The 218646-nt window shown below is 34.6% G+C and overlaps 4 protein-coding genes across 5 annotated transcripts; 2 read left to right on the plus strand and 2 right to left on the minus strand.

Moving 5' to 3' along the window:
• Nucleotides 1–2461: 2461 nt before the first annotated feature.
• LOC129751278 (dynein axonemal intermediate chain 4) lies at nt 2462–9072 on the minus strand. 2 transcript variants are annotated; one of them, XM_055746678.1, is made up of 3 exons: nt 8916–9072; nt 8226–8522; nt 2462–4556 (listed from the first exon to the last, which is right to left on the minus strand). In XM_055746678.1, the coding sequence occupies exons 1-3, from the start codon at nt 9009–9011 to the stop codon at nt 2769–2771; spliced, it is 2181 nt and encodes a 726-aa protein (XP_055602653.1). In that variant the 5' UTR covers nt 9012–9072; the 3' UTR covers nt 2462–2768. The 2 variants fall into 2 exon arrangements, with proteins under 2 accessions (XP_055602653.1, XP_055602654.1); XM_055746679.1 differs by lacking the exon at nt 8916–9072 and adding an exon at nt 8588–8662.
• A 39-nt stretch (nt 9073–9111) lies between these two features.
• On the minus strand, nt 9112–12794 carry LOC129751280 (ras-related protein Rab-36). The gene is made up of 3 exons (XM_055746680.1): nt 12241–12794; nt 9272–9678; nt 9112–9203 (listed from the first exon to the last, which is right to left on the minus strand). The coding sequence occupies exons 1-3, from the start codon at nt 12594–12596 to the stop codon at nt 9133–9135; spliced, it is 834 nt and encodes a 277-aa protein (XP_055602655.1). The 5' UTR covers nt 12597–12794; the 3' UTR covers nt 9112–9132.
• A 4475-nt stretch (nt 12795–17269) lies between these two features.
• Nucleotides 17270–22540, plus strand: LOC129752035 (uncharacterized). The gene has a single exon (XM_055747825.1). It carries the CDS (start codon nt 17270–17272, stop codon nt 22538–22540), a length of 5271 nt encoding a protein of 1756 aa, XP_055603800.1.
• Nucleotides 22541–55271: 32731 nt separating this feature from the next.
• Nucleotides 55272–218284, plus strand: LOC129751277 (uncharacterized). Its single transcript, XM_055746677.1, has 4 exons — nt 55272–56143; nt 200132–200632; nt 209659–211018; nt 217220–218284. The coding sequence occupies exons 1-4, from the start codon at nt 56044–56046 to the stop codon at nt 218046–218048; spliced, it is 2790 nt and encodes a 929-aa protein (XP_055602652.1). The 5' UTR covers nt 55272–56043; the 3' UTR covers nt 218049–218284.
• The last annotated feature ends 362 nt before the right edge of the window (nt 218285–218646 follow it).

The raw sequence follows: 218646 nt of genomic DNA on the forward strand, positions 1-218646 counted from the left end.
CAAAATTGACAAAATTGACAAAATTGACAAAATTGACAAAATTGACAAAATTGACAAAATTGACAAAATTGACAAAATTGTCAAAATTGTTAAAATTTTCAAAATTTTCAAAATTGTCAAAATTGTCAAAATTGTCAAAATTGTCAAAATTGTCAAAATTGTCAAAATTGTCAAAATTGTCAAAATTGTCAAAATTGTCAAAATTGTCAAAATTGTCAAAATTGTCAAAATTGTCAAAATTGTCAAAATTGTCAAAATTGTCAAAATTGTCAAAATTGTCAAAATTGTCAAAATTGTCAAAATTGTCAAAATTGTCAAAATTGTCAAAATTGTCAAAATTGTCAAAATTGTCAAAATTGTCAAAATTGTCAAAATTGTCAAAATTGTCAAAATTGTCAAAATTGTCAAAATTGTCAAAATTGTCAAAATTGTCAAAATTGTCAAAATTGTCAAAATTGTCAAAATTGTCAAAATTGTCAAAATTGTCAAAATTGTCAAAATTGTCAAAATTGTCAAAATTGTCAAAATTGTCAAAATAATGAAAATTGTCAAAATTGTCAAAGTTGTCAAAATTGTCAAAATTGTCAAAATTGTCAAAATTGTCAAAATTGTAAAATTGTCAAAATTGTCAAAATTGTCAAAATTGTCAAAATTGTCAAAATTGTCAAAATTGTCAAAATTGTCAAAATTGTCAAAATTGTCAAAATTGTCAAAATTGTCAAAATTGTCCAAATTGTCAAAATTGTCCAAATTGTCAAAATTGTCAAAATTGTCAAAATTGTCAAAATTGTCAAAATTGTCAAAATTGTCAAAATTGTCAAAATTGTCAAAATTGTCAAAATTGTCAAAATTGTCAAAATTGTCAAAATTGTCAAAATTGTCAAAATTGTCAAAATTGTCAAAATTGTCAAAATTGTCAAAATTGTCAAAATTGTCAAAATTGTCAAAATTGTCAAAATTGTCAAAATTGTCAAAATTGTCAAAATTGTCAAAATTGTCAAAATTGTCAAAATTGTCAAAATTGTCAAAATTGTCAAAATTGTCAAAATTGTCAAAATTGTCAAAATTATCAAAATTGTCAAAATTGTCAAAATTGTCAAAATTGTCAAAATTGTCAAAATTGTCAAAATTGTCAAAATTGTCAAAATTGTCAAAATTGTCAAAATTGTCAAAATTGTCAAAATGGTCAAAATTTATTGTCAAAATTGTCAAAAATGTCAAAATTGTCAAAATTGTCAGAATTGTCAAAATTATAAAAATTGTCAAAATTGACAAAATTGACGAAATTGACAAAATTGTCAAAATTGTCAAAATTGTCGAAATTGTCAAAATTGTCAAAATTGTCAAAATTGTCAAAATTGTCAAAATTGTCAAAATTGTCAAAATTGTCAAAATTGTCAAAATTGACAAAATTGTCAAAATTGACAAAATTGACAAAACTGAGAAAATTGTCAAGATTGTCAAGATTGTCAAAATTGTGAAAATTGTCGAAATTGTGAAAATTGTTAAATTTGTCAAAATTGTCAAAATTGTCAAAATTGTCAAAATTGTCAAAATTGTCAAAATTGTCAAAATTGTCAAAATTGTCAAAATTGTCAAAATTGTCAAAATTGTCAAAATTGTCAAAATTGTCAAAGTTTTCAAAATTGTTTAAATTGTCAAATTTGTCAAAATTGTGAAAATTGACAAAATTGACAAAATTTACAACTTTTGAAAACAAATTGCGAAGAACAATGATAATTTAGCAAAAGAGCATTTAGTTTTTAATTTTCGATCGTTAAATGGTTTTTGGCCCATTGTCTATTTAAATCCAAAATAATGGCGTTGCATAAACGAAGGCGCTTATTTTTTTTGCACCTTCTTAAAGAATAGGCTTTTGGTAACTATAATAGTATAAATATTAATTGTGAAAAGACATTTGTTACTTCGAGGATCAAGCTTCCCGAATCAAAACTTTTTAAAATTGGAGGGAAAAAGCTCAATAAAATATTTTTTTCTCATTCCGCCTTCGCGCAACCACTTGAAAGTTGATAATTTGAAAACCATTAAAAAGTCATAAAAGTCACTCTCTTCCTCGTGTGGTCTGTCTGGCGGAATGAAAACAAAAAAAAAATGTCACTCCAGACACTTTAGCTTCGGACTGCCCCGATCGTTTGCACAAAAAATCTTGGACTTGATCATTTATTAATTTATTCATAAATAATATTCTGCTTGTCTTCTTTTTTCGCGTTCATCCGTGGTCAACTTGAGCTGTGCCGCAGTTCGTATTTTGGGGTAGATTTTTAATAAATCGATTATTTTCGGCCAAAAAGAAACGCATTTCAAAGGTATTTAAATTATCCCACCAAGATTTTATGGTTCTGTTCTGTTCGGATCGAGCCCACCGCCCTGCTCGGGTTGTAAAATCGAGAATATCACTTTTCAAGAAAAGTAAATCGGATCAGAAAGCGGTAGCAGCCGTCTTGTGTTGTGCGATGATCGCAGAAGGCAATAAAAACACAATCTAAACACGATCAAACGATGAGCATTAGAGGATTTGTTGTGACTTTTTTACGACCCATTTGAAAGTCGTCATTGATTGAGAGAGAGAGAGAGCCAGCAATATCGACGATCGCAGGCCGTAAAATGGAATAGATGTTCGTAGCGAGTTTTTAGCGAGGACCACACCGAACTTGCACTCCACAGGAAGCTTTTAAGTACCAGTTTAAGATTTGATAAGCAGAAAATATTTTATTCACAACATTCATACAGTTTGAAAGAGGGGAGTTTTAGTAACCCAGATAGCCAAACCGTTTAACTTGTTTCAGCAGTTCTGGATTGCAGATCAAACTTCTGTAGAGCGCTGCTTGGAGATCATCGTATTGGAAATGTGGAGGAAATGGCATGTCTTCTAGAGCGCATACATAACTGCGACCCTCAGTATCTCCCACTATCAAACTTCGTCCACAGTTGGCAAACTTGACGATTGTCAATTGAGTGGTGGAATCACCGAAGGTTGTACATGAAGCTGGTTTCAGCAGACGCCTCTTCAAATCCCACAGCTGAACGGAGCTTCTGGTCACACTCACGATAATTGTTGAGCTCACCGGAGACCAATAGGCTGCATGAATGGGTCCAAATCCAGTCGTCAGGGTGATAATAGGTTCCATGATATCTTCAATCCATATACGAATACTCCAATCTCCGCCGCAAGTCAAAAACACTTTCGGACTCCAAGGCGAATATTCGATACAGAAAATACCTCCACTATGCATCTGCACTACTCCAATGTGTTGGTAGGGATAGTTAATCGAACACCGATGCACGCAACCTTCATCCGTTCCGACATAATAAATATCCTTTTTGACAGGATGAATCTTCAAGCACAAAGCCTGCGGATGGCGATCCGCTTCGAGGAAATCCTTCTTCTTAATAACCTTGATTCCTTCAGTTTCACCTTCGACGCGATCCAACTTCAGCTGCCGATATCCCAGCAAAAACTGTCCAATATTCAACGTGTACTTCATAATTGTTCCATCCTGTCCAGCAGTCAAAATCTCGTCTTTGTCCAGATCCGATTCAATCCACTCGATGTCCCAAATGGGTTCAAAACCAGGGGAAGTTCTACGCTCCGAAACACCCACCGGAATCTGCGAGTTGTCTGTAATGTCCAAGACCTGCACCGAACCATCATACAATCCGATAGCCAATAGCTGAGGAGTTCGCTTCGAAAATTCCACTGCCGTCACCGGAACCGGAAACTTGTACCTCCGTTCCGGATTTACCGGATTCTTAATACTCCACACGCAAACATATCCGGTGCTGCGATCGTCGAAGCAGGTGAATCCATAAATCCCATACGCAATTGCAACGATATCTCCATTCGTCGTACACCAACTCGCACTGGCCACTGCCTTACCTGTAGTCTCGATAGTCTTATACGTCCACAGCGTATCCAGCCGGTACAAATACTTGGCTTCGGTATTCAGGGGATCCGGCAAATACATGTTCCTAAACCGTTTCTGTTTCTCTCTGAACACATTTCCTGCTAATAACCTCTGCAATATCATCGACGATAAATGGAAGTTCTCGCTCTTGTTCAACAACTCATCGATATCTTCCATTCCCTCGCGCCAGAACGTCGTTATCTCAATCTTCGACGAAGCTTCTCCCAGCTCAATCTCTTTAACGTTCCTCTCCAAATCGTTGTACGTATCGTACATATCGTAGTTCGACACAAACGATGCCACCTCCTGCCGCTCAATACGTTTCGTGTTCACGCCTCGCGACTTCAACAAAACTTCCGGCGTTTGTGCTTCAGCTTCGGCCACCGCAGTCCTTCGAGATTTCTTCGATTCGTATTCATGATTCTGTGCCTCCACCTCCACAGCCTCTTCCGAATCTAGGAACACGGTGTGGCTCGAGTTTTCGAACAGTATCATATCGTCGGTTTCGGTGAGCAGTATCTTCACGTGGTACTTTTTGGCTTTGGCTTCCAGCGATGGACTGCGGCGTTCGTTCAAGCCACTCAAATCGGGCTCTTGATCGGCATCGAACATCTCCGGCTTCTCGGGAGCCTGCCATATGAAAAAGAATGCGAGTATTTGAGATTTAAATTATCAAAACGAAATTCAAGAACAAAACACCAACGAAAATAGTGGAAAGAAAAAAAATCGTACTTTTAATGCCAAATTTTTCAATATTAAAAATTGTCATTTCAGTCTACAGTTCTGAGAGTAAAAATTGTGATAAATAAAGTATTTTCTAAATTTTTTTTACTAACACTCCACAAGAAATGTCAAAAATCTTGAAAACTTCTAAAATGACAACAATGACAAAAATGAAAAATAGACAAAATAAACCAAAATTGACAAAATTGACAAAAATAACAATTTGAGAATTTTGACAATTTTGACAAAATGGACAATTTTGACAATTTTGACAATTCAGACAATTTAGACAATTAAGACAATTTAGACCATTTAGACAATTTAGACCATTTCGACAATTTTGACAATTTTGACAATTTAGACAATTTAGACAATTTTGACAATTTTGACAATTTTGACAATTTTGACAATTTTGACAATTTTGACAATTTTGACAATTTTGACAAGTTTGACAATTTTGACAATTTTGACAATTTTGACAATTTTGACAATTTTGACAATTTTGACAATTTTGACAATTTTGACAATTTTGACAATTTTGACAATTTTGACAATTTTGACAATTTTGACAATTTTGACAATTTTGACAGTTTTCACAATTTTGACAATTTTGACAATTTTGACAATTTTGACAATTTTGACAATTTTGACAATTTTGACAATTTTGACAATTTTGACAATTTTGACAATTTTGACAATTTTGACAATTTTGACAATTTTGACAATTTTGACAATTTTGACAATTTTGACAATTTTGACAATTTTGACAATTTTGACAATTTTGACAATTTTGACAATTTTGACAATTTTGACAATTTTGACAATTTTGACAATTTTGACAATTTTGACAATTTTGACAATTTTGACAATTTTGACAATTTTGACAATTTTGACAGTTTTCACAATTTTGACAATTTTGACAATTTTGACAATTTTGACAATTTTGACAATTTTGACAATTTTGACAATTTTGACAATTTTGACAATTTTGACAATTTTGACAATTTTGACAATTTTGACAATTTTGACAATTTTGACAATTTTGACAATTTTGACAATTTTGACAATTTTGACAATTTTGACAATTTTGACAATTTTGACAATTTTGACAATTTTGACAATTTTGACAATTTTGACAATTTTGACAATTTTGACAATTTTGACAATTTTGACAATTTTGACAATTTTGACAATTTTAACAATTTTGACAAATTTGACAAATTTGACAAATTTGACAAATTGGACAATTTAGACAATTTAGACAATTTTGACAATTTTGACAATTAAGACAATTAAGACAAAAATGACAAAAATGACAAAAATGACAAAAATGACAAAAATGACAAAATTGACAAAAATGACAAAAATGACAAAAATGACAAAAATGACAAAAATGACAAAAATGACAAAAATGACAAAAATTACAAAAATGACAAAAATGACAAAAATGACAAAAATGACAAAAATGACAAAAATGACAAAAATGACAAAAATGACAAAAATGACAAAAATGACAAAAATGACAAAAATGACAAAAATGACAAAAATGACAAAAATGACAAAAATGACAAAAATGACAAAAATGACAAAAATGACAAAAATGACAAAAATGACAAAAATGACAAAAATGACAAAAATGACAAAAATGACAAAAATGACAAAAATGACAAAAATGACAAAAATGACAAAAATGACAAAAATGACAAAAATGACAAAAATGACAAAAATGACAAAAATGACAAAAATGACAAAAATGACAAAAATGACAAAATTGACAAAAAATGAAAAAAAATTAAAAAAATGACAAAAATGACAAAAATGACAAAAATGACAAAAAGAACAAAAATGACAAAAATGACAAAAATGACAAAAATGACAAAAATGACAAAAATGACAAAAATGACAAAAATGACAAAAATGACAAAAATGACAAAAATGACAAAAATGACAAAAATGACAAAAATGACAAAAATGACAAAAATGACAAAAATGACAAAAATGACAAAAATGACAAAAATGACAAAAATGACAAAAATGACAAAAATGACAAAAATGACAAAAATGACAAAAATGACAAAAATGACAAAAATGACAAAAATGACAAAAATGACAAAAATGACAAAAATGACAAAAATGACAAAAATGACAAAAATGACAAAAATGACAAAAATGACAAAAATGACAAAAATGACAAAAATGACAAAAATGACAAAAATGACAAAAATGACAAAAATGACAAAAATGACAAAAATGACAAAAATGACAAAAATGACAAAAATGACAAAAAATGACAAAAATGACAAAAATGACAAAAATGACAAAAATGACAAAAATGACAAAAATGACAAAAATGACAAAAATGACAAAAATGACAAAAATGACAAAAATGACAAAAATGACAAAACTGACAAAAATGTCAAAATTCTCCAAATTGTTAAAATTTTCATAATTGTCAAAATTGTCAAAAATGACAAAAATGTCAAAAATGTCAAAAATGTCAAAAATGTCAAAAAATGTCAAAAAATGTCAAAAATGTCAAAAATGTCAAAAATGTCAAATATGGCAAAAATGACAAAAATCCTAAATGATCCTTAATTTTAATATATTGTTTTAAAGATTATTTTTAAAAAAGATTTTAAAATTTTCTCTTTTTTGAAATTTTTTTCTTCAATATGCCTAAATCTGCTTCCAAAATATCTCAAAGTTATTTCTCTACTTCCGCAAATTTTTTTTTCAAATTGTTTTAAAATTATTTCAAATTATTTCTAAGAAATCTTAGAATTATCAACAAATATTAAATGTCATAAATGCCAGAAATCAAAAAAAAAACAAATTAATTTTAATACTGTCCAAAGTAAGGTTGTCAGAATTTTTTCAGTAAGCTGGACAGATCCGAGCAATTTTATATAAAAACATGGCAAAATCCGGGCATTTGATTTCAAAATGGACAACCAAAAATCAAGGCAATATCCGGGCAAATTTTGTCAAACCCAGAAATTACTCAACAAAATCAAGAAAAAAAAATTGAACAAATTTTTTTTTCATCAAAACTCATCGAAAAATTAAAAATGGTATTTAAAACCAACAAAAAAAACCTTTCAAAATTATTTTTATCAAACTTCCTTAAAAAAAATTTGTTGGGAGGCAGTTAAAAAAAAATAAACAACACAATTCGTTTTTTTTCGTTTGATTTGCCAAATAAAGTTAATAAATCCGGGTTAAGTCCGGGCATTTTCGAATGAAATCCGGGCAACCGGGCCGGGCCAGACTGCTCTCAAATTTTGTATTAAATATCCAGTCAAACCCGGATAAAACCGGGTAATCTGGCAACCTTATTCAAAAGGTTATATAAAATGGTTTCAAAATTGTCTCAAAACTGTTTAAAAATTATCTAAATGGTGTCCGAAAATATTCTTAAAAAATTTAAAACAAGTGTCAATATGCTTGTTTTTTTTTCAAAATTGTCAAATTTTTCTCAGAACTGTGTCAAAAATGTTTTCTAATTCTTCACAAACATTGAACTTAAATCGCTAAAATTTTCATTGGCAGAAACTCAAATGTAACTTTTTCAATTACCTGTGCTGTTTCCTCCATTTTGGAGCTTCTTTCCACCGACTTCTGGCTTGTCCTAGAATCCTTTCTTTTGTCCTCAACGCTGCTACCGACCGATTCGTCCAACTGGAAGCTCACCACGGTTGTGTCCGACTGTCGTTCACGTTTGTGCCGAGGCGCAACGACTAACTCGCCGGGATCACCACCAACTCCTGCCGGAAGCGTTTGCTGGAACTTGTTCCAAGCGAGAGCTTCCTGCTGCCCATACTTCGGCACCTGTATCAGACGCTCGGGAGTGTAGTCGTTGTCTTCGAGCACAACCTGAAAGGAAGGAGGGCTTGTTTATCGTCAACACAAACCGTTTCCTGGTTTCCAGCCTAACAAACCAGGTTAAAGTTTGGGGAATCGTTAAAATTATGTCCTAGGAATCGATAAATGTTTTGCGATTCCCACGGAGTCCAGGAATATACAAAACAATTAGGGTAACCATCATATTGAGTTTTAGGACTTAATTTATAGTTTATGACGGCTAATTTCCGTTAAAAAACTCCCATTTTCCTCTTTCAAACCTTCAAATCAATCAAAATCTAAATGATAATTTTACCCTGTGGTAACCCTATTATCTAAACTAACGGAAGTCAACCAAGCTCGGTCAAGTGTAACGAAATAACGACACCTGCAAAGGGCGATGGTAAACAGACGACGGTGCCTTACTTCCTGTTCCTCACGGATGGCAAGCAGCTCAGCCAACTCAACCGCGAAGGGGGAAATTTCTTCCGAGTTCTTCAGTATTCCCTTTTCGATTTCCATTCTCACGTTTTTTGTTTCTTCCTTTAAACCAAAACAAACCAAAGAGTTCGGACTTCTCGGACTTCTCAACTTTGAAAACAAAAAAAAAAGTCAATGGTTTCTTAGGTTTAGAATAAATATTTTAATTTATTTTACAAAAGGAACAATTTCTAAGCCTCCTTTTCTTTTCGTCCTTTTTTAAGAAGTAAAGATCTGAAAGTAGAAAGTTGAACAAAATTGTTAAACCGATCGTTATGATTTGAAGAATCCACGTGACTTACTCAACAGACTATTCCCGCTCGGATGAATAACCGGATTATTCGGTTCCATGAGCCTCGTAACGGCCGTATCGAATGCCAAGGCTGTTATTCTTCGGAAAAATGGTGTCACCTGTGCTCCAGTATGAGCCGATACCGTCCATAGTTCGGCCTTCAAATCATTGGTCATTTTGATAGCTTCCGATTCACACTCCTCCAACGAGGATTCGTCCAGCAAATCCTTCTTGGTGCCAACCAGGAAAGCCAACGTTCCCGGTTGATTGACCCGCAGCACATCGGCCATCCAGCGGCGAGTATTCATCAACGATTCCATCCGGGTCATGTCAAAAACAACCACCACCACGTTCGAGTTTCGGTAGTAATTCTGGCTGCCGATGCAGGAAAACTTCTCATGACCTGCCGTGTCCCAACTGCAAAAAAATCGAGAAAAAAATGTGTTAAAGATGTAGAAATTGACAAAATTTTCAAAATTTCCAAAACTTTCAAAATTTTCAAAATTTTTAAAATTTGTAAAAATTTTAACATTTTCCAAATTTTAAATATTTTTAAAGTTTTTAAAATTTTTTTTTTTATTTTATAATTTTCAAAATAATCGAAGAGTCATTATTATCAAAATTATCAAAAAAAATTGTTAAAATAGTCAAATTTTTTTGAATGTCAAAATAGTCAATATTGTCAAAATTGTCAAAATTGTCAAAATTGTCAAAATTGTCAAAATTGTCAAAATTGTCAAAATTGTCAAAATTGTCAAAATTGTCAAAATTGTCAAAATTGTCAAAATTGTCAAAATTGTCAAAATTGTCAAAATTGTCAAAATTGTCAAAATTGTCAAAATTGTCAAAATTGTCAAAATTGTCAAAATTGTCAAAATTGTCAAAATTGTCAAAATTGTCAAAATTGTCAAAATTGTCAAAATTGTCAAAATTGTCAAAATTGTCAAAATTGTCAAAATTGTCAAAATTGTCAAAATTGTCAAAATTGTCAAAATTGTCAAAATTGTCAAAATTGTCAAAATTGTCAAAATTGTCAAAATTGTCAAAATATTAAAAATTGTCAAAATTGTCAAAATTGTCAAAATTGTCGGCATTGTCAAAATTGTCAAAATTGTCAAAATTGTCAAAATTGTCAAAATTGTCAAAATTGTCAAAAATGACAAAATTGACATAATTTTCAAAATTGTCAAAAATTGACAAAATTGTCAAAATTGTCCAAATTGTCAAAATTGTCAAAATTGTCAAAATTGTCAAAATTGTCAAAATTGTCAAAATTGTCAAAATTGTCAAAATTGTCAAAATTGTCAAAATTGTCAAAATTGTCAAAATTGTCAAAATTGTCAAAATTGTCAAAATTGTCAAAATTGTCAAAATTGTCAAAATTGTCAAAATTGTCAAAATTGTCAAAATTGTCAAAATTGTCAAAATTGTCAAAATTGTCAAAATTGTCATAATTGTCAAAATTGTCAAAATTGTCAAAATTGTCAAAATTGTCAAAATTGTCAAAATTGTCAAAATTGTCAAAATTGTCAAAATTGTCAAAATTGTCAAAATTGTCAAAATTGTCAAAATTGTCAAAATTGTCAAAATTGTCAAAATTGTCAAAATTGTCAAAATTGTCAAAATTGTCAAAATTGTCAAAATTGTCAAAATTGTCAAAATTGTCAAAATTGTCAAAATTGTCAAAATTGTCAAAATTGTCAAAATTGTCAAAATTGTCAAAATTGTCAAAATTGTCAAAATTGTCAAAATTGTCAAAATTGTCAAAATTGTCAAAATTGTCAAAATTGTCAAAATTGTCAAAATTGTCAAAATTGCCAAAATTGTCAAAATTGTCAAAATTGTCAAAATTGTCAAAATTGTCAAAATTGTCAAAATTGTCAAAATTGTCAAAATTGTCAAAATTGTCAAAATTGTCAAAATTGTCAAAATTGTCAAAATTGTCAAAATTGTCAAAATTGTCAAAATTGTCAAAATTGTCAAAATTGTCAAAATTGTCAAAATTGTCAAAATTGTCAAAATTGTCAAAATTGTCAAAATTGTCAAAATTGTCAAAATTGTCAAAATTGTCAAAATTGTCAAAATTGTCAAAATTGTCAAAATTGTCAAAATTGTCAAAATTGTTAAAATTGTCAAAATTGTCAAAATTGTCAAAATTGTCAAAATTGTCAAAATTGTCAAAATTGTCAAAATTGTCAAAATTGTCAAAATTGTCAAAATTGTCAAAATTGTCAAAATTGTCAAAATTGTCAAAATTGTCAAAATTGTCAAAATTGTCAAAATTGTCAAAATTGTCAAAATTGTCAAAATTGTCAAAATTGTCAAAATTGTCAAAATTGTCAAAATTGTCAAAATTGTCAAAATTGTCAAAATTGTCAAAATTGTCAAAATTGTCAAAATTGTCAAAATTGTCAAAATTGTCAAAATTGTCAAAATTGTCAAAATTGTCAAAATATTAAAAATTGTCAAAATTGTCAAAATTGTCAAAATTGTCAAAATTGTCAAAACTGTCAAAATTGTCAAAATTGTCAAAATTGTCAAAATTGTCAAAATTGTCAAAATTGTCAAAATTGTCAAAAATGACAAAATTGACATAATTTTCAAAATTGTCAAAAATTGACAAAATTGTCAAAATTGTCCAAATTGTCAAAATTGTCAAACTTGTCAAAATTGTCAAAATTGTCAAAATTGTCAAAATTGTCAAAATTGTCAAAATTGTCAAAATTGTCAAAATTGTCAAAATTGTCAAAATTGTCAAAATTGTCAAAATTGTCAAAATTGTCAAAATTGTCAAAATTGTCAAAATTGTCAAAATTGTCAAAATTGTCAAAATTGTCAAAATTGTCAAAATTGTCAAAATTGTCAAAATTGTCAAAATTGTCAAAATTGTTAAAATTGTCAAATTTTCAAATTGAGATCAGATTTAAAATTCAGAATATTTTTTTTTAGCCTTATATTAAGGATTTAGGATCTACTTACATCTGCAAACTAAACGGATGATCCAACACCTGGAACTTCTCGACCTCAAAGTCCACCCCCACGGTTCCCCGGTAGCCCCTGTCAAAAATTTCGTGACAGAACCGATTGATTAGTGAACTTTTTCCTACCCCTACATCCCCCACGAAGATCGCTTTGCAGGCGCACAGATAAAATGACGTCACACTTTTGCACACACGTTTTGTCCGATCACTGAAATCGTTCCGATCTAGGTAGGGTGTGGCCTGGGGCTGGAAAGCCCCCGGTAGACTATCGATTTTCCTCGTCCCATAATCCACGTTGTTATTCAGTAGCTCATAGCTACTGGCCTTTTTGGAAGATTTTTTGTATATCGGCATGTCCGGAAAGGGAACTTTCTCACTAAATACACCTACGAATACGAGTTGCGCAAAACGGAGTTGTTGACAGCGTCGTGAGTCCTTGCCGACTGATGGTGCTGAGCTATTTTCTCGGTTTGGATTGCCGCCGCCGGGCAAAAGTAAAACCGAGGCGCCCTAAAGAAGGACCCTTAGCAACCACCACGCGAAACCAAGGCCGATCCAATTCGGTGAACCCGACAAAAGTAACATGCAGCTACAAAGATAGACATACGGGTGTGTGATGGGCTTTAGTTGAATGTTCTATGTTTTTGTTCCTTTTTCTTCTTCATCCCTCCTGCCATGTGTCTGCGTGTCGAGTATAGAAATGTGTACTTCCTGCCTCATCCTGGCTATCAAATGGTTCATTTCTTTTCCCATGCCATTTGCTGATTGTCGATCCTGCAGCTGCACAGCATAGATATTTATGTTGGGCTCAGCTGAAGTGCTTCGAAATGTATTTTATTTATTTCTATGTTGTAGGCTTTCGGGACTGCTGAATAGGGACCAAGTGTGGCGAAAACGGAAAAGCGGGAACAATCGCGCGTAGCACGCTTCTCTAACCGGCTGGCTGATAGAGTGGTTCTCATTTCAAATTTAATAAACAGATTCAGAATTGAAATTTTCAATTAAAAATTCGTCAATCAGAGAACAGAAAAAAACGTTTTTTGAATTCATGTTCCAGGGCTCGAAACTCTATGATTTTATATATCTATTAACGATTGACACATTTGGAAGTACGATATTTAAATTTTTTCCAAGTTTTGAATCAATTTAACCATTAAAACATCAGCAAATAAAATTTTCCCCGACGGAGTGAAAATAAAACGCGTCCGTTGCTAACGAATCATGGCCTCCTACGCAGAAAACTATTCTGAAATGAACGATATTTTAAAATTTATGCTTGAGAACTTCTGTATACAGCCAAACGATCGTGGCCGGAAATGTTCTTAAGCACAAATGTCCTTTGAACCAAGAGAGAAAAGTTGTGAAACGCACCCAGAGTGATCTTTTTTTTTTCATTTTATGTTTGCTTGCCTGCTTGCTGATTGGCTCGAGTAATCAAGCGCGTAACCGGTACCTCTACTGCCACTAATCGCAAGACTGTCCCATTAGACTGAGTCGATTTGGGGTCATCCCATACAGACATAAAAGTTAAAATTTACTCATGTAAACGTTACTTGAAAATTCTGAAAAATAAATCATGGATGAGGTTTGAACCAAAACGAAGCTTTTTAGACCCCAGGGTTTGAGAAATTCAAAAATGGCCTCAAATTCGCTGAGTCTACTGTCCCTTATCTAATTGGGACGAATTGAGAAAAAAATGTATTAAAGATTGATTGTGCGGACATCTGTCATATGGCAAACAAAAATCTTTCAATTTCGTCCTAGAAATATAAGTCTGAAACATTGTAGAAATTTTTCAAAAATTACCGTAAGTTACAAATGTAAATTTTTGTAAAAATATACATACTAGATAAGTTTGCCGATATATTTCGTATGGAACAAACAACTCAGTATTTTTCAATTATTTTGGTAGTCAATTCATGAATTTCTTTAGTCTATATCGTTTAAATAACGATTTAAGAACCATTTTCAAGATAATCTGAAAAATAATAAAAATGCATATGGGACAGTCATGAAAATATCGGCCGTATAGAATGGAAGTAAACTGGTGCTCAGAAGCAGGAAAAAACACCTTGTTCACCTTTTATTGGACTCTTTCTTGCTACTCTTGAGTTTTTTTTGTGTATCAGCAGAAAAGACGCATCATCTCACCAGGCGAGGCGGAGATAATTAAAAGGTGCAATAAGCGATAGAAGAAGGATGGAATCGGTGATGATGAAGTAAGAAAGATTTAACATGTGTTGCTCGGTTTCGATAGTTTGTCCCATTTGGATTAGCATCTGGAGTACTTAACACAGCAGATTACCTCTATATTACTCTTTATTGTTTAATAATTTAATAATATAGGTTTGAAAACTGTATACAAACAGGGTGGCACTAAAGTTAGTGTATTTTTTACAGCTAAACCATTCAAACACTGTGTCACACTACGTTTCCAATGATTTAGGTTTCAAAATTTTTACAGACAAATTATGTCCCTTAACTTCAACCAAGTTGAACGTAGGGGAGATAAGGGCATAATGGCCACCTTAAGGAAAACGCTTATTTAACCATAGAGAACAGCTATAATATGTGGATTACATCATTGTTTCGTGTTCAGACACTCAAATAGTCTATTGCCTAATTGGATGAAACTTGAAAAAGTAGATAAAAACGATTAAAAATGCATTTTAAAATTTTTTATCCGAAAGCTGAAAACCAGTCACAGTGGGGGCATAATGAGGGAGGACCCCCTGGAGCAGTATAAGCACCATTAATCGAGGCACGATGAGCGTTTTCTGCCGGGGAATCTAGCAGCGAATTCGACTCGATGAAGTCAACTGAATAATAGAGCTACAGCTTGACTTGTTTCATCTGAAGATTTGGCCTATTGGTAAGGTGTCGGAAAGGTAATCAGTAGACTCGAGTTCGATTCCTGGTCATGGGGATTTTTTTTTCATTCATCATTCATGAGATGCATTTTGCACTAAACGGTGAAGCGTAGATCCATCAAACAAAGCAATAACAAAAAAATCTTGGTCTGTTTGTAGAATTCAAAGAATTAACACATGCTTATACATTATGTTTCTGGTGTTTTGTTTGACGGATGATGCTACCACTGATAAGCTGATATAACTTCCCCTGCGAAGGAGAAATTTTTTCATCGCCCAGAGTTCCTGGCGCCAACTAGCTCATCATTCCCTAAGCTTCGTTTCCCGATCTAAAATGATACCAATAGCTAAATTTCGATTTTTTTGTAAATCCATCCATTTTCAATTGACAATTCGAAAATATTTTTCATGAAGAGTTATGTAACTCAACAAATTTTAGTTTCAAAGTATCGGATCAGTTCCATTCTTTTTGAAAAAGAGTGTATGATCATTTGAAAATTTTGATTAAAGGAGAAATTTAAAGAAATTTCAGATGATCTAAAATGTATATCCTCTTATAAAATGCCTACACTAAAACGTTCACCAGAAGATCCTTTTTTAAAGAATTGCGATTTTTCCCTCAATCAGATAAAGAACGTTTTGATTTGAAAGTATTTGAATCTATAACTTTTATTCGTTTGCTAAAATTAATTCTTAAAAACTGTTAAACTGTAATTTCAATTATATTATGAAATTATTTTTTAAACTTCACTATCCTATTAATTGGAATAGTTTTTTTTTAAATATGAAGAATTGATTTTCATATGTAGGCACGTTTCAAATTTTGTTCCTCAAATTTCAATTTCAGTGAATCTAGTACATTTTAACCATCGGGACATTTTTTCCATGAGGAAAACATAACACAAATTGAACACCATAGCAACTTATACTTTTGCACGCAGAAAAATGGAAGCAGGCTGAAAATGCTTGGTAGATAATGAAATTTCTATATATTTTTCTACGTGTCATTAGAACACATGGAGTAATTGTTCGATTCACAATCGGAAATGTTATTTGCATCGAAAAAGTTATTTGCAATTCGCATCGCAAATTCAACCATCTGCGATGAAACACCCTATCGAACCATCATCGACAATCATCAACTCGACCGAGTTTGCAGCGGAACAATAAACGCCGGCCGGCGTGCCGGTGAGATTTGTGGCTTCACACAATAGAGCCATCTAAATTATGATCGATTGTGTGCTGTTGGTTTCATCACACGCGCTGGGGGAAAACCTACCTACAGACAGTCTTCGTTCGTTCGCAGCCGTCGATACTCGCATCAGCACGCGGAGCAAGTTTTCCAATTCAACCTGGAACTTGCTATAATAACTTTGTAGATTAAGTGCTATTTTATAAGTTCTAAATTTAATTTAATAAGTCGAATAAAATTAAGTCAAAGTTGCATGGTTTCAATACAAACCTCCGTTTAAGTATAACTGGACTGTTTTTTATCGAAAAGGTGAAGAAAATTAAATCGTTTTTCTTGGGTGATATGCATGTGTGCCGGACCTCAACTGCATGCCAGAACTAAGTTCTTCGACTTACCGAATGTTCATCTGAGTGGTTCCGGATTTTGTCCACTGCCCTCCCGGGGCTTCGACATGGTCCTTCGAACCGGATAGACGTCGATAGGAATCCGTCTGACCGGAAAACACGTTTTGGATCCGGAATCTATCCGTAAAATGGCTGCTGCGCCATTTTGGAACCACGTTGCTGCTTGCTGATTTTAATATATCCAAGGCATATTTTATGCCTCACATAGGTGAGTGCGGTTCCAAATACTTACCGTTCCGTTATTTTTCTACCGGATCTAAATTTTTTGCATGAATCCTGGATTATACGTGACCTGCGAACGAACTATCATCGCCCGAGATCGAGCATCTCCCGGGTGACATTTGCGCGCCGAGGTGGAAGATCAATTCCTGTGAATTTCTCCAACCTGGCCTATCGAAAGCTTACCTAGTGCTACTACCACGTGGTCCAACCAATTGGAAGTTACAAAACGGACATTTTGAAGACGATTTGGTGCATTTTCGAGCTCATTATCCAGAGTCAACAATTCCTCCTGTATACTTACGGCCCTTTCTTGGTGCAGAGATCCACACCGTGAACGAGATGTCGGCCGCCGAAAGGAAATTGCGGGGTCTAAAAAACCGCAAACGCAGCATCACGACTTCCTTCGCTGGGATTGTTAACTTCGTCAACGAGTTTCAACAAGAACGCGATGCAGTCGAGGTTCCAGTCAGGCTGGAAAATCTTGTTGAACTTTGGAAGGAGTTCAATGCCGTTCAGCAGGAGCTCGAGATAATGGAGGATTCTGGAGACGACAAAACATTGCAGGAGTATCTCAAGGAGCGCACGGATTTTGAGAGGAACTACTACCGGATCAAAGGTACTCTGCTTTTGTATGCTAAGCCGTCCCCTGAATTACATGACACTACTCGTCGTTCTGCGGAACCCTCCCACCAAATGAACATTAAACTACCCGATGTGAAAATCCCAATTTTCAATGGCAATTTTGATAATTGGCTAAATTTTCACGATTTATTCGTTTCGCTCATTCATTCATCAACGAGCCTATCAACAATTCAAAAATTTTACTATTTGCGCTCTTCTTTAGCTGGCGAAGCGCTCAAAATTATACAAACTATCCCTATTAGCAATGATCAGTACCAAGTTGCATGGAAAATGTTAGTGGATCATTTTCAAAACCCCAGAAGGCTCAAACGCACTTATGTACAATCGCTATTTGAATTCCCTTGCCTGAAACGTGAGTCTCCAGCAGAATTACACACACTTATTGAGGGTTTCGAGGCAAATGTAAAAATATTGAAACAGTTGGGCGAGGCAACTGAACATTGGGATGCCTTACTTATCCATCTACTTAGCGTTCGGCTAGATCCGATTACTAGAAGGGATTGGGAAGAATATGCGGAAAATGAAAACATTGATCAATTCCCTAAGCTTGTCGAGTTTCTCCAACGTAGGGTAAACGTCCTGCAAACAGTTTCCACTAAGCCTTCTACGTCGCAACAACCTAGTTTCCCAGCCAAGAAGCCAGCTTTTCCACGAGTTAGCAATTATGGTAGTGTACAGAATAGTGGATTTCAACGCAATTGTTTCGTCTGCTCTGGTCAGCACAACATTTATCAATGTGCTTCATTCAACAATATGTCCGTCGATGAAAGGGAAAATGTTGTCCGCCGTAATCAATTATGTCGAAATTGTTTGCGCCGTGGGCACTTAGCCAAAACTTGTTCCTCTGAGTCTAGTTGTCGCAATTGTAATAGTCGTCACCATACCAAACTCTGTTCGCCTCAAAGGTTCGAAAATAAACCAGCTCAAAACATTAGATCAAACAAACCTAGTCCACCCATTCCGAAACCTGATAACCCAGCATCTGAAACTTCCGCTGCCCATTCTGGAGTCACTAGCTGCAGTTCACAAGGTTCAACCTCTCGTAAAGTCCTTCTTGCTACTGCGGTCATTTTAATGGTTGATGATACCGGAAACGAATACCCCGTCCGTGCATTATTGGATTCTGGAAGCGAGTGTTGCTTCATAGCCGAGCGTGTTAGTCAGCGTATGAAGGTGCAGCGGAATAGAGTGGATGTTCCTATTGCAGGCATAGGACAGTCGTCAACAAGTGTTCGTTCAAAACTCCGCTCGACGTTCAAGTCGCGGATTTCAAGCTTCAAGGCCACCGTTGATCTATTCGTTTTGCCAAAGGTTACCGTAGACTTGCCGACTATTTCCATAGACGCCTCCGCATGGGAAATACCTACAGGAATTCAACTAGCCGACCCTGCCTTTTACGAATCAGCTAAAATCGATGTGGTGCTTGGTGCAGATGTCTTCTTTGACCTCTTCAACGTTCCTGGACGAATTTCTATGGGTGATTCTATGCCGCATCTGGTGAATTCTGTGTTCGGTTGGATTATCTCGGGAAAAGTTCCTGAAAGGAAGGTTAACGCTCCTCTAATTTGCAATGTAGCAACTACAGCTGATTTACATCGAGATATGGAAAGATTTTGGCTCCTCGAAACTGATGATTCTCCTGCTTATTCGCCCGATGAAATGTTATGCGAAAAATTATTCGTCGAATCGGTTTCACGTTCACCCAGCGGTCGCTACATGGTTCGCTTACCTATGAAGCAAGACGTTTTGAAAAATTTATGCGATAATCGGAGAACTGCTTTGCATCGATTCCGTCTTCTAGAAGGTCGCCTCAAACGAAGTCCTCAACTAGCAATTCAGTATCGTGAATTCATGGACGATTATATCAACCTGGGGCACATGAAACAAATAGAAGATTCCTCAATCGATCACCAACCGTCTTTCTTTCTTCCTCACCACCCAGTGGTTCGAGAACAAAGTAGCACAACAAAACTAAGAGTCGTATTCGACGCCTCTTGTAAGAGCTCATCAGGTATTTCTTTGAACGATGCTATGCTGGTCGGTCCGACCATTCAGGATGACCTTAGGTCAATTATTTTGCGATCTCGAATTCATCCCATTTTGATTGTTGCCGATGTTGCCAAAATGTTCCGGCAAATTGAAATCCATCCAAACGACACACCTCTTCAGAGAATTTTCTGGCGGTCAGATCCCGAACAAGAAGTTCAAATCTTCGAATTAAAAACCGTAACATACGGTACTGCTGCAGCACCTTTTCTCGCTACTCGAGTTTTGCAGCAGATGGCTCACGACGAGAGTAAAAATTATCCAATCGCGTCCAAGGCGACTTGTCGAGACATTTATATGGACGATCTCATTTCTGGTACAAAAACAGTCAACGAAGCAATCGAGCTTATTACGCAGTTAGAAGGCATGTTTTCCTCAGCAGGCATGGAGCTACGCAAGTATGCAAGCAATTACCAGGAAGTCCTGGAACAGCTACCTGAATCAAAAAGAGCTCTCCAGTCGACAGTAGATTTTGATAAGGATCAAACAATAAAAACGTTAGGCCTGCACTGGGAAACCAACACCGACCGTTTAAAATATGTTATTCTTGATTCACAAACTGAAATCACCTCAACGATTACAAAAAGAACAACACTTTCTTGTATCGCGAAATTATTCGACCCTCTAGGGTTACTAGGGCCCGTTGTGGTAACGGCCAAGTTTTTTATGCAAGCTCTCTGGAGTTTGAAAGAAGACGACAAACTTTGGGACTGGGATCGTGAACTCCCAGAAGATATGCAGATTTACTGGAAATCATTTGTCGCTGAGCTTCCGCTTCTGAATCAGCTTAGAATCGATCGATTCGTTATGCTTCCGAACACTGTCGACTTCGAATTACACTTTTTCTCCGATGCGTCGGAAAATGGATACGGTTCCTGCGTTTACGTTCGGTCAACCAACTCAAAGGGCGAAATCAAAACAGCACTACTTACATCGTCTTCCAAGGTGGCACCTTTGAAGAAGCAGAGCATCGCACGTCTAGAGCTTTGTGGAGCACTCTCGTCGGCTAAGTTGTACAGCAAGGTTTCGAAGTCACTCAGGGTTCCAGCAAAGGCATTTTTCTGGGTGGACTCTACAACGGTTTTGAGCTGGTTGGCAGCAACACCTTCGTCATGGTCGACCTTTGTAGGGAACAGGGTTTCGAAAATACAAACAGCGACAGAGAAATGCGACTGGAACTTCATAGCTGGAGTTGAAAACCCGGCGGACATAATATCCAGAGGACTTCCCGCAAACAAACTACTCGACAGCAGACTATGGTGGGAGGGTCCGCATTGGCTCGCTCAGGAGAGGAGTTTCTGGCCAGTGAATGCTGCACAATTTGAGCTTACGGAAGAGGCTGCTCATGAGCGCAAAAGAAGCGCGTTAACGTCAGCTGCACTTGCACCTACATTTGTGGACACGTACATCGCCAATTTCTCCAACTATCAGCACATGTTGAGAATGACTGCTTATTGGAGGAGGTATTTCACCAATCGTCGTTTGCCGAAGTCTGAAAGGGTCGTATCTCAACCACTTACAACAGAAGAAATCCTTGGAGCTGAGAATGTTTTGATTCAGCTTGTTCAGCGAAATAGTTTTCCCGAAGAATGGAAGGATTTGGAAAATCAACGACCAGTTTCGAACAAATCTCAACTTCGTTGGTTCAACCCAATTATTGCCACAGATAAGGTTCTTCGAATTGGCGGTAGGTTGGGAAAGTCGGCTCAATCGTACGCATCGCAACACCAAATAATATTGCCAAAATCTCACGCTTTCGTCACACTTCTGGTACGATCTTATCATGAACGTTTATTGCACGCCGCAACCCAATTACTCACTAACACACTTCGTTTACGTTTCTGGATTCTCGGTGGTCGAACCACACCAAGGCTCATAGTTCACTCCTGCGTAGTTTGTTTTCGAGCCAAGCCGAAAGCCATACAGCAGCTTATGGCTGATTTGCCATCGCCACGCGTAAAACCATCAAGACCATTTTCTATCACCGGTGTAGATTTCTGGGGACCAATATACCTAAAACCTCGTCACCGTCGTGATGCACCTATTAAGGCTTATGTGTGCGTTTTTGTTTGCTTTAGCACTAAGGCCGTCCACCTCGAGATTGTAACGAACCTTAGCACAGCAAAATTTCTCCAAGCTCTCCGTCGATTTGTTGGACGTCGAGGCTTGTGTTCTGATATTTTCTCCGATAATGGGACGAATTTCACTGGAGCTAATAATGAAATTCGTCGCCTTCTAAAAACCAAAGATTTTCGACATTCTGTTGCTCGCGAATGCTCCGATAACGGAATTCGCTGGCATTTCAACCCACCCAGAGCTTCGCACTTCGGTGGACTTTGGGAGGCTGCCATCGCATCAGCCCAGAAACATTTTGTTCGAGTTGTGGGGGACCGAAAATTAGAATTTGACGACATGGAGACCCTGTTAGTTCAGATTGAGTGTTGCCTGAACTCGCGTCCGCTCACCGAACTCACAAACGATCCTACGGATTCACGGCCGTTAACGCCCGGCCATTTTTTGATCGGCGAGGAACTGAAATCTGTTCCCGACGAAAATTGCCTCAACATTCCATTCAACCGGCTTCCACAATGGCAGCAAATCCAGAAAATGCAGCAGGAGATATGGAATCGCTGGAATCTGGAGTATCTACACACGCTCCAATCTCGTACCAAATGGTTCAAACCTCCCGTGGAGCTGAAAAAGGACCAGCTCGTTGTCCTTATCGACGAGAATCAACCGCCAATGCGCTGGGCAATGGCACGAATCGTCGATTTACACCCTGGTTCCGATGGAGTAGTTCGAGTCGTATCACTACAGACACCCACCGGAAAAACAACCCGTTCAACATCGAAAATATGTGTTCTTCCTATTCCATCGCCGTCCGAAGAACAAAATTCATCAAAATTTTCCGAATCACAGTAAGGACTGTGACTTCAACGGTTTCCAACTAGGATCAACCACGTCAGCATCGGATTTCCGCATGGGCGGATCAATCAACGTAGCAGCTTATTTAAAATACAAGGCCCTCAAACTGTAGGGTCCAGGTGAGGACCTTTCCAATCAATTTACTCTTTTGAAACCCTCTACCGGGTCTTATATATTCTTTTCATATCGACGAAAAACCGCCGGAGATGACATCGAGACGACAACTGGGTTCAACGCTTCGCTGGTACCATCATCGTCAACGTGGTCAACTCTCCCGGGGACAGCATCATCCAACAACTACTTATGGTCAACGATTCAACGTTCCAGAAATAGTTATTTCTGCGAGGGGCAGGATGTTCGATTCACAATCGGAAATGTTATTTGCATCGAAAAAGTTATTTGCAATTCGCATCGCAAATTCAACCATCTGCGATGAAACACCCTATCGAACCATCATCGACAATCATCAACTCGACCGAGTTTGCAGCGGAACAATAAACGCCGGCCGGCGTGCCGGTGAGATTTGTGGCTTCACACAATAGAGCCATCTAAATTATGATCGATTGTGTGCTGTTGGTTTCATCACACGCGCTGGGGGAAAACCTACCTACAGACAGTCTTCGTTCGTTCGCAGCCGTCGATACTCGCATCAGCACGCGGAGCAAGTTTTCCAATTCAACCTGGAACTTGCTATAATAACTTTGTAGATTAAGTGCTATTTTATAAGTTCTAAATTTAATTTAATAAGTCGAATAAAATTAAGTCAAAGTTGCATGGTTTCAATACAAACCTCCGTTTAAGTATAACTGGACTGTTTTTTATCGAAAAGGTGAAGAAAATTAAATCGTTTTTCTTGGGTGATATGCATGTGTGCCGGACCTCAACTGCATGCCAGAACTAAGTTCTTCGACTTACCGAATGTTCATCTGAGTGGTTCCGGATTTTGTCCACTGCCCTCCCGGGGCTTCGACAGTAATTTTTGAATGCTAGCGCCATCACTTCCAGTGGATTAGTCACTTACTAAGCAGTTAAGACACGAACCTTTGGTTGATGGAAATGTGGTCCAGAGTTATATCAGTTTATCAGTGATGCTACTACCCGTATAATGTAACAATTAAAAAAATCAATCATGAATGGTATGTGAAAAAAATCCCCTCGAACAGGATTCGAACTCGAGTCTACTGATTACCTTACCGACATCTTACCAATAGGCCAAATCTTCAGATGAAACAAGTCAAGCTGTAGCTCTATTATTCAGTTAACTTCATCGAGTTGAATTTGCTGCTAGAATATACAGCAGAAAACGCTCATCTTGCCCTGATTAATAGTGCTCTGTTCGCCCCCGGTCAACAGATTTAAGTAAAAACGCGTTTTAAAATGGATTAAAGTTAAAAATCAAATATTTTATGATGGTGAAAATTGAGAAACAATGTGTAAATCATGTTGAAGTGCGTACATTTTAGATCAAGATGATTTAAAGGTCATGAAAGCTTACTTGGTGGTGCTCAAAAATTATAATATTTTCGTCACTTGAGAACGTAGCTGGTTATTATTTAATATTTTTGTAAAGATAAAAGGATATTTCTTTTTTGATTAAAAACTAATACTAAAGGTAGTACGAAACAAATCTTCGTGAAAATTTGTTTAAGAAAAAACGTACTTTTGTAGAAAAAAGGAATGCTTATTATGCCCTGGGTGCTCGTTATGCCCTTATCTCCCCTATATCTCTTATTCAATATTAAAAACAAATTTGGAAATTGTTACTGATAGAAAAGCAACGGATAGACTAGCCAAGTCAAGGTACTCTAAGAGTACGGAACCTCAGGACCGGCTGGCTACTGGGTAACCAAGAACTTCACGGAAAAATTACAAAGAACCTGAAATTTCATGTTTATTGTGGTTTAATTGATGTTTTTGTGTGGCGTGTTGTTTGTGTGTATAAAACAATGTTCTGTGTAATTTGTGGCGTGTATTTGGCTCACTAATCGTGATTTGCTGCTGCTGTTGCTGCGCGACGTCGCAGTTCCGGAAATCTAGTTCCGGAAGCAGGATGGCCGTTGATGTAGTGGCGCATCTTACGGGGTGCCGAAATCGTCGGCGCCAGCAGGCGTTGCTGGACTCGATCGTTGCAGGCGTCTTCCTTCTTTGGCTTTTAATCGGCCTGCCCACGAGAGTGGCCTGTATCCGGACAGGCCGAGAAGGAAAGTCCTCCTTGATAATTAGGGATCCGCAGAACCCGAGGACGAAGATAATGATCCTGTTACGGTTAGGCACGTTCTCGTCTGCGGGCCGAGTCGTGAGGAAGCCAACCGGCGTTTTCGAGCGAATTCCATAGAACTTCACGAACACTTATCGAAGACTAGACTTCACACACGGACGCCTGATATAGAAAAGCGCGAATTTTCCGGAAGCAAGCTTCCTTTTTGCCTTCCATTTTCTTTTTTTCTTTCCTCCTTATCCTCCTCTGTGAATTGACAGCAGCCGGCAGTAAAATGTAGCCTACTGTGGTGGTATCTTGATATGAGACTAGACAAGGAACATGAATTTCCTAGAGCTAAACATACAAAACTACAAATGAAAACAAACATCAAACGATTTGTAACCAGCCGATTACAAGATTAGTCCATCAGACTGAATCAAAGCAATCGAAAGATTTCTTTTTATTCAACCACAGTACCGTGGTTGAATTAAAAGGAATCTTTCGATTGCTTTGATTCAGTTGAATCATTCAACCAAGTAGGCTCACAGCACAACAGAGAGTCCATCAGAAAAGGTTACATCGACAGAACAGCTAAGAAAATGAAAAAACTTTTTATTTGGAAAATGTTGCAAAGATTATTGACTGTACCTTTTTTCGACATTTTCCAAATAAAAAGATTTTAATTTTCTTTCACTTTCCTGTCGATCTAACCATTCCTTTTGGACTCATTTCCATATTTCATATTAAACTAGCTGACCCGGTAAACTTCGTTTTACCTGTTACTTGATAAATCATTAGAAAATGTTCAATTCATCTACACATCTATAACTTCTTCGAGATCGTGAATCAGTTTTCATGAAAATCGTCTCCAAGTTGTTCGAGTTGTGTCCCATTTCTAGTTGATTTTGTATGGGAGACCCCTTCAAGGTTGCCGAAAAAAAATTCTGTGTTTTGACGAAAAAAAATTCTGACTTTCTGTGATTTTACCCAAAAATTTTGTGACGGTTTTCTGTGATTTTTTTCCCAGTTATTTCATTTAAAAGTCATGTCAAATTGCCTCTTTTTTACATGTTACTTAAGAAAAATCAATGGTGATGGTACACCAATTTCTTTTTTATCATATTTTTTCAAATTTAAAGATAATTAACCAAAATTGATATTGACATAAAAAACTAAATTTTGGAAAAACGTCCAGAACTTTAAAGTTCTGTGAAATCTGTGAATATATCCAAAATTCTGTGTTCTGTGACACATATTCTGTGATGAAAATTGGCTCAAAATTCTGTGAAATTATAGATTTTTCTGTGATTTCGGCAACCTTGGCCCCCTTTCCATGAAAATTAAGATTCTCGAAACTATTATACAAACCATCTCTGGCCCAAAAAACCCTCGGATACCAATTTTCATTTCATTTTGACCGTCCCTTTATACGTGATGGTGTTACAAAGAAAACGCTTCCATTTTTATATATAAGAAGAAGAACATAGCAGCAGAATGTGATTTTGTATGGGAGCCCTCCTTCCATGAAAAGTAAAATTCTCGAAACTATTATACAAACCATCTTTGTCCCGAAAAACCCTCGGATACCGTAATCAATATTAATTGATAACTTTTTTCAATATTTTTCGATTTTTTTTCTGTTAAGGGTGCTATGTATTGCATGTTCGACCTTCATGACTTACACCAAAAACGATGAGTCCGAACATTTAGGTATAATAATCACCGAAGTGAGATATTGGATCTTTATAAATAAGAATAAAATTACGAGCTGAGCTCAGTTACAGTTTATACTCTAAACTAACGACGTGTCTTTTATCCGTGAAAGAAAGAACATTTCAGTGGCGCACGAGGTAAAGTTATTACCAAAGAAAAGCTTAATTCTCCCAAGGAAAATCGGTCGTTTACGCATTACAAGTTTCCATTGGAGTGGCTCGGTTATAATCGGTCAGTAATTCGGAAAATTCGTTGGGATTTTATCCGGCGTGAAGTTCCGTGGTGGCGCGTATTACAAGTTTCAGTCGGCCATATTACAAAAGACTTTTGTTCAAGCCTCGATAATTATTATAATACCCCATTGTTCAGATACCTATTGAAAAAAAAAACGTGGTGGACAAAGCGAAATTATATAATTCCATCGTTTATTAGCCTGTGTAATTCGTCGCAAAATTATTAATTTGGAGAAAACGGCGTGAAATTCAAAAGAAATAGTAAGAGGCAAAATTCTAATTCTTAAAGAGTGTAATTAGGTAAAGCTACATGTGCTCATTGGTAAAGTGAAACCGAGAAAAAAAAAGCAAAGATAACGCTGGCAAAAAATTGGTGTTGAAAATTTAACAAATCATATTTATACTACAGTGAGTCGTAATATCCCTGAAGTGGTGGGCAGCGAGTAAAAAGAAAAAAATTATTACAGTGAAAATATCAGCCTTTAAAGTATACAATAATAAATTGCGTCGGCCATAATTACGCTTAAGTGGTGGTTACCTGGGTTAAAAGAAGCAAAGAATAAGTATTCCTGGAAAAATTATTTTGCTTGGTGTTAATTTTGGGTTTTTCCTTTTGCTTTTCTTGGGAGGGCAGTTCAACTTCTTGTGTGAGATATCAATAATCCAAGAGAATTATAAAAGAAAGCAAGAAGCAAGAAAGATAAAAGTGAGAAAGTGCTCAGCCTATTTGGAAAGTGAGATAAGATATATCTCATTGGTTCTCACTTCATCATCAGGGATTGTGGTCATCATCAGCAGCACGTGTGGTGAGATCTGTACCCGGTCCACGTGTAAGTCCGAAAAGGTCACGTAAGTCGTTCCAGAACTAATTTTTTTTCTCAATTCTTTTTATTTCAATTTCATTTAGATTTTTTATCAAATGTCGTTAATTGGGGCTGTAGATTATTATGTCCAAGGATCCAGTTTTGAAGATTACATGGAAAGAATGGGGTTTTTATACCAGCTAAACAATATTCAACCTGAAAATAAAAGAAGTCTTTTTATCACTTTAAGCGGCCCTGTGATTTTCAGGGAATTGAAGTTTATTTTTCCAGGTAGGGATTTAAGTACAATCGATTACGATGTTATGATCCAACATTTGAAAGAACGGTTAAACAAAAAAGATGATTTAATGCTTGTTCGGTGGAAGTTCGATCAACGCCGACAAGGACCTAATGAATCTGCCGAAAATTATATCTTGGCGGTAAAGTTGTTGGCAGAGGATTGTGATTTTGGTGACCGCAAAGATGGATTTATCATGAACAGAATTATTTTCGGATTACATGACAAAGAGTTGCAAAAACGATTGTTTAGGCAAGTCGGATTGACCTTGTCGAACGTTGAACAGATAGTTGTGAGGAGTGAGCTAGCTGAGCTTCGATCACAGGTTTTCGGGGAGGAATCTGGGAGAGTGCTATCGGTGAAGCACAGATTGGGTTCAAGAACAGGTGATAGTCATGGTGAGATTGAGGGCCGTAGCAGGAACCCAGTGAGGTTCAGGAATCAAAGTTATAGCAGTGATCGCAGTCGAAGCTTTAGTCGAGATAGAGCCCAGAGAAGATTCTCAGATAATAATTATCATCGTTATTCTCATTATAGAAATGAGCCAAACCGTTTTGCGAGAAGTAATAGATATTCTGACTCACGTACAAGAAACAATTTTCATTCCACTCCAAGATTTTCTGGACATGAAAATTTGATCTGCAATAGATGTGGTGAGAGGGGACACATCAAACGGAACTGTAATTCATTCAAACTTCAATCCGTAAATTTTGTTGAGCAGCGTGCTAAATCTCCAGATGAGTCTTATGACTTTAAAAGACTTAGATTGGATAATTCAGAAGATGATGACGACGATGACGTTTTTCCATGCATGATGATTTCATCTCGCGATAAAAATAGCAAACCTTGTTTAGTTGATGCCTTTGTTGAAGGGACGACAAAATTGAAAATGAAGATAGTCTGTGGAGCAGCAGTATCTGTTATTAGCCAAACTACTTACTATACTTACACTTTCGCCAAATTAAAACATACAAATGCAATAGTAAGCTCGTAGTTGTCAATGGAGAATCTTTGAATATTTTTGGAAAAATCTCAGTAAAAGTTGAAACAAATGGATGCTCAACAAAGGTTTGGTTAATTATTTTGAAAAGCAAACATGATTTTATGCCGTTATTTGGACGGAATTGGATAGACATTTTCTACCCCACATGGCGAAAAACGTTTTCGGTCCCAGCTTTGATCAACAATGTTGCAGTGGAGGAACTTGGGAGTTTTGAAACAAGTAATATTAAAAAGCAGTTTCTAAATGTATTTGAGAGAGATTTATCTAAACCCATTGTAGGATTTGGTGCTGTGTGGTGGCGGCTTATAGAATACTACCACTGGGATACTGGTCCACGTCGTAAAAGGCGACTTATCCAGTACTTCCCATATGCGTTAGTCATTCTCAAATGCGACTATCACATTGGGAGGGGGGAAAACTTGGCTTGGGATTTTGAAGTTCTAAGCCAAGTTTTCTTCAGGGAGGATTCACCAATTGTGCTTATTGCTATTAATGCGCATGCACGAGTTGAATTCTCCTAAATTTTGTAAACACCCGCTTCAGGGTGGTTCTGTGCCTGTGGGCCCCAAAGTGGGGGTAGGAGGGTGTATAATAATCCTACCTTAAGCAGAACGTTGTTAAGGTCTGCACTATAGCCAGGCACTGGTGCAAAGGGCCGTATTTTTCCTGGCAACTCGTGGGATTCAGATTATACACACGATTTTTAAATTTTCATCCTGTATGGGATACCCCGCTTCATGCGTCGATATGAAGGTGCAGAGGTTCTTGTGTGTGATGGAAATATGTGTGGAATTCTTTGATAGAAATGCTTTCTATTAAGGTTGCACAGATAAATCTGCAGCACAAAAGAACCGCTACACTTAACTTATGTCGTTTAATCCTTAATGGAACTGCATCAATCGCCTTGGTGCAAGAACCCTATTTCCGAAATGGAACTTTTTACTTAGGGAATTTGCTCAAACCAAACTTTACTGTGTTCAGTGTAATTGGAATGACTAATGCCCGAATAATGCCTCGTGCATGTATATTGATAAACAATTCTTTAAATGCAACACTTATACCCAATCTAACAACAAGAGATATTTGCGTCGTTCAGGTTTCGCTGCCTGATAGAAAATACGTCTACTGTTCAGCATACTTACCATATGAACAATCATCCCCTACGGATGATTTAAAAAATGTCATTTCATTCTGTGAATCACAAAATACACCTCTTGTAATAGGCTGTGATGCCAATGCTCATCATTTTGTATGGGGTAGCTCAGATATCAATCTGAGAGGCTCAAATTTAATGGAATATTTAAGCAGCACTGATTTAGAAATTCTAAATGTAGGAAATAAACCAACTTTTGTTAGGTGTGACAGAGAAGAGGTGATTGACATCACACTTTGTTCTAGAACAATTTCTCAGGAAATTTCAAATTGGCATGTGCCTAACGAAGAATCGATTTCTGACCACAGGTTTATCTATTTTGAACACTCAGGTGAGTTTTTAGAAACAATTACATTCAGAAATCCAAGAACAACTAATTGGGACCTTTATTTGGAGCATATTGCTATTAAATTTCATGGATATACACCTGAAATTACTACTCCTTCTGAGTTGGATGAAGTGGTTGCAAAAACCACCGAAATTATTTTAAATTCTTATGAAGAAGCGTGTCCCGTACGAACGTTGAAATTCAACAAAAACAGTACACCATGGTGGAACTCAAATCTCAGTAAATTACGAAAAAACTGCAGACGCTCTTGGAACCGAAGGCGCACGGAAGGTTTTGATGCCTTCAAGTTGGCTCGCAGAGCTTACCGGAAAGCAACAAGAGCTGCCGAACGCTCAAGTTGGCAGAGCTACTGCACAAACATTTCAAGCTTGCACGAAGCAAGTAGGTTAAATAAAGTCTTAGCCAAATCAAAAGATTATCAGGTTTCATACCTTAAAACCCCTAGTGGTGATTATACATCAAACGACGAAGATACATTAAGTTGTCTATTCAATACTCACTTTCCAGGATGTGTTGATCAAGATTCATCGATAGAGCCTGAGTTCTTTTCTGGCAGTCTAGATTCCTTGCATTTTGCTCGGAAAATAGTTACTACAGAATCGATCAAATGGGCAATCGATGGTTTTGCTCAATACAAATCTCCTGGAAGTGACGGTTTATTTCCAGTTTTGCTTCAAAAAGGTTTCGATCATTTCAAACACATATTAAGAAAAATAATGATAAGCAGTTTTGCTCATGGATATATTCCTAAACTTTGGCGGCAGATAGCCGTGAAATTCATCCCTAAAGGGGGACGATCATCATACGACGAAGCCAAAAGCTTTCGTCCTATTAGTCTAAGTTCATTTCTATTAAAAGCACTTGAACGTTTAATTGATCATCATATCAGGCAAGAATGCCTTGTCCAACATCCGCTTAATGCGACACAACATGCATACCAAACAGGAAAATCAACATTAACTCTTCTGCACAACGTAGTACATAATATTGAAAATAGTTTTTCACAGAAAGAATCATGTCTAGGAGCATTTCTAGACATAGAAGGAGCATTTGATAATGTCTCGTTTACATCAATAATGGATGCGGCACTACTTCATGGAGTGCCTAGTGTTATAACTAACTGGATTAGCGCAATGCTAAGTAACAGGAATCTTCATTCGTCTTTAAGACAGGCTTCAATAACAAAAGTTAGCACACGTGGTTGCCCACAGGGAGGTGTACTATCACCTCTTTTGTGGAACCTAGTTGCAGACGGTTTGTTGAGAAAACTCAATGACCGTGGAATACCAACCTATGGATTCGCAGATGATTATCTTCTGCTGGTAAGAGGTTTGTGCATAAGCACATTATTTGATATAATGCAACAAGCTCTGCGCTCTGTTGAACGATGGTGTTCTCATGTAGAACTTTCAGTTAATCCTCTAAAAACTAACATTGTTTTATTTACTAAAAAACGTATCACCCGCGGGGTGCGCCCTCTGCTGTTTTATGGTTCCGAAATCACCGTGTCTAATCAAGTTAAATATTTGGGTGTCATTCTTGACTCCAAATTAAACTGGTCTGATCACATCGAATTCAGAATCAAAAAAGCATGCATGGCCTTCGGACAATGCCGACGTGCAATCGGAAAAAACTGGGGACTCAAACCTAAACATATTCACTGGATTTATTCCACAATAGTAAGACCAATTCTGGCCTATGGGTGTCTAGTGTGGTGGCAGAAAGGAGAAGTTGCAACAGTTCGGACTAAACTAAATCACCTTCAAAGAATGTGTCTTTTGGGGATGTCCGGATCGTTCACTACAACTCCTACTGCAGCACTAGAGGCTCTGTTTTCTATCAAACCTCTACACTTGTTCCTAAAACAGGAAGCCTTCTCATGTGCTTTTCGTCTACAGGCAGTTGGTCTCTGGCTGTCAGGAAATATCGAAAGATCATCGAGTCATACAAATGTGTGGCCTGAATTAGTTAGATTAAACAAGTTTAATCTAGCGCCAAACGATTTAACACTCTCGAGTAGTTTTCCCTACATGGGGTTTAAAGTCAAATTTCCTTCTCCTCAAGAATGGTTATCAGGTTTCGTAGAGGACCAAATGTCCTCTCATATTGTATTCTATACTGACGGTTCATTATCAAACGGCCGTGCAGGTGCAGGAATTTACTGTCACGAGTTGAACATAGAATATGCTCAACCTCTAGGAAAATATTGTACAGTCTTTCAGGCTGAGCTATATGCTATTATGTATGGAGTGCAAATTGCACTTCAAAAGAAGATTATGTTCAGAACAATTTATTTCTGTTCAGATAGCCAAGCAGCTATCAAATCACTCAGTGCTTCCAGTTCTAGATCAAAACTGGTAATCGCATGCCGGAAAGCAATCGAAGAACTTGCTGAAGGCAATGGATTAAACCTTCTATGGGTACCCGGACATAAGGGAATTTTTGGAAACGAATGCGCCGACGAACTCGCTAGAGCTGGGTCGGAAAAGGAATTTTACGGACCAGAGCCGGCTGTACCAATATCACCATGTTGGTTCAGAAACCAAATTCAAACTTGGTCCTCTAACCAGCATGAACGATACTGGGAAGAGTTGGACACTTGTCGTCAAACTAAATTATTTTTAGAAAAACCATCTCCAATCATATCGAGTTACTTATTAACTTTAAATAAATTTCATTGCAGCATCTTGATCAGAGCACTCTCCGGTCATTGTAAACTCAACTATCACATGCACAACATTCAGCGTGCTGAATCTCCAGTATGTGGTAGTTATGAATCAAATGTGAAAGATCCCTTCCATCTTATATGTAACTGTCCCTCATTTGCCAGACTACGTTTTCGTACTCTGGGATCTTACGCTTTAAGCGAATCTGAGTTTAAGAAATTAAACTTAAAAAACATTCTATCATTCCTTACCGAATGTAGAAAAGAGCTTTAATGCTAATAATCCCTAGTGGAAAGGCTTTATGCCATCTTAAATAGATTGAATTTATTTCTTCCTTTTATAGGTTTTTCAGGTTTCTCAGGTAAATGATGAAATCTTGGATAAAAAAAGGCTAGGCACAATTTTCCCGTATGTTTGGATAACGTGCCGCTATTAAGCCTACCCCTATTCTGATACCTGATACCTGAGGATTTGAAGCGGATCTCATGGTCCGAGATGAGCGGCCAATATTCAGGAAAGCTTACGACGTACCATATAAGTTACGAGAGAAAGTGATTAAACATTTAAATGAGTTGGAGCAGCAAAATATCATTACATTTGAGTGCTAGTAAACTAGCGCTGTTTATTGCACAAAATGAGCTCTTTCTCTCTGACTGATCTGATCCCGTCTCGCCGCCCAGCCAGTAGGAGTTCATATTTTCGGCATATTAATGCTCCTATTTAACTACGAATGGGACTCATTATGCTTCGGGTCTAGGCAGAGGAAGCTGCTAACCCGGGCTGGCTGCCTTTCGAGTGCGATATGATGAACTATTAACGAAAATATTTCGGCGGTTTTTGGCCCCATCCAAGATGGGCTGCGGTTGTTAAACACTGATCTCCTAACTTACACTGTTCAGCAAAAACCGTCAAAAATGGTCAAAATTGTCAAAATTGTCAAAATTGTCAAAATTGACAAAATTGTCAAAATTGTCAAAATTGTCAAAATTGTCAAAATTGTCAAAATTGTCAAAATTGTCGAAATTGTCAAAATTGTCAAAATTGTAAAAATTGTCAAAATTGTCAAAATTGTCAAAATTGTCAAAATTGTACAAATTGTCAAAATTGTCAACATTGTCAAAATTGCCAAAATTGTCGAAGTTGTCAAAATTGTCAAAATTGTCAAAATTGTCAAAATTGTCAAAATTGTCAAAATTGTCAAAATTGTCAAAATTGTCAAAATTGTCAAAATTGTCAAAATTGTCAAAATTGTCAAAATTGTCAAAATTGTCAAAATTGTCAAAATTGTCAAAATTGTCAAAATTGTCAAAATTGTCAAAATTGTCAAAATTGTCAAAATTGTCAAAATTGTCAAAATTGTCAAAATTGTCAAAATTGTCAAAATTGTCAAAATTGTCAAAATTGTCAAAATTGTCAAAATTGTCAAAATTGTCAAAATTGTCAAAATTGTCAAAATTGTCAAAATTGTCAAAATTGTCAAAATTGTCAAAATTGTCAAAATTGTCAAAATTGTCAAAATTGTCAAAATTGTCAAAATTGTCAAAATTGTCAAAATTGTCAAAATTGTCAAAATTGTCAAAATTGTCAAAATTGTCAAAATTGTCAAAATTGTCAAAATTGTCAAAATTGTCAAAATTGTCAAAATTGTCAAAATTGTCAAAATTGTCAAAATTGTCAAAATTGTCAAAATTGTCAAAATTGTCAAAATTGTCAAAATTGTCAAAATTGTCAAAATTGTCAAAATTGTCAAAATTGTCAAAATTGTCAAAATTGTCAAAATTGTCAAAATTGTCAAAATTGTCAAAATTGTCAAAATTGTCAAAATTGTCAAAATTGTCAAAATTGTCAAAATTGTCAAAATTGTCAAAATTGTCAAAATTGTCAAAATTGTCAAAATTGTCAAAATTGTCGAAATTGTCAAAATTGTCAAAATTGTCAAAATTGTCAAAATTGTCAAAATTGTCAAAATTGTCAAAATTGTCAAAATTGTCAAAATTGTCAAAATTGTCAAAATTGTCAAAATTGTCAAAATTGTCAAAATTGTCAAAATTGTCAAAATTGTCAAAATTGTCAAAATTGTCAAAATTGTCAAAATTGTCAAAATTGTCAAAATTGTCAAAATTGTCAAAATTGTCAAAATTGTCAAAATTGTCAAAATTGTCAAAATTGTCAAAATTGTCAAAATTGTCAAAATTGTCAAAATTGTCAAAATTGTCAAAATTGTCAAAATTGTCAAAATTGTCAAAATTGTCAAAATTGTCAAAATTGTCAAAATTGTCAAATTGTCAAAATTGTCAAAATTGTCAAAATTGTCAAAATTGTCATAATTGTCAAAATTGTCAAAATTGTCAATATTGTCAAAATTGTCAAAATTGTCAAAATTGTCAAAATCGTCAAAATTGTCAAAATTGTCAAAATTGTCAAAATTGTCAAAATTTTCAAAATTGTCAAAATTGTCAGAATTGTGAATATTGTCAAAATTTTCAAAATTTTCAAAATTTTCAAAATTGTCAAAATTGTCAAAATTGTCAAAATTGTCAAAATTGTCAAAATTGTCAAAATTGTCATAATTGTCAAAATTGTCAAAATTTAAAAATTTAAAATTGTCAAAATTGTCAAAATTGTCAAAATTGTCAAAATTGTCAAAATTGTCAAAATTGTCAAAATTGTCAAAATTGTCAAAATTGTCAAAATTGTCAAAATTGTCAAAATTGTCAAAATTGTCAAAATTGTCAAAATTGTCAAAATTGTCAAAATTGTCAAAATTGTCAAAATTGTCAAAATTGTCAAAATTGTCAAAATTGTCAAAATTGTCAAAATTGTCAAAATTGTCAAAATTGTCAAAATTGTCAAAATTGTCAAAATTGTCAAAATTGTCAAAATTGTTAAAATTGTCGAAGTTGTCAAAATTGTCAAAATTGTCAAAATTGTCAAAATTGTCAAAATTGTCAAAATTGTCAAAATTGTCAAAATTGTCAAAATTGTCGGCATTGTCAAAATTGTCAAAATTGTCAAAATTGTCAAAATTGTCGAAATTGTCAAAATTGTCAAAATTGTCAAAATTGTCAAAATTGTCAAAATTGTCAAAATTGTCAAAATTGTCAAAATTGTCAAAATTGTCAAAATTGTCAAAATTGTCAAAATTGTCAAAATTGTCAAAATTGTCAAAATTGTCAAAATTGTCAAAATTGTCAAAATTGTCAAAATTGTCAAAATTGTCAAAATTGTCAAAATTGTCAAAATTGTCAAAATTGTCAAAATTGTCAAAATTGTCAAAATTGTCAAAATTGTCAAAATTGTCAAAATTGTCAAAATTGTCAAAATTGTCAAAATTGTCAAAATTGTCAAAATTGTCAAAATTGTCGAAATTGTCAAAATTGTCAAAATTGTCAAAATTGTCAAAATTGTCAAAATTGTCAAAATTGTCAAAATTGTCAAAATTGTCAAAATTGTCAAAATTGTCAAAATTGTCAAAACTGTCAAAATTGTCAAAATTGTCAAAATTGTCAAAATTGTCAAAATTGTCAAAATTGTCAAAATTGTCAAAATTGTCAAAATTGTCAAAATTGTCAAAATTGTCAAAATTGTCAAAATTGTCAAAATTGTCAAAATTGTCAAAATTGTCAAAATTGTCAAAATTGTCAAAATTGTCAAAATTGTCGAAATTGTCAAAATTGTCAAAATTGTCAAAATTGTCAAAATTGTCAAAATTGTCAAAATTGTCAAAATTGTCAAAATTGTCAAAATTGTCAAAATTGTCAAAATTGTCAAAATTGTCAAAATTGTCAAAATTGTCAAAATTGTCAAAATTGTCAAAATTGTCAAAATTGTCAAAATTGTCAAAATTGTCAAAATTGTCAAAATTGTCAAAATTGTCAAAATTGTCAAAATTGTCAAAATTGTCAAAATTGTCAAAATTGTCAAAATTGTCAAAATTGTCAAAATTGTCAAAATTGTCAAAATTGTCAAAATTGTCAAAATTGTCAAAATTGTCAAAATTGTCAAAATTGTCAAAATTGTCAAAATTGTCAAAATTGTCAAAATTGTCAAAATTGTCAAAATTGTCAAAATTGTCAAAATTGTCAAAATTGTCAAAATTGTTAAAATTGTCGAAGTTGTCAAAATTGTCAAAATTGTCAAAATTGTCAAAATTGTCAAAATTGTCAAAATTGTCAAAATTGTCAAAATTGTCGGCATTGTCAAAATTGTCAAAATTGTCAAAATTGTCAAAATTGTCGAAATTGTCAAAATTGTCAAAATTGTCAAAATTGTCAAAATTGTCAAAATTGTCAAAATTGTCAAAATTGTCAAAATTGTCAAAATTGTCAAAATTGTCAAAATTGTCAAAATTGTCAAAATTGTCAAAATTGTCAAAATTGTCAAAATTGTCAAAATTGTCAAAATTGTCAAAATTGTCAAAATTGTCAAAATTGTCAAAATTGTCAAAATTGTCAAAATTGTCAAAATTGTCAAAATTGTCAAAATTGTCAAAATTGTCAAAATTGTCAAAATTGTCAAAATTGTCAAAATTGTCAAAATTGTCAAAATTGTCAAAATTGTCAAAATTGTCAAAATTGTCAAAATTGTCAAAATTGTCAAAATTGTCAAAATTGTCAAAACTGTCAAAATTGTCAAAATTGTCAAAATTGTCAAAATTGTCAAAATTGTCAAAATTGTCAAAATTGTCAAAATTGTCAAAATTGTCAAAATTGTCAAAATTGTCAAAATTGTCAAAATTGTCAAAATTGTCAAAATTGTCAAAATTGTCAAAATTGTCAAAATTGTCAAAATTGTCAAAATTGTCAAAATTGTCAAAATTGTCAAAATTGTCAAAATTGTCAAAATTGTCATAATTGTCAAAATTGTCAAAATTGTCAATATTGTCAAAATTGTCAAAATAGTCAAAATTGTCAAAATCGTCAAAATTGTCAAAATTGTCAAAATTGTCAAAATTGTCAAAATTTTCAAAATTGTCAAAATTGTCAGAATTGTGAATATTGTCAAAATTTTCAAAATTTTCAAAATTTTCAAAATTGTCAAAATTGTCAAAATTGTCAAAATTGTGAAAATTGTCAAAATTGTCATAATTGTCAAAATTGTCAAAATTTAAAAATTTAAAATTGTCAAAATTGTCAAAATTGTCAAAATTGTCAAAATTGTCAAAATTGTCAAAATTGTCAAAATTGTCAAAATTGTCAAAATTGTCAAAATTGTCAAAATTGTCAAAATTGTCAAAATTGTCAAAATTGTCAAAATTGTCAAAATTGTCAAAATTGTCAAAATTGTCAAAATTGTCAAAATTGTCAAAATTGTCAAAATTGTCAAAATTGTCAAAATTGTCAAAATTGTCAAAATTGTCAAAATTGTCAAAATTGTCAAAATTGTCAAAATTGTCAAAATTGTCAAAATTGTCAAAATTGTCAAAATTGTCAAAATTGTCAAAATTGTCAAAATTGTCAAAATTGTCAAAATTGTCAATATTGTCAAAATTGTCAAAATTGTCAAAATTTTCAAAATTGTCGAAATTGTCAAAATTGTCAAAATTTTCAAAATTGTCGAAATTGTCAAAATTGACAAAATTGACAAAATTGTCAAAATTGTCAAAATTGTCAAAATTGTCAAAATTGTCAAAATTGTCAAAATTGTCAAAATTGTCAAAATTGTCAAAATTGTCAAAATTGTCAAAATTGTCAAAATTGTCAAAATTGTCAAAATTGTCAAAATTGTCAAAATTGTCAAAATTGTCAAAATTGTCAAAATTGTCAAAATTGTCAAAATTGTCAAAATTGTCAAAATTGTCAAAATTGTCAAAATTGTCAAAATTGTCAAAATTGTCAAAATAGTTAAAATTGTCATTTTTGTTATTTCTGTCATATTTGAGATGTTTTTTAAATTTTTGTATTTATTTCCCAGTGTCAAAAGTCGAGAGTCAAGAATCTAGAGTTAAGAGTCAAGAGTCAAGAGTCAAGAGTCAAGAGTCAAGAGTCTATAGTCTCTTTTCTAGTGTTGAGAAGTAAGAAAAAAAAGGGACAATGCGGATTTTTTGAAGTTGAATCAACTTTGTAGTTGAAGTATTGTTATAATTTATGTAATTTTGCTGACCAGTGTAATAATGTGCGATGGCATGCATGAGTTGACGCGCGCTTTTGAAGAGAAATAGTATCATCTCCATATTGGACAGAACTTTTTACGACTTTCTGATGGGGCTCCGTCAAAACGTAAGCGTATTGCTTTTTTTGGGGATGGGGGTTATTCCTTTCTCCGTCGTCTCTGTTTTTACAGGTTGGTGGCCGCCCAAAAAGTCAGAGACAGAGGTTAAAGAAAAAAAAAGAATCAGACGCCCGGTGGAGAAATTAATAATTTTATAGGATTTTTACTACTGGAGAAATTGAATAAAATTCCAATATTAAGAGTGACCCACGCTTTAGTAAGCATTTTTGGGAGTCCGTTTTCTTCTGAAAGCGCGTGCAGTTTTATGGAACAAATCGAATCTATCTTATCTATTGTCAAATGCCTTGAGTTGAGCATTTAGTCAATTCATTACGGATCGTTTAGAAATGGGAAAAAGTGATGCTGAGAAGACCACCGGAGAAGAGAGTTCATTAAATCTGTTTTGTTTGACATAGTTTATCAGAGCAACGGGTCAACTGGGTCGTTTGACGTTTTGATGATATGGTGAAGCAGAGCCAAAACATCGAAAGACATACATGCACAATACCAGAAAAAAGAAGAAGCAAAGCTATACTTAGTCCAATTCCGAAGTGACTTTTCTCCTACATGCGAGTTGTGTATGCGAGTACATACGAAATGATGATCTCAAAAATCACTGGAGCAGAACTATGGTGGTGATACGCAACTATGAGCACAGTATGGCACGGCACCACAACTTGTTTGAAAGAAAATCTGTCTATCTTCAAGACAGACAATGTGGGAAAGCATGTGATTGTGAAAAATTAATAATAAGTCTGTTCAATGCAGTCCGGTCGAAATAGGTAGAAATGATTTAACAGTTGATCACCTGTCTTTTTCCAATTGACTTCTATCGATTTCTACCAGTTCCAACTTGCTTCATTGAACAACGACTTGACTAGTTAGTTTCGACCAAAACATTGGTTCATTGAACAATTATTTACCAGGTGACAGAAACCAGTAGAAATCCATTTCTACCTACGATTTAACGAAGCTAATGGGGCTACACATTATAACATTTGTTTTAGTAAATTATTTTCGATTTCAATTTTCCTGTTTTAATTTTAATTTTCCTATATAAATTTTGATCTGAGCGCTGGATTTTCAAACTCGACTATGAATCTATTTCTGAAATCGAAAAAGGGAATCTGGAATCGAGATTCGATGATTTATTTTATCAACTAACAACTAGTTATTTACCGAAATCTTCGATGTGCTCGGTAAAATGTTTATCGGTAAAATGTTCATTGGTAAAAGAAAATTAGTTGTTCGGTAGAAAGTAATAAATGATAACCTTTCAAACAAATGTTCGGTGGAAAAAGATGAATCGAAATCGTTTTTACAGTTCTTTCGGTAAATTTTGCGTTATTTTGGTAAAAACGACTTCATACTTATCTGTCACTTTGAGAATCGCCACTCTGTCTAACTGCAGTAACTTGGTACAAAATTACCTGTTTTGGCGATTCCCGTTAATACTGTGTTTGTTGACCAATCTCTGCACTTTAAAAACTCTTTACATAAATGCTAAGTGAAAATGTATATAGATTTTTGGCATCATGAACGATAATGGCTTTCACGTAAGTGATTTTGTATTAGAGTCCAAGTGCTTCATGCTCGGAGAAAAAAGACTACAGTTGTTCTAATTATTTGAGCTGGTTATACCAATTATCAAAGTGTAGTTCATTTTTTCGCATCCAACTATGAATATAAAAGACTCAACTACAAACTGATGATTGGAATCAACTGTAATGGTATAATTGATTCACCTGTAAATATGATTGATTTAACTACAATTGTATAATTGATGTTACCCATTCAACTATAAATATATTCGATTTAACTAAAACAGCTGATTGACGTTACACAATTAACTATGAATATAATAGAATCAGCTGTAATGATATAATTGAATCAATTGTTATTATGAAAAATTTAACTACATTTGTATGATTGATTTTAGGCAATCAACCATAAATATAACAGATTCAACTATACATTTCTGTTTGACTTCTAACATTTAACTATAAATATGATAGATCCAACTGAAGTGGTATAATTGATTCAACTTTAAATGTGATAGATTCATCTACAAATATATGATTCATTCTATGTATTAAACTATAAATATAGTAAATCTATTATATAAAATTCTCTTGTAACGGTGTTTGTAGTACTACTCCTCCGAAATGACCCAAACGATTCGAATGAAATTATTTTTAGAATATTCTGTAGCCATGCGAATCGGTTTATATCGAATAAAAACAACACAAAGTCGCATCAATTGTCCGTAATTATTAAATTTGTAGTTTTTTGAATGAAATGAAAGTCATGGCTTCCATTTTTTCGAGATTTTTTTTCCTTTGAGCGGTTTGTTTTTCGTCTCCAAGGTCGAGGCGTCGCGACCTGACGTCGTTAGAAGATAGTAACCATGGCATAGCATACTGATCAGTGAGAATATTTTGGCGCGTATTTCTCAACCAAGCATATTTTCAATGCAAGTGGTGGCGATATGATGCCTTCATGTGATTTTTTTTGTTCTTGATTCCTAGCTCACATGGTTATGAATGACGCCTAGATGTGACTCAGGTTGACATTTTGCTGATCGAATAAATCATATACCAAGGTAATATTTGTTTTGCCATAATCTGAAATTGAAAAGTCAGACATCCATTTTTAGAGATTTTCTTTTACGAGGGGTTTGTTTTTCGTCTCCATGGGCGAGGCGTCGCTAGCAAACGTCGTTGCAAGATAATAGTAACCAAAGCATACTGTTCATTGATCGCTGGAAAATTTAAAAATTAGGCGCCTATTTCTCAACCAAGAACCTATAATTCTTATGCACGTTGGGGCGATATGCAACCTAGATGTGTTTTTTACTTACTTATTTGTACACAGCACATGGTAATAAATGACGCCTAGATGTAATATGGATTGATATTTTATCGATCGAATCAAAACCATATAAACGATTTCAAATATTAAAACAATTTTTAATTCGTGTTAATTTAAGTAGTAAATTGTTGTCCAAAAGATATGAATTTGGTAATGATAAATATAAAATAATGACACTTTTTGTACGTTTGAAAATAAGAAATTGATAAGCTTTACATTCAATTTCGTATAATCCAATACGCCTAGAACGCTGGACACATTCACTGAATGAGAGTCTGTTCTTTGAAATAGTTTAGATAGGATTGAAGTAAGTTGAAGTTATCAATAAAATAATCTACTTTTCTATAACAAAAAGTGAGGATATGAATTTTCCGGAAGAATTTTCAATTAAGAAAGTAAACTAGAGCAAGTGCAAACTTTCAACTTTTACGAAAAGTGTATACATTTATTCCTCATCTAAAAATTGTTGGGCCCAAAAAAAACTATCTGATTAAATAAACTCAACTCTTTTTTATTAAATCATTCATCAAAAAACTGTTTACACGTTTACAGTTTGTACACACACAATTCAAGTACGAACTTAACATGAAAAGTATGTTTTTGTTTAACATATTTTGGCTACATAGAAGAGACTTTTGATTCACTTTTTTGATGAAAAGTTTTTTTGTGATTGATATTCCAGGGGCAGCAGATTTTTATGATGAACTTTTAATATGACCTGAAAGTGTTAAAAGTAATATAAATTCATGTAATTTCTTTGGTGGAATAAGTGAAAACGCGCCATTTAGCAATGAAACATCTACAATTCAAGAATTTTATCACCAAAATGGCCAGAAAGGATATTCCGAGTGTTGAATCTGAAGCGGATATTCAAAATTATTATAAAGGTCTTTGTAAATCAAGGTCTTTTGGTTGAACAGCATTCAGTGAAATTGAAGTACCAAGCATTAGTTTATTCCGGAGAAAACTTAGTATATATCAATGAAAGTTGATAAAACAGACAAACAAGAACAAGTATTAAATTCATTTTAAAGTCTTTTCACTGACGCATCTGAAAAAGACCTATGTGTTATCACTTGCCCCAATGAATGGGACAAATGTATACTTCGATATTTCTTTTTGTCAACATAACTAATTTTTTTTTTGAAAATTTTATTTTTTTCAGAAAATATGAAAGTTGAACTGTGGTGATATTCGTTTGCATTTGCCCCGGTATTTCATTTTTGAAATGAGCTCACGAAACCATCAAAGCCTGAACAGATTATTTCATTTCGATCTATTAAATTTTAAAAAATCTTTTTTTCAATTAAATGTTATTAATCTTAAAAATATTACATAATCCTAAATGAAATCAAATAATCTAATTTGCATTTTTTGCATGAATAAAAAAAAGGAATTTGCAGTATACAAAATCGTCAGATTTAATGTCATGACAAATACTGTTTGGGAACATTTTAAGTTGAAATGTGTAGAGTCTATAACTTAAGTATCAGGCGAAACTTTTTGGAAATGATTTTGGTGACAATATGGATTTTAATTCAAACTGCTTTGAAGCATGAGGATGATGACTAAAAAGCTGTTTGAAAATGGTTAGTAAAAAATCTTTTCTTATGTGTTTCAATTATTCAGCTCTTTAAAATACACCATCCAAAGCTAATTGGGAGCTGAAAGCGCTGCGTTAGGCAAAATATTCGGAAACACTTCAAAAATTTTCCAAAGATTCATAAGCAATATATTCCAATAAATGAGATACTTTTTATTTCGGTTTAAACCTTATTGTGAACTCGAACAAATCGGAATAAATCACTAAATGGAATACAGCAAATGGAACATACATATTATCAACATACAGTTATTTATGGAACAAGTAACGAAAATTGGATTTTAAAAGACCCGTTGAGTTAAAATTCTATGGTTTAGTTTTGATAGAATTAAGCGGGACGATTCGAGTAAAGGGAAAGAAGGGAAATGTAAAAAAAAACTAGGAAAAATTGAAAATGGACGCCAAGTTTAACAAGGTAACACGAAGTTTACCGGGTCTGCTAGTTAAACTATATTTTTATAATTGATTGTGTGCTACTAGAACACTTAAGTCTTCATGCGTGTTCATCAGCAAAAATTAAAAAAAATCGTAAATGTGAAACCAGTTCGTGTTCCCTGCAGTGATCGTGGTGCTGTTTTAAGCTGTTCAGCCGACAGTTCTTGACATCGGTTGCAAACTGCATGTGCTACCCGGCGATGGGGAAACATTTTCCTCTACACGTTTCTGGCAGCGGTCGTGTAGTAGGCCGACAGTTCCTGGAATTTTCTTGATCCTAGCAAGATCCCACAGGAAACTAGCATTGGTAAGTCAGCGTATGATAGATTGATGTCATGATAATGAGTGAATTTTCCGCCCACTAGGTCAATCTTCGTTAGGTGCAGAAACACGAACTTCTAAAGACGTCTTCCGGGACCGATTAGTAAAGACGCACAATTTGCTGGGCAACCATGCATCAACATACAAAAAGAACAACAGCGGACCTCGATATCGGAATTTCCGGTCAGCTTTTCTAGCATCGTGGCGGTAAAACGAACTAGATGCAAAATGCTGAAATAATAAATTGAAGGAAAATAAAATGTGGCCATAAAATTATTCCGAAAAAACATAATAAGATATGATATCTTCCAATACAAACAGAATTACAATATTTATTGTTGACCACATTGAATCAATCATAGAAATAAAATTGAATCTATCATATTTATAATTATATCAATCATATTATTATAGTTGAATCTATCATGTTTATAATCAAATATTATAGTTGAATCTATTGTATTTATTGTTGAATGCACAAAATCAATCATACAACCATGGTTGAATGTATTATTTGTATATGTACGAAATCAATCAAATTGTATGTATTGTTGAAATTTTGATAATTATAGTTGGTAGAGAATCTATCAGATATATGATTGAATATAAGTGGATTATTGTTGGAAATACCATACTTTTTTCTCCGTGCGTAAACTAATAAAAAATTCACGCAGTGTGCGCCTATGTGGAATTCCAGGTGAATTTCACGTTTCCTTTTTATCCGAGTGTATATATTATCACATTTTTGAAAGAAATACCGCGAATTTCGGTAAACTTAACCAGTATTTCGGTATGATCCGGTGAAAATGGTCGAATGTTGGGTTGTATTATTTTAAAATTTTGTGGTGAGTATTATAAATTTAGAGATCTTATTTTAAAAAAACTATTTTATTATGGATCAAAGTGAGCGAGCCCATAACGGTGTCAAGTTGCCATCAGCGAAACTTATTCTTCTTTACGTTTCGCTCCCGGGGCTCATTCGCCAACAGAAGACTTCACGGACTTGATCCGTCATGCTTGGCTTCGGACATATACCTAACAATGAAATTATAAATAATTTAATGCTAAATCCAGATTTAATGATATTCGGCCGCCCTTTCTCTCCTATGTGTTGAAGTTGCTTCTCCTGTCTGGGTCCATTCAAAGAAGATTACGCGCCGCCGCCCCGTTCAATTGTTGAAATTTTGGCTAAATTTCAGTAAGGTTGAACTCAGTCTGCTGAGGGTGTTTTATGGGCGATGAATTTTCCGCCTTCTTTCGGGTCCCTTCGAAATTTCGCTCAATCACTGAAATTGCAAAAATAAATTTTAACAATCCTGCCTAACAGAAAAATTAAATTCTCTTGTAGCATTGTTACATAAATTTCGCTCTAAAAGCTAAGAAAAACAAAAATTTTCACTTGAATCGTTTCGAAAGAAAAACAACAAACCCGGGCAAAAAATTGCATTGGAAACCCCTCTAAGGTTGTTAATGATGCTGTTCAGTAATTAACATCCTCAACATTGTTTCTCGCTGTGTTCAGGAGATGCACTTTCTTCATCTGACTTATTCCGAATGCACAACATTCGACGTTTTTGTAATGGTTGCTTTTGTTTTCTTCGCCCTACCGACCACTTTTTATTCACCAACTGTTTTTCACTTTGATTGAATCATTCCTTTGGTTGTACTGACAACCGAACATTTTTAACCATTTTTTTGTTGTTTTCAAACTGTTGTTGTTATGAGTTGCACTCACATATCAACTTCGGAAAGTTAATGTATTTTTCTGATCCTCTATTTTGGTTCTTTTTTCTTCAATCCCTTCGCAATAATTTTTCCTTTCCATCTCACTCGCGTTGTTTTGGAATGTGTGTGCGATATCGTTTAGGTTTCTACTCAGCAAAGCCAAAGGCTGAAGAAGAGCACATTATGCGGATATGGTTGGGTGAACTAGCAAGCAGCAGCGGCTTCTCCTGCCAAATTGGGTTATTGTTTTCGGTTTTATTTGTGTTTAACACACATACAAACTCATCCAAATACTTAAATTGTAATTAACAGAGGCTAAATTTTTGGAACATTAAATGGTAAAATAACGTAAAAAATATTTGAAAAAATAAGAATTATAACAGATTCGAAAAAAATAGTCAAGAATTAAACAAAACAATAAAATATTTTCTATAACATTTGATACACCTTAGTTTGTGTTTCAACAAAACAAATGTTTTTAAAAACTTCACGATAAATGCCTACAAATTCACTCACTTTAAAGTCTCCATACAAAGTTCAAAGTATGTGCAATGGCAAAACAGCTTCATCTGGAGTAGAGCACACACATATTTTTCCTGTTCGCGGTCGGTAAAACATGACCAGAATCCATCATCATAACATCCACCCGCATACAGTTTCTAATTGTGGTTAGTAGGTATCCCGATCAGGAGGGAAAAACTAAATTATATCAAGATGAGATATTTTGATACTATTTTTTTCCTATCTAAATGAGTTATTCTTCAGTACTCGTAGGATGTTAAAATATCTCAAACTATATCAAAAAATCTATGCGATCATAGCTAAATTATATCAATTTTAGATAAGCTCCTTTCAAAATTATATCTCGTTCAGATAAGATAATTTGATATTGGCAGGACAAAACCTATCAAAATTATAACTTATCAAGATATGAGTGCTTCGAGAAAATTTTTCTAGTGGAATGTCAATAAACCACATTATTTGCTAAAACCATGCCCCATTTTTGGTTTCCCAAAAATTGGATCCAATTTTATGAATCTGTTGAGCGAAACTTATTAATGAACGGTTTGGGCCGTTGACTTCGATGTCCGTGTTTCATAAAAAGTTGTACGTATATCAAAATAAGATATAATCATTTTATTTTAGGACAATCCGAAAAAAAAACTTTATCATTGAAAATGAGCTCAACCCCATTCAAGTCTGTCAATCAGAATAAGATATAATTCAGATTGGAGAAACTAAAAATCGATAATTTGGAGTACTAAATTATAACTGAATCAGATGTAAATATCTTGATGAGATACGTTTGAGTTATTATTTTGATATGCTCTCCTGATCGGGATACCTACTAGGTATGTACTGTACCTCTACGATACGATACCTACAACCATCATCATCCCATGGTATGGTACGAAGATACTGGTAGATCACTGAAACGCGATTATGCTCAATGTGGTTTAGGGTGGTTCAGGGATGTAAACATTAAATAAAAACAAACAACTTATACTCAAATAACGTTTGAAAATACCGATTTACTTTTTAAGATATTTAAGATTTTAAGATATCTTATTGGTTTTCTTGGACTAGAGGGTTTGTGGCCTCAAAAACATGCAAAAAATATTGGCTGTCGGTTTCGGGTTATTTTTGACGATTTTTTATGACTTTTTTTGTGTGTGTATTAACTCTAACCTTCATCTGTCAATTGACGTAAACAAACCAGTAGTACAGAGGCTACACAGTAAACAAAAATTACCGAACTCGGTAATTTTTTTACCGGAATCCCAACATGTGCAACTCGGTAATCCTTTCGGTATTTTTTTTTCATGACAGAGAAGTGATAGCTGTCAAATATAGCGGACCTTTTTCGGTAAAACAATTACCAAAACTCGGCTGCAATCATCTGTTAAGATATTGATAGTTGTCAATATGACAGCTCGTGATAATACCGAACAATCCGGTAGTGTTTACTGAAAAACCTTTTATAATTACCGAATTATTTGTTATTATTACCGAAACACCTCTAATTATTACCGAGATATCTGCAACTTTTACCGGAAACAAATTAACCGTAAAGCTGCAAAAGTTCGGTAATATTTACCGAACAACCAGTAGATTTTACCGAAGTTTCTGTTATAATTACCGAAATACCGGTAAATAGAATCGAAATTCCGGAAATTTCTACCGAAAAACTGTAAAAGTTTCGGTAATTTAACCGAACTACATTAATTGTTGTTAGCAGCCTTTGATTTTGATCGAAATAGTTGTTTTTTTTTTAAAGATTTGTTTCTCAGAGAAATTTAGAAGATTTTCTCACCATTCAAAAAACTAAAAAATAAAACGAAAATTTTAAAGCTCTTGGCCTTTTTTAATTTGATTTTATTTACCTTGATCTTCATGAATTTTGACCAAAGTCTGCCTGGAACCGCCAGTTTCCGACACACTGCTGTCGATTTTGAATAACGAACCACTTATCATGTTCAATGTAATATACTACGTTCATTACTACGCCGACAATCGCAAGTAATTTAGAATTGACGCCAACCGAAATGGTGCTTTGAAGACTCGGTCAGTTACGAAAAACAAGAAAGTTAAAATTATCAACTGGTTCCAGCCACTTTAAATTACAGCTTTCCATCGCGTGAAGAAGAAAAATAGATTGCACCAGTGAGTAGGACACTTTTGTTTATGTTGTCAGCAAACATTTACATGTTTGCGGTGGTTTTAACCCAATGACAGTATGGAGTTTTTTGACAAACAAATGAACGATCACCGGTAACTCAAAAATCATTCAAAGGAGTTCGGTAGAAAAAAAAAAACGTCGTATTAAAAAATCACCGGAATTTTTCTAATTACAGAACTAGTTCGGTAAAATAAATTAACGAACTCGGCGATTTCAGTTTACTGTGTATATCGGCAAGATGAACACAGAGGAGATATTGACCAGTGCGGTCATCTACATCCAACAAAATGAAGCTCATGCGATGCCATATCTCGAAACGGACCCAAACCTGGTTGGAGGAGAATATGAAGTTATGGTTGAAGGATCTTTGGCCTCCGAGAGGTCCGGATATGAGCCCCCTCGAATATTTTATATGGGTGTATGTATGTTCAAGCAAAGGCCGTGGATCCTCTCACTCAATTTTCGATTCTATGAAGGCTTCCATCTCTGAAGTGTGGAATTCAATATCAGAGGCTTATATCGCGAAAGGTATGCTCCCGATTCAGATCTCACCTGGAGAGAGAAGTTGAGAACGAATGTAGACACATCGAGTGATTGTTTATTAATATTTTTATCTGCAATCTGCAAACTACATGCCGGAATGAATCAAAAGGTTTTTATATCATGATAACATCAGGAAAAGTGATTTTGAACCTTGATGGTAGATTTTCTCATTTTCTATTGGTCATAGTAAAGATCGGTTTTGTTGGTGCTAATTTGTAAAGCTGCTGGTTTGGGAACCATGCTGGCCATGATCCTTTCATTAGACAGTGTCTTCCTTGATGACAGTGTTGCAGTATTTAAGTTTGCTGTTGCGATAGTTCTTTAGCTGCCAATCAGGAAGTATTCAGACAAATTATGTTTTCAACGGGGTTTTGCACTTTTTCGTCTCTGATAACTTAAAAGTTCATGATTTAAAATCTGTATGATAACAGTCAATGAACTCAAATTCGGAAAACAGAGACCTAATCTTATACTATGATTTGTTTTAATAAACTTCTGAAAAAGGTAAAAAATGTATTCACTCGAAACGGAATTTTACCTATATTTAGCTATACGTAGGGTATTCAAAAAGTTTGAATACAAATTAAAATCTCGATTATTCACAATCAACAGAATAAAAAAAACGAATCGAAATGCAATCTAACCAATTGATTTTTAGAAATTTTGTCTTAAACCATTATAAAGAGCTTCAGAGGATTTTCAAGTTCATCGTACGCGGCACGCTCCTCTTTTATGGCAATTTCGTTTCACACAGGAATAGTAAAGATTTTAAATGGAGTTAGAATAGGTTTACTGTATTTATTTATTATTTTTAAACTGTGACCCAGAGATGGGTCTTGACTCAAACATTCAGTCAGGGACTAGACAAGATGAAAATTAATGTTGAAAAACGTGCGAAAAAAATTTGCCTTGTCTCCCGGTAGGATTTGAACCCACATCTTGGGGCCCATGTAACTACAGGAGACAACCTGGCCTATGAAAGTTATACTGGTTGAGTGTCGATGTCTATCGGAATGAAGGGAATTATTTTCCCATGTGATCATCATCATTTTCGTAGTCTATTTCTATTCCCATTAAAAATAGAAAAAAAAAAAACACCGAATTTGGTTGGATATCCAAATACGGAAAACGCATCATTTCTCACCATAACTGACAACCCGTGCAGTATATGAGAAGGCAATGCAAATCTTGCCGTGCTTAAAATGTAATGTCCAAATTTGAGTCCAACTACCGTAAGTTGAAATGATGGGAATAGAAATAGACTACGAAAATGATGATGATCACATGGGAAAATAATTCCCTTCATTCCGATAAACATCGACACTCGACCAGTATAACTTTCATACGCCAGGTTGTCTCCTGTAGTAGAATGTTAATACATGGGCCCCGGAGAGGCGCAAGGTGTGGGTTCAATTCCTACCGGGAGACAAGGCAAATTTTGTTCGCATGTTTTTCAACAAGTTCAACAAGTTGAAATTTCAGGGACTAGACAAGATGAAAATTGTCTAGTCCCTGAAATTTCAACTTACAGTTGGATTCATTTCTCTACAAAAAAGTATTTATTTATATTCGACAATGTGTATGACATAACGAATTAATCCAAGCAAGTGAGATTAAGAAGGCCGGAGACTTTTATTTCAAATTTTAAAAGCTGTTCGCAAAATATTTTTTCGAGAAAATTTTCTTTATTCCGTGTAACCGATTTTTATGCTATTAGTTTTATTGTATAGCTTAGTTTTTCAATATTTTCAAAAAAAGTCGATGTGTTAGAACAGGTTATCTTTAGTTGAATCCGTATAAAAAAGTCCTTAAAAACTTTTTTATGATTAGATTTTGTTGATACTTACGGTTTCGGCAGGGGAAATCTGCCGCTCCGTCGGCGAAACCAAAACAGTATGTTTGGTTCCGCATGCTTTGAGTCAATTCGCAATTGAAACAATAGCGTTGATGATTGATGATGACAGCTGATAATGGTAAACACGGTACAAATGTTTACATCATCACACTGTGAAGCCAAACAACTCAACATAGGTTTGTGGTAACACAACAGTGTTGCCAGATATTCTGGGTAGGAATACCAAAGTACTCATTGAGAAATGAGTACTTTCCCGGTTAGGGATTATAAGAAGTGGAAAGTGACAATTAGCTATCGCTAATTAATATAGTTGTATTCTAATGACCTAACAGACGAAACATGAATAAAGATAACTCTATTCCACCACTGAAACCTGCGTTTTTCAACAGATTTATTATAAAGTCTAATAGCTTTGCTGCATTTAAGTTAAAGTTGTCGATTTTTTTCAGCTGGTATCCGGACCAGAACAATCCGGGATATTTTATGTAAAAACCTGGTAAAAAAGCCGGGCAATATCCTCGCAAGTTTGGTCAAAATCTACGTATAACTCACAAAAATCAAGAAGTAAAACACATCAAAACATTTTTTTTTCATCGAGCAGATCAGCAGATTTTAGGCTTCCAAAAAACCTTTCATGATTATTTTTAATAAACTTGCTCCAAAAATTTCGTTTTCGACGCATAAATAAAAGTTTTTAAATATTTTTTATAAATTTTCTTCACAAGAAGAGCGAGGGGCCCTCCCAAAATATTAGACAAATGCTTGCTGAACTTGAGAATGAATCAAGCAAATGGTATCGAATTTCGCATGGAAGGGTGTTTGGATGCAAAACATATTTCTATGATTATTTGAGACCCCTTCCTCTTTTCAGTAAAGAAATAGGTACGGGGGAGGTATGTTTTCTATATATTTTTTTTTTAAACTGTAAAGCTAATCAAGCAAATGGAACCAAATCTGGCACGGGATGGTATTAGGGTAGGCTTGCCAGATACTTTCAGAAAAAAAGCGGGACATTTTCCGAAAAAAGCGGGACACAGCCGAAAAAAGCGGGACATTCAAAAAATTCCTAAAAAATAAGCTTAATTGAATAGCCAAACTTATACTTTCACCATCAGTCAAAGCTATTCCAAGAAAGTACACTAAGGTTTTTTACGCGCATTTATTTAGCTGTGTTTCTCTAACACGGCTTCTATTTACACGGTTTTTTTTGCAAGGCACGCGAATTACTACGTTATTAGAGAGAGAAAATTTCAAGTCCTATATGTGAAGGGCGAATTTAATACCACGTAAAAATATTTGAACAAATCATTTCAAACTTGTTTTAAAAATTCGAAAACTCGAGCCATTGTATATTTCGGACCATTAGGTCGAAAAAAGTTGTTTAGTTGATAAAAGGCGAATTTAACTAAGATATGCAATTAGTTTTTTTTAACAGCTCTTGTTTTCGAGATAACTTTGAAAATAGCTAAAAACTCATTTAATCAATTTGTGCACTTTTTTGGCAAAACTGTAGAACATTATAAAGGTTTGGAAATTGAAATTTCAAATCAATGATCAGCTTTCTCAAAGACGGCGAGTAATTTTTACTTCACAGAAAAAAGTTATATAAGTTTTCTTATTGTTTATTTCTCCCAATTCTATAATATTTACCCAAATTAAATCTTAGATATTTCTTAAACAATAAGTCCAATCATTTTGCAGTCTTCAACAAAATTCTCAAATAAGTTAAAATCTATATTATCAAATATTCACTTTTTTCAGCAGTGTCAGAAATGTTATCGTTTTAAAATTTCGAAAAAATGTAGAATTTAATCTTTTTAAAGCGATGTATGTTTGAAAATAGAATATCTAAACAAAATCCAAATCCTTGATAAGATGGAGGATATTCAAAGGATTGTCGCCATGTAACTAAAACAAAAGCTTATAGACAAAATCGGACAAATGATTCGATTTCAGGACGCCAAAATCATCCTAAGACAATAATTAAAACATTAGCACCAAAAAATGCTGATACCTACTGTAATCATTTGGAAGCAAGTAATTAAGTTAAAATTTACATTACATTGGTTGAACGTGGTCCAAGAACACTTAACTGAATCATAATCTTACTGTAATTTTAGAGTTATTCAGTATTGTCTTATATAAACTGTAAAAATTCTGCTTATTTAGAGAAAAAAGACGTATTTTACAAATTTTCCTTGTTGTACCAATGAATTGAAATTGATACTAAAGTTTGATTTTTTGCTGCGGAAGTCAGTGAACTTTTTAAAAGTTTTTTAAGAAAACTACGTACAGCGGGACGGCGGGACATTCAACAAAAAAGCGGGACATGTCCCGCTTTTGTGGGACGGATAGCAACCCTATATTAGGGTACGAGAAATGTTTCAATGAATATTTGACACCCCTTCCTCCTTCTGGCGGAGAGATATAAAGAAGGGAGGTGAGTTTCCTTACAATTAATTGCATAACTTATCGAACAAATGCAACCAAATTTGTCATGAGAGTTTATTTGGGTAGAAGAATGTTTTATGATTATTTGAGACCCCCCTGTCCTTCCAATGAAGAAATAGGAAAGGGAGAGGGAGGCTTCAATATAAATTTGTTTATACCTTAGAGTGACCCAAATTACCCGACATTTTTGTTTTGTTTCGATTATAGTCCTTTACCTTAACGGCATTCGCGACTTTATCAACGTTGCAGTTGGCGAATCGTTATTGAAAAACTTATCCGGTACAACTGTCTTCGATGTTCACTCTTGGGCTGGAACTCGCGAACATCGGCTCAGGAGACAACAGACTTGCCAACTAAGCTATATCACAAGCCCGGAACCCGACATTTTTATTCAGGTATACGTATACTAGACTGCCCCACATAAGTATGGGAAATTTCAAGCTTATGAAATGTTATGCGCTGCAGGCTTAAATTGATCCTAAGCCTAGGGCAAGGTCTCATGCCAAATTTGGACCAGATTGGATCACGAGAGGGGTCGCTCAACGAGATACTGCTCCGAGCATTTTGACGCAGCATTAACAGTGATGAATATCACCCTGAAAAAAGTTACCCCATTTTGGAAGCCTAATAACTTTTTCATTATAAGTCGAATTGAAATGCAGTTTTGGGATGAAATATTTACCATAGTTTAGGCTTAAAGAAAAACTGTTCTCAAAAGTAATCGGCCGAAGGGGACCAAAGTTATTCGTGGAAAGCTGGATTTTTATGTTCCTCCCGAACAAAATGTCTTAAAATCCCATACAAACTTTAGGCTCGTTGAGCGACCCCTTCCCGTGATCCGATCTGGCCCAAATTTGGCATGAGACTTTGCACTAGACCTTGGATCAATTTAAGCCTGCAGCGCATAACATTTCATAAGCTTGAAATTTCCCATACTAATTTGGGGCAGTCTAGTATACGTATACCTGAATAAAAATCGAGCAAATGGAACCACATTTTTCATGGGAATATTTCCCTGAATCTTTGGTATCCCTCTTTCCTTTCAGTAGGGAGGTAGCGGTCTAGTGAATCACCCTAAAGAGGATACCTTAATAGGCATCATGTGCAAGCCCACCAGACACCTGCGCGCGGTATCGGCTCTAGAATACATAAGTATGTAAGTACAATACCGAACTCACCTACGCCGCGGCGGACGGGAGGACGGCAGAAATGGTTCCGATGTTGTGCCATCTCACCGTAGTAAGTAAGTAGCAGATATTAATCCACCTCGAGATATACGATACACCGAGCTAGCAAAGACGAAACGAGAAGGGGGGAAAAATCAAAGCGCCCGTCACGTTCCTATGGGTCCGGCCAGCGCCCCTCCCTTTTCACAACAACCGGCAAAATGATCGCGGCGTCATCGTCGGAAGCCCGGAACGAAAACGGTGCGCGCTTTCCCCCCGAAATTGTCCTAATGCAAAAAAAAAGAACTGTTGTATACTAGGTATGAGTAGGTGCCCACATACTAAGGCAACAACACACATGTGCTTCCACACTCTCGGTCGGTATCCGGACTTACCGGTGGCTCTTGGAGCGGGTCTCTCCGGTTGGGGTACTACCGATTTTAGTTAGTCAGTCATTTGTTAATTCAATTTTAACCGGTATGTTGTGCTATACTCGGGTTTGTGTTTCGATTCTTTGCGAAGAACAAAAAAGGGGACGACTCTCTTTCTTGAACCGGGTGGGTGTGTCAAGCCGTGTGTTTTGCAGACTTTCTCGAAGACGCAATCGCCGGTGTTGTTCTCGACATCCGTCCGTCCGTCCGTCACCTTCAGGAAACTAGAGACGATACTTCCGGTTGACTGTCGCCTTTTATTTAAAGGTGTTTTTTATACCAATAAGAAAGGGTTTACCGGGCTAAGTTTACTGTCTTCCAAAACATAACAGTGCAGTATGGAATAACGAATCGCAGTAACCAGGTGCTGTATTACGCGAGTGCAATATCCACTATTTTTATCACTGAGATTACTGGGGGTTTGTGAAATTCAACTGTCAAAGTGTGCTGTGTTTCTGAAGAGCAAATTTTATCATTTGAATCAACCGAATCAACAACCTAGAAAGTCCAAAGAAGCAAGAGTTGTGAAGTGCAATTACGAAGTTTATCACTATGTTGGTTGTATCAAGTTATATTGTTCCTGTCCTAAAAGGTGTAAAAAATCAACATCCCAAATCGCCCAAGTCTTTTAAGGTGTCCAAACCTGAGTGAGAACAAGTGCTACTGTATTGTCAGTTCATTTCAATTGTTTTGCCCCAGGGAGATTTAATTTATTGAAATAAGTTTTTCATGAATTGAGTGAGAATTGTCTTCGAGAGAGGCCAACACTAGCCAATTAAGCTGCCAGCAGCATGTTTTCCCGATTGTGTAAGAATACCATCTTTCCGAGTGGAGGAGGATCCACCACTGGTTCGGTGGCTGGTCATTCGCCTGATGGCGCAGTTTCAGCAGGTGAGAAAAAATTAAAAAAATATACCTCTAATTTTAAGAAAAAATGTTGAACGTAATCTGCCCTGACTGAGAGTTTTGACACAAAAATGACAAAGAAAAGATAAAATTTTACACAATTTTGACAATTTTAACAATATTGACAATTTTAACAACTATGACAATTTTGACAATTTTGACAATTTTGACAATTTTGACAATTTTGACAATTTTGACAATTTTGACAATTTTGACAATTTTGACAATTTTGACAATTTTGACAATTTTGACAATTTTGACAATTTTGACAATTTTGACAATTTTGACAATTTTGACAATTTTGTCAATTTTAACAAATTTGAACATTTTTGACAATTTTGACAATTTTGCCAATTTTGACAATTTTGACAATTTTGACAATTTTGACAATTTTGACAATTTTGACAATTTTGACAATTTTGACAATTTTGACAATTTTGACAATTTTGACAATTTTGACAATTTTGACAATTTTGAAAATTTTGACAATTTTGACAATTTTGACAATTTTGACAATTTTGAAAATTTTGACAATTTGTACAATTTTGACAATTTTGACAATTTTGACAATTTTGACAATTTTGACAATTTTGACAATTTTGACAATTTTGACAATTTTGACAATTTTGACAATTTTGACAATTTTGACAATTTTGACAATTTTGACAATTTTGACAATTTTGACAATTTTGACAATTTTGACAATTTTGACAATTTTGACAATTTTGACAATTTTGACAATTTTGACAATTTTGACAATTTTGACAATTTTGACAATTTTGACAATTTTGACAATTTTGACAATTTTGACAATTTTGACAATTTTGACAATTTTGACAATTTTGACAATTTTGACAATTTTGACAATTTTGACAGTTTTGACAATTTTGACAATTTTGACAATTTTGACAATTTTGACAATTTTGACAATTTTGACAATTTTGACAATTTTGACAATTTTGACAATTTTGACAATTTCGGCAATTTTGACAATTTCGGCAATTTTGACAATTTCGGCAATTTTGACAATTTTGACAATTTTGACAATTTTGACAATTTTGACAATTTTGACAATTTTGACAATTTTGACAATTTTGACAATTTTGACAATTTTGACAATTTTGACAATTTTGACAATTTTGACAATTTTGACAATTTTGACAATTTTGACAATTTTGACAATTTTGACAATTTTGACAATTTTGACAATTTTGACAATTTTGACAATTTTGACAATTTTGACAATTTTGACAATTTTGACAATTTTGACAATTTTTACAAAGCCGACAATTTTGACAATTTTGACAGTTTTGACAATTTTGACAATTTTGACAATTTTGACAATTTTGACAATTTTGACAATTTTGACAATTTTAACAATTTTGACAATTTTGACAATTTTGACAATTTTCACAATTTTGTCAATTTTCACAATTTTGACAATTTTGACAATTTTGACGATTTTGACAAATTTGACAATTTTGACAATTTTGACAATTTTGACAATTTTGACAATTTTGACAATTTTGAAAATTTTGAAAATTTTGACAATTTTGACAATTTTGACAATTTTGACAATTTTGACAATTTTGACAATTTTGACAATTTTGACAATTTTGACAATTTTGACAATTTTGACAATTTTGACAATTTTGACAACTTTGACAATTTTGACAATTTTGACAATTTTGACAATTTTGACAATTTTGACAATTTTGACAATTTTGACAATTTTGACAATTTTGACAATTTTGACAATTTCGACAATTTTGACAATTTTGACAATTTTGACAATTTTGACAATTTTGACAATTTTGACAATTTAGATAATTTTGACAATTTTGACAATTTTGACAATTTTGACAATTTTGACAATTTTGACAATTTTGACAATTTTGACAATTTTGACAATTTTGACAATTTTGACAGCTTTTACAATTTTGACAATTTTGACAATTTTGACAATTTTGACAATTTTGACAATTTTGACAATTTTGACAATTTTGACAATTTTGACAATTTTGACAATTTTGACAATTTTGACAATTTTGACAATTTTGACAATTTTGACAATTTTGACAATTTTGACAATTTTGACAATTTTGACAATTTTGACAATTTTGACAATTTTGACAATTTTGACAATTTTGACAATTTTGACAATTTTGACAATTTTGACAATTTTGACAATTTTGACAATTTTGACAATTTTGACAATTTTGACAATTTTGACAATTTTGACAATTTTGACAATTTTGACAATTTTGAAAATTTGACAATTTTGACAATTTTGACAATTTTGACAATTTTGACAATTTTGACAATTTTGACAATTTTGACAATTTTGTCAATTTTAACAAATTTGAACATTTTTGACAATTTTGACAATTTTGCCAATTTTGACAATTTTGACAATTTTGACAATTTTGACAATTTTGACAATTTTGACAATTTTGACAATTTTCACAATTTTGACAATTGTGACAATTTTGACAATTTTGACAATTTTGACAATTTTGACAATTTTGACAATTTTGACAATTTTGACAATTTTTACAAAGCCGACAATTTTGACAATTTTGACAGTTTTGACAATTTTGACAATTTTGACAATTTTGACAATTTTGACAATTTTGACAATTTTGACAATTTTGACAATTTTGACAATTTTGACAATTTTCACAATTTTGTCAATTTTCACAATTTTGACAATTTTGACAATTTTGACGATTTTGACAAATTTGACAATTTTGACAATTTTGACAATTTTGACAATTTTGACAATTTTGACAATTTTGACAATTTTGACAATTTTGAAAATTTTGAAAATTTTGAAAATTTTGACAATTTTGACAATTTTGACAATTTTGACAATTTTGACAATTTTGACAATTTTGACAATTTTGACAATTTTGACAATTTTGACAATTTTGACAATTTTGACAATTTTGACAATTTTGACAATTTTGACAATTTTGACAATTTTGACAATTTTGACAATTTTGACAATTTTGACAATTTTGACAATTTTGACAATTTTGACAATTTTGACAATTTTGACAATTTTGACAATTTTGACAATTTCGACAATTTTGACAATTTTGACAATTTTGACAATTTTGACAATTTAGATAATTTTGACAATTTTGACAATTTTGACAATTTTGACAATTTTGACAATTTTGACAATTTTGACAATTTTGACAATTTTGACAATTTTGACAATTTTGACAATTTTGACAATTTTGACAGCTTTTGACAATTTTGACAATTTTGACAATTTTGACAATTTTGACAATTTTGACAATTTTGACAATTTTGACAATTTTGACAATTTTGACAATTTTGACAATTTTGACAATTTTGACAATTTTGACAATTTTGACAATTTTGACAATTTTGACAATTTTGACAATTTTGACAATTTTGACAATTTTGACAATTTTGACAATTTTGACAATTTTGACAATTTTGACAATTTTGACAATTTTGACAATTTTGACAATTTTGACAATTTTGACAATTTTGACAATTTTGACAATTTTGACAATTTTGACAATTTTGACAATTTTGACAATTTTGACAATTTTGACAATTTTGACAATTTTGACAATTTTGACAATTTTGACAATTTTGACAATTTTGACAATTTTGACAATTTTGACAATTTTGACAATTTTGACAATTTTGACAATTTTGACAATTTTGACAATTTTGACAATTTTGACAATTTTGACAATTTTGACTATTTTGACAATTTTGAAAATTTGACAATTTTGACAATTTTGACAATTTTGACAATTTTGACAATTTTGACAATTTTGACAATTTTGACAATTTGACAATTTGACAATTTGACAATTTTGACAATTTTGACAATTTTGACAATTTTGACAATTTTGACAATTTTGACAATTTTGACAATTTTGACAATTTTGACAATTTTGACAATTTTGACAATTTTGACAATTTTGACAATTTTGACAATTTTGACAATTTTGACAATTTTGACAATTTTGACAATTTTGACAATTTTGACAATTTTGACAATTTTGACAATTTTGACAATTTTGACAATTTTGACAATTTTGACAATTTTGACAATTTTGACAATTTTGACAATTTTGACAATTTTGACAATTTCGACAATTTTGACAATTTTGACAATTTTGACAGTTTTGACAATTTTGACAATTTCAACAATTTTGACAATTTCGACAATTTTGACAAGTTTTGTCATTTCTGTCATTTTTGTCAATTTTGTCATTTTTGTCATTTTTGTCATTTTTGTCATTTTTGTCATTTGAAAATATGTTATCTGAATATTTTAAATAGTTCTATTATGTGAACTTCAAGAACTGAGAAACTTGGAGTAACTAAGATCACCGGGGATTCTTATTTTTAGCTGCTAAGCATAAAACTGAATTCCATAACCCGCCAGCGCATTCCCAGGGATATTTAACGAAAGATTGATGACCAAACAAAAAAAAGGTCAATGAGCTAGGGCTAACACTCAGCTCCGATTAGACAAATTTGTGAAAAATAGGTCTCATCAAATCAACGCCTCGACCTTCCCCTGACTCTTCCTTCTTCCAGACTGGGCCCAGGTACTTTAGATTTTCCAATCAAAAAGCCAAATATTTGATAGAGAACAACACCCGAACAAAAGAATTAGGCTCCGGGATTGAAGGGTGAAGTGTGTCGTAATTCAAATTGATTGTGTGAAGTTGATTTTGCCCCTCGCTCGCTCAAAATAAAGGAAGGAAGACGCGAGAAAAATAAGACGCGGCAAAGGGGTGGTAGGCATCCAAATTTCCGAGATGCCTTTTTTTTCTTCCCTAATTTATCTCTCTAAAGAGACTTCAATGATGGCACGAGAGCAGGATAAATAAAAATATGGATTGGGGAAACGTTGCGTTGAGATGGTGTGGGGGGAAACGAAAATAAATTAACTTTTATTACCGAAGAAATGGATATGACCAAACAAATGGGCGCGCACGTTCTCCTTATAGCTTGTAGCTTATAGCTTAAAGCGGTCTGAATCCGATCGGATCGATCTCAGTCCACGAGAGTCCGTCAAAGTTACACCGATTGACGATCGAAGGAAGGCCAGCCAGCCGAAATCTTCTTGGCGTTGTTGTTGTTGATGGACTGAAAGATGTGATGATGATGATCAAGATGCGGTGATGAATCCTCGAAGAACCTTAATCAAACTCGAAACGAAACCCCTCGGCCAGCGCGATAGGTCAATCTGTTTGACCATAACTTATCGGGTCGTTGATCGATTTGATCGTTCTCTCGTCTTCCTCGACAACCTTTGAGCTGCATTTTGTTCATGATTTTTTTTATCTCTCCTAGAGGAGTGGGGATAAGAACATTGATTTTACGCTGTTTTTGATCATAACATCTGCTAGATTGTTCGAAATCATTCCTGATTGCATCGAAAGGGAATTATGTTGCTCATTATTTATGGGCTATTTGTGTTTATTGCACATAAACACCGATTCTAATTCGGAAAGAGTGATTGAATAGTTTTCTAAATTTTCAAATCATTTCTAACGTCAAATTGATTCTTTTCAGAACAACTTTTCTCATAACATTCATGTTTTATTGGTTGATGATTCATATTGAGCCTATAGTATATTTTGTGGACTCGGGATTGATTTTCTTTTTGTTTCGATTAACTAAAGAGTCGTTTAAACATCTGTCATTCGCAACTTATATCAACGATGCAGTTGGCGGACAGTCATTGAAAACTTATCCGGTACAACTGTGATCATATCACAAGCCCACTCGAGATTGATGAATTGTTTGAGACTTCAAGATAACAATGATTCACATCGCTTTTGCATATAAAATTCATGTCATATCATTTTGAGTGTAGGTGAATTCCACTTTAAGCGTATGTTGATTACACGTAGGGGAACTTGGTACAAAATGACAGAGCAGGCAAGATGCGCCACCATCAGTACTTCACTAAACAAACATTTTTCAACACTTAAATATATACATTCATAAACATTTGGGGACCTTCTAGGTTTTCTATACTGACGGATTTCGCGCCAACTCGACACGGTATCTCGTATTACCTTCTCATAATCGAATAAAACTTTGTGTTTGTATATTCTCACGTAGTTAGGCACTTGGTATACTTAGTTCCCCCAAAAAAAGATCTAGATCAGAGGTGAGCAACCTTTTGAACCTACGGGCCAACTAGAATTTATAATCTTTCCAGCGGGTCGTACTCAAATTATCCCTTATTAAAAATTTTAAAATCGGCATGGGTAGTGTTCGAAAAATATTCGAATTAAACGTCATTCTATTACAGTAACAAACTGTCGACGAATAAACACTAAAAAAGGAAAGAAACCAGAAGTCATGCATTATTTATCTGAAAAGTTTGAAGGAAAGTTAAATCCTTTTTTTACACAAAACGGACAATACCAGCTGAAATTGACCAGGTAAATAACTTAGTTCTAGTTGGTTTTTATGAAAATTTCGAAATAATTCAATTTCGTGATTGATTTTAACTTTTTTGCAAACATTTATTTTTCCAAAAAATGGCATCATGTGATATTTTTTTTAATCGAAAATAAAAATTTTTCGAGGCCTTTGAAAAATTCATAACAAATTTGAACCGTGTTCTGAAGAAAAATCATTTCAAAGTCTTCTGGAGCAATACCACGGTGATAAGTTATAAAAAAAATCATATTTTTATTTTCTTTTAAGCGTAACATTTTTAATCTTTTTAAAAAATTATTGGCCAAAATTCCTTTTTAAAACGTATTTCAAAATTTGTCTGTAATTTAAATCTTTATTTTTTTCTCTACAAATGATGAAACCCCTGTTTTTTTACTTGAAACTCCGTTTGAGATTAGATGTTGAGAAAAGTTGTCGAAATTACAAAGGAATACTCAAATCCACTGATTTTTAAGCAAATTTAGGTAAAGTTCCAGTTCTTAATCTTGATTTCTCGAACCCTAGGTAAACTTACCCGCTAATTTCCCTTAGAAAAACCACCATCAATAACATGAGCGGCTGACAAAACAACAATAAGTTACTTTATCGCCTTTCGAAGTGTTTTACATTGTATCGAAAGCTTATCCATATTTTTACCTTTTGTAATAGCCACCATTTGCTTTCCTTTTATTTTAATTTATTAAAATTTAAATTAATTATATTTTACTTAAAAAATATCATTTCTAACAAACGATGAAAAAACTGTTTTTTAATTTGAAGTTTCGTAGAAGTTTATTGCATGGAGATGTTTAGCATGGTTGTTTTAATCCCAGAAAAAAAATCATATTTTGCTAATTTAAATTTTACAGATTCAGAAAAAAGCATTATTTTTCAGATTTCTAAACACATTTAATTAAAAATTACATTCTAAATTTTAATTTGAATCAAGATATCACTGGGATAGGATTTCTAAAGTTAATCCAACTTTTATAATGTGGATTGCTAATTTCAAAGTGAAATGACTCAATTTAGCGATGTTTGACATGATTTCTGTATGAAATTTTAAAAAAATAGTCTTCCCAAACTTTTTCAGAATCTCAGATATTATTTTTGTCGAAAACTCATGTCGAATCATGTCGATAGGAATCTCATGTCGATCATGCCGAGAACCCTTTATATTCAAGAACGAAAATAGTCATTTTGTTAATGGTTTTTTTGCCAGTATTTGAGCAATGGACTTAGAAATTCCTGTTATCATATCTACTCTTTCAATTTTTTGTTTGTTCTGCCATCCAAGTTTAATGTATTGTGAATTTGAAAGTGCTGATTGTATAGAAGGAAAACATGTAATATGAAAATATAACCAATAATATTTTTAGAAAATTAATAATGTTACACCGTTTCTTTGAAAAGAACACAATAAATGTTCAAAACGTTTAAAAAAAAAAAGTTAACAATTGGAATGATTGTCAGTCAAATGCATACTTGATCATGTTACTGACATATATTTTTTCAAAGATTTAGTATGGACTAGTATTTTATTATAATTTGCAATCTATCAAGGAAAAAAGTTAAAAAAAAATAAATTGAAAAAAAGCGTCGCGGGCCGCACAAGAACATCTTTAGGGCCCCATGCGGCCCGCGGGCCGCTCGTTGTACATTCCTGATCTAGACTAACATTTGAAAAGAGCCAAACTTTTCAGGCCGATTTCTTATGAAAATTTTTGAAATAACAATTCCTATACAAATGCGGCCTACGGGAGAGTTTTAGAAAAATGACTGAATTTTTAGAAAATATTGACAATTTTTTTTAAAAAATCGTACACTGAGAAAAATGCATTTTTAAAACTAAAACTCAATTTCCCAAAAAACACCATCTCAGAATTTTTTGTCTAACAATGCCTACAAGTTGTCCATACATACAAAAAAAGTTTTTTCTAACAAAAACTTTTTCAAGTCCATACTGAAGTAAAATATCTTTTTAACTGTATAATTGTAACTCAAAACTAATAGTTTGTTGCTTTGGTGTAATTTTTTTTGAAAGAAAATTGTTTGTATCTAAAGACTTTAAATATGAGGATATAAGGATCTGCTTCTAATTACATTTTATCGTTATACACCCAAATAATTTGTTTTTCGTTTTTCATTTTTTTTCAAAAAAAGGCATCAAATTCTGAGAAGGCCATTTTTTTTCAAATCGATTTTAAGTTTTTAGTTTAATTTTTTCAGTGTAGGATTTCTACTTACTTTTGCCATCAATTATTACAATCGAAGCTCTTATTTATCCTAAATCAGTACAACCAATTCAACGATGCAGTTTTTGAACTAAAGGTTGGAAATTTACACTGAAAAAATAAATAAAACATGATTTTCATAAAAACCATGAAAAAGTTATTGTTGGAAAAACTATTTTCCTTCTAATATGCACAAATTGCAATATGTTTACGACTTGAAGGCTTTGATACTTCCCGGCTTAGAAAAAAATTTCATCAAATTCTGGGACGGTTTTTTTTGGGAAATTAAGTTTTAGTTTTAAAAATGAATTTTTCTCAGTGTAGGGTTTCAAAAAAAAAGAATCAATACTTTTTGGACAAATGACAAAAATGACAAAAATGACAAAAATGACAAAAATGACAAAAATGACAAAAATGACAAAAATGACAAAAATGACAAAAATGACAAAAATGACAAAAATGACAAAAATGACAAAAATGACAAAAATGACAAAAATGACAAAAATGACAAAAATGACAAAAATGACAAAAATGACAAAAATGACAAAAATGACAAAAATGACAAAAATGACAAAAATGACAAAAATACAACACAGTTTTTAGAAAGCTTGTTAATGCCGGCCCGGCATAGAATCTTATACCGATAATTTCACCTTCAATGGAGTTCATTATTGGAGTAGAGTCTGATTTATGGGTGTAGCAGCTGAGAAGGTTGACTGAAAGACTGTACAGTAGGGTGGCCTCAAAATTGCACTATGTCTGGGATTCTGCGGGCTGAAACTTCAAATGATAGCTTGGGGTGTAGGAAACAAACTGTAATACAGTGAGCGAAATAAAAATAGCACCACTATGTTTTTTGCTTGTTAAAATATGAATAATTGAAAATTACGAAAATTTTCTTCCACAGTTTGTTCTGAATTGCTTAACGGATAAATCAAGCATAAGTTTACTTTTTTTGGACGTAGCAATTGGCGTTGAGGACCAAAAATGTGGAAAAGGGGTGCGAAATAAGAATAGAACCACTTGAGTGTTAAATGGCAAGATAGTGCTGCCATCTATGACTTAAATCTAGAGAAATAGTGTTTGACTATTAAAAACATTAGTATTTTTGAATTCCAACCTACTTTTTGGATTCAAACTCAGCCTCAAATCTATGTTTCATCATTTTGAATCATACTTATGAATATTAATGAAGAAAATAAGTAGTTTGGTAAAGAATTACAGCTCAAATATCAAATTCCTTAACGCTAGAGGAGCATCTCTTAAAACCCCCTAATTAAAACCTATGAAAACCTTTGGAATTCTGGAAAACTCCTTAAAATGCAGTTATTTATTCAAATAATTCGTAAAAGCATTATTATTCACTTTTACACAATAAATTTTTTTAAATAATCTTGTTTTTGTTGAAAAACTCAAGTGGTTCTATTCTTATTTCGCACCCCTTTTCCACATTTTTGGTCCTCAACGCCAATTGCTACGTCCAAAAAAAGTAAACTTATGCTTGATTTATCCGTTAAGCAATTCAGAACAAACTGTGGAAGAAAATTTTCGTAATTTTCAATCATTCATATTTTAACAAGCAAAACACATAGTGGTGCTATTCTTATTTCGCTCACTGTATATATGTTGGCGACACAAAAAAAAACTACGTTTAGAGGACGCACTGGTTTAATAAAAAAAAGCCCATTTTTTTCAACACTTTATCATAATAAAATTTTCAGATCTTGAAAAAGTATTGAACATGTGTCTCTTATATATTTTTTTAAAATTTTATTCATAATGCAAGTTTTAAACTTCAAATTTGTTTGGGCTGTTTTGGACTCCCTATTTCTATGTATGATTTTTTAATTCAACAATATTATGAATTTTCGTGAAAAAAATTAAATCCAAATTTCATTTTATCGTTATGCATTTGTTTTTCGTTTTTCATTTTTTCCCAATAAAAAGGCATCGAATTTTGAGAAGGCCATTTTCTTCAAATCGATTTTAAGTTTTTAGTTTCATTTTTTCAGTGTAGGATTCATGATGCGAAGTTTTATAAAGTGTAATTTTACAGCAGAAGATGTACTGCTAAAATTTTTCGTTTAAAACTTATTCAAGTTTCGCTAAGTGAAGAAGTCACAAAATTCCAATTTTTGCTATGAATTGCTTTGAATTATGATGTGGATGAATTTCGAGCAATCTAAGAACCAAATAAACTTCTGACTAACTTTTTCATATTTTTATCGATTCTCGAATCACTAGAAAGAAGCATGTTAACTTAAGATTTCAATTTTTTTTGTGTGGTTGTACCCGTAACACGTTCGCTAAACTGTCCCCAAGGATGAGTAAGTTGACCTCCAATCAAAAAAAAAGTCTAGAAACTTGAAATGGTTCTAGATTAAACTGAAAATTTTGTGATTAAACGTTACTACGGTACTACTAATTCTGGGACTCGTCAGAAGAAGGACCTCAAATCTTCCGGTTATTTTACTTAAGCAGAATTTCTATTTTTTACTTAGTAAACTACGAAGCTACTCCTTACCAAGTTTTGATTAAAACTATATTTCAATGTTTATTGCAGATTTTGGAATCGTCTTAATTGTAGCTCTTCTGTTAACAAGTTTGTATACTTTTGGTGGAATCAGGAATTTTAAGATAAATGCATTAAGACAAATGCTTGAACGAATCAAAGGAAATCCCTGTAAGGACTTGAGCGTCATCGAGCGACACCTTGCTCAAAGTTGACCGATTGAGCTCAAAATTGGCAAAAGGCCTTCTTCTAGACGTAGGAACAATTTGAATTCCCGAGGTTTGAAATCGCGAACATATTCCTTTTTTGGACCATCCTAATGCACACTTTAGTATAAACAGAGAAGAATCAGTCGTCAGGACCAAAATTCCTGAAAAAAACATCTGACGGTACCAGCTAACCGTTGTTTGGCTCTTCAATGATGCAGAAGCTGATCACGAGTGTTCTTTTTAAGAGACTTATTGTTAATTGAAAGTCACGATCGAATTTCGCACCACGAAAGTGAAAAAACCTCCATGCCGAGAAATTTTGAAAGGGTTGTTTTCAGGAGTTCCTAAAAATTTAAGGAGCGATATTGCTGTAGAACAGTCTGAATCTAGAAGGATCTGGGTTGGGAATCTTTTGTAGCAGGAGTTGAAATAGATTATGTGGAGATGAGATGAAGAATGTACAGAATAATAAATAATATTGTTGATAACGCAGGTTTTAGAGGTGGAATAGAGTTTATCTTTATTCTCATTCTTCGTCCACTCAATACAATATTACTTGTATCATTAGCGATAACTTATTTGTCACTATTCACACTTAGATTCCCTGACCGGGAAAGTACTCAATGAGTAAAATGATAGTTCTACCCAGAATATCTGGAAACACTGTTGTGTTACCACGAACCTAATTTGAGTAGTCTCGCTGAACCGTGTGATGACGTAAACATTTATACTGTCATCATCATCACTATTCTATTGTTTGGCACACTTAGATTCCCTGACCGGGAAAGTACTCAATGAGTAAAATGATAGTTCTACCCAGAATATCTGGAAACACTGTTGTGTTACCACGAACCTAATTTGAGTAGTCTCGCTGAACCGTGTGATGACGTAAACATTTATACTGTCATCATCATCACTATTCTATTGTTTGGCAATCATCAGTTGCGAATTGCCCAAAGCATGCAGAATTGATTCCTGTTCCGGTGAAGATTCCTGTTCCGGTGAATAAGACGAACTGAAGAAGCTCTGATTACAAAGGCTACTGCTTTTTTTTTTATTTTCAATTGATACTAGTTCCGGTAAATAAGACGGACTCGAGAAGCGCAGATTACAAAGGCTGCTGATTTGTTTGCTTTGAAATGATACCAGTTCCGGTAAATAAGACGGGCTGAAGAAGCGTTGATAAGCAAGGCTTCTGCTTTGTTTGTTTTGAAATGATACCAGCTCCGGTAAATAAGACGAACTGAAGAAGCGCAGATAACAAAGGCTGATTTGTTTGTTTTGAAATGATGCCAGTTCCGGTGAACAAGACGGACTGAAGAAGCGCAGATAAGAAAGATTGCTGCTTCGTTTATTTTGAAATGAAACCTTGTTCCGGTAAACAAGACGGACTGAAGAAGCGCAGATTACAAAGGCTGTTTAGACATGATTCCAGATCCGGTAAATAAGACGTACTAAAGAAGCTGCTGCTTTGTTTGTTTGGGAATCATTCTAGTTCTAAAAAATAGATTGGGATCAGAATTTGCGTTTTGAGAAGAACTGTAAGAATCATAAAACACTGGAGAATAAGGCGAATCCTACCCACAACTGTTCGAAATCCGAGAGAAGACTTTAAAAACGCCCTGACCCGAAAAACAAAAGCTTATGACTTTTCGAGCGCATCGACGAATCATAAGCATCAAGGCATTTTCCGTTCTCCCCAAAAAGCCATAAATCCCATCAGATTATGAGTGGTGGTTCTTTCTGGCTGGGTCCAATTTTCTCCATAATCGTAATCATCACATTTGACGGCCTCTAAAATTTCCTCCTCCTCGGCGAGGCACACGGGCCGTGGCCAATTTTTCATCTTTGGACCCCGCTTTTGGACCGAAGCCAAGCCAAGCGGCTCGATTAATTGCTGTTCCGATGATGGAAAAGATCTTTTTGAAAGGAATCCGAACCATATAAATGCAATTTTTTCGATGTTTTTTTTTTTATCACGGATGCATCCAAAGGTTCGCTCCTTCGCCAGACAATAATTATATGATTTACAGAAAAAAATCTTACGCTTTCGAGCGACAGCGAAAATCGCTGTATGACTTTTAGCGCGCGTTTTTTTCCCCGGCAGAACACTCGAAAAACGGTTTATCCTACCATCGATCTTATTCCCCCCTTTAGAAAAAAACTCCCTTTCTTTCGGACGTCGTCCGTCGATAGGGATTGGGGGCCGCGCCACAACAACACAATTTGCCCCACAGGTAATGATTCCGCGGTGATCTATACCGGTTTTTGGCGGGTCGGCCTCATTACCGAGGAACCGGGGCCGAGACCGAGTTTTATGGACGAAAAGTTTTTTTTAGTTCCTTCATCGAACGTCAAGCCAGACGAAAGTTCATAAATAATCGCGATGAGTTTGATTTCAACTCAAACGCAGGATCCAGCCAAAAATGAGATTCTAAAAATGAAATACAGAGAGATATTTTACAAAATTCTGCCATCATTGTCATTTTTGTCATTTTTTGTCATTTTTGTCATTTTTGTCATTTTTGTCATTTTTGTCAATTTTGTCATTTTTTTCTTTTTTGACATTTTTGTCATTTTGGTCGTTTTTGTCATTTTTGTCATTTTTGTCATTTTTTGTCATTTTTTGTCATTTTTGTCATTTTTGTCATTTTTGTCATTTTTGTCATTTTTGTCATTTTTGTCATTTTTGTCATTTTTGTCATTTTTGTCATTTTTGTCATTTTTGTCATTTTTGTCATTTTTGTCATTTTTGTCATTTTTGTCATTTTTGTCATTTTTGTCATTTTTGTCATTTTTGTCATTTTTGTCATTTTTATCTTTTTTATCATTTTTATCATTTTTATCATTTTTATCATTTTTATCATTTTTGTCATTTTTGTCATTTTTGTCATTTTTGTCATTTTTGTCATTTTTGTCATTTTTGTCATTTTTGTCATTTTTGTCATTTTTGTCATTTTTGTCATTTTTGTCATTTTTGTCATTTGTGTCATTTTTGTCATTTTTGTCATTTTTGTCATTTTTGTCATTTTTGTCATTTTTGTCATTTTTATCATTTTTGTCATTTTTGTCATTTTGGTCATTTTGGTCATTTTTGTCATTTTTGTCATTTTTGTCATTTTTGTCATTTTTGTCATTTGTGTCATTTTTGTCATTTTTGTCATTTTTGTCATTTGTGTCATTTTTGTCATTTTTGTCATTTTTGTCATTTTTGTCATTTTTGTCATTTTTGTCATTTTTGTCATTTTTGTCATTTTTGTCATTTTTGTCATTTTTGTCATTTTTGTCATTTTTGTCATTTTTGTCATTTTTGTCATTTTTGTCATTTTTGTCATTTTTGTCATTTTTGTCATTTTTGTCATTTTTGTCATTTTTGTCATTTTTGTCATTTTTGTCATTTTTGTCATTTTTGTCATTTTTGTCATTTTTGTCATTTTTGTCATTTTTGTCATTTTTGTCATTTTTGTCATTTTTGTCATTTTTGTCATTTTTGTCATTTTTGTCATTTTTGTCATTTTTGTCATTTTTGTCATTTTTGTCATTTTTGTCATTTTTGTCGTTTTTGTCATTTTTGTCATTTTTGTCATTTTTGTCATTTTTATCATTTTTATAATTTTTGTCATTTTGGTCATTGTGGTCATTTTTGTCATTTTTGTCATTTTTGTCATTTTTGTCATTTTTGTCATTTTTGTCATTTTTGTCATTTTTGTCATTTTTGTCATTTTTGTCATTTTTGTCATTTTTGTCATTTTTGTCATTTTTGTCATTTTTGTCATTTTTGTCATTTTTGTCATTTTTGTCATTTTTGTCATTTTTGTCATTTTTGTCATTTTTGTCATTTTTGTCATTTTTGTCATTTTTGTCATTTTTGTCATTTTTGTCATTTTTGTCATTTTTGTCATTTTTGTCATTTTTGTCATTTTTGTCATTTTTGTCATTTTTGTCATTTTTGTCATTTTTGTCATTTTTGTCATTTTTGTCATTTTTGTCATTTTTGTCATTTTTGTCATTTTTGTCATTTTTGTCATTTTTGTCATTTTTGTCAATTTTTACGAAATTCTGCCATCATTGTCCGTTTTTGTCAATTTTTGTCATTTTTTATATTTTTGTAAGTGTTGTCACTTTTGTCATTTCTGTCATTTTTGTCATTTCTGTCATTTTTGTAATTTTTATAATTTTTGTCATTTTTGTAATTTGTGTCTTTTTTGTCATTTTTGTCACTTTTGTCATTTTTGTCATTTTTGTCATTTTTGTCATTTTTGTCATTTTTGTCATTTTTGTCATTTTTGTCATTTTTGTCATTTTCGTCATTTTTGTCATTTTTGTAATTTTTGTCATTTTTGTCATTTTTGTCATTTTTGTCATTTTTGTCATTTTTGTCATTTTTGTCATTTTTGTCATTTTTGTCATTTTTGTCATTTTTGTCATTTTTGTCATTTTTGTCATTTTTGTCATTTTTGTCATTTTTGTCATTTTTGTCATTTTTGTCATTTTTGTCATTTTTGTCATTTTTGTCATTTTTGTCATTTTTGTCATTTTTGTCATTTTTGTCATTTTTGTCATTTTTGTCATTTTTGTCATTTTTGTCATTTTTGTCATTTTTGTCATTTTTGTCATTTTTGTCATTTTTGTCATTTTTGTCATTTTTGTCATTTTTGTCATTTTTGTCATTTTTGTCATTTTTGTCATTTTTGTCATTTTTGTCATTTTTGTCATTTTTGTCATTTTTGTCATTTTTGTCATTTTTGTCATTTTTGTCATTTTTGTCATTTTTGTCATTTTTGTCATTTTTGTCATTTTTGTCATTTTTGTCATTTTTGTCATTTTTGTCATTTTTGTCATTTTTGTCATTTTTGTCATTTTTGTCATTTTTGTCATTTTTGTCATTTTTGTAATTTTTGTCATTTTTGTCATTTTTGTCATTTTTGTCATTTTTGTCATTTTTGTCATTTTTGTCAATTTTTACGAAATTCTGCCATCATTGTCCGTTTTTGTCAATTTTGGTCATTTTTTATATTTTTGTAAGTGTTGTCACTTTGTCATTTCTGTCATTTTTGTCATTTCTGTCATTTTTGTAATTTTTGTAATTTTTGTCATTTTTGTAATTTGTGTCTTTTTTGGCATTTTTGTCACTTTTGTCATTTTTGTCATTTTTGTCATTTTTGTCATTTTTGTCATTTTTGTCATTTTTGTCATTTTTGTCATTTTTGTCATTTTTGTCATTTTTGTCATTTTTGTCATTTTTGTCATTTTTGTCATTTTTGTCATTTTTGTCATTTTTGTCATTTTTGTCATTTTTGTCATTTTTGTCATTTTTGTCATTTTTGTCATTTTTGTCATTTTTGTCATTTTTGTCATTTTTGTCATTTTTGTCATTTTTGTCATTTTTGTCATTTTTGTCATTTTTGTCATTTTTGTCATTTTTGTCATTTTTGTCATTTTTGTCATTTTTGTCAATTTTTACGAAATTCTGCCATCATTGTCCGTTTTTGTCAATTTTTGTCATTTTTTATATTTTTGTAAGTGTTGTCACTTTTGTCATTTCTGTCATTTTTGTCATTTCTGTCATTTTTGTAATTTTTATAATTTTTGTCATTTTTGTAATTTGTGTCTTTTTTGTCATTTTTGTCACTTTTGTCATTTTTGTCATTTTTGTCATTTTTGTCATTTTTGTCATTTTTGTCATTTTTGTCATTTTTGTCATTTTTGTCTTTTTTGTCATTTTTGTCATTTTTGTCATTTTTGTCATTTTTGTCATTTTTGTCATTTTTGTCATTTTTGTCATTTTTGTCATTTTTGTCATTTTTGTCATTTTTGTCATTTTTGTCATTTTTGTCATTTTTGTCATTTTTGTCATTTTTGTCATTTTTGTCATTTTTGTCATTTTTGTCATTTTTGTCATTTTTGTCATTTTTGTCATTTTTGTCATTTTTGTCATTTTTGTCATTTTTGTCATTTTTGTCATTTTTGTCATTTTTGTCATTTTTGTCATTTTTGTCATTTTGGTCATTTTTGTCATTTTTGTCATTTTTGTCATTTTTGTCATTTTTGTCATTTTTGTCATTTTTGTCATTTTGGTCATTTTTGTCATTTTTGTCATTTTTGTCATTTTTGTCATTTTTGTCATTTTTGTCATTTTTGTCATTTTTGTCATTTTTGTCATTTTTGTCATTTTTGTCATTTTTGTCATTTTTGTCATTTTTGTCATTTTTGTCATTTTTGTCAATTTTTACGAAATTCTGCCATCATTGTCCGTTTTTGTCAATTTTTGTCATTTTTTATATTTTTGTAAGTGTTGTCACTTTTGTCATTTCTGTCATTTTTGTCATTTCTGTCATTTTTGTAATTTTTGTAATTTTTGTCATTTTTGTAATTTGTGTCTTTTTTGTCATTTTTGTCACTTTTGTCATTTTTGTCATTTTTGTCATTTTTGTCATTTTTGTCATTTTTGTCATTTTTGTCATTTTTGTCATTTTTGTCATTTTTGTCAATTTTTACGAAATTCTGCCATCATTGTCCGTTTTTGTCAATTTTTGTCATTTTTTATATTTTTGTAAGTGTTGTCACTTTTGTCATTTCTGTCATTTTTGTGATTTCTGTCATTTTTGTAATTTTTGTAATTTTTGTCATTTTTGTCATTTTTGTAATTTGTGTCTTTTTTGTCATTTTTGTCACTTTTGTCATTTTTGTCATTTTTGTCATTTTTGTCATTTTTGTCATTTTTGTCATTTTTGTCATTTTTGTCATTTTTGTCATTTTTGTCATTTTTGTCATTTTTGTCATTTTTGTCATTTTTGTCATTTTTGTCATTTTTGTCATTTTTGTCATTTTTGTCATTTTTGTCATTTTTGTCATTTTTGTCATTTTTGTCATTTTTGTCATTTTTGTCATTTTTGTCATTTTTGTCATTTTTGTCATTTTTGTCATTTTTGTCATTTTTGTCATTTTTGTCATTTTTGTCATTTTTGTCATTTTTGTCATTTTTGTCATTTTTGTCATTTTTGTCATTTTTGTCATTTTTGTCATTTTTGTCATTTTTGTCATTTTTGTCATTTTTGTCATTTTTGTCATTTTTGTCATTTTTGTCATTTTTGTCATTTTTGTCATTTTTGTCATTTTTGTCATTTTTGTCATTTTTGTCATTTTTGTCATTTTTGTCATTTTTGTCATTTTTGTCATTTTTGTCATTTTTGTCATTTTTGTCATTTTTGTCATTTTTGTCATTTTTGTCATTTTTGTCATTTTTGTCATTTTTGTCATTTTTGTCATTTTTGTCATTTTTGTCATTTTTGTCATTTTTGTCATTTTTGTCATTTTTGTCATTTTTGTCATTTTTGTCATTTTTGTCATTTTTGTCTTTTTTGTCATTCTTGTCATTTTTGTCATTTTTGTCATTTTTGTCATTTTTGTCATTTTTGTCATTTTTGTCATTTTTGTCATTTTTGTCATTTTTGTCATTTTTGTCATTTTTGTCATTTTTGTCATTTTTGTCATTTTTGTCATTTTTGTCATTTTTGTCATTTTTGTCATTTTTGTCATTTTTGTCATTTTTGTCATTTTTGTCATTTTTGTCATTTTTGTCATTTTTGTCATTTTTGTCATTTTTGTCATTTTTGTCATTTTTGTCATTTTTGTCATTTTTGTCATTTTTGTCATTTTTGTCAATTTTTACGAAATTCTGCCATCATTGTCCGTTTTTGTCAATTTTTGTCATTTTTTATATTTTTGTAAGTGTTGTCACTTTTGTCATTTCTGTCATTTTTGTCATTTCTGTCATTTTTGTAATTTTTGTAATTTTTGTCATTTTTGTAATTTGTGTCTTTTTTGTCATTTTTGTCACTTTTGTCATTTTTGTCATTTTTGTCATTTTTGTCATTTTTGTCATTTTTGTCATTTTTGTCATTTTTGTCATTTTTGTCATTTTTGTCATTTTTGTCATTTTTGTCATTTTTGTCATTTTTGTCATTTTTGTCATTTTCGTCATTTTTGTCAATTTTTGTCATTTTTGTCATTTTTGTCATTTTTGTCATTTTTGTCATTTTTGTCATTTTTGTCATTTTTGTCATTTTTGTCATTTTTGTCATTTTTGTCATTTTTGTCATTTTTGTCATTTTTGTCATTTTTGTCATTTTTGTCATTTTTGTCATTTTTGTCATTTTTGTCATTTTTGTCATTTTTGTCATTTTTGTCATTTTTGTCATTTTTGTCATTTTTGTCATTTTTGTCATTTTTGTCATTTTTGTCATTTTTGTCATTTTTGTCATTTTTGTCATTTTTGTCATTTTGTACTCACATAATAGAGGACTGAAAATTTTTGAAACAGCGTTTATATATAAAAAATTTTCACAAAAAAAATGTTTTTTTCAGTTTATTTTTACTCTTAACGTTTTACTCTTAACGTTAACGTTAACCAAAAAATTCAGTTATAATCTATATATGCATATTCACAATTTTCGCCGGTGACTGGATTGCACACTATTGGGGGTAACGGGGGTGGAGTAACTATCTTCTGTGGCATCACTGGACGACATGGCAGCGAATTGACTAGTTCACGTTTGACTTGAAGTTTTGATGCAGCAGCGGATGTTTCCATAGAATAATTGGAAACTGTGAGCAACAGCGAAGCCAATACCAGGAAAAACAACATGTTGAGCGAAGTTTGAGATTGTTACACTTGAAGAACTACTGTCCGACTATTGATAAACAGCGATTTGGTCTGGCTTATAAGCGCTGCCGTTTTTAATTACCTCGGTTGTGCTTTGGAGATGGAATTTTCTGTAAACAATTGTGATTGAAAAAAAACGAGCTTGAAGTGGAGAATGGTAATTGATTTTTTGGAGCATTTTTTATTCACCCCGAGTCAATCGTGGCCTAGAGGATAGCGTTCAAGTCTTCTAAGCCAGAGGTTATAAGTCGAGTCTCGGTCACGGCCATTAAACCCTTGAAAGATGTACGCTTCAGTCTTAAGTAGAATTTAGATCTCTTCAAAGAAACATGAAGTTTCATTAAAATTCTATATGTGAGTATTCGTTCTGAAAAAAAAAATCGAGTTTTGCCACAAGATATAAACTCAACAGATCCTTACAACTTGTTAGCTGTCTCGCTGTCATTTTTGTCTTTTGGTCTTTTTTCAATGTTTAGCTGTGGCCGTTGCAGGGCAATACACCCAAAGAAGAGTTTGAAAATGCCACTCGGCGCTAACTCTATGCCAAAAATGCACTGAAAAGTGTGCTGTACCAAAGTTGGTATGATTGGAAAAGCACCACTGGCATAAAGACTTGAGCTCCCAAGCAAAATTATGCGAAACAAAAAAAAATTTCTGGGATTTTCGTAATTTACCTTGAAATAAAATAAAAAATAAAGTGAGATTCGAACCCACCGCAACATTCTTATTTCGACTTGCCAGTCCGGTAACTTAACCAGTGCACCAACTGAGTCAGTTAGCAAACGAAGTTCGTCCGCCGATTTTTGTTGTTTTTTCTTACTGCTTTGGGAATGAGATGAGAATGGGATGAGAATGGGATGAGAATGGGATGAGAATAGAATGAGAATGGGATGGGAATGGGAATGGGAATGGGAATGGGAATGGGAATGGGAATGGGAATGGGAATGGGAATGGGAATGGGAATGGGAATGGGAATGGGAATGGGAAAGGGAATGGGAATGGGAATGGGAATGGGAATGGGAATGGGAATGGGAATGGGAATGGGAATGGGAATGGGAATGGGAATGGGAATGGGAATGGGAATGGGAATGGGAATGGGAATGGGAATGGGAATGGGAATGGGAATGGGAATGGGAATGGGAATGGGAATGGGAATGGGAATGGGAATGGGAATGGGAATGGGAATGGGAATGGGAATGGGAATGGGAATGGGAATGGGAATGGGAATGGGAATGGGAATGGGAATGGGAATGGGAATGGGAATGGGAATGGGAATGGGAATGGGAATGGGAATGGGAATGGGAATGGGAATGGGAATGGGAATGGGAATGGGAATGGGAATGGGAATGGGAATGGGAATGGGAATGGGAATGGGAATGGGAATGGGAATGGGAATGGGAATGGGAATGGGAATGGGAATGGGAATGGGAATGGGAATGGGAATGGGAATGGGAATGGGAATGGGAATGGGAATGGGAATAGGAATGGGAATGGGAATGGGAATGGGAATGGGAATGGGAATGGGAATGGGAATGGGAATGGGATGGTTACATAGTTTTTATACTCACACAGCGCTCGGTACATAATTCGGCAATATCCTTGCTGGCTGATTGTCTCATTAACTGTTTATTTTTTTCAACTTTCTTCCAGGTAAATTGTTAAAAAAATAGCCACATCAAAATGACACAGATTCAAAGTAAATAAGGTAAGTTCTGCATAGTTTGGTATGGTGAAAAAGGGAATAGTTGTACACAGGACCTTAGAAAAAACGCACCCACGGGGGATTTTGATGACACTTTGTTTGTATAATTTTTAAGCAACACTTAATCATAATTTTTTACAACTGAATTACAATTTTGATAATCATTGGTTGATATTTTATACAATGTCATGTTATGTTTTATCGAAAATTTGCTTCATTTTCCTAAAATAAACATTAAAAACACATGATGAAGAAGTCATTAACACCGAAGAAAAAAACTTGGATGAAAACCTACACAGTAAACGAAAATTACCGAGTTCGGTATTTTTTTTACCGAAATCCTAACATGTGTAAATCGTTAAACTGTTCGGTAATTTTTTCGGTAAAAAATAAACGAACATCGGTAAATGAAGAATCGATTTCAAATATTGTTCATTTTTAACTCATCAACAATAATTGCAGCACAACCAAGGGGTCCGTTACCACTGGCTTGGGACAGGTTTGGCTCATCTTACTCTTTTCCAACTGTTCGACACAAATGAAGAATTCTGAAAAAGTATTCGAGTATTCTTCTCAAGATTCAAAATTTGCCGAGATGCTCCGGCTGGCTTAATTCCACAATCCATCGTATGTCAGTTTTCGTATCGTTCGATGTCCTGTCCAACCCCCCATCAAACCCATTTAATAGAGTTAAGCTATTTGAATTTATATGAATATAATAATAAAAATATAATATTAAAAAATAGTTACACGTTCTAAACATCTTACCTCGTACCATTTGAAAAGGATACTAGAATTCATTAAATGAAAGGATACTTATCTTTATCCCGTAAAAGGTTTCGTGAATTTTTAAACGGTCCAAAAATTTGTGCTAATAATTAATTTATACTCGGTCCATTTCAAAATACTTCTTCTGTAGGCTTTCCATCTGCTGGCTAATCACAACACGTTGCAATCCGCATTTAAATCATAGTAAGCCAAAACTCAAACATACGAAGCGCAGTTCATAACAAGCAAAACAAAACAAAAAATTATGCGTTAAACGTTAAGGAAAAACAAATCTCTCCCCCTCATTATTCTATCCTATTCTATCATTTTTCAATTTCACTATTATCACTGTTTTATTTTCCAATTTTGTACTATTAAAACCCGATATTCGTTTTTTTCTTGTGATTCGGTTGAATCTAGCAAACATGCATTGAAAACTATGGTTCTACACAATACAGTTTTCCGCAACCGCACTTTTAGAAACACAACTGAAACCACAAATCACTGGCTTTTTAACGGTATTGATGAAAGAACTATTCATAAACGTTTCACAAATTCAATTCAATTTTATCATTTTGTGTAATTCTATCAATCAGATATCAGGTATCAGAATGGGGGTAGGCTTAATAGCGGCACGTTATCCAAACATACGGGAAAATTGTGCCTAGCCTTTTTTTTATCCAAGATTATTAGCATTAAAGCTCTTTTCTACATTCGGTAAGGAATGATAGAATGTTTTTTAAGTTTAATTTCTTAAACTCAGATTCGCTTAAAGCGTAAGATCCCAGAGTACGAAAACGTAGTCTGGCAAATGAGGGACAGTTACATATAAGATGGAAGGGATCTTTCACATTTGATTCATAACTACCACATACTGGAGATTCAGCACGCTGAATGTTGTGCATGTGATAGTTGAGTTTACAATGACCGGAGAGTGCTCTGATCAAGATGCTGCAATGAGATTTATTTAAAGTTAATAAGTAACTCGATATGATTGGAGATGGTTTTTCTAAAAATAATTTAGTTTGACGACAAGTGTCCAACTCTTCCCAGTATCGTTCATGCTGGTTAGAGGACCAAGTTTGAATTTGGTTTCTGAACCAACATGGTGATATTGGGACAGCCGGCTCTGGTCCGTAAAATTCCTTTTCCGACCCAGCTCTAGCGAGTTCGTCGGCGCATTCGTTTCCAAAAATTCCCTTATGTCCGGGTACCCATAGAAGGTTTAAGGGGGGGGGGTAGGGTCTAACGGGAATAAAAAAACACCATTTTCACGATTTTTTTCTCGAGCTATCGTTCAAACAAATGTATTCAAATTTTTTGCATTATACAAAGCATTGTTAAAAGAACATTTAGTAATTTTTTCGTAGAAAAATATTGAAAAATGAGCCGGTGACGGAGCACTTTCGAGGATGCCTTTAAGAAAACAGGATTTGCGGTGGACACTGTATCTCTGCACAGAATCATCTGATGTCAAAAAATCAGAGCAAAATATTTTTAATAGATGTTTTTCTGTACCCCAACGTTTTTATTTAACTTAAAAATTTTTTTAGGAAATTTCTGTGGCTGTTTGAAGTAAAAACTACGATTTTTCACGAAAAAATCCGCCATTTTTCACCTGTAAAATCACCCCAAAGTAAAAAAAAACAAAAAAGAAAAACGTTGGGGTCTGGTATTTTATATGTAGGAAATGTGTTCCAAATTTGAAAAGAATCGGATTAGTAGTTTTCAAATGACGATGTCCACGGACTTTAATAATGTGCTTTCGAGAAAAACGCGTTTGAAGTTTCTGCTCTTGCTTTGTTGCAGTATTAGATAGGAGGAGATAAAGGCCTATAATTTCTACAGTTTTGCTTCAATTGACTTGAAAATTTGACACAACATTCTTGAAATGTTTTACAATAAGAAAATAAAAAAATAAAAAAATCGATTTTTTGAAAGTGTTAGACCCTACCACCCACCCCCCCCCCCCCTTCCTTAATAGATAATAATAGTAGGATATAGGACCTCATTGAAAAGATTCTAACTTGCAATCTGCAATCTGCAATCAGGTATGTTAGGTAAAATCCCAACCAACCCAATCAACCTGTAACAAATTTTTTGATAGGTTACATCCTCTATGCGCATCTGCCGTAGGCAAATCTAAAGTTCGTTGAGCCCTCACACCAAGTGCTGTAAATTAAAAGAGCTCAGTATCGACAAACGAAACCCGAAAGTAAGTTATAAAAGTTCCGTTTGTGATTGCGGTTGAACACATCAAAGTATTCGTTCCTCTTTAGGGTTTCCGAATCGAGTTAGTTTGGGTAAGGAGATCTCGAAAACGATCAGCAATAACGTGCGTTAATTATTTACAAAGCAAATGTAAGTAGCATTAAAACAAATTATAAAATAACATCGCTAACAATTTCAGTAGCTTGAACAGGTTTATAAACTGCTCCCTTCAAATAAGCCAATTTAGAATTAGAAAGAAAGGCAGAGGATAGGGTGACCAAGTGTCCATAATTGGAGTTGCAGTAACACTAAATAATTGTAAGTTTAAATCGAAATAATTGAAAATATCTGTTATTAATCCTTAACATACATTCCAGTTTGAGCTATATAAAACTGCTACAAGAACGGTGTTCTTATTGAGATCCGAAAGAGTTTAGTCAACAGATAGGATATGGGATATGTTTTTTTTCTCTGACATTTGCAATGCGGTTACACTTGGAGGACAATGCGATGAGAAAGCTTTTTAGTGCCGGTCCGGCATAGAATCTCATGCCGATAATTCCATTTGCAAGGAAGTTCATTATTGGAGTACAGTCTGATTTGTGGGTGTGGTACTTAAAATTAAGTTCCTTTTGGCAGAGAACGAATGACCATGTTGGTTAAAATCCTCTATAAATAAACAAAATAGAATAGAATAGAATAGTTCCTTTTGGCCGTCACAGCTCAACTGAACTTATTGAATAATTTCTCATTAACTGTTTATTTTTTTTCAACTTTCTTCCAGGTAAATTGTTAAAATAATAGCCACGTCAAAATGACACAGATTTAAAGTAGATAAGGTAAGTTCTGCATAGTTTGGTATGGTGAAAAGGGGAAAAGTTGTACACAGGACCTTAGAAAAAACGAACCCACGGGGGATTTTGATGACACTGTGTTTGTATAATTTTTAAGCATAAAAATCAAAAATCTTAATTTTTGATAACTGAATTATAATTTTGATAATCATTGGTTGATATTTTATACAATGTCATGTTTTGTCTTGATCGAATATTTGCTTCATTTTCCTATAATCAACATTAAAAACGCATGATGAAGAAGTCATTAACACCGAAGAAAAAAACTTGAATGAAAACCTACACAGTTAACGAAAATTACCGAGTTCGGTAATTTTTTTACCGAAATCCTAACATGTGTAAATCGTTAAACTGTTCGGTAATTTTTACGGTAAAAAATAAACGAACATCTGTAAATGAAGAATCGATTTACCGATGTTCGTTTTTTTTTCCCGAAATAATTACCGAACAGTTTAACGATTTACACATGTTAGGATTTCGGTAAAAAAAATTACCGAACTCGGTAATTTTCGTTTACTGTGCATATAGAGTAACGGATTTATTTTGGACCAGGTACATATTTTGGACCACATTGCAACCATTTTCCAATATTTTACTGATAAATCTAGTTTAACATGAAGTTTTTTTTTTACAAACATAGTGAAAGCTTCTTTCTATGATTCTAATCTTACCTAACATTCCAATTAAATAAGCTGATAAGAGATAGAAAATTGAAAATTAATTTCTGATTTTTCACAGCTGAGCCGAATCAAGCATATTCATTATTGGAGTTAATTTTCAAAAGGTTTTCTGCATAGCTTTGATAAATTCAACAACTACAAAAATGTTCACAGCTATAAGAAAACACATGAAAACTAGTTTGCAAGTTCGAAGAACCGAAAAAGCTTGTTTTAAAAGCATTTGACCCATGGGTCCCACTTAATTCCTTTTTGACTTATTTTGGACCACTCACCCAGAATCAGGGTATTAAACTTGCTGTTAAATGTTCATGAACATAATTAAATGTGGTACGACGATGAGAATTGAATAGTGCTCACTTTTTCATTCGCTTATGAAAAATAAAATTTGATATTAACTTTTTTTTGTTTTAAAGCGTTGTAATTTTTGTGTTTTACGACAACCATTCAGGCTTGATTTTTATTAAGGTAAATAAGGTTGAAGTGATGAAATATAAACCCCGTCTTACCACATTGCGGGCCAAATACGAGATATCCCGTGTTTTCGTTTGACGCGAATGCGTTTTGTTAAGAAGCCTAACTAAAATGAGATACATTTTTTTGGGCTGTTCATATAACGGGATAAATCATCCAATAGGATGAAAATCCCTGAAAAAAAATGAGATACATTTTATACAGAAAATTCATCCAACATAGTTGTGTACGACACTTTCAATAACTCAAAGATGCAAAATTGGGAGAATTTGGTCCAATCTTTTCTGAGATAGATAATGTCAAATTTTAATGTTTTTTGACTTAGATTTCTTCGCAGTCTTTAATGTGTTAGGGTGGGGTTGGCAGAAGAATTTGTGGAATAATTTTAACAAAAACTGTGTAAAATTATAGCTATGTTTCAAAATTGAAGAAAAAAATGTTGAAATGTTTTAAAACTTCTTCCGAAAAAACGTTGAAAATGTGGTTTTTCAGTTCCTGTAGTTTTGAAATCTTTGATTTTTTTTCCACTTTCTACAACATTGAGGATTTTTGTAAAACAAAAGTAATCATAAAAGTAAACCTATTGGAATTTTTCAGCGCATTTTTTTCTGATTTCAGAGGGTTAAATGGATTTAAGTTGCTTAAATCTATGAAGGTACGCTACAGTACTAAAACCAAACCAAATCCACTTATGTTTTGGAAAAAAAAGAGAAATTATTGTCGCGGAGCTGTTGATGATGGACTTTCTTGACTTATTATTGAGTCGCCCGAAAGTGAGTTGTGTTGCGTTTTAAAATTTGATCCTGGGGTTAAGCCACCTGGGCACAGACAATTGAATTTCGGAATTTCTAAAACATTTGAAACGAACTATATAAACTATAAATAAATTATAAATATTTTTTTTTTCAAATTTAAATTCAAGCTTCATATAATGTGTTAATATAAAATCTGACCCCACAGCATGTGTGAACTACTGATCGACCAACAAACCGACAATATACTTAACTCAAGCTCTATAACAAAGAACATACACATTATTGTAAGTAGGACCGTACAACAATATGATAATTTATAACAAAACAGTTCTCACCTAATTCTAATATTTAATTATAATAAAAATTGTAGTTTCCCTGAAGATGGTGCGAACAAAGCACCGAAACGTTGGATAGATAATAAATTAATGTTCGGATTAATCAGACTGCTTTGCTTATTTGAAAATCAAACAACGTACAGTCATCATTTCCAACCAATATACAAAAATTAAGGTTGCCAGAAATTTTTTCAGCATGTATCCGGGCCGGACCAACCGGGTAATATCCCAAGCAAACAAAAGTCTCATATCTACTTAAACGCGTGCCTACAAAGTTCGAATTTCGCTGAACAAAGTTTCCAAAGGGAATTGGTACCGAATTTTCTCGAATGCGAGCATGGAAGCTACAAAATGTTCCTCAAATAGCCTTCCGTGGACTTGATTTTCCAAGAAGTTTCTTAAATAGCCTTTTTGTGATATATCAAACCGCATTCCTTCAGGATACCAGTTGCAAATTGGGTCTCAAAAAGCCTTCCTTGGACTTTAAGTTCCAGAAAGTTCCTTAAATAGCCTTTCTGTGACATGCCAATCATTTCCATTCAGCATAAAAGTTACAAATTAGGTCTCAAATAGCCTTCCATGGACTTCAAGTTCCACTAAGTTCCTTAAATAGCCTTTTTGTTACATATCAAACCGCATCCCTTCAGAATTAAAGTTGCAAATTGGGTCTCAAATAGCCTTCATTGGACTTTAGGCACCTTGAAGTTCTAAAAAGTTCCTTAAATAGCTTTTTTGTGACATGCCAATCACTTTCATTCAGTATAAAAGTTACAAATTAGGTCTCAAATAGCCTTCCATGGACTTCAAGTTCCATTAAATTCCTTAAATAAAGGGTGATACGGTCAAAATTTGGTCAAGGGAAAACGCGTGTTAATCGGTGAAATCGTTTAGTTAAAAAATCAAATTAAATTTTTTTTCAAGTTTAATTAGTATAAAATTTAGGAAAAATATTCAGTTAGGCTTCCGCTTTTCCAAATCCGAATTGCCGGGCCTTACGCTTAACCCCTGCCATCAGATTTTGTACAGCCACCTTGTCCACCTTCTTCGCCGCAGAAAGCCAGTTTGCCTTGAACTGCTGCTCGTCCTTAGCAGTTTTTTTGGTCTTACAATAGCCCAGTATTTCTCAATTGGACGGAGCTTTGGCGTGTTGGGAGGGTTCTTGTCCTTGGGAACCGCCTGCACGTTGTTGGCGGCGTACCACTCCATGGCATTTTTACCGTAATGGCAAGATGCCAAATCCGGCCAAAACAGTACGGAACAATCGTGTTTCTTCAGGAAAGGCAGTAAACGTTTATTCAAACACTCTTTCACGTAAATTTCTTGGTTGACAGTCCCGGAAGCTATGAAAATGCTGCTTTTCAAGCCACAGGTACAGATGGCTTGCCAAATCAGATATTTCTTTGGGAACTTTGACAGTTTCATGTGCTTGAAAATATCTGCTTCCTTTTCCCCTTCTTTTTGCCGTATAAAACTCCTGTCCCGGAAGCTGCTTGTAGTCGGCTTTGACGTAGGTTTCGTCGTCCATTACCACGCAGTCAAACTTCGTAAGCATCGTCGTGTACAGCCTCCGGGATCGCGCTTTGGCCGTCGTATTTTGTTTATCATCGCGATTTGGAGTTACTACCTTCTTGTGTGTCGATAGTCCGGCTCGTTTTTTGGCTCGATGCACGGTTGTAGACGATACACCCAGCTTATTTGCGGCATCTCGGAGAGAGAGGTTAGGCTATCGCTTGAAACTACCGGCAACTCTCTTTGTCGTCTCAGCGGCTTCCGGTTTTCGATGTCCTCCCGATTCAGACTTCCTGGCTGTCGATAAACGTTCCCCAAACATTTTAATTACATTTGTAACGGTTGATTTGGCAACTTTTAGCGATTTTGCCAGCTTCACGTGCGAGTAGCTCGGATTTTCGCGATGCGCGAGCAAAATTTTGATACGCTGCTCTTCTTCCTTGGACGGCATTTCGACAAATGAAGAGTGAATTCCAAAATCAAAATAGGAGCAACATTCTACACACACACACACACCTTCAAAATGAGGGGTGTTCAGGTTTTTTAAATGCAAAATTGAAAGAAATACGTCGAGTTGATATTGACCAAACTTTGACCGTATCACCCGTTACATGCATCGATAACGGTTTCGGTTTTTCATATATTTTTTTAAATTTTATTCAGAGGCCAAATGGGTCTTTTTGTAATCAATATCGGCAATTGATTTCTCCGACGCAAATTGATCATTCAACAATTTTCGTCCCAACTAACCATATCACCACCAATTTATGACCCTTTAAAGAATTTATGGTGAAAACGGAGTTGTACGGAGCAGCCTCAACCAATCCAATGTTATGGGTGTCAAAATCATTCCTCAAAAACAACCCGTAGCGGCTGTGCAATCGATAAACTTAACTGCGATCTCTTTGAGCCAGATCCCCGGGATTGATCGGGTCGATTTTATGAGACAATTAAACTCCGATTGAATCAAATTACCAATTTCGTGGTTGCTTTTTATCGATGACGAGAGCGCTTTTTTCGTGTTACTATCTCGAAGATTTCTTGATTGAAAAACATAAAATTGTGCAACATGAACAAGATAGTAAATGTTTTTGGATAAGATTTTTTTTTTGGAAAAGCAACAGTTCTGTTTGACCAAAATGAAGAAAAAATCAGTTAAGTATTACAAAAATCTACAAACATGGTTGGCTTAACGGTTTTACCAAATATCTCGCGTGAGCTTTCATTACGTCGAATGAAACAGAAACACCGAACCGAGAAAAACGCTTCTGAAATTTGAAAAATGTTTTTCAAATCCTATTTTAATTCCTTCGCCGATAACCCTTCAAAAAATACGCAATATTCATGGAAACTAATTGTGTCAACTATTCCACATTATGAATTTAATTTTTTGCAATTTTTAGGGCCTTTTTTCAATCATATAGGAACATACGACATATTCAAACATAAATCGTTCATACGTCTGAACACATTCGTCGTTTGGAGGGGAAATTTGTTTCATTCGTCTCTTTTCTTTCGTCCTTTGATTCGTTCAACTTGCACATACGCCCAAATGTTTCTGATGTAAATACTATGGAAAATTTTCAATTTTCTCGGCGTAGTGGCTGTTAAATAAGTGGTGTAGCGGTAAATTGGTGAGTAAATGCATAATGAAATGTGTGAATCAGGCGCGACATCGATCAAACCAACTCGCTGCTGCTGATCAGCTTTCTGTTGCCGATTAGCTGGAGGGGAAATTTGTCTCATTCGTCCTTTGATTCGTTCAACTTGCACTTACGCCCAAATGTTTCTGAGGCAATTACCGGTAAATTTTTAATTTTTTTTTTGGCATAGTGAATGTTAACTTAGTGAGTTATCGAGTGTAGCGGTAAATTTATTAGTGAATGCGTAATAAAAGTGTGAATCGGGTGATTGGGTGACTAACAGCAGCAGGCTGCTGCCGATCAGCCTGCTGCTGTTAGTTGTTAGGTTTGCTGCTACTGCTGCTGTTCGGTTTCTTTTCCTTGCTGCATTATTATACAGCTTTCGAAAGCCTTGAGTATCGATTTAAGAACGCCTGAAAACAAGAATCTGAAATAATATTGCCAGGTTGATATTCTGATTACCTCTACCTGTATATACACTGTTTGCTCATGGAATCCATAGCGAATGTGCTAGGTTTTTCTTCCTCTGCACATTCGCCGTTTGGAAGAAGGGACGTAAGCAACATTGAAATGGGCAAGCAAGGTTTTGTTTCATTCGTCATTTTGAAAGTCTTAAATTTTATACATTAAAAGGGTTTAAATTGATTGTTTTATCAATCATATAGGTAGATAATGTTATAATGAAGCTTTTTTAATGAATATCTCAGTTTTTCAAATTTTGTTTCATTCGACGTAATGAAAGCTCACGCGAGATATGTTTAACAAAAATGACAGAATTGACAAAAAAATAAAAAAAATTGAAAAAAATCACAAAAAAATTGCAAAAAATACTATATTATGTGTTGTAAGCCTACTTGGTTGAATAATTATACTGAATCAAAGCAATCGAGAGATTCCCTTTAATTCAACCATGGTATACCAGCAAACCGTGGTTGAATTAAAGGGAATCATTCGATTGTTTTGACTCAACAAAAAATAGATTAAATACAAAAAAAAAATGACAAAATGGCAAAAATGAAAAAGACAAAAATTACTACCCAGGTAAGTTATTTGACTCAATACGTTTCATTCGAAGATTTGGGTAAAAGAGATTGCAATGATGTTAGCTTATCGTAAACGCACAGTTTCGTGAAGTTTTTGTGCTTTTCCGAAGCATACTTAAAAATTGATGGATATCGGAAATCTCGGGTTATTCTTTTGGAAATAAATCACCAACTTTCAAACTGATTGGACTTACTGACGGTAGTTTAAAAATGAACAATAAAATAACATCATGACGTTGCAAAAATCAAGTTCACGCTTAAATTTTCCATCATTGTTGTTTACAAAACAAATTCATCTCTTGGGAACAAAAATAATTGGAAACGGCGCTTAAATACAGCGCCGTTTCCATTTCCACGACAGAACTTTTTGTGTACGGTCGTCAAACGAAAGGGTTACAATCAAGCTAGGTTGAAATTTGTAAACATGGTGAATTTCGTGATTTTTACTGCGCTGCTGCTGACAGTTGCCAGTTTTGCATCCGCTGCACCAGAAGGTCAAGTCAAACGTCAACTTGTCAGACCGCTGGTGGTGCCGTCGGTGGTGGTGGGATCTGAAAGATCAGCCTTTCCCGTTTCCGGATTGCTGGGATCAAAGCAACTCATCCAAAGTCCATCGGATTTAGATCTATACTATGCAGACGAGGCACCGACTGCCTTCGAGAGTATTTCGGGAATCGGCGAACCATTTAATCCAATCCTACCCGCTGGCGACGGATGTGGGGGCGTACCGGTACCTGGATTTGTGGAAGAAAGGACCAAGTTCATCAAGTGAATTTAATATGCTAAAGTACATTATGAATAGTGAAGAAATAAAAACCTAGCTTCATTTCAGAAATTCCTAATTTCGGCACTTTAAAGATTTTTTTTCTGACTAAGCTTACCTAAACATTAAGCTACTTGACCAATTTTGTTAAATTTTCGTGTCATTTCTATGAAATTTTTGTGTCAACTTAGTAATTTTTGTGTCAATTTTCGGACATTTTTGATTCATATGTGTAAATTTTTTTGGGATTTTTTCTGGTAAATTTTGTGTAATATTTGTTTTTTTTTTAAATCTTTTTCAAACTTGTCAAAATAGTCAAAATTGTCAAAATTGTCAAAATTGTCAAAATTGTCAAAATTGTCAAAATTGTCAAAATTGTCAAAATTGTCAAAATTGTCAAAATTGTCAAAATTGTCAAAATTGTCAAAATTGTCAAAATTGTCAAAATTGTCAAAATTGTCAAAATTGTCAAAATTGTCAAAATTGTCAAAATTGTCAAAATAGTCAAAATTGTCAAAATTGTCAAAATTGTCAAAATTGTCAAAATTGTCAAAATTGTCAAAATTGTCAAAATTGTCAAAATTGTCAAAATTGTCAAAATTGTCAAAATTGTCAAAATTGTCAAAATTGTCAAAATTGTCAAAATTGTCAAAATTGTCAAAATTGTCAAAATTGTCAAAATTGTCAAAATTGTCAAAATTGTCAAAATTGTCAAAATTGTCAAAATTGTCAAAATTGTCAAAATTGTCAAAATTGTCAAAATTGTCAAAATTGTCAAAATTGTCAAAATTGTCAAAATTGTCAAAATTGTCAAAATTGTCAAAATTGTCAAAATTGTCAAAATTGTCAAAATTGTCAAAATTGTCAAAATTGTCAAAATTGTCAAAATTGTCAAAATTGTCAAAATTGTCAAAATTGTCAAAATTGTCAAAATTGTCAAAATTGTCAAAATTGCCAAAATTGTCAAAATTGTCAAAATTGTCAAAATTGTCAAAATTGTCAAAATTGTCAAAATTGTCAAAATTGTCAAAATTGTCAAAATTGTCAAAATTGTCAAAATTGTCAAAATTGTCAAAATTGTCAAAATTGTCAAAATTGTCAAAATTGTCAAAATTGTCAAAATTGTCAAAATTGTCAAAATTGTCAAAATTGTCAAAATTGTCAAAATTGTCAAAATTGTCAAAATTGTCAAAATTGTCAAAATTGTCAAAATTGTCAAAATTGTCAAAATTGTCAAAATTGTCAAAATTGTTAAATTGTCAAAATTGTCAAAATTATCAAAATTATCAAAATTGTCAAAATTGTCAAAATTGTCAAAATTGTCAAAATTGTCAAAATTGTCAAATTTGTCAAAATTGTCAAAATTGTCAAAATTGTCAAAATTGTCAAAATTGTCAAAATTGTCAAAATTGTCAAAATTGTCAAAATTGTCAAAATTGTCAAAACTGTCAAAATTGTCAAAATTGTCAAAATTGTCAAAATTGTCAAAATTGTCAAAATTGTCAAAATTGTCAAAACTGTCAAAATTGTCAAAATTGTCAAAATTGTCAAAGTTGTCAAAGTTGTCAAAATTGTCAAAATTGTCAAAATTGTCAAAATTGTCAAAATTGTCAAAATTGTCAAAATTGTCAAAATTGTCAAAATTGTCAAAATTGTCAAAATTGTCAAAATTGTCAAAATTGTCAAAATTGTCAAAATTGTCAAAATTGTCAAAATTGTCAAAATTGTCAAAATTGTCAAAATTGTCAAAATTGTCAAAATTGTCAAAATTGTCAAAATTGTCAAAATTGTCAAAATTGTCAAAATTATCAAAATTGTCAAAATTGTCAAAATTGTCAAAATTGTCAAAATTGTCAAAATTGTCAAAATTGTCAAAACTGTCAAAATTGTCAAAACTGTCAAAATTGTCAAAATTGTCAAAATTGTCAAAATTGTCAAAATTGTCAAAATTGTCAAAATTGTCAAAATTGTCAAAATTGTCAAAATTGTCAAAATTGTCAAAATTGTCAAAATTGTCAAAATTGTCAAAATTGTCAAAATTGTCAAAATTGTCAAAATTGTCAAAATTGTCAAAATTGTCAAAATTGTCAAAATTGTCAAAATTGTCAAAATTGTCAAAATTGTCAAAATTGTCAAAATTGTCAAAATTGTCAAAATTGTCAAAATTGTCAAAATTGTCAAAATTGTCAAAATTGTCAAAATTGTCAAAATTGTCAAAATTGTCAAAATTGTCAAAATTGTCAAAATTGTCAAAATTGTCAAAATTGTCAAAATTGTCAAAATTGTCAAAATTGTCAAAATTGTCAAAATTGTCAAAATCGTCAAAATCGTCAAAATTGTCAAAATTGTCAAAATTGTCAAAATTGTCAAAATTGTCAAAATTGTCAAAATTGTCAAAATTGTCAAAATTGTAAAAATTGTAAAAATTGTAAAAATTGTAAAAATTGTAAAAATTGTAAAAATTGTCAAAATTGTCAAAATTGTCAAAATTGTCAAAATTGTCAAAATTGTCAAAATTGTCAAAATTGTCAAAATTGTCATAATTTTCAAAATTGTCAAAATAGTCAAAATTGTCAAAATTGTCAAAATTGTCAAAATTGTCAAAATTGTCAAAATTGTCAAAATTGTCAAAATTGTCAAAATTGTCAAAATTGTCAAAATTGTCAAAATTGTCAAAATTGTCAAAATTGTCAAAATTGTCAAAATTGTCGAAATTGTCGAAATTGTCCAAATTGTCAAAATTGTCTGATTTGCCTATACTTTATTTATGTTTTGTTCTTTTTTTGTCTGTTTTTGATTTTTTTGTTTAATGTTTGTCAAGTCTCTATATTTTTACAATTTGTTTTTTTTTTCTAAAATTTGGTAAATTACATTTTTCTGTAATGTTTAGGTGTTTCGTTTTTTGTCAATTTTTCTCGGTCCGGAAGTTCAAGAGTGCTTTGAACTGACAAACCCATCTAATTTCCTTGAATTAAAGCTGAAAAAGCCGCCGTTCAGATTCCAATTTTGATACATATTTTGGTCGGCATTTAATTCAACTACTTTATTTTCAATTCAGCTCAATTATGTTGTTAACCGCACACAGTTGTCCGGTTTTTTTTATTTTCTCACTTCATCAATCCAATTGGGAAAATAACAAGACGTTATTTAGTCTTCAATAGCCGCACCCAAACCGATTCCACTTACTTAGCGCCTATTCGGTTGGACTTAGGCGTTGATAGGACTAGGCGGATATCCCTTGGTTGGAGCCCACTTTTCTTCCAGCTGATTCACCACCATCCGTCACATTTAATTGGCAAACTTATTTTCACCTGATGGGCCTAGTTTAAGTCGTTTGGCCTAAGCTTGTAGAAATGCGTTGCTCGTGGTATGACTTTTGCAGAGAAAATTAGTTTAGTTTCACTATGTTTCGTTACCCTACCATTTTCCTCCGCAATTCATATTTTTCATATTTAATAACAGAAAAAAAAATCGACCACCAACCGTTTCACGCAGCTGATGATCATCTCGGGGGCTTCAAAGTGTTACCATACATTTTTTTCTCTTTCTGTCTCTCATCAAATGGTATTTATTGGCTGCACAGCCAAGAAGCGCCTTTGAAGATGAAAAACAAAACCCACTTGAGCGGTTCGGATTAAGAAGCAAGCTAGCCAGCCTTGGACTACCTTGAGCCGTTTTATTTTTATTGTATTTCCCTCCTCTGCCGTTGATGTTGGCCTCTCGATTATTTAGACCTTTTCCGAGGGAATGTTCCGATTAATTAAAAAAGATTATAACGTTTGATAGATTTTTTAATTAAAATTTTCGCCTCAATAATATAATCACTGTTATTGGTTTTCGCCTGATCTTGCTAGCCCTTACAGCAAGAGAGAGACCTGCATTAAAATCCTCGAATTCACGTACTTCAGACGCCAAAACAATGGCTATAGTTACCTGTTAGCTGTCTTCTGCAGAAATCCTTCCTGACTTTGAAACATTGTCGGACAATCACTCATCATGAGCGTTCCCCTATCGTTTGCGGAAAGAAGTTACCCCACTTTACCGTGTATGATTTGTACTTTACAGCAAGTGAGATCTCCCGATCATAAACCATATCATCCAGAAAGAATTCGCTCGCTAATTTCCCTTATTCTGCACGATCACTATCATCACGGTTCCTTCCTTCGAGCGTGCGGGGTCTGGCTCGCTGATAAATGTGTTTAAGGGTAGCGGTATTGCCTCGCTAACTCCTTTCACCGGATGCTGCTCTTGGTCGGATTCCCTGGATTCTGTACTTTACATGTAGGTATAGCTGAGCATCACGCGGAAAAGTGCAACGATCTATGATTTCCGAGCATAAAAGCATGACGTGCAAGATGGAGTGGTGCCAATTTACCGGTGGAATTTGTGGCGGATTGACTGGACCCCTTTTCGATTAAGGTAAATGTTTGTAGCTAGCAAAGAAGGTTTAGGCCAAAAAAACTCATTAAAGTAGGATTTTTTTAGATCAAATCAAAATTTTCTGTATAAATTTTGGAGGTTAAACTTTCCGGAAACCTGGGGTGAAATTATGAATCCTATTCGATTCGAGATACTCGTTTTTCTCGAATTGAATTGGAATCTGTATGACGTATCTCTTTCGAGTTCTAAATTTTAAGATACTAGATTTCGAGTAAACCGGGTAGTAGATCATCTCGAAACGTTCCATTCGAATCGAGCTCTTTCAAGATCGGTAATGCCAAAGTCGGTCGAATCGAACGAAACTCGATTGTTTCGAGTTCCATAATCTCGCCCTGACTCTTTTTGTCGTCCACTGTACATAAACTTTCCTGAAAACTGTTTCAGTCAAAATTAAACCAACAGTGTAAACCAAGGGGCGAAGATTGTACCAACAACAGGGAGGAATTTTCTCAAAAAGAAGACTCGTCCCTTTTCTCAGGGATTTTAAACCAAAAAGACTCTTCCCAACGCTGTTAAGATTCTAACTAGTTGTTTTTCCTTTTGAATTCATTTTATGCATGTAGGTATTGGTTTCCACATTTCACTGAAAGTAGGCGATGACTGATTGACAGCGGACGTGTTTTTTTCGCGGAATTCATGATTTGATAATTTTAGTTTTTTCAATGTAACAAAGTCTACAGAAAACAGTGGAAGTAGCCACCGAAAATAGTGCATAAAGATGAAGTTACTAGAGCCAAGTGCAAACTATGACTGCACGATGGTCAAATTTAATTGAAGAGGAAATTACTTTGATTGTCCAGTCAATGGAAGTTTAGTGGATATGCGGTTTTGATTAAGTGAAAAAATTTGAGGTAAGATTTCGAAGTGCAACGTCCAACCGAATTAGCATGGTACATCCAGAGAGTGTTTGCTGGCTGATGAAGGTCTCGATAAAAGATAAGTATAATCCAAATGCAACAGAAATGGTGAGATTGATTTATGAACTGTGAAATGTAAAATAGCTTAACTCTATTAAAGGGGTCTCGTGGAGGGTTGGATAGGTCATCAAGCGAACGAAAGACTGATAAACAATGGATTGTTGGTTCAAGCCAGCCGGAGTATCTCGACAAATATGGAATCATGAGAAGAATACTATGGTTCCTTTTCATAATTCTAAATTCGTTTCGAACAGTTGGAAGAGAGTTTTGTGAGTCAAACGTACCCCAAATCAGTGGTAACGGACCCCTTAGTTGCACTGCAAATATTGTTGGTGAGTTACGCATGGACAATATTTGAACGTGCGATCGAGACTTCCGAATCGGGTCGAAAGACCTATCAGTCACTGGTGAGTTCTCATACATACATACATTTGGTATTAGTTTCCACATTTCACATTCGGACACTCAGTAAACTCCGATGTCCTCATCGGAGCCCTCTGGACGATTTTATTCGCTGTCTGTGTCTCCATCTTCTTTGTCAATCATTTTCAGATCTGGTAAAGTACACCAAGGTTTCATCCGATTTGCTGAATATACCGTAGTGAATCGGAGACTTCCTTGCTCCGGCAAACCTTCAAGTTGGTAGTGATCATTTTCAAAACAGGCTTTTATAATAAATTGTCCCTTGAACCGCGGCTCCAGTTTGTGACTGCCACCCGGTTTCCACTGATCTCTTTCCACAAGCACTATATCTCCTTCTTGATACCGATGAGCTACTCGCCTTTTCTTGTCGTAGTAATGTTTTTGTATCAGTTGAGTTGCGGTATTCTCAGATGCCTTCGTTCTTAGGTGCTCAGTGTTAGTGATTCGATTATCGTTTCGTCATGTAACGCCAATATCACAGCGTTCTGATGAATATCTCTTGGACGGTACGATAACAGTAGGGAACTTTGTTGTCGAGCTCGGCGTATTATTAATCGCTCATTGGGTTGATGCCAGCTTATCATCCTACCCATGATCGTTTGAATCCACCATGAACCGCAAAGAATCCAAAATTGTGCGATTGAATCGCTCGACTAGACCATTTCACCGGGGGGCTCCGACGGCCACCTTGATATGCTGGATTTCCAATCTAGAACACATCTCTTCAAAGGCTCGACTTGTAAAGACTGTGCCCGTATCGCTGATGATGCGCGTGGGTGATCCAAGAAAAGTCATCGCATCGGTCAACATTAACAATAACAATACTGGTCCTGTTTTTGTATTTCTTACCGGCTTAATTAATGTATATTTCGTGAATGCTTCCTTAATGTAGATGAAAGCTTTTCACTGATTCTTTCCCCACTCGAACACGGCATCTTTCTTCAGCGAATCATAAACAGGAGCAGCCTTTAAGCTGTAATGTTTTACGAACTTCCGAAAAACCCCCGAAAGACCAATGAACTGCTGGACTTGTCCTACCGAGGTGGGGGTTGGGAATTATCGCAAAGCTTCCGTTTTCACCAAACCCGGTTTCCCCCCTCTTGATTGATCTCGAAGCCTAGAAAGATCACTGTTGTCTGGCATTAGCTCTTCTTAAGGCTAATGGTGAATCCTGATTTCTCGATCAGGATTAAAAGGCGCTGAAACTTTTAGATAACATCCGCATCATCTTCCCCACTATGATAAGGTCAACGATGTACCCTATGACCCCATCATTTTTGCACTCACCGATGATCTTATTTATTGCCCGCTGGAACACAGCACAGCCATTCACCAATCCGAACGAGAGCCTCTGAAAACGGTAATGTCCAGACTTCGTTGAAAATACTGTGCAATCACGATTCTTCAATGGCAGTGGTATTTGATCGTAGCCACTATAAAGGTCAACCAATATATATCTACACACTTCCCCCGGCTAGTCGATTCAGACAATCCTCGGTATCCGGCATAGGAAAACGATCTTTGATTGTTTTTAAGTCCAATTGCCTGTAATCAACTGCCATCCGGAATTGTTTGTCTTTCTTTGGCACTAATACTACCGGACTGTTATATGGGGATCCACTTTCATCTAATATTTTAGCACTTATCAACTCTTCGACAATGTCGTTCAGCGCTGCTTTTCTCGTATACTCCAACTTTCTCAGTTTCACATACACTGGTTCGTTATCTTTGAGTACTAATTTTTTTTTTCACTTCCCTCACCTCTTCGAGTTCCATCATGGATTTAGCAGAGCACTTCCTGTATTTGTTTATAACTTCTAACAAATACTCCTGCATCTCTATTCTCCCACCACACTGGATATTCGATGCCGTAATCGGATTTTTTTTTTCTTCAACTATATTGGTCTTGGAGAGCCTCGTCGCATCCTGATTCTCGGTACTCATAAACACACTCTTCCTTTGGATAACTTGGATTTTGGCGTCGTTAGCTGTGCTTGTGAGCAGTGGGCAATCACGCTGCCAATGCCCGTCACCACCACACCCAAAGCATTTATAGGCTTTCTCGTTTCCCTGGTGCTCCATGAATACCTGGACAGATGCTGCTATTGAGGCTGGCTTCTCTTTCTCCTGAACTCAGTATTGTGAGTCGCCAGTGATTGTAGATGTTCTATTCACTTGAGCTCAGCTAGTAGATTTTGTACAGTATCATACCGACACACTAACCTTGGACCGCGTAAGAAATTGAGCAAGTCCGTTCACTATGTATGTTACGATCGTAGTTTCGTTGAACCCACCACGTCTAACATCCCGTACACATACTCCTCCACGGTTTCACTAGGCAACTTTTTCTGGTTTTGCATTTGTGAAGTTATGGTAGTAAATAGGTCTCTTTCCAGAGAGAAAACCTTCAATCAACAACTCACAAATGGTCTTCCCATCGGTAACTTCGTCACAGACACTCGAACCATAAACGAGCAGCTCATTGCAGCCGTAAACGCGCACAATATAGTATGCCGTCTACTGTCCATTTGTTTCCTTCGCGGTAATATTAATCGATTTTCTCCAGTATTCCGCATCCCTGCTTGTTGGATCTTTCGGATCAAATTTAGATATGAGACCCAGCATTTCACCTAGATCCGACATTTTTTCCGCTCCCTTCACTCTGTTGAGGGCTTATTGAAGATGTTGCTTGGTTTTTAGCAATTCAACCGTTCATTTTCTCGTTCCAATGCCTCGTGTTCACCCATCTAGTTTGAATTGCTTGGCCCGGTTGAACCGCATGGTACACTTGCACTACCGTAACTTTCTCCGGATTTTTCAGGATTACTCATGATCACCTATAGCTGCCAACTACTCGGGTGTTTAACAAACTAACCGCGAATCCTGTCTACAGATTTGTAAACCAAAGGGCAAAAATTGTTCCAACAACAGGAGGGAATTTTCTCAAAAAGACGACTGTTCCCAACGCGCTGTTCAGATAACTCACTGTATTTCCTCTTGTATTCATTGTATGCTTGTATTGGTTTCCACATTTCGCAACAATTTGGCGCTAAATGTAGCAGCTGCCATAGCTCGGTCAGTTCGAAACTCCTCCGAAACAATCTCCAGATTGTTCTGCCCAAATCCGATAAGTGATAGAAAGTCGACCCTAAGTTTTTAAGTCGATCGAGCTAGCCGACTACTTTAAATTGGTTCGTCCTTCCATATGGAGCACTTTGCTAACTGCCTTCATCTAGTAGAATTGCATTCGACAGAACTCATTCGTTCAAGACGCTATATGCTAAGTTCCGGAGCCTTAATCCTCGGGGGTTCAACATATCATCGATTTTAACGTCCAAATCAGTCTCAAAGTTCTTCTTACGTGATGTTGTACGTCTGCATTTATTTGGCATGACAGTTTGTTATTATTGGATTTTTAAAGTGCCCTGAAACTTTTCAGTTCGTAGCTTCACGTCTTGTTGGAAACTACTGCAATTTCATTGCAAAAAAAAAAAGAAAATTGATAGAATATAATTTAAAAAAAAAAATGTAGACGAAATTAATAACTTTTAGAAAAAAGTATATTTCGAGAATTTAGTTCAAATCCAACACAGCTAGCACTGAAACTGGAACATATGGTAATTTTTGGCGGACACTTAAAAACACCTTGAAAACATTTGTTTTTTTATCTATTTATTTGGTACCAAATTAACGGATCACATGTTGATCCTAATGAAATTAAATAGATACAAAATAAAATAATTCAAATTATTTAAAATAGATTACACCATCGACCTTGATCTCTAAACGCTATTTAAATTTTTCTTCTAAATGAATCCCTCGATGTCTCGAAACCGAAATGTTCAGAGTAACCGTTGAACGTCCTGATAACGCCGATCAATGCACTATTTGCTCCGTAGTTGTTCTAACGAATCTGAGTGTAGAGCTGTAAATTCCGATTTTGTAGTTTTTGAGGTCGAACACTAATATTGATTGATTCCAAAAGCGAAGGACAATCAATTTTCGATGTCAAGATATCAGGGAATGGAAGAGATTTCAAAAATGTATGTTTAGCAAAACTTTGTGCCGAAAATGCGGTGAAAAGTGTACTGTACCAAAAATGATATAACATTTTATGGGATTTCCATCCTTTTGGATAATTCATCATAAATAAAATATACATATTGAGAGTCGAACTCACTGCAGCATCCTCAACTTGGCTTGGCAGTCCAGTCTTACCCAGTGAACCATCTGAGTCGGTTTGTAAACGAAGGTTTATTGGCATTGTGTTTCTGCCACTGCCGATTACCAAAAAACACAGTCTGCTGTTTGGCAGGTGTTTTTTTCATCCTGCTGTATCTTTTTTAGGAAAGAGAGAGGATTATGTGGGAATGGGGTTGGGAATGTGAAACTTGAAACTGTTTTCTATTGCTAGCCGGTCTACATACACATGCACAGGTCATTTTGTATGGTGTTTTTTTGCCATCGTCGGTTGGAAACAAAAGTTTTTTTTTCAAATGTCTGTCTACATACACAAACAGCACTCGGTACATCATTCGTAAATATTCTTGCTGAATGATTGCTTCCAACTTACTTTGTCGAACATGCAAGGCGGTTGCGCTGGGAGAACAATGCCAGTTATTAGAAAGTTTGTTTATGCCGGTGCGGCATAGAATCTTATACCGATAATTCCACCTCCAAGGAAGTTCATTATTGAAGTAGAGTCCGATTTGGCCGCTGAGATTCTTCGTAGCTTGGAAGGTGGAACGGGTCAGACCAGTTCAAATGGCGTAGAGAATACCGCATAAAACGTTGTTGTAATGCTTCGATCTAATCCAGCGTAGGCCAGTTTATGTCCGTCAAGCAATAGAAGAGCGTCATTAAATTTATGAGGAACACTATCGGTGCTAGATGGCGCCCTTGTAGAACCCCGAAAGTAGCAGGGAACTGTCTGGAATACGAATCCTCAGTTCTAACGGACAGTTTTCTTCCGATCAGGTAGCTACTAAAGTAGCTATTTTTAAATTATTGATTTTTTAATTTAGTTTATGTCTTTCAATTTCTATTCAATCAAATAAAAATCGTTCTCTCGGAAGCGCAAACCCTATAGGGTCGAATCGCATCACCGCAAAAAAGACTGGTCTTAAATCCGCGGAACAGTTTACCGGGATAATCGACCGTCAAAGAGTAGCAGCAAGCATGGCGACCGGAGCGGCACAGAGGCAGCAGTTACTTTCCAGCGGGAGTCACGAGTTAAGAGTCAAAGAGATATGTTGTTTTATGATGAAATCGTGATTGATTTCGGCTTCCCTTCTTGGAAAGGTACCTTCCCCTCCCGTAAGTTTATACTTATGTTATCATCGTCGTCGTCGTGTAGTTAGTTATACCTACCGAAGCGCATTCCTGCGGCTGCCGACCTGATTGGCAAGGCCACTTAAGTGGGAGTTTGTGCAGAGAAAACGGCCGCAGTGGCTAACCGGGTTGATCCCAGACGCAAATCCCAGACCCTTTTTATTCCCGGAATAAAGGGTTAACCACCGGTTGAAGCAAATTCCTTATTCTAGTCGGGAGTAAATTCTAGGAATGTATTGAAAAAATCCTGCTGGAAGCTAGTAATTGAGTAACCAGTCTACGGAACCAGAAAATGATGAATTCTAGAAACAATTATTTTAATAAGTTATTGTTCAAATGAAAAATAATTTATTTAGTGTCTTGGAAAAAAGCATAACAAGGCTATGATCAACGATACTATCCTTAAATAATGATTTGAACTATTACTGTTGTTTCCCTATAAACATTAGACTGTTGATTAAAATATTGGACTGTTTCGTTGAGGTATCAAATCATTTATTCTAAGGGCTTAATACCCACAAATTACTCATAAAGACGAAAACGAAATCGTGAAAGTATGTGGTTAATTCAGCCAGGCTGGAATTTCGGCAATAACTCACGATCGCACATACGTACGTGAGAATAAATCCTCCCCGAGAGGCTTGTTCCCACAGGGCAAATTCCCATCAGCATCGTTGTATCGATATGTGATATTATTACCCGAAATGTTCTGCGTTCCTGCGTTTCGTTCTTCTCCGACTTTCCCACATCAAACAAATGGTTGCAACGCAGAGAAAATTCGTAAAAAAAATTGGCAAGTGTGTAATTTTGAAGCGAGAACCAACAAAAAATCGAAACGGACCGGCCGGCCCAAGAGAAGCGCCAAGAAACCATAAGTTTCGAATATGCACCCCGGACCCCTTCGAATGCAGTCCGGCTAACTCTTTCCTTCTTCCGCTTGTTGTTGGGGCCGTGGATGGATAATGATAAAGGACCATAAACCTCTGCGTTCGCGAAACGAGCTAAAATATGATGGATTATCGTTTTTCGTTTTGCTTGCTTGAGCGCTTATTTCCCCATGCATTTGTGCCCCTTAATTTCGGGACTCCCTCCTCCAAATCAGTTTTTTTGCCCTCACTCAAAGCATTGCAATTTTATCATTAACCAGTCGACGGTGCTCAATTGTTAAAAAAAATCGGGATCAATAATATCCTTTTTGGTTTGTTGATTTGTTAAAAAAATATCACTTTAAGAAAAAATAGAGAAAAAATACCTCACAATCACAATACATACTACATACATATTTTGGGAAATCAGTTGAAAAATAGATAGAAATCAGATAGAGATATCTGAGTATGGTTAAATTTGTCAAGAGGATTCAGATGCTTGAGAAAATATTCCTCACAAATGTTAGGAAATTTTCCACTGCTTACATAATCGTTCTCATTGATACTAATTTTGAGCTTCAATTCAGATACATTTATAAAATGAATGAATTTTATTATCGTATCGATTGCTTTCCATTTTATCTTGAAAATCTTGAATTTCAGGAAACTATTAAGGACGAACACGAAATTATTGCGACACCGAAAATTTCATGCCAATTTTCTTATAATGTTTAGAATCAAACCAAAATTTTAGGGTAGTTTTATACATATATTTACCTCAGAAAACAAAAGAAAAAGTTTATCGGTGGAGCCTCCATCAAAGGCTTTACAATGTCATCCGGTACCAGTTTCTTAGTTTTTTTTCCATTTTCTTAACACGTCCTTCTCGTCTTTGGCTGTCTTCTTGCTCTTTCGAAGTTCCCGCTTCATTATTGCCCAGTACTGCTCCACCTGGCGCTGCTCCGGACAGTTTGGCAGGTTTATGTCCTTTGGAACAAAAGGGACAGAATTGGCCTAATACCACTCCAGTTCACTTTTAAAATAGTGGCATGATGCCAAATTTGGTCAAAATAGCGGAGCTTCGTCGTGGTGCTGCAAGAACGGCACTCAGATTTGTAGATCTCGCCATTTACTGTGCCCTTTGTCACGAAAGGCTCACTCCTCACATATTTGGAGGCGAACTTCGTCTTTTTTTGCTTAAAATCGGCTTTTATATACGTTTCGTCGTCCATCACACAGCAGCCATATTTTGTCAGCATTTTCTCGTAGAGCTTCCGGGTCCGAGTATGTAGTCCAGCTCTCTTCTTTGCATTCTGGACGGTGCTCTGCGATATGCCGATCTTTTTAGCCAAATCACGGCTTGAGACGTTGGGATTTGCTTTATTCATTCGCTTCACCTCCAACACCTCCAACGAATCGAAAACCACGACTTCGAGTTTGACAGCATGTAAACAATACACATCAATGAGAAAGTGTGCAAAATTTGGTAGATTTTTACCCAATGGTAAAAAAGTTATGCCCTGTTGAATGTGTGTTGTGTGTGTGAAATTTCGTGTTGGCCCTTTATTAATTTTTAACAGTAACATCACTACGTTACACGTATGTTAATTTACGCAAATTTCGATGGTTATTATCAAATATTAAAAAAACACAAAGTTAGATTCATAAAATCTCCGTAATAATTAAATTCGTTATTATTATATCGCCAGTGCTCAAAGAAATCGTATTCGTTAGGTATAAATGAGAGAAAAAACTCTTCCCTACGTGTTTCGAAACACACAGAAAAAATCATGTTAGCCTGAACGAACCTTATATTGACTGTGAATACATTTTTTTGAATTCGCCATTCACTCCACTCTCATCCAATCCCCAAAGTCCCACTAGGTAAACAAAACAACTCAAGTAGTTCGATTGGATTTTTCATGATCGGATGTAATTTCCATTGTCCATGACAGCTGAAGAAGTTTTCTTCCGGAATATTTTTGACCTTAGAGTGCGTGAGAAATGTCAAAAACAACTTATAATATTCAACTATAATGGTATAATTGATTCAACTATAAAAATAATAGATTCAACTAGGTACTGTGTTGTATCGAAATTTAGCTCGAGCACAATGCAGACAAACTGGTAACACCACACACCACACACAATCGACGGGCCAGTTGGCGGCATCCATCATGGGAGAAGGAGTTCATCAGGTGAGTGTAGTCCGTACCTCGATATCAGCACGGTAATCAGGCGATTCCGGATGTCATAGCCTGAACCGCATAACACTCAACACTGTTACATACGCTCTCGCCAGTTTGCCATTCCATGCTACTCGAGTTCTTGAACAGCTTGCTGCTGATGAAGGAGAACACTCAGATCTTACGAAACGGAACCTACATGGATATTCTTACAGGTCCAAACGCTCTCGACGATAGCGGTATTCCAAGTGCATCGTAGTGTGCGCAGTTATTCGACCCGCTGGGCTCGTTAAGTCTTGTAGTAATGTAAGCTAAAATGTTCGTTCAAAAACTTTGGGCGGAGCATCCAACTTGGGACACAGAACTCGCAGAAGATCTCAGCAGTTGGTGATAGCAATACCGCACCGATCTCCGATGGCTCCTGGATATCGAAATTTCATGCAGAGTGATAGGAAAAACTCACCATCAGTACATCCTCCACTGCTTCTGTGATGCTTCAAAGGGTGGTTACGGATACAGCATCTACGTCGTTCCGACGGATACGTCTCTAGCGCTTCAGTCTAGCCTACTCACGTCGAAATCTCGCGTCGCCTCCCCTCCCCGTGTAACCGGTTGGTTACGAATTGTTTGATTTTTGTTTTAATTTTGTTGTTTTGTATGTTAAGCTCTAGAAAATTCATGTTCCTCGTCCAGTCTCACAACAAGATAGAACCACAGTAGGCTACATTTTACTTCTGGTTGCTGTTACTGTCAATTAACAGAGAAGGAAAAGGAGGAAATAAAAAAGAACATGGAAGGTGAAAAGAAAGCTTGCTTCCGGAAAATTCGCCCTATTCTATACCAGGAGTCCGCGAGTTAAGTCGGTTCCCTTACAGTGTTTGTGAACATCCAAGGATTTTACCCGAGAGATGAGTGTTCTACTTCTACACGGATCAGCCCGCAGATCGTTAGTGATCTCGCGCCTAAACGTAAAAGACCAGTATAATCGTCCTCGGGTTCTGCGGAACTATAATTACTAAGGAGAACTTCCCTTTTCGGCCTGTCCGGATACGGGGAACTCTGGTGGCAGGCCGATCAAACGTCAACGAAGGAAGACGTCTGCAACGATCGTTTCCAGCAACGCCCGATGGCGCCGACGGTTTCGGCACCCCGTCGATACGCCCTAAAATCGACGGCCCTCGTGCTTCCGGAAGCAGTAACGATTAGTGATACCCAGTAGCCAGCCGGCCCTGAGGTTCCGTACTCTTAGAGTACCTTGCCTTGGTTGGTCTAGCCGCTGCTCAATAATACGTAACACCTGAAAGGTCATTCCATCCCTAGCTATGAACTTTGTGCATTAGGAAGTCAGTTAGTACACATAAATGGAAGGTATTTGTTTCAAATCGCATAGCCGAAATTCAACACCTCACAAGAGGTTGTCAATGGAGGCATATACCGATGGATTTGAATCCTGCCCACAAGGTTTTCCGAGGAGCACTTGCGAGTGAGATTGTTGAAGACGAATTGTGGCGGCATGGTTTCTTACCTCCCCCGATCACGCTTTGAAGGTTCTTATTCGCATGGTACAAGACAAGGAATACCTTTCATCAGGAAATGAACTCAATCATTTTTGTTCTTCTATGGAACCGAACCCGCCAATGGTTTTTTTGCCAATTTATAAATTCTCTGAATGGAAATTTTTCATTGAACAACTTTGACGAAGACCGTAGTTGCAAAAAGACATACCCCTGTTAAACAGATAATAAGTTTTTGGCTTATAGGATTCGAAGCTACGGTCTTCGACAAAGTTGTTCAATAAAAAATTTCCATTCAGAGAATTTATAAATTGACACACGGGCTCGGTTCCACAGAAGAAACAAAAATGATGTTGATTTTTCAGTACAAAAAATTCAATTTTCCCGTACAAAATAAAAAGTTCAAATTTACTCATGTAAACGTTATTTAAAAATCATGGAAGAGTTTTGATCCAAAAGGAAGCTTTTTAGGCCCCAGGATTTGAGTAATTCAAAAATGACCCCAAATCGACTCAGTCTACTGGTTATGAGAACTTGAAGTGTGAATTGTAAGTTATGTTGATAGGTGGTTTACCTCTCCTCGTTAACTTCATAATGTTTACATTTTGAACAATGAGATAATTTTTTGATATCATGGAAACATACTTTTTTTCAATCTGAATAAGGGAATTTTGAAGAAAAAAAATGCGGATGATTCATACGAAAAATTAGATAAAATATTTCCCGTTCCTTTCAAGGGAAACTTAACTTCAAGTAACACTAAGATTTCGAATCAACACACTTATATCTCGATATGTCGCATGACATTATTGGTTTGAATTTTTCACATGCATGAGACATTCAGATATCAGTGATATCACATGCACTGGATTGAAAAAGTTTATTTTTTTTTATTTCTACCGACAGATGAGTATCTGTTTGAGGTGTAAAGTTGGGGGGTGACTGTTTTCTACTGTGCTCTTCTAGATGTTCCAAAATTTTGATTTCGCTTAAAAAATAATTCCTGTGATGGTCACATAGCAGCACCAGCAGTGTAAACTGGGGCCTTTTTTATATGTACACGTTCTTAAACTCAATCCGAAACCTTACCGGGATTCTTAATCCTGGAAAGTGCATTGACGTTCGCTGATGCAAAAAAAAACAGCGCGAGGAAAGCAACGACGAATCGGCCCAAAATGCCGGGTTGTTGTATACTCTATCGAATTTAATAGCTCGATCGTGATATGCGTGACTTTGACCGTGGCAGCCGGTCATCAAAGCTGCGCTGCGATGCGATGGACTCAGGACAGGACAGGACAGACAGCCGCGGCGGCCCTGTCTTGGCGGTCGTCCATCCACGTCGTCTCGGAAAAATGGCAGCAGCTTCCACCCATTTTCTGTGTTTTTTTTTCGTTTTCGTACTGTATCCTGGTTATTTTGTTGCTGGACCGATGCACATGTGCTGCCGATAAGAAGAATCCAACAACAACCACGGGGGCAAAACCGACAGATTCTCGATTTGGAAATCCATACGATAACACGATTTGACCGTTAACCCCACGGATCCGATCCTACTCGCCGCGGATCCGCCGATCAGAGGCCACCAGACAACCATGCCACAGGACTGGGAAAGCAAAACCGCAGGTTTTTTTGCAACATTTTCCCCCGTAAACGAATCTGCGGCGGGTCTTCCCGGATGAATGTAGGCCGCACCAATTTGCACCTTCTCCAAAAGCCGAGTTGCATTCATTTGCATCCGCAAAAAGGAATAAATCTACAGGTTGCAGCAATGATGGTTTTGTTCCAACAACACACAACGAAAAGTTCAGGTACTCACCTGTAGTTGCTGCGGCCCCTTCGCGAGAAAGTCACGGGCAAGCTACAACATAGATGGCAAAATCGCATGAATTTTGGTCCGAAATTGTGAGGCAAAATCACCAACCAACCGGGACCCGGGATGTTTTGCATAATGTTATGCCCTTACTGACTGTTCCGTTGCAGATTCAACATCACACCACGAGGAAAGTGCCGGTTGCTGTAAATCCATCCAACCGGTGAATCTACCGGCCTTCACATCTACCAGGAGGATCCGGTGAATCATCTTCTCGGTCGGTCGGTTTTTTTTATTCATACTTTGGCCAGAGAAAAAATAAACTCCAGTAGCCATTCGAGAAACAGCTTATTATCAGCTTCGAGTCCCTCAAAATGTGCCCTTTTAGTTGTTTGTGGGATTTATGCTGTTTTGTGTTCATTTTATTGTTTGTTTTCTTAATGCAAGGTCTACCAAATTTGGATTTTAAACTCACTGACCTGCTTAGACAAAAATGCATGGGAAATACATAAGATTCAAAAAATTTGATTGAGCGGCTATTAACATGAAAGGAAATAATAGCTTTTCCAAGTTATAAGCTAACACTTATTTTTCATTACATGATCTTTGAATCAGATTTGAAATTAAGTTTCGACCAAGTCAGATCATAGAGGTTTGATATCTTTGAATGAAACGTTGCTCATGAAGATATCTTTTCGAATATTGATGATATTCTAGCTTAAGATATTCTAAATTCACTTTTGAAAGGAATAATTTTGAAAATATATGTCAGTTAAGTTCACCATGTGTTGATTTTGATAACTTTTAAATTAAAAAAAACTACATCTTTGGAAATTTGCCACATTATAGATGAGACAGTGCCTTATCCAACATACTACATATTCACGGACTAGTTCCGGAAGCAGGAGGGCCGTCGATGTATTGATGTATCGATGAGGTGTCGAAACCTTCGGCACCAGAGGGCTTTGCTGGACTCGGTCGTTGCAGGCGTTGCAGACTTTTAATCGGTCTGCTCACGAGAGTGCCCCATATCCAGAAGTTCTTCTTAATATTTAGCGGTCCTCAGACCCCGATAACGTTGTTGGTGCTGATCTTTAACGATTAGGCGCGAGACCATAACGGATCTGCGGGCAATGTTGCAAAATTTCGACTCAACACGTTGAAACTGAAATAAAAAATTCTACTGGTCAAAATATTCTCTTGACTCATTCTTTCCTTTCTCAAGGTACCTACTTTGATTTGACAAACGGTCCATTATCTTGTTTATTTTGGTTTCTTTTCTATAGGGGAGAGTGAGGATACTTGATCCCTGGGGATACTTGATTCCTTAGCTATATCTCGAAACTGTCATGTCCTACAAAGATCAAATGTTCTAGAAAAATGTGCCAAATGGAGCAAAACAACAATGCTTAAAGCTAAAAAAATTTTAACAAAATAATTGTTTGGGTAATTAAACTTTGTATGAAAAAATTCAAGAAATGTGACTTGAAAATCTTTTTTCATCAGTTTAAAATGTTTCTTACATTGAAAAACCATTACCAAAATGTTTGTTCCAATATATCAATCATTCGAGCGTAATATCAACTTCATAATACCATACTTTCAAAGCAATGGATAACTCTCAACTTTTTTCAGAAAGTTTTCTAAAATGTTTATTATGGTTTCAATTGATCCCTAGAGTTAAGAACGGTATATTCTCATTCTGAATTGATCGTGATGATTGCTGATTACGAGATTACTAATATTTATACAATAACTTATATTCATCCAACAATTGTCTGTAGAAAAGGGCTAATATAATTTTCCTTTAATTATAGAAAGTTGTGTTTTTAAGTATGCTTTGTCATAAGCGTTGAGACAAAGTTATAGAATTTTCATCTTCTGTCAGTTATAAATTGTGAAATGTGAACAAACATAACCAAAATAGTCAATTGACATTCTATCTTGGGGTTTTGTTTGATTTTTTTTCTTCCAAGAATTAGAGCTTCCTGAATAAAGGATCAAGTCTCCATCAATAGAGGATCAAGTCTCCCTTAACTTAAAAAATATCGCAATTTTTTTTACTCTCACGAGAATATTTCTAGTTCATCCACGGGTTCGTATCGTTCTTATTTTTGGAGCATATAAACTTGAAGTTACACGCTGTCAGAAAATGTAAAAGGGAGCGAATTGCTAAATTTTTCCAGAAAGATATGGTGAAACTAAGAAAAGGGGATCAAGTATCACACTCTCCCCTACATTTCATTATCAAAGAAGATTCAGCTATCACTGTCATATTGATGTTCTTTCTTCTATATGTTCATCTGTGTCTTTCTCACTTCGTTCGAGAGATCAATGAAATTTTGAAATGTTAATGTCAACTATCAATTTTATTTTTGGAATTTTCAATAAAACAATGTTGGTGCTTCAAGTGCTCGAAATCTAGGACTGCAGGATATCAAAAGTGGCAAGCAAAGCGGCCCAGCAAACATGAAATCGTATAAGAGGTGATAACTTAACTCGTTTAAAATGGTGTTGCGAATCGTAATTCCAACTGCATAGTGAAAAGATCGTTTAAAATGTCGTCTGAAGTCAGTTTAAATCGGATATGGTAGATGTCGTGCTTGAAATTAACATTTCAGACACATTTCTAATTTCCTATGATTCTTTTTTCCTCAAAAAACAACTTTTCATCACAACATTCGCTTATAGACTGACGAATTATATGCGATCCTTTTCCAGCATTCACACGCGATATCATCGATCACATTCGTACAATTGTTTTCTCACTTCAATGAAATTTTTGTCAAGTTCCTACACGTTAAACTGGTTTTGGTACTATTTTCCTTAAATATAATCCTCAATTTTCACACTCATATTATTTTCTGTACATTCCTAGAATCTCAATGTATCTTTCTGTTTAATGATTAATACTTTTCTAATTATTCCCTTATATTCACTACAGTAGAAAGTACGCCACGTTTGTAAATTTTGAAATGATTTCGCTCCCTTAATGTACGCTTAGAGGTTAAGGAAAGAAGATATCAGTACCAACATGTGAAAAGGGTATAAAGGACAAAGTAAACTAAACCCGTTTTCAGTGGATTCAAATAGCCCAATATAAGCTCTACTTAACACAAAAACCGTTTTTAAGTTTTTCAGTTTTCGTAAGATTTATAATGCAGTTTGAGCAAAGGATCTGTTTATGCATGGAAATCGATCCTTTAGATAAGCGAGATTAATTTGGACACGGCGCAATCACCGACGGCGCAACTACCGATGGCGCAACTACCGACGGCGCGTGAGGCGCGTGAAATATTTCACCCCTTTCTCTCTATTGTTCTGCAAGCAGCGATGTGTTTGGCGGGAGAAAGGGCGCTTTCTTCACCAGCAAAAAGGAAGGCTTGGCTTGGGTGTCTGAATCGCCATTCCTTCACTTACGATTGTTCCAGCGCGACGACAAGACGGCCAGACCAAAAAGTGTCAAACAATATTTGTTCAAAGTAAAATCTATGTTAAGTGTTTAGAAATAAATTATAGTATAGTCATTAAAAGTCATTTCAAGTTTAAATAAAGGAGTGTAGTTTTCTGTGAAATAAATTGTTTGAACTGCAAGTGCCAAGTTTGTTATCATTGGACCGCAAAAAAGTGAATCGAAATAACTTACCCGAAAATTTGGGAGGTGTCCGCATCAGTTAATGTCTGGGAATCACCCACTGCTACCCTGAGCCCTCGACAGGATCAAAAAAATTTAGAGCCATAAAATGACATAATCCTCACACAGATTGTTTTTTACACCCTTTACTCCACAACAAAGCAAACGGTCTGGATGCAAAACATTCAAAGGGGAAGAATGCGGAAAGCTATTCACTCACTCCTATAGCGAGAAATATTAGCCTTTGTCAAAAAATAGGGGAAATTTTATGTCCATCTCACTCACACATATGAGACATACAGTACAAAGCAAAGGGTGTATAAAACATGTAGACGAATTTCATACTCCAGCTAGGGTCTATAAAGAATTGTAAGTTATTTTTTCATGATAACACCTTCGTATCGATAAAAACATATTTAGAATGATCCCACGCACCGTTTTGACCATATAGACTTGCAAAATTCCACGTGGAATTTAATTAGCGATTAAAAAAGATTGCAAAATTTTCAAACGCGTTTTTCTCGAAACGTCGTAAATGAACATAGACCCTTTTCACGTGTTGGTGCTGATATCTTCAAAGAAAAATTGAAATTTTAGTGAGATCCTATGTGTGTGTTAACGTTTTTTTATAAAAAAATATCTGATTTACGACAAAATCTAGTGATCTGCTAGGTATAAACGAATTTGGTGTATTCTATGTGATGTTCAGGTACTTCTGAATAGCTCATTCACGTAAAATCTATGGTAAGGTACTCAGTACTCAATAAGGCGCGGACCCAAAACTTCGTGCTATCAGAAAAGAAATTCTAGTTTTGATTTTTGATTTTAAATAAAGTTATATTTGTAGCAGTTTGTAAAATAAAAAATTCTGTAAAATAAAACTGCAGATCGTTCGTTAAAACTCGAGAGATCAATCCTGAACAAAACCACAAAACCACAAAAAAAAATTCAGAGTTCAAGTCTCAAATTATTGTGCAGAATAGAAAATTTTAAAAGCAAGTGCCTCATCAAATTCTGAAAACGTATCTTAAATTTGTTCTGATGAAGAAAGATTCACAATCTTAAAAATACCATAAAACGATATCTGATTTCTTGAACAAAATTCAGTATTGAAGAGCGGAATCTCAGTTACGTTCGAAGGAATGATTCAAATAACAAATTAATACTGTAGTATTTTAAAAGTTGACGAAATAAGAAGAATAGGAAGATTAACACATCGAAATCAGCATTAGAATGTAGAACATGATTCAAATTTTAAAAACTGTCTGCGGGCCGAGCCCTTAAGAGGTCAAACCGATATTCGGGTGAATTCCGTGGACGTTCACAAGCACTATGCAGGAACTTGACTACACTCACAGACGCCTGGTACTACAGAACAGACTGAATTTTCCGGAATTTTCATGTCTCTTATTGGCGATTTGCAGCAAAGCTGCTTGACATGCAACGCCAACTGGATTTCACTTATGGAACTAACAAAAGGGTGATGATAGCTGAATTTTAACATGGTAGTGTATACAAACTGTTTCTGAAATTGAGATTTTTGTGAAAACTATTTAACTTCAGGCAATAAAAATAAATGAATCTGGTTAAAAAAACAATTATTAACTTATTTCAGTGCTTGTTGCTAAAGAAAAAAAAATTTTTTTCATGGTTTTCCTATCAAAATTCAATTTTAAAATTTCTAGATATGAATCATGAAGAAGTTTTTCCAATAGAGATCGATTCTGGAGCATGTGTTAGACTGTGATTATGTCTGACTTATTTGAAAAAGATCTACAGCTGAAAATTTGTTAGTATGTGTTAAAATTTACAGTTCTTAAGCTTTTCAGTTTGAAAGCACCGAGAGAACTTTTCTAGAAGAAACTATGTAGGTATATTTTAGTTTTCTACTCTAAGAGATCTAATTGTCACAACCGGAATTTGTTCTATAACGCTTAGCACATTTGGATGGATTTTCACATGGAAGAGGATTTTCGGATGACACATACATAACACGTCTTGTTCATCTAAGACTAAAAATGTGACTGAACTTTTATTGTAGCTAACCTAATCTCGATACTCAAATAGAGATGGAAGTACTCTAAAATTTTCGTAAAAGCTTACTCTCTCATCTCCCCCAATAAATTTTGAAATCCGTCTTAAATCAAGTAATAATCAAATTCGTTGCAGCTTAAAACATTAGTTTGGCTTAGATAATGATTCGACATTTAGACTTGTATGTTTGCCCTTGTTTCTTTGAGGGCGTCTTAATGCTAAAGGGATTTCATAATTTTTTAAATGTTCACTGTGCTTTTCTGACATTTCATAATTCGAATCCTTATAATCTATATGGTTTCTATCATTATTAGAGTATACAATATTATTTTTTAATACAAAATTTTGTTGTGAAATTTTTTTTAGTTGATTAACGTGAGCTTTTCGTAACACTCCATCTATTTGAATAAGATAAACCATTTCAGATTTCTTTTTCACTATCGCTGCTTCGCTGTTATAGGCCCTGCCATTGACTTTTTGTGTATGAATCACTTTTTCATTTTTATGGAATATTTGCCGGGGTAGGTTTCGTTCTTTTTCGTTGGAAGCTACGTTTTTGATTGGTTTCATAATGGATTATTGAGTTCGCGGTGCAAATGAAAAAACTTTATTATTAGGAATAATGCCATCATCGGTAGTCGGTGTTTGATGGTGATGATGTAAAAACTTTTTTATATTATTGTCGATCTGTAAAAGAGATGAAGTATTTTCGTTTTCGGTAATTAATTTATTTAAAACTGTTTTGACGGTTTGCACCGCTCGCTCGGCTAGACCGTTGCTAGCGGGGTGGTAAGGAGGTGATGTGATGTGTGTTATGTTTCTTGTGTTACAATAATGTTCAAATTCTTTACTGGTAAACGGCGGCCCGTTATCACTGATAATAGTTCCAGCAAATCCAAATGTAGAAAAAATGTTATCCAAAGTTTGTGCAACATCTTGAGCTGAAGTTTTGCTCATCCTGTTCACTTCTATCCAGCGTGAATAAGCGTCAACTAGAATAAAAAAAGATTTTCCAAATTTTTTAAAAGAAGTCAATATGCACTCTTTCGAAGGGTTTTGATGTTTTAGGCCAATTCCCATAAATTCTAGGAGCACGATTCACACCCAAAAGCTGACATTTTTTGCATGATTTCGCATAATTTTCTATGTCAGTATTTAACCCTTCCCAGAAAAAGTATCTACGAGCTACTTGTTTCATTTTTTGAATGCCTCTGTGATTTAAATGCAACAACTGCAAAGCGGGAATTTTTAAAGAAGTCGGAATGATTACTCGTTCTCCAAACATTAAACAATTTTGTTCTACGTTCAACTTAAACCGTTTAGCGTATAAGGGCTTCAAAGTTTTCTCTGTTATTTTCTGTGGCCATCCATTTAAAACATAATTCATTACTTTGGCGATTACGTTATCCAATTTTGACCGATCACTAATGATTTTTGAATTTAAATTGTTAGTTTCATTGTCAACTAAAAAATTTATACTTGTTAACGAACTTCGCTCACTTTCCTCTAGGTCTAACACACTCGGCTTTTGATCTAAAGGGAGTCTAGATAAACAATCCGCGACAAAGTTATCTTTACCAGGTTTATAAGTGATAGTGAAATCAAAAATTGAGAGTCGAACGAAATATCGTTGCATTCGATTGGCGACAACAGCGGGGCCCCCTCTTTTCCCTTTAAATACACCAACAAGTGGTTTATGGTCCTTTATTACATTGATATGTTGCCCTCAAATGTATTTGTAGAATTTTTCTAAAGCAAACACGATTGCGAGAGCCTCGCGATGAAGAATAGGATAGTTCTTTTCAGTTTTAGTTAAGCGGCGCGAAGTGAAAAACACGGGTCTGTCTTCATTCCCTAACGTGTGGCTGAGAACACCAGAAATTCCCTCATCACTAGCATCACAAGTTACTGTGATGGGTTTCGAAGGATCGTAATGTGCTAGAACCAGTGAACTGCAAATGGCTTGCTTGCTTTTTTCGAATGAATTTTGGCACTGGGGCGTCCAGTTCCAGCGTTTGTTTTTAGAAAGTAAATCGTGAAGCGGTGCTACTTACTTAACTTACTTAATGATCCCGCGCCGATCCTCCGGTGCATAGGGCCGTGGTAAAAGACCTCCACTGTTGACGATCCGGAGCCAGCGTCTTCACCTGGTCCCAGTCAAGATTCTCGTCGACAGTTCGGATTTCAGCGGCTAGACTTCGCCGCCACGAATTTCTGGGTCTGCCTCTTCTTCGATGACCTTCTGGATTCCAATCTAGCGCCTCTCTGCAAATCTCGTTTTCATCTCTTCGCAGCGTGTGCCCAATCCATCTCCACTTACGTTCCCGAATCTCGATTTCTAGCGCCTTTTGATGACACCGGCGATGTAGTTCCTCATTCGAGATCCAGTTGCCAGGCCACCAAGCGCGGATGATATTCCGCAGGCAGCGGTTTACAAATACTTGCAGTTTTCGCGTCGTTACCGCATATGTGCACCAAGTTTCGCACCCGTACAGCAATACGGATTTGACGTTTGAGTTGAAGATTCGGATTTTTGTTCGTAGAGAGATCTGGCGTGACCGCCAGATGTTTCGGAGACTCGCAAACGCAAATCGGGCCTTTCTGATCCGTGTTTCGATGTCTTTTCTGGTACCACCATCAGGCGTAATCTGGCTACCAAGATACTGGAAGCACTCCACTTTCTCAACTTGTTGCCCAGCTACCAGGAAACAGGAGGGATCTCCTGTGTTGATCTCCATCGACTTGGTCTTTCCGACATTGACTTTGAGACCTGCTGCCTTGGAACTTTCGGTGAGGTCGTCGAGTTTGCTCTGCATATCTGGTTGTGTTTGGGCGAGCAAAACAATATCGTCAGCCAGGTCAAGGTCGTTCAGTTGCTCCATTGTTGAAGGATTCCACGGCAATCCTCGGTTCGGTGCACAGTCAATCGATCCAATCAGAATCTCATCCATTACGATTAGAAAAAGTAGCGGTGATAGAATACATCCTTGTCTCACTCCAGCAGTTACCGGGATTGGTTCGGACAAGACACCGTCGTGCAAGACCTTGCACGAAAATGCCTCATACTGTGCTTCGATGAGATGGACTAGTTTCTCTGGGACCCCTCGTCGCCTTAGAGCCGCCCAGATGTTTTCATGGTTAAGTCGGTCAAATGCTTTTTCGAAATCAACGAACACCAGCAGAAGAGAGTCCTGGAATTCGTTGATTTGTTCCAGTATGATTCGGAGCGTTGTGATGTGGTCCACACATGATCGTCGAGATCGGAATCCAGCTTGTTGCCGTCGGAGTGTGGCGTCTATTTTCTCCTGGATCCTGTTCAGAATCACTTTGCAGAGTACTTTGAGGGTTGTACAGATCAACGTTATGCCTCGCCAGTTACCGCACTCTGTCAGGTCTCCTTTCTTCGGGACCTTTACGAGGATACCCTGCATCCAGTCGGCCGGGAATGTTGCAGTATCCCAGATGTCAGCGAAAAGACGGTGCAACATTTGTGCTGATAGGGCAGGGTCGGCTTTCAGCATTTCAGCAGGGATGCAATCGATCCCAGGTGCTTTGTTGGATTTCATGTTTTTGATTGCCGCTTCTATTTCAGCCAGCGAAGGCGCTTCCGAGTTGACGCCATTTATGCGACTTACTGTTGGCGCTTCGAGCTGCAGATTCTGTTGGCCATCGCTATTCGTGACTCGGAAGAGTTGTTCGAAGTGCTCAGTCCATCGTTTGAGCTGATCTGTTCGATCGGTCAATAACTGACCTGCTCGGTCTTTTAGCGGCATTCTTGCATTAGTCCTTGCACCACTGAGGCGGCGAGAAATGTCATAAAGTAATCGGATATCTCCATTGGCGGCGGCTCTTTCTCCCTCTTCGGCTAGGGAGTTTGTCCAGGCTCTCTTGTCTCGTCTACAAGCTCGTTTAACTGCCTTTTCCAGCTCCGCATATCGTAAGCGGGCGGCTGCTTTGGCTGACCCGGTACATGCCTGCTCAATTCCGACTTTCGCCTTTCTCCGATCATCGACCATCCTCCAAGTTTCATCCGACATCCATTCACTCCTTCTTCCACAAACTTTACCGAGAGTACCATGGCTCGTCGTGATAAAGGCATTCTTGATTCCACACCACTGTTCTTCGACTGTTCCGTCTGTCGGCAGCTCCGAGGCTCGGGATTCTAGCTGTTCAACGTATGCCCTTTTCACCTCTGGATTCTCCAACCGGCGGACGTCGTAACGACACCCGACTTTCTCCTCGCGCCGTTGGACACGTGCAACTCTCAGTCGTATCTCGCCAAGGACGAGGTGATGGTCAGATGCAATGTCTGCGCTTCGCTTGTTGCGGACATCAAGAAGGCTCCTTCTCCATTTTCGGCTGATGCAGATGTGGTCAATTTGATTTTCTGTTCGGCCATCTCGGGATACCCAAGTGACCTTATGTGCTGGTCGATGGGGGAAGAGCGATCCACCGATCACCATGTTGTTGTTGCCACAAAATTCTACAAACAGCTCTCCGTTTTCGCTCATCTGTCCTAGGCCATGGCGCCCCATGATGCGCTCAAGGTCCTGATTGTCGGAGCCAATCTTTGCGTTGAAGTCGCCCAAATGGATTTGAATGTCACCCTTCGGAATTCTCTCAACCACGCTGTTCAGTTGACTGTAAAACTGCTCTTTCTCCTGCAAGTCGGCAACGTCAGTTGGCGCATAACACTGGACCATTGTAAGGTTTCTAACCCGTGTTCTAAATCTGGCTACGATTATTCTTTCGTTTATCGGTTCCCATCCAATGAGGGCCGCGTAGGCCTGCGGGCTTAACAGGAAACCAACTCCTCGTTCCCGAGTAGCATGTTCTCCTCGTATGCCAGAGTAAAGCAGGACTTGCCCGGATTGTGTCTTGTGTTCTCCAGTATTAGGCCAACGGACTTCGCTCAGTCCCAGAATTTTAAGCTTGAGGCGGCTAGCCTCTCTAGCAAGTTGTTCCAGTTTGCCTTGTTGGGCAAGGGTTAAAACATTCCAAGTTCCAATTCGTGTCCGTGTTTTCATGCTAAAAGTCGTCGCCAAAGTTCCAGGTCGGTCATTTCTTTCGGATTCCGTAACAATTTCAAATCGGGAGCAGTAGGTTGTTAGCCTAAAGTCCCTATCCCGCGATGGGGCTGCCATCTTGGACATAGCTGGCGGGAGCCGCATTTCATAAATTCAGCCGCTTGCTACAAGACAGACGCTGTTTGAGCCGCCCCTGACCTGGAGAACAGACGCTCGGTTGTTGTTGCACGCCGCCCCTGACCTGGGGAACAGACGCGTGCGGCCACCTTCTCAGTCTGCATGCGACCAAAGCATCCACCGGGGTTGGGTACCCGATCTATAGTATAGTTATAGAAGCGGTGCTAGCAGGATACTTAATTTAGGAACGAACTTGGAATAAAAATTTATCATATCGAGAAATGCCTTTAGTTGTGTGGTTGATTTGGGCTCTAGCACGGCCTTAATCGCTTCCACTTTCTCCGGGTTTGGCGAAACTCCCGCCTCCGACATGAATCTGGTTAAAAAAACAATTATTAACTTATTTCAGTGCTTGTTGCTAAAGAAAAAAAAAATTTTTTCATGGTTTTCCTATCAAAATTCAATTTTAAAATTTCTAGATATGAATCATGAAGAAGTTTTTCCAATAGAGATCGATTCTGGAGCATGTGTTAGACTGTGATTATGTCTGACTTATTTGAAAAAGATCTACAGCTGAAAATTTGTTAGTATGTGTTAAAATTTACAGTTCTTAAGCTTTTCAGTTTGAAAGCACTGAGAGAACTTTTGTAGAAGAAACTATGTAGGTATATTTTAGTTTTCTGCTCTAAGAGATCTAATATTTATAATTTTTATTTTCAATTCATTTCCACAAATTTTTGTTTGCTCCTGGCAACGATTTTTTTTCTAGATTAGTCCTTCAATGCAGGTATTGATATTCAAACTATTTAAAAAAAACTTTATCAGTTGTGGATAAAAGATATTCAATGGTTTGAAGACCTAGAGAAGAAGATATTTTTTCATTATAAAATAAAACAATTCGATAAAATTTTCTTTTCATTTCTTCTCAAAACATTATAGATTCAAACAAAGATTTGATGTTTTATTTTTCAACTCTATGTTTCTGAAAACTTTTTGGCACGTTTCTTCAAATTATATAGCATTTTAAGTCGTAAAGAACGGTAAAGGAACGGCATTTTATTTCCAGAAACAATCCAGATCCAGATCTGCAATTTATCTTGCCAGCTTCAACAATGCATACGCTGTTGCTTCCACCTTTTGCTTTGCTGTTGTATTTTGGACAAATATTGATTTGATAAATTTATGTCGATCAACACCACTGTATAATTTCCTTTCGCCAATTGCCATTTGCTTTTGAAAAGCAACGATATTCCAGCTTTCTTTCACACACGGAACATTCTCACTTTCAGCAGTTGAAATCCGAATGCTTATTGTTGTGGCGTAAAACATTTGGTTCGGGAACATATTTTTCCAGAGAACTAAAAAACTGAAAATTTAACAGCGATTAGGGTGAAACAAGGGTGAAAAAATATTTCATTTAACTCCGGAAATTTGTATTTCAATGTTTCAATGTTTTGAGAAAATACTACGCGTTTTGACACTTGAGTCCATAATATCATCATTTTGATCGAAGTGCAAATCGCCAATGTTTTCCTCCTTTTCTTCCTCTGTGAATTGGCAGCAGTCTGCAGTAAAAATGTAGCCTACTGTGGTGCTCTCTTGTAGTGAGACAGTACATGAACATAAATTTTCTAGCATACAACATTTAAAATTACAAAATTTAAACATAATATCTAACGATTTGTAATCAACTGGTTATACAAATGTAGAAAGTAAGCCCCCTCCTGCCCCTTTGGGATGTTTAACTTCTTCTTAGAATTTGTTTCGGCCTTTCTACTTAGTAAGCAAAAATATCGTATGACGCATTTAGCCAAAAAAACAAAGGCATTTCTTGTACCGGGAAAGTTTGATGATGTAAATTGAAAAAAATCTTCATGTATTAAAATTAGTTTCGTGTTAGCTTTTTATCCAGCGTAAATTAACGGATTTGGTTGTAGATGGTTATGTATTGACAATTCTAAGAGAGTTGGAATGACGAACCGGTAAAGACATTATGTCACTTGAAGAGTGATTTTGATTAATTTAACAACAATTAATTGATACGACATCATGTTTTACGCCCAACTCGTAAAAGTGAGTTTTTTTTCAAATTAGGGTATCAGTTTCTTCTTCTGGTAAATTCAGTTATAAACATCCCTGAGAGGAAACTATGAAGAAATTGATATGTACACTATCTTAATCTTCGAAGACTTTACCCTAAGTAATGTAGAATGCATCGATCGAATCAACGCCAAAAAGGCACATTTACGAAACACTTGCTCGTCCTATTCGTTTCAGCGCTCCGAGTTTCTATACCGAGTACTCAAATGGCAGATTCTAGTGCGATTACACGCTCCAAACTACCTGAAACGCTTTCCCTTCTTCTGATTTCTTTCGGGTGGAAGCAAAAAAAAGCTAGGGACCCAATAGCTAAGCAACTTTTATCGTGGAATTTCTGATCAGAACACGATGAGATCGCGTTTTTCGTACCTACCATAACATTGGTCATGTTTTCCCATTTGTGGTCAGCGCGCTCTCGATAGATGGACAGAGAAAAACGACCATCGAAGGTCCATGGTTCAAATAAGGTCCCAAAACCTTGTTGGTTGGAGCAAACGTCTGTGATGTGTGCTGGGTGATGCGCGGATCGATCTACGCCTCACCTGACCATTCCAGGCGCAAGCGCGTCTCACGTTTATCCCTTCCTTGTAGGTACAAGCTCATCAACGTGAAAACCACACGCGTGTTCATCAAAACACATTTTCCCGCTTGTCGTCGATCGTTTGGCTACCCGTGTTCAGCATCATCAGATCGGCCGATTGGATTGGGTTGGGTGAGACCTTTGAGAGTCTGGGCCCGCGGCAAGATCCCTCCCTATTTCTGTCGTCATCGTCATCGTAATGAATCTGGCTTGCTGGCATAGATCAAAAACCACGGGAATGGCCGTTTCCGTATCGATCCACATCGGGGCGCGCGAGAAGCAAGTTGGATGCGCACAATATAACTTCTAATGGCCGGGGTCCTGTAATCTACACCGAATTTCTTTTTTTCCTGGTGGTTGTTGTGTTCATTTTTTTAGCTTTCAATTTTGGCTTCCTCACCTAAGCTTTTTCCCGGTTAGTTCAGACATATTTGACCTACGCCATCCACGTTTTCTCGGCGTGAACGGTCTCCGGACGAAAAACACCGACTTACGGACAGTTCTATCAATTTGGTCGGGACTTGACACTGTCTGTGTAGGAAAGTCTCAAGAGGCCATGCGGTGCACAGTAGTAAGGTTTTAGACTTTTTTACCGAGGAATGAGATGGCACATTCTCCTACTTGGGTGAAGCTTCTGAAATGATCGAAGAACATTTGGAAAAATAATCTAGTATAAATCCGAAAATATGCAGTGTTAGTCTTTTAAAACATTTTTTTTAAACTAATAATTGGTTTGATTGATTGATTTGATTTTTAAATTTTATCATAATTCAAGGAAAATTACGACAAAAATCGGAGTCCCAACCATCTCAGGCACCTGATAGCACCGAAGCTTCTTCAAATGTTCTATATTATTTTCACAAACCATTGGCTATCTAGGGCACGCGATGGCCCTTCTACGGATGCTGATGGCTTTTTCATTAAAATTAAAAAGAAACATAGGGAGAAAAGCAGGAAAAAAAAACTCACATCATTGCCATCATTATCGCCACCGCTTTTCAGACAATGATGATCGTCATATTTTTCGCGCTTCGAAAATTCCCTCCATTAGAAGTGATTGAGGCGAAGGCTCCATCCCATCAGCTAAGGGAACGACACGATGGCCGTCGCTACTGTCCATCTTGTGGTGACTTCGCGATTGTAGATATTTTTTGTTGTTGTAGAACCTTCTAGGTTCTAGTCCCGCTGCTTCTTGATTCCAATTGCCTTTTCTCCGGTTGGTCACTCTTAGCCAAATAGATGGGCGAAGCGAGATACCAGAACCGGAGATTTTCTCTCAACAATACTATTATCACCAGGCTAGGGTACCTTGATGTTGGATGTTCTGAGCATCCTAATGATGAGCAGAGTTTATCGGTTGTTTCCAATCTCGAAGTTCACCATCATCAGCCTACGACGAGTAATAGATACCTTCAAAGGTTTCGGATTGAGTCCTATTCAGGCAGTTTTGTTGAACTAAAATTTCCTAACTAATAATGTATCGGAATAAGAGAATACACGCTGGCAAAATTATAAGAGAATGATACAAAAACCATATCGCTGATGCTCGATGCTGATACTTTTTTTTTGTAATTTCTTTATTTAAGCTGATACTTATTGCAAAAACGATTTTCTTACACTTTTATGATTTAACAATTTTAATGCATTAAAAATTCAATCAACAAAAACAAAACCAAAATTTTTTTTAAATATTTTATTTAATTTCTAGCTCAACTAGGTTAACTCAACTAAAATGATGCTGTTGCCACTTCCTTAGATAAATTTAAAAACAAATATGACAATTAGAATGCCATAATTTCTGACTAGGTACAATGCGGATATTCGAGGCTTTAGCCAAAGGGGTAAACTAAAGAGACTATTGTAGGGTTGCCATCCGTCCCGCAAAAGCGGGACATGTCCCGCTTTTTTGTTGAATGTCCCGCTGTCCCGCTTTTCTTCCTGGAAAACTTTTACAATGTGTACTGACTAACACTGGAAAAAATCAAACTTTAGTCTTTATTCGCATTCGGTGATGAACACAAAATCTTTTAAATTCGTCTTTTTCTCAAAATAAGCATCATTTTTCATAGTTTATACAAGAAAATACTGAATAACTCAAAAGATCTTAATATTACAGTAAGATTATGATTCAGTTAAATATTCGTGGAGCACATTCAACCAATGCAATGTATGAAGAAAAATTGGTTTAGGTTACTTCCAAAAAATGATAGATTATAGAATTTAAGAGATTATTTTTTCCGCTGGAATCTAGCTAAATTGCCTTATTTTATACACCACCCTTTTCGACTGAATTGTCCAAAGTATATTAAGGAAGTTTTCTTGAGTTTTCACATTTTCAAACAATTTGCCAAACAAACAAATGTTTACACAAATTACACAAAGACTTTTTACGTGGTATCAAATCCACTGTTTGCATGTACGACTTGAAATATTTTCTCCCAATAACTTGTTAATTCGCGAAGACCGTGTAAAATAACGGGGCATATGGCGAGAAACCTGTGTAAATAGGAGTCATGTATGGAAAACTTAGCGAAATCAGTCGGCGTTAAAAACCATACTTTGTGTTTTTCTATGGGTGATGGTCAACGTATAAGCACGTATAAGTTTGGCTGTACAATTAGTCTTTTTTAAGTTTTTCTTAAATGTCCCGCTTTTTTCGGCTGTGTCCCGCTTTTTTTCGAGAAATGTCCCGCTTTTTTCTGAAATTTTCTGGCAAGCCTAGACTATTGTAAAGAGGCGACGTGTGCCGATTGGAATTTTCGTTTATCTGTCAGAGTCATTCCAATCGCGACCAATCAATTGACAGCCGGGCATGTATATATGTACATGAGTGCGGAATACCTTACCTATCGTGAAATTTATAACGATTGCCAATAATATTGATTTTTTTTTTACAATTCGTTTATTTGAAACGGCTCAAACCACTTAGTTTTACGGAGCCAAGAGACTTTTTTTTTACAACAGTTGCTTAAGTTTAATTTACAGGGATTTTTCGCATTGTTGTCCATATAATCGTTTTATGGATTCAAGTATAGAGTTCGTCGTTCATTATTCAATACTATGATAGACAAAAAAGAAAAGGAGCCAGAGAAAAAGGATAGTTAAACGCAGAGATCGATAGATTTAAGATAAAAGTATAATTCGAACATATAGTCTAGATCTACCACAGCCAACACATCCCTCACTGGAACGTAAGGTAGTTTACCTCGGGCCCGAAGGGAGTCAATCAAATTCGCTCTGGCGATAAGATGTTCCTCACACGTCCAAACAATATGCTCGATGTCATGGTAACCCTGACCACAACGACACAAATTGCTGCTAGCGAGATGCCATAGAGTAACGCGTCCAAAGCACAATGATTGGACATGAGACGGGAAAATGTTTCCCCCCCGTTCCTACGGCCATGCACATGCCGTCCGATCAGGGTACGAAAAACACGTGCTTCGATCCATCCAAGTATCATTGTATAGATCAATGCAAGTCAGCCATTCGACTTTGCTTCTTTCTAGACAGTGATACGATGCGAAACAAATGGTCTTGTACGGCAAGAAGTTTTCTCAAAACACGCTCTTGGCTCATTTTCAACACCTTTCATGCTTCCTAATCTAATATATCCGACTATAATTTTCATAACTTTCATTTGATATTCTTCCTGTAAGAATGTATACTTCACCGAAATGCCATTAATCATTAAATTAAAAACATACACATAATACATTAATTCCATAACAGGTCCCACGAAGCTATGGTATCGTTGGCGAAACTGCGGTGAATCCGTGCACCCATGGTGGATTATCTACATACATACATACATACAGTGACGGACAAAACCTTAAGACCACTTCTCATCAAAATCAGATAAAGCTTTAATACCTACTCTAGGGTTGAAAATATGATGTTCTTATTTGTTTAACGCATAGTTATAAACTCCATAAACAACATCATACACCTTGCAAGTTTTTGGGAAATCCTAAAATTGGATGACCTTATAACCAAAAAAAAATTATGCGACAAAATATAAGACCACTTACAATTACACGCTATCTCAAAAATCACTTAACAGAACGTCACAAAATTTTGCACATGTAAACATTACATTAATAGTTAGAATCACTGTAAATTTCATCATTTTCCATCAAATGAAAGTGTTGCATTTTTTTCGAATACAGTCCTTACCATCGAAGACACGGAAAATAAAAAAAAGATAAAATTTACCTTTTTTGCGAGGTGTTTTTTTTTCACCCCTCTTTCGCGGTAAATTTTACCTTTTTTTAATTCACCTAGCAAAAAGGTAAATTTTACCTTTTTCGCATTCACCTAGCAAAATAGTAAATAATACCGTTTTCCCATTCACTGATTTAAAAGGTAAACGCTAGATGGTTTGGTTGATTTCTTTAATAAAAATGGAAACAAAATTCTTTCAAAAATGTATATTTATTTGAAATAAAAAGGGACTTTTCCACTATATTTAATTTTGAAATGTATCACGGTGTTTAAAAAAAATATTGAGGTAAGTCTTTTTTTCGCCAGGCTTGTAGCAATTCGGCTTCGCGTTCTTCCGCGACATATTTTATTTATTTTTTATTTACATAGTATTCCGTCTCACGACATAACTTGACGAACATAATGGCCACTGAATCCTCCTGTACTGCTTTAACGCATTCATGGCCTTCTCCGTTCGACTAATTCGGTCAGGTCCGGCTTTTCCGAAATGATATCTAGAGGATGACGTGGAATACACCTCGAAGCTGGGCTGATCTGAAACAAAAGCAAAGTATTATGACGAGAACCAGCAAAACTAAATGATATCTAAGAAAACACTTACCATTCTGTTCCGATTTTCTCATATCGGCACGAAACGAAACTTCCCTTCTGAACGACAAAACAGCTTAACCTCAATAAACGGATTCGGCAAATAGTTACTAATTTTCGAGATGAATTGTACCGTTTTGTTTAGCTCAATCCAGGTCAATTTCACCTCGCTGCGAGGTAAGATTTAACTTTTTTGGATTCACCTTTTTTCTCGGTGAATTAACCTTTTACCTCGCTGGGAGGTGAGTTTCACCTCGAAGAGGTAGAAGCTATCTTTTTGGCTTTCACGAGCGTTCACCTTGCTATCTCGGTAGATTTTACCTTCTCATTATTTTCCGTGTAGTGTCACGGTTTTAACAAATTCTACCCTGAACGTAAAGTCTGAAATAAAAAATAGTACAAGTAAACAAAAAACATCATATACTTGGATTGAAAACCGGCATTAAAAATTACAGTATAGCTACCATGTATGTCGAAAATAATTACAGAAAACGTGTTCTTTTTACCTCTAGGGCCCCTTAAAATATGTAGTATCTCAAAGTAAAGATTTTAACTCAATTAAACTTGCGCTAAAATTGTCTTTCATCTTACATTTGAAAGTTGAACCGTTCAGTCAAAACTTTTTGTTTAATCATCAACCTAACTTGTCTTGAGAAAAAATAACTCTAATGGGTTAAATTTGAAATCCAATGAAAAAAAAACCTTATTTATCTTCGACAACGCCCTATACTTATTAAATTGACAAATATAATATTGAGCATTAACGGCAAAATCTCATTAATTCACAATCAAACACTTAATTTTACATCCCTCAAAATCCGCTGTATGACAATATTCAAAACTCGGTTCCACTTAATGGCCAATTTTCGACAGCAAACATCGAGCAAACATTAGTCTGCATGTTCTTCGAGGTAAGTAATCCACGGAATATCCAAGACCCAAAATCGAGCCAAACTTTCAATTTCTTTTCATAAGCTGCTGTTTATCACATTTTTTCGGAAAAAACTCCTCCTCCAATGTTATCTAAGGTAAGATACAATTTGAGAGTGATTTTCTAGCTTAATTTTTTTTTAATTATAAATGGTTTTATAAAGGCATTTTACTTACAAAGTTTTTATGTGCCGGGAGTAATCGTCGCGGCTACTCAACTGTTAATTCAAATCTTATTATAGGAAAGGAAAGGGGATTAACTGGGGTCATTTCCAAGACTGGTTTCCGTCAGGGTCCGGTGGTGGCTTCCTGTAGCTGTGATTTCGAAAGCTACCTCAGGTTTCCTGGCCAGCCTTCTTTCTGGTGTTGTAGGACCCATCGAATGAAAGTTTGTTCTTTTAAATAGAAGAAACGATTCTAGCTTAATGAAATAATGAAAAAAAAAAGTATTGATTTTACCTGTCATGGTTTCACAAGAAAGCCGTTTTAGCAGTATCATCATTCAAACTTTTTCCAGGAACCGCTTTATTGACTTATCTTCGCCAGTTTTTTTTTCAAATCGTTTGGTTTAAGCCCCTCCGTTTTTAGTGAGACGGAAGACGGAACATATAATTTCTTAAAGCTATACATGAAAAATTCACAGGAAAGATGAATAAATTAAAATACTCACCTGATAATCCGGGTGTTTCAAATCATAAAATTTTCTACCGCTGATGCAAATGGGTCCAATTCTCTAAAAATGAGAAATAATGAAATGAAACTTGGAAGCATTAGTTTTGCTTCGATATTCAATGGATTTTGATAGTGCTAACAAGCCAAACAAATACTGCTGAACTTCGTAATCCGTTTCAAACTTTTGGAAAAGAATAAAATTTTAGACGACAATCGAGAAAAACATTGCCTACTTGATGCAATATCGCATAGAAGACACGACGTATTAGCATTGTATACATCGTTTAGATGTATTATTCCAACAGCAATCCATAATACCACTACATCATCTCCAGAAATTACATAGTCCATCGTTACATTTTTATGCTGTTTAAGTGCAAAAATGATCTATTTTGAAGAACTATTCAACCAAGTAGGCTTACAACACATAAGTATGTATTAGAACCAATGATGCCAAATAACTATTTGCATTTTTGATCCCGTACGAACTTCGATTTGCTGGCAACTATATGATTGTGATAATTATTGATTTTTTTTATGTTTTTCAAACATAATAAAATCTCGATATCCTTTACACTTAATAAAAACAAACTTTTGCAGTAAGAGTATTATTATTAAAAAGTTTAATGTCCACCTCAATAAACGGTAACTGTTACTTTCCAAACCCGAAGTAATCTGGTCTAATATACTCTCAACTTTGTAAGGAAATACTACTAAGCATTTTTGCTTGTATTCAATTTCAGAACTTAAAATGCCGTTCATTCATTCTTTCTTGAATGCTTACTGTAGGGATGAGACGAAGGATATGCAGAAAATAAAAAAAAGTTTTTATATAAATAAAATAACATTAAACATGAATTTGGCAACACTGAAGGAAAATGAAATAAAATAAATTTCTATATTTCTATATTTTCGCAATACTAGGCAAAACAAAGTCAGTCATTAATCTGTTAAGAATATTAAAATCACGACAATGGCGTGGTTGGTAGAATAAGCACCAGTAGCGCAGATTTTTATTAGACCCTTAGCTATGTTTAAAAGATGAAAAAAGTTTTGGGAAACGTAAGGCTTGAGACCAAATATTTTCAATGCTTCTTTTCGAAATATTTTTCATTTTTACGCGGTTAAAAAAAAGTGTAAAAAAGAGTAATTTCATAATTTACTCAAAAGGTTTGATTTGAGTAAATTATAAAATTACTCTTTTTTTACACTTTTTTGTTAACCGTGTAAAAATGAAAAATATTTCGAATAGAAGGTTAGAAAATAAGCTTTCTAACGATGTTTTGGGTATTGATGTAGCATTTCATTTAAAGGAGAACAATTGATTTGAATATTATTGAATCTAAAGTATATTTTTCAAAATTTTCTAAGTCTGATGATGTCTGTGAAACGATATGTGGTTATGATAATGATCTGAAAAGTTGAGATAAATCAGTTAAATATAAAGATACAGACTGGTATATGACAAATATCATTACGATGAAGTTAATTTTTGACTTTTTGCCGCCTCAAACCCCATAGTGCACAGGTAAAAAGAGAGATTGATTGAGGGAGCGTAGATTTTTAAGGCTGAATTTGTTTTTGGTTTGGACACCGAAAAATGACGGATTGGCTCAAGGAGCGCAGATTTTCAAGGCAGCTGTTTATGTTCCGGCTCTGATAAACAAAGACAGAGCTGCTGGAGAGGCACAGATTGGAATGGCTATGTAGATATGAGATGAAGGATATGCAGAAAATTATAAAGTTGAAAAAAATTAAAATAAAATAATAGTTTTATTTGCAAAATAATAGTTTTAAAGAAAACGAAAATACAAAGTTTTTCTTGAGAATAGAGGTGAGAAGGAATGTAGGAATGAGATGAAAGATATGGTGAAAATAATTAAAGTTTTTATATAAATAAAATAAAAGTTCAAATTGGCAACACTGAAGAAAAAAAAATAAATATTTTGGCAACACTAGGTTAGACAAACAAAACAAAGTCAGTCATTGATTTATTCTTGTGAGCGACAGATGTGTCTGAGTGAATCTCTGAATTGAGATTAGTAAGAATCTTAAAATCACGGCACTTACTAAAGCCGCTACTCCTTGCATTCTTCTAAATTTTAATTTTAAAAATGAATGTAAGATGAGGTGTTAATTATACAATTATCGATACTAATCATCGATCTTCGATTCTCTAAAACATATTGCGATTGATTGTTGTTATTATGGTTCGTAAGGAAAACTACTCATGTAGCCCCATAAAAGTACCGCGTTTAGCTGATCTTTGATGTTACCTCGCGCTGATTCAACCAACCAATGAAGTGAAGGAAAGCAAGTGGAGTGGATGACTCGTGCCACCACCATCACCGGTTTGAGTCGGCCGCTTCTTGTTTTGTGACACCTGTGTAACTTTTTTATCCCGCTCTCTTATCTCATTCCCATCTGGTCGATGATATATTTGGAAAACACGATCGACCGACCGCGGCCAACAATCCTGCCTGCCTTCTGCCTTCTTGATGTCCACGCTGCGATGATTTTCCGCCAGATTGATGTCGCTTTGTATCGTTTAACATTCTTTGTCGCTTTTTTTTCTGTTGTTTGTTGTTGTGGATTTCGTCTTGGAGACACAGCAGAGCTCCGGAAAATGGAATGATGGAATGTTAACAGCGCAAACCGTGATAGCCCTATCGATTGTACATACAAATGTAAGGTACTCTGGCCGGACGTTTACGGTTAGAGTGTAGTATTCAATGATGTTCGGAATGTTTGTCGAAACATTCTCGGTTCCGTAAAGAGCTGGTTTCCAACTAGTATCTTTCTGTCGGTTTGTCCTTGGGTTGAGGACTGCAAGAACATATCCAATCCAATGGTCGAGCATCAGAGCGTTATCTGATCATTATGACATAATTTATCTGGAAATTTCCTCGTTGCTGCATCGGAATCTGGACAGGAATTAATCACGTCAACTGGACGATATGTTTCCCGATTGGTAAAACATGATGAATTTGGTCTGGTGAGCCTCATTATGGTTAATTCTTGATATGCTAGGGGGATTGAGTCGATTTGGGGTCATTCTTTAATTTCCCTAACCCCGGGGTCTAAAAAGCTTCGTTTTGATTCAAAATTCATCCGTGATTTTTTGCAAAATTTTAAAGTAACGTTTACATGAGTAAATACAAACTTTTAGGTTTGTATGGGAAAATTGAATATTTTGTACCGTAATCCGAGGTAAGATTGATCACTTTTTTCAATATATTTCGATTATTTTTTCTGTTAAGAGGAATGTGGCATGTTCTTTTTTTTTAACCAGTACTGGACTCCTATGAACGTAAAACATGAATGCAGATATTAATTAGACTACTTCAAATATGAACTAAAAATCTTTTTCGTCTCTGTTCTGAATTTGATACTTTGGGGTGACATTGATCAGTCTCTTATCTGACGGTTTTAACGAGTTTTCTTGATCATAAAGGATACAAAACACCTTCATGATATTTACATATGCCAGTTTATCAAGTTAACCTTGATTTTTAACGTTTCATTTTAAAAATATTTATTATCGAAAAAAAAATCTATGGTGTTGCCTACATTTAGGTGCAAAAATTAGAATAATTCCTAAATATTTTGAGCTTCAAAATACACATTTAATGTTACCTTCATACATTCCCCAAAGCCCTCCCACTATATCAATTTTCATTTTTCCTTCAAAGTTAACGATTTGATAGGGTTCCTATCCATTTGTCCAATGCTGGCTTATTCTTGGAAAATGTCCTTATTTTTTTTAAATATAGAAAAATTATCATTAAATTCATATAAAAATAGCACTTTGACTGTCCATATACAAAGAAAATAAGTAGTTCTTTCACATTAAACAACCTGTTTACTTCTAAATGCTTTTTGGTTTCATCAGAAGAGCTGTTTGTTTGTGAGCCTTAAAAAAAACAGAAATTTTAAGATTTTGAAATTAGAATTTTACTTACAAAAAAAATTCAAATACTCAACAAATTTTGCCTATTTGTTACTCAATCAATAGGCTTTCAAACGTAGAAAACAGTTTTCAAAAATTCAAACTATAGACTGAGTTATTGATGATAATTACCCCGTTTTACGGTACTTAAAAATCATCATCATTTTTTATTCTTCTGTGCCACCGAGCCTGCTAATGGTTTTTATGCCAATTTATAAATTCTCATAAATAAATTTTCTGCCAAAACCGTAACTTCGTATCTTATTAGACAAACAAATTCTTAGCTGTTAATCAGGGATATGTCTTTTGGCATTGATGAACAATAAATTCAATTGGAAAGGAAAATATAAGATTAATATACAATGAAAGTTCATACTACAGTATATCGCATGTCAAATTCAAAAGTTTTTACAAATCTGTATTCCAGTTTTTAAAAAGATGTACATAAGTTGATACACCAATCTGAATTCTTCAGTTTGTTGAAGATAGATAAATTCCACCAAATTTTCACATATCTACTAAGGAATAGGCTATGTTATCTCATAATAAATTAGAACCATCATAGATTTTATTCCTTAATCGGATGCCCGTCTGGCTGTTGTGGTCTGATCATTCAATAATTCACTAGACCACAAAATAAGAGCCCGCATAGAATCGCGAAAGAATCTCGAAAATGAACCCACTGAACGTATACGAACGCGCATTGGCCATCTGACATCGAACACGTGTTGCCATCAGTTTTTCTTGTTAGCGAACCCAACATATCACCGGCCTATGCTCATCCACTTTTGATTCCTGTCTGCCTGCCAGAATCGGACACCTATAGTATTTTGAGTGGAACGAAGAGACCTCATCTTGAAGCATACTTCTTTGGGATGGAAGCGATTATTTACGCGCGAGATCGCGCACATTCTTCTTGGCATTCTTGAATCCGACAAAAAAAATCGATTCTCCGCGACGACGCGAACCTGTTTCCAAAGGAGATTTCATCTTCATTGGGATGGAGTCTGTTGTGTTTTGAAACAGTCTGCCGTGCTGACCGCCGTGTCTCGGAAATTTTGGACGATTTTCAATTGTTGATCCTCCGCTTGGTTTTGCGGTTTTCGTTTCAAAATATTCAGCCGGCCATCTGAAAAGGTAAACTAAACAGTAAAAGCAAAACAACACACAAGGAAGTTACTAATAAGATTTAGATAGAAAAATTAAGGTCTCCAAAACCAAAATAAGTGGAAAACTGACCAATTTTAGGTTAACGATTCCAAACGATTGAATGTTCAATCGGAACAGAACTGTGAATCCACGGAAACACACGTGTTTTCTCTACACTCACCGATCAGATTCCACTCCAATCATATCATACTTGAGATTTTAAAAAATTGGCACGAGATACTGTACCAATTTGGCATTAACAAGCTGTGTCACCGCCGGCATTGTCCTCTCAGCGCAATCGCATTGCATTTATCTGAAAGAAACTCATGTTATTTTTTGTCATTTTTAATTTCTGTAATTTCTGTAATTTCGGTCATTTTCGTAATTTTTGTCATTTTTGTCATTTTTGTCATTTTTGTCATTTTTGTCATTTTTGTCATTTTTGTCATTTTTGTCATTTTTGTCATTTTTGTCATTTTTGTCATTTTTGTCATTTTTGTCATTTTTGTCATTTTTGTCATTTTTGTCATTTTTGTCATTTTTGTCATTTTTGTCATTTTTGTCATTTTTGTCATTTTTGTCATTTTTGTCATTTTTGTCATTTTTGTCATTTTTGTCATTTTTGTCATTTTTGTCATTTTTGTCATTTTTGTCATTTTTGTCATTTTTGTCATTTTTGTCATTTTTGTCATTTTTGTCATTTTTGTCATTTTTGTCATTTTTGTCATTTTTGTCATTTTTGTCATTTTTGTCATTTTTGTCATTTTTGTCATTTTTGTCATTTTTGTCATTTTTGTCATTTTTGTCATTTTTGTCATTTTTGTCATTTTGTCATTTTTGTCATTTTTGTCATTTTTGTCATTTTTGTCATTTTTGTCATTTTTGTCATTTTTGTCATTTTTGTCATTTTTGTCATTTTTGTCATTTTTGTCATTTTTGTCATTTTTGTCATTTTTGTCATTTTTGTCATTTTTGTCATTTTTGTCATTTTTGTCATTTTTGTCATTTTTGTCATTTTTGTCATTTTTGTCATTTTTGTCATTTTTGTCATTTTTGTCATTTTTGTCGTTTTTGTCATTTTTGTCATTTTTGTCATTCTTATCATTTTTGTCATTTTTGTCATTTTTGTCATTTTTGTCATTTTTGTCATTTTTGTCATTTTTGTCATTTTTGTCATTTTTGTCATTTTTGTCATTTTTGTCATTTTTGTCATTTTTGTCATTTTTGTCATTTTTGTCATTTTTGTCATTTTTGTCATTTTTGTCATTTTTGTCATTTTTGTCATTTTTGTCATTTTTGTCATTTTTGTCATTTTTGTCATTTTTGTCATTTTTGTCATTTTTGTCATTTTTGTCATTTTTGTCATTTTTGTCATTTTTGTCATTTTTGTCATTTTTGTCATTTTTGTCATTTTTGTCATTTTTGTCATTTTTGTCATTTTTGTCATTTTTGTCATTTTTGTCATTTTTGTCATTTTTGTCATTTTTGTCATTTTTGTCATTTTTGTCATTTTTGTCATTTTTGTCATTTTTGTCATTTTTGTCATTTTTGTCATTTTTGTCATTTTTGTCATTTTTGTCATTTTTGTCATTTTTGTCATTTTTGTCATTTTTGTCATTTTTGTCATTTTTGTCATTTTTGTCATTTTTGTCATTTTTGTCATTTTTGTCATTTTTGTCATTTTTGTCATTTTTGTCATTTTTGTCATTTTTGTCATTTTTGTCATTTTTGTCATTTTTGTCATTTTTGTCATTTTTGTCATTTTTGTCATTTTTGTCATTTTTGTCATTTTTGTCATTTTTGTCATTTTTGTCATTTTTGTCATTTTTGTCATTTTTGTCATTTTTGTCATTTTTGTCATTTTTGTCATTTTTGTCATTTTTGTCATTTTTGTCATTTTTGTCATTTTTGTCATTTTTGTCATTTTTGTCATTTTTGTCATTTTTGTCATTTTTGTCATTTTTGTCATTTTTGTCATTTTTGTCATTTTTGTCATTTTTGTCATTTTTGTCATTTTTGTCATTTTTGTCATTTTTGTCATTTTTGTCATTTTTGTCATTTTTGTCATTTTTGTCATTTTTGTCATTTTTGTCATTTTTGTCATTTTTGTCATTTTTGTCATTTTTGTCATTTTTGTCATTTTTGTCATTTTTGTCATTTTTGTCTGTTATGTCATTTTTGTCATTTTTGTCATTTTTGTCATTTTTGTCATTTTTGTCATTTTTGTCATTTTTGTCATTTTTGTCATTTTTGTCATTTTTGTCATTTTTGTCATTTTTGTCATTTTTGTCATTTTTGTCATTTTTGTCATTTTTGTCATTTTTGTCATTTTTGTCATTTTTGTCATTTTTGTCATTTTTGTCATTTTTGTCATTTTTGTCATTTTTGTCATTTTTGTCATTTTTGTCATTTTTGTCATTTTGTCATTTTTGTCATTTTTGTCATTTTTGTCATTTTTGTCATTTTTGTCATTTTTGTCATTTTTGTCATTTTTGTCATTTTTGTCATTTTTGTCATTTTTGTCATTTTTGTCATTTTTGTCATTTTTGTCATTTTTGTCATTTTTGTCATTTTTGTCATTTTTGTCATTTTTGTCATTTTTGTCATTTTTGTCATTTTTGTCGTTTTTGTCATTTTTGTCATTTTTGTCATTCTTATCATTTTTGTCATTTTTGTCATTTTTGTCATTTTTGTCATTTTTGTCATTTTTGTCATTTTTGTCATTTTTGTCATTTTTGTCATTTTTGTCATTTTTGTCATTTTTGTCATTTTTGTCATTTTTGTCATTTTTGTCATTTTTGTCATTTTTGTCATTTTTGTCATTTTTGTCATTTTTGTCATTTTTGTCATTTTTGTCATTTTTGTCATTTTTGTCATTTTTGTCATTTTTGTCATTTTTGTCATTTTTGTCATTTTTGTCATTTTTGTCATTTTTGTCATTTTTGTCATTTTTGTCATTTTTGTCATTTTTGTCATTTTTGTCATTTTTGTCATTTTTGTCATTTTTGTCATTTTTGTCATTTTTGTCATTTTTGTCATTTTTGTCATTTTTGTCATTTTGTCATTTTTGTCATTTTTGTCATTTTTGTCATTTTTGTCATTTTTGTCATTTTTGTCATTTTTGTCATTTTTGTCATTTTTGTCATTTTTGTCATTTTTGTCATTTTTGTCATTTTTGTCATTTTTGTCATTTTTGTCATTTTTGTCATTTTTGTCATTTTTGTCATTTTTGTCATTTTTGTCATTTTTGTCATTTTTGTCATTTTTGTCATTTTTGTCATTTTTGTCATTTTTGTCATTTTTGTCATTTTTGTCATTTTTGTCATTTTTGTCATTTTTGTCATTTTTGTCATTTTTGTCATTTTTGTCATTTTTGTCATTTTTGTCATTTTTGTCATTTTTGTCATTTTTGTCATTTTTGTCATTTTTGTCATTTTTGTCATTTTTGTCATTTTTGTCATTTTTGTCATTTTTGTCATTTTTGTCATTTTTGTCATTTTTGTCATTTTTGTCATTTTTGTCATTTTTGTCATTTTTGTCATTTTTGTCATTTTTGTCATTTTTTTCACTTTTGTCATTTTTGTCATTTTTGTCATTTTTGTCATTTTTGTCATTTTTGTCATTTTTGTCATTTTTGTCATTTTTGTTATTTTTGTCATTTTTGTCATTTTTGTCATTTTTGTCATTTTTGTCATTTTTGTCATTTTTGTCATTTTTGTCATTTTTGTCATTTTTGTCATTTTTGTCATTTTTGTCATTTTTGTCATTTTTGTCATTTTTGTCATTTTTGTCATTTTTGTCATTTTTGTCATTTTTGTCATTTTTGTCATTTTTGTCATTTTTGTCATTTTTGTCATTTTTGTCATTTTTGTCATTTTTGTCATTTTTGTCAATTTTGTCATTTTTGTCATTTTTGTCATTTTTGTCATTTTTGTCATTTTTGTCATTTTTGTCATTTTTGTCATTTTTGTCATTTTTGTCATTTTTGTCATTTTTGTCATTTTTGTCATTTTTGTCATTTTTGTCATTTTTGTCATTTTTGTCATTTTTGTCATTTTTGTCATTTTTGTCATTTTTGTCATTTTTGTCATTTTTGTCATTTTTGTCATTTTTGTCATTTTTGTCATTTTTGTCATTTTTGTCATTTTTGTCATTTTTGTCATTTTTGTCATTTTGTCATTTTTGTCATTTTTGTCATTTTTGTCATTTTTGTCATTTTTGTCATTTTTGTCATTTTTGTCATTTTTGTCATTTTTGTCATTTTTGTCATTTTTGTCATTTTTGTCATTTTTGTCGTTTTTGTCATTTTTGTCATTTTTGTCATTCTTATCATTTTTGTCATTTTTGTCATTTTTGTCATTTTTGTCATTTTTGTCATTTTTGTCATTTTTGTCATTTTTGTCATTTTTGTCATTTTTGTCATTTTTGTCATTTTTGTCATTTTTGTCATTTTTGTCATTTTTGTCATTTTTGTCATTTTTGTCATTTTTGTCATTTTTGTCATTTTTGTCATTTTTGTCATTTTTGTCATTTTTGTCATTTTTGTCATTTTTGTCATTTTTGTCATTTTTGTCATTTTTGTCATTTTTGTCATTTTTGTCATTTTTGTCATTTTTGTCATTTTTGTCATTTTTGTCATTTTTGTCATTTTTGTCATTTTTGTCATTTTTGTCATTTTTGTCATTTTTGTCATTTTTGTCATTTTTGTCATTTTTGTCATTTTTGTCATTTTTGTCATTTTTGTCATTTTGTCATTTTTGTCATTTTTGTCATTTTTGTCATTTTTGTCATTTTTGTCATTTTTGTCATTTTTGTCATTTTTGTCATTTTTGTCATTTTTGTCATTTTTGTCATTTTTGTCATTTTTGTCATTTTTGTCATTTTTGTCATTTTTGTCGTTTTTGTCATTTTTGTCATTTTTGTCATTCTTATCATTTTTGTCATTTTTGTCATTTTTGTCATTTTTGTCATTTTTGTCATTTTTGTCATTTTTGTCATTTTTGTCATTTTTGTCATTTTTGTCATTTTTGTCATTTTTGTCATTTTTGTCATTTTTGTCATTTTTGTCATTTTTGTCATTTTTGTCATTTTTGTCATTTTTGTCATTTTTGTCATTTTTGTCATTTTTGTCATTTTTGTCATTTTTGTCATTTTTGTCATTTTTGTCATTTTTGTCATTTTTGTCATTTTTGTCATTTTTGTCATTTTTGTCATTTTTGTCATTTTTGTCATTTTTGTCATTTTTGTCATTTTTGTCATTTTTGTCATTTTTGTCATTTTTGTCATTTTTGTCATTTTTGTCATTTTTGTCATTTTTGTCATTTTTGTCATTTTTGTCATTTTTGTCATTTTTGTCATTTTTGTCATTTTTGTCATTTTTGTCATTTTTGTCATTTTTGTCATTTTTGTCATTTTTGTCATTTTTGTCATTTTTGTCATTTTTGTCATTTTTGTCATTTTTATCATTTTTGTCATTTTTGTCATTTTTGTCATTTTGTCATTTTTGTCATTTTTGTCATTTTTGTCATTTTTGTCATTTTTGTCATTTTTGTCATTTTTGTCATTTTTGTCATTTTTGTCATTTTTGTCATTTTTGTCATTTTTGTCATTTTTGTCATTTTTGTCATTTTTGTCATTTTTGTCATTTTTGTCATTTTTGTCATTTTTGTCATTTTTGTCATTTTTGTCATTTTTGTCATTTTTGTCATTTTTGTCATTTTTGTCATTTTTGTCATTTTTGTCATTTTTGTCATTTTTGTCATTTTTGTCATTTTTGTCATTTTTGTCATTTTTGTCATTTTTGTCATTTTTGTCATTTTTGTCATTTTTGTCATTTTTGTCATTTTTGTCATTTTTGTCATTTTTGTCATTTTTGTCATTTTTGTCATTTTTGTCATTTTTGTCATTTTTGTCATTTTTGTCATTTTTGTCATTTTTGTCATTTTTGTCATTTTTGTCATTTTTGTCATTTTTGTCATTTTTGTCATTTTTGTCATTTTTGTCATTTTTGTCATTTTTGTCATTTTTGTCATTTTTTTCATTTTTGTCATTTTTGTTATTTTTGTCATTTTTGTCATTTTTGTCATTTTTTTTTTCATTTTTGTCATTTTTTTTCATTTTTGTCATTTTTTTCCATTTTTGTCATTTTTGTCATTTTTGTTATTTTTGTCATTTTCGCCATTTTTTTCATTTTTATTATTTTTGTCATTTTTGTCATTTTTATCATTTTTATAACAGTTTTTGTCATTTTTGTCACTTGGTTGGGTACCACTCACCTGAAACAAACCGTTTGCAACACAACATCCGGTTTGAATATGTTGCATCCAAAAGACTTCTCTCGCGCTCATCGTTTAACCTTTTCAAGCGACAAACCCGCTAATCTCTGAACGAATTATGCTGTGTTGATGATAACCGATGCTAGCCTGACGAAACATGCTCACACCTGGTTGTGCCGTTTGACGATGTTGTGAGATTTGTCTCCGCCGCAGCATCCTTCATTCTCTTTATGTTGTGGTCGAGAGAGCTTCGAATTCAATGTTTTGATTTCTGCTTCCATTAGCCTGTCGGATGTGTAACGTAATCGGATAAGCCGCAGCAGCGTGGCTTCGCTCGGTTTTCTGCTAAGCTTTAAATGAGAGATGTTTCGAACTTTCGGTTGTTGTTGCATGCTTCACTGAGCAGCAGGTCACATGTTGCGTTGCGACTAACCCCGGAAAAAAAACTTGAAGGCGCGCACCGACAGACAACAAACTATAAACATTCAACGACCAGAGACAGAGCAGAGGCAGGTATCTCGGACAAATCCCCGCCGAATCCATGTCAGTCTGTTTGAGACCGCGGACGATTGCGGGTGGATTATCGAGAGGATTACAAAACGAACGACATTGAATCCCTGAGGGAGAAGAGTCACAAGACCGTTTAAGTGATCGAGCATTCGACGTCGTTGTTTTCGTCTTCGGCTGGATCTGGTTCGTTCGTTTGGTTGTTAGCGGCTGCGGGGACGTTTTTCGGTTTCGCATGTGGCGACCGTGAAGCACAGATAGAACTTTTTTTTCTGTCTTTCTGTCTTCTACTTTTTGGGGTTTCTTGTGGAATGCGAAGGTCGTCCGGGGGATTAGCAGCAGCCTCCGAGGGTCACCGATGAACGACTTCTTGTTGCGGCGATCTTCGGCTGCGGGACACAAAACAGGACGCGGAATATAGCCTAAAGTGTCTATCATGTTTGCGGTATCGTGTCTTCGTCGTCGAAGTAATTCGGCGTGAGTGTGTTGTTTGCCCCGGAGCAATAGGCAACAAAGAATGGGATTTGCTCCCCACAAGCGCAAGACGAAGGAATGTCGAAGAATTTGAACAATTTCGCTCGCGGAACGAAACGACTCAATATCCGTAACTTGCCTCGCGTGCCACCACTTCTCGAAGCTTAACTGCCTTATGTCCGAACGAAAGGAATCGAGAGTTGTAAAATTGTTGTGGCTTCCCGGGAAGAATTGTCTTTTTTTACCGGTAACCGCATTCGGCAACTTTAGGGGAGGAAAATGTGTTTTGGTAATTTGACAACCAAAACAACAACAACTTGCTACACATGTTTTGTTTGAAATTGTCATTGATGTTGATAGTGAAGAAGATTTCGATCGCCTACTTGTTGATGAGAAACTCACGTTTGTAAGATTTGATCTTAAAGAAAAAAATTGAAATAAAAACAATTTCAAAGCGTAAAATGGGCAACTGAAAAGGGGTCGAACCTGCGAATGAGATAAAAATTGGAAAAAAGAAAAAAAAAATAAAGGTGTCTCGCTGCAAAACCGTTTGTGCTGTGATGTGATAAGTTCTTCTCGATTTGAATCAGAATAAGAGAGCTCCTCCTCAACCATAATAAATGATACCTACCTGTTGAATGAGTGCTGCAATCAAAGGAGGCACGGCGAAAAGAGAGATTACAAAATTAAAAGTGTTTTGCTGGAGTCGTGACAACAACAAAATGTGATCTTGTGAAGAAGAAAAAATTGGAGGATGCGCTTTTAGAATGCAAATGTCGATCGATTCAAGCCGAAATGTCTTGGAAAACTAAGAGGATGGGGTGTGATTGATTTGAAAATTGGGAAACGGATTTTTTGGATTCCCAGAATCGAAGTCGACTTTAGGGAGTGATCATTGCTTCGCCAGCGGAAGAACGGATTGGCTCGGCTTGGAGAGGTTTGCTGAGAAGATTTAAAGGTATGGTGAAACATGGGATGGATTTACATACCGTAAACTGGGGTTACTATGATCATCGGGGTAACATTGGTCAATAAGAAAAAAAACCAGAAGATCAGCAATAACTATTAGCGTTTTCGTTTGTAGCACTGCCACAGTGGCAAACTTTTTCTCAATAAAAAAAAATCGTCACTCGGGACGATGCAAATATATGGTTGGTACACTCACCCTCATGCTCTCCTCCAACACTGACAACTTCTACAGGGTGCAACCGCCTGCATGAGGTTCAAAACTTGGGCAAAACTGGTGGACTTTTGAATGAATAAACGAACACAACGACAGCAGTTAGGGCAAAACTCGTCGAGATCTAGGTTGCCTCTGCTCATAAACGAAACCGCTATATGCCTACAGTTTATTCTTCTTTAAAATGTTTCATTTGAAAGCATCAAGTTTCAAAAAAGTGACTTTTGATTTTTATCCAACACAAATTGCCAACTTTTAAGTTTGTAATTTAAAATTCCTAAAAATATATGTTGTGTACTTCTGCTGATGAGTTTGAATCAATGGGTAGAAATTGAATGACCCATTGATTCAAATCGAATCAATGAATGAAAATAAATTTTGAAATATTTATTTTTACATTTTACCCCTATTACAGTTTTGTTGTTTTTCGATAGTGGCCCAAAATGTGAATAATTTTATTTAACAAAATAAAAAAAAATATTGCTACTGATTTTTCAGGCTATGAAAGTTGAAAGGCATTGGTCTCAAACAATATTTTGACAGAGATTGGGCTTGAAGTCAGTTGAGCAAACAAAGTTTCTCGAAACATGAAATCGTGGTTTTGGTTGAACATTCAATTGTAGCTAGCATAGGACATTGAATATTTTTTCAATCACACTCTCTACTCCTTACCGTATATGTCTTTCAATATGTTCGGGTGTTAAAAAAAAGAAACCCCATCGAAAATGTTTAAAAATGAAAGAAAAAGGGATTAAAACTCCCCCAGTTTTTGGCGAAGATTAGTGGATTTCGAGCTACATTGGGTATCTTGGGGATGGTTCCGTATAAGAAATAGTTAATCGTTGTAAATTTCTACCATTAGATAAGTAAAATCTCTTTTTCTCACAGCTAAAAAAGCCGTTTTTTTCATAAAAATCTTATATAAGCAAAAAATTAAAGGTTTTTTTAATTGATTCAAAAGTTCAAACTAAAAGTTTTAAAAATGTTTATTCTGCATTTTTTTTTTCAACAAAAACAATTTGAATAAAAAAAGAAAACTTGGGAAAACTGATAAAGCGAGTTTTTAGTCAACGGTAGATTCGCTTTCCAACAGCCCTAATGAAATACAGTGTTTGTGTTCGTTTTGAATTTTCACACTTATTTTTTTTTTCCTTATTTAGCTTCATCTTATTTTCTTACACACATAACCTACCGTGGTTGAATAAAAACAAATCTGTTGATTGCTTTGATTCAGTAGAATTATTCAACCAAGTAGGCTCATGAGAGCAAAAACACATTACAATTTTGTAGTTGGAAAAAAAAATCGAACAGGTTCAAAAAAGTTATCGACAAACGTTCTACATACTAAAAAATATTTTACTTATAGTTGGAATTTCTTTTTTTTTTAACAAATCATAAAATTAGTAAATTTTGATTAAAATCAAAAAGTGTATAAGGTTTTGTTTATGTCGCGTGAAATGGTACGCTGAATGAAAAATACAAATAAATGAGTGAAATTTTATCAAAAACAGATATAATAATTTAACATAAAATCACCAGAAGTCGAGTTGAGAAGTCAAAAATTTTAGCGAGGTGAGAAAACAGCTCGATGAAAATGAAAAACTCTAGCAGGTTTAGAGGACTGATTGAAATAAATTTGGAAAAAAAAACATTTTATGAGTTTGCAAGACGAGTCTGGTGAAAATGAAAATTTAAGCGAGTTGAAAAGACAGCTTTAAATTAATTTGAAACACACCTTTAAGCGAGGTGAGTGGACAGCTTGGTGAAAATGAAAACTCAAGTGGGTTTGAAGCAGTGATTGAAATCCTCACCAATTTTCTCATCAGAGGCATTCAAAATACACACTTTGAGGCCTCGCATAGCTATACAGAAGACGATACATATACATTCATTCAAACCTCCCCCCATGAGGAGGATCTGCTCTGAGAGACACTATCCGTTTGCTGCCCCGAACGAACTCTCTCAACGTTCGGTTGCTACATGATGCATGAAGAAGACGAGGCACACATACTCATTTACGTTGTTGAATTTGAATAACTCGAGCCGATTGCAAAGGTTGAGGCAACAACAAAAACAACCGAACTTATTGCGTTGCACGGCCCGCAACGTATGGTGAAAGAGGGGGGAAGAAAAAGAAATGAAAAAACTAGCTGCCTGCGTGCGGTTGCTGTGCAATAATAGCAATAGCAGAAAAACCTCACGCATTCGATCCAGGCACAAACAAGGAGACTCGGGTTTGCTCTGCCTTTTGAATTCGGTTCCCTCAAGGTTGTGACAGGAGATGAGTGAGAGCCATTCGTTTGGTTTTTTGGATTCGCTGCCTCGAATGTATATTGCTTCATGAAGGCGGCCATGTTGAGAGCGTATACATAATCGGTTTTGTCGTTTTCGCTGCCTCATCAAAGCAACCTTTGCTTCCGAGTAAAGCGTTGAGCGAGAGATGGTTGATCAACTCATGCTCAGCAAAATTCAATCACTGGTTTGAAGTAAAATTATAAAAAACACACACACACACACATTCAGCGATTTGAGAGGAGAGCTTGGCGAGGAAGACTACTCAAGCGAGTGTGAAAGACAGCTTAAAGTTGATGTATAAAATCACAAGTAAGCGAAGCGAGAAGACTGCTTGGTGCTTGGTAAAAAAGAAACGCAAGTGGGTTGAAAGGACAGCTTGAAATTTATTTGAGAAAATACATTCAAGCGAGTTGAGAGGACACTCGATAAAAATGAAAACTCAAGCGGGTTGAGAGAACAGCTTGAAGTTTAATTAAAACAAACACATTCAAGCAAGTTGAAAGAACAGCTGGGTTCAAAAGAAACCTCACGCGGGCCGAGAGGACAGCTTGAAATTAATTTAAAAAAATAAATACATTAGCGAGTTTTGGGGCTTGACAAAAATGAAAAATCCAGCGGGTTGAAGGAAAAAAAACTGAAAATTAATGGAAAAAAAATAAAAACAAAGACACCTCAAGCAAACAAAAGATGGAACAGTATATAAACTTGATTATTTAAAGTCATATTTTATGCTCAAAATGAAAGAAAAAAAATAATAAAGGTGAAAGCTTTAGATTTTATTAATTGAAAACGGTTTAAAATAAGTTGTACCGATGCAAAAATTGACTGTTTGCCACCATATGTTATTTTTATGCTTTTTAAGTCACCAAGCATGTAAAACCGGATTACTGTATAATCGCAATAGGTTTCAATTTTGTATAGAAATTTGAAGGGAAGAAAAATTGTTTGCATATAAGTCCATCCAGAAAATTTAATTTTAGACCGTCTGAAAATCATAAATACACTTTCTTTCTTAAATAAAATAAACAATTATTTAAAAAAAACGTTTTATACCCAAGCATACTGCAAAAAAGTTTTTCATTCAATTTATAATTCATTTGGAATAAGGTTTTGCATGGTAGGCGAGTTCTCTTACTTTTCTCTTGAGTCTAGAGTCTTGACACTACTCATCAGCTTCTGCACAGTGCTATCCGCTGGTTTCATATGTTTCCTCAGATTTAGGGGAAAAGTTCATATAACGCCCCATGTGGCTAATACGCGCCACCCTTTTTTTTGAAGAATCTGAAACATTTTAGGCCTGCCAAAAATTACCAATTTGTTTTAAATGCTGTGATTGGTCATGGCAAGTATGAATTTTTTCTTAAAATTCCCCTGTGTCGTAATAATTTCACAATTTAGGTTTTTCTTCATTTCGATCTAAATTTTAAAACACTTTGAATAAGGTGTCACCAAGCAGAGAAAAACGAATAAGACAGTATTTTCTGACACATCGATAGAGGAGAATCTAAATTATGATTTTATGCTAAAAACCATTCTGAATTCGCTAAAGTATGCTTTTTATGGGTATGTTCTATCATGGCCCATGCGATCGTTATAACGCACCAATCGTAGTAGGCTGAAAATAGCATTTATTTTTTTAAAAAGGCCGATTTTCGTTGAAAACGAACAAAAAGTCTAAAACCATATTTTGAGCATTAATTCAGCCAAAAAAATCTACTTTTAGTTTTTTTTTTAAATTTTGATTAGTACGTTTTGATTTATTTTTCAGTCAAAGTGTCTGTAAGTATTGGTGTGTTTGCGGTCTTCGGCTGCTTTCGGGTGTGTTCGGCTGCTAGGCGCGTATTGAATACACAGCGGCGCGTATTTGCAACACAGTTTTGTTCTGTGGCTTTGAATATGGTTTTAAAAAATCAAGTTTTTGAGCAACCATAGCAATTTGAGTAATAAAAAATCGTAGGCATTTGTTGAAAACACTTTTCTTAAACGATTACACCCATTTTTAAACACAATTTGTACGTGGAATACATAGAAAATCAGCGATTCGCTTAGGTAGCGCATAATAGGGCATGTGCCCCTACCTTGCTCAAAAAGTTTCGATTGGACGAATCTCTGGACAGTTTGGTAGGTTGACTTCATACCACATTAATGCATCCTTGGAGTAGTGGCACGAAGTGAGATCAGGCCAAAAGGTTGTAGGATTATTATGCTGTTTGATTAAGGGAAAACATGAAAACAAAGCATGAAAACATTCTTGCACGTAAATTTTGCCATTCGTTGTATCTGTGGTTATGAATGGACGAAACAATTTTTCGCATTCACATATGGCTTGCCGCACTACAACCTTCTTTCCAAATTTTTCAGTGTAAATGGCTTTCACTGATGTAGGAACATCCTTTCCCTTCGGCGAGGTAAAAAATTGTGGCCCAGGCAGTGTTTTATAGTGGAGTTTAATGTTGGTTTCATCATCCATGATAATACAACCCGATGTCTTGGTCAGAAATTTGTCGTAGAGTTTCCTAGCCCTCGGTTTCACGGATTCAGCCTGTTTGGTACTTCTTTCTGGCTTTTATTTTCTTGTCCACTGTAGGGTCAGAAGGGCTGGGTTTCCCACCGCGGCTCGAGGAATCTTCGAAAGGACACTGTTCTCCATACTTTCGCAACACTGTTTGAACTGCTTCGACACTCACACCTTCTTTCTCAGCTAGTTTCCTGATTGAAAGACCACTCACATATTTCTTCGCGAAAAACGACTAAAAATGGCAACGATTACTTCACTTGGATCATGATGCCTCTAGTATGGTGATCTCAAATGCCAAATCGCACGTCCATATTGGAAACCGTTTTGACAGCTGCCTGAAGTGTTTACGAAAAAGAGGATGGTGTTTGAGATAAAAAAAATCAGTAATTTGGAAAGAAAAGTCTATGTATGTCTGTGCCCAAGCTTATCGTAGACCAAAATCAAAAGATTTTAAATGAGGGGGTTTCAAATGATTGGGTTTTAATTTATATTATTTAGACTTCCGAAAATTAAAAAAAAAATAGTAAAGTAGAGGCTTCATCATGCGCTCCATATGGGTCTCCGAAATTATACGCATCAGATCCGGATTGCTCGATTGGATCTTTCTGGAACAGCGATGGCAACAGACGGGAGTCCTCCAGAAGCAGCTGTTTCATCTCGATGAAGATCGGATGATTCGGATGTCCAGGAAGGCCATCCGCTGCTCGGACGATGGAATGACATGCCTCGTCAGGTTTCCATCCAATTCGATGACTTTCTGCTGCTTCCAGTTACCAAACAGCTCCTGGAAGAAAATTGTGTTGAATAAGTATAAATTGGTTATCAATATTACATAATAAATGTTACTTACTGCGTTTCACCCCCTCCTCCGCATCCAACTCTGGTCTACTTTTTGCCAATCAGAGACCACCATACTCGATTCATCATGAATTTGAGGTAAACAACAGTACACAGCCAAAATTTGGTTGACACTACACGATTTTTTAAATGATGGTTATTTTAAGTAGTCTTTTTATTGCTAACATGAAAAAGTATTTCGTGAAGATAATTATACCTTTTTCAAAATTAAAAAATTCTAATCCATCGAAAAGTATTTAAAAATGGCAAGCTTCGCTTGCTAAACCTTTCAATAATTTCATGAAATGTTTTTGCCAAATTATATACAGGACCGTTCATAATTGCATAGAAATTGGAAGCACGCGCAGTGTCACTTTGACTTTGAACTTCCCTAACTTTTTACTCTGATAATATTTTTTGATCAAATTTTCTGCGTAAGACAGATGAACTATCGCACTATGGTGTCACAAAATTTGAGCTTTCTAAAGATTATGTGGCCAGAGATACAGTAGTTCTATGAAAAACGGACATTTGAGACTTTTATCATTCAAACTGCAATATCTCAGAAACTAAGCAACGCTTTTTATTGAAATTTTGCAGAGAGATTGTTGAAATATAAAGTTAGCATGTTTGAAGCTTTTGAAAAATTCTATCGATGAGATCAAAAGTTACGCGATGTACAATATTTCAGGCATGAATTTCTGTAGAATTTTGGACGATTAATGAGAACAATATCTTTTCCATCCACAAATCAGTCAAATGATGTCTGACAGAAGCAATTAAGAAAAGAAAAAATGAATAAATGATTCACTTGTGTTTTGAAATCAGAATCTCACGACATTGTTTTGAGTTTTTTATTGAAATAGATTTACTGGTTGTTGAACATAAAATATGATTTTCCTATGGAAATATTCGTCCAATATTATATAGAAATTGCATTTTAAAGTTTAAGCCTGAAATATTGTACATAGCGTAACTTTTGTTCTCATCGATAGAATTTTTCAAAAACTTCAGACATGTTAACTTTATATTTCAACAACCACTCTGAAAAGTTCGATAAAAAACGTTGCGTAGTTTCTGAAATATTGCAGTTTGAATGGTAAAAGTTAAAAAAGTTCAATTTTTGAAAATTACTCTATCTCTAACCACACAATCTTTTGAAAGCTCAAATTTCGTGATATGATAGTGTGATAGTTCATCTATCTTACGCAGAAAATTTGATCAAAAAATATAATCAGAGAACAAAGTTATGGAGTCTAAATGACAAAGCGCGAGCTTCCATTTTCTATACAATTATAGACGGTACTGTACATTAAAAAACTCATTGCCTATATGCAAAGTAATTTGCTCCCGATTTTTTTTTGTCATCCTAAGGTTTAAACAGCTCCAGTTTCATAAAATGCATCTCATTTTAGCTTCAGATGCCGGATTTATTATAAGTTCTCTTATGTCCTTGTTATGCTTTTAAGGAGATAAACGAAAAATATGGAATTCCCTCCTTCTTCCCGATGTATCTTAGCTCACGACTTTTCCTTTCTTTCTTCAAATAAAGGGTGTCCACGATGAAATTGCAACACACAAAATTGATTCGCAAAATTCGAGTTTTCATCCGATTGCCACCAAATTTTCAGGGATTGAAAAATAACTATTAAACTTCATTTTAAAATTTTATTCGTATTTCATTTACAATCCTTAAATCCTTAAAAAATGATCCTAGACCTTGTTCAAGATCTCATGTCAAATTTGCTCCAGATCGGATCACGGGAAGGGGTCGCTCAACGAGCCTGAAGTTTTTATGGGTAGATTTTGAGACATTTTGGTCGAGAGAAACATGAAAAACAAGTTTTTCATCAATCATCCGACAAATATTTCATCCGAAGACATATTTCGATTCGAGTTAAGATAAAAAAGTTATTAGGCTAAGAAAATGGGCGTCAATATGTTCGACCGCTCCGACTCAATTACAGTGATGAATACCATTCTTTAAAAAGATAGCCCATTTTCGAAGCCTTATGACTTTTTTATCATAACTCTTATCGATATGCAGTCTTCGGATGAAATATATTTCATAATTTAGTCTTTAAGAAAAACCATTTTCGAAAGAAATCGGCCACGGGAACCAAAGTTATTGATAAAAAACTGGTTTTTCACATTTCTCCCGAACAAAATGTCTCAAAATTCCATACAAACTTTAGGCTCGTTGAGCGACTCCTTCCCGTGATCCGATCTGGCCCAAATTTGGCATGAGATCTTGTAATAGGTCTAGGATCAATTTTAGCCTGCAGCGCATAACATTTCACAGGTTTTGAATTTCCCATACAAACGTGTACTCGTTCTTCTTCTCATCGCGATCAGGGGCCTTTTGTACCTTGAACGTTCGAAGCCCAGCCCTAGTTTTGACCTTGTTGAACTGGGTGATTATAAAGCAGCACCTTCTTCAACGACCTAAAGTAGTGAAGACAGTTGAGAAACTGAAGAAAGTATGGGTTTAACTGCAAAAAACGGTTGATTCACAGGTTGTGCAGAATTTTATGGCCGGGATTAAGGCCAAGGTGCGGGCATTTGCGTATGGACTGTAAATAAAATACGAGTAAAATTTAAAAATGAAGTTTAATAGTTATTTTTCAATCCCTGAAAACTTGGTGACAATCGGATGAAAACTCGAATTTTGCGAATCAATTTTGTGTGTTGCAATTTCATTGTGGACACTCTTTAGTTTGGACCACTGATTATTTTTTCATCTCATACTTATAAGAGGAAATTGAATACTACGTTTTAGTTACTTGTTCAATTTCATATACCTATGCGTTATTATAATTTTTGTCTCCTGTTATAAGAACTTCCAAGTGTTGTTTAGAAATCTTATGCCGTTGATATTTTTCAAATCATTTTAAAGTTTTCAATGAATGAAATAACCTTTTTTTTTCTTTATTATTTACCAATTGAATTTTTTGAGACCCTTTATACATTTTTTTGTGTGTAGCATTCGTTGGCTGAATATCTATATATGTACATGCAACATTCTCTATGGTGAACTAAAATCCTGCAGCAGTTTGCACCAAAATCTTTGTGAATGATGTAATGTAAAAATACTTATCTGAGATTAGGTCATGGGACTCACGAAACTACCGTAAGAAAGGCTTCTTGTTTAATATTTGAAGTTAACAGTTGCCCAATTATTTTTTTCTGCTACTCTCAAATGGAATTAACGTTTCAAGAATTTCTTTGAAATTTAATCCGTAAGATGTTCATTTTGTTCATGTTTAACGAACCTCTGCCACCAGCCAGTTCTCCCATAAACAAGTGCGTAAATCCGAGTTATTCTTCAATAGCATTATGAACTTGGGTAGGCACTTACGAACATCATTCAATCTCAAACCGGATCGTTGACCTTATCGCCTGGGAAGATAGCTTGATAGAACACTGCAACAAAGTTTCCTCAGAATATCTACGCAGGTTTCCCCCGATACGGAGACTTCCCTCCCGAAAGCCCATTCCCATTTATCGGCTGCTGCTAAAAGAAGTTGTGACATAAAGTTGTTTCTGCTTATCTTTGGTTGGCTGGCTCCCCCAATATTGGGCTTGTAAGTTGAAATAAATTAGTGTCACTACCAATTAATGGAATTTCTGTTGACACAAACGAGAAGAGGGATCCCCATAGCTAGTTAGAACATTCCTGGTTCCCTCAGGCTAGTCTAGAGGGAAGATTGTGGTTTTTTTCTTCTTCAATTTTGTCTCTCCAGTCAGAAAACCAACTATCAACGCAGACATTAGTTATGATCATGGACAAAGAATGGAGAAACCTGTCGACTACTGACTGGCTTACCTATACCTACTAAAATCCGCTAGAGATCCGATTGAGAGATAACTGATAGTCTGTATGTTGGATGGCCAGGGGGGAAGTGTTTGTTTTTTTCCTCCTCGGCTTCGATTCTTCTTCTGTAGAAGGTATTTATGCTTCTGGTCGTTTTGCGCCATTTCATATTTCAAATGGCAAAAGGTTTTTTTCCCCTGCTACCTACTCTAAGCTGGACGCGACGCCTTGAATCGGTTTTTGTCGCGTAGCGCTGTGGAAATCTATGACAACAATGCTAACAGCAGCAGCAGCAGCAGCATCGGTCTTCAGCGGTAGGTAAATGTGGCCGCTCGATTCCACCATAAATTAGCACAGATACGAGATAAGGCTCTCTCCTAACAACTGCGAGTTGCTACCTATGTAGCTACTACTTTATAGATGCGACGATCGCTTTTTATCATCTGAAAACATTGATTTCACACAGAGCTGAAATAAATTAGGCCGATGAATGTTAAGCGTTGTGTTTTGCTGCGTTGATTTATTGCTTTGATGTGCTTTGGTCGATCAGTGAAATGGCGCCTTTTAGGAGAATGAGAGCGAGAAAAAAACTAATAAACACGATCCTGATAACGGCGAAAAGCTTAAACGATCCTCGATCAAGATTTAGAGTTTTATAAGGCAAAAAAAAGTTTACTCATAAACATATGCAAACAAACGATCATGATGTATAACCATATTAATGGCAAAAATATTCTCTAATACATAATACAACTTTTTCTGTTTATACTTATACCTACATTTTTTTTTCTTTACTTACAGGTAAATCGTCCAAACACAGGTATTCACGATTGTTTTCCGGAGTGAGAAAATGTGGTGTCCAAGTGACTTCCAGCCTTTTCATTTCAAGAATATAGAGTGAAACCATGGGGGAAAATCGTTTAGCTAACTTTTTACGGTTGCCATGTAAAGAAAAGAAGGTAATCGGCATCAAAACGGAACTAACAGGGCGGTTCAATTCAAAATTATTTACAACGTGTTTTGGAAATTTTGAGCGGTACACCGGTATTTCGATTGCAACTTATACAATCTTCATCAGGGAGCTATTCGATTGATCAATAGAAAATGCTCTTTGAAGAAGATAGCAAATTGCTATCGAAATAGAAAATATCTGAACTTTTCTTATACCGTGGATGAATTTAACGGGATCTTTCAATTGCTTAAATTATTAAAAAGAAAAAATATGATTAAAAAATGAATAACTATTTCAAGCAGTACAGGAATGACAAAAAAACACCATAAAGGCGGAGTAAAGAAATAAATCATAAGTAACAAACATAAAAGTTAAAAATGAAAAAAATAAACTAAAAAAAAAGATAAAAATGTCAAACAGACAAAATGACAAAAATTTAGAAAAAAAATCCAAATAAAATTAAAAGTTTTAAAACCGGAGGGGGTAGAAAAATCACAAAGCTAATTATGATGACAAAAAACATAAATGGCTTTAAAAAATACAAAAGGTAAATTATTTACACCTACAAAAGATTTTTTTTCCAAGAATGACAAACGTGACAAAAGCTTCAAAATTATCAAAACTACAAAAATGCACAAAAATACACAAATGTTCGAATAAACTTCTCAATTAAAAAAGACAAAAATATTTCAAGTTAAAAAAAAAGTGACGAAACTAAAATATGAAATGAAATAAACTCTATGTAAAAAAACAAAAAAACATGCCCTATAGGCAAGGTTGCCGAAAATAATTCTGTGTTTTTGAGAAAAAAAAAATCTGACTTTACTGATATACATACTTTTCTAATTCAATGTAAGAAATCAAAATTTGATACTGTCCAAAAAATTCTAATTTGAGAAATCCATTCAAAATTTAAAAATTCTGTGTAACCTGTAAAAAATTTCAAAATTCTGTATTCTGTGATACAGATTCTGTGATGAAAATTCGCTCAAAGCTCCGTGAAATTACAGATTTTTCTGTGATTTCGGCAACCTTGACTATAGGGTGTCCCATTAGACCGCTGCAAAAAATGACTTTTTTCTCCCATATGTTTTTTCGATGCCTTTTGGGTCACCAAGCATCAGTGTAAAATTTAAGATGATTTGGTTGATTCCTGAGTTAGCACAACGCGTTCAAATTTTGTATGGCAATTTGTATGGAAGAAGAAATTTTTGCACATTAAACCATATAGAAAATTCAAATAAGCTTGAAATGAAGTCGATTTTAGATTTCTGGTTTTGAAAATTCAAGCAGCTAAAAATTTCATGAAGAAAGTTGTAATCATTTCAAAATAAAAAATCTAAATCCTTTGAAAAGTATTTAAAAATGGCAGACTTTGCTTGCATGAAACGTTTTTGCAAAGGTTATATAAATCAATAAATTCTCTAGCAATGCAAAACATTTTTTTGAGGTTTTTTATGTTCATCCCACAGCTACACAGCATTCAAATAAGAAAACAAAAACGTCAAAATTAAAAAAAACTATTTTGAAAACAAAAATTTTGTATAACATCGAATAACTTTTCTGGGGTATAAGTTAGGGTTTTTCTTTGTTCACATGAATAATACTGCAAGAATCAAGGAATATTTTTCATCCAAAGTTTAATTTTTTGGAACTCTCAGTACATCTCTGACGATTTTTGAATGTAAAATTTTGTTTTCCCATACAAATTTCCATACAAAATTAAAACTCGTTGCGCTAATTCAGGACTGAATGAATCGCTTCCAAAATTTTTATTGCTATTTTTGGCAGCAAAAACAACCTAAAAAGTTGCGGGAGGTGTAAAAATTTAAGAATTTGAAATTTCAAATAAGAAAAAAAGCGTTTGAAGATTGAAAAATCTAAACATCGCGAACAAATTAAGTTGTTAAAAATTACTCAAAAATATACACAGAAAATATTTAAATTAATTAATTTCTATATAGATTTTTTTATTTTTTTTCAATTATTAATTTTTTTTATTTTCCTTTGTTTTTTATTTTATTTTTTTTATAATTTTTTTTCTTTTATTAATTAATTTTTTTTTATTCTTTTTTATTATTTTTTTCATTTTTTTATTCTTTTTTTATTTTTATTAATTTTTTTTTTTTAATTTTTTTTCATTATTTTTTTTTTATTTTTTTTTATTTATTATTTTTATTTGTTTAATTTTTTTTTATTTATTTTTTTACTTGTTTTATTTTTATTTATTTTTTTAAATTATTCTTTTTAATTTATTTTTTTTATTTATTTTTATATTTTTTTATTTTTTATTATTATTTTTTTTTTTTAATTGTTTATTTATTTATTTATTTTTTATTTATTTTTTTATTTATTTTTTTATTTATTTTATTATTTATTTATTTTTTTTATTTTTTTATTATTTATTTATTTTTTCATTTATTTTATTATTTTTTCATTTAGTTTATTATTTATTTATTTTTTTTTTAATTTTATATTTTTTTTTTGAATTTTATATTTTTTTTCAATTTTTTTAAATTTTTTTTGTTTATTTTTTTTATATTTTTTTATATTTTTTTAATTTTTTAATTTCTTTAATTTTTATTATTTTTTTTATTTTTTTCAATTTTTTTTTTATTTTTTTCATTTTTTTTTATTTTTTCAATTTTTTTCTATTATTTTTTATTTTTTTCAATTTTTTTATTTTTTTAATTTTTTTTTATTTTTTTCAATTTTTTAATTTTTTTTTCATTTTTTTCAATTTTTTTATTTTTTTTTTCATTTTTTTTCAATTTTTTTCATTTTTTTTCAATTTTTTTATTTTTTTTTTATTATTTTTTTAATTATATTTTTAAATTATATTTGTTACTTTGATTTATCGGCCTAGCGGTGAAAAGTGATGTCCTTTTTAGTAGAGACATCTAAAGATTATGAAATCGGCCGCTAGGCCGATAAATAAAGTAACAAATAAAAATTACGGTGGTTAATCTCTTCATAAAATTTAAATTATATTTTTATTTTTTTTATTATTTTTTTAATTATATTTTTAAATTATATTTTTATTTTTTTTTATTTTTTGATTTTTTTTTATTTAATTTTTTTAAATTTTATTTTTATTAATTCTATTTTTTTTATTATTTTTTTTTTATTTTTTTTATTTTTTTTTTAATTTTTTTTTATTTTTTTTTATTTTTTTTTTATTTTATTATTTTTCAAATTTTTTTTAAATTTTATTTTTTTCAATTTTTTTTTAATTTAATTTTTTATTTTTTTTAATTTTTTTTTACTAAGTTGTTGAAAATTTCTCAAAAATATGCACAGAAAAAATTTAAATTAATTAATTTCGATATACATTTTTTTTAAATTAAATTATATTTTCTTTATTAATTCATTCAGTATTACAATATTTTACAATTATAATTATCACTTTTTTCCAAACATTTAAATGCACTCTTTCCAACATAAATGATTCAACATCGAAGACAGCGATTTCCCAAGAAAAAATGTTGTAGGTATTCAAAAGGCTGACTAGATGGATAGCAATGACGTCATCAGACAAATGTCATTATCGGGAATATATCACCTTGTGCTATTGTAAAAAATATTAAAAAGTGGAAATGATGACAGAAATAACAAAATTTAAAAAAACAAAAAATGACTGTAAATTGGAAGAAACTAAAAAAGAATAGCAATAGCAAATAGCAAAATAACAACGGGGACAACAAACAAAAATATCAACGGTGACAAAAAAAACAAAAAAAAAAGGCAAAGGTTACAAAAAAAAAAATTAATAACGAATTATGAAAAAGCTACTGAAAAATGAAAATAATAAAACAGACGACAAAGTACCAAACATTATAAAAACGACTTAATTTATATTGTTTTTGTCCTTTTCTTTATTATGTATTGTTTTTTTTTCTTGTCATTTGTGTTATTTATGTCCCTTTTTTTAATTCATATAATTTTTTTCATTTTTATCAGTTTTGTTTTTAGTTTTTGGTAATTTCAATCTTTTTTGACGATTTTATGATTTGTAATCTTTTTGTGACATTTTTGTAATATTTATTGGTTTTTTTTAAGCTCCTCTTTACCTATGTATATCTGTTTGAAAATTTTGTTTATATTATAAATGTTGTCGTTTTTTTTATTTATGTGCTTTTCTGTGCTGTTTTTGTGCTCACACGGAAAAAAATTGCGTTGCCATTCAAAAGACGTGGTCATGATAATTTAACCATTTCTGCGTTATAGTATTTTCAACCACGCCAAGTGTAACATCAATTTTGTAAAAGTGCGCATGAAACATTATTGAAATTACTATGTACCTGGTAGTTTTCGATAACTCTCAATGTTTGTTGTCGAAAATACTATGGTTATGATAATTTCATCATAATTTCTATTACAACTAGCGTCCGCATAGTAATTTAGACATTGTGGCACCATTTCCTATCAACAAAATACTACGCACATGGTACTTTTGAGAACAAAACGTATTTGACTCAAAAACATCAGTGCGTATGATAATTTTATCATGGTAAACATTCTTGTTGTTTATACTAATTTATGATCATTAATTTTCAAAGCCGCGAGAAAACAAACAAATTTTGAGCTGCTTTCAAGTTTCATAAATTTTAAAATATTTCCAGATCATCGGAAAACACACTAACATGGACCGACGTGTGTCAGAAGTGTGAATTTTAATGTGTTAAATAATGTCATAATGCATGCATGCAAATAAACAAACATACATGCATAGTAATTTTACTTTTTTAATCAAGCTCCTCGTGCATACTAATTTTTATCATAACACGTACTAGTTTCATCATGAAACATATCGATTTTACTAGGCACGAAGTAAAACAATGCATCATTCCATTGAAAATTTTACTAAAACGCAGTCAAATTTACTATGCGCAGTCAAATTGAACCCATGGTAAAATAACTATGCTTAAGGTATTATAAACAACAAAACATATTTGACTCAAAAATATTTCATTTAAACTACGGATTTAGTAGTTTTACTATGTTTTTTTTTTGTGTGCATACATGCCATTTTGATCTCAGTATGTTTGATTCCGGTTTTCTATCTGACAATACCCGGAACCAAAAGGAGCTCCGAGATAAAAAATTTCTTCAATCGAAATGTGTGAAAATTTTCGGAATCGAAAGTTATTTATTTATTTACATAGTACTCCGTCTCACGACATAACTTGACGAACATAATTCCTAAAATTCACTCGGTTCATAGCAACCGTTCTCCAATTTCTCGGGCACCCCACGTTCGCCAGATCACGCTCCACTTGGTCTAACCACCTCGCTCGTTGCGCCCCCGCTCGTCTTGTTCCTACCGGATTCGTAGCGAACACCTGTTTTGCAGGACAGTCGTCCGGCATTCTCGCAACATGTCCCGCCCAGCGTATCCGGCCAGCCTTCACCACCTTCTGGATACTGGCTTCGCCGTAGAGGCGCGCGAGCTCGTGGTTCATCCTTCGCCTCCACACTCCGTTCTCCTGTACGCCGCCAAAGATGGTTCTTAACACTCGTCGCTCGAATACTCCGAGTGTACGCAGGTCCTCCTCGAGCAATATCCATGTCTCGTGCCCGTAGAGAACAACCGGTCTAATGAGCGTCATATAGAGGTTACACTTCGTGCGAGGGCTAAGTCTTCTCGACCGCAGTTGCTTGTGGAGTCCATAGTAGGCACGACTTCCGCTGATAATTCGCCTCCGGATCTCACGGCTGGTGTCATTGTCTGCGGTCACCAGGGAGCCGAGATAGACAAAGTCTTCGACTATCTCCAGCTCGCCGCCGTCGATCGTGACCTTGTTATTACTGGACAAGCGGGTTCGGTCGGTCTCGAATCCGCAGGCCAGCATGTACTTTGTCTAGGACGTATTAATCATCAACCCAATCCTTCCTGCTTCGCGTTTCAGTTTGCGGTAGATCTCCTCCACCGCCGCAGATGATCTGCCGACTATATCAATGTCATCGGCAAAGCAAATAAGTTGACTGGATCTGTTGAAAATCGTGCCCCGCATTTCGCCCACCGCTCGTCGAATAACACCTTCTAGCGCCACGTTGAACATCATGCAGGATAGACCATCACCTTGTCGAAGCCCCCTGCGCGATTCGAATGAACTCGACAATTCACCCGAAATCCGCACACAGCACTGCGTTCCATCCATCGTCGCCTTGATCAGTCTGATCAGCTTCCCGGAAAAGCCGTTCTCGTCCATGATTTTCCGAAATCGAAATCCGGAATCGAAAGTTAACAAACACAAATTAAAAAGCTTTTGCCTAATGATGTAGTCTCTCTGCTGATAAGGTGATAAAGTGCAATTGATTACTTGCAGTCAATTACGAAAAAACCTCGAGTCTTTCTAACATTCTGTGGGATGCATCAGAGATAATTTCATACGAACACGCAAGCATTATGGTTTCACAGGGTACCCATCATAAAACTTAATATATCGGTCATATCTGTATTTTTAGATATGGGACTTTGGAACCTGTTGCTGTGTCATATGTAGAAAACTTAAAGTTAAAACATGAAAAGTATGCCAAAAACGTTCCTACTAAAAGATTTTTTCTTACTAGACAACAGTTCAACGAGTTCACCCTATCTCAGCTATGTAGTTATAGATCGCTAATCTTTTGGCTTGTTGTACGCGAGCACTTGCGTCAGTCGGCGATGGCATGGTTGGGTGACTTTTGAACCTTTCTTGGACAATCACTCGGGGTACACCAGGTAGGATGTCTTTGCTTAATCTTTGCTTGACCACCTGGTTGCACGCACTCTGTGGCCTAACCTTTACGAGCGTTGTGCAAAATTCAGTAACAGTTCCCAAGCAGTGGTTAAAACGCTCTGATTACTAAATATTGCTAAACGATTCAAGCTGGGTAATCTCTAGTTACAGTAGTTAATACGTTATCATGATCATTCAGCGACTTTGAAAATGCCCGGTAGGAAATCTGATTTGAGGTCTTACCAAATGCACGACAACACGAAAATTACGAAATTACAATAAAAGGAAATCTTAAATTAGTCTCCGACTAAGCCAAAACACCCCATCCACAGATTGAGAACTACCTTTTTGAAACATTTGATTCCCACTGAACCGAACCCGGAAAGTTGCAGTCTGCCGTTTCGTTCCGGTAATTCACCGACCCCACAATCGATGGCGATCGTCGACCCTTTTCGTGTGTCTGTAGAGTTGCGGTGGAGAAATCTCCCGAAACTGCAGGTCGTTCGGTTGGTTTATGTTTCTCTTTCTCAGGATGATCATCATCGATTGCGTTTAGCGTCAATTCAACCGGCAGCGGTTGCAGTGATCATCATTTTGGCAAGGTTTGCGTTTCTGTTTGGGGACGCTTTGTCTTAGCGGTTAATTTATCAAAAAGTTTGGTAATGAAATATCCTAAAAAAAATAAACGAATTTGAACCGCATGTTGTGATACTAAATTAGAACCTATGAGCAAAAGTTGGAGAAATAAATAAAAAATCAATGCAAAACAATACAAGTCAAACAACTTTACGCTAATTTTCATGAAATTTGGTAAACAGATAAGTTCTGACATAACTTAATGTTTATTGAAATGATTGACCTCTTCCTTTTTTTTTAAACTAGTAGGATCGCAAATCTTTCTGAATACTCATCCAAATTTATACAAGTGCAATCAGTTTGATGTCAGGTGTAATGTTAATAAAAAAAATTGTAGAAGAAAATCCCCTTCAGACGTAGCGCGTGGGACTAAATCACAGCCTTCGCCGGACAACCTATCGTATTACAGGCCACCACAACCAGCAACCTGCCTCCGAGGAGGTTGTATTTCTCAAGCATTGCCGCCACGCCAAACCAGACCGATATTGTGGTTACATTTTCGTAGGTACTGTGCACGCGCAAAACAACAAGATACCGAAACGAGGACCCCAAAAGGGGTCATTATCTAATCGTGCGCAGTCATTCCGACTCTGACTGCCAGCCAGAGATGGGATTTGTGCTTTGAGTGTGTGTCTATGGTCAATCTTTTGTTGCTGTTTTTTTTATCTTCGCCGGGACAATCCCCGTGTGATGGAGTCGGAAAATTTGCTGATGTTTTCCCCGTAGGTTTGCTTCATTGGTCAATTCCAACTGCAACGTGATTCCGCTGATGGGAGAGAGACCCCGGAGGCACAGACAAATCGATCGATCGGTCGGAACCCTGGCTGCAACAAAGCATTACTTTTTGTACCACTTGAACGTCACGAGGTTAAGGTTTTACTGTGTGCTACCTTGTCCAATTGTCGAATCAGGAAGAACTTTGTCGGAGAAATGATTGCCACCACGCCGCGATCTTCGGGTTGGCGATTTGGAATCGAACGTGAGGGGTCTCCTCAGAGATAGGTCCAACTGGCACAAGATTGAACCCGACCGTCTCGTTCGTTGTTATCAAGATTCGGTACGATTGGGTATAGTATAGGCAGTCATGATAGTGTTTTTCGTTCTTCTAACTGTTGACCAAAGGATAAGCCATCTGTAGGTTAGATGTTACGACAGAGGACCACAATAGCGGTTCATCTAATCGATGATTAGACCCTTAGAGTAAAGCCGGAGGTTTCGAGGGCATCATTATTACGTATAACGGTGCCGTGAAACTTTTTAAGCATTAGAAGCTCTGCCATGTTAGCTTCAAAATATTGTTTCCTGCTTGGTTTTAGAGGTCGACTTATGAGAATGCATTTTTGAAAATTACCATCATATTGCTTAGGGTAAGTGGGCGAATATTGATGGAACTCCTAATTTAATCATACCGAAGTTTAACTGTTTATGACGTAATTTTATACTTAAATATCACAACAACAAAACAAATTATGTAAATTTCAATTCAACGTACAATTCAATTCCCTAGCTCGGTGAAGTTTTAGTAAAAATCTGTTTTTGGAAGTATACAAAATGAAAGCCAAATCTTAGCATTTGTTTAAAAAAAAATCTTTTTAACTGTAAAATCTCAATCGATGTTTTGTTTTTTTTTTGATGATCGTTATAAGATCGACTAAAACATGGTTTTTAGAATATAGGGGAAAGTCGGGTAAGACGGACACCCTAAGGTAGAATCGCAATAGAAAATCAGATATTGCTTTTATCAGCGCAGTTTTCGTGCAGATGGGCAGTTTAGGTTGTTCGCTAACGCATTAACCATTGGAATTTGTAAATTTCCTTCACAAAGACTGTTTTTATGGCTTTTTTAAACATGTCTGCAATTTACACTTTTCAAAAATAGCCGGGTTAAACGGACACTGCTCAGGAAAGGTACATTTTGTCGCAAAAATTGCTGTAAAAGTAGATATTTTTGTGAGTTAAGTATTTAAAAACAAAAGGGAACCAACTGGTCCGAGTCCAGAAGAAGTGTGGTTTCGGAATGCCGTATTTTATAGGCGCTTTTTTACTAGAGATCCTGTTTTTACAGTTATAATGGCCTGTTGAAGATGGTTAGTGCTTTTCGACCGACAATTGATCTTGCCAAGGTACTTTGAAAGCGTATGGAGGATCAAACCGATGAAAAAAACTAAAAAACATGGAGAAACTTACAGTGAGGGGCAAAATAAAGTGTCCAAATTATTTTTTTTCAATTTCTTTTATTTTTCTGGTTGGTCGGATCGTTATTATTGCGTTTTTCTTCACTTCAAGAATGATTTTCTTGTCCGTTCTGGCATCTGTCTTGGGCTTCAGTCCTCTTCCTGGGCGATCCATCTCCGATCCGAGCGTTTTCATCTTCTCCATGATTTTTGATACCGTTGTCTTGCTGATTTCGTAGTGCTCGGCCACTTCTCGGTGCGTTTGACCGTTATTCACATCACGAACAACCAGTTTCCGGATGGACAACGGAATGGAACCAGAAATTTATGCGTTCTCCATATTTTACAACTTATTCGAATGTAGACACCTGTTTGAATACTCCAGAGACAAGCCAGTTGTTTATGAAACGTCAAAATACACAAAACAAACAAATTCGAGGGGCCTCGCGATGGAAACTTATCGAAATTATATAGATTTTTGAGTTGGACACTTTATTTTGCCCATTTTTTTTTTATTATTAATTTTTTTTTTCTATCAGAAAAACTTTCTTTTTTTTATCAGCGCAACATTAACAAAAATTAAAAAGTACATAATAAACAATATTTAAAAAATGATTACAATGTGTTTTCGGTGAATTTTAACCAGAAAAATAAAAGAAATGATAACAAAATAATTTGGACACTTTATTTTGCCCCTCACTGTATGTCCGTCTCCGTTTTCTCAAAACGTTTGTTGTTCAAGCCCTTTGACCAAAATTCGCTTATTTTCCTCTAAATGGTTAAAAAGGCGTATAATAAACACTCTACCTTTGAAAACGGTTGAAATTTTCGATAATTTTGAGGGTTATAAGTTTTTTATGAGAAGAGAAAACTACATCAGATAATGGATCCTCAAAGTTTTTGTTTATTTTGTTTATCATTACGGGACCTTGCTTGCTATAAATAAACAAAAGGTTTCGAAGGTGTTTATATACTTAAATAGACGGACATATTCGTCTAGATTTGTGCCAAACATTGTAATTTTCGAAATATTGGAAGTGTCCGTTTTACCCGCTGTGTCCGTCTTACTCGACTTTCTCTCAATAAAATTCTATTAAAACAATTGTCAAAATATCACACAGTGGAAAAAGTTGGATCCAAAATTCGAAAAATAAATCGAAGCCTCAAAAAAGCTGAAACATTGAGATATGTAAAATTTTCGCAAAAATTCAAATCTACCGTCGAGTTAGACCGGAAACATCTGAGTGAAGTGTTATTTCGCCTTCATTTCTCAGAAAAAAATCAGTGATAACTTCGTAAAACAGAATTGATCAAAAAAGTTTTTTAGCTTTGTTGGAAATTTTTCTAACGTCATGTGAAAATTTTTTGAAGGTTGATGAAATGATACAGGAGTTACATTCATTATAAATAATCCTATATCCATGAAGATATTTTAATAAATTCACTGAAAAGATTCTTATACAAAAATGCATATCTTGAGCATAAATCAGTCGACCAATGTGAAAATTTGGGCGCTGTTGAGTTTATTCTTAAGCTCTTAATTGATATCCATTATGTGAAATCGATCAACATCCAAGTTAGACCTAATGCAATTATTTTATAAAACGATTTTATCTTCATAGGGGGGTAAAAAGGGCGAAACAGATTGCGTCCTATTATTTTTTCCTCTGAAATATTTCAAGTGGTAAAGAACCTTTAAGTTCGTTGTATGGAATTTCAATAATGTAAGTTTCACGTTCCTAGGACACATGAAGAAAAAGCTGATTACTGAGTAAATAATGCCAAAAAACGCTCCACCCAGATGACTCTGATCAAATCTGACGGCAGATTTGAATTTCTGAGAAAATTTCACGTAACTTAAGTACTACTCCAGGCTCTCAAACCAGCGACTTGGACGGTTTATGTATGTATGTATGTAGATAATACACCATGGGTGCACGGATGCACCGCAGTTTCGCCAACGCATGCGCTGAATTGCATTCTTTAGATAACTAGTTCGGCAGATCTTCAATGCAAATCACCGCATACCCGACACCATGGCTTCGTGTGAACTGTATGTTTTGAATGTGGTATGTGTAAATGTAAGTGTTATTTGGATGAACAAGTCAATCACTTACGCAATCGTAATAAGATTAATAACATTTTTAATGTAAATAATCTAAGACAGATATTACGCATACGTTTAGATACCTGCCCGATTGTCAAGTGATTGGTTGTTCCAATATATACAATAAAACAAATCAAAATTGAATTATGCAATCTTACCTTTAATTAAACCCAAATCTTACATTTAACCTCATCTTACCATTAATTCTTACCGCAGCTTAAACATCAATCCTGTTTACCGACCAAATCCATATTTTCTTAAAAACCAGCGACTTGGTCGGTTTAAATGGACAATCGCTTCAAATGGGTCGTCCTAAAATTGGATTGCATTTGAACTAGGAGTTCTCATAACCGTACCAATTATCAGCTCTATAAACCACTTGGTCACTGAGTCTTTATAAGGCTTTTCAGATGTGCAACCATTGGAAAAATCAGATAATATTAGGCACGACATGAAATTTGCCTGAGCAACTATTGAGTGCAGACGACCTGTTTTTAATGATTTTTTTTTTAAATTTTCATGCGATTTGCAACGATTGACATATAACATGGTGGCCACTCATTTTAAATTTTTCTGTTCTTACATTTCCCCCGTAAAATCTTATGAATTCCCGACTCTCAAATGTTAAGAATTGAATTTATTCGTATTTATTTTTTCAAACATATGAGAGATAAGTTCTTCGCGCCTTCAACGTTTGTCAAAATATTATTTTATTTATTTATTGATGTCTTTGACTGTGTTGTCTTACAGAACATGAGTAATAACTTGATATTAAATTAGGTTATAAAGTTGGCTTAAAATTAAGCTACATCACGAATCAAATATTTAAATTTTGCTTTGGATACATTGAAGTCGAACAAATATGAAACATCATTAAACACTTGGAAGCATCGTTGTAGTGGATAATTTTGGCCGAATACTGTTCTGCTTCTTGGTAGCCAGAAAAGAGTCTGGTAACGTAGTTGTCGAGCTGGAACGTGTAGATTCAAAGAGCGAAGCAGTTGCGGACAATTGATAGCATTCGTAATGATATCAAAGACGAACATTCGTTGTAGATAAGTTCTCCTTTGGCTCAGCGACGTTAAGGATCATAGACCACATCTATCGGAGTACGGTGGCAATCGAACGGGATCTCGCCAAGGCAGATGATGCAATGCGAAACGGAGAAATCTTTTTTGGACCCTCTCAATACTTTCGATGTGAACGGAATGATAAGATGTCCAAACTGGTGCTGCGTATTCCAAGCAGTGATGGTAAATTTCGCCCGTCACGCTTGACCCGATTAGTTTTGTTTCATCAAACGACTGGCACTGTTCTCAATTGACGGAGCCTCACTACTCGCATGACGGATAAAGCACGACAACAGTCAACATTTCTCCATCATCGACTGGCGAAGCTCCTACACATGGTCAAAATTTCTCCTGAGAGTGACTGGCAAATCTCTTCACACTTCGATCGGCTGCTGACGGCAGGTACAACTAATTGAACGACTTGCTGGCAGAGAGCAACAATAGCAATAAAAAACTGAAAACGAGCTTGCTGGCAGGAGCAACAATAATAATAAATGCTTTTCTTGTTCCTCTTTGGTCGTCTTCGGCTTGCTGGCAGGAGCAACAATAATAATAAATGCGTTTCTTTTTCGTCATCGGTCGTTTGAATGTGATTCCTTGACTAGGTTATTATTTTAGCTTCAAATGAATGGGGAATGAATGACTGGCAAACGAAGTGACTGGTCGTTAAGGAACAGTCAATTGAGTTTGACGGACCAAGAGGCTTCACAGTCACAGCTTCACGCCTCATGACGATGATATTTGTCAAGCCTGATTCCAAGACACTGCGTACGAGCAAGCTAAAACTCGAAGTATTTCGGCGAAGGAATCCGAACAAAGCGAAAGCCTTTGCTATTGTTATTACCATATGCTGAGCGAAAGAGAGCTTTTGATCGAATGTAACTCCAAGATCTTTTATCACGGTTGTTTTTTTCAAGTGTTGTGTCGCGGAACGAGTAGTCGAAGCAACTGAAGCTCTCGTTCTGAAACAGCTTGTACATTTACACTTTTCGGCATTCACTTGCATTCCATTTGTTTCACACCAGAGCAATAACCTTTCTATATCCTCTTAAAGCGCTGTGCAATCTACAATTGAGGCAATTACTCTGTAGAATTTCAGGTCATCAGCATACAGAAGCTTTGATGACTTCAGACGGGTTGTCAAGTCATTTACAAAAAGCACAAAGATTTGCGGACCTAAATGACTTCCTTGTGGGACTCCAGACGGCATATCGAACACCAAGTAATGTGTTCCACGGATGTTTATGAAGCCTTGGCGATTCATCAGGTACGAGTGCAGCCATCTGGTTGCCCATGTAGGAAAACCATATCGCTCTAGTTTCATCACCGCAATGCTGTGGGGTACTGTGTCGAAGGCTTTGGCGACGTCGATGTAGGGGAACATGCCCTATTATGCGCCACCTAAGCGAATCGCTGATTTTCTATGTATTCCACGTACAAATTGTGTTAAAAGTGGGTGAAATCGTTGAAGAAAACTGTTTTCTACAAATGCCTATGATTTTTTATTACTCAAATTGCTTTAGTTGCTTCAAAAACTTGATTTTTAAAAACCTTATTCAAAGCCACAGAACAAAACTCTGTTGCAAATACGCGCCGCCGTGTATTCAATACGCGCCAGGCAGCCGAATACACCCGAAAGCAGCCGAAGACCGAAAACACACCAATACTCACAGACACTTTGAATGAAAATAAAATCAAAATGGACTAATCAAAATTTAAAAAAAAAATAAAAGTAGATTTTTTGGGCTGAATTAACGCTCAAAATAAAGTTTTAGACTTTTTGTTCATTTGCAATGAAAATTGGCCTTTTTGAAAAATTAATGCTATTTTCAGCCTACTACGATTGGCGCGTTATAACGAGCGCATGGGCCGTGATAAAACATACCCATAAAAAGCATACCATAGCGAGTTCGGTATAATTTTTTAGCATTAAATCGAAGTTTAGATTCTCCTCTATCGACGTGTCAGAAAATATTGTCTTATTCGTTTTTCTCTGCTTGGTGACACCTTATTGAAAGTGTTTTAAAATTTAGATCAAAATGAAGAAAAACCTAAATTGTGAAATTATCACGACACAGGAGCATTTTAAGGAAAAATTCATACTTGCCATGTCCAATCACAGCATTAAGAACAAATTGGTAATATTTTGCAGGCTAAAAATGCTTCAGATTCTTCAAAACAAGGGTGGCGCGTATTAGCCACATGGGGCGTTATATGAACTTTTCCCCTATACTGAATCCACTTGCAGTATTTTATCAGTTGCTGTGTGTAATTCATAAACATAGCATATCAGGTTTGTCACAGTCGATCTTTTCTTAACGAAACCGTGCTGGAATTCGGTTGTTTTCGGAGTAGCTGCAGAATAAAAGCTTTCTTGTATCAAAACTTCAAGAACTTTAGAAGCAAAGAATTGATTTAGAACTTTAGAAGCAAAGAATTGATATTGGTCGATAGTTCTCAACACGGTGAGCGTTTCCAGACTTATGAATTAGAGATATGGCAGCCATATTCCAAAGGCTTGGAAAAACACTTCCAGAAATCGATCGGTTGAATATCATTCTGAGCGGAGCAGCGAAAGAAACAGCGAGTTTTGTTGCCAACGACGATGGAATTCCTTCCGGACCGGGCCCTTTCGACGGGTCTAGGTTACTTAAAACATTGAAAATCTCCTGGGCAGTCAAATGAGGCTGTGGCAGTCTCTATTGTCATAGTTTGGTAGAGTATCAAAGTAGATATCAGCACAGTTTGGAGATTTCATTCAACGGTTTCCGGTCACGAAACGATACAGATGACGGTACGGTGTTGGAAAGACGGCGACTTTTGACATATTTCCAGAGTGTAGAGGGGTCTTGTTTTACGTTGCGTTCAATTTTTAAGATGTATAGTTCAAAGGCGGTATTACGAAGAGCTTCATAGTCGGCTTCTAGTCTCGATAAATAGGCTTTGGTTTGATCCGTCTTATCTTGAAAGGCTTCTTCTTAGTTTGGAGTTCTACCAAGGGAGCTTATAAGGCTGAAGACGGTTAAATCTTCTAGGTGGTGTGTGTTGGTGTAATGTCAAATGTAAAATTTTTGATAAAAACTAACGATTTTTGCGATTGCCGATTATTGTGCACCTTTTTTGGTTTGTGGGTTTAAAAAAAGGCGATTGATTTTAACTTGTAAATAAACATTTAAACTTCTTAAAGTAATTAATCCTAATAAAATCATAACAAATCATAACGAACTCAATATGAATATTTTATTTTAAAAATAGTTCTAAGCTTAAACTGAATCTCAGAGTCAGAGCTGTAAATTCAACTCTCAAAAGTGGAATGATGTTGTCGATTAGTTGAAAATTAGTCTGACACTAAATTTGCGTGCCACTCTGAAGTAAATAAGCAATGCGGATGATATCGAAAGTTTGAAAGCGACAGCGCCGTCAAACAAACCTGGTGTGATGAAGGTTATAAAAAAATCTTTGGCAGCTCCACAACATCGTCGAGATAACAAACCGCAAACAATTAATGTAAAGCACGTCGATTGTAGTGGTTCTTTTTTTTCTATTCAGTCTTTTGCTAGAGTTGGTTTAAATTCAGCATCACGCCCGCTCCCTGCGCAGTAAACTCTTCTCACGTTTCGCTTTCGCACTTATTAGCTCGGTAATTTATTGTTATTACTCTAGTAGTCGGACTTTTTCCCTAGTCGGAGGAGAGATGATTCAGACACTAAGTTTGTGGCAAAAAAAAAATTATGAATGATGCTATTAAACTCCGGCTGGTTTTCAACAACGACTGCGCTCCCAATAAAGCTATAATCTAATAGAAATTCATAAGGTTGTAGCACGTTGCACCTTCTGCCTTCAATGAGATGTTGTAGAGCTTAATGCTGAAGCTTAAGCTGCTAAAGACAGACAGCATTCCAAATTAAAACACGCACAAATTTGGCGAGATGCATCTTCTACTGCTACTGATGCTGGCCTGGCCTTTTACAATGGAAATTTGTAGCGGAAATTTGTTTTACAGAGCAGTTGCTTGGTTTGGAGTCTGGTAAGGTTGGCGATTGTTATGGGAAACTTATTTGCTTTAAAGGTCACACTTTTAGTGATTCTATTGTTGCATCAATTTAGGGACCCGTAGTTACTCGGAAGGTTAGATAAGCAGCACATTTTGAAAAATTAATGTATGCTACAATTAGCATAACCTGTCGGATTGCATCATGCAGCAGTAAAGCTGAGCTTTAATTTAAAAGGTTGATTTTGTTTGGTTTAGCTGAAGGCATTGAGAAGAATTAAACTCCTTTTTGTCCTGGCTTTTTAGAATTTATAATACACCACTAAATCTGAAATTAAAACGCCCACAAATCAGGCTCTACTCCAATACTCCTTGGAGGTGGAGTTATCGGTATAACATTCTATGCCGGACCGGCATAAACAAGCTTTTAAAATTTGATTATTTTCAGGTACAAAGATGTGCCAAGACGAATTCATAACATTAGTATTGATTTAAAAATTGTTTTTTGTTGCTTTATTCTAATAAGGACTAAAACTAAACCGACTTGAACATTTACGTGGAAAATTTTTAACTCATTCTAAAGTTCTGTAAATTTGTCAAATTTTTCGTGATTGTGACGTCGCAGTCTGTAGTCTGTACCAATACTAGAGCAGGGCTGCCTTGGCACTACCTTATTTAAATAATCCTTGTATAAAAATATCATGCAACTTATAGTGTCAGAAATATCTGTATATTATCCGAGATTGTACGAGTACAGTAATGAACTGTATACTATCTGCCAAATTATGATCTGGTGATCAAAAAAAAGGTCAAAACCTTAGGTGGTCCACCTACGAAGATCGCTAATCAGAGTTCTGCAGACATTTTTTCGAGTTCTTCCAGACTTTTTTGGAAAAAAAATGGCAACTCTGACCGTACGTTCGCATAGAAAAATCTATCCAGTATTACTGTTCGGTAGTTGTTGTTGCCGATCGAGCATTCTTCGATAATGCTCAACAACCAAGCATGACTCAAGTACAAAATATTAAATTGGTTTGCACTATACTAAATTGCATGATATGTATGTCACAATTGACAAGAATTATAAGAATAATAAAATGACAAAAAATACAAAATAATAAAAATTATCGAAACTGACAACATTGAAAAAATAGCCAGAATTGTCGAAGATATGAAATTGACAAAATTTGCAAAATTGAAAAAAATAACCGATTCGAAAAAAATGACATTTTGTCAATAATGACAAAAGTGACAAAAATGACAAAAATGCAAAGAATGACAAAAATTACAAAAATGACAAAAATGTCAAAAATGACAAAAATAAGAAATTATTCAAAATGACAAAAATGAAAAAATGACAAAAACGACCACAGTTAAAAAAAACCAAAATGACAGAAATGAAAAAGAAAAAAAATGTCAAAAATGGCAAAAATAACGAAAATTAAAAAAATTACAAAAAAAAATGTCAATAATGACAAAAGTGACAAAAATGACAAAAATGATAAAAATGCAAAGAATGACAAAAATGACAAAAATGTCAAAAATGACAAAAATAACAAATTATTCAAAATGACAAAAATTAAAAAATGACAAAAAATAAAAAATGACAAAAATTAAAAAATGACAAAAACGACCACAGTTTACAAAAACCAAAATGACAGAAAAATAAAAAAAAAATGTCAAAAATGGCAAAAATGACGAAAATAAAAAAAATGACAAAAAAAAACAAAAATAACAAAAATGGCAAAAACGACAAAAATAACAAAAATGACAAAAATGAAAAAAATGACAAAAATGACAAAAATGACGAAAATAACAAAAATGACCAAAAAAAAAAACAAAAATGACAAAAATTACAAACATGGCAAAAATGACAAAAATGAAAAAAATGACAAAAATGGCAAAAATGACAAAAATAACAAAAATGACAAAAAAACAAAAATGACAAAAAAAAAAAACAAAAATGACAAAAATGACAAAAATGACAAAAATGACAAAAATGACAAAAATGACAACAATGACAAAAAAGACAAAAATGACAACAATGACAAAAATGACAAAAATGACAAAAATGACAAAAATGACAAAAATGACAAAAATGACAAAAATGACAAAAACGACAAAATTGACAAAATTGACAAAATTGACAAAAATGACAAAAATGACAAAAATGACAAAAATGACAAAAATGACAAAAATGACAAAAATGGCAAAAAATGACAAAAATGACAAAAATGACAAAAATGACAAAAATGACAAAAATGACAAAAATGACAAAAATGACAAAAATGACAAAAATGACAAAAATGACAAAAATGACAAAAATGACAAAAATGACAAAAATGACAAAAATGACAAAAATGACAAAAATGACAAAAATGACAAAAATAAAAAAAATGACAAAAATTACAAAAATTACAAAAATGACAGAAATGTCAGAAATGACAAAAATGACAAAAATGACAAAAATGACAAAAATGACAAAAATGACAAAAATGACAAAAATGACAAAAATGACAAAAATGACAAAAATGACAAAAATGACAAAAATGACAAAAATGACAAAAATGACAAAAATGACAAAAATGACAAAAATGACAAAAATGACAAAAATGACAAAAATGACAAAAATGACAAAAATGACAAAAATGACAAAAATGACAAAAATGACAAAAATGACAAAAAGGACAAAAATGACAAAAATGACAAAAATGACAAAAATGACAAACATGACAAAAATGACAAAAATGACAAAAATGACAAAAATGACAAAAATGACAAAAATGACAAAAATGACAAAAATGACAAAAATGACAAAAATGACAAAAATGACAAAAATGACAAAAATGACAAAAATGACAAAAATGACAAAAATGACAAAAATGACAAAAATGACAAAAATGACAAAAATGACAAAAATTACAAAAATTACAAAAAAAAAACAAAAATGACAAAAATTACAAACATTGCAAAAATGACAAAAATGAAAAAAATGACAAAAATGGCAAAAATGACAAAAATAACAAAAATGACAAAAAAACAAAAATGACAAAAATGACAAAAAAAAAACAAAAATGACAAAAATGACAAAAATGACAAAAATGACAAAAATGACAAAAAAGACAAAAATGACAACAATGACAAAAATGACAAAAATGACAAAAATGACAAAAATGACAAAAATGACAAAAATGACAAAAATGACAAAAATGACAAAAATGACAAAAATGACAAAAATGACAAAAATGACAAAAATGACAAAAATGACAAAAATGACAAAAATGACAAAAATGACAAAAATGACAAAAATGACAAAAATGACAAAAATGACAAAAATGACAAAAACGACAAAATTGACAAAATTGACAAAATTGACAAAATTGACAAAAATGACAAAAATGACAAAAATGACAAAAATGACAAAAATGACAAAAATGACAAAAATGACAAAAATGACAAAAATGGCAAAAAATGACAAAAAATGACAAAAATGACAAAAATGACAAAAATGACAAAAATGACAAAAATGACAAAAATGACAAAAATGACAAAAATGACAAAAATGACAAAAATGACAAAAATGACAAAAATGACAAAAATGACAAAAATGACAAAAACGACAAAAATGACAAAAATGACAAAAATTACAAAATTGAAAAAAATGAAAATAATGACAAAAAATTTTGTCATTTTTGTCATTTTTGTCATTTTTGTCATTTTCGTCATTTTTGTCATTTTTATCATTTTTGTCATTTTTGTTTTTTTTTGTTAATTTAGTCATTTTTGTCATTTTTGTCATTTTTGTCATTTTTGTCATTTTTGTCATTTTTGTCATTTTTGTCATTTTTGTCATTTTTGTCATTTTTGTCATTTTTGTCATTTTTGTCATTTTTGTCATTTTTGTCATTTTTGTCATTTTTGTCATTTTTGTCATTTTTGTCATTTTTGTCATTTTTGTCATTTTTGTCATTTTTGTCATTGTTGTCATTTTTGTCATTTTTGTCGTTTTTGTCATTTTTGTCATTTTTGTCATTTTTGTCATTTTTGTCATTTTTGTCATTTTTGTCATTTTTGTCATTTTTGTCATTTTTGTCATTTTTGTCATTTTTGTCATTTTTGTCATTTTTGTCATTTTTGTCATTTTTGTCATTTTTGTCATTTTTGTCATTTTTGTCATTTTTGTCATTTTTGTCATTTTTGACATTTTTGTCATTTTTGTCATTTTTGTCTTTTTTGACATTTTTGTCATTTTTGTCATTTTTGTCATTTTTGTCATTTTTGTCATTTTTGTCATTTTTGTCTTTTTTGTCATTTTTGTCATTTTTGTCATTTTTGTCATTTTTGTCATTTTTGTCATTTTTGTCATTTTTGTCATTTTTGTCATTTTTGTCATTTTTGTCATTTTTGTCATTTTTGTCATTTTTGTCATTTTTGTCATTTTTGTCATTTTTGTCATTTTTGTCATTTTTGTCATTTTTGTCATTTTTGTCATTTTTGTCATTTTTGTCATTTTTGTCATTTTTGTCATTATTGTCATTTTTGTCATTTTGGTCATTTTTTTCATTTTTTTCATTTTTGTCATTTTTGTCATTTTTGTCATTTTTGTCATTTTTACCATTTTGTTAAATTTGTCATTTTTGTCATTTTTGTCATTATTGTCATTTTTGTCGTTTTTGTCATGCTTGTCATTTTTGTCATTTTTGTCATTTTTGTCGTTTTTGTCATTTTTGTCATTTTTGTCATTTTTGTCATTTTTGTCATTTTTGTCATTTTTGTCATTTTTGTCATTTTTGTCATTTTTGTCATTTTTGTCATTTTTGTCATTTTTGTCATTTTTGTCATTTTTGTCATTTTTGTCATTTTTGTCATTTTTGTCATTTTTGTCATTTTTGTCATTTTTGTCATTTTTGTCATTTTTGTCATTTTTGTCATTTTTGTCATTTTTGTCTTTTTTGTCATTTTTGTCATTTTTGTCATTTTTGTCATTTTTGTCAATTTTGTCATTTTTGTCATTTTTGTCATTTTTGTCATTTTTGTCATTTTTGTCATTTTTGTTATTTTTGTCATTTTTGTCATTTTTGTCATTTTTGTCATTTTTGTCATTTTTGTCATTTTTGTCATTTTTGTCATTTTTGTCATTTTTGTCATTTTTGTCATTTTTGTCATTTTTGTCATTTTTGTCATTTTTGTCATTTTTGTCATTTTTGTCATTTTTGTCTTTTTTTGTCATTTTTGTCATTTTTGTCATTTTTGTCATTTTTGTCATTTTTGTCATTTTTGTCATTTTTGTCATTTTTGTCATTTTTGTCATTTTTGTCATTTTTGTCATTTTTGTCATTTTTGTCATTTTTGTCATTTTTGTCATTTTTGTCATTTTTGTCATTTTTGTCATTTTTGTCATTTTTGTCATTTTTGTCATTTTTGTCATTTTTGTCATTTTTGTCATTTTTGTCATTTTTGTCATTTTTGTCATTTTTGTCATTTTTGTCATTTTTGTCATTTTTGTCATTTTTGTCATTTTTGTCATTTTTGTCACTTTTGTCATTGTAGTTAATTTTGTCATTTTTGTCGTTGTTTTAAATTTTGTCATTTTTGTATATGTTTTAAATTTTGTCAAATTTGTCAATATTGTCGATTTTGTCATTTTTGTCATTTTTGTCATTTTTGTCATTTTTGTCATTTTTGTCATTTTTGCCATTTTTGTCATTTTTGTCAATTTTGTCACTTTTGTCATTATTGTCATTTCTGTCATTTTTGTCAATATTTTATTTATTTTTTCATTTTTGTAATATTTGTCATTTTTGTCTTTTTTGTCATTTTCACCATTGTTGACATTTTTGACATTTTTGTCATTTCTGCCATTTTTGTCATTTTTGTCATTTTTGTCATTTTTGTCATTTTTGTCATTTTTGTCATTTTTGTCATTTTTGTCATTTTTGTCATTTTTGTCATTTTTGTCATTTTTGTCATTTTTGTCATTTTTGTCATTTTGTCATTTTTGTCATTTTTGTCATTTTTGTCATTTTTGTCACTTTTGTCATTTTTGTCATTTTTGTTATTTTTGTCATTTTTGTCACTTTTGTCACTTTTGTCATTTTTGTCATTTTTGTCATTTTTGTCATTTTTGTCATTTTTGTCATTTTTTGTCATTTTTGTCATTTTTGTCATTTTTGTCATTTTTGTCATTTTTGTGATTTTTGTCATTTTTGACATTTTTGTAATATTTGTCATTTTCGTTATTTTTATCATTTGTGTCATTTTTGTCATTTTTGTCATTTCTGTCATTTTTGTCATTTTTGTCATTTTTGTCATTTTTGTCATTTTTGTCATTTTTGTCATTTTTGTCATTTTTGTCATTTTTGTCATTTTTGTCATTTTTGTCATTTTTGTCATTTTTGTCATTTTTTGTCGTTTTTGTCATTTTTGTCATTTTTGTCATTTTTGTCATTTTTTTCGTCATTTTTTGTCATTTTTGTCGTCATTTTTTTGTCATTTTTGTCATGCTTTTGATTTGTGTCATGTTTTTCATTTTTAATTTTTGTCATTTTTTACATTTTTTTTTATTTTTGTCATTTTTGTCACATCTTACAGGTTAGTTTTACGAAATTGACCAATTGTGCAATTTTTCCACTAGCTCAACATCTCTTCAGATGGCCTACAGTTTAATCAGAGGTGAACGAAAGTCATCAGCGTCATAGGTTATTACCAAAGAACGTTGCATAACAGTTCGAGGTAATGATCGTACTCTGGGAACGTCCCTAAACGATCAGCCAAGTCACAAACGTTCTTTACCAGTTTGTTGTTTTGCATCTGATGAGATGATTTGTGTATATAGGAGATGTACAGTACGAACATGTAACGTGAACCTACGCAAATTTTGACTTGGCGAGGAGTCAAGTTTTTCGCGATATTTTATTCCAATCGTATGGCACTTGAGTTTTTCGATTCTAATATCTCCAGTCAAAAGCCTTTTCAAAAAGTGTTTCTCTATAGCGAAGACGAGGCGCTAATTGTGTCCACCTTAAAACTTTACACAGATTCTCAAAAGTAGGTGGGGGGAGAAATCGGGTTTCAAGAATGGATTTTCCCGGTTTTTGACCAGATGGCAACTTTTTACCGCTAGTCAAGTGGTTTAGCTGTTGTTGAGGAATGTAGCCAACCCTTCAAACCTTATGCCAACTGTCTAAAATCAAGTTCTGTACGGCACCCACCATCGTCATCGAGAAGTTATGGCAGCGTACCGATTGCAGCATCGCCGCATCGTATCGTTCCCTTAATATCTTACTTTGGCCGCAAGGAGAGTCTTGCTTGATCCATCCAGCCGGAGCTGGCACGTGTGGGTTGTTGACACTACATAGAGTGGTTCCGGTGTGTGTTCCATTGATGGCTGAACACATGTTAATGTTACAGGTACCTTCAAGATAGTTAGATCCTCCGCAGTCGATTGCACCGGCCCACGAAGAAATGATGGCGGTAACATGTGGTTTACCTTGGGGTTCAGCGAAAAAATATCTTTTCACAGATCCATTCTTCGGGTACGAATTCCTAGAATGTCCATCATTATAGGAGACCTGCCTAATGCCATTTGAATGCAACGAAGGATAAATTGTGCCTCATCATTATCATCACCGGCATTAGCAACGGAATAGAATCTCGTTAAGATCTAAAACTGAGTGCAGACTCAGACAAATGCATGAATCTCATATTTTAGAACGACCCGACGACCGACGACTAGACGAGTTCAACCTCATCCCACATCTGCATAATTCCACCAAAGAAAGATTAAATTCGAATTTGTGGGTTTCTGCCACTGGATGCACCCTCCCCCAGGCATATTAATTCGTACACTAACAGGGTTCAGCCAGACGCCCCAGTCCGGGGACGTATGATTCCGATTCCCTTGCTCCCTGGGCATTGCCAAACGTGGAGCGATGGTCTTTAATGGAATTCAATTATACATCACTGCCGTGCCGGCATCAGCAATCCTCCAATAGAGCACTACCGACCCTGTTCCCGGTACCGTACCGGGTTTTCTCCGGGCAGCCTGAAATCAGATTCTAATCGCTGCAATTGTATGTGGATGCAGCAAACTAGAGATGCATCCAGCTTGCAAAATGTACTTGCTACATACGCATTCCACCGGAGGGCCCGATCTGACTCGGATCTATGCATATGCAAATGGACTCCGGCGTCCACCTGATCTAGCTTCATTGATTTCCATACCTTCGATTCCGGATAAAAATCCACCTTATCTGCTAGGATCCTTATCGTCATTCTTCCGGAATCTCCATACGAATACATAAGTGGACAATATGTGGCTTCATAATTCCGGGGCGCCGACTGGCTGCATGAAAAAAAGGTCATTAGTCCCGACTGTCCCGAATTGGAATATGGCACCGAGTCTGATTCCAATGATGCAAAATGGAAGACGGATGTTTTGAATCTTCAGTGCAAAAATGCCAAAGATTGTTTGACTGCGGAACTTTGAAGGGGCGTCATAGTATTGCAATTATTTTCATAAGGCAAGCGCGCCAATTTTATTTACTTCAAACATTTGATGGATTCAGCAGAAATTCGTTACCCATTTCGATCAATTGAAACATTGCGTAGTAGGTATATTTGAACCAAACATGGCTCCAAATTCAGGCATGGTCACGGTAACGTCGCTTTCAAAACTATCATCCATGAAAGAAAAAGCGAGAAATCGAATGGTTCACACTAAGGTTATTGAAATAAATAGATCCTTCTGTAACTTTTGCAGTATAAGTAGGCAATTAGAACGCGGTTACATGCAATGGTGCTCGTTAAATTTGTTTACAAAATAACAATGACATAGCCTACCTCGACTATGAATTTACTAGCTCAGATTTCAGTTGTTCTATAGATTTTAGGTAAACATATCCAACAAAGCCTGCTTATAAAACCAACATTACTGAATCGAAATTTGACAGATCAAATCATCTTAGGCTTACCCCATGAGCTTTACATAAGGTGCGGAGATATTTTGATGCTGTCACAAATACATCAGTATCTTCAGACTGGTGTGCATGCAATGCGGTCTGATTCGCATCAATGACGTCATAACAGTTGTTTGGGTTGCAATTACGGAAGAGTTTTTGATTTAGGGGAGATGAGGGCATAACGAGCACCCGAGGCATAATGAGAACTACGCTTTTCTACGAAAGTGCGTATTTTCTTAAATAAATTTTCATGAGGATTTGTTTCGTACTTCCTATAGTATTAATTTTTCACAAAAAAAGGAATCTCCTTATCATCTTTACAGAGATATTTAAAAAAACTAGCTTGGTTCTCAAGTTACGAAAATATTATAATTTTTGAGCACCACGAAATAAGCTCTTATGATCTTAAAATAACCTTGATCTATAATGTACGCACTGCAACATGATGTACACATTGTTTCTCAATTTTTACCATCATAAAATTTTTGATTTTTCACTTTTATCAATTTTAAAACACGTTTTTACTTAAATTTGTTGACTAGGGGCATATAGAGCACCATATTATCGAGGCATAATGAGCATTTTCTGCCGCAGAATCTAGCAGCAAATTAAAATTGATTTATAGAGCCACACCTTGACTAGTTTTCATCCGACGATTTAGCCTATTGGTAAGGTGTCGGAGAGGTAATCAAAAGACTAGACTTCGATTTCTGTTCGAGGTGATTTTTTTCCATTCACAATTCATGATCGATTTTTTTATTGTTACATTATACGGCTAGTAGCATCATCCTCCGAACAAAGCACTTAATGTATGAGCGTGCGTGAATTGTTTGTATTCTACAAACAGACCTAGATTATTTTGTTATTGCTTTGTTTGATGAATCTACGACTCACCTGACTTCATCGAATTGAATTCGCTGCTAGATTCCCCGGCAAAAACGCACATCTTGCTCTGATTAAAGGTGCTCATACTGCCTCAGGGGGGGTTCTCATTATGCCTCCACAGTGGCTGGTTTTCAGCTTTTGGCAAAATTTTTTAAAATGCATTTTTTAACGTTTTCATCTAGTTTTTCACGTTTCAGCCCGTTAGGGAATAGGCTTTTCAAGTGTCTGAACACGAAACAATAATGTAACCTCCATCTTATAGCTATTTTCTATGGTTAAATAACCGTTTTCCTTAAGGTGGCCATTATGCCCCCATCTCCCCTAGATAAATTTTTTTAAATGAAAAAATGACCAAGTGCTGAATAAAATCCTGCAAAATTTCGCAGGTCGATGCTAAGAAGCAAAATAGAGCAGTGAGTTTTCATCAGCTACCGAAGGAACCCGCGGTACGCAAAAAATGGCTCGCGTTCTGTGGCCGTAAGGATGGATCCGGCATATACGTGTGCTCCCAGCATTTCGAATTGACGGAGTTGGTCAATGTTTATATGGAAAACGCAAGGAGGGTTCTTATAAAATCTGGTAAGTATTTCTAACTTAGGCCATTATCGCAATATTCTTTATGTTTCGTTTTTTCTCTCAGCTTTGCCATCCGTTCGTTGCCCTCCAACTGAGTCTGCTCGATCCATCAGAGCTGAAGTGAGGAACCGGAAGCAAGTAGTCGAAGAATTTCTACAGAGAAATGCAAACTTGGGGATCAGTTGAAGTCATCGCCCTCGATAACAATATCTTCTAAGATGGTTATTCCACGACGAGGGAACAATCCATGGTAAAAAAACGCGTTCTGTAACAACCGAATCACGCTGAAAAAAGCCATTCAATACTCATTTTGAGATGGGAAATTCACTCAACAAGGATATATGTTTCACCTTTTATACGAGCGTTCACTATTTTCAGTATTATAGTACTTTAATCATGTTAATTTGACAACTTTTCTAGTAAACTGTATTACGCACTGCAGCCCCGATGATGTTATGACGTCATCACTGTAATACACACAATGTTTACGTTTTTTCGATCACCTATACCACGGCAAACCGAGTTCCTCCACACCTCTACATCTAGCTCATGGAGGCTTACCGGCCTTGATCTACACCACTTTTAAAAAAAGCCAACACATAAATATAGGATCTCAGTGGAACTTAATGTTTCTTTGAAGAGATCTAATTTACTTCACTCTCAAGCGTAGGGAAAAGCCGGGTAAGACGGACACCCTGAAGCGGGCTATAAGGAGTGTATTCAAAAATAAATGCAATACTTTGTTAAGTGAATAACTTTTGATTGCAAGGATGGAAATTGATGGAATTTTCAGCTACCTAGTAATGTAATGTGTACGTGTACAACATTTGGTGACGATCTGTCAAATCGTTTAAGAAGTTCTAAAGGATCTAATGGTGAACAAAAATTTGAATAAAAGTGAAAACGATTGATTCATTACGATTCATTCATTACGACATACTCATAATAAGATGTATGTCAAACATTGTAATTTTCGAATTATTGAAGATGTCTGTTTTATCCCCTGTGTCCGTCTTACCCGACTTTCCCCTACATCTTTGAAGATTATGATGGCTAGCAGCTTAGGCTTGCCAGACAGTTTTAGAGAAAAGCGGGACATTTCACAACAAAAAAGCGGGACACAGCCGAAAAAAGCGGGACATTTAAGAAACTCTTCAAAAAAGCTTTATTGTATTGCCAAACTTATACGTATACTATCAGCCAAAGTTATTTATAGATAGTACACTAAGGTTTTCTTGTAACGCGAATTAATTTGGCTCAGTTTTTCTTACCTGACTTCTATTTACACGGTTTTTTATCATAAACACCGTTATTTTCCACGGTTCTTGCAGATTAACACGTTATTTGAGAGAAATATTCCGTGTCCTACACGAACGTGCTCCTAGAACGCTTAACTGAATCAGAATCTTATTGTAACTTTAGGGCTATTCAGTAGTCTTTTTGTAAACTCTGAAAAATTGATGCTAACTTTGAGAAAAAAGACGTATTCCAATTTTTTTTTGTTCTGTGCTGCTTATTTTGAGAAAATAGACGTATTCTGAAGATTTTTTGTTGAGTAAATGAATTTAAATTGATGATAAAGTTTGATTTTTTCCAGAGTAATGAAACAATTTGAGCACCACTGATTTTCAGTGTGTGCTGCACAGCTAACTACAACCCAAAACACAAACACTCAAAACCCAAATATATAGCAATTACAATTATTTACTAATACGACATTTTCAAACTTAAGCTAGCTTACATAATTACTCACGGGCCCGCATTTCCTACTCTAACATCAAACGCACAACAATCATATCACAGCTGCTTGGACGGCACAGGTGTATCACAGCTTTAATTTTCAGTATTGCAGTCGTATCCGATGAACTGGCAACCCTGCCAGGCTTCACGGCTTCGACGGGCGTACCGCAGCTGCCCGGAGCACCTCCAACGACTTCTGGCTCGATCCAATTGGCTCTCTCTACGTCCGCAGCTTACTTTCGCAAACGAGGGACTCGCAAAACCAAGATGGCGAAAATCGAGCCCCGAAAAGCGTTTGGCTCAGCTCCCAAAAACGACCCCAATGGGGCCGTTCTTCTCTGCAGCTATAATTTTCCGCCGTGGATGGAATGATCGACACGGTAGCGGTGATTTTCCGGCACCTTACGTACTATTTTTCTTTCGTCTTCTTATTCCGTTTTTTTGCGACCGGCACCGTACTGTCAACCTACGGCTTTGATTCCGCTCGGGTAGGCTCTATTGCTCCTAGGGTGGATTGTTCTGCGCTCGATCTTGCTTTGCCCTTTAATCAGCCAACACGATTTATCCTCCTTCCTTGAATTGAATTTGAATTAATGGTTTATTTATTTATAAGTGTACTATTTACATGGTTTTTTTAACACTCCATTGGTCAAGCCGCTTGAGGAGTGCCTAAATCCTATATATCTATACCTAAACTAATTTCACTACATTCTAACAAAATTTCAATTACAAAAACAAATTTTCTCTAATACATTTGGGTTTTCTCTCATTTATGATCTTGAACAATATCGAAATTACAATGAAAAGATATCATAAGATTTCAGAAGTGTTGACAAGTAGCTAGTTTGCAAAATACATACTCTTTGTGGCTTCTGATCCAGAATGTGGCGGGATGGCGGCTTTCTTGATTCATCAAAAACTGTTGAAAGAGCAAAGGCGAATCCAACTGCTCAAGGTGTTCGGTTCTTCTAACGATGTGTTTTGGTTACACTCTTACTTCTAAACACTCATTCTTTGGTAGGTTTTTGACTCACTCACTACACGCTCAAAATAAAATAGCTAGACAATCTTAATTATAATGCTACAGTAAGTCAGTGAATTTCGCAAAAGTTCTCTATGAAAAAAAGCGGGACATTTTAATGAAAAAGCGGGACGGCGGAACATTCAACAAAAAAGCGGGACATGTCCCGCGGGACAGATAGCAACCCTCTAGCAGCATACAAATGCTAAAATCACCAGCACCAGGGTGGCAGCCAAATGGGTCATGTCGAATTTCGCACACCGACCGTGTACATTTTGTTTGGCCCAAAAAAATAACCTGTGCAAAATTTCAGCTCATTCGGACTTGATTAAGGGGTGCCCCAAAGAGCTCAAAGCTTCGGGTTTTTACCCAATCACCAAAGTGGGGACGAAAGGAAATCGGACCAAATTCCAAATGACTTAAAAATGCACGAAACTTCGAAATGTGGCATTTCTCGAAAAAGATTTTTTTGTGACTTCAAAATTTCAAATATCACGCACCTAAGGAGGGACCAAAGGAAATCTGGTATTATCTCGAACAAATTTTGTTTGTCAAAAACTGTCTGGGAAATTTTTTTGTCAAAGACTTTCTGAGACTTGTTTGGTTTTCCGAAAAACGACCTTACCACGTAATTCTTGAAATTTTCAAGTCAATTTCGACCGATTTTTTTCCGAGGTAACACCAGATTTCGAAGTTTTACGTATTTTAAGTCATTCGGCATTAACATTAAAATTTCGATTTTTCCGATTTCCTTTGTTTCCCCTTAGGTGATTTTTGAGGGTAAAAAAAAACGTAATTTTGAGCGCTTTGAGGCACCCCTAGATCAAGTCCGATTGAGCTTATATTTTGTCGCAGGTCAGTTTTTTGAGCCAATCTACAAAATTAATATAGTCAGTTTATAAAATTCAACCATAAAATCTTTCCCATACATCAACCAGCACATAGAAAGAGTACTATGTATGCCATGATAGAGATTCGATCTCATGATGTCTGGCTTAGAAAACTTGAACGCTATCCTCTAGGCCACTGTCGGCGATAATCACATTAATCGTGAATCTACGAGTTCGGTAATTTTTTCTCTAAATAGGTTTTGTAACTTTTTCGGTAATTCATTATTTTTTTCACCGAACTTCGTTAAAATGTATTTAAATTACCGAAATTCGCCTGATTCTAAATCAAAAATCTCCATGTTTTAACTTTTCGGTACAATTTTTGACGGTCGCCAAGGAATGATAAAAATCACCTTTCAAAGCGCTCTTTGATTTTCCTTTGAAGAATGTCAAAAAATCTCTATAAGTTCAGCTCCATGTTTGAGGCGCCTCTACCAGTAAAATATTTTAAAATCAAATCATCCAAATGTTTCCGAATGCTTTCTCAAAATCAATAAAAACCATCGGCTGATGGCACCTACCACTTTGAAATCGAAAATAAAAATACTGCTTTATCTTAATCCTATTTCTCCATTAACGAACTGTGTATTCATGCCGGTACTGTTCCCGGGATCTTATCCGGGCAACAAATTCCATGCTTCCTCGTCCAGATCCAATTGTTATTCGTCACAGCCAGCCGGAGGGAAAAGTTAAGATTAAGCCTATCTTCACGGTTTAAGTCCGCGGGAATTAGACAAACATGACGATGAAAATAAAACATTCCGAAATAGTTCCGAACACGGGCACCGAAAAGCCGGGACCCGTAATAGTGAGGGGAGATAAAACGGATAAAACTGTCTACGACGACCTCTTCGGGTTTCGGAATTTTTTTTCTACCCAAGAAAAGCTATGCCAGGTACTTGAGCCTAAGACCGTTTGAGGTCTTAACTAGTCCAGCCCGACCGAGCGAAAATCCCTTTTTAGTTGGGGCAAATCTCGACTCGACCCGGCAAATCGTCCAGGGAATAAAATCCCAATTGAAATTAAATCGTTTACGTTGGAGCATTCAATTTAGCGGTCGTTGGTTTCAGTTCTCTTGGCTTCCATTCTGTTTTTTTTTTGTGTTCACCTCTTCGTGTTTTATCTCTCGTTAAGCTTGCCCTTTTTTGGACCGAATAATAGCATCTGCTAGTCGCTAGTCGGCCAGCCAGCCAGCCACTCGGAGGAATTGTTTGTGGGCACCAACAAAAATAAAACACCTGAATTCGGGGGCTCGAGACTCCATCCAGACATGGCGACGAATCAGGTGCGTAGCGTGTAGTTTAGGTTCAACAATGTTTGGTTGGGCTCGAAAACTGAAGCAATCTCTCATGTGAGACGAACCCCAGAGGGAAAAAAAATGGTTCCAAGGGGAAAATTAAGCCTGGACCAAAACGGCTTAGAAATTTAGAAGAATGATTAGATAAAAATGGGCAACTGATGGTCGTCAGGACGTACCTAGACGTAGAATTAACGACCCCGGTTCAGTGTCTGATGAGTAAGATGCGAACGTGCGTTAAATTAATAAAACGGAATTTGACGTCGTTATTTTGATTGCTGCTAATGATCACAGGGCTGTGAAAGATTTTTGTACGCAACTTTGTCATTTCTTGTTGACACAGGAAAAGGACTTTCAAATTATGAAATTCTGCCTGAACATCAAATTCATACTTCATTGTAAAAGGAAATTGAAATGGTCAAGAGGAACTGTGAGAAAAGATTTGTATTTTCGACAAAAGAAATCAGTTATTCTATTATTTGACCTGAAAATTTTGTGACTATTATTTGAATATATTTTAAAATAACAGATTTTTTTGTGGTTTTACGATATTTTTAAACGGCTGCTACTTGCATTTAAGGTGATTTTTTCAGCTTTCAATCTGTTCAAATAGCAAAAACGACAATTTCTTTAACGTTAAATAAATAGTCGTTTTTTGCTATTTGAACATTTTTGGCCATGACTCATAACACCACAAAGAAGATGATGATGAGGAGTCTAATGATAGATTTCTGATAAAAGAAAGGCTCCAGGCATACACTGCTGGAAATAAGTATAAAGACAAGCTGTTTATAGGGTACTTTCCTGTGATTATTCAATTCAACACTTGTCCACGGTCGGTTCATAGAAGAATGCCATTTCTTGAAATACTGTTGTTTTGCAAGATTCATGCATCTTAAAATAAATATGCTCTAAAAACGGATTTTCGGGTTGGAAATAAGTATAAAGACAAAGGCTATTTTATTAAAAAAACGCGTTTTTATTGATCTGATTTTCAAAAACAAAGGACTTTAATAATGTATAGCATCGTTTTTCTTGGCAATGACTTCTTGCAATCGTCGTGGCATAGAAGTTATGAAGCTTTTCAAAACGTTCGGATCCAGATTAGACCATTCGTCCTGAATCGTCCAGCCGTTTCATAACTTCGGCCATGCTTGAAAATGTTACGGGAGAGAAGCCCCCAAACGTTTTCGATCGGATTTAGATCCGAACTGCAGGCTGGCCACTCCAAATAAGGGATGTTATGAAGTTCCAAGAATTCTTTGGTAGCTCTGGACGCATGGCAGGCAGCATTGTCTTGCTGGAAAACCATGTTTTCGCATATAAAATTTTCCGAAAATGGAAAAAAAACTTCATCTAATAGCTGGCAATACATCTGTGAGTCCATCCGGGTAGAGATGAAACAAACAGGTGTCTTTCCAACCATGCTTATGCCGGCCCAGATGATGACGGAACCTCCACCAGAGTTTCGTTTCTCTCTCGTTGGCCTCTTCTGCCTCTTGTCGTACCAGCGGCTGCTAAAACCATCTGGCCCGTCTAGGTTGAACTTCTTCTCGTCACTAAAAACCACGTTTGACCACTCTTGGTCCCAAAATTAGTACGTTTCGGCAAAAGCAAAACGGGCTTTTTGTGACGAGGAAGAAGTCTTGGTACAGGCGTTGTTTTGGTGAAGGAAACATAAGGATCGTCGAATCCGACGCCCAGATACTGTCAGCTTCATCTCCGCCTTGATTTCCTCAGAAGACAGCTTTTGGTGGACCGCCAGTCGTTTTATTTCCCTCTTACATCTCGGCGTCAGGGAAGATGGACGTCCACATCGCTTGTTTGTTGCATATTTTTCGCCTAGCCGCAGATAATTATGCACCACATCCTTACTCCTACCAATCCTGATGCCGATTTCACGCAAGGTTAGCCCTTGTTCTCGAAGAGTATCTACTCTACCCTTCTTATAATCGCTCAAAGGGCTATTTTTTGGCATTTTTCCTGTAAATATCAAATAAATTGTGAAAACCTTCACCAATTATGTTTTCTTTCTTTGTCACCATAAATTAACTTCGTATTGAGCAAAACTGTTCACTTCCAGCGTAAAAAATATCCTCCGCGAGCGAAATTGAAAAGCAGCAAACAACTGTCTTTATACTTATTTCCAGGCGCAAAATGAAAATATTTATACTCTGACACGCACACATGCATTCAAACCCATTTCGACACACAGATAATATTCTACACACTTCTACATTTACATTGACTAACATTCGGTTACAGTTGTTTACACTGTAAACATAAGAGCAGTAAAAACTATGTTGTCTTTATACTTATTTCCAGTAGTGTATAAGCATCTTTCTGAATTGATCAGTGATAACCCCTGATGGATCAGATTTCCTTTGTTGAATCAAAAACCATATACAGTCCCCGTTTGTTTTTAGCAACATTCGATTTTGGCAACATCCAGTCTTCGTCTTGGTCTCGTTGGGTGCGGTTCGTTTTTTTTGTCGCAGGTGTTTCTGATGATAAGGGTCTGTGAAATTATGAAAATTGGGTTTTATTTGGTGAACAATGATTTGGAAACATAGTCTAGGGTTTGTGTGAAGTGAAAAAATCGTGAGATACGTGAAAATAATAGATCTGAAGTCGAAGATTCCTTTGAATTCAGCTACAGTATTTGAAAGACCCAAATACTAGTATTTCACTAGCTACTTGCTAGCATCCTCAGTGGGTTATCGTCGTCGTCAGTCGTCGATAACCCACTGAGGATGCTAGCAAGTAGCTAGTGAAATACTAGTATTTGGTGTGATATTCCCGATCTGGACCGTCCGCTGGTTCTCGACTATACTAGCTTTTTATAGTCGGTTATACTCGGGCAGTTTACCTCGTCCGTTAGGATACCACATCCTCCGCTTGCACAAAAAGCTGCCTCATCGCACTCAGGCACTTTTTTTTTAAATACATCTCTAGCAATTGTCAAAATACCTCTTTTCAATCAGTTCTTGTCGTCTCAGCTCAATAATATTCATCTGTGTTTTATTATCTTTTACAATTTCAAGTTTTCTCTATTCTGAATTTTTCTCACATCTGCAATTCCCAGTCTTGCTCATGAGTCGTTGTTATTGTATATTTTTCATGAATTTTCCTCTTTTCCAATTGTTGATTTATGATGATCTTCTTCAGCCATACTACATTTCTCCACTGTTATTTCCGCTATATTTTTCCTTCCATAATCCTTTTTTTCATCGTCTTTCTTTTTCAATCTATCAATCACTTCAACTCCACTATCACATCCTCCCCTCTCTTCCAACCTTTTTTCAACATTTACCATCTCCTCAACTTTTTTTGTCTCTTCTCTTTTACCATTTTGTTTATTTACCATCGTTTTGTTCTCCATCGAAATTACTGATATATTTTTAGATTCTCTCATCAGCTCACGTTATTATTTTCCACGTTTTTTTCAGCTGCTTTTCTCATTTTCTCTTTCATTCTTAATGTCACTACCCCTGACCATTTGCTTAAACCCGTATCCAGGATCAAGCTTTCTTTTTTCATTCTTCACCTGACCATGAGCTTAAACTCAGATTCAGGATTTTGTCAATTTGTTATTCTACCTGACCATGAGCCGTTACTCAGATTCAGGATTTGGCTGTATCTACCTGATCTTGAGCTGAAACTCTGATTCAGGTTTGTTTTTTTTTTTCAATCAATTGCGCCTTGGGCTTGACCCGACTGCAATTATAAACACTGCCATGAGCTTTACTCGGACTAGTGTTTGACTTAAAATTTCTCTGCATCTTTCTGCACATATGTAAACGCACCGTATCATCTTGAAACTCGCAGCAGTTTACGCACGGTGGCATCGTGTTTACCCCAAAAGCCAGCATTTGTGCTCAGCAATATTACGAGTATTGTGCACCTAGCGCTTTGCACCACGTATCACTTACGATGTTCCAACACGCAATCTTTGAGATCCCAACAAATCTCATCCTGTCATTATTGCTTTTACACTATATCGTCCTCACGCCATCGCCTTCGTATTGTCGTGCTCTCGCCAACGTTCCCTCACTTTCTCTCTCTGGGATAAAACAAATACTCTTTCTAAACTAAACTCTTTCTCCAGTAAAAAGTAGAGCTCCTGGCAGGTTCGCCAATGTGATATTCCCGATCTGGACCGTCCGCTGGTTCTCTTCAGACTGAGCCCCTGCTCTCGACTATACTAGCTTTTTATAGTCGGTTATACTCGGGCAGTTTACCTCGTCCGTTAGGATACCACATTTGGGTCTTTCAAATACTGTAGCTGAATTCAAAGGAATCTTCGACTACTTTGAAATCATAGTTTCATTCAGCTAAGAGGTTCTTCAAACCTTTGATTATTAGATCGGAAGTATTGTATGCATTTCAAAGTGCTTCGGTGCAGTAGAACAAGAAAAGAAAGGCAAAATGCTGTGAGCCGGGGAGAATGGAAAATGATATGTAGCTCGCGAGCTTATTCAATTATGGGGTTTCTGACATGTTCTCAATAGTGATTCTGGTATGTGCTGGTGGAGGGTTTTGGATAAGGCCATTAAACGAATTCCGGCACCCAAGCGTGGGTGGTATAGCGTCTGCAATCGACGGCAAATATAGTGACGCGTGTACAAACATGTTGCCAGGGCAACGGTTCCGGCTGCGATGAAAAATTATCGCTTGCTTTGATGGGCTCGTGAAAAGGGTAGGCGTTGATGAACGGGAATTCAAGGTAGAAGTGGAATCAGGGAGAAATTTTCAGATTTGGACAAGTTAAAAAATGGTTTCCAAATGTATGCAACAAAAATTGGCGATTTTTATTAAAAATTGTATACTTTAAGTGCATAGACAGCTCGAATGTAATATTCAAAGCATTCACTACTCGTGCGCGGAGTTTTTTTTTTCGATATCACGGAACCGGAACCGGAACCAACTGGCAAAAATCATTCATGGTACATTTCGGTTTTCTTTTTATTTTGATTAAGAGGTTTGGTAAATTGAATATGAGGAATAATTTGCGATCTTCGTTACTTAACTTTTAGTTTTCGTTATAATAGGACCAATTTAATTTAGACAAATACCATAAATTCGTTTTTATGTTGTTAAATGGTGATAAAATGCAACAATAAAAACAAAAGTTTTTTTTAATTTTATAAAGTACTCAAAAATGACAAAAAGATGAAAAATTCAAAAAGTTAAAAAAAAAATTTAAACAAAAGACTGAAAATGAGAAAAAATAACTAAAAAATGATAAAGGATGACAAAAACAGCAAATACGACAAATTAAAACAAACATTACAAACAAATTAAGAAAAGTTCATAACGCATCAAAAACTTGATAAAAAAAATTAAAAAAATTACTACAAATGGTCGGAATTGACCAAAAATAACGTGTTTGATAATAATAACAGTTATTTTGTAAAACTGACTGAAAAAAAAGTTGAGAAAAAAAACCGTTTGATTTTGGCAACATTCGATTTTGGCAACACAAATGTACGGGTGTGTTGCCAAAATCGAACGGGGTCTGTACATTCTTAAAAACATTACAAACTTAGTGGACTGTATTTTTATAACATAATGATTTAGAACTAATTCTAAAGGACTCCTTTAAAATTTGTTCCTTTGGACCTCTGACAATGACCTCCGACTCTGGCCACTCAGGCCTCGAATAATGTTACCGTCTCCGATCGTGGTTGGCTGGGAAAAGAGGTCGTGCCTACATGCTCCTTTTTTGGTACTAAAAATTAAATTTTTACCGTGGTTATAAACATAGTTCGATTCTATGAGCTTTAAGTTGAGTTCCACTTTTCCTCCTTGAGATGGTTCAAAACGGAGTTCGAACTGCAAACTCAAAACTAATCCCATTTGCGCTATTTTCGCCGAACTGTATTTTGGGTAGCTAGGGGAGATGAGGGCATAACGAGCACCCGAGGCATAATGAGAAGTCCATTTTTCTACATAAGTACGTATTTTCTTAAACAAATTTTCATGAGGACTTGTGTCGTACTACCTATAGTATTAATTTATATATATTAACTAGCTGATCCCGTACGAACTCCGTTTCGCTTTTAACTTTAAATCTGATGATTTGGTATTTGGTTGGTAATTGGGACGAATTTTCACCAAAGATTACTTAAAATATAAAACAGACATGCAAGCGACATATTTGCTTGTCTATCAAACGGAAATTTAAAATAAGAAATTGATTGACCGTCGAAAAGAACACCTGTGTACGATTTTTTGTTATTTTCGATGCATAACAACGAAATTATGTCTAAAATATTTTAAAGGTAATATTAACGACCCCTTTTCTGTCGTCTGATTAAAAATTTTAATTCATAAATCAATTGTGCGTTTTGTAAAAAACTTGTGAATGAATTTTTTTGTGGATCTCATGCATAATTAAACAATTATTACAAAAACATTAAACAGTAAATGTGGACGTCCCCTTTTTCTGTCGTTTAATAGAAAGTTTGTTATCAGGAATTGATTCCTCGTCCTGCGCAACTCTCGTGTTTAATAACGTAATGATTGCAAAAAAAAATCGAAAATATTAAGTCGAACCCTTTTACTGATTTCTTGTAAAAATTTGAGACGTGAAATCAAAAACATATGCTGTAAAACCCCCATGTGCAAATTTTCATTATAATCCGATGTATAACCAAGACAATGGGGCATATTCTGAGAGTCACGTGACGTGATGTGAAAAATTTCACATCGTTGTGCCGACTCCAGAAACAACTCTAGGCTAGAAGTTCCACCTCAAATGTCCTGTGATCGATTTTTGAGCTCATTCATACTAACATTTCTTCTCTGAAACATTTCCTGGAGTCAGGATAAATAAGTGAAGTTTTGTGAGTCACTCGACTCGAATAACCCCCAACATAGCAAAAACAGTGAACAGGTAATATGGACGACCATTTTTGCCGACACCTGACTCGAGATTTGAAATCTGAAACAATTGAGCGTCCCTCAAAACTTCTATGTGGAATTTTTCATCTCTATCCAATGCATAATAACGTCAATACCCCAAAAACATTGAACAGTTCTTATGGACGATCCCTTTCGCAGACCTCTGAATTAAAATTTGACTCATTTCCTTGAAACTCCCACGTACCAAGTTTCCATCTTAATCCAATGTATTGAAGCATTAATATCTCAAAAACAATTTTAATATGAACGACCCCTTTGGCCGACATTTGACCCTAAATTTGAAACCTGGAATCGATTGATCGTTCCTCAAAATACTCTTATGCAAATTTTTATCAAAAACAAATCTATAATAACGCCAATATCGCAAAAACATTGAACAGATGATATGGACGACCCCTTTTGCCGACCCCTTCTACAAAAATTGATAACTGGAAACGATTGTCCCTTCCTTAAAATCCCGGTCTTCAAATTTTCATCTCCATCCAATGCGTAATAACGCCGATATAGTTAAAACATTAAAAATATGGACGACCCCTTTGGCAGACCCCTGACCCTGAATTTAATACGTAGAATCGATTGCTCGTCCCTCAAAACACTCACTTTCTAATTTTCATATCAATCCAATGCATAATAACGTCAGAATAGTAAAAATACTGAACAGTTCATATGGACGACCCCTTTTGCCGACTTCTGACACAAAATTCAATACCTGGAATCAATTCCTCATCTCTAAAAACCCCTATGTGCAAATTTTTGTCACAATCCGACAAAAAATAACGTCAATATCGCGAAAACAATATTTGTCTTGTATGGACGACCCCCTTTAGAAAGGGTCATTCGAAAATCTGAAAACATTTTTCATCATTCCTGGTCCTAATTAGTATCCATGCCAAATTTTAGCTCTCTAGCTTTTAAGATGGCTGAGCCTATAGAGGACAAACAAACAAACAAACAAACAAACCCACAGAAATTGCTTTTTATATATATAGATTAATATATATAGTATTAATTAATATCCTTTTCATATTTACAGAAATATTAAATAATAACCAGCTAGGTTCTCAAGTGACGAAAATCTTATAATTTTTGAGCACCACCAAATAAGCTTTTATGGCCTTTAAATCATCTTTATCTGAAATGTACGCACTGCAACATGATCTACACATTGTTTCTAAATTTTCAGCATCGTAAAATTTTTGATTTTTCACTTTAATCAATTTTAAAACCCGTTTTTACTTTAATTTGTTCACTAGAGGCGAATAGAGCACTTTCAATGAAGGCATATTGAGCATTTTCTGCCGAATAATCTAGCAGCGAATTCAACTCGGTGAAGTCAACTGAGTAATAGAGCTACAGCTTGACAGAAATCGTCTGACGATTTGGCCTATTGGTTAGATGTCGGGGAGGTAATCAGTAGACTCGAGTTCGAATCCTGTTAGAGGGGATTTTTTTTTGCACATACCATTCATGATTGATTTTTTTTATTGTTACATTATACGGCTAATAGCATCAAAGCTTCATCCGTCAAACAAAACACCAGAAACATAATGTATGAACATGTGTTAATTCTTTGAATTCAACAAACAGACCTAGATTATTTTGTTATTGCTTTGTTTGATGAATCTACGCCTCACCGTTCAGTGCCATCATGATCATAAATGTTAAATGAAAAAAAAATCACCTCCACTAGGAATCGAACTCGAGCCTACTGATTATCTCTCCGACATCTAACCAATAGGCCAAATCGTCAGACGATACAAGTTGAGCTGTAGCTCTATTACTCATTTGAATTCATCGAGTCGAATTCGCTGCTAGATTCCCCGGCAGAAAATGCTCATTATGCCTTAATTAATGGTGCTCATACTGCCTCGGGGGGTTTCTCATTATGCCTCTACAGTGACTGGTTTTCAGCTTTCGGCAAAATTTTTTAAAATGCATTTTTAAACGTTTTTTAGTACTTTTTCAAGTTTCATCCAATTAGACAATAGACTATTTGAGTGTCAGAACACGAAACAATGATGTAATTCACATATTACAACTGTTCTCTAAATAAGCATTTTCCTTGTTAAATAAGCATTTTCCTTAAGGTGCCCATTATGCCCTCATCTCCCCTACGAATAAAGGCATACAAATTGGAGTTCGGTTAACGAACTTAGTTTTGAGTATGCCTGTCAGAATAGACTGGCCCATAACCAAAAAAATCCTTATATTCCACGCGGCACCCCTTAGATTGGTGCCTTTAGGTGAAAAAATGATTTTCTGAAAATTTCAGGTCATTTGGCAGAAGCACGAGCTGGCGCAAAGGACTTGAAATTTGTATGGAGATTTTCGGCAAAATGTATGAAAAATCGACATTCACTCTTTGTGTTCTAAAATATGTTTCCAGTATGCTAGAAAGCTCAGAATTTCAGGAATTGTAGTTTAAACATTGACAAACAAGTTTGTAGAAGATTGTGACGTGATACGAGCAAACTGAGATGAGTTATCCGCAATTGAATGTGTGATTTTTTTTTCACATTGCTTTGATATATCGTGAACGGTGTATGGGCTAATAATCGCACTCACTTGATCGCATCGTCACACAATGCAGCAGTTGATAGTTTTTCAAACTTTCTTTCAACTTTTTGCAAAAATATTTGATATAAAATAAGTTACAACTTTGCGGAGGACACAAACTTTCTATCTGTTATTCTAATTGTGTGACAATGCGATCAAGTTAGTACTAATAATCCACCTATACACCGATATGAAATGCGAAAAAAAATCACACATTGAACTGCGGATAACTCATCACAGTCAACTCGTATTGCGATACAGTCTTTTACAAAGTTGTTTGTCATTGTTTGAACTACAATTTCTGAAATTCTGAGCTTTCTAGCCTACTGGAAACATATTTTAGAACACAAAGAGTGAAAGTATGTCGATTTTTCATACATTTTGACGAAAATCTCCATACAAATTTCAAGTCCTTTGCGCCAGCTCGTGCTTTTGCCAAATGACCTGAAACTTTCAGAAAGTAATTTTTTCACCTGAAGGCACCTTCTAGGGGTTGCCGCGTTGAAAAAAATGTTGTAAAAATTACCCCATACAAATTTGGGCCAGTCTACTGTCAGAACTTAGTTTTGCGATTGCCCAGTCAAACTCAAAGTTGAGGGATGCCACTGAAGCGCTGTTTTGACCGTGGTTGAACAAAGTTCGATTATATGAACTAAAATTAAGTTCCATCCTTCCGTTCGATGGCTCAAAACGGAGTTCGAACTGCGAACTAAAATTAATTCCATTTTCCCTTCGGCCAAGGAGTAAAACTGAGATCGACCTTATAAACTAAAAATTGAACTATTTTGTGTATGTTGCATTTTTAGTACCTACGAATAAATTAAAAAAAGATCAAATTGGAGTTCGGCTTTCGAACTTAGTTTTGAGTATGCTAGTCAGAATATAGTTTTGCGGTTGCACAATCGAACTTAATGTTGAGGACTGCCACTGAAGTACTGTTTTGAACCAAAACAGCTAAATTTTAAGCTTAAAAAAAGAGCGGCTTGGCTTGACCCTTCGGAAAAAACCTCTTTGTGCCCCAGGAAACCGATGATTTTGGCAGTCCCCAAGCTCTTCCGACACACATCCAGGCTTTAAAACTGACACACAAATAACATAAACGCTGACCGTATTTATTCCAAATATGCGTTTGACGTTGTTGCTGCATGAATTTCCGACCGTTTTACTAAATGAGTTTCTGACTGTTTTGCTGAATGAGTTTCCGACCAAATTTCTGAATGTGTTTCTGACTTGATTTGAAGAATGGGTTACTGACTGGGTAGCTGAGCGAGTTTCTGAAAAAAAAACCGAATAATTCTCCGGCAAAACTGACGACTGAGCTTAACATATCAGTCTACAGGGTGACAAAAAAGTCCGGTCACACAGGAAAACCTCAATATCTCAAAGAATAAGAAGAAAATCTGAATCTGGCTTTCATAGCTTTATTCAGTAACTCATAAAGATACTTCACAGACGATACCTCGGAATTACACCATCTTTATCTGGTCGAACCAGCTACAGACGAAACAATCCAGTGGATTCAGATCCGGAGACGACGGAGGCCATTCATTCTTCGAAATAAAATCGGTCAAGTTTTTCTCACACCACGCCTAAACAACCTTTGCGGTGTGGGATGCTGCGCCATCTGTCAGGAAGCAAGACTGACGTCTTATTTTGGAACCGGGAAAAGTTCAGTTTGTCCGCAGGAGCTTGCTGGAGGCTCACACTCCAAACTCGATCATTTTGGCGATTGACTGTTTGCTCCAAAACGAACAGCTTCTCGTCCGAAAAAAGAGCTTGTCATCTGCGCGCCAAACCGAGCAGCGAAAACAGCTGCCCTTAACTCACAACTCAATGTAAACAAACTGCACAGAAACGAAACTCTGCCACTATGGGCAGCAAGTTTAGCCCTTTCATTTGACATGAAGAAGGCACCAGAGAGATGCAACGTGTAGGCTACAGGCGACCCCAAAAAAGTGTGACCGGACTTTTTTGTCACCCTGTAAGCTCTATGACCCCAAAAAACTGACTCATCATAATTTCCCACCAACAGTCAAACCGTATTACTTGTAACTCGTACTCCGATGGCTTCATTCCGATTGATTCATTGTGTGTATGTGTGGGTGACGTAGAGTTGCGTTAGAATGTCCTGGTTTTACCATGCCCGATTGCTAAGAAATAATCCTGGATGATGCTTGATTAATAACCGCCAAATGCAAGTTCTGATCCCGTCGATCAAGCCATCCAAAAGCCTAAATCCAACCCAACTCTGAAGTGCTACCGAATAAATAAAAACCGAATATTTAAATCTCATAGATTTCTGATAACTCCTAATGGCGGAGTGACTGCACAAGAAACTTGATGGTTTACGAACAATCGTCAAATGCATGTCCTGATCGCGCGATCAGATTATCCGACAAACCGAATTCCAACGCCTACTTCGACCATGTGAATAATACCGAATCAAATTGCTGACCGAATGCATTCGGTTCGGCCTGAATGAATATGGAATCCAGCTTAATTCCCTTTATGTTTTTTTTAGGAATAATTACTAAAGTGTATAGTAAGTGTATTTGTGTATGTGTAAGTGTGAATGTGTAAGTGTAAGTAAGTGTATTTGATGGATACTGAATTTTCTGACTCCTCCGACTGACTGTATCTCCGATTGATTTTTTGACTTTGAATCCAACTGATTCCAAAAATACATATCATATGTATCTGACTGGTTTGCTTGGAATCCAATTCATTCCGGAAAATAATCTGAATAGTTTGCTGATCGTTTTTCAGTAGGGTATTTTGAAGGATTCATTCCAACGATCATTTACTACTTTTACTGCATTTATACGGGACGTTTTCAAAAAATCCGATATTTCCCTAGAAAATTCCGATTTGAACGGTTCTATCGGTTTTCTCACTTGCAAATACCAGCTAAGTAAGCTAGCTAAGTTCATGTTTCACTTCTCCAGCCTTGACCGACGTCAGAGAATTATCTAGCATAATCGTACCGAGCGTTTGAGCGATCTGCTCGATTTGAGAAATCTGGGAATATACAATCGCCAAGTACGCATCAAGGCATTGCAAGCCGTCTACCGGATTTCGTTAATGAGTCTAAGAGTTATCTGAAGCGTGCTTCCGACTTCAACTATCCTCGTCCTGTTAGCGTTTCAAGCTCTTACCGACACACAACTCCGGCTCCTTCAGTGCATGGTTCCGACGATGAACAGGATTTCGTTAACTTAGGAGAAAAGCTAAGGAAGGACAACTAAATTTTCAAATGGCAAGCATCCTAAGCGCTGCGAGTTGAGCTTGAGCTTGCTATCAACTACGGTCCACCTGCGGCCCCTCCTGGCCAATGGTATAATGGTTGCACTCCGTGATTTGTTCGAGGTAATCAACATTGCACAATGAGCCAAATGAGAGGTGCTGGGAACAAGCGACACAATCTCATTATGCAGTTTTGAGAATCTCATTCTTTAATATGAATAAATAACGACGCCGGCCAAGTCCATGTAGTAGAGTGTCCGTCCCGGGATTTCCCGGGCGTGAATTCCCGGAAATTTAAAAAATTCGGGAATTCCCGATTCCCGGGAATCATAGTTTCATTCCCGGGAATTCCCGACATGTATGAAATTATTTCTCTGGAAAATCCTGATAGCCTCCAGAACCATTGTTATTTTTGAAAATGTACTCATACAAAACTCACTGAGGACGTGCCAATTCCTGAGGCAGTAGATATTTTGCAGCCATTTTTTTTATTCAAATAGATATATAAGTTTAAAAAGATCATATGTATTTCCATACCGTTTTCATTGCACGAAAACCCACAACACTTTGAAAAATATATAGGTAGGCAGATTGTGTTTTCTCGAAAGTATCATTTATGCACTTGTTTCCCTCTGGCTTTGAAAGCCAGAAGAATTTCATAAATTATAAATGAAGAATAAATCGGTTTTTTTTTTATATGAATAGCAAATATGTTAAGTGTTTAGAAAAACGAAAAAAGGTTGGAATAATCAAACAAATAAAAAGATTTTTTTTATTAACCTCTAATTCCATGAATAATTCCGTGCTTCATTTGACTTATTCAAGTTTTTTATAGCTCAGTTTACTGATTTTAATTTATCTTTGTTGAAAACAATTTTATTTATTTGATAAAAAAAATAACTTAAAAACTTTAAGAAGAGTATAATTTGAACACATTATGGGCTTGTATGCACGATAGGTTCGATAAGCTTTGTATATTTGAATTGAAGTGCATATATTTTACATGTTTTTTTTTTAATATTTCTCGGGATCCCGGGAATTCCCGGGAAACAGGCCACCAGATTTCCCGATTCCCGGAATGGGAAAATGGCCGGAAAATGGACACTCTACCATGTAGTCGATAGAGGGAAAGGAAGTGCAGCACAGGTGATGATTTGTTTTGCGCCATCCGTCCACAAATATCACGCTGAGTGTTAGAGGATTGAGGTAATATGGCTTGGATTGTCGCCTTGGTGAGCGACGTGGTCACGAAAAGCATAAGCTCTTATGCTCCTAAAACTCCTTATTTTTTTAATAGAAACTCCTATTTTTCTCGGTTTTAAGATCTGCTTCATATTTTTAGGTAAATCTATTTTGAAAAAAAAAATCAAAATTCATTATTTTTGCGTATTTAAATCAATTCCAAATAAAATTTTTGCAAAACGATTTTTTTTGAACACATTAAAAAAAATGTCATCTACAATAGACGTAATAATTTATTCTAATTTTTCAAAATTTTTAGTATTTTCTAAGTTTTAATCATTGAAGTCTCCTGCCATTAAGTTTCAATCACTTTCAAAATCGAAATAAAAAATATTTGTAACGTTCGTAATCTAACCTCTACAATTCCATGGATTTTTCATGAAAATTGTGAACTTCCGGTTCATCAGTGTTCCAATTTTCATATGGACCAAAATACAGATAAAAGTCTATGTTTACTTAATATGATTTTTTTTCCAATTAATTGACAAAACTCAAAAATAACTCCACTTTTGACTTTCAGATTTCACAAAAAAAAATTAATTCGAGTTGGTTCACTTAATTCCTTTCTCACTAAAAATGGCGTGATTATTTGTGCATCAAGTAAGTTAACAAGAAAATATTTTTATTTTAATGTTAAGTACGTTTAAATTATTTTCTGTTTGGAATTTAATTATCAGAGAATCAAAATATAATCATAAAATTTCAAAATAATGAGGAGACATAATCCAAAAGTTAGGTATAATAAAAAGAAAGTATTTTTGATACAAAGTATTCTGTTGAGTATTTTTGAATTACGTTGTACTCAAGACACTTCCCAACTAAGATTTCCATCAGAATAGTATCACATCTGTTATTTGACTGGAATAGTTAGACTTTATCGGTCTGTTTTGTCAAGGTCAATCGATTGATAGAAAAAATCGATAATAACAATTTTAAGTTAAGAGAAAAGTGAGTTTACAAAAATAAGAAAACCCCCAAAGGAACAGACTCACCAAAGAATTATCAAACACCGATATCCGATGTTCGAGAGATCTGGGGAACTCCATTGCTGTCCTGAGGTGGGCCACCTGGAAGCGCTGCTTCTCCAACTTTAGGAGGAGGTTAACGAAGGTATCCTGTTCGAACTACAGTCACTTAAAACAATATTCTTATCACTAACTACACAAAATTCATAAAATAATTTACATTTTTAAACATTTAAAATTCTACTATTCCGCTGTCAGAAAAAAACGTGTCAGCTTCGATCGGTCATAGCCTATTAAGTCGAGCGTCCTAAGCGCTGCGAGTTGAATAGAAAAAAAGGAATTGCCATCTATCATTATCGATTAGGAAACTGTTGAGTTTTTCCGAAGTTTCGATGGACCAAGCGGTTAAAAGAGATAGAAGAAAACTTAAAAAATGGTTGCAAAGTTCAAACGAAGCATCGGAGTGGAATCCGGCAACTGTAGTTAAATCACTGACCATACTGACTGGACACTCGATTTCGTTTTCTGGATAATTTTTCCAACAGTACGCAATATCGATTCCAGAGTGCGCATCGATCGATTTGAAGAAATGCTATCCTAGTTAGGAAATGCCACCCAACTTTAAAATAAAAACAGGAAATTTCTACGATAATATCGGGCTAAACAGGTTGTTTAGCAAAATGTTTTCAAGATTGTTGGGCGTTGTATTTTTTACAGCACTGTTTCTATTTCAGGCGTATGTGATAGGAATATTGCAATTTTTGCATCACAGCATGCGAAACTACAACACGTGTTGTTAAAAAACACGTGTTGAAGGCCACAGATCTTGAAAATGTTTTTGCATGGCAAAAATTCCAAAATGTGCTAAAAGTGACAAAATGTCTACCACTTTTTCCCAACACCAGTGAACTTGCTCTATCTGAATAACTGGGTGCCATGTGCCAAATGAAGTCAACGCCATCTGCTTATACCTTTAAAAAAAATTTCAAAAATGTATATATTGAGTTAACTTAAGTTGAGAAATTTATGATATTACTAATATTTATCCAATAACAATGCACTTCGGCCGATAACAAAATCTGAAAGGCAGTCTGTGGTGTAGAGTGTAGAGGATCCCTTCAAGTTTTTTGAGTTAACGGTCTTGATATCGAATCCCGGTCACGGCATACAAAGTACATTTTCGGTGGGTTGGTGATTTTAGCATTTGTGAGATGTAAGCCATCATATCCTTGAAAAAACATATTATTGGACAACTTATTATAAACATTATTGAAAAATTCTTCAATTCATCATCTGTTCCATAATCTCTCTCAACCTTTGCTAAATTCAGGGTTGGATAATGTACTACTACGTTTCTAATTTGTTCCGCGCGATCTATCACAACGAATCAAGTACTTAGGTAGGTCTGGAACTATGGTATGTGGATCTGAACATAGGCTGATTGAGTTGAATTGAGCTCCATTGAAATCGACCGCCCTTTGAGTAGCCCTGTAATACTTTCCCGCAGGGAAGGAAAATTTAGCCTGCGATATGCAACAGCAGCAGCCCTACAAATGCCAGAGGTTAACCACGCGGTAACATAATTCCAAACTACCAACTTGACTGTTGATTGTGCACATACATAAGCAAGTGAGCAAGACATTTACCGGCAAATAACTTGCTTTTTAGGCACATGACACAGCGGAAAATCAGTCGATTGATCACATTCGCTACTTTCGATTGCTCGACTCGAATGATTTATCGAGATGGAAATTTCAAACCATGCGACGAGAAAGGAAACTAGTTGTCAATAATAATATTTTGAACAACAACAATTCTGAATAGTTAAAAATTTGGTGTTTGCATAGTAAAATTGAAAGACCGACTTGAATCATCAATTAAAAAGCTAAACTAATAGCTAGTCAGTGTTCATCTCGTAAGGCAAGTACATTAATCGAGTGACTGTTACTAATAAGCACAAACAGCCAGGAACCACACACTCTCGAAGATGCAGATGCAAATTAAGTAATTAATTTAACGCACCCACCACAAACGGTAAACCTCCCACGGTGCTACAGACAGTAGAAGGTAATCCAAGGGGAAAAAGTGCAGCTGCCAAAACCAGATGCATAAATGATTCCGATCTGTCATGCAGCAGCAGCAGCATGGTCTGGTAGGTTGAAAACCGTTAAAAAGCATGTTTTGCAAACGTGTGGCCAGGAACATCCGAATAGCCATGGCCATCGTCGTGTGCCATCCTCCTTTACGGACTCCCAAGTCCCAAGTTTTCTGCTTTCGAGTAATAATAATCGTTCTGCACCTTCTGGAGCAGCCTTTTCCTTTTTTGCTTTGGATCAACTCGAAAATGTGCTACTAAGCGCTTGATCATCTCGCCTGGCAGTGCTTGGTTCCAGATTTTACCTAGCCGATATCTTGGTCACCCGTCCATTGCTACCTTCCTTGAATGCCGTCTGTTCGTCCATCGAATATGTCGATAATCGTAACGTGCGATAACTTATGGCAAATCGAGTTGCACTTCTGTGTGGTATGTTGTGTTTATTTTTCCAGCCGTCGTCGTCTGTTGTCGGATTTTTTCTAGACCGGACTTGACCGTACTAGGTTATTAAGCCATCAGGTGCGATAAGAAGATTAATTTATTTTCTTTCATCCAAGGATGAATTTTAGTTTTTATACTACAGAGAAGTTTCCGCCCTTTGTGTTTGAATTACTGAAACAGAAAAAAAAACGTAAATAAAAACCACAACTATAAATCACAAAATTTCTTACCCTTCAATGAAACTTCCAATAACCGGCGATCTTTTTCTTTCATTTCCAGCATCGTCATCTTTATCACCGGGACCAGCCGTGGTGGCGACATCTTCAACCACCTCCACACAGTCATCTTCATCCAATGTCGCGCGGACTCAGCCGGCGACTTCAAGTAGCAATAGTAGCAGCACCGCATCCCGGCGACATTTGAACCTTCCATTGCCGGTGCTGCCACCGCGATCGGCGGTAGCCCCCCAGATAAGACCGGAACCTCCTCCGCCATATTGGGCACACTTTGCGCATCGTCCGGTTGTGGTGCCACCTTTGGTTGCCCTCATCAGTCCGCCGGTTCATCCGCCTACGCCTCCGGCGTCCTTTTTGCTGCAACAACGTCAGATTGGTTCTGCTTCTGGCAGCAGCGGCAACAACGATCAACAGGCCGCTCATCGACGGCGGGGTAACGATGATCAATCGGTGCAGTCGTTGAACGGTGGAAACCCGCAGCAGCACAACATTGAGCAGCAACAACATATACGCCCAAGGCAGCGTATCAAGGAGTATTTTCTAAGTAAGTGGAACTTGTATTTTTTAGCTTTTAAAACAATTCATCGAGCACCAGTATCAAAATCGAAAGACCAGGCATAATTTCGACTCAAAAAACGAATGGTTCAAAACAATGCTTGAGTCATAAGTAGCGAGACTAAATTGATGATACTATTCAATTTAGGCTTTTCGTACAGCTTTGGGATTCGTCAGTCCACTGGTCAATTTTATTAACGATTTTAGTTCACGGAATTTGATTTGTTCAGCTATGAAGGCTTCGGCATCATTTTTAGGATGGGATACATTTGGAAGTTTGTATTCTAGAGTTTGTTTTGGTTAAGTCGTATGAACCACTTGACTCGTTTTGAGAAAATCGTTGTTGAAGTTTTGAATCGCATTTTAAAATCTCGTTTTGTGAAAACTGCTCAAATTCGTTTGGAAATTTGAAAGCCAAAGTTAAAATCGCAGTAGAACATTCAGATGTGCTCGTGTCAGAGTCAGTTCAGTGTTTACATGTAAAGTTGTGGGACTTAGGTCATTTTGCAATTCTTGTTGGCACCAACGACATTTTGCCAGGTAATTCTATGTTGATTGGAGGAGCATTAGAAACCATAATCCACTTAATTAGGGCACGAAAGTTTCCGCCTAAAGACATCCAGAATTGTTGCTTGATAGGATTGTCTGTCTGGGGATAAATTTCAGGCCACTTCCTGTGACACCGATGACCATTCGAAGAACACGAAAGTTATCCAGTGATTCAAATTGCTTTTGTTGTATCTGGAATAGAAACAGAATACTGGCTTTTTGCACAGTCAAAAGTAAAGCTTTGTATATTCATCCAACTTGGCTTTATAGCTCGAAATGTTTCATTTACAGGTTTTTTTTTATTAAAATAGATTCTAAAAAAACGTATTTCTTCATTTGATTTCAAACTATACATTTCGAATTCCATTATCGCTGGCGTGGCTATGCAGAACAAGTTCCACGTCGCCAATGATTGCTACTCCGTTATTAACCGAGACCATCAATTTTGCACAAAGTCCAAAAGAATGGTGCTTGGGATTAGCAGCCATTCTCATTGTACAAAACTGATGCTCTCCCTTTTTTATATGATTAATAACGGCGCCGGCCACGTCCTAGTAGTCTATGGGGAAAAGGGAAGGTTTGTTAGTAAGATACTCTTTAAGTTCAACTAGCAACCTCTCACTCTTGCATACTCCAAAAAATTGTTTTTGAAATAGTCAGAACCAAAGACAAACTAGTATCACCAACTATGAAAACCGTCTATACGTCTGCGAATCCATATTCAAGTATCCAAGGAAGGATTTGTGTTAGTTTGTGAAAGCTTGTGTGTGTAGGAAATTTGTGATTTTCTTACACCTCCTATGCTCCTAGACATTTCCTAAGGAAACTCCTATACCTATGAGGCATTTGATAAAAGCCCAATAAAAATGGATCGAGTAAAATATTGAAGCAAATCAATACCATTCAAATTTCTCCCTTGATAAACCAGCTCTTTTTCCTAACTGTGATCCCTGTTGAAGCGAAGAATTTGCAAAAGGGCTTAAACGGTTGAAGACGGAATGTAATGTAAAATAAAAATGAAATATATTATAATATTTAGACACAAATTTTTCAAAATTGTTTTTCTATGATTATTGCCTTTTTGAAAACACTTTGATTCTTTGCTCTCCTTTGCCTCACATTTAAAAAATCTTCAGAGCTGTATTGCTTAAAGAGCACCAAGTATTGTTTTGAATAATCAATTCTTTTTAAAAAAAATTTCGACTTTTTTCCACCAATTCCAGTAAATATATTCAGCTTTTGAATTAATTTATAAAATTGAGTAGTCAAACTCAAAGTCATTAAAATTTGTTCTTCTTTACCTACAGCTTTAAAAATAATAAATTCTAGAATTTTCAGAAAGTTATAAAGATAACATTGCAACTATTTCTGACACCGCTGCAGAAAGTCTTCGAGTATCTATTATTAAGAATTTTAATTCATTAACAAGTTTGTTGAAGACTACAAAACAATTGGACTCATGGTTTAAGAAATATCAAAGATTTAATTTGGTCAAAATTTCTTTAAAATTTAATCTAAATTGCCGTATTTTGCAAAATTGCAAAAAATAAACAATAAGAAAACTTCAGAAATTTTTGTCTCAGAAATCAAAATTCCTCGCGATCTTGGGGAAAGTTGATCATTGTATTAAAACCTTTAATTTCCGAATCTTTGAAAATTTCTACAGTTTTACGAAAAAAGTGCACTAGTTGATTAAATGAATTTTTATCCATTTTCCAAAGTTATTTAGAAAGAGCTGCTTCAAAATAACTGATTGCAAATTAGTCTTTATTAAGTTCTTAAGTTCTTTGCCCGTCGGAAAATGTAAAATTTGTTGCCTGGTGTTATCTTTACATCATATGAAGTAAGTAAATGCTAAAAACACTCGTTTGGAATATTTTGCAACTTCAAAGTATCATTCTCTTTCAACGATAAGGTTGGAACAAATATCAATTTCTTCTTTTGTCACCCCCTTCAAATTTAAAAAAAATCGAAGGGAGAAATAAATAAAGTTTGAAGTAATTTATGTAAATTTCGATAAAAAAATTCAATATCTGAAAGATTACAGGACCAAAAACCAAATTTAAGAAGATGGGAGTAATTTCACCTTTTGTTTTCTTGATTTGATTGAATTATTCGATAAAAAATTACTTGATTCATTGGTTTTGTGCAACCATATAATATGCAATTTTGTTGCATACAAGCTTCCGTGCAAATTATTCCAATTTATTTGTTTTTCGCATTATTTTCTATTGTCTCCCCCCCCCCCCCCCCCCCTCGATGTTACAACTCAGAATGACAAAAGAAGGATTTGAAATTTGTTCCGGCCTAACTAGTATATTAATACAAAATAGTTTAAGTTTTCCACGATTTTTATCAATATAACATGACCGTTTGAGAACTATGAACTATATTTTATGAATTTCTAGACTAAAAATTAAAATGAGGATTGTAATAAGGATTCATCTACGATAGCTTTTTTGTTTCTCAAAATTGTTTTTAAAAAAGGCAGAACTAAAAAAGGGGAAATAAATTTGTACTCCAAATTGCAACCACATACCGAAAAAATGCGATGAAAAGTTAACCTTTTTTAATATGCAATTTTATAAGGATGAATATTCGATTAAAGATACAAATGGACAGTTTCTTTCAATTTACAGTTCAAACTGATACATTTAATAAGAAAGAATACTCAGCTTGGATATTTTCCACAGTGGAATCAAGGATCCTCTATTGTTGATCATTCACTTGATGAACATCACTTGATTTTTCAATACTTCATCTTCCTTTCTCTTGTTGATATGTCCACGAACTCGAAAGCGCTGATATATTTGATTGTTTTTCAATACTCTTGAAAACTTTTGAAAAAATATAGAAAATATTCGAAAAATTTTAGGAGCTTGAAAATTTAACGACATTTGTTCCCGCCGACTACTTTGATCCTCCGCATGCGAATCGGTTTATATCGAATAAAAAAAAAACACTAAGTCGCATCAATTGTCCGTAATAGTTAAATTTGTAGTTTTTTGAATCAAATTAAAGTCATGGCTTCCATTTTTTGGTGATTTGTTTTCCCTTGCAGTTTTGTATACTCATCCAACTATAAATTAAGCCGTTCAGATAAGACACGACTGAAATCACTCCTACTGGCAGTTTTCTTTGATTTTTTGTATTTTACCGTTAAGTTCCATCAATTGCCAAAGGGGGCATCCCTTTATTACGTAGGGGAGATGAGGGCATAACGAGCACCCAGGGCATAATGAGCACTCCTTTTTTCTACATAAGTACGTATTTTCTTAAACAAATTTTCATAAGGACTTGTTTCGTACTACTCATAGTATTAATTTTTCACCAAAAAAGAAATATCCTTTTCATATTTACAGAAATATTAAATAATAACCAGCTAGGTTCTCAAGTGACGAAAATATTATAATTTTTGAGCACCACCAAATAAGCTTTTATGACCTTTAAATCATCTTGATCTGAAATGTACGCACTGCAACATGATCTACACATTGTTTGTCAATTTTCAACATCATAAAATTTTTGATTTTTCACTTTAATCAATTTTAAAACGCGTTTTTACTTTAATTTGTTCACTAGAGGCGAACAGAGCACTTTCATTGAAGGCATATTGAGCATTTTCTGCCGGGGAATCTAGCAGCGAATTCAACTCGATGAAGTCAACTGAATAATAGAGCTACAGCTTGGCTTGTTTCGTCTGTCGATTTAGCCTATTGGTTAGGTGTCGGAGAGGTAATCAGTAGACTCGAGTTCGATTCCTGTTCGAGGGGATTTTTTTTTGCACATACCATTCATGATTGATTTTTTTTATTGTTACATTATACGGCTAATGGCATCAAAGCATCATCCGTCAAACAAAACACCGTTTAGTGCAATCATGATCATGATAAATGAAAAAAAAAATCACCTCCACCAGGAATCGAACTCGAGCCTACTGATTACCTTTCCGACATCTAACCAATAGGCCAAATCGTCAGACGATACAAGTTAAGCTGTAGCTATATTACTCAGTTGACTTCATCGAGTCGAATTCGCTGCTAGATTCCCCGGCAGAAAATGCTCATTATGCCTTAATTAATGGTGCTCATACTGCCTCGGGGGGTTTCTCATTATGCCTCTACAGTGACTGGTTTTCAGCTTTCGGCAAAAAATTTTAAAATGCATTTTTAAACGTTTTTATCTTCTTTTTCAAGTTTCATCCAATTAGGCAATAGACTATTTGAGTGTCTGAACACGAAACAATGATGTAATTCACATATTACAGATGTTCTCTATGGTTAAAAAAGCATTTTCCTTAAGGTGGCCATTATGCCCCCATCTCCCCTAACGCTCCTAGCGGGAGGGGGTAGGGTGTAGTAAGCTCAAGCGTTCAAATCGTGACATAGGGGAGGAGCGAAGGTATGCTCACCGTTACGTAACGATTTTTTCCTTCATTTTATGTCACGCAATTTTTGCAGAGGCATGATGAGCAAATCAAATTTGTTGAATTTGTAAGCTTCAACAGCTTCAAAGCCGCAGCCTGTGGCGTAGAGGATAGCCTTCAAGTCTTCCAAGCCAGAAGGCATGAGATCAAATCCGGGTCATGGCATACATAGTACACTTTCTGTGGGTTGGTTATTTCAGCATTTGTAAGATGATAGCCATAATATCTTCGAAAGATGTACGATTAGAGTTGAGAAAAAGGAATCTCTTCGAGGAAACATCAAGTTCAAAATCCGTTTTAATACACTTGACAGTGGATCTTAGCCTTTCTTACAGCCTATAAATTATATTTCGATACATATGACCCGAAACAATAAACATATGATAGGGGAGATGAGGGCATAACGAGCACCCGAGGCATAATGAGAACTACGCTTTTCTACGAAAGTGCGTATTTTCTTAAATAAATTTTCATGAGGATTTGTTTCGTACTTCCTATAGTATTAATTTTTCACAAAAAAAGGAATCTCCTTATCATCTTTACAGAGATATTTAAAAAAAACTAGCTTGGTTCTCAAGTTACGAAAATATTATAATTTTTGAGCACCACGAAATAAGCTCTTATGATCTTAAAATAACCTTGATCTATAATGTACGCACTGCAACATGATGTGCACATTGTTTCTCAATTTTTACCATCATAAAATTTTTGATTTTTCACTTTTATCAATTTTAAAACACGTTTTTACTTAAATTTGTTTACTAGGGGCATATAGAGCACCATATTATCGAGGCATAATGAGCATTTTCTGCCGTAGAATCTAGCAGCGAATTAAAATTGATTTATGGCGCCACACCTTGACTAGTTTTCATCCGACAATTTAGCCTATTGGTAAGGTGTCGGAGAGGTAATCAAAAGACTAGAGTTAGATTTCTGTTCGAGGTGATCTTTTTCCATTCACAATTCATGATCGATTTTTTTATTGTTACATTATACGGCTAGTAGCATCATCCTCCGAACAAAGCACTTAATGTATGAGCGTGCGTGAATTGTTTGTATTCTACAAACAGACCTAGATTATTTTGTTAATGCTTTGTTTGATGAATCTACGACTCACCTGACTTCATCGAATTGAATTCGCTGCTAGATTCCCCTCATTTTGCTCATACTGCCTCAGGGGGGGTTCTCATTATGCCTCCACAGTGGCTGGTTTTCAGCTTTTGGCAAAATTTTTTAAAATGCATTTTTTAACGTTTTCATCTAGTTTTTCACGTTTCAGCCCGTTAGGGAATAGGCTTTTTAAGTGTCTGATCACGAAACAATAATGTAACCTCCATATTATAGCTATTTTCTATGATTAAATAACCGTTTTCCTTAAGGTGGCCATTATGCCCCCATCTCCCCTAGATTCAATAATTCTGAATTATAATTAAAAAAATTCGAACGTAGTAAATCCAAAATTAATTAAAGAAATTAAGATTCAAAATTTTTAAAGGATAAAAGTATTTTGAAATAATCATAATTTTCTTCTAAATAACATAATTTGCCAATTAGACAATTTTGGCAATTTGAACCATCTTGTCAATTTTGTAATTTTGTAATTTTTATTAATTTTGTCAAATTTGTCAATTTTGTTAGTTTTGACGATTATCACCATTTTTTAAATTTTGTCTGTTTTCAATTTGAAGGTGATGTCTGAAATCAACGGAGTATTTGAGCTGTTTATTGTAGTAGAAAAGGATTCACAATTATTTAGTTTTTTTATAGTGTAATTCAAGTGTCGTATTCTGTTTATGAAAATGGACATCCGAAATGTTTGCTCTTCTTTGAGAACTGCGTTCATATTATTATTAATTTTTTGACAAACATTTATTATTTTTAAGTCGGCTTGTCTTGTAATCACCTTCTAATAAGAAACTATAGCTCAATAATTATTTAAAATAACATGAGGAGCTAATTCTAAGCTTTTTATTATATACATGTTCCCAAATGCTATAAACTCTAATGTGGAGGACGTGGTCTAGTGGAGGACTTGGTGGCGCTGCTGTTTGGTTATTATCTTCCATTGGCGCCAGCAAGTGACTCCCATCCTGTTTTTGTATTTGCTAGACACCAACAACAACCGAACAATTGTACAGATTTACAATGTGAACGAAAAGCTTTCATCGCGCAACGTATGATCTGAAGAGAGCAAGAGAAAAGGGAACGAAAAAACTAACCCGAGAGCGTAAAGCTTTAGCGTAAGCATATGTTTGGTTAAAAGAACTTGCTTTTACGAACGAAATTCTCTCCTGTCGTTCGTGCTTACTGTCATATTAACGCTCATCTTGATGAGTGATTGCTGGGTGTTGATGGAAAGCCAAATGGACACGTTTTTTCAAGTGATCATTTTTTGATATTTACCATGAAATTTTTTTTTCAAACTATTTTGTTTTTTTTTCTTCTTTTTATACATGGAAGAGGAAAAAATCAATTTTTTTGAGATAAAAATCATTTTTATTGTACTGCCCAGTATCGCAAAAACGTGTGGAACAAAGTTTACAAAAAATCACACTAATACACTGACATCGTCTGAACTCGTCGAGCTGATTCGATAGGTACCGATTCGATAGGTATATCTAAGAACCATAATTAAGGATCTCCCAAATCGACCGATAACTAAATCTTTCTGTAAGAAAGGCAAAAACATGATTTTAGCTGTTCTGTATCTTTTACTCTTATACAGATTCTGAGAGAGACTTCTTAAGATCGGTAACGAATTTTCATGAAATAACCGTCGAAAACCGAATATAAGACCCCCAAGAACTCAATTATACTTCATCGATTTTAAAAATGCAAGGTTTATTAATTCCGACGAATATTACTCAGTGAAGTATATTTTACATAACAAGTTGTGCTCCTTTAGCAAAATAAAATAAATGAAGACCATCAGCTAACAAGCACAGAGCAATTCTGAATAAGACAATCAATCAGTGTTTACAGAAATTATCTTTAAGTCTGTTTAACAAAGTCTGGTCGAAATAGGTCGAAACAAGTATAAATGAATTGACAGTTGATCACCTGTCTCTTTCCAATTGACTTAGATCGATTTCTACCAGGTCGGAACGAACACTGTTGCTGAGCTGGATCGGTTTTGACTTTGACCGTATTTTTGGAGAACACTCCAAAGCTTTTGATGACATTTTTGAGTTATCAGATCAATTTAAAAATATTGAAATAAATAAATATATTTTTTGAAGAATTCAACTAGGAAAATTTCCAAAAAAAAATGAGGGGTCACCGACAAAATATTGAAATTTTTGGTGAAAATTAACCGGGGAAAACTCTTCTTTCTACCCGTGCAAAAATAAGCGTTACTGTTTTTTTTTTCTTTAAGTCCTTCTACGAAACACATCATGCCTCCTTTTTTCCCGTGTAGAGCACTGTAAAGCGTAAGGTCTATAACGACCGTAGAAACATATCTCGTAACCACCAAATACCTTTCCATGCCATATTTGTTTCCATTTGTTGGCTTCGTTAGCATAAATTGAGAACTTATGCTAACAAAATTGTATTGGGCCCACTTCCCTCTTCATGTGTACCTAATCACTGGAAGGAGGATGATGTGTCAAATAATCATAGAATCATACCAAAATGATTTTCCGTGTTAAGTTTGTCCATTTCTCGGATTTTGTAAAAGAAATTGAATGCAAGCTTTCCTCTTCCCTTCCTATATTCCTAATTCTATACTTCTATTTACTGCAAGAAAGGAATGGTTTCACATACTTGAAAGGGACTACCATCTCCCTTTCCGTTCTCCCCATTGAATGGAGGGGTGAGAACTTTATATGCATAGAAATATGTTTCGTACTCAAATACTCTTTTGATGCCAAATTTTGTATCATTTGCTCGATTAATACTCGAGTTATGCAAACAATTTGAATGGAAGCGCCCCTTTCCACACTTTATATCTTTCCATTGAAAAAAAGGTGGGCTTCAATTTATTACAGAAACATTTCTCGTATCCAAATACTTAACCTTTCTGATATTTCTTCTTCCAGGTCAAGATGCATTTTGCCCGGATTTGGTACGTAATTGCAAGATTACCGCTGACTCACAATCCGGTCGAAACTCCCCCGAAGCGCCTCCTACCCCACCTAGCAGCAGCGGCCAACCACCTGCGGACGTTCCAGAAGCGCCGCCAGCATTGGCAGCAGTAGACCAGGAACAGCTCTACATAGAAATCGAGGAACTAAACCAAAGCCTATCCACTATCCAAGTAGCAAATGCTAATTCCACCCGACCTACCGAAGAACCGACGACAGGAACCTGTGATATGGGTCAGAACCTAAGCATCCGGAGGCCGAAAATATCGCTCACATGGGTCCTACGTGAACAAGCTCAACAACAGCAGCTTTCATCCCAGAATAAAACGGCAACACTCGGCGGCCATCATCAGTTGGCAAATGGTAATCATTATCATCAGCAGCAGCCTCAGCATCATCCGTCTCATAACCATCAATCGCGTCGATCATCACCTGTGAAAGCAATACTCCACGGCAACGGAACCGGCGGACCACCGGTGCCCCATCAAAACGGTTCAGTACCGGGACAGGTTCCTCCTCCTGCCCGGAAAAAATCCCGAACCCGTAGCAGGGAACGATTATTCAGCGAAAAATACGTCAGCGATAACAATCTGACAGAGTATCACAATGAGAAGCTAAAAGCCAATGGCAATCAGTCTTCTGGTAATGCACCTGCTCAACCCCAGCAGCAGACAACAGACCATGGCCACCACAATGGGATTTATCGGAAAAGCAATCGCAGCTACAAGAAAAACAGTGAACGGCTGAAAAAGAAGGACCGAATCCTGGTTTACCCGAACCTGGTCCAGAGCGAAACCATCGATAATTTACTAACCAGTAGCAATAATAACAACAACAATAACAGTATTATCATCAACCTGAATCAGGTGGATCAGCTCTCGAAGCAGCAGGAAAAATCGGGACCACTCAATCTCAAAAACACCTACTCGGAACCATCGCTCTACACCACGGTCTCGGAACCGTCCTCCTCCAAGAAGCATCGGCACCGGCGTCGACGGGAACGCTTCCGATCCCAACAGCAGCAGCAGCACCAGCACCTTCGCTTCGGCTACGAGATCCAGAATGTGGACGACTTCCTCAGCAAGTGCTCCCTTTCCTCTCCGGGGAACATTCCGGTGGTGCTATCGGCGGCGACCACCCTGTACCAAACGCGGCCCGGCTGCTACCAGATCGAGATTCCGCTCCCCCTCGGGATGGTCGTCAATGCCGTCTTCAAGAACCAAAACTGGCTCTACGTCCAGACGCCGCACGCCGAGGAGGGTTACGTGGCGTACGAGACCTGCCTACCGTTGGGCATTTTGCCGCCAAACCAAAGGTAAGTTTCGGGTGCTTGTTTATTTGCGTTTATTAGTTGAGTGAGAGGAATGCATGATAAGGTGTGTCAAATCGAAGCTTTTGCTTTCCTTTTCTCTATTTCCTCTATTTTTCTCTAATCTTCCATTTTTTTATCGTTTTTGTCATTTTTTTAATTTTTATAATTTCTGTCAACTTGGTATTTCTGCATTGGTATTTCTTTTTACCTTAATTTTGATTTCTGTAATTTTCGTTATTTTTGCCATTTCTGTAATTTTGGCAATTGGTAATTTTGGTCGTTTTGATTATTTTTGTGTTTGTTGTCATTCTTGTCATTTTTGCCAATTTGGTATATTTTGTTATTGTTATTATTCTTGTCAATTCTGTCTTTCTTAACCCTAATATTTGTATATTTTGACAGCTTTGTCATTGTATGTGATTTTTTAGGTCATTTTTATCCTTTTTTATTTTTTTCTTTTTATGTACTTTTCATAAATTCTGATATTTTTGTAGTTTCTGACATTTTTGTTATTTTTTGTCATTTCTTTTATTTCTTTCATTCTGTCATCATTGTGAATTATGTACATGTTTTGCCATATTTTTCGTCTTATTCATTATTATCATTTTTGTCAGTTTTATTAATAACTTCTTCTACTTCTGAGAAGTTTTTTATCCAACTCTTCTTCTATTCTTCTATTCTTCTCTTCATCTCTTCATCTCTTCTTCTCTTCTTTTTTTGTTATATTCTTCTCTTCTTCCCATCTTCTCTTCTACTCCTCTTCTTTTCTACTCTTCTTCCCTTAGTCTCTTCTTCTCTTCATCTCTTAGTGAAAAAATAAACAAAATATACAAAAATGGGAGAAATGACGAAAATGACAAAAATTACAAACATGACATATAAGGATAATGACAAAAATGACAAAATGAAAAAATGACAAAAAATGATTATAATGACAAAAATGACAAAAATGACAAAAATTAGATTTGAAATGTAATTTACAAAAGTGACAAATATCACAAAAATGACAAAATGACTAAAATAAAAAAATTTACAGAAATGACAAAATGACAAAAATGCAAACAATGACATAAATGACAAAAACGAAAAAAAAAAACGAAAATGATCAAAATGACAGAAATGACAAAAATAATAAAATGACAAAAATTTAATTTAAAATACAATTTACAAAATGTCTAAAATGAAAAAAAATACTAAAATGACAAAAGAGACAAAAATGAGAAAATTGACATAAATGACAAAAATTATAAAAACGATAAAAATTACAAAAATGACAAAATATGTAAAAAATGCAAAAGTAAAAAAAAATTAAAATGCAATTTACAAAAATGATAGAGTGATAGAAATGACAAAATTGGCAAAAACGACAAAAATGACATTAATGACAAAAATGAAAAAAAAAATGACAAAAATGACATGATTGACAAATATGACGAAAATGACAAAAATGATAAAAATACCAGAAATGACAAAATTAGCAAAAATGACAAAAATAATAAAAATGAAAAAAATGACGAAAATTACAAAAATGAAAATGATGAAAAATGACAAAAATTACATCAATGCATAAATATCATTAGAATGACAAAAATGAAAAAAATAACAAAAATGACAAAAGTAACAAAAATTACAAAATGACGAAAAATACAAAAATGATAAACGTTACAAAAAATGACATAATTGACAAAAATGACAAAAATTTAATTTAAATGTAATTTACAAAAATGACAAAACGACAAAAATGACAAAAACGAAAAAAAATTAAAATTTAGAAAAATGAAAAAAAAAATGACAAAAATGGGAAAATTGACAAAATTAACAAAAATGAAAAAAATGACAAATATGACAAAAATTAGAACCATGCAAAAATGACAAGAATGACAAAAATGATAAAAATGAAAAAATTAACAATAATGAAAAAAATGATAAAAATGATAAAAATTACAAAAATGATATAAATTTACAAAAATGACAAAAATGACAAAAATGTCAAAAATTATAAATATGACAAAAATGAGAGAAATGAAAAACTGGCAAAAATAACATAAATGACAAAAATGAGACATATATGACAAAAATCACAAAAAAAAAGAAGAAAATGACAAACATGAAAAAAATTAAAAAATGACAGATGTGAAAAAAATTGAATTTATAAGTAATTTACCAAAATCACAAAAATAACAAAATGACAAAAATTATAAAAATGCCGAAAATGACATAAATGACAAAATGACAAAAATAAGGAAAACAAGAAAAATGGCAAAAATGACATAAATGACAAAAATGACAAAATGACAAAAGTGAGAAAAATGGCATAAATGAAAAAAAAAAAGACAAAAATTATAAAAATCATTTAAATGACAAAAACACTAAAGTGACAAAAATTTAATTTAAAATGTAACTTACAAAAATGATAAAAATGATAGAAATGACAAAAATGACAAAATTTACAAAAATGACAAAATTTACAAAAATGAAAAAAAAATGAAAAAAATGACAAAAATGACATGATTGACAAATATGACAAAAATGACAATATGAGAAAAATACTAGGAATCAACAAAAATGTCAAAAACTACAAAAATGATAAAAATGACGAAAATTACAAAAATGATAATGATAAAAAATGACAAAAATGACATAAAAGCAAAAAAAAATTATAAGCATGACAAAAACGACAAAAATAACAAAAATGACAAAATGATAAAAAATACAAAAATGATGAAAATTACAAAAAAACACATAATTGACAAAAATTACAAAAATTCTATTCAAAATGTAGTTAACAAAAATGACAAAAATGACGAAAATGACAAAATTTACAAAAAAGAAAAAAATGACAAAATTGAGAAAAATAACAAAAATGACAAAATCAACAAAAATTAGAAAATTAACAAAAATTACATAAATCACAATAATAACAAAAAAACTAAACTGACAAAAATTAAAAAATGATAAAAATGATCAAAAAAATTACAAAAATGACAAAATTTACAAAAATAATAAAAATGACAAAACTGATTCAAAATGACAAAAATGCTAGGAAGACAAAAGTGAAATAAATGATAAAAATAACAAAAATGACAAAACTAACAAAAATGACAAAAATGAAAAAAATACATAGATTACATAAATGACAAAAAATGACGAAAATGATAAAATGACAAAAATGACAAAATGACGAAGATCACAAAAATCACAAAAATGACAAAACTGACAAATTTAACAAAAATGACAAAAAAATGCCAAAATTTCAAAAATGAAATAAATGACAAAAATAACGAAGATGACAAAGAAACAAAAATGACAAAAATGACAATAATGACAAAAATAAAAAAAATGACAAAAATAATCGGAATGAAAAAAATAACAAAAATGAAAAAAATTACAAAAATGACATAAATGACTAAAATTAAAAAAAATGCCAAAAATGACAAAAAATGCATAAATGACAAAAATGACAAAATGACAAAAATGACAAAAATTACAAAATTGACAAAATGACAAAAATGACAAAAATTACAAAATTGACAAATTTTACAAAAATGGCCAAAATGACAAAAATAACAAAGATTACATAAATGACAAAAAATGACGAAAATGACAAAAATGACAAAAATGACAAAATGACGAAGATCACAAAAATAACAAAAATGACAAATTTGACAAAAATGACGAAAAATGGCCAAAATTTCAAAAATGAAATAAACGACAAAAATAACAAAGATGACAAAAAAAATGACATAAATAACTAAAAATGACAAAAATAACAAAAATGACAAAAATAATTGGAATGAAAAAATTAACAAAAATGAAAAATATTACAAAAATGACATAAATGACAAAAATTAAAAAAAATGCCGGAAATGACAAAAATGCATAAATGACAAAATGAAAAAAATGGCAGAAATGACAAAAATGGCAAAAATGATAAAAATAATAAAAATGACTAAAATTACAAAATTGACAAAATGACAAAAAGGACAAAGATGACAAAAATAACAAAATTGATAAAAATGACAAAAATTACATTAATGAAAAAATGGCAGAAATGACAAAAATGGCAGAAATGACGAAAATGACATAAATGACAAAATTAACAAAAATGACAAAAATTAACAAAAATGACAAAAATGACAAAAAAGACAAATATGACAAAAATGACAAAACTGATAAAATTGATAAAAATTACGAAAATGGCAAAAAGACAAAAATCATAAAATTTACAAAAATGACCAAATGGACAAAAATGACAAAAATGATAAAAACGAGAAAAAAAAAACAAAAATTGGCAAAATGGCGAAAATGACAAAAATGACAAAAATGACAAAATTGACCAATTTTACAAAAATGGTCAAAATGACAAAAATGACAAAAATGAAAAAAATAATTAAGTTGACAAAAATACCAAAATTGATAAAAATGACATAAGTGCCATTAAGGAAAAAAAATTACAAAAATGACAAAATTTACTTAGATGACAAAAATGACAAAAAAGCCGAAAATGACCAAAATGACAAAATTTACAAAAATGAGAAAAATGACAAAAAATTCTTCTTCTTTTTTTCTTCTCTTCATCTCTTCTTCATTTCATCTCATGTTTTCAAATCTTCATCTCATATTTTCATATCTTTATCTCATATTTTCATATCTGCTACCCATATTTCTTTTCATCACTTTATCTAATATTTTCATCTCTTTATCTCTTTATCTTATGTTTTCATCTCTTCATCTCTTTATCTTATGCTTTTATCTCTTCATCTCTTTATCTTATGTTTTCATCTCTTCATCTCATGTTTTTATCTCTTCATCTCATATTTTCATCTCTTCATCTCTTTATCTCATATTTTCATCTTTTCATCTGATGTTTTTACTTATCTTCTGAAATTTATTGTTATGAGATGATTGTTTTCTAAAAGTTGCACGGATTCAATTCAATGGGCGGTGGAATCGAAAAGTTATTCTTTCTCTCCTTGAGAAAAACCCGTAAGAACTGTCAAAAGTTGGGTGAAAATTTAGCTGCATCCCACTTGCACCAATGCAAAACCATCACCCAAATTCGGCAGCGCTTCCATCGCCTATTAGCTGAATCAGGCAGGCACCACTTCGCACTGGAAATAGGCTGGTGCGTTTTTCTGCCCAAACGGTATGTGAATGACCTTGGAAATCCCTTGTTTGTGTGGAGAGCAGTGAATCAAATTGTCCCTGATATTGTCTCAAAACAAGCGACAAAGTCGACGTGTGGTTTTGTCTTCATTCTCTCTCTTTGCGACAACCTTTTGTCTCTTCCGTATGAGTAGCATGACAAAATGAGAAAGGTAATCAAGGATTGTCGCGTCGTTGAGAAGATAATGACAAATTCTAATGTGAAATTGTCCTGAAATTTAAAACTTGGGATAACCAGATCATAACCTATTTGAGAAGAGCGCTTGGCCTAACTTTAAGGGAAACCATGTGAGAAGTGGTACAGGAACACTGGGTAGAGGCCGTTACCAATCTGGCCGGTTCCGGAACGAAAAATGTCAAAATTACCGAATTGAGACTTGCGACATATTGATAGAAAGCTCTTGTTTTTTTAATGAAGGAAATCGATAGGAGAATCGATTCGGGGATACTGGGTCGTGGCCATGGCCAATATGGCCGGTTCCGGAACGAAATATGTCAAAATTACCGGATATAGACTTGCGACATATCAATAGAAAGCTCTTGTTTTCTTAATGAAGGAAATCGGCCAGATTGACCATGACCACGACCCAGTGTCCCCAAATCGCTTCTCCTATCGATTCCTTTCATGTTGAGGCAAAGAGCTTTCTATTGATATGCCTCAAGTCTCGATCCGATAACTTTGACATTTTTCGCTCCAGAACCGGCCAGATTGGCCATGGCCACCACCCACTGTCGGGATCGAACAGCAAAGAAATTTGGCTTTATCGTTGCGAGCGTACGACAACGACGAAGATTTAATTTTTTTTTTGTCATGAAAAGTTCAAGTTGCGACAATATCATTATCATTCGATAGTAGGCGATTTTTGATTCACTGGTGGAGAGTCATTTTCAATACATGTACTTGACAAGAAAAAATCTAAATTTCTATAAAACCCTGTTTCTCTATTCTTCCATTCCTTTTACCTTCTAGCTGAATTATTCATTAAAAATTATCCAGAAACTTCACCTAACCGAGATCATTCTCCTTCCCCTTTGCAGATCAAGTTCCACCTCGAAACCGACTCCGTGTTGGGAGTCCAGCAAAGATATCTTCCCGCGACCGAGCGGCAACCTGACCGACAGCGAGAAGGAGATCCAACAGCTACACGGCGGTGGCGGAACCCGTTCGGAAGGTCGCCGTACGCCACGCCTCAAACGGTGCAACACCAACAGCCGCAGTACCACCTCGATTGCGTGCAACAGCGAGAAGAACCTGGATTCGCTGTACCTGAGGGTGGCGAATCAACCGAAAGCGGTCGATTCGCAGACACAATTTGCTCAACTCAAACTAACGACCAAGGTGCTGAACGGAAACAACGTTCCCGGGAAGGTGGAGAAGTCGATTCTGCTGGGTAGCGATCAGTTGGACAAACTGCCAGCTCATGGTGACTACATTCAGCTGCACAAACCGCTGAGCCATCACGCGCATCACCACCACCACAAGATTCTGATCAAAACCGGAAGCGGCGGAAGTGGCGGATCTGGCAGTAGCCTCATCAACGGAGGAATCTATCAAAAGACTGGCAACAACGTTATCTATAACAACGGTAGCAATGGTAGTAATACCAGTGCCAATGGTACAAAGGTAGCTTCTAGTAATGGTGGAAATCTACGGACGACGGCTGTCAGGCAGACACTGCTGGCGGTCACGGAAAACTACTGCTCCGAAACGATAAATGTTCAAAAGGGAGATGTGGTCACGTTGCTCGCCTGCAAAGAGTACCAGGAAAAGGGTCTGAAAAACTATAAACAGTGGTTCTTTGTGAGAACCCGGGAGGGCAATGAAGGATACATTCCAGCCGAAGCTGCCGGGCATGGATTTCTGTAGATGCAATCTAGACTAAATAAGGTGCAGAGTTAGATTGGTAGGGGAAACAAACTTGATGGAAATCTACCTGCTATTCTGATATTGAACTATTTAGAATGATCGTAGCTGTTGTATGTATAAAATTTAAAACTAGAAGTTCGTGTTCGTGTACTGTAGAAGCATAAAGTAGTAGAAAGTTAGGCGTTATTTCATTATAACCAAATGATATTTAAAGTATTAATAAAATAGTAATGAACTTGAGAGTAAAAATATTTATGTGATGACAGATCTTTATACGTTCCACTAACTGAATAAAAATTATCGCTTCAAATTCTTTCTGGCTGGCTCACTACAACATAGAGGTTTCAACGAAAGTTAAAATTAATACAATGCTGATGTTTTGAGAAGCAACTGATAGGTCTTTAAATCACTGTTTGAGTTTAAAATTAAGGAATTCTGAAAAGAATTAAGGAAGACATTTCATTAGTTTTGGGTACCCTACAAAGAGTTCTGTTACCACATTCCCAATTCTTTTAAGAAGAATAAGTAACTAAAAGTTTTCACGAGAAAGATTTTTCGATGATTTCTCATATATATATATTTTAATTCTGTGTTTCAA

The sequence above is a fragment of the Uranotaenia lowii genome, chromosome 3 (assembly GCF_029784155.1).
Source record: "Uranotaenia lowii strain MFRU-FL chromosome 3, ASM2978415v1, whole genome shotgun sequence".
Taxonomy (NCBI): domain Eukaryota; kingdom Metazoa; phylum Arthropoda; class Insecta; order Diptera; family Culicidae; genus Uranotaenia; species Uranotaenia lowii.

Coding starts and splice junctions, on each gene's coding strand:
- LOC129751277 (XM_055746677.1), top strand. CDS start 56,044: ATGTTTTCCCGATTGTGTAAGAATACCATCTTTCCGAGTGGAGGAGGA. Junction 56,144..200,131: donor TGATGGCGCAGTTTCAGCAG/GTGAGAAAAAAT, acceptor TTTCATTTCCAG/CATCGTCATCTTTATCACCG. Junction 211,019..217,219: donor ATTTTGCCGCCAAACCAAAG/GTAAGTTTCGGG, acceptor TCCCCTTTGCAG/ATCAAGTTCCACCTCGAAAC.
- LOC129751278 (XM_055746678.1), bottom strand. CDS start 9,011: ATGGAAATCGAAAAGGGAATACTGAAGAACTCGGAAGAAATTTCCCCC. Junction 8,523..8,915: donor CCATCCGTGAGGAACAGGAA/GTAAGGCACCGT, acceptor CCTTCCTTTCAG/GTTGTGCTCGAAGACAACGA. Junction 4,557..8,225: donor AAATGGAGGAAACAGCACAG/GTAATTGAAAAA, acceptor TTCATATGGCAG/GCTCCCGAGAAGCCGGAGAT.
- LOC129752035 (XM_055747825.1), top strand. CDS start 17,270: ATGTCGGCCGCCGAAAGGAAATTGCGGGGTCTAAAAAACCGCAAACGC.
- LOC129751280 (XM_055746680.1), bottom strand. CDS start 12,596: ATGCCGATATACAAAAAATCTTCCAAAAAGGCCAGTAGCTATGAGCTA. Junction 9,679..12,240: donor CATCCGTTTAGTTTGCAGAT/GTAAGTAGATCC, acceptor ATTTTTTTGCAG/TTGGGACACGGCAGGTCATG. Junction 9,204..9,271: donor GAGCGGGAATAGTCTGTTGA/GTAAGTCACGTG, acceptor TTCTACTTTCAG/ATCTTTACTTCTTAAAAAAG.